The sequence below is a fragment of the Stenella coeruleoalba genome (assembly GCF_951394435.1).
Source record: "Stenella coeruleoalba genome assembly, chromosome: 20".
Lineage (NCBI taxonomy): Eukaryota > Metazoa > Chordata > Mammalia > Artiodactyla > Delphinidae > Stenella > Stenella coeruleoalba.
The window spans coordinates 28,803,466-29,033,328 of record NC_137166.1 but is presented as its reverse complement, the minus strand read 5'-3'; the positions used below and the strand labels follow the sequence as shown (position 1 = coordinate 29,033,328).

The 229,863-nt window shown below is 52.0% G+C and overlaps 9 protein-coding genes and 1 long non-coding RNA gene across 12 annotated transcripts; 2 read left to right on the top strand and 8 right to left on the bottom strand.

Annotated features, from left to right (window-relative positions):
• Positions 1-59,784: 59,784 nt before the first annotated feature.
• On the bottom strand, positions 59,785-62,352 carry LOC307178272 (metallothionein-1E-like). Its single transcript, XM_079906267.1, has 3 exons — positions 61,646-62,352; positions 61,001-61,066; positions 59,785-60,290 (listed from the first exon to the last, which is right to left on the bottom strand). The coding sequence occupies exons 1-3, from the start codon at positions 61,671-61,673 to the stop codon at positions 60,199-60,201; spliced, it is 186 nt and encodes a 61-aa protein (XP_079762393.1). The 5' UTR covers positions 61,674-62,352; the 3' UTR covers positions 59,785-60,198.
• A 2,803-nt stretch (positions 62,353-65,155) lies between these two features.
• Positions 65,156-68,169, bottom strand: LOC307178271 (metallothionein-1E-like). Its single transcript, XM_079906266.1, has 3 exons — positions 67,017-68,169; positions 66,372-66,437; positions 65,156-65,661 (listed from the first exon to the last, which is right to left on the bottom strand). The coding sequence occupies exons 1-3, from the start codon at positions 67,042-67,044 to the stop codon at positions 65,570-65,572; spliced, it is 186 nt and encodes a 61-aa protein (XP_079762392.1). The 5' UTR covers positions 67,045-68,169; the 3' UTR covers positions 65,156-65,569.
• Positions 68,170-75,901: 7,732 nt separating this feature from the next.
• On the bottom strand, positions 75,902-78,469 carry LOC307178273 (metallothionein-1E-like). Its single transcript, XM_079906268.1, has 3 exons — positions 77,763-78,469; positions 77,118-77,183; positions 75,902-76,407 (listed from the first exon to the last, which is right to left on the bottom strand). The coding sequence occupies exons 1-3, from the start codon at positions 77,788-77,790 to the stop codon at positions 76,316-76,318; spliced, it is 186 nt and encodes a 61-aa protein (XP_079762394.1). The 5' UTR covers positions 77,791-78,469; the 3' UTR covers positions 75,902-76,315.
• Positions 78,470-94,065: 15,596 nt separating this feature from the next.
• LOC307178275 lies at positions 94,066-191,734 on the top strand. The gene is made up of 6 exons (XR_013825160.1): positions 94,066-94,179; positions 112,236-112,377; positions 113,840-113,959; positions 115,732-115,852; positions 180,720-180,850; positions 191,531-191,734. It is a non-coding gene; the product is annotated as an uncharacterized lncRNA (long non-coding RNA).
• On the bottom strand, positions 97,546-99,524 carry LOC307178269 (metallothionein-1E-like). The gene is made up of 3 exons (XM_079906264.1): positions 99,371-99,524; positions 98,590-98,655; positions 97,546-97,879 (listed from the first exon to the last, which is right to left on the bottom strand). The coding sequence occupies exons 1-3, from the start codon at positions 99,396-99,398 to the stop codon at positions 97,788-97,790; spliced, it is 186 nt and encodes a 61-aa protein (XP_079762390.1). The 5' UTR covers positions 99,399-99,524; the 3' UTR covers positions 97,546-97,787.
• Positions 102,252-103,897, bottom strand: LOC307178268 (metallothionein-1E). Its single transcript, XM_079906263.1, has 3 exons — positions 103,570-103,897; positions 102,893-102,958; positions 102,252-102,542 (listed from the first exon to the last, which is right to left on the bottom strand). Exons 1-3 carry the CDS (start codon positions 103,595-103,597, stop codon positions 102,451-102,453), a joined length of 186 nt encoding a protein of 61 aa, XP_079762389.1. The 5' UTR covers positions 103,598-103,897; the 3' UTR covers positions 102,252-102,450.
• Positions 108,496-109,608, bottom strand: LOC307178267 (metallothionein-2). Its single transcript, XM_079906262.1, has 3 exons — positions 109,278-109,608; positions 108,917-108,982; positions 108,496-108,700 (listed from the first exon to the last, which is right to left on the bottom strand). Exons 1-3 carry the CDS (start codon positions 109,303-109,305, stop codon positions 108,609-108,611), a joined length of 186 nt encoding a protein of 61 aa, XP_079762388.1. The 5' UTR covers positions 109,306-109,608; the 3' UTR covers positions 108,496-108,608.
• Positions 116,151-118,000, bottom strand: MT3 (metallothionein 3). Its single transcript, XM_079906261.1, has 3 exons — positions 117,683-118,000; positions 117,444-117,509; positions 116,151-116,592 (listed from the first exon to the last, which is right to left on the bottom strand). The coding sequence occupies exons 1-3, from the start codon at positions 117,711-117,713 to the stop codon at positions 116,486-116,488; spliced, it is 204 nt and encodes a 67-aa protein (XP_079762387.1). The 5' UTR covers positions 117,714-118,000; the 3' UTR covers positions 116,151-116,485.
• Positions 164,351-166,773, bottom strand: MT4 (metallothionein 4; the record flags this gene model as incomplete). The annotated part of the gene is made up of 3 exons (XM_079906265.1): positions 164,351-164,841; positions 165,369-165,434; positions 166,743-166,773. 3 exons carry the CDS (start codon positions 166,771-166,773, stop codon positions 164,750-164,752), a joined length of 189 nt encoding a protein of 62 aa, XP_079762391.1. The 3' UTR covers positions 164,351-164,749.
• Positions 191,735-197,198: 5,464 nt separating the features above from the next.
• On the top strand, positions 197,199-229,291 carry BBS2 (Bardet-Biedl syndrome 2). Of its 3 annotated transcripts, none has more exons than XM_079906251.1 (17): positions 197,199-197,514; positions 202,368-202,595; positions 207,231-207,356; positions 207,860-207,922; positions 208,735-208,812; positions 212,131-212,235; positions 212,319-212,405; positions 215,083-215,218; positions 215,450-215,589; positions 216,499-216,643; positions 216,729-216,900; positions 217,706-217,769; positions 219,009-219,140; positions 219,627-219,764; positions 221,126-221,238; positions 227,810-227,958; positions 228,689-229,291. In XM_079906251.1, the coding sequence occupies exons 1-17, from the start codon at positions 197,398-197,400 to the stop codon at positions 228,793-228,795; spliced, it is 2,100 nt and encodes a 699-aa protein (XP_079762377.1). In that variant the 5' UTR covers positions 197,199-197,397; the 3' UTR covers positions 228,796-229,291. The 3 variants fall into 3 exon arrangements, with proteins under 3 accessions (XP_079762377.1, XP_079762375.1, XP_079762376.1); XM_079906249.1 differs by having other exon boundaries at positions 202,368-202,599; positions 207,235-207,356; positions 217,640-217,769; positions 228,689-229,284; XM_079906250.1 differs by having other exon boundaries at positions 217,640-217,769; positions 228,689-229,282.
• The last annotated feature ends 572 nt before the right edge of the window (positions 229,292-229,863 follow it).

Genomic DNA, 229,863 nt, shown 5'->3' with positions numbered 1-229,863 from the left:
CAGCCGCCCCCCCCCCCCACGCACTGCAGCACCACCATCACTCTGCAGAGGAACACGTGAAGTCCTTCTTCTGAAACCAGGTCTCAGGGAAACAGCCGGGAAATTCCCACCAAATCCAAATCACTTTCTTTCGGGGTGTCAGGGAGCCACGGGCTGGTTTTTGAGGGAAGGGAAGCTGTCAGCCTGACCTAGGGAGGTACTTGCGAAGATTCAGAGCCAAGCCCCTGCAGGGAGCTGTCACGGGTGGCGGGTGTCCTGTCCGTAGCCCTGGGCAAGCCAAGACTGATGTTCCCTGTGGGGAGGCAGGGGGCAGAGCTGCTCCAGGCGTGTGTGGTCCACACAGTGGGGCATCTGTGAAGTGTTCCCAGGACTCGGGCACACTTTCAACGTACGTGCAGCATATGAGAGCGTCCAGTTTCCAGAATTGCTCCTCCACGTGTGAAGGTGGTTTTACGTGTTGAAGGGAAAACTGGGTGTCACATATCGTGTCCTTTGACGTGTTTTCTTCGCGATCCGTTTTACTGACCAGGGTGAAAACTGTGGCAGAAAATACAAAGAGGTCTTTCCAGGGTGTTTTAGACGCAAGCCCCGTGCAGAAGTCACACGAGAGGGGTGTGGGATTCCATCCCCTCTGGGTGCTTTTCTAGGCTCTCATCACCGAGCGCTGAGTTTGGCAGGGGCCCCCAGAGAGGGAAAATGAGAAATGGGCAACTTTCTCTGCAATCCATACTCCTAAGGGGAATAGAGGGAGTGTGTCCTCTGTGTGTCCAATGCCCTATGTCATCTGGCGAGGGTATCCTTTGGAGCTGAGAAACGGAAGCTCAAATTAACCTAAGCGGCTAAGACGCTCAGTGTGTGTGTTTTGGGGGTGTGGGGTGTGGGGGAGGTACTCTTTGGTCCAGAGCCGAGGTCTCTGCACGTCCAGTCCAGTTCCCCACGCCAGCCCTGATGGGCACGGAGTCTCTTTGTCCAAGACAGACCAAGGAAGACAGAGCCAGAATAAAGTCAACAGCTTTTATTACAAGTCACAGATTTCATAGAAAAAGGAATGTAGCGTCAGGTCCGGTTGTATGAAAAACGGTAAAATGCAGGTTTGTCCTGGTTGCTCTGTGGACACCCGGGGCAGGCTCTCCGCGACATCAGGCACAGCAGCTGCACTTGTCCGAGGCCCCTTTGCAGACGCAGCCCTGGGCACACTTGGCGCAGCCCACGGGGCAGCAGGAGCAGCAGCCTGGGGAGGCAAGGGCAGCGTGCGGTCGGACCACGCGTTGTCCGGAACCACCCTTCCCAGCAGCAGGCCTGGCCCCAGCCGCCCTCGGGCCCAGACCCTGAGTTTACGATGGTGTCCCCTGTCCTGAGGTAATTGCTCTCAGACACTAGGTTCAGGTTGCCCGGCCCATCTGTGCCCAGGACAGGGCACAGCGCCTTGGAGAGACAGTGAGCAGGGCCTCCGGGGACAGGAGAAAGCCAGCCCCCAGCACCACCAGTGATGTGAGCCAAGTCCTCAGGATCAAAGTGGAGGCAAAGCCCGCACAGAGCAGCTCCCGCTCGGGATAGGGAAGCTCTGGGCTGCTTCGACAGGAAGGGGCTGCACCAGGTCCGAGAAGCCACGCACGGCCACTGGTTCCTGTCCCTAAAGTGCTTCAGTCCCTGAGAGGACTCGGAAGCGGGACTCAGGAGGCAGGAGGACTAGTTCTAGTGACAGGTCTGAGGTTGTTTGTCGGTGACCCGTCTGGGCCTCAGTCTCCCTGTTCTCTAGTGCGCGCCTGGGTCTCGCTCATGCCGAAGGTGATTCCAGCTCTGACTGTGAATCCCTTCCTGGTGAGGGGGGTGCCGGGAAGTCTGGTCACTGTCCCGCTCCTGCCTGCCTGCTGAGCTCTGGGCCCCCTCCTCGCACTCAGCCCAGACCCCGCATTCCCAGAGAAGGCCCCGCACACTCACTCTTCTTGCAGGAGGTGCATCTGCAGGCTTTGCAGGTGCAGGAGCCAGCGCAGCCGCAGGAGCCGCCTGCCGGGAAGGGAAAGGAGGCCAGCAGTGAGCAGGGACGGGGATGCAGGAGCCACAGCAGACGGTCAGCAGTGCCTCCCTGAGCCCTCCTCCTCTGTCAGGACCCAGCCCTGGGAGCTCGTGTCCACTCGGGCGGATAGAGAAGCCCCAGCTCCTCTCTTCTGGTCCAAGGAGAGTAGGTCCCCTCCTGATGGGACTCCACAGGGAAGGTCCCGGGCTCCAGACGCAGCCCAGGCCGACTGGGGCCGGGGGCCGGGGCCCATGGCCTGAACCCCAAAGAGGCAGCGCCCCCTCCTCCCATCAAATCGTGGCAGGTCCGAGGCCTCCTCCAGACGCTGGGTCCCGGTCTAGCAATCCCCTGACCTGCCGGGTGACCTCAAGAAGGACAGCCTGGAGCCTCCGTGCCCTCAGTGTCAACGGAGAGGCAAAGGGAGACTGACGTGCCCTCAGGAGCCTGGCTACCAAGAAAGCCCTGGACCCGTGACAGGAGTCCTCCTGAGCTCAAAACTCAAAGCCCTCCCTTCTCGTCCTGTGCCCGGGAAGGGGGCATCCTAAGGCTCAAAGGCAGGGCTCCCTTACCAGTGGGGCAGGAGCACTTGGGGTCCATCTGGAGGAGGAGTGAGGCCCGAGGTCCAAAGCAAGGGGCGAAGCCGCTTCACGGGTCCGGTGGGGGCCGTGTGGGAGCGAGGAGCCCGGGGGCTCAGTTATAGGCCGAGGAGGCGGCCCGGGCGCAGAGGCCCCGCCCCCGCCTTGCACCCGCCCCGCGGCTCCGCGCCCGCGCCGCCCGTGCCGCCCGCAGCGCCCTGGGCCGGGCTGTGAGCAACAGGCGGGGCCGAGCGCACGATTCCACGTCGGTGCCGGCTGGAGCGGAGGAACCGGGTGCCGTGCGGTAAGCGGTGTCCCAGCCCCCCGGCCGCCCCTTCCCAATGTGCCCGACGGGAGCAGCCACCGTGTTGGCGGCTTGTGCAGGAATCCGGCTCCCGCGTCCTCCGGTCTTCCCCGCCCCAGGCCCCGCGCCGCCGGCCTCCGGGTCGCCGTTTCCTGCAGCCTGAGAACAGCCCCCGCCTCCCGCTCGTGTCCCTGGCTTGGCTGGAGCCGGGGAGCGGTGTCAGAGAGCGCAGGCGGATGTGACCCTCACCACCGTTTGGCCGACCCCATGTGTCCCCGGGCGTTGCCAGCCCCGGTCCCCACCACGGTCCTTTGGAAGCGTTTTTCCGGTACCGCCTCCTGTAACCGCAGCGCGGTGAACATTGCCTTCAGCCGCGAGGCGTCACTTGTGTTTTCCTTTCCTGGAGGGATCCTGGCTCATTTGTCCGGGGGCTCCTTTGCCTAAACTTTCCAGGGGCGCTCCTCACTGTAGCCGGTCCACCCCCACGCCAGGGTGGAGGTTCCCTCATCATGGGATGCTTCCCCAGGGACGGCATCATTGTAGGTGATAGGCAGACCTGGCGGTAAATAACAAAGCGAGACAAGTGGATAGAGTTCCCTTTGAGTAGTCCTGACAGTTACTCACCGTGGAGTCCATGCCAAGCCTTGTTAGTCACTTTTGCTCTTTGAGTTGTCACACCAACCGGGAAGGGAGACAGCAGCCAGGAGCCCGGTTCCCGAAGTCCAAAGTACCTACAGTACGGGGCGGCTACTGAGGCAGGCACACAGGGCTGGGGAGTGGTGCCCTGCTTCTGTGTTTTTGTCGCTTCGCAGCTGAAAGAGGGAGTCAGTGAGCAAGCTCCCCTTTGGCCCAGAGCTGTGTCCTCGGCCCGTCTCTACCATGTCCAGCTCAATCCTGGGGGCGACCAAGGTGACACAGTAGGAATGTATTTATGATTTTGTGGCTACCTTCTGACGCTTTCCTTCAGTAGCGTTCGAGACGTTTCTTTTGGTAGAACGTATTTCAGAAAATCACTGAAAAGAAAATGGTAAGGAAATCCTGATGCAGGTGACAGCAGAAGTGGCAGGATCCTTCTGTGTCTGTGAGGAGGACACCGACTGTGCTCCTCACGGCTTTCTATCTGTAGTGTCGACGGCTCTTTGCGTGAAGGCAGGAGAACCCTCTCGGGAGAACCGGTCCCACGCTCACAGGGTCGATGGGGACGGCCCAGAGCACAGAGCTAAACACACCGTCCTTGCTTGTGTGTCTGGAAGGAGAACAGTGTCTCCTAGGCTGATGATAGCAAATAAATCAATAGATAAATAAATGAATGGGTGATGTGATCGATTGCTCACTGAGTGCCCAGTATATTCTGACCTTCTTTGCATGTATTCAGTTCTTTAATCCCGAGAGCCAGACACTATTACTTTCCCTTTAGAGCAGAGCAGACGGAGCCACAGAGAGGTTATGTCCCATGGCTGTACGTGGCACAGACGGGACTGGCCCTCCTGCAGGCTGACTGCAGCCCCGCGCCCAACCGGACACCATGTCATCCCACGAAGGGTGAGAACACTGAACACCTGGCACAGAGGCAGCAGTGGGAGAGCCCTGAGCCGGCAGCCAGAACCCTCCGCACAGCTCTGTGACCTCTCTGGGCTTCGGCCTCCCACCTCTGCAGCCAGGAGCACAGCTGGACTGTCTCCGAAGACCCTGCAGCCCTGAAAAAGGAGAGGCCGGATTCAGCCTCCAGTGATGTCATAACCGGCACCGTGTGGCCGGGAGGTGAGACAGCTGCAGTGTAGGTTTAGTCCTCTGAGTATAGGCTGTGTGCCCTTGGGTAGGTTGCTTAACCTCTCTGGAACTGGCACCATCACTCCAGACCATGCAGGTTCACCGAGTCTGTCCAAACGCTGTGGCGGTGACTCGTTCCACGGGGCTTGTTGGAGGACATCCCCACGCCCTCTGGCACTGGATAAGCAAGGTTCCTATCCATCTCTGGCCTCACCATGAGCTTGCTTGCAAACCAGGGAGCCTTTCTCCAGGAGCTTGTCGGGAGCTCAAGGATTCTCTGTGCACAGATGTCAGTGTGGAGAGAGCGATCGTACGGGACACCGTGCGGGAAGCCCGAGCTGGGAGCCAGGCCACTATCTCGCTTATTCCCCCTCATTGAAATTAATCTTTTGTATCGAAAGGAGGAAATGAAATCTCAGAGAGTATCAGTGACTTGCCAGGTCAGGAAGTGGCACGGTGGCTGTGAACCTGAGTGCCTGACGCCGACGCCCACGCACGCAGCACGGGCCGGCTGCCGAAATGCCCTGTGCACTCGGGGCACCTGTGGCCCATCTTGGTCCTGACTTCTGAGCCACGTGTCTCCTCTTTCTCTCGGAGTGCCCATCAAATAGGAGTTCCCTCCCCAGACCGCCAGGGGGCCCAACACCTGAAATATACTGCCTGTTCCCTCAGCACACACTTGTTGCTAATAAACCCCACCAGCCGCCCCCCCCCCCCCACGCACTGCAGCACCACCATCACTCTGCAGAGGAACACGTGAAGTCCTTCTTCTGAAACCAGGTCTCAGGGAAACAGCCGGGAAATTCCCACCAAATCCAAATCACTTTCTTTCGGGGTGTCAGGGAGCCACGGGCTGGTTTTTGAGGGAAGGGAAGATGTCAGCCTGACCTAGGAAGGTACTTGCGAAGATTCAGAGCCAAGCCCCTGCAGGGAGCTGTCACGGGTGGCGGGTGTCCTGTCCGTAGCCCTGGGCAAGCCAAGACTGATGTTCCCTGTGGGGAGGCAGGGGGCAGAGCTGCTCCAGGCGTGTGTGGTCCACACAGTGGGGCATCTGTGAAGTGTTCCCAGGACTCGGGCACACTTTCAACGTACGTGCAGCATATGAGAGCGTCCAGTTTCCAGAATTGCTCCTCCACGTGTGAAGGTGGTTTTACGTGTTGAAGGGAAAACTGGGTGTCACATATCGTGTCCTTTGACGTGTTTTCTTCGCGATCCGTTTTACTGACCAGGGTGAAAACTGTGGCAGAAAATACAAAGAGGTCTTTCCAGGGTGTTTTAGACGCAAGCCCCGTGCAGAAGTCACACGAGAGGGGTGTGGGATTCCATCCCCTCTGGGTGCTTTTCTAGGCTCTCATCACCGAGCGCTGAGTTTGGCAGGGGCCCCCAGAGAGGGAAAATGAGAAATGGGCAACTTTCTCTGCAATCCATACTCCTAAGGGGAATAGAGGGAGTGTGTCCTCTGTGTGTCCAATGCCCTATGTCATCTGGCGAGGGTATCCTTTGGAGCTGAGAAACGGAAGGGCTCAGTTAGTAGTGGGTAAGGTGTGTGTAGTGTTTTGGGGGTGTGGGGTGTGGGGAGGTACTCTTTGGTCCAGAGCCGAGGTCTCTGCACGTCCAGTCCAGTTCCCCACGCCAGCCCTGATGGGCACGGAGTCTCTTTGTCCAAGACAGACCAAGGAAGACAGAGCCAGAATAAAGTCAACAGCTTTTATTACAAGTCACAGATTTCATAGAAAAAGGAATGTAGCGTCAGGTCCGGTTGTATGAAAAACGGTAAAATGCAGGTTTGTCCTGGTTGCTCTGTGGACACCCGGGGCAGGCTCTCCGCGACATCAGGCACAGCAGCTGCACTTGTCCGAGGCCCCTTTGCAGACGCAGCCCTGGGCACACTTGGCGCAGCCCACGGGGCAGCAGGAGCAGCAGCCTGGGGAGGCAAGGGCAGCGTGCGGTCGGACCACGCGTTGTCCGGAACCACCCTTCCCAGCAGCAGGCCTGGCCCCAGCCGCCCTCGGGCCCAGACCCTGAGTTTACGATGGTGTCCCCTGTCCTGAGGTAATTGCTCTCAGACACTAGGTTCAGGTTGCCCGGCCCATCTGTGCCCAGGACAGGGCACAGCGCCTTGGAGAGACAGTGAGCAGGGCCTCCGGGGACAGGAGAAAGCCAGCCCCCAGCACCACCAGTGATGTGAGCCAAGTCCTCAGGATCAAAGTGGAGGCAAAGCCCGCACAGAGCAGCTCCCGCTCGGGATAGGGAAGCTCTGGGCTGCTTCGACAGGAAGGGGCTGCACCAGGTCCGAGAAGCCACGCACGGCCACTGGTTCCTGTCCCTAAAGTGCTTCAGTCCCTGAGAGGACTCGGAAGCGGGACTCAGGAGGCAGGAGGACTAGTTCTAGTGACAGGTCTGAGGTTGTTTGTCGGTGACCCGTCTGGGCCTCAGTCTCCCTGTTCTCTAGTGCGCGCCTGGGTCTCGCTCATGCCGAAGGTGATTCCAGCTCTGACTGTGAATCCCTTCCTGGTGAGGGGGGTGCCGGGAAGTCTGGTCACTGTCCTGCTCCTGCCTGCCTGCTGAGCTCTGGGCCCCCTCCTCGCACTCAGCCCAGACCCCGCATTCCCAGAGAAGGCCCCGCACACTCACTCTTCTTGCAGGAGGTGCATCTGCAGGCTTTGCAGGTGCAGGAGCCAGCGCAGCCGCAGGAGCCGCCTGCCGGGAAGGGAAAGGAGGCCAGCAGTGAGCAGGGACGGGGATGCAGGAGCCACAGCAGACGGTCAGCAGTGCCTCCCTGAGCCCTCCTCCTCTGTCAGGACCCAGCCCTGGGAGCTCGTGTCCACTCGGGCGGATAGAGAAGCCCCAGCTCCTCTCTTCTGGTCCAAGGAGAGTAGGTCCCCTCCTGATGGGACTCCACAGGGAAGGTCCCGGGCTCCAGACGCAGCCCAGGCCGACTGGGGCCGGGGGCCGGGGCCCATGGCCTGAACCCCAAAGAGGCAGCGCCCCCTCCTCCCATCAAATCGTGGCAGGTCCGAGGCCTCCTCCAGACGCTGGGTCCCGGTCTAGCAATCCCCTGACCTGCCGGGTGACCTCAAGAAGGACAGCCTGGAGCCTCCGTGCCCTCAGTGTCAACGGAGAGGCAAAGGGAGACTGACGTGCCCTCAGGAGCCTGGCTACCAAGAAAGCCCTGGACCCGTGACAGGAGTCCTCCTGAGCTCAAAACTCAAAGCCCTCCCTTCTCGTCCTGTGCCCGGGAAGGGGGCATCCTAAGGCTCAAAGGCAGGGCTCCCTTACCAGTGGGGCAGGAGCACTTGGGGTCCATCTGGAGGAGGAGTGAGGCCCGAGGTCCAAAGCAAGGGGCGAAGCCGCTTCACGGGTCCGGTGGGGGCCGTGTGGGAGCGAGGAGCCCGGGGGCTCAGTTATAGGCCGAGGAGGCGGCCCGGGCGCAGAGGCCCCGCCCCCGCCTTGCACCCGCCCCGCGGCTCCGCGCCCGCGCCGCCCGTGCCGCCCGCAGCGCCCTGGGCCGGGCTGTGAGCAACAGGCGGGGCCGAGCGCACGATTCCACGTCGGTGCCGGCTGGAGCGGAGGAACCGGGTGCCGTGCGGTAAGCGGTGTCCCAGCCCCCCGGCCGCCCCTTCCCAATGTGCCCGACGGGAGCAGCCACCGTGTTGGCGGCTTGTGCAGGAATCCGGCTCCCGCGTCCTCCGGTCTTCCCCGCCCCAGGCCCCGCGCCGCCGGCCTCCGGGTCGCCGTTTCCTGCAGCCTGAGAACAGCCCCCGCCTCCCGCTCGTGTCCCTGGCTTGGCTGGAGCCGGGGAGCGGTGTCAGAGAGCGCAGGCGGATGTGACCCTCACCACCGTTTGGCCGACCCCATGTGTCCCCGGGCGTTGCCAGCCCCGGTCCCCACCACGGTCCTTTGGAAGCGTTTTTCCGGTACCGCCTCCTGTAACCGCAGCGCGGTGAACATTGCCTTCAGCCGCGAGGCGTCACTTGTGTTTTCCTTTCCTGGAGGGATCCTGGCTCATTTGTCCGGGGGCTCCTTTGCCTAAACTTTCCAGGGGCGCTCCTCACTGTAGCCGGTCCACCCCCACGCCAGGGTGGAGGTTCCCTCATCATGGGATGCTTCCCCAGGGACGGCATCATTGTAGGTGATAGGCAGACCTGGCGGTAAATAACAAAGCGAGACAAGTGGATAGAGTTCCCTTTGAGTAGTCCTGACAGTTACTCACCGTGGAGTCCATGCCAAGCCTTGTTAGTCACTTTTGCTCTTTGAGTTGTCACACCAACCGGGAAGGGAGACAGCAGCCAGGAGCCCGGTTCCCGAAGTCCAAAGTACCTACAGTACGGGGCGGCTACTGAGGCAGGCACACAGGGCTGGGGAGTGGTGCCCTGCTTCTGTGTTTTTGTCGCTTCGCAGCTGAAAGAGGGAGTCAGTGAGCAAGCTCCCCTTTGGCCCAGAGCTGTGTCCTCGGCCCGTCTCTACCATGTCCAGCTCAATCCTGGGGGCGACCAAGGTGACACAGTAGGAATGTATTTATGATTTTGTGGCTACCTTCTGACGCTTTCCTTCAGTAGCGTTCGAGACGTTTCTTTTGGTAGAACGTATTTCAGAAAATCACTGAAAAGAAAATGGTAAGGAAATCCTGATGCAGGTGACAGCAGAAGTGGCAGGATCCTTCTGTGTCTGTGAGGAGGACACCGACTGTGCTCCTCACGGCTTTCTATCTGTAGTGTCGACGGCTCTTTGCGTGAAGGCAGGAGAACCCTCTCGGGAGAACCGGTCCCACGCTCACAGGGTCGATGGGGACGGCCCAGAGCACAGAGCTAAACACACCGTCCTTGCTTGTGTGTCTGGAAGGAGAACAGTGTCTCCTAGGCTGATGATAGCAAATAAATCAATAGATAAATAAATGAATGGGTGATGTGATCGATTGCTCACTGAGTGCCCAGTATATTCTGACCTTCTTTGCATGTATTCAGTTCTTTAATCCCGAGAGCCAGACACTATTACTTTCCCTTTAGAGCAGAGCAGACGGAGCCACAGAGAGGTTATGTCCCATGGCTGTACGTGGCACAGACGGGACTGGCCCTCCTGCAGGCTGACTGCAGCCCCGCGCCCAACCGGACACCATGTCATCCCACGAAGGGTGAGAACACTGAACACCTGGCACAGAGGCAGCAGTGGGAGAGCCCTGAGCCGGCAGCCAGAACCCTCCGCACAGCTCTGTGACCTCTCTGGGCTTCGGCCTCCCACCTCTGCAGCCAGGAGCACAGCTGGACTGTCTCCGAAGACCCTGCAGCCCTGAAAAAGGAGAGGCCGGATTCAGCCTCCAGTGATGTCATAACCGGCACCGTGTGGCCGGGAGGTGAGACAGCTGCAGTGTAGGTTTAGTCCTCTGAGTATAGGCTGTGTGCCCTTGGGTAGGTTGCTTAACCTCTCTGGAACTGGCACCATCACTCCAGACCATGCAGGTTCACCGAGTCTGTCCAAACGCTGTGGCGGTGACTCGTTCCACGGGGCTTGTTGGAGGACATCCCCACGCCCTCTGGCACTGGATAAGCAAGGTTCCTATCCATCTCTGCCCTCACCATGAGCTTGCTTGCAAACCAGGGAGCCTTTCTCCAGGAGCTTGTCGGGAGCTCAAGGATTCTCTGTGCACAGATGTCAGTGTGGAGATAGCGATCGTACGGGACACCGTGCGGGAAGCCCGAGCTGGGAGCCAGGCCACTATCTCGCTCATTCCCCCTCATTGAAATTAATCTTTTGTATGGAAAGGAGGAAATGAAATCTCAGAGAGTATCAGTGACTTGCCAGGTCAGGAAGTGGCACGGTGGCTGTGAACCTGAGTGCCTGACGCCGACGCCCACGCACGCAGCACGGGCCGGCTCCCGAAATGCCCTGTGCACTCGGGGCACCTGTGGCCCATCTTGGTCCTGACTTCTGAGCCACGTGTCTTCTCTTTCTCTCGGAGTGCCCATCAAATAGGAGTTCCCTCCCCAGACCGCCAGGGGGCCCAACACCTGAAATATACTACCCGTTCCCTCAGCACACACTTGTTGCTAATAAACCCCACCAGCCCCCCCCCCCCCCCCCCCCGCCACGCACTGCAGCACCGCCATCACTCTGCAGAGGAACACGTGAAGTCCTTCTTCTGAAACCACGTCTCAGGGAAACAGCCGGGAAATTCCCACCAAATCCAAATCACTTTCTTTCGGGGTGTCAGGGAGCCACGGGCTGGTTTTTGAGGGAAGGGAAGATGTCAGCCTGACCTAGGGAGGTACTTGCGAAGATTCAGAGCCAAGCCCCTGCAGGGAGCTGTCACGGGTGGCGAGTGTCCTGTCCGTAGCCCTGGGCAAGCCAAGGCTGATGTTCCCTGTGGGGAGGCAGGGGGCAGAGCTGCTCCAGGCGTGTGTGGTCCACACAGTGGGGCATCTGTGAAGTGTTCCCAGGACTCGGGCACACTTTCAACGTACGTGCAGCATATGAGAGCGTCCAGTTTCCAGAATTGCTCCTCCACGTGTGAAGGTGGTTTTACGTGTTGAAGGGAAAACTGGGTGTCACATATCGTGTCCTTTGACGTGTTTTCTTCGCGATCCGTTTTACTGACCAGGGTGAAAACTGTGGCAGAAAATACAAAGAGGTCTTTCCAGGGTGTTTTAGATGCAAGCCCCGTGCAGAAGTCACACGAGAGGGGTGTGGGATTCCATCCCCTCTGGGTGCTTTTCTAGGCTGTCATCACCGAGCGCTGAGTTTGGCAGGGGCCCCCAAAGAAGGAAAATGAGAAATGGGCAACTTTCTCTGCAATCCATACTCCTAAGGGGAATAGAGGGAGTGTGTCCTCTGTGTGTCCAATGCCCTATGTCATCTGGCGAGGGTATCCTTTGGAGCTGAGAAACGGAAGCTCAAATTAACCTAAGCGGCTAAGACGCTCAGTGTGTGTGTTTTGGGGGTGTGGGGTGTGTGGGGGGGGTAATCTTTGGTCCAGAGCCGAGGTCTCTGCACCTCCAGTCCAGTTCCCCACGCCAGCCCTGATGGGCACGGAGTCTCTTTGTCCAAGACAGACCAAGGAAGACAGAGCCAGAATAAAGTCAACAGCTTTTATTACAAGTCACAGATTTCATAGAAAAAGGAATGTAGCGTCAGGTCCGGTTGTATGAAAAACGGTAAAATGCAGGTTTGTCCTGGTTGCTCTGTGGACACCCGGGGCAGGCTCTCCGCGACATCAGGCACAGCAGCTGCACTTGTCCGAGGCCCCTTTGCAGACGCAGCCCTGGGCACACTTGGCGCAGCCCACGGGGCAGCAGGAGCAGCAGCCTGGGGAGGCAAGGGCAGCGTGCGGTCGGACCACGCGTTGTCCGGAACCACCCTTCCCAGCAGCACGCCTGGCCCCAGCCGCCCTCGGGCCCAGACCCTGAGTTTACGATGGTGTCCCCTGTCCTGAGGTAATTGCTCTCAGACACTAGGTTCAGGTTGCCCGGCCCATCTGTGCCCAGGACAGGGCACAGCGCCTTGGAGAGACAGTGAGCAGGGCCTCTGGGGACAGGAGAAAGCCAGCCCCCAGCACCACCAGTGATGTGAGCCAAGTCGTCAGGATCAAAGTGGAGGCAAAGCCCGCACAGAGCAGCTCCCGCTCGGGATAGGGAAGCTCTGGGCTGCTTCGACAGGAAGGGGCTGCACCAGGTCCGAGAAGCCACGCACGGCCACTGGTTCCTGTCCCTAAAGTGCTTCAGTCCCTGAGAGGATTCGGAAGCGGGACTCAGGAGGCAGGAGGACTAGTTCTAGTGACAGGTCTGAGGTTGTTTGTCGGTGGCCCGTCTGGGCCTCAGTCTCCCTGTTCTCTAGTGCGCGCCTGGGTCTCGCTCATGCCGAAGGCGATTCCAGCTCTGACTGTGAATCCCTTCCTGGTGAGGGGGGTGCCGGGAAGTCTGGTCACTGTCCCGCTCCTGCCTGCCTGCTGAGCTCTGGGCCCCCTCCTCGCACTCAGCCCAGACCCCGCATTCCCAGAGAAGGCCCCGCACACTCACTCTTCTTGCAGGAGGTGCATCTGCAGGCTTTGCAGGTGCAGGAGCCAGCGCAGCCGCAGGAGCCGCCTGCCGGGAAGGGAAAGGAGGCCAGCAGTGAGCAGGGACGGGGATGCAGGAGCCACAGCAGACGGTCAGCAGTGCCTCCCTGAGCCCTCCTCCTCTGTCAGGACCCAGCCCTGGGAGCTCGTGTCCACTCGGGCGGATAGAGAAGCCCCAGCTCCTCTCTTCTGGTCCAAGGAGAGTAGGTCCCCTCCTGATGGGACTCCACAGGGAAGGTCCCGGGCTCCAGACGCAGCCCAGGCCGACTGGGGCCGGGGGCCGGGGCCCATGGCCTGAACCCCAAAGAGGCAGCGCCCCCTCCTCCCATCAAATCGTGGCAGGTCCGAGGCCTCCTCCAGACGCTGGGTCCCGGTCTAGCAATCCCCTGACCTGCCGGGTGACCTCAAGAAGGACAGCCTGGAGCCTCCGTGCCCTCAGTGTCAACGGAGAGGCAAAGGGAGACTGACGTGCCCTCAGGAGCCTGGCTACCAAGAAAGCCCTGGACCCGTGACAGGAGTCCTCCTGAGCTCAAAACTCAAAGCCCTCCCTTCTCGTCCTGTGCCCGGGAAGGGGGCATCCTAAGGCTCAAAGGCAGGGCTCCCTTACCAGTGGGGCAGGAGCACTTGGGGTCCATCTGGAGGAGGAGTGAGGCCCGAGGTCCAAAGCAAGGTGCGAAGGCGCTTCACGGGTCCGGTGGGGGCCGTGTGGGAGCGAGGAGCCCGGGGGCTCAGTTATAGGCCGAGGAGGCGGCCCGGGCGCAGAGGCCCCGCCCCCGCCTTGCACCCGCCCCGCGGCTCCGCGCCCGCGCCGCCCGTGCCGCCCGCAGCGCCCTGGGCCGGGCTGTGAGCAACAGGCGGGGCCGAGCGCACGATTCCACGTCGGTGCCGGCTGGAGCGGAGGAACCGGGTGCCGTGCGGTGAGCGGTGTCCCAGCCCCCCGGCCGCCCCTTCCCAATGTGCCCGACGGGAGCAGCCACCGTGTTGGCGGCTTGTGCAGGAATCCGGCTCCCGCGTCCTCCGGTCTTCCCCGCCCCAGGCCCCGCGCCGCCGGCCTCCGGGTCGCCGTTTCCTGCAGCCTGAGAACAGCCCCCGCCTCCCGCTCGTGTCCCTGGCTTGGCTGGAGCCGGGGAGCGGTGTCAGAGAGCGCAGGCGGATGTGACCCTCACCACCGTTTGGCCGACCCCATGTGTCCCCGGGCGTTGCCAGCCCCGGTCCCCACCACGGTCCTTTGGAAGCGTTTTTCCGGTACCGCCTCCTGTAACCGCAGCGCGGTGAACATTGCCTTCAGCCGCGAGGCGTCACTTGTGTTTTCCTTTCCTGGGGGGATCCTGGCTCATTTGTCCGGGGGCTCCTTTGCCTAAACTTTCCAGGGGCGCTCCTCACTGTAGCCGGTCCACCCCCACGCCAGGGTGGAGGTTCCCTCATCATGGGATGCTTCCCCAGGGACGGCATCATTGTAGGTGATAGGCAGACCTGGCGGTAAATAACAAAGCGAGACAAGTGGATAGAGTTCCCTTTGAGTAGTCCTGACAGTTACTCACCGTGGAGTCCATGCCAAGCCTTGTTAGTCACTTTTGCTCTTTGAGTTGTCACACCAACCGGGAAGGGAGACAGCAGCCAGGAGCCCGGTTCCCGAAGTCCAAAGTACCTACAGTACGGGGCGGCTACTGAGGCAGGCACACAGGGCTGGGGAGTGGTGCCCTGCTTCTGTGTTTTTGTCGCTTCGCAGCTGAAAGAGGGAGTCAGTGAGCAAGCTCCCCTTTGGCCCAGAGCTGTGTCCTCGGCCCGTCTCTACCATGTCCAGCTCAATCCTGGGGGCGACCAAGGTGACACAGTAGGAATGTATTTATGATTTTGTGGCTACCTTCTGACGCTTTCCTTCAGTAGCGTTCGAGACGTTTCTTTTGGTAGAACGTATTTCAGAAAATCACTGAAAAGAAAATGGTAAGGAAATCCTGATGCAGGTGACAGCAGAAGTGGCAGGATCCTTCTGTGTCTGTGAGGAGGACACCGACTGTGCTCCTCACGGCTTTCTATCTGTAGTGTCGACGGCTCTTTGCGTGAAGGCAGGAGAACCCTCTCGGGAGAACCGGTCCCACGCTCACAGGGTCGATGGGGACGGCCCAGAGCACAGAGCTAAACACACCGTCCTTGCTTGTGTGTCTGGAAGGAGAACAGTGTCTCCTAGGCTGATGATAGCAAATAAATCAATAGATAAATAAATGAATGGGTGATGTGATCGATTGCTCACTGAGTGCCCAGTATATTCTGACCTTCTTTGCATGTATTCAGTTCTTTAATCCCGAGAGCCAGACACTATTACTTTCCCTTTAGAGCAGAGCAGACGGAGCCACAGAGAGGTTATGTCCCATGGCTGTACGTGGCACAGACGGGACTGGCCCTCCTGCAGGCTGACTGCAGCCCCGCGCCCAACCGGACACCATGTCATCCCACGAAGGGTGAGAACACTGAACACCTGGCACAGAGGCAGCAGTGGGAGAGCCCTGAGCCGGCAGCCAGAACCCTCCGCACAGCTCTGTGACCTCTCTGGGCTTCGGCCTCCCACCTCTGCAGCCAGGAGCACAGCTGGACTGTCTCCGAAGACCCTGCAGCCCTGAAAAAGGAGAGGCCGGATTCAGCCTCCAGTGATGTCATAACCGGCACCGTGTGGCCGGGAGGTGAGACAGCTGCAGTGTAGGTTTAGTCCTCTGAGTATAGGCTGTGTGCCCTTGGGTAGGTTGCTTAACCTCTCTGGAACTGGCACCATCACTCCAGACCATGCAGGTTCACCGAGTCTGTCCAAACGCTGTGGCGGTGACTCGTTCCACGGGGCTTGTTGGAGGACATCCCCACGCCCTCTGGCACTGGATAAGCAAGGTTCCTATCCATCTCTGCCCTCACCATGAGCTTGCTTGCAAACCAGGGAGCCTTTCTCCAGGAGCTTGTCGGGAGCTCAAGGATTCTCTGTGCACAGATGTCAGTGTGGAGAGAGCGATCGTACGGGACACCGTGCGGGAAGCCCGAGCTGGGAGCCAGGCCACTATCTCGCTCATTCCCCCTCATTGAAATTAATCTTTTGTATGGAAAGGAGGAAATGAAATCTCAGAGAGTATCAGTGACTTGCCAGGTCAGGAAGTGGCACGGTGGCTGTGAACCTGAGTGCCTGACGCCGACGCCCACGCACGCAGCACGGGCCGGCTCCCGAAATGCCCTGTGCACTCGGGGCACCTGTGGCCCATCTTGGTCCTGACTTCTGAGCCACGTGTCTCCTCTTTCTCTCGGAGTGCCCATCAAATAGGAGTTCCCTCCCCAGACCGCCAGGGGGCCCAACACCTGAAATATACTACCCGTTCCCTCAGCACACACTTGCTGCTAATAAACCCCACCAGCCCCCCCCCCCCCCCACGCACTGCAGCACCACCATCACTCTGCAGAGGAACACGTGAAGTCCTTCTTCTGAAACCAGGTCTCAGGGAAACAGCTGGGAAATTCCCACCAAATCCAAATCACTTTCTTTCAGGGTGTCAGGGAGCCACGGGCTGGATTTTGAGGGAAGGGCAGATGTCAGCCTGACCTAGGGAGGTACTTGCAAAGATTCAGAGCCAAGCCCCTGCAGAGAGCTGTCGCGGGTGGCGAGTGTCCTGTCCGTAGCCCTGGGCAAGCCAAGACTGATGTTCCCTGTGGGGAGGCAGGGGGCAGAGCTGCTCCAGGCGTGTGTGGTCCACACAGTGGGGCATCTGTGAAGTGTTCCCAGGACTCGGGCACACTTTCAACGTACGTGCAGTATATGAGAGCGTCCAGTTTTCAGAATTGCTCCTCCACGTGTGAAGGTGGTTTTACGTGTTGAAGGGAAAACTGGGTGTCACATATCGTGTCCTTTGACGTGTTTTCTTCGCGATCCGTTTTACTGACCAGGGTGAAAACTGTGGCAGAAAATACAAAGAGGTCTTTCCAGGGTGTTTTAGATGCAAGCCCCGTGCAGAAGTCACACGAGAGGGGTGTGGGATTCCATCCCCTCTGGGTGCTTTTATAGGCTGTCATCACCGAGCGCTGAGTTTGGCAGGGGCCCCCAAAGAAGGAAAATGAGAAATGGGCAACTTTCTCTGCAATCCATACTCCTAAGGGGAATAGAGGGAGTGTGTCCTCTGTGTGTCCAATGCCCTATGTCATCTGGCGAGGGTATCCTTTGGAGCTGAGAAACGGAAGCTCAAATTAACCTAAGCGGCTAAGACGCTCAGTGTGTGTGTTTTGGGGGTGTGGGGTGTGGGGGGGTACTCTTTGGTCCAGAGCCGAGGTCTCTGCACGTCCAGTCCAGTTCCCCACGCCAGCCCTGATGGGCACGGAGTCTCTTTGTCCAAGACAGACCAAGGAAGACAGAGCCAGAATAAAGTCAACAGCTTTTATTACAAGTCACAGATTTCATAGAAAAAGGAATGTAGCGTCAGGTCCGGTTGTATGAAAAACGGTAAAATGCAGGTTTGTCCTGGTTGCTCTGTGGACACCCGGGGCAGGCTCTCCGCGACATCAGGCACAGCAGCTGCACTTGTCCGAGGCCCCTTTGCAGACGCAGCCCTGGGCACACTTGGCGCAGCCCACGGGGCAGCAGGAGCAGCAGCCTGGGGAGGCAAGGGCAGCGTGCGGTCGGACCACGCGTTGTCCGGAACCACCCTTCCCAGCAGCAGGCCTGGCCCCAGCCGCCCTCGGGCCCAGACCCTGAGTTTACGATGGTGTCCCCTGTCCTGAGGTAATTGCTCTCAGACACTAGGTTCAGGTTGCCCGGCCCATCTGTGCCCAGCACAGGGCACAGCGCCTTGGAGAGACAGTGAGCAGGGCCTCTGGGGACAGGAGAAAGCCAGCCCCCAGCACCACCAGTGATGTGAGCCAAGTCGTCAGGACCAAAGCGGAGGCAAAGCCCGCACAGAGCAGCTCCCGCTCGGGATAGGGAAGCTCTGGGCTGCTTCGACAGGAAGGGGCTGCACCAGGTCCGAGAAGCCACGCACGGCCACTGGTTCCTGTCCCTAAAGTGCTTCAGTCCCTGAGAGGATTCGGAAGCGGGACTCAGGAGGCAGGAGGACTAGTTCTAGTGACAGGTCTGAGGTTGTTTGTCGGTGGCCCGTCTGGGCCTCAGTCTCCCTGTTCTCTAGTGCGCGCCTGGGTCTCGCTCATGCCGAAGGTGATTCCAGCTCTGACTGTGAATCCCTTCCTGGTGAGGGGGGTGCCGGGAAGTCTGGTCACTGTCCTGCTCCTGCCTGCCTGCTGAGCTCTGGGCCCCCTCCTGGCACTCAGCCCAGACCCCGCATTCCCAGAGAAGGCCCCGCACACTCACTCTTCTTGCAGGAGGTGCATCTGCAGGCTTTGCAGGTGCAGGAGCCAGCGCAGCCGCAGGAGCCGCCTGCCGGGAAGGGAAAGGAGGCCAGCAGTGAGCAGGGACGGGGATGCAGGAGCCACAGCAGACGGTCAGCAGTGCCTCCCTGAGCCCTCCTCCTCTGTCAGGACCCAGCCCTGGGAGCTCGTGTCCACTCGGGCGGATAGAGAAGCCCCAGCTCCTCTCTTCTGGTCCAAGGAGAGTAGGTCCCCTCCTGATGGGACTCCACAGGGAAGGTCCCGGGCTCCAGACGCAGGCCAGGCCGACTGGGGCCGGGGGCCGGGGCCCATGGTCTGAACCCCAAAGAGGCAGCGCCCCCTCCTCCCATCAAATCGTGGCAGGTCCGAGGCCTCCTCCAGACGCTGGGTCCCCGTCTAGCAATCCCCTGACCTGCCGGGTGACCTCAAGAAGGACAGCCTGGAGCCTCCGTGCCCTCAGTGTCAACGGAGAGGCAAAGGGAGACTGACGTGCCCTCAGGAGCCTGGCTACCAAGAAAGCCCTGGACCCGTGACAGGAGTCCTCCTGAGCTCAAAACTCAAAGCCCTCCCTTCTCGTCCTGTGCCCGGGAAGGGGGCATCCTAAGGCTCAAAGGCAGGGCTCCCTTACCAGTGGGGCAGGAGCACTTGGGGTCCATCTGGAGGAGGAGTGAGGCCCGAGGTCCAAAGCAAGGTGCGAAGGCGCTTCACGGGTCCGGTGGGGGCCGTGTGGGAGCGAGGAGCCCGGGGGCTCAGTTATAGGCCGAGGAGGCGGCCCGGGCGCAGAGGCCCCGCCCCCGCCTTGCACCCGCCCCGCGGCTCCGCGCCCGCGCCGCCCGTGCCGCCCGCAGCGCCCTGGGCCGGGCTGTGAGCAACAGGCGGGGCCGAGCGCACGATTCCACGTCGGTGCCGGCTGGAGCGGAGGAACCGGGTGCCGTGCGGTAAGCGGTGTCCCAGCCCCCCGGCCGCCCCTTCCCAATGTGCCCGACGGGAGCAGCCACCGTGTTGGCGGCTTGTGCAGGAATCCGGCTCCCGCGTCCTCCGGTCTTCCCCGCCCCAGGCCCCGCGCCGCCGGCCTCCGGGTCGCCGTTTCCTGCAGCCTGAGAACAGCCCCCGCCTCCCGCTCGTGTCCCTGGCTTGGCTGGAGCCGGGGAGCGGTGTCAGAGAGCGCAGGCGGATGTGACCCTCACCACCGTTTGGCCGACCCCATGTGTCCCCGGGCGTTGCCAGCCCCGGTCCCCACCACGGTCCTTTGGAAGCGTTTTTCCGGTACCGCCTCCTGTAACCGCAGCGCGGTGAACATTGCCTTCAGCCGCGAGGCGTCACTTGTGTTTTCCTTTCCTGGGGGGATCCTGGCTCATTTGTCCGGGGGCTCCTTTGCCTAAACTTTCCAGGGGCGCGCCTCACTGTAGCCGGTCCACCCCCACGCCAGGGTGGAGGTTCCCTCATCATGGGATGCTTCCCCAGGGACGGCATCATTGTAGGTGATAGGCAGACCTGGCGGTAAATAACAAAGCGAGACAAGTGGATAGAGTTCCCTTTGAGTAGTCCTGACAGTTACTCACCGTGGAGTCCATGCCAAGCCTTGTTAGTCACTTTTGCTCTTTGAGTTGTCACACCAACCGGGAAGGGAGACAGCAGCCAGGAGCCCGGTTCCCGAAGTCCAAAGTACCTACAGTACGGGGCGGCTACTGAGGCAGGCACACAGGGCTGGGGAGTGGTGCCCTGCTTCTGTGTTTTTGTCGCTTCGCAGCTGAAAGAGGGAGTCAGTGAGCAAGCTCCCCTTTGGCCCAGAGCTGTGTCCTCGGCCCGTCTCTACCATGTCCAGCTCAATCCTGGGGGCGACCAAGGTGACACAGTAGGAATGTATTTATGATTTTGTGGCTACCTTCTGACGCTTTCCTTCAGTAGCGTTCGAGACGTTTCTTTTGGTAGAACGTATTTCAGAAAATCACTGAAAAGAAAATGGTAAGGAAATCCTGATGCAGGTGACAGCAGAAGTGGCAGGATCCTTCTGTGTCTGTGAGGAGGACACCGACTGTGCTCCTCACGGCTTTCTATCTGTAGTGTCGACGGCTCTTTGCGTGAAGGCAGGAGAACCCTCTCGGGAGAACCGGTCCCACGCTCACAGGGTCGATGGGGACGGCCCAGAGCACAGAGCTAAACACACCGTCCTTGCTTGTGTGTCTGGAAGGAGAACAGTGTCTCCTAGGCTGATGATAGCAAATAAATCAATAGATAAATAAATGAATGGGTGATGTGATCGATTGCTCACTGAGTGCCCAGTATATTCTGACCTTCTTTGCATGTATTCAGTTCTTTAATCCCGAGAGCCAGACACTATTACTTTCCCTTTAGAGCAGAGCAGACGGAGCCACAGAGAGGTTATGTCCCATGGCTGTACGTGGCACAGACGGGACTGGCCCTCCTGCAGGCTGACTGCAGCCCCGCGCCCAACCGGACACCATGTCATCCCACGAAGGGTGAGAACACTGAACACCTGGCACAGAGGCAGCAGTGGGAGAGCCCTGAGCCGGCAGCCAGAACCCTCCGCACAGCTCTGTGACCTCTCTGGGCTTCGGCCTCCCACCTCTGCAGCCAGGAGCACAGCTGGACTGTCTCCGAAGACCCTGCAGCCCTGAAAAAGGAGAGGCCGGATTCAGCCTCCAGTGATGTCATAACCGGCACCGTGTGGCCGGGAGGTGAGACAGCTGCAGTGTAGGTTTAGTCCTCTGAGTATAGGCTGTGTGCCCTTGGGTAGGTTGCTTAACCTCTCTGGAACTGGCACCATCACTCCAGACCATGCAGGTTCACCGAGTCTGTCCAAACGCTGTGGCGGTGACTCGTTCCACGGGGCTTGTTGGAGGACATCCCCACGCCCTCTGGCACTGGATAAGCAAGGTTCCTATCCATCTCTGCCCTCACCATGAGCTTGCTTGCAAACCAGGGAGCCTTTCTCCAGGAGCTTGTCGGGAGCTCAAGGATTCTCTGTGCACAGATGTCAGTGTGGAGAGAGCGATCGTACGGGACACCGTGCGGGAAGCCCGAGCTGGGAGCCAGGCCACTATCTCGCTCATTCCCCCTCATTGAAATTAATCTTTTGTATGGAAAGGAGGAAATGAAATCTCAGAGAGTATCAGTGACTTGCCAGGTCAGGAAGTGGCACGGTGGCTGTGAACCTGAGTGCCTGACGCCGACGCCCACGCACGCAGCACGGGCCGGCTCCCGAAATGCCCTGTGCACTCGGGGCACCTGTGGCCCATCTTGGTCCTGACTTCTGAGCCACGTGTCTCCTCTTTCTCTCGGAGTGCCCATCAAATAGGAGTTCCCTCCCCAGACCGCCAGGGGGCCCAACACCTGAAATATACTACCCGTTCCCTCAGCACACACTTGCTGCTAATAAACCCCACCAGCCCCCCCCCCCCCCCACGCACTGCAGCACCACCATCACTCTGCAGAGGAACACGTGAAGTCCTTCTTCTGAAACCAGGTCTCAGGGAAACAGCTGGGAAATTCCCACCAAATCCAAATCACTTTCTTTCGGGGTGTCAGGGAGCCACGGGCTGGATTTTGAGGGAAGGGCAGATGTCAGCCTGACCTAGGGAAGTACTTGCAAAGATTCAGAGCCAAGCCCCTGCAGAGAGCTGTCGCGGGTGGCGAGTGTCCTGTCCGTAGCCCTGGGCGAGCCAAGACTGATGTTCCCTGTGGGGAGGCAGGGGGCAGAGCTGCTCCAGGCGTGTGTGGTCCACACAGTGGGGCATCTGTGAAGTGTTCCCAGGACTCGGGCACACTTTCAACGTACGTGCAGTATATGAGAGCGTCCAGTTTTCAGAATTGCTCCTCCACGTGTGAAGGTGGTTTTACGTGTTGAAGGGAAAACTGGGTGTCACATATCGTGTCCTTTGACGTGTTTTCTTCGCGATCCGTTTTACTGACCAGGGTGAAAACTGTGGCAGAAAATACAAAGAGGTCTTTCCAGGGTGTTTTAGACGCAAGCCCCGTGCAGAAGTCACACGAGAGGGGTGTGGGATTCCATCCCCTCTGGGTACTTTTCTAGGCTCTCATCACCGAGCGCTGAGTTTGGCAGGGGCTCCCAGAGAAGGAAAAGGAGAAATGGACAACTTTCTCTACAATCCGTACTCCTAAGGGGAATAGAGGGAGTGTGTCCTCTGTGCGTCCAATGCCCTATGTCATCTGGCGAGGGTATCCTTTGGAGCTGAGAAACGGAAGCTCAAATTAACCTAAGCGGCTAAGACGCTCAGTGTGTGTGTTTTGGGGGTGTGGGGTGTGTGGGGGGGGTAATCTTTGGTCCAGAGCCGAGGTCTCTGCACCTCCAGTCCAGTTCCCCACGCCAGCCCTGATGGGCACGGAGTCTCTTTGTCCAAGACAGACCAAGGAAGACAGAGCCAGAATAAAGTCAACAGCTTTTATTACAAGTCACAGATTTCATAGAAAAAGGAATGTAGCGTCAGGTCCGGTTGTATGAAAAACGGTAAAATGCAGGTTTGTCCTGGTTGCTCTGTGGACACCCGGGGCAGGCTCTCCGCGACATCAGGCACAGCAGCTGCACTTGTCCGAGGCCCCTTTGCAGACGCAGCCCTGGGCACACTTGGCGCAGCCCACGGGGCAGCAGGAGCAGCAGCCTGGGGAGGCAAGGGCAGCGTGCGGTCGGACCACGCGTTGTCCGGAACCACCCTTCCCAGCAGCAGGCCTGGCCCCAGCCGCCCTCGGGCCCAGACCCTGAGTTTACGACGGTGTCCTCTGTCCTGAGGTAATTGCTCTCAGACACTAGGTTCAGGTTGCCCGGCCCATCTGTGCCCAGGACAGGGCACAGCGCCTTGGAGAGACAGTGAGCAGGGCCTCTGGGGACAGGAGAAAGCCAGCCCCCAGCAGCACCAGTGATGTGAGCCAAGTCCTCAGGATCAAAGCGGAGGCAAAGCCCGCACAGAGCAGCTCCCGCTCGGGATAGGGAAGCTCTGGGCTGCTTCGACAGGAAGGGGCTGCACCAGGTCCGAGAAGCCACGCACGGCCACTGGTTCCTGTCCCTAAAGTGCTTCAGTCCCTGAGAGGATTCGGAAGCGGGACTCAGGAGGCAGGAGGACTAGTTCTAGTGACAGGTCTGAGGTTGTTTGTCAGTGGCCCGTCTGGGCCTCAGTCTCCCTGTTCTCTAGTGCGCGCCTGGGTCTCGCTCATGCCGAAGGTGATTCCAGCTCTGACTGTGAATCCCTTCCTGGTGAGGGGGGTGCCGGGAAGTCTGGTCACTGTCCTGCTCCTGCCTGCCTGCTGAGCTCTGGGCCCCCTCCTCGCACTCAGCCCAGACCCCGCATTCCCAGAGAAGGCCCCGCACACTCACTCTTCTTGCAGGAGGTGCATCTGCAGGCTTTGCAGGTGCAGGAGCCAGCGCAGCCGCAGGAGCCGCCTGCCGGGAAGGGAAAGGAGGCCAGCAGTGAGCAGGGACGGGGATGCAGGAGCCACAGCAGACGGTCAGCAGTGCCTCCCTGAGCCCTCCTCCTCTGTCAGGACCCAGCCCTGGGAGCTCGTGTCCACTCGGGCGGATAGAGAAGCCCCAGCTCCTCTCTTCTGGTCCAAGGAGAGTAGGTCCCCTCCTGATGGGACTCCACAGGGAAGGTCCCGGGCTCCAGACGCAGCCCAGGCCGACTGGGGCCGGGGGCCGGGGCCCATGGCCTGAACCCCAAAGAGGCAGCGCCCCCTCCTCCCATCAAATCGTGGCAGGTCCGAGGCCTCCTCCAGACGCTGGGTCCCGGTCTAGCAATCCCCTGACCTGCCGGGTGACCTCAAGAAGGACAGCCTGGAGCCTCCGTGCCCTCAGTGTCAACGGAGAGGCAAAGGGAGACTGACGTGCCCTCAGGAGCCTGGCTACCAAGAAAGCCCTGGACCCGTGACAGGAGTCCTCCTGAGCTCAAAACTCAAAGCCCTCCCTTCTCGTCCTGTGCCCGGGAAGGGGGCATCCTAAGGCTCAAAGGCAGGGCTCCCTTACCAGTGGGGCAGGAGCACTTGGGGTCCATCTGGAGGAGGAGTGAGGCCCGAGGTCCAAAGCAAGGGGCGAAGCCGCTTCACGGGTCCGGTGGGGGCCGTGTGGGAGCGAGGAGCCCGGGGGCTCAGTTATAGGCCGAGGAGGCGGCCCGGGCGCAGAGGCCCCGCCCCCGCCTTGCACCCGCCCCGCGGCTCCGCGCCCGCGCCGCCCGTGCCGCCCGCAGCGCCCTGGGCCGGGCTGTGAGCAACAGGCGGGGCCGAGCGCACGATTCCACGTCGGTGCCGGCTGGAGCGGAGGAACCGGGTGCCGTGCGGTAAGCGGTGTCCCAGCCCCCCGGCCGCCCCTTCCCAATGTGCCCGACGGGAGCAGCCACCGTGTTGGCGGCTTGTGCAGGAATCCGGCTCCCGCGTCCTCCGGTCTTCCCCGCTCCAGGCCCCGCGCCGCCGGCCTCCGGGTCGCCGTTTCCTGCAGCCTGAGAACAGCCCCCGCCTCCCGCTCGTGTCCCTGGCTTGGCTGGAGCCGGGGAGCGGTGTCAGAGAGCGCAGGCGGATGTGACCCTCACCACCGTTTGGCCGACCCCATGTGTCCCCGGGCGTTGCCAGCCCCGGTCCCCACCACGGTCCTTTGGAAGCGTTTTTCCGGTACCGCCTCCTGTAACCGCAGCGCGGTGAACATTGCCTTCAGCCGCGAGGCGTCACTTGTGTTTTCCTTTCCTGGAGGGATCCTGGCTCATTTGTCCGGGGGCTCCTTTGCCTAAACTTTCCAGGGGCGCTCCTCACTGTAGCCGGTCCACCCCCACGCCAGGGTGGAGGTTCCCTCATCATGGGATGCTTCCCCAGGGACGGCATCATTGTAGGTGATAGGCAGACCTGGCGGTAAATAACAAAGCGAGACAAGTGGATAGAGTTCCCTTTGAGTAGTCCTGACAGTTACTCACCGTGGAGTCCATGCCAAGCCTTGTTAGTCACTTTTGCTCTTTGAGTTGTCACACCAACCGGGAAGGGAGACAGCAGCCAGGAGCCCGGTTCCCGAAGTCCAAAGTACCTACAGTACGGGGCGGCTACTGAGGCAGGCACACAGGGCTGGGGAGTGGTGCCCTGCTTCTGTGTTTTTGTCGCTTCGCAGCTGAAAGAGGGAGTCAGTGAGCAAGCTCCCCTTTGGCCCAGAGCTGTGTCCTCGGCCCGTCTCTACCATGTCCAGCTCAATCCTGGGGGCGACCAAGGTGACACAGTAGGAATGTATTTATGATTTTGTGGCTACCTTCTGACGCTTTCCTTCAGTAGCGTTCGAGACGTTTCTTTTGGTAGAACGTATTTCAGAAAATCACTGAAAAGAAAATGGTAAGGAAATCCTGATGCAGGTGACAGCAGAAGTGGCAGGATCCTTCTGTGTCTGTGAGGAGGACACCGACTGTGCTCCTCACGGCTTTCTATCTGTAGTGTCGACGGCTCTTTGCGTGAAGGCAGGAGAACCCTCTCGGGAGAACCGGTCCCACGCTCACAGGGTCGATGGGGACGGCCCAGAGCACAGAGCTAAACACACCGTCCTTGCTTGTGTGTCTGGAAGGAGAACAGTGTCTCCTAGGCTGATGATAGCAAATAAATCAATAGATAAATAAATGAATGGGTGATGTGATCGATTGCTCACTGAGTGCCCAGTATATTCTGACCTTCTTTGCATGTATTCAGTTCTTTAATCCCGAGAGCCAGACACTATTACTTTCCCTTTAGAGCAGAGCAGACGGAGCCACAGAGAGGTTATGTCCCATGGCTGTACGTGGCACAGACGGGACTGGCCCTCCTGCAGGCTGACTGCAGCCCCGCGCCCAACCGGACACCATGTCATCCCACGAAGGGTGAGAACACTGAACACCTGGCACAGAGGCAGCAGTGGGAGAGCCCTGAGCCGGCAGCCAGAACCCTCCGCACAGCTCTGTGACCTCTCTGGGCTTCGGCCTCCCACCTCTGCAGCCAGGAGCACAGCTGGACTGTCTCCGAAGACCCTGCAGCCCTGAAAAAGGAGAGGCCGGATTCAGCCTCCAGTGATGTCATAACCGGCACCGTGTGGCCGGGAGGTGAGACAGCTGCAGTGTAGGTTTAGTCCTCTGAGTATAGGCTGTGTGCCCTTGGGTAGGTTGCTTAACCTCTCTGGAACTGGCACCATCACTCCAGACCATGCAGGTTCACCGAGTCTGTCCAAACGCTGTGGCGGTGACTCGTTCCACGGGGCTTGTTGGAGGACATCCCCACGCCCTCTGGCACTGGATAAGCAAGGTTCCTATCCATCTCTGGCCTCACCATGAGCTTGCTTGCAAACCAGGGAGCCTTTCTCCAGGAGCTTGTCGGGAGCTCAAGGATTCTCTGTGCACAGATGTCAGTGTGGAGAGAGCGATCGTACGGGACACCGTGCGGGAAGCCCGAGCTGGGAGCCAGGCCACTATCTCGCTTATTCCCCCTCATTGAAATTAATCTTTTGTATCGAAAGGAGGAAATGAAATCTCAGAGAGTATCAGTGACTTGCCAGGTCAGGAAGTGGCACGGTGGCTGTGAACCTGAGTGCCTGACGCCGACGCCCACGCACGCAGCACGGGCCGGCTCCCGAAATGCCCTGTGCACTCGGGGCACCTGTGGCCCATCTTGGTCCTGACTTCTGAGCCACGTGTCTCCTCTTTCTCTCGGAGTGCCCATCAAATAGGAGTTCCCTCCCCAGACCGCCAGGGGGCCCAACACCTGAAATATACTGCCTGTTCCCTCAGCACACACTTGTTGCTAATAAACCCCACCAGCCGCCCCCCCCCCCCCACGCACTGCAGCACCACCATCACTCTGCAGAGGAACACGTGAAGTCCTTCTTCTGAAACCAGGTCTCAGGGAAACAGCCGGGAAATTCCCACCAAATCCAAATCACTTTCTTTCGGGGTGTCAGGGAGCCACGGGCTGGTTTTTGAGGGAAGGGAAGATGTCAGCCTGACCTAGGAAGGTACTTGCGAAGATTCAGAGCCAAGCCCCTGCAGGGAGCTGTCACGGGTGGCGGGTGTCCTGTCCGTAGCCCTGGGCAAGCCAAGACTGATGTTCCCTGTGGGGAGGCAGGGGGCAGAGCTGCTCCAGGCGTGTGTGGTCCACACAGTGGGGCATCTGTGAAGTGTTCCCAGGACTCGGGCACACTTTCAACGTACGTGCAGCATATGAGAGCGTCCAGTTTCCAGAATTGCTCCTCCACGTGTGAAGGTGGTTTTACGTGTTGAAGGGAAAACTGGGTGTCACATATCGTGTCCTTTGACGTGTTTTCTTCGCGATCCGTTTTACTGACCAGGGTGAAAACTGTGGCAGAAAATACAAAGAGGTCTTTCCAGGGTGTTTTAGACGCAAGCCCCGTGCAGAAGTCACACGAGAGGGGTGTGGGATTCCATCCCCTCTGGGTGCTTTTCTAGGCTCTCATCACCGAGCGCTGAGTTTGGCAGGGGCCCCCAGAGAGGGAAAATGAGAAATGGGCAACTTTCTCTGCAATCCATACTCCTAAGGGGAATAGAGGGAGTGTGTCCTCTGTGTGTCCAATGCCCTATGTCATCTGGCGAGGGTATCCTTTGGAGCTGAGAAACGGAAGCTCAAATTAACCTAAGCGGCTAAGACGCTCAGTGTGTGTGTTTTGGGGGTGTGGGGTGTGGGGGAGGTACTCTTTGGTCCAGAGCCGAGGTCTCTGCACGTCCAGTCCAGTTCCCCACGCCAGCCCTGATGGGCACGGAGTCTCTTTGTCCAAGACAGACCAAGGAAGACAGAGCCAGAATAAAGTCAACAGCTTTTATTACAAGTCACAGATTTCATAGAAAAAGGAATGTAGCGTCAGGTCCGGTTGTATGAAAAACGGTAAAATGCAGGTTTGTCCTGGTTGCTCTGTGGACACCCGGGGCAGGCTCTCCGCGACATCAGGCACAGCAGCTGCACTTGTCCGAGGCCCCTTTGCAGACGCAGCCCTGGGCACACTTGGCGCAGCCCACGGGGCAGCAGGAGCAGCAGCCTGGGGAGGCAAGGGCAGCGTGCGGTCGGACCACGCGTTGTCCGGAACCACCCTTCCCAGCAGCAGGCCTGGCCCCAGCCGCCCTCGGGCCCAGACCCTGAGTTTACGATGGTGTCCCCTGTCCTGAGGTAATTGCTCTCAGACACTAGGTTCAGGTTGCCCGGCCCATCTGTGCCCAGGACAGGGCACAGCGCCTTGGAGAGACAGTGAGCAGGGCCTCCGGGGACAGGAGAAAGCCAGCCCCCAGCACCACCAGTGATGTGAGCCAAGTCCTCAGGATCAAAGTGGAGGCAAAGCCCGCACAGAGCAGCTCCCGCTCGGGATAGGGAAGCTCTGGGCTGCTTCGACAGGAAGGGGCTGCACCAGGTCCGAGAAGCCACGCACGGCCACTGGTTCCTGTCCCTAAAGTGCTTCAGTCCCTGAGAGGACTCGGAAGCGGGACTCAGGAGGCAGGAGGACTAGTTCTAGTGACAGGTCTGAGGTTGTTTGTCGGTGACCCGTCTGGGCCTCAGTCTCCCTGTTCTCTAGTGCGCGCCTGGGTCTCGCTCATGCCGAAGGTGATTCCAGCTCTGACTGTGAATCCCTTCCTGGTGAGGGGGGTGCCGGGAAGTCTGGTCACTGTCCCGCTCCTGCCTGCCTGCTGAGCTCTGGGCCCCCTCCTCGCACTCAGCCCAGACCCCGCATTCCCAGAGAAGGCCCCGCACACTCACTCTTCTTGCAGGAGGTGCATCTGCAGGCTTTGCAGGTGCAGGAGCCAGCGCAGCCGCAGGAGCCGCCTGCCGGGAAGGGAAAGGAGGCCAGCAGTGAGCAGGGACGGGGATGCAGGAGCCACAGCAGACGGTCAGCAGTGCCTCCCTGAGCCCTCCTCCTCTGTCAGGACCCAGCCCTGGGAGCTCGTGTCCACTCGGGCGGATAGAGAAGCCCCAGCTCCTCTCTTCTGGTCCAAGGAGAGTAGGTCCCCTCCTGATGGGACTCCACAGGGAAGGTCCCGGGCTCCAGACGCAGCCCAGGCCGACTGGGGCCGGGGGCCGGGGCCCATGGCCTGAACCCCAAAGAGGCAGCGCCCCCTCCTCCCATCAAATCGTGGCAGGTCCGAGGCCTCCTCCAGACGCTGGGTCCCGGTCTAGCAATCCCCTGACCTGCCGGGTGACCTCAAGAAGGACAGCCTGGAGCCTCCGTGCCCTCAGTGTCAACGGAGAGGCAAAGGGAGACTGACGTGCCCTCAGGAGCCTGGCTACCAAGAAAGCCCTGGACCCGTGACAGGAGTCCTCCTGAGCTCAAAACTCAAAGCCCTCCCTTCTCGTCCTGTGCCCGGGAAGGGGGCATCCTAAGGCTCAAAGGCAGGGCTCCCTTACCAGTGGGGCAGGAGCACTTGGGGTCCATCTGGAGGAGGAGTGAGGCCCGAGGTCCAAAGCAAGGGGCGAAGCCGCTTCACGGGTCCGGTGGGGGCCGTGTGGGAGCGAGGAGCCCGGGGGCTCAGTTATAGGCCGAGGAGGCGGCCCGGGCGCAGAGGCCCCGCCCCCGCCTTGCACCCGCCCCGCGGCTCCGCGCCCGCGCCGCCCGTGCCGCCCGCAGCGCCCTGGGCCGGGCTGTGAGCAACAGGCGGGGCCGAGCGCACGATTCCACGTCGGTGCCGGCTGGAGCGGAGGAACCGGGTGCCGTGCGGTAAGCGGTGTCCCAGCCCCCCGGCCGCCCCTTCCCAATGTGCCCGACGGGAGCAGCCACCGTGTTGGCGGCTTGTGCAGGAATCCGGCTCCCGCGTCCTCCGGTCTTCCCCGCCCCAGGCCCCGCGCCGCCGGCCTCCGGGTCGCCGTTTCCTGCAGCCTGAGAACAGCCCCCGCCTCCCGCTCGTGTCCCTGGCTTGGCTGGAGCCGGGGAGCGGTGTCAGAGAGCGCAGGCGGATGTGACCCTCACCACCGTTTGGCCGACCCCATGTGTCCCCGGGCGTTGCCAGCCCCGGTCCCCACCACGGTCCTTTGGAAGCGTTTTTCCGGTACCGCCTCCTGTAACCGCAGCGCGGTGAACATTGCCTTCAGCCGCGAGGCGTCACTTGTGTTTTCCTTTCCTGGAGGGATCCTGGCTCATTTGTCCGGGGGCTCCTTTGCCTAAACTTTCCAGGGGCGCTCCTCACTGTAGCCGGTCCACCCCCACGCCAGGGTGGAGGTTCCCTCATCATGGGATGCTTCCCCAGGGACGGCATCATTGTAGGTGATAGGCAGACCTGGCGGTAAATAACAAAGCGAGACAAGTGGATAGAGTTCCCTTTGAGTAGTCCTGACAGTTACTCACCGTGGAGTCCATGCCAAGCCTTGTTAGTCACTTTTGCTCTTTGAGTTGTCACACCAACCGGGAAGGGAGACAGCAGCCAGGAGCCCGGTTCCCGAAGTCCAAAGTACCTACAGTACGGGGCGGCTACTGAGGCAGGCACACAGGGCTGGGGAGTGGTGCCCTGCTTCTGTGTTTTTGTCGCTTCGCAGCTGAAAGAGGGAGTCAGTGAGCAAGCTCCCCTTTGGCCCAGAGCTGTGTCCTCGGCCCGTCTCTACCATGTCCAGCTCAATCCTGGGGGCGACCAAGGTGACACAGTAGGAATGTATTTATGATTTTGTGGCTACCTTCTGACGCTTTCCTTCAGTAGCGTTCGAGACGTTTCTTTTGGTAGAACGTATTTCAGAAAATCACTGAAAAGAAAATGGTAAGGAAATCCTGATGCAGGTGACAGCAGAAGTGGCAGGATCCTTCTGTGTCTGTGAGGAGGACACCGACTGTGCTCCTCACGGCTTTCTATCTGTAGTGTCGACGGCTCTTTGCGTGAAGGCAGGAGAACCCTCTCGGGAGAACCGGTCCCACGCTCACAGGGTCGATGGGGACGGCCCAGAGCACAGAGCTAAACACACCGTCCTTGCTTGTGTGTCTGGAAGGAGAACAGTGTCTCCTAGGCTGATGATAGCAAATAAATCAATAGATAAATAAATGAATGGGTGATGTGATCGATTGCTCACTGAGTGCCCAGTATATTCTGACCTTCTTTGCATGTATTCAGTTCTTTAATCCCGAGAGCCAGACACTATTACTTTCCCTTTAGAGCAGAGCAGACGGAGCCACAGAGAGGTTATGTCCCATGGCTGTACGTGGCACAGACGGGACTGGCCCTCCTGCAGGCTGACTGCAGCCCCGCGCCCAACCGGACACCATGTCATCCCACGAAGGGTGAGAACACTGAACACCTGGCACAGAGGCAGCAGTGGGAGAGCCCTGAGCCGGCAGCCAGAACCCTCCGCACAGCTCTGTGACCTCTCTGGGCTTCGGCCTCCCACCTCTGCAGCCAGGAGCACAGCTGGACTGTCTCCGAAGACCCTGCAGCCCTGAAAAAGGAGAGGCCGGATTCAGCCTCCAGTGATGTCATAACCGGCACCGTGTGGCCGGGAGGTGAGACAGCTGCAGTGTAGGTTTAGTCCTCTGAGTATAGGCTGTGTGCCCTTGGGTAGGTTGCTTAACCTCTCTGGAACTGGCACCATCACTCCAGACCATGCAGGTTCACCGAGTCTGTCCAAACGCTGTGGCGGTGACTCGTTCCACGGGGCTTGTTGGAGGACATCCCCACGCCCTCTGGCACTGGATAAGCAAGGTTCCTATCCATCTCTGCCCTCACCATGAGCTTGCTTGCAAACCAGGGAGCCTTTCTCCAGGAGCTTGTCGGGAGCTCAAGGATTCTCTGTGCACAGATGTCAGTGTGGAGATAGCGATCGTACGGGACACCGTGCGGGAAGCCCGAGCTGGGAGCCAGGCCACTATCTCGCTCATTCCCCCTCATTGAAATTAATCTTTTGTATGGAAAGGAGGAAATGAAATCTCAGAGAGTATCAGTGACTTGCCAGGTCAGGAAGTGGCACGGTGGCTGTGAACCTGAGTGCCTGACGCCGACGCCCACGCACGCAGCACGGGCCGGCTCCCGAAATGCCCTGTGCACTCGGGGCACCTGTGGCCCATCTTGGTCCTGACTTCTGAGCCACGTGTCTCCTCTTTCTCTCGGAGTGCCCATCAAATAGGAGTTCCCTCCCCAGACCGCCAGGGGGCCCAACACCTGAAATATACTACCCGTTCCCTCAGCACACACTTGTTGCTAATAAACCCCACCAGCCCCCCCCCCCCCCCCCCCCCCGCCACGCACTGCAGCACCGCCATCACTCTGCAGAGGAACACGTGAAGTCCTTCTTCTGAAACCAGGTCTCAGGGAAACAGCCGGGAAATTCCCACCAAATCCAAATCACTTTCTTTCGGGGTGTCAGGGAGCCACGGGCTGGTTTTTGAGGGAAGGGAAGATGTCAGCCTGACCTAGGGAGGTACTTGCGAAGATTCAGAGCCAAGCCCCTGCAGGGAGCTGTCACGGGTGGCGAGTGTCCTGTCCGTAGCCCTGGGCAAGCCAAGGCTGATGTTCCCTGTGGGGAGGCAGGGGGCAGAGCTGCTCCAGGCGTGTGTGGTCCACACAGTGGGGCATCTGTGAAGTGTTCCCAGGACTCGGGCACACTTTCAACGTACGTGCAGCATATGAGAGCGTCCAGTTTCCAGAATTGCTCCTCCACGTGTGAAGGTGGTTTTACGTGTTGAAGGGAAAACTGGGTGTCACATATCGTGTCCTTTGACGTGTTTTCTTCGCGATCCGTTTTACTGACCAGGGTGAAAACTGTGGCAGAAAATACAAAGAGGTCTTTCCAGGGTGTTTTAGATGCAAGCCCCGTGCAGAAGTCACACGAGAGGGGTGTGGGATTCCATCCCCTCTGGGTGCTTTTCTAGGCTGTCATCACCGAGCGCTGAGTTTGGCAGGGGCCCCCAAAGAAGGAAAATGAGAAATGGGCAACTTTCTCTGCAATCCATACTCCTAAGGGGAATAGAGGGAGTGTGTCCTCTGTGTGTCCAATGCCCTATGTCATCTGGCGAGGGTATCCTTTGGAGCTGAGAAACGGAAGCTCAAATTAACCTAAGCGGCTAAGACGCTCAGTGTGTGTGTTTTGGGGGTGTGGGGTGTGTGGGGGGGGTAATCTTTGGTCCAGAGCCGAGGTCTCTGCACGTCCAGTCCAGTTCCCCACGCCAGCCCTGATGGGCACGGAGTCTCTTTGTCCAAGACAGACCAAGGAAGACAGAGCCAGAATAAAGTCAACAGCTTTTATTACAAGTCACAGATTTCATAGAAAAAGGAATGTAGCGTCAGGTCCGGTTGTATGAAAAACGGTAAAATGCAGGTTTGTCCTGGTTGCTCTGTGGACACCCGGGGCAGGCTCTCCGCGACATCAGGCACAGCAGCTGCACTTGTCCGAGGCCCCTTTGCAGACGCAGCCCTGGGCACACTTGGCGCAGCCCACGGGGCAGCAGGAGCAGCAGCCTGGGGAGGCAAGGGCAGCGTGCGGTCGGACCACGCGTTGTCCGGAACCACCCTTCCCAGCAGCACGCCTGGCCCCAGCCGCCCTCGGGCCCAGACCCTGAGTTTACGATGGTGTCCCCTGTCCTGAGGTAATTGCTCTCAGACACTAGGTTCAGGTTGCCCGGCCCATCTGTGCCCAGCACAGGGCACAGCGCCTTGGAGAGACAGTGAGCAGGGCCTCTGGGGACAGGAGAAAGCCAGCCCCCAGCACCACCAGTGATGTGAGCCAAGTCCTCAGGACCAAAGCGGAGGCAAAGCCCGCACAGAGCAGCTCCCGCTCGGGATAGGGAAGCTCTGGGCTGCTTCGACAGGAAGGGGCTGCACCAGGTCCGAGAAGCCACGCACGGCCACTGGTTCCTGTCCCTAAAGTGCTTCAGTCCCTGAGAGGATTCGGAAGCGGGACTCAGGAGGCAGGAGGACTAGTTCTAGTGACAGGTCTGAGGTTGTTTGTCGGTGGCCCGTCTGGGCCTCAGTCTCCCTGTTCTCTAGTGCGCGCCTGGGTCTCGCTCATGCCGAAGGCGATTCCAGCTCTGACTGTGAATCCCTTCCTGGTGAGGGGGGTGCCGGGAAGTCTGGTCACTGTCCCGCTCCTGCCTGCCTGCTGAGCTCTGGGCCCCCTCCTCGCACTCAGCCCAGACCCCGCATTCCCAGAGAAGGCCCCGCACACTCACTCTTCTTGCAGGAGGTGCATCTGCAGGCTTTGCAGGTGCAGGAGCCAGCGCAGCCGCAGGAGCCGCCTGCCGGGAAGGGAAAGGAGGCCAGCAGTGAGCAGGGACGGGGATGCAGGAGCCACAGCAGACGGTCAGCAGTGCCTCCCTGAGCCCTCCTCCTCTGTCAGGACCCAGCCCTGGGAGCTCGTGTCCACTCGGGCGGATAGAGAAGCCCCAGCTCCTCTCTTCTGGTCCAAGGAGAGTAGGTCCCCTCCTGATGGGACTCCACAGGGAAGGTCCCGGGCTCCAGACGCAGCCCAGGCCGACTGGGGCCGGGGGCCGGGGCCCATGGCCTGAACCCCAAAGAGGCAGCGCCCCCTCCTCCCATCAAATCGTGGCAGGTCCGAGGCCTCCTCCAGACGCTGGGTCCCGGTCTAGCAATCCCCTGACCTGCCGGGTGACCTCAAGAAGGACAGCCTGGAGCCTCCGTGCCCTCAGTGTCAACGGAGAGGCAAAGGGAGACTGACGTGCCCTCAGGAGCCTGGCTACCAAGAAAGCCCTGGACCCGTGACAGGAGTCCTCCTGAGCTCAAAACTCAAAGCCCTCCCTTCTCGTCCTGTGCCCGGGAAGGGGGCATCCTAAGGCTCAAAGGCAGGGCTCCCTTACCAGTGGGGCAGGAGCACTTGGGGTCCATCTGGAGGAGGAGTGAGGCCCGAGGTCCAAAGCAAGGTGCGAAGGCGCTTCACGGGTCCGGTGGGGGCCGTGTGGGAGCGAGGAGCCCGGGGGCTCAGTTATAGGCCGAGGAGGCGGCCCGGGCGCAGAGGCCCCGCCCCCGCCTTGCACCCGCCCCGCGGCTCCGCGCCCGCGCCGCCCGTGCCGCCCGCAGCGCCCTGGGCCGGGCTGTGAGCAACAGGCGGGGCCGAGCGCACGATTCCACGTCGGTGCCGGCTGGAGCGGAGGAACCGGGTGCCGTGCGGTGAGCGGTGTCCCAGCCCCCCGGCCGCCCCTTCCCAATGTGCCCGACGGGAGCAGCCACCGTGTTGGCGGCTTGTGCAGGAATCCGGCTCCCGCGTCCTCCGGTCTTCCCCGCCCCAGGCCCCGCGCCGCCGGCCTCCGGGTCGCCGTTTCCTGCAGCCTGAGAACAGCCCCCGCCTCCCGCTCGTGTCCCTGGCTTGGCTGGAGCCGGGGAGCGGTGTCAGAGAGCGCAGGCGGATGTGACCCTCACCACCGTTTGGCCGACCCCATGTGTCCCCGGGCGTTGCCAGCCCCGGTCCCCACCACGGTCCTTTGGAAGCGTTTTTCCGGTACCGCCTCCTGTAACCGCAGCGCGGTGAACATTGCCTTCAGCCGCGAGGCGTCACTTGTGTTTTCCTTTCCTGGGGGGATCCTGGCTCATTTGTCCGGGGGCTCCTTTGCCTAAACTTTCCAGGGGCGCTCCTCACTGTAGCCGGTCCACCCCCACGCCAGGGTGGAGGTTCCCTCATCATGGGATGCTTCCCCAGGGACGGCATCATTGTAGGTGATAGGCAGACCTGGCGGTAAATAACAAAGCGAGACAAGTGGATAGAGTTCCCTTTGAGTAGTCCTGACAGTTACTCACCGTGGAGTCCATGCCAAGCCTTGTTAGTCACTTTTGCTCTTTGAGTTGTCACACCAACCGGGAAGGGAGACAGCAGCCAGGAGCCCGGTTCCCGAAGTCCAAAGTACCTACAGTACGGGGCGGCTACTGAGGCAGGCACACAGGGCTGGGGAGTGGTGCCCTGCTTCTGTGTTTTTGTCGCTTCGCAGCTGAAAGAGGGAGTCAGTGAGCAAGCTCCCCTTTGGCCCAGAGCTGTGTCCTCGGCCCGTCTCTACCATGTCCAGCTCAATCCTGGGGGCGACCAAGGTGACACAGTAGGAATGTATTTATGATTTTGTGGCTACCTTCTGACGCTTTCCTTCAGTAGCGTTCGAGACGTTTCTTTTGGTAGAACGTATTTCAGAAAATCACTGAAAAGAAAATGGTAAGGAAATCCTGATGCAGGTGACAGCAGAAGTGGCAGGATCCTTCTGTGTCTGTGAGGAGGACACCGACTGTGCTCCTCACGGCTTTCTATCTGTAGTGTCGACGGCTCTTTGCGTGAAGGCAGGAGAACCCTCTCGGGAGAACCGGTCCCACGCTCACAGGGTCGATGGGGACGGCCCAGAGCACAGAGCTAAACACACCGTCCTTGCTTGTGTGTCTGGAAGGAGAACAGTGTCTCCTAGGCTGATGATAGCAAATAAATCAATAGATAAATAAATGAATGGGTGATGTGATCGATTGCTCACTGAGTGCCCAGTATATTCTGACCTTCTTTGCATGTATTCAGTTCTTTAATCCCGAGAGCCAGACACTATTACTTTCCCTTTAGAGCAGAGCAGACGGAGCCACAGAGAGGTTATGTCCCATGGCTGTACGTGGCACAGACGGGACTGGCCCTCCTGCAGGCTGACTGCAGCCCCGCGCCCAACCGGACACCATGTCATCCCACGAAGGGTGAGAACACTGAACACCTGGCACAGAGGCAGCAGTGGGAGAGCCCTGAGCCGGCAGCCAGAACCCTCCGCACAGCTCTGTGACCTCTCTGGGCTTCGGCCTCCCACCTCTGCAGCCAGGAGCACAGCTGGACTGTCTCCGAAGACCCTGCAGCCCTGAAAAAGGAGAGGCCGGATTCAGCCTCCAGTGATGTCATAACCGGCACCGTGTGGCCGGGAGGTGAGACAGCTGCAGTGTAGGTTTAGTCCTCTGAGTATAGGCTGTGTGCCCTTGGGTAGGTTGCTTAACCTCTCTGGAACTGGCACCATCACTCCAGACCATGCAGGTTCACCGAGTCTGTCCAAACGCTGTGGCGGTGACTCGTTCCACGGGGCTTGTTGGAGGACATCCCCACGCCCTCTGGCACTGGATAAGCAAGGTTCCTATCCATCTCTGCCCTCACCATGAGCTTGCTTGCAAACCAGGGAGCCTTTCTCCAGGAGCTTGTCGGGAGCTCAAGGATTCTCTGTGCACAGATGTCAGTGTGGAGATAGCGATCGTACGGGACACCGTGCGGGAAGCCCGAGCTGGGAGCCAGGCCACTATCTCGCTCATTCCCCCTCATTGAAATTAATCTTTTGTATGGAAAGGAGGAAATGAAATCTCAGAGAGTATCAGTGACTTGCCAGGTCAGGAAGTGGCACGGTGGCTGTGAACCTGAGTGCCTGACGCCGACGCCCACGCACGCAGCACGGGCCGGCTCCCGAAATGCCCTGTGCACTCGGGGCACCTGTGGCCCATCTTGGTCCTGACTTCTGAGCCACGTGTCTCCTCTTTCTCTCGGAGTGCCCATCAAATAGGAGTTCCCTCCCCAGACCGCCAGGGGGCCCAACACCTGAAATATACTACCCGTTCCCTCAGCACACACTTGCTGCTAATAAACCCCACCAGCCCCCCCCCCCCCACGCACTGCAGCACCACCATCACTCTGCAGAGGAACACGTGAAGTCCTTCTTCTGAAACCAGGTCTCAGGGAAACAGCTGGGAAATTCCCACCAAATCCAAATCACTTTCTTTCAGGGTGTCAGGGAGCCACGGGCTGGATTTTGAGGGAAGGGCAGATGTCAGCCTGACCTAGGGAGGTACTTGCAAAGATTCAGAGCCAAGCCCCTGCAGAGAGCTGTCGCGGGTGGCGAGTGTCCTGTCCGTAGCCCTGGGCAAGCCAAGACTGATGTTCCCTGTGGGGAGGCAGGGGGCAGAGCTGCTCCAGGCGTGTGTGGTCCACACAGTGGGGCATCTGTGAAGTGTTCCCAGGACTCGGGCACACTTTCAACGTACGTGCAGTATATGAGAGCGTCCAGTTTTCAGAATTGCTCCTCCACGTGTGAAGGTGGTTTTACGTGTTGAAGGGAAAACTGGGTGTCACATATCGTGTCCTTTGACGTGTTTTCTTCGCGATCCGTTTTACTGACCAGGGTGAAAACTGTGGCAGAAAATACAAAGAGGTCTTTCCAGGGTGTTTTAGATGCAAGCCCCGTGCAGAAGTCACACGAGAGGGGTGTGGGATTCCATCCCCTCTGGGTGCTTTTATAGGCTGTCATCACCGAGCGCTGAGTTTGGCAGGGGCCCCCAAAGAAGGAAAATGAGAAATGGGCAACTTTCTCTGCAATCCATACTCCTAAGGGGAATAGAGGGAGTGTGTCCTCTGTGTGTCCAATGCCCTATGTCATCTGGCGAGGGTATCCTTTGGAGCTGAGAAACGGAAGCTCAAATTAACCTAAGCGGCTAAGACGCTCAGTGTGTGTGTTTTGGGGGTGTGGGGTGTGGGGGGGTACTCTTTGGTCCAGAGCCGAGGTCTCTGCACGTCCAGTCCAGTTCCCCACGCCAGCCCTGATGGGCACGGAGTCTCTTTGTCCAAGACAGACCAAGGAAGACAGAGCCAGAATAAAGTCAACAGCTTTTATTACAAGTCACAGATTTCATAGAAAAAGGAATGTAGCGTCAGGTCCGGTTGTATGAAAAACGGTAAAATGCAGGTTTGTCCTGGTTGCTCTGTGGACACCCGGGGCAGGCTCTCCGCGACATCAGGCACAGCAGCTGCACTTGTCCGAGGCCCCTTTGCAGACGCAGCCCTGGGCACACTTGGCGCAGCCCACGGGGCAGCAGGAGCAGCAGCCTGGGGAGGCAAGGGCAGCGTGCGGTCGGACCACGCGTTGTCCGGAACCACCCTTCCCAGCAGCAGGCCTGGCCCCAGCCGCCCTCGGGCCCAGACCCTGAGTTTACGATGGTGTCCGCTGTCCTGAGGTAATTGCTCTCAGACACTAGGTTCAGGTTGCCCGGCCCATCTGTGCCCAGCACAGGGCACAGCGCCTTGGAGAGACAGTGAGCAGGGCCTCTGGGGACAGGAGAAAGCCAGCCCCCAGCACCACCAGTGATGTGAGCCAAGTCGTCAGGACCAAAGCGGAGGCAAAGCCCGCACAGAGCAGCTCCCGCTCGGGATAGGGAAGCTCTGGGCTGCTTCGACAGGAAGGGGCTGCACCAGGTCCGAGAAGCCACGCACGGCCACTGGTTCCTGTCCCTAAAGTGCTTCAGTCCCTGAGAGGATTCGGAAGCGGGACTCAGGAGGCAGGAGGACTAGTTCTAGTGACAGGTCTGAGGTTGTTTGTCGGTGGCCCGTCTGGGCCTCAGTCTCCCTGTTCTCTAGTGCGCGCCTGGGTCTCGCTCATGCCGAAGGTGATTCCAGCTCTGACTGTGAATCCCTTCCTGGTGAGGGGGGTGCCGGGAAGTCTGGTCACTGTCCTGCTCCTGCCTGCCTGCTGAGCTCTGGGCCCCCTCCTGGCACTCAGCCCAGACCCCGCATTCCCAGAGAAGGCCCCGCACACTCACTCTTCTTGCAGGAGGTGCATCTGCAGGCTTTGCAGGTGCAGGAGCCAGCGCAGCCGCAGGAGCCGCCTGCCGGGAAGGGAAAGGAGGCCAGCAGTGAGCAGGGACGGGGATGCAGGAGCCACAGCAGACGGTCAGCAGTGCCTCCCTGAGCCCTCCTCCTCTGTCAGGACCCAGCCCTGGGAGCTCGTGTCCACTCGGGCGGATAGAGAAGCCCCAGCTCCTCTCTTCTGGTCCAAGGAGAGTAGGTCCCCTCCTGATGGGACTCCACAGGGAAGGTCCCGGGCTCCAGACGCAGGCCAGGCCGACTGGGGCCGGGGGCCGGGGCCCATGGTCTGAACCCCAAAGAGGCAGCGCCCCCTCCTCCCATCAAATCGTGGCAGGTCCGAGGCCTCCTCCAGACGCTGGGTCCCCGTCTAGCAATCCCCTGACCTGCCGGGTGACCTCAAGAAGGACAGCCTGGAGCCTCCGTGCCCTCAGTGTCAACGGAGAGGCAAAGGGAGACTGACGTGCCCTCAGGAGCCTGGCTACCAAGAAAGCCCTGGACCCGTGACAGGAGTCCTCCTGAGCTCAAAACTCAAAGCCCTCCCTTCTCGTCCTGTGCCCGGGAAGGGGGCATCCTAAGGCTCAAAGGCAGGGCTCCCTTACCAGTGGGGCAGGAGCACTTGGGGTCCATCTGGAGGAGGAGTGAGGCCCGAGGTCCAAAGCAAGGGGCGAAGCCGCTTCACGGGTCCGGTGGGGGCCGTGTGGGAGCGAGGAGCCCGGGGGCTCAGTTATAGGCCGAGGAGGCGGCCCGGGCGCAGAGGCCCCGCCCCCGCCTTGCACCCGCCCCGCGGCTCCGCGCCCGCGCCGCCCGTGCCGCCCGCAGCGCCCTGGGCCGGGCTGTGAGCAACAGGCGGGGCCGAGCGCACGATTCCACGTCGGTGCCGGCTGGAGCGGAGGAACCGGGTGCCGTGCGGTAAGCGGTGTCCCAGCCCCCCGGCCGCCCCTTCCCAATGTGCCCGACGGGAGCAGCCACCGTGTTGGCGGCTTGTGCAGGAATCCGGCTCCCGCGTCCTCCGGTCTTCCCCGCCCCAGGCCCCGCGCCGCCGGCCTCCGGGTCGCCGTTTCCTGCAGCCTGAGAACAGCCCCCGCCTCCCGCTCGTGTCCCTGGCTTGGCTGGAGCCGGGGAGCGGTGTCAGAGAGCGCAGGCGGATGTGACCCTCACCACCGTTTGGCCGACCCCATGTGTCCCCGGGCGTTGCCAGCCCCGGTCCCCACCACGGTCCTTTGGAAGCGTTTTTCCGGTACCGCCTCCTGTAACCGCAGCGCGGTGAACATTGCCTTCAGCCGCGAGGCGTCACTTGTGTTTTCCTTTCCTGGGGGGATCCTGGCTCATTTGTCCGGGGGCTCCTTTGCCTAAACTTTCCAGGGGCGCGCCTCACTGTAGCCGGTCCACCCCCACGCCAGGGTGGAGGTTCCCTCATCATGGGATGCTTCCCCAGGGACGGCATCATTGTAGGTGATAGGCAGACCTGGCGGTAAATAACAAAGCGAGACAAGTGGATAGAGTTCCCTTTGAGTAGTCCTGACAGTTACTCACCGTGGAGTCCATGCCAAGCCTTGTTAGTCACTTTTGCTCTTTGAGTTGTCACACCAACCGGGAAGGGAGACAGCAGCCAGGAGCCCGGTTCCCGAAGTCCAAAGTACCTACAGTACGGGGCGGCTACTGAGGCAGGCACACAGGGCTGGGGAGTGGTGCCCTGCTTCTGTGTTTTTGTCGCTTCGCAGCTGAAAGAGGGAGTCAGTGAGCAAGCTCCCCTTTGGCCCAGAGCTGTGTCCTCGGCCCGTCTCTACCATGTCCAGCTCAATCCTGGGGGCGACCAAGGTGACACAGTAGGAATGTATTTATGATTTTGTGGCTACCTTCTGACGCTTTCCTTCAGTAGCGTTCGAGACGTTTCTTTTGGTAGAACGTATTTCAGAAAATCACTGAAAAGAAAATGGTAAGGAAATCCTGATGCAGGTGACAGCAGAAGTGGCAGGATCCTTCTGTGTCTGTGAGGAGGACACCGACTGTGCTCCTCACGGCTTTCTATCTGTAGTGTCGACGGCTCTTTGCGTGAAGGCAGGAGAACCCTCTCGGGAGAACCGGTCCCACGCTCACAGGGTCGATGGGGACGGCCCAGAGCACAGAGCTAAACACACCGTCCTTGCTTGTGTGTCTGGAAGGAGAACAGTGTCTCCTAGGCTGATGATAGCAAATAAATCAATAGATAAATAAATGAATGGGTGATGTGATCGATTGCTCACTGAGTGCCCAGTATATTCTGACCTTCTTTGCATGTATTCAGTTCTTTAATCCCGAGAGCCAGACACTATTACTTTCCCTTTATAGCAGAGCAGACGGAGCCACAGAGAGGTTATGTCCCATGGCTGTACGTGGCACAGACGGGACTGGCCCTCCTGCAGGCTGACTGCAGCCCCGCGCCCAACCGGACACCATGTCATCCCACGAAGGGTGAGAACACTGAACACCTGGCACAGAGGCAGCAGTGGGAGAGCCCTGAGCCGGCAGCCAGAACCCTCCGCACAGCTCTGTGACCTCTCTGGGCTTCGGCCTCCCACCTCTGCAGCCAGGAGCACAGCTGGACTGTCTCCGAAGACCCTGCAGCCCTGAAAAAGGAGAGGCCGGATTCAGCCTCCAGTGATGTCATAACCGGCACCGTGTGGCCGGGAGGTGAGACAGCTGCAGTGTAGGTTTAGTCCTCTGAGTATAGGCTGTGTGCCCTTGGGTAGGTTGCTTAACCTCTCTGGAACTGGCACCATCACTCCAGACCATGCAGGTTCACCGAGTCTGTCCAAACGCTGTGGCGGTGACTCGTTCCACGGGGCTTGTTGGAGGACATCCCCACGCCCTCTGGCACTGGATAAGCAAGGTTCCTATCCATCTCTGCCCTCACCATGAGCTTGCTTGCAAACCAGGGAGCCTTTCTCCAGGAGCTTGTCGGGAGCTCAAGGATTCTCTGTGCACAGATGTCAGTGTGGAGATAGCGATCGTACGGGACACCGTGCGGGAAGCCCGAGCTGGGAGCCAGGCCACTATCTCGCTCATTCCCCCTCATTGAAATTAATCTTTTGTATGGAAAGGAGGAAATGAAATCTCAGAGAGTATCAGTGACTTGCCAGGTCAGGAAGTGGCACGGTGGCTGTGAACCTGAGTGCCTGACGCCGACGCCCACGCACGCAGCACGGGCCGGCTCCCGAAATGCCCTGTGCACTCGGGGCACCTGTGGCCCATCTTGGTCCTGACTTCTGAGCCACGTGTCTCCTCTTTCTCTCGGAGTGCCCATCAAATAGGAGTTCCCTCCCCAGACCGCCAGGGGGCCCAACACCTGAAATATACTACCCGTTCCCTCAGCACACACTTGCTGCTAATAAACCCCACCAGCCCCCCCCCCCCCCCCACGCACTGCAGCACCACCATCACTCTGCAGAGGAACACGTGAAGTCCTTCTTCTGAAACCAGGTCTCAGGGAAACAGCTGGGAAATTCCCACCAAATCCAAATCACTTTCTTTCGGGGTGTCAGGGAGCCACGGGCTGGATTTTGAGGGAAGGGCAGATGTCAGCCTGACCTAGGGAAGTACTTGCAAAGATTCAGAGCCAAGCCCCTGCAGAGAGCTGTCGCGGGTGGCGAGTGTCCTGTCCGTAGCCCTGGGCGAGCCAAGACTGATGTTCCCTGTGGGGAGGCAGGGGGCAGAGCTGCTCCAGGCGTGTGTGGTCCACACAGTGGGGCATCTGTGAAGTGTTCCCAGGACTCGGGCACACTTTCAACGTACGTGCAGTATATGAGAGCGTCCAGTTTTCAGAATTGCTCCTCCACGTGTGAAGGTGGTTTTACGTGTTGAAGGGAAAACTGGGTGTCACATATCGTGTCCTTTGACGTGTTTTCTTCGCGATCCGTTTTACTGACCAGGGTGAAAACTGTGGCAGAAAATACAAAGAGGTCTTTCCAGGGTGTTTTAGACGCAAGCCCCGTGCAGAAGTCACACGAGAGGGGTGTGGGATTCCATCCCCTCTGGGTACTTTTCTAGGCTCTCATCACCGAGCGCTGAGTTTGGCAGGGGCTCCCAGAGAAGGAAAAGGAGAAATGGACAACTTTCTCTACAATCCGTACTCCTAAGGGGAATAGAGGGAGTGTGTCCTCTGTGCGTCCAATGCCCTATGTCATCTGGCGAGGGTATCCTTTGGAGCTGAGAAACGGAAGCTCAAATTAACCTAAGCGGCTAAGACGCTCAGTGTGTGTGTTTTGGGGGTGTGGGGTGTGTGGGGGGGGTAATCTTTGGTCCAGAGCCGAGGTCTCTGCACCTCCAGTCCAGTTCCCCACGCCAGCCCTGATGGGCACGGAGTCTCTTTGTCCAAGACAGACCAAGGAAGACAGAGCCAGAATAAAGTCAACAGCTTTTATTACAAGTCACAGATTTCATAGAAAAAGGAATGTAGCGTCAGGTCCGGTTGTATGAAAAACGGTAAAATGCAGGTTTGTCCTGGTTGCTCTGTGGACACCCGGGGCAGGCTCTCCGCGACATCAGGCACAGCAGCTGCACTTGTCCGAGGCCCCTTTGCAGACGCAGCCCTGGGCACACTTGGCGCAGCCCACGGGGCAGCAGGAGCAGCAGCCTGGGGAGGCAAGGGCAGCGTGCGGTCGGACCACGCGTTGTCCGGAACCACCCTTCCCAGCAGCAGGCCTGGCCCCAGCCGCCCTCGGGCCCAGACCCTGAGTTTACGACGGTGTCCTCTGTCCTGAGGTAATTGCTCTCAGACACTAGGTTCAGGTTGCCCGGCCCATCTGTGCCCAGGACAGGGCACAGCGCCTTGGAGAGACAGTGAGCAGGGCCTCTGGGGACAGGAGAAAGCCAGCCCCCAGCAGCACCAGTGATGTGAGCCAAGTCCTCAGGATCAAAGCGGAGGCAAAGCCCGCACAGAGCAGCTCCCGCTCGGGATAGGGAAGCTCTGGGCTGCTTCGACAGGAAGGGGCTGCACCAGGTCCGAGAAGCCACGCACGGCCACTGGTTCCTGTCCCTAAAGTGCTTCAGTCCCTGAGAGGATTCGGAAGCGGGACTCAGGAGGCAGGAGGACTAGTTCTAGTGACAGGTCTGAGGTTGTTTGTCAGTGGCCCGTCTGGGCCTCAGTCTCCCTGTTCTCTAGTGCGCGCCTGGGTCTCGCTCATGCCGAAGGTGATTCCAGCTCTGACTGTGAATCCCTTCCTGGTGAGGGGGGTGCCGGGAAGTCTGGTCACTGTCCCGCTCCTGCCTGCCTGCTGAGCTCTGGGCCCCCTCCTCGCACTCAGCCCAGACCCCGCATTCCCAGAGAAGGCCCCGCACACTCACTCTTCTTGCAGGAGGTGCATCTGCAGGCTTTGCAGGTGCAGGAGCCAGCGCAGCCGCAGGAGCCGCCTGCCGGGAAGGGAAAGGAGGCCAGCAGTGAGCAGGGACGGGGATGCAGGAGCCACAGCAGACGGTCAGCAATGCCTCCCTGAGCCCTCCTCCTCTGTCAGGACCCAGCCCTGGGAGCTCGTGTCCACTCGGGCGGATAGGGAAGCCCCAGCTCCTCTCTTCTGGTCCAAGGAGAGTAGGTCCCCTCCTGATGGGACTCCACAGGGAAGGTCCCGGGCTCCAGACGCAGCCCAGGCCGACTGGGGCCGGGGGCCGGGGCCCATGGCCTGAACCCCAAAGAGGCAGCGCCCCCTCCTCCCATCAAATCGTGGCAGGTCCGAGGCCTCCTCCAGACGCTGGGTCCCGGTCTAGCAATCCCCTGACCTGCCGGGTGACCTCAAGAAGGACAGCCTGGAGCCTCCGTGCCCTCAGTGTCAACGGAGAGGCAAAGGGAGACTGACGTGCCCTCAGGAGCCTGGCTACCAAGAAAGCCCTGGACCCGTGACAGGAGTCCTCCTGAGCTCAAAACTCAAAGCCCTCCCTTCTCGTCCTGTGCCCGGGAAGGGGGCATCCTAAGGCTCAAAGGCAGGGCTCCCTTACCAGTGGGGCAGGAGCACTTGGGGTCCATCTGGAGGAGGAGTGAGGCCCGAGGTCCAAAGCAAGGGGCGAAGGCGCTTCACGGGTCCGGTGGGGGCCGTGTGGGAGCGAGGAGCCCGGGGGCTCAGTTATAGGCCGAGGAGGCGGCCCGGGCGCAGAGGCCCCGCCCCCGCCTTGCACCCGCCCCGCGGCTCCGCGCCCGCGCCGCCCGTGCCGCCCGCAGCGCCCTGGGCCGGGCTGTGAGCAACAGGCGGGGCCGAGCGCACGATTCCACGTCGGTGCCGGCTGGAGCGGAGGAACCGGGTGCCGTGCGGTAAGCGGTGTCCCAGCCCCCCGGCCGCCCCTTCCCAATGTGCCCGACGGGAGCAGCCACCGTGTTGGCGGCTTGTGCAGGAATCCGGCTCCCGCGTCCTCCGGTCTTCCCCGCCCCAGGCCCCGCGCCGCCGGCCTCCTGCCTCCGGGTCGCCGTTTCCTGCAGCCTGAGAACAGCCCCCGCCTCCCGCTCGTGTCCCTGGCTTGGCTGGAGCCGGGAAGCGGTGTCAGAGAGCGCAGGCGGATGTGACCCTCACCACCGTTTGGCCGACCCCATGTGTCCCCGGGCGTTGCCAGCCCCGGTCCCCACCACGGTCCTTTGGAAGCGTTTTTCCGGTACCGCCTCCTGTAACCGCAGCGCGGTGAACATTGCCTTCAGCCGCGAGGCGTCACTTGTGTTTTCCTTTCCTGGGGGGATCCTGGCTCATTTGTCCGGGGGCTTCTTTGCCTGAACTTTCCAGGGGCGCTCCTCACTGTAGCCGGTCCACCCCCACGCCAGGGTGGAGGTTCCCTCATCACGGGATGCTTCCCCAGGGGCGGCATCATTGTAGGTGATAGGCAGACCTGGCGGTAAATAACAAAGCGAGACAAGTGGATAGAGTTCCCTTTGAGTAGTCCTGACAGTTACTCAGCGTGGAGTCCATGCCAAGCCTTGTTAGTCACTTTTGCTCTTTGAGTTGTCACACCAACCGGGAAGGGAGACAGCAGCCAGGAGCCCGGTTCCCGAAGTCCAAAGTACCTACAGTACGGGGCGGCTACTGAGGCAGGCACACAGGGCTGGGGAGTGGTGCCCTGCTTCTGTGTTTTTGTCGCTTCGCAGCTGAAAGAGGGAGTCAGTGAGCAAGCTCCCCTTTGGCCCAGAGCTGTGTCCTCGGCCCGTCTCTACCATGTCCAGCTCAATCCTGGGGGCGACCAAGGTGACACAGTAGGAATGTATTTATGATTTTGTGGCTACCTTCTGACGCTTTCCTTCAGTAGCGTTCGAGAGGTTTCTTTTGGTAGAACGTATTTCAGAAAATCACTGAAAAGAAAATGGTAAGGAAATCCTGATGCAGGTGACAGCAGAAATGGCAGGATCCTTCTGTGTCTGTGAGGAGGACACCGACTGTGCTCCTCACGGCTTTCTATCTGTAGTGTCGACGGCTCTTTGCGTGAAGGCAGGAGAACCCTCTCGGGAGAACCGGTCCCACGCTCACAGGGTCGATGGGGACGGCCCAGAGCACAGAGCTAAACACACCGTCCTTGCTTGTGTGTCTGGAAGGAGAACAGTGTCTCCTAGGCTGATGATAGCAAATAAATCAATAGATAAATAAATGAATGGGTGATGTGATCGATTGCTCACTGAGTGCCCAGTATATTCTGACCTTCTTTGCATGTATTCAGTTCTTTAATCCCGAGAGCCAGACACTATTACTTTCCCTTTAGAGCAGAGCAGACGGAGCCACAGAGAGGTTATGTCCCATGGCTGTACGTGGCACAGATGGGACTGGCCCTCCTGCAGGCTGACTGCAGCCCCGCGCCCAACCGGACACCATGTCATCCCACGAAGGGTGAGAACACTGAACACCTGGCACAGAGGCAGCAGTGGGAGAGCCCTGAGCCGGCAGCCAGAACCCTCCGCACAGCTCTGTGACCTCTCTGGGCTTCGGCCTCCCACCTCTGCAGCCAGGAGCACAGCTGGACTGTCTCCGAAGACCCTGCAGCCCTGAAAAAGGAGAGGCCGGATTCAGCCTCCAGTGATGTCATAACCGGCACCGTGTGGCCGGGAGGTGAGACAGCTGCAGTGTAGGTTTAGTCCTCTGAGTATAGGCTGTGTGCCCTTGGGTAGGTTGCTTAACCTCTCTGGAACTGGCACCATCACTCCAGACCATGCAGGTTCACCGAGTCTGTCCAAACGCTGTGGCGGTGACTCGTTCCACGGGGCTTGTTGGAGGACATCCCCACGCCCTCTGGCACTGGATAAGCAAGGTTCCTATCCATCTCTGCCCTCACCATGAGCTTGCTTGCAAACCAGGGAGCCTTTCTCCAGGAGCTTGTCGGGAGCTCAAGGATTCTCTGTGCACAGATGTCAGTGTGGAGATAGCGATCGTACGGGACACCGTGCGGGAAGCCCGAGCTGGGAGCCAGGCCACTATCTCGCTCATTCCCCCTCATTGAAATTAATCTTTTGTATGGAAAGGAGGAAATGAAATCTCAGAGAGTATCAGTGACTTGCCAGGTCAGGAAGTGGCACGGTGGCTGTGAACCTGAGTGCCTGACGCCGACGCCCACGCACGCAGCACGGGCCGGCTCCCGAAATGCCCTGTGCACTCGGGGCACCTGTGGCCCATCTTGGTCCTGACTTCTGAGCCACGTGTCTCCTCTTTCTCTCGGAGTGCCCATCAAATAGGAGTTCCCTCCCCAGACCGCCAGGGGGCCCAACACCTGAAATATACTACCCGTTCCCTCAGCACACACTTGTTGCTAATAAACCCCACCAGGCCCCCCCCCCACCCCCCCGCCACGCACTGCAGCACCACCATCACTCTGCGGAGGAACACGTGAAGTCCTTCTTCTGAAACCAGGTCTCAGGGAAACAGCCGGGAAATTCCCACCAAATCCAAATCACTTTCTTTCGGGGTGTCAGGGAGCCACGGGCTGGTTTTTGAGGGAAGGGAAGATGTCAGCCTGACCTAGGGAGGTACTTGCGAAGATTCAGAGCCAAGCCCCTGCAGGGAGCTGTCACGGGTGGCGAGTGTCCTGTCCGTAGCCCTGGGTAAGCCAAGACTGATGTTCCCTTGGGGAGGCAGGGGGCAGAGCTGCTCCAGGCGTGTGTGGTCCACACAGTGGGGCATCTGTGAAGTGTTCCCAGGACTCGGGCACACTTTCAACGTACGTGCAGCATATGAGAGCGTCCAGTTTCCAGAATTGCTCCTCCACGTGTGAAGGTGGTTTTACGTGTTGAAGGGAAAACTGGGTGTCACATATCGTGTCCTTTGACGTGTTTTCTTCGCGATCCGTTTTACTGACCAGGGTGAAAACTGTGGCAGAAAATACAAAGAGGTCTTTCCAGGGTGTTTCAGACGCAAGCCCCGTGCAGAAGTCACACGAGAGGGGTGTGGGATTCCATCCCCTCTGGGTGCTTTTCTAGGCTCTCATCACCGAGCGCTGAGTTTGGCAGGGGCCCCCAGAGAGGGAAAATGAGAAATGGGCAACTTTCTCTGCAATCCATACTCCTAAGGGGAATAGAGGGAGTGTGTCCTCTGTGTGTCCAATGCCCTATGTCATCTGGCGAGGGTATCCTTTGGAGCTGAGAAACGGAAGCTCAAATTAACCTAAGCGGCTAAGACGCTCAGTGTGTGTGTTTTGGGGGTGTGGGGTGTGGGGGAGGTACTCTTTGGTCCAGAGCCGAGGTCTCTGCACGTCCAGTCCAGTTCCCCACGCCAGCCCTGATGGGCACGGAGTCTCTTTGTCCAAGACAGACCAAGGAAGACAGAGCCAGAATAAAGTCAACAGCTTTTATTACAAGTCACAGATTTCATAGAAAAAGGAATGTAGCGTCAGGTCCGGTTGTATGAAAAACGGTAAAATGCAGGTTTGTCCTGGTTGCTCTGTGGACACCCGGGGCAGGCTCTCCGCGACATCAGGCACAGCAGCTGCACTTGTCCGAGGCCCCTTTGCAGACGCAGCCCTGGGCACACTTGGCGCAGCCCACGGGGCAGCAGGAGCAGCAGCCTGGGGAGGCAAGGGCAGCGTGCGGTCGGACCACGCGTTGTCCGGAACCACCCTTCCCAGCAGCAGGCCTGGCCCCAGCCGCCCTCGGGCCCAGACCCTGAGTTTACGATGGTGTCCCCTGTCCTGAGGTAATTGCTCTCAGACACTAGGTTCAGGTTGCCCGGCCCATCTGTGCCCAGGACAGGGCACAGCGCCTTGGAGAGACAGTGAGCAGGGCCTCTGGGGACAGGAGAAAGCCAGCCCCCAGCACCACCAGTGATGTGAGCCAAGTCCTCAGGATCAAAGTGGAGGCAAAGCCCGCACAGAGCAGCTCCCGCTCGGGATAGGGAAGCTCTGGGCTGCTTCGACAGGAAGGGGCTGCACCAGGTCCGAGAAGCCACGCACGGCCACTGGTTCCTGTCCCTAAAGTGCTTCAGTCCCTGAGAGGATTCGGAAGCGGGACTCAGGAGGCAGGAGGACTAGTTCTAGTGACAGGTCTGAGGTTGTTTGTCGGTGGCCCGTCTGGGCCTCAGTCTCCCTGTTCTCTAGTGCGCGCCTGGGTCTCGCTCATGCCGAAGGTGATTCCAGCTCTGACTGTGAATCCCTTCCTGGTGAGGGGGGTGCCGGGAAGTCTGGTCACTGTCCCGCTCCTGCCTGCCTGCTGAGCTCTGGGCCCCCTCCTCGCACTCAGCCCAGACCCCGCATTCCCAGAGAAGGCCCCGCACACTCACTCTTCTTGCAGGAGGTGCATCTGCAGGCTTTGCAGGTGCAGGAGCCAGCGCAGCCGCAGGAGCCGCCTGCCGGGAAGGGAAAGGAGGCCAGCAGTGAGCAGGGACGGGGATGCAGGAGCCACAGCAGACGGTCAGCAGTGCCTCCCTGAGCCCTCCTCCTCTGTCAGGACCCAGCCCTGGGAGCTCGTGTCCACTCGGGCGGATAGAGAAGCCCCAGCTCCTCTCTTCTGGTCCAAGGAGAGTAGGTCCCCTCCTGATGGGACTCCACAGGGAAGGTCCCGGGCTCCAGACGCAGGCCAGGCCGACTGGGGCCGGGGGCCGGGGCCCATGGCCTGAACCCCAAAGAGGCAGCGCCCCCTCCTCCCATCAAATCGTGGCAGGTCCGAGGCCTCCTCCAGACGCTGGGTCCCGGTCTAGCAATCCCCTGACCTGCCGGGTGACCTCAAGAAGGACAGCCTGGAGCCTCCGTGCCCTCAGTGTCAACGGAGAGGCAAAGGGAGACTGACGTGCCCTCAGGAGCCTGGCTACCAAGAAAGCCCTGGACCCGTGACAGGAGTCCTCCTGAGCTCAAAACTCAAAGCCCTCCCTTCTCGTCCTGTGCCCGGGAAGGGGGCATCCTAAGGCTCAAAGGCAGGGCTCCCTTACCAGTGGGGCAGGAGCACTTGGGGTCCATCTGGAGGAGGAGTGAGGCCCGAGGTCCAAAGCAAGGGGCGAAGCCGCTTCACGGGTCCGGTGGGGGCCGTGTGGGAGCGAGGAGCCCGGGGGCTCAGTTATAGGCCGAGGAGGCGGCCCGGGCGCAGAGGCCCCGCCCCCGCCTTGCACCCGCCCCGCGGCTCCGCGCCCGCGCCGCCCGTGCCGCCCGCAGCGCCCTGGGCCGGGCTGTGAGCAACAGGCGGGGCCGAGCGCACGATTCCACGTCGGTGCCGGCTGGAGCGGAGGAACCGGGTGCCGTGCGGTAAGCGGTGTCCCAGCCCCCCGGCCGCCCCTTCCCAATGTGCCCGACGGGAGCAGCCACCGTGTTGGCGGCTTGTGCAGGAATCCGGCTCCCGCGTCCTCCGGTCTTCCCCGCCCCAGGCCCCGCGCCGCCGGCCTCCGGGTCGCCGTTTCCTGCAGCCTGAGAACAGCCCCCGCCTCCCGCTCGTGTCCCTGGCTTGGCTGGAGCCGGGGAGCGGTGTCAGAGAGCGCAGGCGGATGTGACCCTCACCACCGTTTGGCCGACCCCATGTGTCCCCGGGCGTTGCCAGCCCCGGTCCCCACCACGGTCCTTTGGAAGCGTTTTTCCGGTACCGCCTCCTGTAACCGCAGCGCGGTGAACATTGCCTTCAGCCGCGAGGCGTCACTTGTGTTTTCCTTTCCTGGGGGGATCCTGGCTCATTTGTCCGGGGGCTCCTTTGCCTGAACTTTCCAGGGGCGCGCCTCACTGTAGCCGGTCCACCCCCACGCCAGGGTGGAGGTTCCCTCATCATGGGATGCTTCCCCAGGGGCGGCATCATTGTAGGTGATAGGCAGACCTGGCGGTAAATAACAAAGCGAGACAAGTGGATAGAGTTCCCTTTGAGTAGTCCTGACAGTTACTCACCGTGGAGTCCATGCCAAGCCTTGTTAGTCACTTTTGCTCTTTGAATTGTCACACCAACCGGGAAGGGAGACAGCAGCCAGGAGCCCGGTTCCCGAAGTCCAAAGTACCTACAGTACGGGGCGGCTACTGAGGCAGGCACACAGGGCTGGGGAGTGGTGCCCTGCTTCTGTGTTTTTGTCGCTTCGCAGCTGAAAGAGGGAGTCAGTGAGCAAGCTCCCCTTTGGCCCAGAGCTGTGTCCTCGGCCCGTCTCTACCATGTCCAGCTCAATCCCGGGGGCGACCAAGGTGACACAGTAGGAATGTATTTATGATTTTGTGGCTACCTTCTGACTCTCTCCTTCAGTAGCGTTCGAGACGTTTCTTTTGGTAGAACGTATTTCAGAAAATCACTGAAAAGAAAATGGTAAGGAAATCCTGATGCAGGTGACAGCAGAAGTGGCAGGACCCTTCTGTGTCTGTGAGGAGGACACCGACTGTGCTCCTCACGGCTTTCTATCTGTAGTGTCGACGGCTCTTTGCGTGAAGGCAGGAGAACCCTCTCGGGGGTACTGGTCCCACGCTCACAGGGTCGATGGGGACGGCCCAGAGCACAGAGCTAAACACACCGTCCTTGCTTGCGTGTCTGGAAGGAGAACAGTGTCTCCTAGGCTGATGATAACAAATAAATCAATAGATAAATAGATGAATGGGTGATGTGATCGATTGCTCACTGAGTGCCCAGTATATTCTGACCTTCTTTGCATGTATTCAGTTCTTTAATCCCGAGAGCCAGACACTATTATTTTCCCTTTAGAGCAGAGCAGACGGAGCCACAGAGAGGTTATGTCCCGTGGCTGTACGTGGCACAGACGGGACTGGCCCTCCTGCAGGCTGACTGCAGCCCCGCGCCCAACCGGACACCATGTCATCCCACGAAGGGTGAGAACACTGAACACCTGGCACAGAGGCAGCAGTGGGAGAGCCCTGAGCCGGCAGCCAGAACCCTCCGCACAGCTCTGTGACCTCTCTGGGCTTCGGCCTCCCACCTCTGCAGCCAGGAGCACAGCTGGACTGTCTCCGAAGACCCTGCAGCCCTGAAAAAGGAGAGGCCGGATTCAGCCTCCAGTGATGTCATAACCGGCACCGTGTGGCCGGGAGGTGAGACAGCTGCAGTGTAGGTTTAGTCCTCTGAGTATAGGCTGTGTGCCCTTGGGTAAGTTGCTTAACCTCTCTGGAACTGGCACCATCACTCCAGACCATGCAGGTTCACCGAGTCTGTCCAAACGCTGTGGCGGTGACTCGTTCCACGGGGCTTGGTGGAGGACATCCCCACGCCCTCTGGCACTGGATAAGCAAGGTTCCTATCCATGTCTGGCCTCACCATGAGCTTGCTTGCAAACCAGGGAGCCTTTCTCCAGGAGCTTGTCGGGAGCTCAAGGATTCTCTGTGCACAGATGTCAGTGTGGAGAGAGCGATCGTACGGGACACCTTGCGGGAAGCCCGAGCTGGGAGCCAGGCCACTATCTCGCTCATTCCCCCTCATTGAAATTAATCTTTTGTATGGAAAGGAGAAAATGAAATCTCAGAGAGTATCAGTGACTTGCCAGGTCAGGAAGTGGCACGGTGGCTGTGAACCTGAGTGCCTGACGCCGACGCCCACGCACGCAGCACGGGCCGGCTCCCGAAATGCCCTGTGCACTCGGGGCACCTGTGGCCCATCTTGGTCCTGACTTCTGAGCCACGTGTCTCCTCTTTCTCTCGGAGTGCCCATCAAATAGGAGTTCCCTCCCCAGACCGCCAGGGGGCCCAACACCTGAAATATACTACCCGTTCCCTCAGCACACACTTGTTGCTAATAAACCCCACCAGGCCCCCCCCCCCACCCCCCCGCCACGCACTGCAGCACCACCATCACTCTGCGGAGGAACACGTGAAGTCCTTCTTCTGAAACCAGGTCTCAGGGAAACAGCCGGGAAATTCCCACCAAATCCAAATCACTTTCTTTCGGGGTGTCAGGGAGCCACGGGCTGGTTTTTGAGGGAAGGGAAGATGTCAGCCTGACCTAGGGAGGTACTTGCGAAGATTCAGAGCCAAGCCCCTGCAGGGAGCTGTCACGGGTGGCGAGTGTCCTGTCCGTAGCCCTGGGTAAGCCAAGACTGATGTTCCCTTGGGGAGGCAGGGGGCAGAGCTGCTCCAGGCGTGTGTGGTCCACACAGTGGGGCATCTGTGAAGTGTTCCCAGGACTCGGGCACACTTTCAACGTACGTGCAGCATATGAGAGCGTCCAGTTTCCAGAATTGCTCCTCCACGTGTGAAGGTGGTTTTACGTGTTGAAGGGAAAACTGGGTGTCACATATCGTGTCCTTTGACGTGTTTTCTTCGCGATCCGTTTTACTGACCAGGGTGAAAACTGTGGCAGAAAATACAAAGAGGTCTTTCCAGGGTGTTTCAGACGCAAGCCCCGTGCAGAAGTCACACGAGAGGGGTGTGGGATTCCATCCCCTCTGGGTGCTTTTCTAGGCTCTCATCACCGAGCGCTGAGTTTGGCAGGGGCCCCCAGAGAGGGAAAATGAGAAATGGGCAACTTTCTCTGCAATCCATACTCCTAAGGGGAATAGAGGGAGTGTGTCCTCTGTGTGTCCAATGCCCTATGTCATCTGGCGAGGGTATCCTTTGGAGCTGAGAAACGGAAGCTCAAATTAACCTAAGCGGCTAAGACGCTCAGTGTGTGTGTTTTGGGGGTGTGGGGTGTGGGGGAGGTACTCTTTGGTCCAGAGCCGAGGTCTCTGCACGTCCAGTCCAGTTCCCCACGCCAGCCCTGATGGGCACGGAGTCTCTTTGTCCAAGACAGACCAAGGAAGACAGAGCCAGAATAAAGTCAACAGCTTTTATTACAAGTCACAGATTTCATAGAAAAAGGAATGTAGCGTCAGGTCCGGTTGTATGAAAAACGGTAAAATGCAGGTTTGTCCTGGTTGCTCTGTGGACACCCGGGGCAGGCTCTCCGCGACATCAGGCACAGCAGCTGCACTTGTCCGAGGCCCCTTTGCAGACGCAGCCCTGGGCACACTTGGCGCAGCCCACGGGGCAGCAGGAGCAGCAGCCTGGGGAGGCAAGGGCAGCGTGCGGTCGGACCACGCGTTGTCCGGAACCACCCTTCCCAGCAGCAGGCCTGGCCCCAGCCGCCCTCGGGCCCAGACCCTGAGTTTACGATGGTGTCCCCTGTCCTGAGGTAATTGCTCTCAGACACTAGGTTCAGGTTGCCCGGCCCATCTGTGCCCAGGACAGGGCACAGCGCCTTGGAGAGACAGTGAGCAGGGCCTCTGGGGACAGGAGAAAGCCAGCCCCCAGCACCACCAGTGATGTGAGCCAAGTCCTCAGGATCAAAGTGGAGGCAAAGCCCGCACAGAGCAGCTCCCGCTCGGGATAGGGAAGCTCTGGGCTGCTTCGACAGGAAGGGGCTGCACCAGGTCCGAGAAGCCACGCACGGCCACTGGTTCCTGTCCCTAAAGTGCTTCAGTCCCTGAGAGGATTCGGAAGCGGGACTCAGGAGGCAGGAGGACTAGTTCTAGTGACAGGTCTGAGGTTGTTTGTCGGTGGCCCGTCTGGGCCTCAGTCTCCCTGTTCTCTAGTGCGCGCCTGGGTCTCGCTCATGCCGAAGGTGATTCCAGCTCTGACTGTGAATCCCTTCCTGGTGAGGGGGGTGCCGGGAAGTCTGGTCACTGTCCCGCTCCTGCCTGCCTGCTGAGCTCTGGGCCCCCTCCTCGCACTCAGCCCAGACCCCGCATTCCCAGAGAAGGCCCCGCACACTCACTCTTCTTGCAGGAGGTGCATCTGCAGGCTTTGCAGGTGCAGGAGCCAGCGCAGCCGCAGGAGCCGCCTGCCGGGAAGGGAAAGGAGGCCAGCAGTGAGCAGGGACGGGGATGCAGGAGCCACAGCAGACGGTCAGCAGTGCCTCCCTGAGCCCTCCTCCTCTGTCAGGACCCAGCCCTGGGAGCTCGTGTCCACTCGGGCGGATAGAGAAGCCCCAGCTCCTCTCTTCTGGTCCAAGGAGAGTAGGTCCCCTCCTGATGGGACTCCACAGGGAAGGTCCCGGGCTCCAGACGCAGGCCAGGCCGACTGGGGCCGGGGGCCGGGGCCCATGGCCTGAACCCCAAAGAGGCAGCGCCCCCTCCTCCCATCAAATCGTGGCAGGTCCGAGGCCTCCTCCAGACGCTGGGTCCCGGTCTAGCAATCCCCTGACCTGCCGGGTGACCTCAAGAAGGACAGCCTGGAGCCTCCGTGCCCTCAGTGTCAACGGAGAGGCAAAGGGAGACTGACGTGCCCTCAGGAGCCTGGCTACCAAGAAAGCCCTGGACCCGTGACAGGAGTCCTCCTGAGCTCAAAACTCAAAGCCCTCCCTTCTCGTCCTGTGCCCGGGAAGGGGGCATCCTAAGGCTCAAAGGCAGGGCTCCCTTACCAGTGGGGCAGGAGCACTTGGGGTCCATCTGGAGGAGGAGTGAGGCCCGAGGTCCAAAGCAAGGGGCGAAGCCGCTTCACGGGTCCGGTGGGGGCCGTGTGGGAGCGAGGAGCCCGGGGGCTCAGTTATAGGCCGAGGAGGCGGCCCGGGCGCAGAGGCCCCGCCCCCGCCTTGCACCCGCCCCGCGGCTCCGCGCCCGCGCCGCCCGTGCCGCCCGCAGCGCCCTGGGCCGGGCTGTGAGCAACAGGCGGGGCCGAGCGCACGATTCCACGTCGGTGCCGGCTGGAGCGGAGGAACCGGGTGCCGTGCGGTAAGCGGTGTCCCAGCCCCCCGGCCGCCCCTTCCCAATGTGCCCGACGGGAGCAGCCACCGTGTTGGCGGCTTGTGCAGGAATCCGGCTCCCGCGTCCTCCGGTCTTCCCCGCCCCAGGCCCCGCGCCGCCGGCCTCCGGGTCGCCGTTTCCTGCAGCCTGAGAACAGCCCCCGCCTCCCGCTCGTGTCCCTGGCTTGGCTGGAGCCGGGGAGCGGTGTCAGAGAGCGCAGGCGGATGTGACCCTCACCACCGTTTGGCCGACCCCATGTGTCCCCGGGCGTTGCCAGCCCCGGTCCCCACCACGGTCCTTTGGAAGCGTTTTTCCGGTACCGCCTCCTGTAACCGCAGCGCGGTGAACATTGCCTTCAGCCGCGAGGCGTCACTTGTGTTTTCCTTTCCTGGGGGGATCCTGGCTCATTTGTCCGGGGGCTCCTTTGCCTGAACTTTCCAGGGGCGCGCCTCACTGTAGCCGGTCCACCCCCACGCCAGGGTGGAGGTTCCCTCATCATGGGATGCTTCCCCAGGGGCGGCATCATTGTAGGTGATAGGCAGACCTGGCGGTAAATAACAAAGCGAGACAAGTGGATAGAGTTCCCTTTGAGTAGTCCTGACAGTTACTCACCGTGGAGTCCATGCCAAGCCTTGTTAGTCACTTTTGCTCTTTGAATTGTCACACCAACCGGGAAGGGAGACAGCAGCCAGGAGCCCGGTTCCCGAAGTCCAAAGTACCTACAGTACGGGGCGGCTACTGAGGCAGGCACACAGGGCTGGGGAGTGGTGCCCTGCTTCTGTGTTTTTGTCGCTTCGCAGCTGAAAGAGGGAGTCAGTGAGCAAGCTCCCCTTTGGCCCAGAGCTGTGTCCTCGGCCCGTCTCTACCATGTCCAGCTCAATCCCGGGGGCGACCAAGGTGACACAGTAGGAATGTATTTATGATTTTGTGGCTACCTTCTGACTCTCTCCTTCAGTAGCGTTCGAGAGGTTTCTTTTGGTAGAACGTATTTCAGAAAATCACTGAAAAGAAAATGGTAAGGAAATCCTGATGCAGGTGACAGCAGAAGTGGCAGGACCCTTCTGTGTCTGTGAGGAGGACACCGACTGTGCTCCTCACGGCTTTCTATCTGTAGTGTCGACGGCTCTTTGCGTGAAGGCAGGAGAACCCTCTCGGGGGTACTGGTCCCACGCTCACAGGGTCGATGGGGACGGCCCAGAGCACAGAGCTAAACACACCGTCCTTGCTTGCGTGTCTGGAAGGAGAACAGTGTCTCCTAGGCTGATGATAACAAATAAATCAATAGATAAATAGATGAATGGGTGATGTGATCGATTGCTCACTGAGTGCCCAGTATATTCTGACCTTCTTTGCATGTATTCAGTTCTTTAATCCCGAGAGCCAGACACTATTATTTTCCCTTTAGAGCAGAGCAGACGGAGCCACAGAGAGGTTATGTCCCGTGGCTGTACGTGGCACAGACGGGACTGGCCCTCCTGCAGGCTGACTGCAGCCCCGCGCCCAACCGGACACCATGTCATCCCACGAAGGGTGAGAACACTGAACACCTGGCACAGAGGCAGCAGTGGGAGAGCCCTGAGCCGGCAGCCAGAACCCTCCGCACAGCTCTGTGACCTCTCTGGGCTTCGGCCTCCCACCTCTGCAGCCAGGAGCACAGCTGGACTGTCTCCGAAGACCCTGCAGCCCTGAAAAAGGAGAGGCCGGATTCAGCCTCCAGTGATGTCATAACCGGCACCGTGTGGCCGGGAGGTGAGACAGCTGCAGTGTAGGTTTAGTCCTCTGAGTATAGGCTGTGTGCCCTTGGGTAAGTTGCTTAACCTCTCTGGAACTGGCACCATCACTCCAGACCATGCAGGTTCACCGAGTCTGTCCAAACGCTGTGGCGGTGACTCGTTCCACGGGGCTTGGTGGAGGACATCCCCACGCCCTCTGGCACTGGATAAGCAAGGTTCCTATCCATGTCTGGCCTCACCATGAGCTTGCTTGCAAACCAGGGAGCCTTTCTCCAGGAGCTTGTCGGGAGCTCAAGGATTCTCTGTGCACAGATGTCAGTGTGGAGAGAGCGATCGTACGGGACACCTTGCGGGAAGCCCGAGCTGGGAGCCAGGCCACTATCTCGCTCATTCCCCCTCATTGAAATTAATCTTTTGTATGGAAAGGAGAAAATGAAATCTCAGAGAGTATCAGTGACTTGCCAGGTCAGGAAGTGGCACGGTGGCTGTGAACCTGAGTGCCTGACGCCGACGCCCACGCACGCAGCACGGGCCGGCTCCCGAAATGCCCTGTGCACTCGGGGCACCTGTGGCCCATCTTGGTCCTGACTTCTGAGCCACGTGTCTCCTCTTTCTCTCGGAGTGCCCATCAAATAGGAGTTCCCTCCCCAGACCGCCAGGGGGCCCAACACCTGAAATATACTACCCGTTCCCTCAGCACACACTTGTTGCTAATAAACCCCACCAGGCCCCCCCCCCACCCCCCCGCCACGCACTGCAGCACCACCATCACTCTGCGGAGGAACACGTGAAGTCCTTCTTCTGAAACCAGGTCTCAGGGAAACAGCCGGGAAATTCCCACCAAATCCAAATCACTTTCTTTCGGGGTGTCAGGGAGCCACGGGCTGGTTTTTGAGGGAAGGGAAGATGTCAGCCTGACCTAGGGAGGTACTTGCGAAGATTCAGAGCCAAGCCCCTGCAGGGAGCTGTCACGGGTGGCGAGTGTCCTGTCCGTAGCCCTGGGTAAGCCAAGACTGATGTTCCCTTGGGGAGGCAGGGGGCAGAGCTGCTCCAGGCGTGTGTGGTCCACACAGTGGGGCATCTGTGAAGTGTTCCCAGGACTCGGGCACACTTTCAACGTACGTGCAGCATATGAGAGCGTCCAGTTTCCAGAATTGCTCCTCCACGTGTGAAGGTGGTTTTACGTGTTGAAGGGAAAACTGGGTGTCACATATCGTGTCCTTTGACGTGTTTTCTTCGCGATCCGTTTTACTGACCAGGGTGAAAACTGTGGCAGAAAATACAAAGAGGTCTTTCCAGGGTGTTTCAGACGCAAGCCCCGTGCAGAAGTCACACGAGAGGGGTGTGGGATTCCATCCCCTCTGGGTGCTTTTCTAGGCTCTCATCACCGAGCGCTGAGTTTGGCAGGGGCCCTCAGAGAGGGAAAATGAGAAATGGGCAACTTTCTCTGCAATCCATACTCCTAAGGGGAATAGAGGGAGTGTGTCCTCTGTGTGTCCAATGCCCTATGTCATCTGGCGAGGGTATCCTTTGGAGCTGAGAAACGGAAGCTCAAATTAACCTAAGCGGCTAAGACGCTCAGTGTGTGTGTTTTGGGGGTGTGGGGTGTGGGGGAGGTACTCTTTGGTCCAGAGCCGAGGTCTCTGCACGTCCAGTCCAGTTCCCCACGCCAGCCCTGATGGGCACGGAGTCTCTTTGTCCAAGACAGACCAAGGAAGACAGAGCCAGAATAAAGTCAACAGCTTTTATTACAAGTCACAGATTTCATAGAAAAAGGAATGTAGCGTCAGGTCCGGTTGTATGAAAAACGGTAAAATGCAGGTTTGTCCTGGTTGCTCTGTGGACACCCGGGGCAGGCTCTCCGCGACATCAGGCACAGCAGCTGCACTTGTCCGAGGCCCCTTTGCAGACGCAGCCCTGGGCACACTTGGCGCAGCCCACGGGGCAGCAGGAGCAGCAGCCTGGGGAGGCAAGGGCAGCGTGCGGTCGGACCACGCGTTGTCCGGAACCACCCTTCCCAGCAGCAGGCCTGGCCCCAGCCGCCCTCGGGCCCAGACCCTGAGTTTACGACGGTGTCCTCTGTCCTGAGGTAATTGCTCTCAGACACTAGGTTCAGGTTGCCCGGCCCATCTGTGCCCAGGACAGGGCACAGCGCCTTGGAGAGACAGTGAGCAGGGCCTCTGGGGACAGGAGAAAGCCAGCCCCCAGCACCACCAGTGATGTGAGCCAAGTCGTCAGGATCAAAGTGGAGGCAAAGCCCGCACAGAGCAGCTCCCGCTCGGGATAGGGAAGCTCTGGGCTGCTTCGACAGGAAGGGGCTGCACCAGGTCCGAGAAGCCACGCACGGCCACTGGTTCCTGTCCCTAAAGTGCTTCAGTCCCTGAGAGGATTCGGAAGCGGGACTCAGGAGGCAGGAGGACTAGTTCTAGTGACAGGTCTGAGGTTGTTTGTCGGTGGCCCGTCTGGGCCTCAGTCTCCCTGTTCTCTAGTGCGCGCCTGGGTCTCGCTCATGCCGAAGGTGATTCCAGCTCTGACTGTGAATCCCTTCCTGGTGAGGGGGGTGCCGGGAAGTCTGGTCACTGTCCTGCTCCTGCCTGCCTGCTGAGCTCTGGGCCCCCTCCTCGCACTCAGCCCAGACCCCGCATTCCCAGAGAAGGCCCCGCACACTCACTCTTCTTGCAGGAGGTGCATCTGCAGGCTTTGCAGGTGCAGGAGCCAGCGCAGCCGCAGGAGCCGCCTGCCGGGAAGGGAAAGGAGGCCAGCAGTGAGCAGGGACGGGGATGCAGGAGCCACAGCAGACGGTCAGCAATGCCTCCCTGAGCCCTCCTCCTCTGTCAGGACCCAGCCCTGGGAGCTCGTGTCCACTCGGGCGGATAGGGAAGCCCCAGCTCCTCTCTTCTGGTCCAAGGAGAGTAGGTCCCCTCCTGATGGGACTCCACAGGGAAGGTCCCGGGCTCCAGACGCAGCCCAGGCCGACTGGGGCCGGGGGCCGGGGCCCATGGCCTGAACCCCAAAGAGGCAGCGCCCCCTCCTCCCATCAAATCGTGGCAGGTCCGAGGCCTCCTCCAGACGCTGGGTCCCGGTCTAGCAATCCCCTGGCCTGCCGGGTGACCTCAAGAAGGACAGCCTGGAGCCTCCGTGCCCTCAGTGTCAACGGAGAGGCAAAGGGAGACTGACGTGCCCTCAGGAGCCTGGCTACCAAGAAAGCCCTGGACCCGTGACAGGAGTCCTCCTGAGCTCAAAACTCAAAGCCCTCCCTTCTCGTCCTGTGCCCGGGAAGGGGGCATCCTAAGGCTCAAAGGCAGGGCTCCCTTACCAGTGGGGCAGGAGCACTTGGGGTCCATCTGGAGGAGGAGTGAGGCCCGAGGTCCAAAGCAAGGGGCGAAGCCGCTTCACGGGTCCGGTGGGGGCCGTGTGGGAGCGAGGAGCCCGGGGGCTCAGTTATAGGCCGAGGAGGCGGCCCGGGCGCAGAGGCCCCGCCCCCGCCTTGCACCCGCCCCGCGGCTCCGCGCCCGCGCCGCCCGTGCCGCCCGCAGCGCCCTGGGCCGGGCTGTGAGCAACAGGCGGGGCCGAGCGCACGATTCCACGTCGGTGCCGGCTGGAGCGGAGGAACCGGGTGCCGTGCGGTAAGCGGTGTCCCAGCCCCCCGGCCGCCCCTTCCCAATGTGCCCGACGGGAGCAGCCACCGTGTTGGCGGCTTGTGCAGGAATCCGGCTCCCGCGTCCTCCGGTCTTCCCCGCCCCAGGCCCCGCGCCGCCGGCCTCCGGGTCGCCGTTTCCTGCAGCCTGAGAACAGCCCCCGCCTCCCGCTCGTGTCCCTGGCTTGGCTGGAGCCGGGGAGCGGTGTCAGAGAGCGCAGGCGGATGTGACCCTCACCACCGTTTGGCCGACCCCATGTGTCCCCGGGCGTTGCCAGCCCCGGTCCCCACCACGGTCCTTTGGAAGCGTTTTTCCGGTACCGCCTCCTGTAACCGCAGCGCGGTGAACATTGCCTTCAGCCGCGAGGCGTCACTTGTGTTTTCCTTTCCTGGAGGGATCCTAGCTCATTTGTCCGGGGGCTTCTTTGCCTAAACTTTCCAGGGGCGCTCCTCACTGTAGCCGGTCCACCCCCACGCCAGGGTGGAGGTTCCCTCATCATGGGATGCTTCCCCAGGGACGGCATCATTGTAGGTGATAGGCAGACCTGGCGGTAAATAACAAAGCGAGACAAGTGGATAGAGTTCCCTTTGAGTAGTCCTGACAGTTACTCACCGTGGAGTCCATGCCAAGCCTTGTTAGTCACTTTTGCTCTTTGAATTGTCACACCAACCGGGAAGGGAGACAGCAGCCAGGAGCCCGGTTCCCGAAGTCCAAAGTACCTACAGTACGGGGCGGCTACTGAGGCAGGCACACAGGGCTGGGGAGTGGTGCCCTGCTTCTGTGTTTTTGTCGCTTCGCAGCTGAAAGAGGGAGTCAGTGAGCAAGCTCCCCTTTGGCCCAGAGCTGTGTCCTCGGCCCGTCTCTACCATGTCCAGCTCAATCCCGGGGGCGACCAAGGTGACACAGTAGGAATGTATTTATGATTTTGTGGCTACCTTCTGACTCTCTCCTTCAGTAGCGTTCGAGAGGTTTCTTTTGGTAGAACGTATTTCAGAAAATCACTGAAAAGAAAATGGTAAGGAAATCCTGATGCAGGTGACAGCAGAAGTGGCAGGACCCTTCTGTGTCTGTGAGGAGGACACCGACTGTGCTCCTCACGGCTTTCTATCTGTAGTGTCGACGGCTCTTTGCGTGAAGGCAGGAGAACCCTCTCGGGGGTACTGGTCCCACGCTCACAGGGTCGATGGGGACGGCCCAGAGCACAGAGCTAAACACACCGTCCTTGCTTGCGTGTCTGGAAGGAGAACAGTGTCTCCTAGGCTGATGATAACAAATAAATCAATAGATAAATAGATGAATGGGTGATGTGATCGATTGCTCACTGAGTGCCCAGTATATTCTGACCTTCTTTGCATGTATTCAGTTCTTTAATCCCGAGAGCCAGACACTATTATTTTCCCTTTAGAGCAGAGCAGACGGAGCCACAGAGAGGTTATGTCCCGTGGCTGTACGTGGCACAGACGGGACTGGCCCTCCTGCAGGCTGACTGCAGCCCCGCGCCCAACCGGACACCATGTCATCCCACGAAGGGTGAGAACACTGAACACCTGGCACAGAGGCAGCAGTGGGAGAGCCCTGAGCCGGCAGCCAGAACCCTCCGCACAGCTCTGTGACCTCTCTGGGCTTCGGCCTCCCACCTCTGCAGCCAGGAGCACAGCTGGACTGTCTCCGAAGACCCTGCAGCCCTGAAAAAGGAGAGGCCGGATTCAGCCTCCAGTGATGTCATAACCGGCACCGTGTGGCCGGGAGGTGAGACAGCTGCAGTGTAGGTTTAGTCCTCTGAGTATAGGCTGTGTGCCCTTGGGTAAGTTGCTTAACCTCTCTGGAACTGGCACCATCACTCCAGACCATGCAGGTTCACCGAGTCTGTCCAAACGCTGTGGCGGTGACTCGTTCCACGGGGCTTGGTGGAGGACATCCCCACGCCCTCTGGCACTGGATAAGCAAGGTTCCTATCCATGTCTGGCCTCACCATGAGCTTGCTTGCAAACCAGGGAGCCTTTCTCCAGGAGCTTGTCGGGAGCTCAAGGATTCTCTGTGCACAGATGTCAGTGTGGAGAGAGCGATCGTACGGGACACCTTGCGGGAAGCCCGAGCTGGGAGCCAGGCCACTATCTCGCTCATTCCCCCTCATTGAAATTAATCTTTTGTATGGAAAGGAGAAAATGAAATCTCAGAGAGTATCAGTGACTTGCCAGGTCAGGAAGTGGCACGGTGGCTGTGAACCTGAGTGCCTGACGCCGACGCCCACGCACGCAGCACGGGCCGGCTCCCGAAATGCCCTGTGCACTCGGGGCACCTGTGGCCCATCTTGGTCCTGACTTCTGAGCCACGTGTCTCCTCTTTCTCTCGGAGTGCCCATCAAATAGGAGTTCCCTCCCCAGACCGCCAGGGGGCCCAACACCTGAAATATACTACCCGTTCCCTCAGCACACACTTGTTGCTAATAAACCCCACCAGGCCCCCCCCCCACCCCCCCGCCACGCACTGCAGCACCACCATCACTCTGCGGAGGAACACGTGAAGTCCTTCTTCTGAAACCAGGTCTCAGGGAAACAGCCGGGAAATTCCCACCAAATCCAAATCACTTTCTTTCGGGGTGTCAGGGAGCCACGGGCTGGTTTTTGAGGGAAGGGAAGATGTCAGCCTGACCTAGGGAGGTACTTGCGAAGATTCAGAGCCAAGCCCCTGCAGGGAGCTGTCACGGGTGGCGAGTGTCCTGTCCGTAGCCCTGGGTAAGCCAAGACTGATGTTCCCTTGGGGAGGCAGGGGGCAGAGCTGCTCCAGGCGTGTGTGGTCCACACAGTGGGGCATCTGTGAAGTGTTCCCAGGACTCGGGCACACTTTCAACGTACGTGCAGCATATGAGAGCGTCCAGTTTCCAGAATTGCTCCTCCACGTGTGAAGGTGGTTTTACGTGTTGAAGGGAAAACTGGGTGTCACATATCGTGTCCTTTGACGTGTTTTCTTCGCGATCCGTTTTACTGACCAGGGTGAAAACTGTGGCAGAAAATACAAAGAGGTCTTTCCAGGGTGTTTCAGACGCAAGCCCCGTGCAGAAGTCACACGAGAGGGGTGTGGGATTCCATCCCCTCTGGGTGCTTTTCTAGGCTCTCATCACCGAGCGCTGAGTTTGGCAGGGGCCCTCAGAGAGGGAAAATGAGAAATGGGCAACTTTCTCTGCAATCCATACTCCTAAGGGGAATAGAGGGAGTGTGTCCTCTGTGTGTCCAATGCCCTATGTCATCTGGCGAGGGTATCCTTTGGAGCTGAGAAACGGAAGCTCAAATTAACCTAAGCGGCTAAGACGCTCAGTGTGTGTGTTTTGGGGGTGTGGGGTGTGGGGGAGGTACTCTTTGGTCCAGAGCCGAGGTCTCTGCACGTCCAGTCCAGTTCCCCACGCCAGCCCTGATGGGCACGGAGTCTCTTTGTCCAAGACAGACCAAGGAAGACAGAGCCAGAATAAAGTCAACAGCTTTTATTACAAGTCACAGATTTCATAGAAAAAGGAATGTAGCGTCAGGTCCGGTTGTATGAAAAACGGTAAAATGCAGGTTTGTCCTGGTTGCTCTGTGGACACCCGGGGCAGGCTCTCCGCGACATCAGGCACAGCAGCTGCACTTGTCCGAGGCCCCTTTGCAGACGCAGCCCTGGGCACACTTGGCGCAGCCCACGGGGCAGCAGGAGCAGCAGCCTGGGGAGGCAAGGGCAGCGTGCGGTCGGACCACGCGTTGTCCGGAACCACCCTTCCCAGCAGCAGGCCTGGCCCCAGCCGCCCTCGGGCCCAGACCCTGAGTTTACGACGGTGTCCTCTGTCCTGAGGTAATTGCTCTCAGACACTAGGTTCAGGTTGCCCGGCCCATCTGTGCCCAGGACAGGGCACAGCGCCTTGGAGAGACAGTGAGCAGGGCCTCTGGGGACAGGAGAAAGCCAGCCCCCAGCACCACCAGTGATGTGAGCCAAGTCGTCAGGATCAAAGTGGAGGCAAAGCCCGCACAGAGCAGCTCCCGCTCGGGATAGGGAAGCTCTGGGCTGCTTCGACAGGAAGGGGCTGCACCAGGTCCGAGAAGCCACGCACGGCCACTGGTTCCTGTCCCTAAAGTGCTTCAGTCCCTGAGAGGATTCGGAAGCGGGACTCAGGAGGCAGGAGGACTAGTTCTAGTGACAGGTCTGAGGTTGTTTGTCGGTGGCCCGTCTGGGCCTCAGTCTCCCTGTTCTCTAGTGCGCGCCTGGGTCTCGCTCATGCCGAAGGTGATTCCAGCTCTGACTGTGAATCCCTTCCTGGTGAGGGGGGTGCCGGGAAGTCTGGTCACTGTCCTGCTCCTGCCTGCCTGCTGAGCTCTGGGCCCCCTCCTCGCACTCAGCCCAGACCCCGCATTCCCAGAGAAGGCCCCGCACACTCACTCTTCTTGCAGGAGGTGCATCTGCAGGCTTTGCAGGTGCAGGAGCCAGCGCAGCCGCAGGAGCCGCCTGCCGGGAAGGGAAAGGAGGCCAGCAGTGAGCAGGGACGGGGATGCAGGAGCCACAGCAGACGGTCAGCAATGCCTCCCTGAGCCCTCCTCCTCTGTCAGGACCCAGCCCTGGGAGCTCGTGTCCACTCGGGCGGATAGGGAAGCCCCAGCTCCTCTCTTCTGGTCCAAGGAGAGTAGGTCCCCTCCTGATGGGACTCCACAGGGAAGGTCCCGGGCTCCAGACGCAGCCCAGGCCGACTGGGGCCGGGGGCCGGGGCCCATGGCCTGAACCCCAAAGAGGCAGCGCCCCCTCCTCCCATCAAATCGTGGCAGGTCCGAGGCCTCCTCCAGACGCTGGGTCCCGGTCTAGCAATCCCCTGACCTGCCGGGTGACCTCAAGAAGGACAGCCTGGAGCCTCCGTGCCCTCAGTGTCAACGGAGAGGCAAAGGGAGACTGACGTGCCCTCAGGAGCCTGGCTACCAAGAAAGCCCTGGACCCGTGACAGGAGTCCTCCTGAGCTCAAAACTCAAAGCCCTCCCTTCTCGTCCTGTGCCCGGGAAGGGGGCATCCTAAGGCTCAAAGGCAGGGCTCCCTTACCAGTGGGGCAGGAGCACTTGGGGTCCATCTGGAGGAGGAGTGAGGCCCGAGGTCCAAAGCAAGGGGCGAAGCCGCTTCACGGGTCCGGTGGGGGCCGTGTGGGAGCGAGGAGCCCGGGGGCTCAGTTATAGGCCGAGGAGGCGGCCCGGGCGCAGAGGCCCCGCCCCCGCCTTGCACCCGCCCCGCGGCTCCGCGCCCGCGCCGCCCGTGCCGCCCGCAGCGCCCTGGGCCGGGCTGTGAGCAACAGGCGGGGCCGAGCGCACGATTCCACGTCGGTGCCGGCTGGAGCGGAGGAACCGGGTGCCGTGCGGTAAGCGGTGTCCCAGCCCCCCGGCCGCCCCTTCCCAATGTGCCCGACGGGAGCAGCCACCGTGTTGGCGGCTTGTGCAGGAATCCGGCTCCCGCGTCCTCCGGTCTTCCCCGCCCCAGGCCCCGCGCCGCCGGCCTCCGGGTCGCCGTTTCCTGCAGCCTGAGAACAGCCCCCGCCTCCCGCTCGTGTCCCTGGCTTGGCTGGAGCCGGGGAGCGGTGTCAGAGAGCGCAGGCGGATGTGACCCTCACCACCGTTTGGCCGACCCCATGTGTCCCCGGGCGTTGCCAGCCCCGGTCCCCACCACGGTCCTTTGGAAGCGTTTTTCCGGTACCGCCTCCTGTAACCGCAGCGCGGTGAACATTGCCTTCAGCCGCGAGGCGTCACTTGTGTTTTCCTTTCCTGGAGGGATCCTAGCTCATTTGTCCGGGGGCTTCTTTGCCTAAACTTTCCAGGGGCGCTCCTCACTGTAGCCGGTCCACCCCCACGCCAGGGTGGAGGTTCCCTCATCATGGGATGCTTCCCCAGGGACGGCATCATTGTAGGTGATAGGCAGACCTGGCGGTAAATAACAAAGCGAGACAAGTGGATAGAGTTCCCTTTGAGTAGTCCTGACAGTTACTCACCGTGGAGTCCATGCCAAGCCTTGTTAGTCACTTTTGCTCTTTGAGTTGTCACACCAACCGGGAAGGGAGACAGCAGCCAGGAGCCCGGTTCCCGAAGTCCAAAGTACCTACAGTACGGGGCGGCTACTGAGGCAGGCACACAGGGCTGGGGAGTGGTGCCCTGCTTCTGTGTTTTTGTCGCTTCGCAGCTGAAAGAGGGAGTCAGTGAGCAAGCTCCCCTTTGGCCCAGAGCTGTGTCCTCGGCCCGTCTCTACCATGTCCAGCTCAATCCTGGGGGCGACCAAGGTGACACAGTAGGAAATGTACTTATGATTTTGTGGCTACCTTCTGACGCTCTCCTTCAGTAGCGTTCGAGAGGTTTCTTTTGGTAGAACGTATTTCAGAAAATCACTGAAAAGAAAATGGTAAGGAAATCCTGATGCAGGTGACAGCAGAAGTGGCAGGACCCTTCTGTGTCTGTGAGGAGGACACCGACTGTGCTCCTCACGGCTTTCTATCTGTAGTGTCGACGGCTCTTTGCGTGAAGGCAGGAGAACCCTCTCGGGGGTACCGGTCCCACGCTCACAGGGTCGATGGGGACGGCCCAGAGCACAGAGCTAAACACACCGTCCTTGCTTGCGTGTCTGGAAGGAGAACAGTGTCTCCTAGGCTGATGATAACAAATAAATCAATAGATGAATAGATGAATGGGTGATGTGATCGATTACTCACTGAGTGCCCAGTATATTCTGACCTTCTTTGCATGTATTCAGTTCTTTAATCCCGAGAGCCAGACACTATTATTTTCCCTTTAGAGCAGAGCAGACGGAGCCACAGAGAGGTTATGTCCCGTGGCTGTACGTGGCACAGACGGGACTGGCCCTCCTGCAGGCTGACTGCAGCCCCGCGCCCAACCGGACACCATGTCATCCCACGAAGGGTGAGAACACTGAACACCTGGCACAGAGGCAGCAGTGGGAGAGCCCTGAGCCGGCAGCCAGAACCCTCCGCACAGCTCTGTGACCTCTCTGGGCTTCGGCCTCCCACCTCTGCAGCCAGGAGCACAGCTGGACTGTCTCCGAAGACCCTGCAGCCCTGAAAAAGGAGAGGCCGGATTCAGCCTCCAGTGATGTCATAACCGGCACCGTGTGGCCGGGAGGTGAGACAGCTGCAGTGTAGGTTTAGTCCTCTGAGTATAGGCTGTGTGCCCTTGGGTAAGTTGCTTAACCTCTCTGGAACTGGCACCATCACTCCAGACCATGCAGGTTCACCGAGTCTGTCCAAACGCTGTGGCGGTGACTCGTTCCACGGGGCTTGTTGGAGGACATCCCCACGCCCTCTGGCACTGGATAAGCAAGGTTCCTATCCATCTGTGGCCTCACCATGAGCTTGCTTGCAAACCAGGGAGCCTTTCTCCAGGAGCTTGTCGGGAGCTCAAGGATTCTCTGTGCACAGATGTCAGTGTGGAGAGAGCGATCGTACGGGACACCGTGCGGGAAGCCCGAGCTGGGAGCCAGGCCACTATCTCGCTCATTCCCCCTCATTGAAATTAATCTTTTGTATGGAAAGGAGGAAATGAAATCTCAGAGAGTATCAGTGACTTGCCAGGTCAGGAAGTGGCACGGTGGCTGTGAACCTGAGTGCCTGACGCCGACGCCCACGCACGCAGCACGGGCCGGCTCCCGAAATGCCCTGTGCACTCGGGGCACCTGTGGCCCATCTTGGTCCTGACTTCTGAGCCACGTGTCTCCTCTTTCTCTCGGAGTGCCCATCAAATAGGAGTTCCCTCCCCAGACCGCCAGGGGGCCCAACACCTGAAATATACTGCCTGTTCCCTCAGCACACACTTGTTGCTAATAAACCCCACCAGGCCCCCCCCCCCCCCCCCCCCGCCACGCACTGCAGCACCACCATCACTCTGCAGAGGAACACGTGAAGTCCTTCTTCTGAAACCAGGTCTCAGGGAAACAGCCGGGAAATTCCCACCAAATCCAAATCACTTTCTTTCGGGGTGTCAGGGAGCCACGGGCTGGTTTTTGAGGGAAGGGAAGATGTCAGCCTGACCTAGGGAGGTACTTGCGAAGATTCAGAGCCAAGCCCCTGCAGGGAGCTGTCACGGGTGGCGAGTGTCCTGTCCGTAGCCCTGGGCAAGCCAAGGCTGATGTTCCCTGTGGGGAGGCAGGGGGCAGAGCTGCTCCAGGCGTGTGTGGTCCACACAGTGGGGCATCTGTGAAGTGTTCCCAGGACTCGGGCACACTTTCAACGTACGTGCAGCATATGAGAGCGTCCAGTTTCCAGAATTGCTCCTCCACGTGTGAAGGTGGTTTTACGTGTTGAAGGGGAAACTGGGTGTCACATATCGTGTCCTTTGACGTGTTTTCTTCGCGATCCGTTTTACTGACCAGGGTGAAAACTGTGGCAGAAAATACAAAGAGGTCTTTCCAGGGTGTTTTAGACGCAAGCCCCGTGCAGAAGTCACACGAGAGGGGTGTGGGATTCCATCCCCTCTGGGTACTTTTCTAGGCTCTCATCACCGAGCGCTGAGTTTGGCAGGGGCCCCCAGAGAGGGAAAATGAGAAATGGGCAACTTTCTCTGCAATCCATACTCCTAAGGGGAATAGAGGGAGTGTGTCCTCTGTGTGTCCAGTGCCCTATGTCATCTGGCGAGGGTATCCTTTGGAGCTGAGAAACGGAAGCTCAAATTAACCTAAGCGGCTAAGACGCTCAGTGTGTGTGTTTTGGGGGTGTGGGGTGTGGGGGAGTACTCTTTGGTCCAGAGCCGAGGTCTCTGCACGTCCAGTCCAGTTCCCCACGCCAGCCCTGATGGGCACGGAGTCTCTTTGTCCAAGACAGACCAAGGAAGACAGAGCCAGAATAAAGTCAACAGCTTTTATTACAAGTCACAGATTTCATAGAAAAAGGAATGTAGCGTCAGGTCCGGTTGTATGAAAAACGGTAAAATGCAGGTTTGTCCTGGTTGCTCTGTGGCCACCCGGGGCAGGCTCTCCGCGACATCAGGCACAGCAGCTGCACTTGTCCGAGGCCCCTTTGCAGACGCAGCCCTGGGCACACTTGGCGCAGCCCACGGGGCAGCAGGAGCAGCAGCCTGGGGAGGCAAGGGCAGCGTGCGGTCGGACCACGCGTTGTCCGGAACCACCCTTCCCAGCAGCAGGCCTGGCCCCAGCCGCCCTCGGGCCCAGACCCTGAGTTTACGATGGTGTCCCCTGTCCTGAGGTAATTGCTCTCAGACACTAGGTTCAGGTTGCCCGGCCCATCTGTGCCCAGGACAGGGCACAGCGCCTTGGAGAGACAGTGAGCAGGGCCTCTGGGGACAGGAGAAAGCCAGCCCCCAGCACCACCAGTGATGTGAGCCAAGTCGTCAGGATCAAAGTGGAGGCAAAGCCCGCACAGAGCAGCTCCCGCTCGGGATAGGGAAGCTCTGGGCTGCTTCGACAGGAAGGGGCTGCACCAGGTCCGAGAAGCCACGCACGGCCACTGGTTCCTGTCCCTAAAGTGCTTCAGTCCCTGAGAGGATTCGGAAGCGGGACTCAGGAGGCAGGAGGACTAGTTCTAGTGACAGGTCTGAGGTTGTTTGTCGGTGGCCCGTCTGGGCCTCAGTCTCCCTGTTCTCTAGTGCGCGCCTGGGTCTCGCTCATGCCGAAGGTGATTCCAGCTCTGACTGTGAATCCCTTCCTGGTGAGGGGGGTGCCGGGAAGTCTGGTCACTGTCCTGCTCCTGCCTGCCTGCTGAGCTCTGGGCCCCCTCCTCGCACTCAGCCCAGACCCCGCATTCCCAGAGAAGGCCCCGCACACTCACTCTTCTTGCAGGAGGTGCATCTGCAGGCTTTGCAGGTGCAGGAGCCAGCGCAGCCGCAGGAGCCGCCTGCCGGGAAGGGAAAGGAGGCCAGCAGTGAGCAGGGACGGGGATGCAGGAGCCACAGCAGACGGTCAGCAGTGCCTCCCTGAGCCCTCCTCCTCTGTCAGGACCCAGCCCTGGGAGCTCGTGTCCACTCGGGCGGATAGAGAAGCCCCAGCTCCTCTCTTCTGGTCCAAGGAGAGTAGGTCCCCTCCTGATGGGACTCCACAGGGAAGGTCCCGGGCTCCAGACGCAGCCCAGGCCGACTGGGGCCGGGGGCCGGGGCCCATGGCCTGAACCCCAAAGAGGCAGCGCCCCCTCCTCCCATCAAATCGTGGCAGGTCCGAGGCCTCCTCCAGACGCTGGGTCCCGGTCTAGCAATCCCCTGGCCTGCCGGGTGACCTCAAGAAGGACAGCCTGGAGCCTCCGTGCCCTCAGTGTCAACGGAGAGGCAAAGGGAGACTGACGTGCCCTCAGGAGCCTGGCTACCAAGAAAGCCCTGGACCCGTGACAGGAGTCCTCCTGAGCTCAAAACTCAAAGCCCTCCCTTCTCGTCCTGTGCCCGGGAAGGGGGCATCCTAAGGCTCAAAGGCAGGGCTCCCTTACCAGTGGGGCAGGAGCACTTGGGGTCCATCTGGAGGAGGAGTGAGGCCCGAGGTCCAAAGCAAGGGGCGAAGCCGCTTCACGGGTCCGGTGGGGGCCGTGTGGGAGCGAGGAGCCCGGGGGCTCAGTTATAGGCCGAGGAGGCGGCCCGGGCGCAGAGGCCCCGCCCCCGCCTTGCACCCGCCCCGCGGCTCCGCGCCCGCGCCGCCCGTGCCGCCCGCAGCGCCCTGGGCCGGGCTGTGAGCAACAGGCGGGGCCGAGCGCACGATTCCACGTCGGTGCCGGCTGGAGCGGAGGAACCGGGTGCCGTGCGGTAAGCGGTGTCCCAGCCCCCCGGCCGCCCCTTCCCAATGTGCCCGACGGGAGCAGCCACCGTGTTGGCGGCTTGTGCAGGAATCCGGCTCCCGCGTCCTCCGGTCTTCCCCGCCCCAGGCCCCGCGCCGCCGGCCTCCGGGTCGCCGTTTCCTGCAGCCTGAGAACAGCCCCCGCCTCCCGCTCGTGTCCCTGGCTTGGCTGGAGCCGGGGAGCGGTGTCAGAGAGCGCAGGCGGATGTGACCCTCACCACCGTTTGGCCGACCCCATGTGTCCCCGGGCGTTGCCAGCCCCGGTCCCCACCACGGTCCTTTGGAAGCGTTTTTCCGGTACCGCCTCCTGTAACCGCAGCGCGGTGAACATTGCCTTCAGCCGCGAGGCGTCACTTGTGTTTTCCTTTCCTGGAGGGATCCTGGCTCATTTGTCCGGGGGCTTCTTTGCCTAAACTTTCCAGGGGCGCTCCTCACTGTAGCCGGTCCACCCCCACGCCAGGGTGGAGGTTCCCTCATCATGGGATGCTTCCCCAGGGACGGCATCATTGTAGGTGATAGGCAGACCTGGCGGTAAATAACAAAGCGAGACAAGTGGATAGAGTTCCCTTTGAGTAGTCCTGACAGTTACTCACCGTGGAGTCCATGCCAAGCCTTGTTAGTCACTTTTGCTCTTTGAGTTGTCACACCAACCGGGAAGGGAGACAGCAGCCAGGAGCCCGGTTCCCGAAGTCCAAAGTACCTACAGTACGGGGCGGCTACTGAGGCAGGCACACAGGGCTGGGGAGTGGTGCCCTGCTTCTGTGTTTTTGTCGCTTCGCAGCTGAAAGAGGGAGTCAGTGAGCAAGCTCCCCTTTGGCCCAGAGCTGTGTCCTCGGCCCGTCTCTACCATGTCCAGCTCAATCCTGGGGGCGACCAAGGTGACACAGTAGGAAATGTACTTATGATTTTGTGGCTACCTTCTGACGCTCTCCTTCAGTAGCGTTCGAGAGGTTTCTTTTGGTAGAACGTATTTCAGAAAATCACTGAAAAGAAAATGGTAAGGAAATCCTGATGCAGGTGACAGCAGAAGTGGCAGGACCCTTCTGTGTCTGTGAGGAGGACACCGACTGTGCTCCTCACGGCTTTCTATCTGTAGTGTCGACGGCTCTTTGCGTGAAGGCAGGAGAACCCTCTCGGGGGTACCGGTCCCACGCTCACAGGGTCGATGGGGACGGCCCAGAGCACAGAGCTAAACACACCGTCCTTGCTTGCGTGTCTGGAAGGAGAACAGTGTCTCCTAGGCTGATGATAACAAATAAATCAATAGATGAATAGATGAATGGGTGATGTGATCGATTACTCACTGAGTGCCCAGTATATTCTGACCTTCTTTGCATGTATTCAGTTCTTTAATCCCGAGAGCCAGACACTATTATTTTCCCTTTAGAGCAGAGCAGACGGAGCCACAGAGAGGTTATGTCCCGTGGCTGTACGTGGCACAGACGGGACTGGCCCTCCTGCAGGCTGACTGCAGCCCCGCGCCCAACCGGACACCATGTCATCCCACGAAGGGTGAGAACACTGAACACCTGGCACAGAGGCAGCAGTGGGAGAGCCCTGAGCCGGCAGCCAGAACCCTCCGCACAGCTCTGTGACCTCTCTGGGCTTCGGCCTCCCACCTCTGCAGCCAGGAGCACAGCTGGACTGTCTCCGAAGACCCTGCAGCCCTGAAAAAGGAGAGGCCGGATTCAGCCTCCAGTGATGTCATAACCGGCACCGTGTGGCCGGGAGGTGAGACAGCTGCAGTGTAGGTTTAGTCCTCTGAGTATAGGCTGTGTGCCCTTGGGTAAGTTGCTTAACCTCTCTGGAACTGGCACCATCACTCCAGACCATGCAGGTTCACCGAGTCTGTCCAAACGCTGTGGCGGTGACTCGTTCCACGGGGCTTGGTGGAGGACATCCCCACGCCCTCTGGCACTGGATAAGCAAGGTTCCTATCCATGTCTGGCCTCACCATGAGCTTGCTTGCAAACCAGGGAGCCTTTCTCCAGGAGCTTGTCGGGAGCTCAAGGATTCTCTGTGCACAGATGTCAGTGTGGAGAGAGCGATCGTACGGGACACCTTGCGGGAAGCCCGAGCTGGGAGCCAGGCCACTATCTCGCTCATTCCCCCTCATTGAAATTAATCTTTTGTATGGAAAGGAGAAAATGAAATCTCAGAGAGTATCAGTGACTTGCCAGGTCAGGAAGTGGCACGGTGGCTGTGAACCTGAGTGCCTGACGCCGACGCCCACGCACGCAGCACGGGCCGGCTGCCGAAATGCCCTGTGCACTCGGGGCACCTGTGGCCCATCTTGGTCCTGACTTCTGAGCCACGTGTCTCCTCTTTCTCTCGGAGTGCCCATCAAATAGGAGTTCCCTCCCCAGACCGCCAGGGGGCCCAACACCTGAAATATACTACCCGTTCCCTCAGCACACACTTGTTGCTAATAAACCCCACCAGGCCCCCCCCCCACCCCCCCGCCACGCACTGCAGCACCACCATCACTCTGCGGAGGAACACGTGAAGTCCTTCTTCTGAAACCAGGTCTCAGGGAAACAGCCGGGAAATTCCCACCAAATCCAAATCACTTTCTTTCGGGGTGTCAGGGAGCCACGGGCTGGTTTTTGAGGGAAGGGAAGATGTCAGCCTGACCTAGGGAGGTACTTGCGAAGATTCAGAGCCAAGCCCCTGCAGGGAGCTGTCACGGGTGGCGAGTGTCCTGTCCGTAGCCCTGGGTAAGCCAAGACTGATGTTCCCTTGGGGAGGCAGGGGGCAGAGCTGCTCCAGGCGTGTGTGGTCCACACAGTGGGGCATCTGTGAAGTGTTCCCAGGACTCGGGCACACTTTCAACGTACGTGCAGCATATGAGAGCGTCCAGTTTCCAGAATTGCTCCTCCACGTGTGAAGGTGGTTTTACGTGTTGAAGGGAAAACTGGGTGTCACATATCGTGTCCTTTGACGTGTTTTCTTCGCGATCCGTTTTACTGACCAGGGTGAAAACTGTGGCAGAAAATACAAAGAGGTCTTTCCAGGGTGTTTCAGACGCAAGCCCCGTGCAGAAGTCACACGAGAGGGGTGTGGGATTCCATCCCCTCTGGGTGCTTTTCTAGGCTCTCATCACCGAGCGCTGAGTTTGGCAGGGGCCCTCAGAGAGGGAAAATGAGAAATGGGCAACTTTCTCTGCAATCCATACTCCTAAGGGGAATAGAGGGAGTGTGTCCTCTGTGTGTCCAATGCCCTATGTCATCTGGCGAGGGTATCCTTTGGAGCTGAGAAACGGAAGCTCAAATTAACCTAAGCGGCTAAGACGCTCAGTGTGTGTGTTTTGGGGGTGTGGGGTGTGGGGGAGGTACTCTTTGGTCCAGAGCCGAGGTCTCTGCACGTCCAGTCCAGTTCCCCACGCCAGCCCTGATGGGCACGGAGTCTCTTTGTCCAAGACAGACCAAGGAAGACAGAGCCAGAATAAAGTCAACAGCTTTTATTACAAGTCACAGATTTCATAGAAAAAGGAATGTAGCGTCAGGTCCGGTTGTATGAAAAACGGTAAAATGCAGGTTTGTCCTGGTTGCTCTGTGGACACCCGGGGCAGGCTCTCCGCGACATCAGGCACAGCAGCTGCACTTGTCCGAGGCCCCTTTGCAGACGCAGCCCTGGGCACACTTGGCGCAGCCCACGGGGCAGCAGGAGCAGCAGCCTGGGGAGGCAAGGGCAGCGTGCGGTCGGACCACGCGTTGTCCGGAACCACCCTTCCCAGCAGCAGGCCTGGCCCCAGCCGCCCTCGGGCCCAGACCCTGAGTTTACGACGGTGTCCTCTGTCCTGAGGTAATTGCTCTCAGACACTAGGTTCAGGTTGCCCGGCCCATCTGTGCCCAGGACAGGGCACAGCGCCTTGGAGAGACAGTGAGCAGGGCCTCTGGGGACAGGAGAAAGCCAGCCCCCAGCACCACCAGTGATGTGAGCCAAGTCGTCAGGATCAAAGTGGAGGCAAAGCCCGCACAGAGCAGCTCCCGCTCGGGATAGGGAAGCTCTGGGCTGCTTCGACAGGAAGGGGCTGCACCAGGTCCGAGAAGCCACGCACGGCCACTGGTTCCTGTCCCTAAAGTGCTTCAGTCCCTGAGAGGATTCGGAAGCGGGACTCAGGAGGCAGGAGGACTAGTTCTAGTGACAGGTCTGAGGTTGTTTGTCGGTGGCCCGTCTGGGCCTCAGTCTCCCTGTTCTCTAGTGCGCGCCTGGGTCTCGCTCATGCCGAAGGTGATTCCAGCTCTGACTGTGAATCCCTTCCTGGTGAGGGGGGTGCCGGGAAGTCTGGTCACTGTCCTGCTCCTGCCTGCCTGCTGAGCTCTGGGCCCCCTCCTCGCACTCAGCCCAGACCCCGCATTCCCAGAGAAGGCCCCGCACACTCACTCTTCTTGCAGGAGGTGCATCTGCAGGCTTTGCAGGTGCAGGAGCCAGCGCAGCCGCAGGAGCCGCCTGCCGGGAAGGGAAAGGAGGCCAGCAGTGAGCAGGGACGGGGATGCAGGAGCCACAGCAGACGGTCAGCAATGCCTCCCTGAGCCCTCCTCCTCTGTCAGGACCCAGCCCTGGGAGCTCGTGTCCACTCGGGCGGATAGGGAAGCCCCAGCTCCTCTCTTCTGGTCCAAGGAGAGTAGGTCCCCTCCTGATGGGACTCCACAGGGAAGGTCCCGGGCTCCAGACGCAGCCCAGGCCGACTGGGGCCGGGGGCCGGGGCCCATGGCCTGAACCCCAAAGAGGCAGCGCCCCCTCCTCCCATCAAATCGTGGCAGGTCCGAGGCCTCCTCCAGACGCTGGGTCCCGGTCTAGCAATCCCCTGGCCTGCCGGGTGACCTCAAGAAGGACAGCCTGGAGCCTCCGTGCCCTCAGTGTCAACGGAGAGGCAAAGGGAGACTGACGTGCCCTCAGGAGCCTGGCTACCAAGAAAGCCCTGGACCCGTGACAGGAGTCCTCCTGAGCTCAAAACTCAAAGCCCTCCCTTCTCGTCCTGTGCCCGGGAAGGGGGCATCCTAAGGCTCAAAGGCAGGGCTCCCTTACCAGTGGGGCAGGAGCACTTGGGGTCCATCTGGAGGAGGAGTGAGGCCCGAGGTCCAAAGCAAGGGGCGAAGCCGCTTCACGGGTCCGGTGGGGGCCGTGTGGGAGCGAGGAGCCCGGGGGCTCAGTTATAGGCCGAGGAGGCGGCCCGGGCGCAGAGGCCCCGCCCCCGCCTTGCACCCGCCCCGCGGCTCCGCGCCCGCGCCGCCCGTGCCGCCCGCAGCGCCCTGGGCCGGGCTGTGAGCAACAGGCGGGGCCGAGCGCACGATTCCACGTCGGTGCCGGCTGGAGCGGAGGAACCGGGTGCCGTGCGGTAAGCGGTGTCCCAGCCCCCCGGCCGCCCCTTCCCAATGTGCCCGACGGGAGCAGCCACCGTGTTGGCGGCTTGTGCAGGAATCCGGCTCCCGCGTCCTCCGGTCTTCCCCGCCCCAGGCCCCGCGCCGCCGGCCTCCGGGTCGCCGTTTCCTGCAGCCTGAGAACAGCCCCCGCCTCCCGCTCGTGTCCCTGGCTTGGCTGGAGCCGGGGAGCGGTGTCAGAGAGCGCAGGCGGATGTGACCCTCACCACCGTTTGGCCGACCCCATGTGTCCCCGGGCGTTGCCAGCCCCGGTCCCCACCACGGTCCTTTGGAAGCGTTTTTCCGGTACCGCCTCCTGTAACCGCAGCGCGGTGAACATTGCCTTCAGCCGCGAGGCGTCACTTGTGTTTTCCTTTCCTGGAGGGATCCTAGCTCATTTGTCCGGGGGCTTCTTTGCCTAAACTTTCCAGGGGCGCTCCTCACTGTAGCCGGTCCACCCCCACGCCAGGGTGGAGGTTCCCTCATCATGGGATGCTTCCCCAGGGACGGCATCATTGTAGGTGATAGGCAGACCTGGCGGTAAATAACAAAGCGAGACAAGTGGATAGAGTTCCCTTTGAGTAGTCCTGACAGTTACTCACCGTGGAGTCCATGCCAAGCCTTGTTAGTCACTTTTGCTCTTTGAATTGTCACACCAACCGGGAAGGGAGACAGCAGCCAGGAGCCCGGTTCCCGAAGTCCAAAGTACCTACAGTACGGGGCGGCTACTGAGGCAGGCACACAGGGCTGGGGAGTGGTGCCCTGCTTCTGTGTTTTTGTCGCTTCGCAGCTGAAAGAGGGAGTCAGTGAGCAAGCTCCCCTTTGGCCCAGAGCTGTGTCCTCGGCCCGTCTCTACCATGTCCAGCTCAATCCTGGGGGCGACCAAGGTGACACAGTAGGAAATGTACTTATGATTTTGTGGCTACCTTCTGACGCTCTCCTTCAGTAGCGTTCGAGAGGTTTCTTTTGGTAGAACGTATTTCAGAAAATCACTGAAAAGAAAATGGTAAGGAAATCCTGATGCAGGTGACAGCAGAAGTGGCAGGACCCTTCTGTGTCTGTGAGGAGGACACCGACTGTGCTCCTCACGGCTTTCTATCTGTAGTGTCGACGGCTCTTTGCGTGAAGGCAGGAGAACCCTCTCGGGGGTACCGGTCCCACGCTCACAGGGTCGATGGGGACGGCCCAGAGCACAGAGCTAAACACACCGTCCTTGCTTGCGTGTCTGGAAGGAGAACAGTGTCTCCTAGGCTGATGATAACAAATAAATCAATAGATGAATAGATGAATGGGTGATGTGATCGATTACTCACTGAGTGCCCAGTATATTCTGACCTTCTTTGCATGTATTCAGTTCTTTAATCCCGAGAGCCAGACACTATTATTTTCCCTTTAGAGCAGAGCAGACGGAGCCACAGAGAGGTTATGTCCCGTGGCTGTACGTGGCACAGACGGGACTGGCCCTCCTGCAGGCTGACTGCAGCCCCGCGCCCAACCGGACACCATGTCATCCCACGAAGGGTGAGAACACTGAACACCTGGCACAGAGGCAGCAGTGGGAGAGCCCTGAGCCGGCAGCCAGAACCCTCCGCACAGCTCTGTGACCTCTCTGGGCTTCGGCCTCCCACCTCTGCAGCCAGGAGCACAGCTGGACTGTCTCCGAAGACCCTGCAGCCCTGAAAAAGGAGAGGCCGGATTCAGCCTCCAGTGATGTCATAACCGGCACCGTGTGGCCGGGAGGTGAGACAGCTGCAGTGTAGGTTTAGTCCTCTGAGTATAGGCTGTGTGCCCTTGGGTAAGTTGCTTAACCTCTCTGGAACTGGCACCATCACTCCAGACCATGCAGGTTCACCGAGTCTGTCCAAACGCTGTGGCGGTGACTCGTTCCACGGGGCTTGTTGGAGGACATCCCCACGCCCTCTGGCACTGGATAAGCAAGGTTCCTATCCATCTCTGCCCTCACCATGAGCTTGCTTGCAAACCAGGGAGCCTTTCTCCAGGAGCTTGTCGGGAGCTCAAGGATTCTCTGTGCACAGATGTCAGTGTGGAGAGAGCGATCGTACGGGACACCGTGCGGGAAGCCCGAGCTGGGAGCCAGGCCACTATCTCGCTCATTCCCCCTCATTGAAATTAATCTTTTGTATGGAAAGGAGGAAATGAAATCTCAGAGAGTATCAGTGACTTGCCAGGTCAGGAAGTGGCACGGTGGCTGTGAACCTGAGTGCCTGACGCCGACGCCCACGCACGCAGCACGGGCCGGCTCCCGAAATGCCCTGTGCACTCGGGGCACCTGTGGCCCATCTTGGTCCTGACTTCTGAGCCACGTGTCTCCTCTTTCTCTCGGAGTGCCCATCAAATAGGAGTTCCCTCCCCAGACCGCCAGGGGGCCCAACACCTGAAATATACTACCCGTTCCCTCAGCACACACTTGTTGCTAATAAACCCCACCAGGCCCCCCCCCCACCCCCCCGCCACGCACTGCAGCACCACCATCACTCTGCAGAGGAACACGTGAAGTCCTTCTTCTGAAACCAGGTCTCAGGGAAACAGCCGGGAAATTCCCACCAAATCCAAATCACTTTCTTTCGGGGTGTCAGGGAGCCACGGGCTGGTTTTTGAGGGAAGGGAAGATGTCAGCCTGACCTAGGGAGGTACTTGCGAAGATTCAGAGCCAAGCCCCTGCAGGGAGCTGTCACGGGTGGCGAGTGTCCTGTCCGTAGCCCTGGGCAAGCCAAGGCTGATGTTCCCTGTGGGGAGGCAGGGGGCAGAGCTGCTCCAGGCGTGTGTGGTCCACACAGTGGGGCATCTGTGAAGTGTTCCCAGGACTCGGGCACACTTTCAACGTACGTGCAGCATATGAGAGCGTCCAGTTTCCAGAATTGCTCCTCCACGTGTGAAGGTGGTTTTACGTGTTGAAGGGAAAACTGGGTGTCACATATCGTGTCCTTTGACGTGTTTTCTTCGCGATCCGTTTTACTGACCAGGGTGAAAACTGTGGCAGAAAATACAAAGAGGTCTTTCCAGGGTGTTTCAGACGCAAGCCCCGTGCAGAAGTCACACGAGAGGGGTGTGGGATTCCATCCCCTCTGGGTGCTTTTCTAGGCTCTCATCACCGAGCGCTGAGTTTGGCAGGGGCCCTCAGAGAGGGAAAATGAGAAATGGGCAACTTTCTCTGCAATCCATACTCCTAAGGGGAATAGAGGGAGTGTGTCCTCTGTGTGTCCAATGCCCTATGTCATCTGGCGAGGGTATCCTTTGGAGCTGAGAAACGGAAGCTCAAATTAACCTAAGCGGCTAAGACGCTCAGTGTGTGTGTTTTGGGGGTGTGGGGTGTGGGGGAGGTACTCTTTGGTCCAGAGCCGAGGTCTCTGCACGTCCAGTCCAGTTCCCCACGCCAGCCCTGATGGGCACGGAGTCTCTTTGTCCAAGACAGACCAAGGAAGACAGAGCCAGAATAAAGTCAACAGCTTTTATTACAAGTCACAGATTTCATAGAAAAAGGAATGTAGCGTCAGGTCCGGTTGTATGAAAAACGGTAAAATGCAGGTTTGTCCTGGTTGCTCTGTGGACACCCGGGGCAGGCTCTCCGCGACATCAGGCACAGCAGCTGCACTTGTCCGAGGCCCCTTTGCAGACGCAGCCCTGGGCACACTTGGCGCAGCCCACGGGGCAGCAGGAGCAGCAGCCTGGGGAGGCAAGGGCAGCGTGCGGTCGGACCACGCGTTGTCCGGAACCACCCTTCCCAGCAGCAGGCCTGGCCCCAGCCGCCCTCGGGCCCAGACCCTGAGTTTACGACGGTGTCCTCTGTCCTGAGGTAATTGCTCTCAGACACTAGGTTCAGGTTGCCCGGCCCATCTGTGCCCAGGACAGGGCACAGCGCCTTGGAGAGACAGTGAGCAGGGCCTCTGGGGACAGGAGAAAGCCAGCCCCCAGCACCACCAGTGATGTGAGCCAAGTCGTCAGGATCAAAGTGGAGGCAAAGCCCGCACAGAGCAGCTCCCGCTCGGGATAGGGAAGCTCTGGGCTGCTTCGACAGGAAGGGGCTGCACCAGGTCCGAGAAGCCACGCACGGCCACTGGTTCCTGTCCCTAAAGTGCTTCAGTCCCTGAGAGGATTCGGAAGCGGGACTCAGGAGGCAGGAGGACTAGTTCTAGTGACAGGTCTGAGGTTGTTTGTCGGTGGCCCGTCTGGGCCTCAGTCTCCCTGTTCTCTAGTGCGCGCCTGGGTCTCGCTCATGCCGAAGGTGATTCCAGCTCTGACTGTGAATCCCTTCCTGGTGAGGGGGGTGCCGGGAAGTCTGGTCACTGTCCTGCTCCTGCCTGCCTGCTGAGCTCTGGGCCCCCTCCTCGCACTCAGCCCAGACCCCGCATTCCCAGAGAAGGCCCCGCACACTCACTCTTCTTGCAGGAGGTGCATCTGCAGGCTTTGCAGGTGCAGGAGCCAGCGCAGCCGCAGGAGCCGCCTGCCGGGAAGGGAAAGGAGGCCAGCAGTGAGCAGGGACGGGGATGCAGGAGCCACAGCAGACGGTCAGCAGTGCCTCCCTGAGCCCTCCTCCTCTGTCAGGACCCAGCCCTGGGAGCTCGTGTCCACTCGGGCGGATAGGGAAGCCCCAGCTCCTCTCTTCTGGTCCAAGGAGAGTAGGTCCCCTCCTGATGGGACTCCACAGGGAAGGTCCCGGGCTCCAGACGCAGCCCAGGCCGACTGGGGCCGGGGGCCGGGGCCCATGGCCTGAACCCCAAAGAGGCAGCGCCCCCTCCTCCCATCAAATCGTGGCAGGTCCGAGGCCTCCTCCAGACGCTGGGTCCCGGTCTAGCAATCCCCTGACCTGCCGGGTGACCTCAAGAAGGACAGCCTGGAGCCTCCGTGCCCTCAGTGTCAACGGAGAGGCAAAGGGAGACTGACGTGCCCTCAGGAGCCTGGCTACCAAGAAAGCCCTGGACCCGTGACAGGAGTCCTCCTGAGCTCAAAACTCAAAGCCCTCCCTTCTCGTCCTGTGCCCGGGAAGGGGGCATCCTAAGGCTCAAAGGCAGGGCTCCCTTACCAGTGGGGCAGGAGCACTTGGGGTCCATCTGGAGGAGGAGTGAGGCCCGAGGTCCAAAGCAAGGGGCGAAGCCGCTTCACGGGTCCGGTGGGGGCCGTGTGGGAGCGAGGAGCCCGGGGGCTCAGTTATAGGCCGAGGAGGCGGCCCGGGCGCAGAGGCCCCGCCCCCGCCTTGCACCCGCCCCGCGGCTCCGCGCCCGCGCCGCCCGTGCCGCCCGCAGCGCCCTGGGCCGGGCTGTGAGCAACAGGCGGGGCCGAGCGCACGATTCCACGTCGGTGCCGGCTGGAGCGGAGGAACCGGGTGCCGTGCGGTAAGCGGTGTCCCAGCCCCCCGGCCGCCCCTTCCCAATGTGCCCGACGGGAGCAGCCACCGTGTTGGCGGCTTGTGCAGGAATCCGGCTCCCGCGTCCTCCGGTCTTCCCCGCCCCAGGCCCCGCGCCGCCGGCCTCCGGGTCGCCGTTTCCTGCAGCCTGAGAACAGCCCCCGCCTCCCGCTCGTGTCCCTGGCTTGGCTGGAGCCGGGGAGCGGTGTCAGAGAGCGCAGGCGGATGTGACCCTCACCACCGTTTGGCCGACCCCATGTGTCCCCGGGCGTTGCCAGCCCCGGTCCCCACCACGGTCCTTTGGAAGCGTTTTTCCGGTACCGCCTCCTGTAACCGCAGCGCGGTGAACATTGCCTTCAGCCGCGAGGCGTCACTTGTGTTTTCCTTTCCTGGAGGGATCCTAGCTCATTTGTCCGGGGGCTTCTTTGCCTAAACTTTCCAGGGGCGCTCCTCACTGTAGCCGGTCCACCCCCACGCCAGGGTGGAGGTTCCCTCATCATGGGATGCTTCCCCAGGGACGGCATCATTGTAGGTGATAGGCAGACCTGGCGGTAAATAACAAAGCGAGACAAGTGGATAGAGTTCCCTTTGAGTAGTCCTGACAGTTACTCACCGTGGAGTCCATGCCAAGCCTTGTTAGTCACTTTTGCTCTTTGAGTTGTCACACCAACCGGGAAGGGAGACAGCAGCCAGGAGCCCGGTTCCCGAAGTCCAAAGTACCTACAGTACGGGGCGGCTACTGAGGCAGGCACACAGGGCTGGGGAGTGGTGCCCTGCTTCTGTGTTTTTGTCGCTTCGCAGCTGAAAGAGGGAGTCAGTGAGCAAGCTCCCCTTTGGCCCAGAGCTGTGTCCTCGGCCCGTCTCTACCATGTCCAGCTCAATCCCGGGGGCGACCAAGGTGACACAGTAGGAATGTATTTATGATTTTGTGGCTACCTTCTGACTCTCTCCTTCAGTAGCGTTCGAGAGGTTTCTTTTGGTAGAACGTATTTCAGAAAATCACTGAAAAGAAAATGGTAAGGAAATCCTGATGCAGGTGACAGCAGAAGTGGCAGGACCCTTCTGTGTCTGTGAGGAGGACACCGACTGTGCTCCTCACGGCTTTCTATCTGTAGTGTCGACGGCTCTTTGCGTGAAGGCAGGAGAACCCTCTCGGGGGTACTGGTCCCACGCTCACAGGGTCGATGGGGACGGCCCAGAGCACAGAGCTAAACACACCGTCCTTGCTTGCGTGTCTGGAAGGAGAACAGTGTCTCCTAGGCTGATGATAACAAATAAATCAATAGATAAATAGATGAATGGGTGATGTGATCGATTACTCACTGAGTGCCCAGTATATTCTGACCTTCTTTGCATGTATTCAGTTCTTTAATCCCGAGAGCCAGACACTATTATTTTCCCTTTAGAGCAGAGCAGACGGAGCCACAGAGAGGTTATGTCCCGTGGCTGTACGTGGCACAGACGGGACTGGCCCTCCTGCAGGCTGACTGCAGCCCCGCGCCCAACCGGACACCATGTCATCCCACGAAGGGTGAGAACACTGAACACCTGGCACAGAGGCAGCAGTGGGAGAGCCCTGAGCCGGCAGCCAGAACCCTCCGCACAGCTCTGTGACCTCTCTGGGCTTCGGCCTCCCACCTCTGCAGCCAGGAGCACAGCTGGACTGTCTCCGAAGACCCTGCAGCCCTGAAAAAGGAGAGGCCGGATTCAGCCTCCAGTGATGTCATAACCGGCACCGTGTGGCCGGGAGGTGAGACAGCTGCAGTGTAGGTTTAGTCCTCTGAGTATAGGCTGTGTGCCCTTGGGTAGGTTGCTTAACCTCTCTGGAACTGGCACCATCACTCCAGACCATGCAGGTTCACCGAGTCTGTCCAAACGCTGTGGCGGTGACTCGTTCCACGGGGCTTGTTGGAGGACATCCCCACGCCCTCTGGCACTGGATAAGCAAGGTTCCTATCCATCTCTGGCCTCACCATGAGCTTGCTTGCAAACCAGGGAGCCTTTCTCCAGGAGCTTGTCGGGAGCTCAAGGATTCTCTGTGCACAGATGTCAGTGTGGAGAGAGCGATCGTACGGGACACCGTGCGGGAAGCCCGAGCTGGGAGCCAGGCCACTATCTCGCTCATTCCCCCTCATGGAAATTAATCTTTTGTATCGAAAGGAGGAAATGAAATCTCAGAGAGTATCAGTGGCTTGCCAGGTCAGGAAGTGGCACGGTGGCTGTGAACCTGAGTGCCTGACGCCGACGCCCACGCACGCAGCACGGGCCGGCTCCCGAAATGCCCTGTGCACTCGGGGCACCTGTGGCCCATCTTGGTCCTGACTTCTGAGCCACGTGTCTCCTCTTTCTCTCGGAGTGCCCATCAAATAGGAGTTCCCTCCCCAGACCGCCAGGGGGCCCAACACCTGAAATATACTACCCGTTCCCTCAGCACACACTTGTTGCTAATAAACCCCACCAGGCCCCCCCCCCCCCCCCCCCGCCACGCACTGCAGCACCACCATCACTCTGCAGAGGAACACGTGAAGTCCTTCTTCTGAAACCAGGTCTCAGGGAAACAGCCGGGAAATTCCCACCAAATCCAAATCACTTTCTTTCGGGGTGTCAGGGAGCCACGGGCTGGTTTTTGAGGGAAGGGAAGATGTCAGCCTGACCTAGGGAGGTACTTGCGAAGATTCAGAGCCAAGCCCCTGCAGGGAGCTGTCACGGGTGGCGAGTGTCCTGTCCGTAGCCCTGGGCAAGCCAAGACTGATGTTCCCTTGGGGAGGCAGGGGGCAGAGCTGCTCCAGGCGTGTGTGGTCCACACAGTGGGGCATCTGTGAAGTGTTCCCAGGACTCGGGCACACTTTCAACGTACGTGCAGCATATGAGAGCGTCCAGTTTCCAGAATTGCTCCTCCACGTGTGAAGGTGGTTTTACGTGTTGAAGGGAAAACTGGGTGTCACATATCGTGTCCTTTGACGTGTTTTCTTCGCGATCCGTTTTACTGACCAGGGTGAAAACTGTGGCAGAAAATACAAAGAGGTCTTTCCAGGGTGTTTTAGACGCAAGCCCCGTGCAGAAGTCACACGAGAGGGGTGTGGGATTCCATCCCCTCTGGGTGCTTTTCTAGGCTCTCATCACCGAGCGCTGAGTTTGGCAGGGGCCCCCAGAGAGGGAAAATGAGAAATGGGCAACTTTCTCTGCAATCCATACTCCTAAGGGGAATAGAGGGAGTGTGTCCTCTGTGTGTCCAATGCCCTATGTCATCTGGCGAGGGTATCCTTTGGAGCTGAGAAACGGAAGCTCAAATTAACCTAAGCGGCTAAGACGCTCAGTGTGTGTGTTTTGGGGGTGTGGGGTGTGGGGGAGGTACTCTTTGGTCCAGAGCCGAGGTCTCTGCACGTCCAGTCCAGTTCCCCACGCCAGCCCTGATGGGCACGGAGTCTCTTTGTCCAAGACAGACCAAGGAAGACAGAGCCAGAATAAAGTCAACAGCTTTTATTACAAGTCACAGATTTCATAGAAAAAGGAATGTAGCGTCAGGTCCGGTTGTATGAAAAACGGTAAAATGCAGGTTTGTCCTGGTTGCTCTGTGGACACCCGGGGCAGGCTCTCCGCGACATCAGGCACAGCAGCTGCACTTGTCCGAGGCCCCTTTGCAGACGCAGCCCTGGGCACACTTGGCGCAGCCCACGGGGCAGCAGGAGCAGCAGCCTGGGGAGGCAAGGGCAGCGTGCGGTCGGACCACGCGTTGTCCGGAACCACCCTTCCCAGCAGCAGGCCTGGCCCCAGCCGCCCTCGGGCCCAGACCCTGAGTTTACGATGGTGTCCCCTGTCCTGAGGTAATTGCTCTCAGACACTAGGTTCAGGTTGCCCGGCCCATCTGTGCCCAGGACAGGGCACAGCGCCTTGGAGAGACAGTGAGCAGGGCCTCTGGGGACAGGAGAAAGCCAGCCCCCAGCACCACCAGTGATGTGAGCCAAGTCCTCAGGATCAAAGTGGAGGCAAAGCCCGCACAGAGCAGCTCCCGCTCGGGATAGGGAAGCTCTGGGCTGCTTCGACAGGAAGGGGCTGCACCAGGTCCGAGAAGCCACGCACGGCCACTGGTTCCTGTCCCTAAAGTGCTTCAGTCCCTGAGAGGACTCGGAAGCGGGACTCAGGAGGCAGGAGGACTAGTTCTAGTGACAGGTCTGAGGTTGTTTGTCGGTGGCCCGTCTGGGCCTCAGTCTCCCTGTTCTCTAGTGCGCGCCTGGGTCTCGCTCATGCCGAAGGTGATTCCAGCTCTGACTGTGAATCCCTTCCTGGTGAGGGGGGTGCCGGGAAGTCTGGTCACTGTCCTGCTCCTGCCTGCCTGCTGAGCTCTGGGCCCCCTCCTCGCACTCAGCCCAGACCCCGCCTTCCCAGAGAAGGCCCCGCACACTCACTCTTCTTGCAGGAGGTGCATCTGCAGGCTTTGCAGGTGCAGGAGCCAGCGCAGCCGCAGGAGCCGCCTGCCGGGAAGGGAAAGGAGGCCAGCAGTGAGCAGGGACGGGGATGCAGGAGCCACAGCAGACGGTCAGCAGTGCCTCCCTGAGCCCTCCTCCTCTGTCAGGACCCAGCCCTGGGAGCTCGTGTCCACTCGGGCGGATAGAGAAGCCCCAGCTCCTCTCTTCTGGTCCAAGGAGAGTAGGTCCCCTCCTGATGGGACTCCACAGGGAAGGTCCCGGGCTCCAGACGCAGCCCAGGCCGACTGGGGCCGGGGGCCGGGGCCCATGGCCTGAACCCCAAAGAGGCAGCGCCCCCTCCTCCCATCAAATCGTGGCAGGTCCGAGGCCTCCTCCAGACGCTGGGTCCCGGTCTAGCAATCCCCTGACCTGCCGGGTGACCTCAAGAAGGACAGCCTGGAGCCTCCGTGCCCTCAGTGTCAACGGAGAGGCAAAGGGAGACTGACGTGCCCTCAGGAGCCTGGCTACCAAGAAAGCCCTGGACCCGTGACAGGAGTCCTCCTGAGCTCAAAACTCAAAGCCCTCCCTTCTCGTCCTGTGCCCGGGAAGGGGGCATCCTAAGGCTCAAAGGCAGGGCTCCCTTACCAGTGGGGCAGGAGCACTTGGGGTCCATCTGGAGGAGGAGTGAGGCCCGAGGTCCAAAGCAAGGGGCGAAGGCGCTTCACGGGTCCGGTGGGGGCCGTGTGGGAGCGAGGAGCCCGGGGGCTCAGTTATAGGCCGAGGAGGCGGCCCGGGCGCAGAGGCCCCGCCCCCGCCTTGCACCCGCCCCGCGGCTCCGCGCCCGCGCCGCCCGTGCCGCCCGCAGCGCCCTGGGCCGGGCTGTGAGCAACAGGCGGGGCCGAGCGCACGATTCCACGTCGGTGCCGGCTGGAGCGGAGGAACCGGGTGCCGTGCGGTAAGCGGTGTCCCAGCCCCCCGGCCGCCCCTTCCCAATGTGCCCGACGGGAGCAGCCACCGTGTTGGCGGCTTGTGCAGGAATCCGGCTCCCGCGTCCTCCGGTCTTCCCCGCCCCAGGCCCCGCGCCGCCGGCCTCCGGGTCGCCGTTTCCTGCAGCCTGAGAACAGCCCCCGCCTCCCGCTCGTGTCCCTGGCTTGGCTGGAGCCGGGGAGCGGTGTCAGAGAGCGCAGGCGGATGTGACCCTCACCACCGTTTGGCCGACCCCATGTGTCCCCGGGCGTTGCCAGCCCCGGTCCCCACCACGGTCCTTTGGAAGCGTTTTTCCGGTACCGCCTCCTGTAACCGCAGCGCGGTGAACATTGCCTTCAGCCGCGAGGCGTCACTTGTGTTTTCCTTTCCTGGGGGGATCCTGGCTCATTTGTCCGGGGGCTTCTTTGCCTAAACTTTCCAGGGGCGCTCCTCACTGTAGCCGGTCCACCCCCACGCCAGGGTGGAGGTTCCCTCATCATGGGATGCTTCCCCAGGGGCGGCATCATTGTAGGTGATAGGCAGACCTGGCGGTAAATAACAAAGCGAGACAAGTGGATAGAGTTCCCTTTGAGTAGTCCTGACAGTTACTCACCGTGGAGTCCATGCCAAGCCTTGTTAGTCACTTTTGCTCTTTGAGTTGTCACACCAACCGGGAAGGGAGACAGCAGCCAGGAGCCCGGTTCCCGAAGTCCAAAGTACCTACAGTACGGGGCGGCTACTGAGGCAGGCACACAGGGCTGGGGAGTGGTGCCCTGCTTCTGTGTTTTTGTCGCTTCGCAGCTGAAAGAGGGAGTCAGTGAGCAAGCTCCCCTTTGGCCCAGAGCTGTGTCCTCGGCCCGTCTCTACCATGTCCAGCTCAATCCCGGGGGCGACCAAGGTGACACAGTAGGAATGTATTTATGATTTTGTGGCTACCTTCTGACTCTCTCCTTCAGTAGCGTTCGAGAGGTTTCTTTTGGTAGAACGTATTTCAGAAAATCACTGAAAAGAAAATGGTAAGGAAATCCTGATGCAGGTGACAGCAGAAGTGGCAGGACCCTTCTGTGTCTGTGAGGAGGACACCGACTGTGCTCCTCACGGCTTTCTATCTGTAGTGTCGACGGCTCTTTGCGTGAAGGCAGGAGAACCCTCTCGGGGGTACCGGTCCCACGCTCACAGGGTCGATGGGGACGGCCCAGAGCACAGAGCTAAACACACCGTCCTTGCTTGCGTGTCTGGAAGGAGAACAGTGTCTCCTAGGCTGATGATAACAAATAAATCAATAGATAAATAGATGAATGGGTGATGTGATCGATTACTCACTGAGTGCCCAGTATATTCTGACCTTCTTTGCATGTATTCAGTTCTTTAATCCCGAGAGCCAGACACTATTATTTTCCCTTTAGAGCAGAGCAGACGGAGCCACAGAGAGGTTATGTCCCGTGGCTGTACGTGGCACAGACGGGACTGGCCCTCCTGCAGGCTGACTGCAGCCCCGCGCCCAACCGGACACCATGTCATCCCACGAAGGGTGAGAACACTGAACACCTGGCACAGAGGCAGCAGTGGGAGAGCCCTGAGCCGGCAGCCAGAACCCTCCGCACAGCTCTGTGACCTCTCTGGGCTTCGGCCTCCCACCTCTGCAGCCAGGAGCACAGCTGGACTGTCTCCGAAGACCCTGCAGCCCTGAAAAAGGAGAGGCCGGATTCAGCCTCCAGTGATGTCATAACCGGCACCGTGTGGCCGGGAGGTGAGACAGCTGCAGTGTAGGTTTAGTCCTCTGAGTATAGGCTGTGTGCCCTTGGGTAGGTTGCTTAACCTCTCTGGAATTGGCACAATCACTCCAGACCATGCAGGTTCATCGAGTCTGTCCAAACGCTGTGGCGGTGACTCGTTCCACGGGGCTTGTTGGAGGACATCCCCACGCCCTCTGGCACTGGATAAGCAAGGTTCCTATCCATCCCTGCCCTCACCATGAGCTTGCTTGCAAACCAGGGAGCCTTTCTCCAGGAGCTTGTCGGGAGCTCAAGGATTCTCTGTGCACAGATGTCAGTGTGGAGAGAGCGATCGTACGGGACACCTTGCGGGAAGCCCGAGCTGGGAGCCAGGCCACTATCTCGCTCATTCCCCCTCATTGAAATTAATCTTTTGTATGGAAAGGAGAAAATGAAATCTCAGAGAGTATCAGTGACTTGCCAGGTCAGGAAGTGGCACGGTGGCTGTGAACCTGAGTGCCTGACGCCGACGCCCACGCACGCAGCACGGGCCGGCTCCCGAAATGCCCTGTGCACTCGGGGCACCTGTGGCCCATCTTGGTCCTGACTTCTGAGCCACGTGTCTCCTCTTTCTCTCGGAGTGCCCATCAAATAGGAGTTCCCTCCCCAGACCGCCAGGGGGCCCAACACCTGAAATATACTGCCCGTTCCCTCAGCACACACTTGTTGCTAATAAACCCCACCAGCCGCCCCCCCCCCCCCCCCCCCACGCACTGCAGCACCACCATCACTCTGCAGAGGAACACGTGAAGTCCTTCTTCTGAAACCAGGTCTCAGGGAAACAGCCGGGAAATTCCCACCAAATCCAAATCACTTTCTTTCGGGGTGTCAGGGAGCCACGGGCTGGTTTTTGAGGGAAGGGAAGATGTCAGCCTGACCTAGGGAGGTACTTGCGAAGATTCAGAGCCAAGCCCCTGCAGGGAGCTGTCACGGGTGGCGAGTGTCCTGTCCGTAGCCCTGGGCAAGCCAAGACTGATGTTCCCTTGGGGAGGCAGGGGGCAGAGCTGCTCCAGGCGTGTGTGGTCCACACAGTGGGGCATCTGTGAAGTGTTCCCAGGACTCGGGCACACTTTCAACGTACGTGCAGCATATGAGAGCGTCCAGTTTCCAGAATTGCTCCTCCACGTGTGAAGGTGGTTTTACGTGTTGAAGGGAAAACTGGGTGTCACATATCGTGTCCTTTGACGTGTTTTCTTCGCGATCCGTTTTACTGACCAGGGTGAAAACTGTGGCAGAAAATACAAAGAGGTCTTTCCAGGGTGTTTTAGACGCAAGCCCCGTGCAGAAGTCACACGAGAGGGGTGTGGGATTCCATCCCCTCTGGGTACTTTTCTAGGCTGTCATCACCGAGCGCTGAGTTTGGCAGGGGCCCCCAGAGAGGGAAAATGAGAAATGGGCAACTTTCTCTGCAATCCATACTCCTAAGGGGAATAGAGGGAGTGTGTCCTCTGTGTGTCCAATGCCCTATGTCATCTGGCGAGGGTATCCTTTGGAGCTGAGAAACGGAAGCTCAAATTAACCTAAGCGGCTAAGACGCTCAGTGTGTGTGTTTTGGGGGTGTGGGGTGTGGGGGGGTACTCTTTGGTCCAGAGCCGAGGTCTCTGCACGTCCAGTCCAGTTCCCCACGCCAGCCCTGATGGGCACGGAGTCTCTTTGTCCAAGACAGACCAAGGAAGACAGAGCCAGAATAAAGTCAACAGCTTTTATTACAAGTCACAGATTTCATAGAAAAAGGAATGTAGCGTCAGGTCCGGTTGTATGAAAAACGGTAAAATGCAGGTTTGTCCTGGTTGCTCTGTGGACACCCGGGGCAGGCTCTCCGCGACATCAGGCACAGCAGCTGCACTTGTCCGAGGCCCCTTTGCAGACGCAGCCCTGGGCACACTTGGCGCAGCCCACGGGGCAGCAGGAGCAGCAGCCTGGGGAGGCAAGGGCAGCGTGCGGTCGGACCACGCGTTGTCCGGAACCACCCAGCCCCAGCCGCCCTCGGGCCCAGACCCTGAGTTTACGATGGTGTCCCCTGTCCTGAGGTAATTGCTCTCAGACACTAGGTTCAGGTTGCCCGGCCCATCTGTGCCCAGGACAGGGCACAGCGCCTTGGAGAGACAGTGAGCAGGGCCTCTGGGGACAGGAGAAAGCCAGCCCCCAGCACCACCAGTGATGTGAGCCAAGTCCTCAGGATCAAAGTGGAGGCAAAGCCCGCACAGAGCAGCTCCCGCTCGGGATAGGGAAGCTCTGGGCTGCTTCGACAGGAAGGGGCTGCACCAGGTCCGAGAAGCCACGCACGGCCACTGGTTCCTGTCCCTAAAGTGCTTCAGTCCCTGAGAGGATTCGGAAGCGGGACTCAGGAGGCAGGAGGACTAGTTCTAGTGACAGGTCTGAGGTTGTTTGTCGGTGGCCCGTCTGGGCCTCAGTCTCCCTGTTCTCTAGTGCGCGCCTGGGTCTCGCTCATGCCGAAGGTGATTCCAGCTCTGACTGTGAATCCCTTCCTGGTGAGGGGGGTGCCGGGAAGTCTGGTCACTGTCCCGCTCCTGCCTGCCTGCTGAGCTCTGGGCCCCCTCCTCGCACTCAGCCCAGACCCCGCATTCCCAGAGAAGGCCCCGCACACTCACTCTTCTTGCAGGAGGTGCATCTGCAGGCTTTGCAGGTGCAGGAGCCAGCGCAGCCGCAGGAGCCGCCTGCCGGGAAGGGAAAGGAGGCCAGCAGTGAGCAGGGACGGGGATGCAGGAGCCACAGCAGACGGTCAGCAGTGCCTCCCTGAGCCCTCCTCCTCTGTCAGGACCCAGCCCTGGGAGCTCGTGTCCACTTGGGCGGATAGAGAAGCCCCAGCTCCTCTCTTCTGGTCCAAGGAGAGTAGGTCCCCTCCTGATGGGACTCCACAGGGAAGGTCCCGGGCTCCAGACGCAGCCCAGGCCGACTGGGGCCGGGGGCCGGGGCCCATGGCCTGAACCCCAAAGAGGCAGCGCCCCCTCCTCCCATCAAATCGTGGCAGGTCCGAGGCCTCCTCCAGACGCTGGGTCCCGGTCTAGCAATCCCCTGACCTGCCGGGTGACCTCAAGAAGGACAGCCTGGAGCCTCCGTGCCCTCAGTGTCAACGGAGAGGCAAAGGGAGACTGACGTGCCCTCAGGAGCCTGGCTACCAAGAAAGCCCTGGACCCGTGACAGGAGTCCTCCTGAGCTCAAAACTCAAAGCCCTCCCTTCTCGTCCTGTGCCCGGGAAGGGGGCATCCTAAGGCTCAAAGGCAGGGCTCCCTTACCAGTGGGGCAGGAGCACTTGGGGTCCATCTGGAGGAGGAGTGAGGCCCGAGGTCCAAAGCAAGGGGCGAAGCCGCTTCACGGGTCCGGTGGGGGCCGTGTGGGAGCGAGGAGCCCGGGGGCTCAGTTATAGGCCGAGGAGGCGGCCCGGGCGCAGAGGCCCCGCCCCCGCCTTGCACCCGCCCCGCGGCTCCGCGCCCGCGCCGCCCGCGCCGCCCGTGCCGCCCGCAGCGCCCTGGGCCGGGCTGTGAGCAACAGGCGGGGCCGAGCGCACGATTCCACGTCGGTGCCGGCTGGAGCGGAGGAACCGGGTGCCGTGCGGTAAGCGGTGTCCCAGCCCCCCGGCCGCCCCTTCCCAATGTGCCCGACGGGAGCAGCCACCGTGTTGGCGGCTTGTGCAGGAATCCGGCTCCCGCGTCCTCCGGTCTTCCCCGCCCCAGGCCCCGCGCCGCCGGCCTCCGGGTCGCCGTTTCCTGCAGCCTGAGAACAGCCCCCGCCTCCCGCTCGTGTCCCTGGCTTGGCTGGAGCCGGGGAGCGGTGTCAGAGAGCGCAGGCGGATGTGACCCTCACCACCGTTTGGCCGACCCCATGTGTCCCCGGGCGTTGCCAGCCCCGGTCCCCACCACGGTCCTTTGGAAGCGTTTTTCCGGTACCGCCTCCTGTAACCGCAGCGCGGTGAACATTGCCTTCAGCCGCGAGGCGTCACTTGTGTTTTCCTTTCCTGGGGGGATCCTGGCTCATTTGTCCGGGGGCTTCTTTGCCTAAACTTTCCAGGGGCGCGCCTCACTGTAGCCGGTCCACCCCCACGCCAGGGTGGAGGTTCCCTCATTATGGGATGCTTCCCCAGGGGCGGCATCATTGTAGGTGATAGGCAGACCTGGCGGTAAATAACAAAGCGAGACAAGTGGATAGAGTTCCCTTTGAGTAGTCCTGACAGTTACTCACCGTGGAGTCCATGCCAAGCCTTGTTAGTCACTTTTGCTCTTTGAGTTGTCACACCAACCGGGAAGGGAGACAGCAGCCAGGAGCCCGGTTCCCGAAGTCCAAAGTACCTACAGTACGGGGCGGCTACTGAGGCAGGCACACAGGGCTGGGGAGTGGTGCCCTGCTTCTGTGTTTTTGTCGCTTCGCAGCTGAAAGAGGGAGTCAGTGAGCAAGCTCCCCTTTGGCCCAGAGCTGTGTCCTCGGCCCGTCTCTACCATGTCCAGCTCAATCCCGGGGGCGACCAAGGTGACACAGTAGGAATGTATTTGTGATTTTGTGGCTACCTTCTGACTCTCTCCTTCAGTAGCGTTCGAGAGGTTTCTTTTGGTAGAACGTATTTCAGAAAATCACTGAAAAGAAAACGGTAAGGAAATCCTGATGCAGGTGACAGCAGAAGTGGCAGGACCCTTCTGTGTCTGTGAGGAGGACACCGACTGTGCTCCTCACGGCTTTCTATCTGTAGTGTCGACGGCTCTTTGCGTGAAGGCAGGAGAACCCTCTCGGGGGTACTGGTCCCACGCTCACAGGGTCGATGGGGACGGCCCAGAGCACAGAGCTAAACACACCGTCCTTGCTTGCGTGTCTGGAAGGAGAACAGTGTCTCCTAGGCTGATGATAACAAATAAATCAATAGATAAATAGATGAATGGGTGATGTGATCGATTACTCACTGAGTGCCCAGTATATTCTGACCTTCTTTGCATGTATTCAGTTCTTTAATCCCGAGAGCCAGACACTATTATTTTCCCTTTAGAGCAGAGCAGACGGAGCCACAGAGAGGTTATGTCCCGTGGCTGTACGTGGCACAGACGGGACTGGCCCTCCTGCAGGCTGACTGCAGCCCCGCGCCCAACCGGACACCATGTCATCCCACGAAGGGTGAGAACACTGAACACCTGGCACAGAGGCAGCAGTGGGAGAGCCCTGAGCCGGCAGCCAGAACCCTCCGCACAGCTCTGTGACCTCTCTGGGCTTCGGCCTCCCACCTCTGCAGCCAGGAGCACAGCTGGACTGTCTCCGAAGACCCTGCAGCCCTGAAAAAGGAGAGGCCGGATTCAGCCTCCAGTGATGTCATAACCGGCACCGTGTGGCCGGGAGGTGAGACAGCTGCAGTGTAGGTTTAGTCCTCTGAGTATAGGCTGTGTGCCCTTGGGTAGGTTGCTTAACCTCTCTGGAATTGGCACAATCACTCCAGACCATGCAGGTTCACCGAGTCTGTCCAAACGCTGTGGCGGTGACTCGTTCCACGGGGCTTGTTGGAGGACATCCCCACGCCCTCTGGCACTGGATAAGCAAGGTTCCTATCCATCCCTGCCCTCACCATGAGCTTGCTTGCAAGCCAGGGAGCCTTTCTCCAGGAGCTTGTCGGGAGCTCAAGGATTCTCTGTGCACAGATGTCAGTGTGGAGAGAGCGATCGTACGGGACACCTTGCGGGAAGCCCGAGCTGGGAGCCAGGCCACTATCTCGCTCATTCCCCCTCATTGAAATTAATCTTTTGTATGGAAAGGAGAAAATGAAATCTCAGAGAGTATCAGTGACTTGCCAGGTCAGGAAGTGGCACGGTGGCTGTGAACCTGAGTGCCTGACGCCGACGCCCACGCACGCAGCACGGGCCGGCTCCCGAAATGCCCTGTGCACTCGGGGCACCTGTGGCCCATCTTGGTCCTGACTTCTGAGCCACGTGTCTCGTCTTTCTCTCGGAGTGCCCATCAAATAGGAGTTCCCTCCCCAGACCGCCAGGGGGCCCAACACCTGAAATATACTGCCCGTTCCCTCAGCACACACTTGTTGCTAATAAACCCCACCAGCCGCCCCCCCCCCCCCCACGCACTGCAGCACCACCATCACTCTGCAGAGGAACACGTGAAGTCCTTCTTCTGAAACCAGGTCTCAGGGAAACAGCCGGGAAATTCCCACCAAATCCAAATCACTTTCTTTCGGGGTGTCAGGGAGCCACGGGCTGGTTTTTGAGGGAAGGGAAGATGTCAGCCTGACCTAGGGAGGTACTTGCGAAGATTCAGAGCCAAGCCCCTGCAGGGAGCTGTCACGGGTGGCGAGTGTCCTGTCCGTAGCCCTGGGCAAGCCAAGACTGATGTTCCCTTGGGGAGGCAGGGGGCAGAGCTGCTCCAGGCGTGTGTGGTCCACACAGTGGGGCATCTGTGAAGTGTTCCCAGGACTCGGGCACACTTTCAACGTACGTGCAGCATATGAGAGCGTCCAGTTTCCAGAATTGCTCCTCCACGTGTGAAGGTGGTTTTACGTGTTGAAGGGAAAACTGGGTGTCACATATCGTGTCCTTTGACGTGTTTTCTTCGCGATCCGTTTTACTGACCAGGGTGAAAACTGTGGCAGAAAATACAAAGAGGTCTTTCCAGGGTGTTTTAGACGCAAGCCCCGTGCAGAAGTCACACGAGAGGGGTGTGGGATTCCATCCCCTCTGGGTACTTTTCTAGGCTCTCATCACCGAGCGCTGAGTTTGGCAGGGGCCCCCAGAGAGGGAAAATGAGAAATGGGCAACTTTCTCTGCAATCCATACTCCTAAGGGGAATAGAGGGAGTGTGTCCTCTGTGTGTCCAATGCCCTATGTCATCTGGCGAGGGTATCCTTTGGAGCTGAGAAACGGAAGCTCAAATTAACCTAAGCGGCTAAGACGCTCAGTGTGTGTGTTTTGGGGGTGTGGGGTGTGGGGGGGTACTCTTTGGTCCAGAGCCGAGGTCTCTGCACGTCCAGTCCAGTTCCCCACGCCAGCCCTGATGGGCACGGAGTCTCTTTGTCCAAGACAGACCAAGGAAGACAGAGCCAGAATAAAGTCAACAGCTTTTATTACAAGTCACAGATTTCATAGAAAAAGGAATGTAGCGTCAGGTCCGGTTGTATGAAAAACGGTAAAATGCAGGTTTGTCCTGGTTGCTCTGTGGACACCCGGGGCAGGCTCTCCGCGACATCAGGCACAGCAGCTGCACTTGTCCGAGGCCCCTTTGCAGACGCAGCCCTGGGCACACTTGGCGCAGCCCACGGGGCAGCAGGAGCAGCAGCCTGGGGAGGCAAGGGCAGCGTGCGGTCGGACCACGCGTTGTCCGGAACCACCCTTCCCAGCAGCAGGCCTGGCCCCAGCCGCCCTCGGGCCCAGACCCTGAGTATACGATGGTGTCCTCTGTCCTGAGGTAATTGCTCTCAGACACTAGGTTCAGGTTGCCCGGCCCATCTGTGCCCAGGACAGGGCACAGCGCCGTGGAGAGACAGTGAGCAGGGCCTCCGGGGACAGGAGAAAGCCAGCCCCCAGCACCACCAGTGATGTGAGCCAAGTCCTCAGGATCAAAGTGGAGGCAAAGCCCGCACAGAGCAGCTCCCGCTCGGGATAGGGAAGCTCTGGGCTGCTTCGACAGGAAGGGGCTGCACCAGGTCCGAGAAGCCACGCACGGCCACTGGTTCCTGTCCCTAAAGTGCTTCAGTCCCTGAGAGGATTCGGAAGCGGGACTCAGGAGGCAGGAGGACTAGTTCTAGTGACAGGTCTGAGGTTGTTTGTCGGTGGCCCGTCTGGGCCTCAGTCTCCCTGTTCTCTAGTGCGCGCCTGGGTCTCGCTCATGCCGAAGGTGATTCCAGCTCTGACTGTGAATCCCTTCCTGGTGAGGGGGGTGCCGGGAAGTCTGGTCACTGTCCCGCTCCTGCCTGCCTGCTGAGCTCTGGGCCCCCTCCTCGCACTCAGCCCAGACCCCGCATTCCCAGAGAAGGCCCCGCACACTCACTCTTCTTGCAGGAGGTGCATCTGCAGGCTTTGCAGGTGCAGGAGCCAGCGCAGCCGCAGGAGCCGCCTGCCGGGAAGGGAAAGGAGGCCAGCAGTGAGCAGGGACGGGGATGCAGGAGCCACAGCAGACGGTCAGCAGTGCCTCCCTGAGCCCTCCTCCTCTGTCAGGACCCAGCCCTGGGAGCTCGTGTCCACTCGGGCGGATAGGGAAGCCCCAGCTCCTCTCTTCTGGTCCAAGGAGAGTAGGTCCCCTCCTGATGGGACTCCACAGGGAAGGTCCCGGGCTCCAGACGCAGCCCAGGCCGACTGGGGCCGGGGGCCGGGGCCCATGGCCTGAACCCCAAAGAGGCAGCATCCCCTCCTCCCATCAAATCGTGGCAGCTCCGAGGCCTCCTGCAAACGCTGCGTCCCGGTCTAGGAATCACCTACCTGCTTAGTGACCTAAAGAAAGACAGTCTTGAGCCTCTTTACTCTCAAAAATAGAGGCTGGAAATCTTTGTCGGTCTAGTGGTTTGGAGTCAGCGCTCTCACTGCCTAGTGTCTGGGTTGAATCCCTGGTCAGGGAACTAAGCTCTGACAAGCCGAGTGGTACGGTGAAGAAAAAGAAAAAAAAAATAGATTGAAAATATCCTGTCGCTGCCCTGGCTAGGAAGAAAGCACTGTGTGAACCGTGGGCGTCCACTTGTGCTCAAATTCAAAATTCTTCCTCATGTAACCCCAGGGCCACTCTGTCCTGTGCTTGAGAAGCGGGCATCCAAGGCCCAGAGCCAGGGGTTCGTTACCAGTGGCGCAGGAACAGTTGGGGTCCATTTGGAGGCGACGTGAGGCCGGGGATCGAAAGCAAGCGGGCAAGAGGCACCTGAGCTGGTGGAAGGCGTGTCGAGCCTAGGAGCCTGCTTGCAGTGTTTGTTCCCAGAGGAGGCGGCCCGGGCGCAGAGGTCCCACCCACTCCTTGCACCCTCCCCGCGTCTGCGCCGCCCGCCCGCAGCGCCCGGGGCCGGGCTGTGAGCAACACTCGGGGCCGAGCGCAGGATTCTCCCAGTGCGCATGGGTCCGCTCTGCGCACGGGAGAGCCGAGTTTGGTGCCTGCTCGCGTGTAGGGACTGTTTGCCAGGAAGTACGCGGTGTCCTAGCCTCCCTGTCCGCCCCTCCCGATTTTCCCGAGGGCGGCAGCCACCTTGTTCCCGGATTTTCCAGCAACCCAGCCTCTGCGTCTCGCTGTCTTCCCCACCCCCGGCCCTCGCGCTGTTGTCTTCAGGTTCACCCTTTCCGGAGCCCGTGTGCAACCCTAGTCTCGCGCTCACGTCCCAGGCGTGGCAGGATCCTGGGAGGTGTGTGCAGAGACTGGTGGTGGATGTGACCTTCACCACCAGTCCTCCGACTCCCTCTTCCCCCACCATTTCCTGTCCTGGTCCCCACGATGGTCCTTAGGCAGCGTTTCTCTAACGTTTCTCCGAAAGAGCACCAGGGCCAACTCCGGCCTCTGCCTCCCATCCTTCCTTCTGTTCTCCACTACTGAATGGGTGGATGGGCACATTTGTCCCTATGCTCCTGGCCTGAACTTGCCAGGGGTTTTCCTGATCCTAGCCAGTCCACCCTGCTCCGGGATGGAGGTTCCCAAAGCATGAGATCCCACCCCATGGAAGGGATCATTGTAAGTGATGGGCAGACCTGGCATTAAATAACAAAGCATGAAAAGTGGTTATTTCCCTTTCAGTGTTCAGCAGTGGGGAGAGCACTGAGCAGGCAGTCAGATCCCTCTGCACAGCTCTGTGACCTCTCTGGACTTCAGTCTCCCATCTCTGCCGCCAGAAGCACAGCTAGACTGTCTCAGAGGACCCTTCCAGCTGTGAATAATGATAGGCAGGACTCAGCATTCAGTGACCTCATAATCAGCGACCTTTGGCAAGGAGGTGAGACAGCCTTGCTATAGGTTCAGACCTCTGGATATGATCTGTGTGCCCTTAGGCAGGTTGCTTAAACTGGGTAGCTGGCACAATCATTCCAGCCCCTGCAGGTTCACTCTGTTACTGGTTCATTGTAGATCAAGTGATATGAAGGGTGGGCATTGATTTTGTGTTTCTCCAAATGGTGTGGCAGCATCTTATCCTAGGGGGGCTATTGCAGGGCATCCACACTCCCCCTGCCAGTGGATCAGTAAATTTGCAATCAAACTTTAACCTCCAGCCTGGAGTAATGCTTGCAAAACCATGAGCCTTTCCCCAAGAGCTTGTTGGAATTAAACAAGATTCTGTCCCAGTAAAGTCACTGTGAACAGAAGCATCATAATAGACACTGTTTATTAAGCCCTAGTGAGGAGCTAGGCCACTCTCAATACCACATAGGGATATAATCTCCTTTTTATAGGAAATGGAGACTTAGAGAGGTTGAGCGACTCATTTAGGATATGCGGCTGGTAAGTGCCACTGTGGTCTGTGAACCAAGACTGCCTGACACCAGCACCCATGCACCCAGCATAGGCTGGCTCCTGAAATCCCCTCTGCACACAGGACACCTGTGGGTGAGTGTGGGCCTGACACTTGGGCCACGTGACTCCTCGTTCTCTTTGACTTTACATCAAACAGCAAATCCATCCAAAAGCTGTCAGGAGGACTAGCTATTGCCATTATTTACAAGTCACTGAGCGCCTCACTCCTTCCTAATAAATACCACCACAACTTTGTAAATGCAGAATTTGACGCTACCCTGCACAGGCAGACGTGAAGTCCTTCATCTGGAACCAGTTTCCAGGTACCTGCCTCTTGTTGGGAAATGGCTGGGTATTACCTGCAAATTCCTAGTCACTTTGCTGGTTTCAAGTAACCAAGGGCTGGATTTTGAAGGTAGAGTTCAGCCTGACCTTAAGGAACTTCCAAAGATTCAGAGCCAACTCACCGCAGGGAGCTCTCAGGGGTAGCAGGTGTCCTGTCACTGGCACTGGGCCAGCCAAGACACATGTTCCCTGTGGGGATGGGGGGGAAGAGCTACTCCAGGTGTGGGTGGTCCACACAGTGGGGTGTTTGAAAGTGTTTTCAGCGTTCAACATACTCCTTTGATGAACACGTGGGTTTTTTTAATAATTGAAGTATAGCTGATTTACAGTATTGTGTTAGTTTCAAGTGAACAAACATGTTTTTACTTTTTAAATTTTTCCTGTATTACTCTGTTCTTCATATATTTATTCAAATTTATTGAATCAAAAATTGGGTTTTGTATCCTTTTAAATTTTTCTTAGTAGTTCACTTAATTTTATTTTACCACAGTTTAGGTTTGTGAAGTTGGAAAATAAAAACCACAGCTAGAAAATTCACACGTCTTTCAGTGCAGGGAGTTTGAGACTTCCAGGTAACTGGAGGTGTGATTCCAACTTCTTTAGAGTCTATCAAGCCTAAAATCTATGAGGAAGTGAAGTTAGCCAGGGAAATCAGAGGATGGGAAATGAGGCATTGAGAAGCCACCAACCCTTGCCATGTCACCAACCCTTGACATGAGAATGGAGGGGACCTTGTATCTGCTCGACACCCTTAGAGCATCTGGTCTAATGCTGTTCCGTGTTATGCAGATGAACCCAGTGAGGGAGTGTGTCTTGTCTTAGGCACTCAGTTTGTTAGGGACTCACATTTTGTTCCAGTACCCAAGTCTCTGCACTTCTCACCCAGTCTCCTACACCAGCCCTGGATGGCACAAAAGCCTTTATTCCCAATGCACAGAAAAGAAAGGCGAGTCGGAATAGTGTCAACAACTTTTATTACCACTTACATATTTCATAGGAAAGGGAATGTAGAAATCAAGTCAGAGCGGTATAAAAACGCAGGTCGGCCCGTGTTCCTCCATTGACACCCGGGTCAGGCTCTCCGTGACATCAGGCACAGCAGCTGCACTTGTCCGAGGCCCCTTTGCAGAGGCAGCCCTGGGCACACTTGGCGCAGCCCACGGGGCAGCAGGAGCAGCAGCCTGGGGAGAGAGGGGCGAAAGCAGATGTCAGCGATGACTTTCCCAGGCTCCTCCTTGCCCACCAGCAGCCCTGCCACAAGCCCTCAGATCCAAAGGACCCCGAGTACAGAAAAACATGCTCTGTTCCAAGACAGTTGGGAGGACCTTGGGGTTTGGCTTCCACTACAAAGTGGCTGCCCTGCCCCATCTAAGCCCAGGACAGGCAGAAAGTCAGAAGCAGCAGTGACAGGTGCCGAAGGGCAAAGGAAGACCAGCCCCCCCGCCAGAGCCATACACTCAGAGCCCGCTCTGGGTTCCCTCCCTCACCGTAGCTGCAGCCCCCAGGTTCCCAGAGAAAGCCCTACACTCACTCTTCTTGCAGGAGGTGCATCTGCAGGCTTTGCAGGTGCAGGAGCCAGCGCAGCTGCAGGAGCCGCCTGCCAGGAAGGGAAGGGCCAGCAGTGAGCAGGGAGGGGGATGCAGGAGGTACAGCAGATGGTCAGTAATCCCTCCCTGCAACCTCTTCCTGGGTGCAGGGCCCAGTGCTAGGGACTCCTGTCCAGCATAGAACAGACAGAAGTCTCACCCCTCCTTCTCTGCCCTTCTATGCAAAGGGCTGTGTACTGCCTTGTATTTACCCCACAGGTATGGTCCCAGGCTCCAGAGCCCATTCAGGATGCCTGGGTCTGGTGGCCAGGACCTTTTGTCTGAGCCCATAACAGGCAATGTCCCCTCGCACCCGGCACAGGGAATGCAGAGGCCTGGACAGAGCACTGTGGCCGACCCAGAAGCCCCCTGACACCTGGATGATGTGGCGCAGAACAGCCTTGAGCCTCAGGCCTCTCGCCTCTGAAATGGAAGCCCCAGTTGGATGGAAACACTCTAATGGGGGATGAAGGCGCTTGTCCAGGGAGAAAGCACGAGCCGGGTTAACTACAGAAGCCTACTTCAGCTCAAGCTCAAAATGTTCCTCCCTCCTCCAAACCCAGGGATGCTTCTTGGTATTGGGGAAGGGGCATCCTAAGTTCTAGAGCCAGGGGTTCCTCACCAGTGGGGCAGGAGCAGTTGGGGTCCATTTGGAGGCGAGGTGAGGCCGGGGGTCCAAAGCAAGTAGCGAAGAAGAGGGTCTTGGGCCGGTTGGGGGCGTGTTGGAACCTAGCAGCCGGCGTGTCAGTTTATACCCAGAGGAGGCGGCCCGGGCGCAGAGGCCCCGCCCCCGCCTTGCACGCGGCGCGCGGATCTGCGCCTGTGCAGCCGGCAGCCCCCGTTCCGGCTGTGCGCAGCCGGGCGGGCCGAGCGCAGGGTTCCGTGAGCAAAGATTGGGTCGGTGTGCAGCGCTGCGGCCGCCCCTTTGGCGCTAGAACTCGCGGAGGGACGGTGTGCCGGGCGGCTCTCGGTTTCCCAGCTTCCCTGCCCGCCCCTTCCCAAATTTCCCAAGGTAGGCAGTCACCTTTGTTCCGGGATCTTCCAGGAACCCAGTCCCCCCTCTCTTTGCCACCCCAGGCCCCATTGCCTTGGTGCTCAAGTTCGTCCTTTCCGGAACCCGTGTGCGCCGCGCCCGGCCCTCCTCCCCCTCCCCCCCCCCGGCCCCCCCGGCATGTGCTCACGGGCGGTGGAAAGAGCCGAGGGAGTTGTGTGCAGCGTCCCAGCTGCGGATGTGACGTTTGCCTCCCAGTACTTTTCCTTTCCCTGTGGCCAGAGGGACTTAGGCCCTATTTTTCTGTCTCAGTTTCAAGGCGGACGCTGGCCTCTGTCTGCTCCATCTTTCCTCCACTCTCTAAGTTTGAAAGGATGTATGGGCACATATGTCTGGATCCTTTGCACAAAACTCTCCAGAGACTCTCCACAGCCTAGCCAGCCCACCTCACTCCAGGGAAGTTGTTCAGAAAGTGGGATGCCCCCAGGGGAGGGGTCATTTTAGGGGATAGGCAGATCTGGCATCTGCATATCAAGAAAAATAATTGTTTCCCTTTCAATATTACTGACCATTAGACAGCTTTGTGTGTGTGTCCCACCTGGTTAATTGTTTATCTTTCAACCTTCACAAAGACTCAAAAAGAGGAATACTGTTATTTATGAGCCCATTTGGCTGGTGGGAAAGGTAAGTCACAAGGATGTTAAATAACTTGCCCAGGGTCACAGCTGGGAAGTAGTGCCACCGGGTCTGAATCCAGTCAGCTTCCCCAGGGAAGAAGTTCAAAGATAAAGTTTTCCTTTGGCCCGAAGTTTTCCTTTGATGTATCTTCAACATCAGTGTACTGCTTGAAATCTTTTAAACAGAGAGAAGCCTCAAGCTTATCAACTCTCCAGGCCCATATCATGATTTTGTTTTCAAGGACCTAGATTGCCTTTTCTTTCTGCAAGACATCATACTGGTCCAGTACACTGATGATATTATGCTGCTCGGAGCTAGTTGCAAGAAGTAGCAACTACTCTAGGCTTATTGGTTAAGACTCTGTAATGGCTGTAAAAAAAAAGCCTGTGGAATAGAGAAGATCCCTTAGGGCATCTCTTAGTACTACCCTGCTCTGTGATTAAAGTCAGTGAAAAACTACTATAACAACCCAATCAAGGCAGGACTGATAAAGGCTCAGACCCTTCAAAAATGAAGGTTTGGGTCACCCCAGCATCGTAAAGAACCAGGACCAACTGAGATGCTTGCAGGGAGCAAAGGGGATACAGAATAGGTAGTGTAAGAAGATGTTTATAAATGTCAGCTATAACCACATGACCAGTTCCAGAAACAGAAATGACAACTGTAATTGTTAGGAGTACTGCTTCATTATTTTGTTATAAATATGTTTATATATATATGGCAAATATCTTTGTTTTCTTCCCTCTTTTATCCCCTTCTCATATAACATAGAAGGTATTGACTTTACATTGTAGTGTTTACGTGTTGTTAACATCACAGTATTTGTTACGTGATATCAAGTACAAAAGTGACCATCACCCAAGGACTTTGCATCCTCCTCTGGGGATGGTGTTATACATTTTCAGTTGTAGGTAGGATAGTTGTGTCATGTTAGGCAGAAGTATGACCTTGTTATTGTCTTTGTTGGGAGATTAAGCGCGGTTTACGAAGTTGTGTGGGTGCTAGTTTGATAAGTGGTGGTCTATGACGGTTAGTTTTATGTACCCACGTGTTTTAGGCTATCATACCCAATCCTTGGTCACACGCTAGCCTGATGTTGCCGTGAAGATATTTTTCAGATGTGATTAACATTTAAATCAGTAGACTTTGAGAAAAGCAGATTACCCTTCATAATGTGGAAGGCCTCATCCAGTCAGTGAAGGCCTTAGAGAAAAACTGAGGTCTCTTGAAGAGGAGGGAATTGGGCCTCCAGACGGCCTTTAGACTCAAGATTGCAACCAACATCAACTCCTACTGGAATTTCCAGGCTGCTGGCTAGCCCTATAAACTTCAGTTGTGCCAGCTTCCACAGTTGCATGAGCCAATTTCTTAAAATAAATCTCTCACTCTCTTTATCTATCTCTCTATCTACCTACCTACCTACATCCTGCTGGTTCTGTTTCTCTGGAGAATGCTAATACAAATATATTTTAAAACATATAAGTCATTAAAGGAAAAATGTTAAGTAAAATACTGGTGCAAGTGGTAGCAAAGGGCACAGACTGTTGTGCTCAGGGTTATAAATCCCCAGTGCTGTTCAGTTGATGAGGACAACATAGGACACACAGCTAGGCACACCACCACTGTTTCTGTGTCTAGAGGTAAATAAATACCTCCTATGTTAATAATAATAATAAATGGCGAACATTGTAGACCACTCACCACGTGCCAAGCACCATACTAAATTCTTTTCATGTACTAGTTCTTTAATCTCCTGAATCATATGCTTTTATTTTGCCCCTTTAAAAGTGGGGGAGACCGGGCTTCCCTGGTGGCGCAGTGGTTGGGAGTCTGCCTGCCGATGCAGGGGACACGGGTTCGTGCCCCGGTCCGGGAGGATCCCACATGCTGCGGAACGGCTGGGCCCGTGAGCCATGGCCGCTGAGCCTGCGCATCCGGAGCCTGTGCTCCGCGGCGAGAGAGGCCGCAGCAGCGAGAGGCCCGCGTACCGCAAAAAAAAAAAAACAAACAAAAACAAAACAAAACAAAAAGTGGAGGAGACTGAGCCACAGAGAGATTATGTCCTGTGGCTGTAAGTGATGCAGGTGAGATTGGCACTCATGCAGGCGGACTGCAGCATCATGCCCTCACCCACGATCTTACACCAGGACTTCATACGACAGATGAGGATGTTGAAAGCTGGCACAGGGGCAGCAATGGGAAGAGCACTGAGCAGGCAGTCTGTATAGCTCTGTGACCTCTCTGGAATTCAGTTTTCCATGTGTCAAGCCAGGAGCACAATCTGTCCATTTCGAGAGGTCCTTCTAACTCTGAATAGTGAGAGGCAGGATTTAGCATTCAGTGACATCATTATCTGCCAGCTGTGGCCAGGGCGTGAGGTCAGCTGTAGTGTGGGTTCAGACCTCTGCCCTCTGAGCTGTGTGACCTTGGGCAGGTTGCTTAACCTCTCTGGAATCAGCACAATCACTCCAGCCCCTGCACATTCACTCTCTCACTGGTTCCTGTGCAGATCAAACGACATGAAGCATGGGAATGACTTCTGAGTCTGTCCAAATGCTGTGGCAGCATCTTGTCCTGGGGGTCTCTTTGGAGGTCATCCATACTCCCTTTGGCACCGGATCAGCAAATTTCCAATCCCATCCTTAACCTCCAACCCAGAATAATGCTTCTAAACCAGTGAGCTTTTCCCCAAGAGCTTGTTGGGAGCTAAAAGGATTCTCTCTTCATGAATGTCAGTGTGGACATAATGATCATAACGGCCACTGTTTATTAAGCCAGGACACTATCATTTAATCCCCACATAGAGATATCATCTCTTTTTCACAATTGGGAAAATAGAGACTCAGATGTTGAGTAACATGCCCAGGCCATACCACCTGTGGCAAAACAGGCTGTGAACTGAGACGCCCATGCACTCAGCACAGGCTGGTTTCTGAAACCCCCTCTTCACACAGGGCACCTGTGGGCAAGCATGGTCTTGACTCTTGGGCCACCTGACTTGTCTTTCTCTTTTATTTTACATCAAATAGCCATTCCCTCCACAAACAGCCAGGGGGACTAACTGCTGGCATTAGTTACAAGTCACAGGGCACCTCACTCCTGCCTAATAAACACCACCATACCCTCCAGACTGCAGAATCTGCCATCACCCAGCATGGGCAGACGTGAAATAGTCCATCTGGAACCAATTCTCAGGCACACGCCCTCTTCATGGGAAATGACTGTGTAATTCCCTCCACAGCCCTAGTTATTTTGCGGCTTTCAAGTAGCCAAGGGCTGGATTTTGGAAGGACAGATTGCAACGGTGCTCAATGGACACCTTCGATGAACACGTGTGCGACGTTTTTAAATCTCTGATTTTGTTTGTTTTTCATATATTGACTGAAATTACGTGTGTGGAATCTGAAAACATGGGCTTTGTATTGCTCTGTGGCATTTTTATATATTTTTTTGTTTCTGTTTTTTACCAAGGTTTAGGTCTGCAACGGATGGGAAATGAAATCTGTTCCTTCACCACAGGGATTTTTTAGACCCCCCATTTAGATTCAAGCAGGTGAGGGAGTTTTCTTTAGTCACTGAAGACTAAAATCCAGCGAGGAACTGCAGTTGAACAGGGAAACCATGGAGAATGAGGATTCTGGATTGAGAAGTTTCTGTGCCACCAACCAACAGAGGGGACCCTGTATGTGCCCAGTGTCCTTATAGCATCTGGCCTAAGGCTCTTCCATTTTACAAAAGATGAAGCCCAGTGGGGTAATGTGGCTTGAACAAGGCACTGGGTTTGTTAAGGGCTAACATTTTGGTCCAGAAACCAAGTCTGTGTACTGCTAGTCCAGTCCCTCACCCCAGCTCTGGTCAAGTTAAGGAAAACAGCCAGAATAAAGCCAACCACTTTTATTATCATTCTTGTATTTTATAGGACAAAAAAAAAAAGAGGAATGTAGGTTTGTCCCGGTTGCTCTATTTACACCCGGGGCAGGCTCTCCGCGACATCAGGCACAGCAGCTGCACTTGTCTGAGGTCCCTTTGCAGATGCAGCCCTGGGCACACTTGGCGCAGCCCACGGGGCAGCAGGAGCAGCAGCCTGGGGAAGGGAAGGAGGCGGCAGAGATGAGCGCTTGGAACAGAGGATTAATGAGGCTTCCCGTCCTCTCCAGTGGAGGCGCCACCGTCCCTAGGGAAGGGGTACCTACTGCCCTATTTAAATTCCCTCCGTGGTGTAGAGGGCTGGAGGCGTGAGGGGCGGGCCCGGCGGAGGGGTGGGCGCGTTAGGGGTAGATGTAGAGACAATTCCACTTACTCTTCTTGCAGGAGGTGCATTTGCAGTCTTTGCATTTGCAGGAGCCGGGACACGCGCAGGATCCGCCTGCAAAGAGAACGGCCGACATAAAAACGGTTCCCGGAGACTCGAACGCGGGCATGGGTGCTAGGAGCCCGGGTTTGAGTCCCAGTTCCACAACCAACTCGTGGGAACCTGGGCAAGCCACGAACTCTGATCTCCTTATCGGTCAAACGGGATCTCCTAGTTTAACTTAGAATAGAGGCGGGTACACCAAAACGCTTTCGAAAGGGGCAATTTGTGCCCGGAAAGTGAGTGACGAGTCAGAAATTGCTTCTCTAGTTCTACAACTGACACCCAATCCCGAACCAGATCTCCTTACCCGCGGTGCAGGAGCAGTTGGGATCCATGGCGAGACGAAGCGGAGGCTGGGGTCCGGAGACTGCGTCACGAAGTATGGCAAGGAAGTCGAGGGGGCGTGCTGGAGCGGAGGGCGCTGTGGGCTGCCTTTATAGCGGGAAGGAGCCGGGGCGAGTGCAAAAGCCCTCCGGGGCGGGCGCCGCCTGCACACGCCCCGCGCTGAGTCACTGGCGGCCCGCGCGGCGCCCCGAGCTGTGCACACGGACCACCCGGCACCAGTTCTCAGTAGCCGCCCTAGGTGCGCCTCGGCGAGGGAGGGCCGGGTGCAGAGCGCGGACCCCGCATGCAGGGCTGTGCTGGGCTGTGCGCGGAGCACCCTGACCCCTGCCCTTCGCTGTGTGCGCAGTTCCCGCCACCGCCTTCCCCCTACCCCAGCACGCCCCACCCCAACCCTCCCCACCGCGTCCGGTACCCTGTGCTTGAACCTAAGAGAGTGGGTCTTGCGGATCCTGCTCCAGGGGAAAACCGGTGGGAAGTCAGGACAGATTAAAAAAAAAACTCTTTGCACCCGTCAGGGCTTAAAAATTGTGTAGCATCATATTAAACCCATGGGCTGGTTATTGATGACATGTGCTGTGTATCGAGTGCTTTAGCATGCGATAGGGAAAGTGTAAGCGTGTTATGTGCGAGCTCTCATTTAATCCTCTAACAACCCTGTGAGGTAAGGACTAGTCATCATTCCCATTTTAGAGTATGGAGGCCCAGAGAAGTTAAGTAACTTGCCCGAGGTCACAGAGCTAGTGAGTGGCAGAGCCTGGTTAGAATCAGTGGGCCCAGCAGATGCTGAAGTCACTCTAAGGGTAGACATCACCAACAGGGGAGAATAAAGGTCAAGAAGCCATAAGCCTTGTACCCAGGAAACTCATAGTCATTGGGGCAGCCTCATGGGTGCGTGGGGAAAAGTAATACCAGGGTCATGGCTAGGATGGAGGCAGGGGGAACAGAGGGGAGACCCAGTCCAGCCTGAGAGGAGGTGGGCCAGTCAGGTGGGCCCTTGCCTTGGGCCTGAGGGTGAGAAAGTCTTCGCCAGGCAGGGGAAGAGGAAGGAGTTGTATTCCAGCCCGTGGAAGAAGCAGCCGGGTGGAAAGTTGGCATTCCCATGGAACATTTGGAAGGGAAAACCTCACAAGAACTTTCTTCCCCAGTAGATGCAGAGGGGAAGAGTAGAAGTGCGGTCCAAATTCCTTTCTGGGGAGATACATCCTGCTTCCCTGCTGGCACATGTCTGGCTGCTGTGAAATGGATCTTAGATCGTTATCCTGGGATTGTCCAGAGTGTGTCATCAGATGAGCAGGTTACTGGAAGGTTGGTGGCAGGTTTAGGGAATGCTGGTTGCTGCAGTAGGGAGTTTAGTGAGGGGGTGGGCGGAGGACAGGCCGTCCTCACAGCATTTACTGTAAAATCCTGTGGAAATGCCTTCACAGCTCAGCTCAGACGTCACTTTCTCCTGGGAGCCCGTCCTGACCCCTGTGCTAGGTCAGGATGCCTGTGGAATGCGCTGGTAAACAGCTTGTCCTTTCCTTCCTGGCACTGCCCATGTCTGTAATACATAGGAAAGTGTGTGATTCTGCGACCTTTGTCCCTCCACAGCTACCTGCCACTGAAAACACCAAGAGCGCTCACTGCCCCTGAAATGTGCTTCCAGCCCTCGGCCCAGGGCCAGGTTTACAGTTGGCGCTTAATAAATATTTGTCAAATCAATTAATAGGGGTAAATCCCCTGATGTGTCCTCCCTTCCCAGCCCTGCCTCCCGGCATTAGGGCCGATTACAAAATGAAAGTAAAAAACTTGTTTTTCACCACTCTGGGATCTGTGTGGTCATGTGGTCACTCAGAAACTCCATGCAGGGCAGGAGAGTTGAATTGTCAGAAGGACTAAATTCTAATGGTCACTCTGCCACTCACTTGCTGAGCGACCTTGGGGCTGTTATGGGCCAGGGCTCCCCTGAGCATCAGTTTACTCATTTGTCAAATGATCAGATTGTACTAGAATTTGAGGGTCACATGCAAACACGCTCTGATGTTAGAGCCAAGGTCTCAGAAATCTCGCTGTGTCTGGCAGCCCCGTGGACTGAGAGCATGGGAGGGCTGCTCTTTGGATGGTGGGCAGATTTTGCTGCTGTTGTTACATACGCACCCACATTGTATGCAAAATTCCTGGTTTCTTATAAACCAGATGGCCCCTTGTCCACTCAGGGGAAACAGTCCAACTCACTGAGGAGACAATAACGCTTATTTTTGCCCTGTAAACTATTGAATCAAGCCCTGGGTTTGGGCCATCTGTGTTGGCAGTAAAATTTGTTTTCAGGTCTAGCTGTCTCCCTTAAGTCATTTTGACTCTGAGAGGAGAGGGAGGACCAATCGGCAAAGGTGAAGGGCAGCCCAGGCCCAGTTTTGCTTATCTCTGTACCCATGTAAGCCTTGCGGGACAGAGGTGGAGAGTGAGGCCTTTCTAATGCCTGCAGTCCTCATGTGGTAGGAAGTGAGGAAAATGAAGCCAAGCAGCATAAGATGAGGAAAAACACCCCTCTACAAGTGTGGTGTGAGCGATCAGTATGAGGCAATGATGTGGCCCTAGTCTGCATTAATAGAAGTGTGCCATCCAGAATGAGGGAGGTGACTTTTCGTCTCTTTTTAACTGCTAATGGGGGTATTTTTAGTTCTGCTGCTGAGTCATCCGTTCATCCTTACCCTGTGACAGTACCCTTAGGTTTCCTTTGTAGAATCACTCTTCCCTACTCCTAATCCACGTGGACTAAGGTGGATGGATGGAGTAGGCCCCATTCGTGGGCTCCCAGGAAATTCCATCTTCCTGGACATAGTGATTGGCTCTGATTGGGTCACCTAGCCATGAACCAGAGAGAATCAATGGAACTCCTCCTGGAAATGCTAGGAGAATGACAGATACTCTTTCCATCTAGACTTCAACCTGAAAGCGTGTGAAGCTGAGTTTCTAGAGCCTTTGTCTCCATGAGAAAGAGCCTGAGAATAAATTTATTGTAAAGGAAATGGAGCCTGACAATATAATTGGAGCACCTGGATCCAGCCAAGCCTGAAGCCACTGTGAGTCCAAAATTTCCTTTTTTGTTTAAATCATTCTGGGTAGATTCTTAACTGGCACAGTTGGGCAGACCACCCTGAGGGCTGTGTTCATTATTGGGCTTCAACAGTCCAGAAGACAGTTGATCACAATAGTCCTAAGACTCAAAACCCCATCATGTGAGCAACAGCTGAGAGGGGTGGGCAGGCTCAATCTGCAAGAAAACAGTTACCTTCAGATATGTGGACAGTGGTTGCTCCTGTAGCCGTGCAACAAATCACCCAAAACTGCAGTTTAAACAACAACCAGTTTATTGTCGCTCCTGGTTTTGTGGGTCAGGAATTTGAGAAGCACTCATTTGGGTGATTCTTTTGTTTCATGTGTCACTGTCTGAGGTCACTTGGTGGCATTCAGTTGGTGGATGGGCTGGTCTGGAGGATCTAAGACAGTTTCACTCACGTGTCTGGCACCCTAGCAGGCGTGGCTGGATGGCTGAGCTCAGCTGGAACTAAAGACCAGAGCTCCCTCCTGTGGCCTCTTCGGCATGGTGGCCTCAGGGTAATTACATTTGGCGCAGGGCGCCAAGGGTGAGAGTCCCAAGAGACAGGAGTGGTAGCTGTGTCTCTTAAGCCCTGGGCCCTGAAACTAGCACAGGTCACTTTCACCACTTTTGATTGGTCAAGAAGCCACAGAGCCTGCCCAGATTCGAGGGGAAAGGATGAAGACCCCAGGTCTTGATGGAAGGAGTCAACATGTTTGCAATTATCTCTCATCTGCCATAGTAGTCATGGGGCGTAATATTGAGCACGTACTAGGCATCAGGACGTTCTGAGTGTATTCCACTTAGACCTCGGCACAGTCCTACAAGGCAGATGCTGTTAGTATCTCAGTTTTACAGATGAGGCACTGAAGAGCTACATGGCCTGTTCAGGGTCACACAGCTGTAAGTGGCAGTGTGGGGATTTGAACCCAGGACTTTCTGATGCCACAACTACATGTTTATGCCATGCTGAAAAGAAGAGAATAGACTTGTGCTCTGTGGTCCCAAGGGCAGTACCAGGAATAAAGATTCTGCTCTGGGTGGGAAGGGCCTTTCTTGCAATTAGAGCTGGTGACGACTGGAAGGGACTGCCTTGGGAGATAGTTTCCTGTCACCATGGCAATAGGAACAGAGGCTGGTGGATTCTGGCATTAGATGGTGGGATAGAAAGAATAGATATATTTATTGTGAGAAGATCATCAACATTGTGGAGGTGATGAACTAGCCTACCTCTGCAAGATCTCCTTCCAAATCACGACGCCCTGAGCACCTCTGTCACCACCATCATGCACACGTTCATCAAAGACACCCTTGCCCACACACACACACACACACATACACACATATATAAATTTCCCTTTTAATGTGATTAGCATTATACTATACATATACCTTGGTTTTTTTTCCCCACTGAATGGTAAGATGCAGTGGTCTTTCCATTGCAGGTGTGTTTTTATCAGATGTTCATTATGACCATTTTTATACTTCACTCCTGAAGGATATTTAGCTTGTTTTGAGGCTTCTGCTGATACCAACGATGGGACAGTGAACTTCCTGGGTTGAAGGTATGTATGTTTTAAATTTGAGTAACTACTGCTAAAATACCCTCCAAGTTTCTCTTCAAGACCCTGCTTTCAATTCTTTTGGGTATATACCCAGGAGTGGAATTGCTGGATCATAAGGTAATTCTACTTTTAATTTTTGGAGGAATCACCATTTTACATTTCCTCCAATAGTGCACAAAGGTTCCAATTTCTCCACATCCTTGCCAACACTTATTTGTTTTTTTGTTATTTTTGTCTTCCTGATACTGGTCATCTGCTACGGTCTGAATATTTGTGTCCTTTGGGGCCTTTGAGAGGTGCTTAGGTCATGAGGGTAGAGCTCTCATGAATGGGATTAGTGCTTTTATAAAAGAAACCCCACAGAGCCCCTAGTCCTTTCCACCATGTGAGGATGCAATGAGAAGTCTCTGACCCAGAAAAGGGGCTTCACCCAACCATGCTGGCACCCTAAACTCAGACGTCTAGTCTCTCAAAGTGTGAGAAATAAATTTCTGTTGTTTATAAGCTGCCCAATCTCTGGTATTTTGTTACAGCAGCCCAAAGGGACAGACACTATCCTAATGGGTGTGAGGTAATTTAGCTTTGTTTTGATGCTTTTTGTAACACAAGGCAAGCCAGAAACAAACAGAGAAGACAAGCATGGTTAGGTTTAAGAGCCTAGACTTTAGTCAGACAGCCTGGGTTCAAATCCTGGCTCTACCACATTCTAGCTTTGTTGCCTGTTAAGCACAAGACAGCAGGCTCAAAATGGAGTTGCTTATGCTAAGCCCCATGTCACCAGGAACTTCGGCCCGCCCAGAAATCTTTAACCAATCAGGAATCACCTGATCAGCACTAGTTAGGTAATCTGCCTGAGAGGCCCCTGCCATCCCTTGAAGGAAAGTAACTGCAATAACCAACCTGCTTTTTTGCCTGTTATGACTTCCTTGTTCCCTACTAGCTATAAAAGTCTTTCATTCTGTGCAGCTCCTCTGAGTTCCTTTCTATCTGCTACATTGGATGCTGCCCGATTTGAATAGATATTTGCTCAAATCAACTCTTAAAACATTTTAATATGCCTCAGTTTATCTTTCAGTAGACTGCATGCAGATTACCCTAAGCCCTATTGCCCCATCTGTAAAATGGGTTTACTAATCATACCATTCTTCTAGAGTTGTAAGGATCACGTAAGATAATGTACTTAAGAGAACTTTGTACAAGATAATCTCACATTTATCAATCTTTTTGGTGTCTTAGTTAAAAGAGGTATCTCTACCCCAAAGTAATAAGCATTCTCCTATTTTCCTCTTCCAAATTCTCTTACAGCTTTGATTTTGCTCCTGGGTGTTTAAGTCAATTGGAAATGATTTTTTATCTGATATGCAAAGGGGTAGCCCATTGTTTCAGCACTTTTCACTAACTAGTGTATCCTTTCGCTGATGATTTCATGTCTCTTACTTGCAGCTGCACTGGGGTCTATTTTTGAACTATCCTCTCTGTCCCACTGATCTATTCCTGAGCCGACACCACTTCCTAGAGCTTTAGAACAAGAACTGGTATGCGGTTAGAACAAGCCTTTTTTGTTGTTCCTTTCCAACACTGGCTTGGCTTTTCTGGCACTGTTTTTTGAAACTCAGCCTGTTGGGCTAAAAAACAAAATCCTGGTGGGCTTTTGAATGGACTGTCCTGATAAAGCAACTTGGAGGAAAACTGACATGTTTGCAGCACTGTGTTCTCTTAACTGGGAAACTTTTCTCTGCCAGAATTCTATTTTTCTTTTCCATTCAACCCAGGTAGAATCTGCGTGTTCCCTTTTATCAAGGACTGTACCACAACTACTGTGGATTGAAGCACTCATTACCCTACTTCCTCTTGAAGAGGGAAGGAGCTGGACACAAACTACCAAATGAGAAGGTTTGAAAAGGAGCTGAACGATCTGTTCGGGGAGACAGGCTGCTCAGGGCGGTGACCTTGGAAACGCAGCTGAACGGTTTCCCAAGACAGGCCCCAGGCCTCCTGGCCTCTCCTCTAATGACCCTGAAAACAGGCAGCTTTGCAGGAGCAGCTAGAAAATTCCAGAAACTGCAGGCCTTTGGGGCTGGGGGCTGGTTTTAACTTCCCCCAACCCCATTGTACAGATGCAGAGAGTGAGGCTGAGAGGCAGGAGAAAGAGACAGACCCATATGGGTCTGGTCTCCCCTCTTTCCCCAGAGTTAAGCTTGACTTGGCAAGAGGGTCAAGTGGCATATGAAGGTGCGGGAGGATGTCCTCAGCCCCCGAAGTTCCATTCGAGTCCCAGAAAGACCAGTGGCCAATCTCAGGATTTTATATTTCAACTGAGCTGTCCCCTCAGATGAGGCTCCTTCTACCCTCCATGTCCTGCCCCTTTAAGAAGAGACCAGTCCTTGCTTTATGTCATTCATAGGATTTATTGTCACTTGCCAGTGGCTAGCAGGGGAAGGGGACACGCCGCCGAGCCTCACCACGGGGACAGGTGGCGCTGGGCCACCCAGCACTATTTACACACGTTTCGCACGGGGCACGTCCTCACTGGCAGCAGCTGCACTTCTCCTCAGCTTCGGCGCCCTCTCCGCCTTTACACACACAATCCTTGGTGCATTTCTCACACTCTGCGGGGCAGCAGGAGCAGCAGCCTGCAGATAAAATGGGGGCACCCAGTCTGATGGCCTCGCCTCCCCCATCTGTCCCCATCAAGTGGGAGGGGGAAAAGGAGGGATGCCAGAGGTCACTGCCCCCTTCCTAGTCTCACACCTGGGTTGACTCAGCATCTCTGTTGTGTCAGCTATGCTCTGGGCTACCCTGGGAGAGGGGTACCTAGTAACTAGCCCACAGCCCCTTCTGTGAGCACAGGACTCCCCGGGATGGGGGTATTAGGCCCACGCTGGGGAACTGTAAGCCTGGAGGAGAAAACATCCAGGGTAAATGGCCTTGAAGGATAAAGCTGCAGGAGCAGAGATGGTACAGGTGTAGGGAGTCCAGGAGATTCATGGCCAGGGGGTGGGGTGGGGGTGCTCCACACCTAGTCTAACACGCAAAGAAGAAGGGCGCCTTCCCCCCACCTCCTTCTCCCCCTGCGTGTTCAACTGCTTTGGGGAGATTCAGGGGGGTAAAATCGAGGGGATCCACAAAGGCCTGAGAGAGCCCAAGGGACCCGAACTCCAGAGCTAACCCCCAGCCTCACTAATGGCTCCCCAGGCACTGGAGGTTTTGAGGGGAGGAATTGGACCAGGATAGCAGTTCTCAATCCCAACTGCCCATTAGAATCTTCCGGGAATTTACAAAAACATCTTGCCACCGTAGGGCCTAAGGTAACAATCATTGAGGGAGGGGCCCCTGCAACTGAGTCTTAAGGCCTCCCGCGTGGTTTTGTTACTTCAAAGCAATGTAACAGGGGGCCTAGGGTTCGCTCTGTATTGCGTGGACAGGCCTTGTGCTCTGGGGAGCACAGCAGGGAGGGGAAGGGCAGAGGGGTCCCCACACTCACTCTTCTTGCAGGAGGTGCATTTGCATCCCTCACACTTGCAGGAGTCAGCGCAGGTGCAGGAGCCGCCTAGAGAGGGAGGTACCACAGGAAGGGTTAAAGTGGTGAAACTTGGGGTGGGGCCAGGCCCCTTGGGGGAAATGACTCCCTTTCCCCAAATGTCCTTGAGCAAAGGCGTAGGGCACGGGGTTCTTTGCAAGTAAAGGGGCGCGCTGTGCCGCAGGATGGGGGCGGGGGCTCACCAGTAGGGCAGGGGCAGGTCTCAGGATCCATGTCGAGAGGAGCTGCCGCCGGAGGAGGTGGAGTTGGCTTCTCGGGCAATTGGACGCACTAGCGGCAGCAGGTGGCTAGGCTTTTATAGCCCCAGGCGGGGGCGCGTAGGCACAGCGCCCCAGGCGCGCGCGCCTCTTCTTCGCCTGGGAGCACCAGCTTGGGCGGAAGCGCGCACTGCGGCAGCCGTTCCCCCCTCCCCCGCCGTGTGCACGTTCGGGCGCTGCCCCCCACCCCCACCCCCGCTGCCTCGCGCACAGCCGGGTGCGCGCAGCCACCCACTTCCCACCGTGTGCAGGGGGGGACACTGCCCCGCCCGCCTGCCTGCCAGTGTGTACCGCCGCAAATGCCTACCCGCAGACAGTGCACACTTCCCGCCTCTGAAAGCGGAGGGAGAGAAAAAGGCTTTGTTATTCCCCAGCCCTTCCCTGCCTCTTATCCCTTCCACCCCCCCTTATCCCTTATTCTAGGATTCCTCATCCAAGTGGGCTGCTGAGCCACCATGCTGCTTTAGGACTCCGTTCCCTGTGTGTCTCATGGGGAGAGAACACCGCCGGAAGGGCCCTCGCAAACTGGCTTCGGGAGAGGCCTGCTCTGGGAGGCCTAGAGGGCAGGTCTGGGGTGACTAGTGGGAGTTTGGGGACGGAGGAAGGGTAGCGGTGCCAGGTGGCTGCATCTCAGATTCAAAGGGAAGCGGATCTCCTTTCATCTGTTCCTTCTGCTGGGTTTCTGAGTCCCTTGTACTTGTGGTAGGCTGAAAAATGGCCCCTCAAGAGCTATCCATGTCAAATCCTGGGATCTGCGACTATTACCTTATTTGGAAAAGGGGACTTGGCAGATGTAATTAAATTAAGGATCTTAAGGTGAGATCATCCTGGATTATCCAGATAGGCCCTAAATCCAGCGAGCATCCTTAGAAGATCCACAGAGAATAGAAGAGGAGGAGACGACGTGACCACAGAGGCAGAGATTGAAGTGATGTGGCCGGCAGCCGCAGAAGCTGGACACAGAACAGTTCATGTCCTTTGCTAATAAGTCTGTGTCCTCACTCAGCAAATCAAGACACTTAGTCCCTAGGAAACAGAGGAACAAAGGACAGCATTAGACAACTGGTCAAGGGTTAAAGAAGCAGGAGAAAGGATTGCTAATGGCATTTCAGACAGGGCAGTCACATGGCCACCCCCATGGGGAAGCTTCACTTTTCCTGCTTGTAGTGCAAGTACCTTTCACATGGTTGTATTGGGCTTCACAGGGGCAAGGCTTATCTAGAGACAGTGAAAAAAAATAATGATCCCAGGACTCCTGCAATAAAATATTTGAAAGGTGAAGGTGGGAGAGGTTAGCATCCGGCATTTGGTTGGAACACCTATTGCCTTGCCAAGAATGGAAGTTCCTCCACAAGCCCTCCCAAAGGGATCTTATCACCTCTCACACCCAATTTCCACTTTTTTAAAAGAGATACTGAGATAGGCTGGGACCTGGGACTCTCTACCAGAGTGCTTGCACTTGAACCTGGACAAACGTCTCTTCATTTACAAAGAAACTGTAAGAGGGACTTCCTGGCTGTCCAGTGGTTAAGACCCTGCACTTCCAGTGCAGGAGGCACAGGATCGATCCCTGGTCGGGGAACTAAGATCCCACATGCCGCACTGCGTGGCCAAAAAAAAAAAAAAAGAAACTGAGAGACGAAAAATAACCTCGCATGCGCAGTCGGGGCAATTGTGAACAGCAGGATACTTTAAAAGGGCCACAAACCAACCGCCATTTCTGAAGTGCCGAGAGTAAAGTCAGGGTACTGCGCATGATCTCTGCACACAGCACCACCCTGGGAGTGGGCAGACCGCCTAAGCCACCCCTCTGGCCCAACCCACCAAACGGCCCCTACCCTCACCCCATTTAAGGAACCAGCCCACCCTCCTTGGAGAGCGAGCGAGGGCACCTGTTTCTCGTTTTCACTCCCTTGTGCTACAGCACTAGCCCCAGTAAAAGCTTGCCTGAATTTCTCATCTGGCCTCTTGTCAATTTCTCTTGATTAAAGAGTCAATACCTGTGTAGGATTTGCAGCCCTCCCTCTTTGGAGGTGGTCCCAAGGCTGCTCCCCAAGGAAGGCGGGTCTGGTGAGTCCCCAGGCTTTGGTTCTGCTGAGTGGGGGAGACTGAAACTCGCTAGGAGAGAGTGGACCTTGCTCCGAATCTCCCACATGCAAAGCTGAGCCTCTTCCAAATCTGAGCTGGACAAAGCAGTTTAAAATGTTGGTTGGAAACTCCCCACCCCCAAAATATTAGCTTCCAAGTGGCCTCCAATAAGGGATTGAGCTAGCTTTCTCCAGGCTTTTGCAAGCTTGCTACGTGTTGCCCCACAAGTCTTAAGCTTCAGTAAAGTTGAAGGAAGGGAAAAAGGGAAGAAAGAAGAGTCCAAAGAGGAGACGATATAATCTTATATCCCAAGGTATTTAACGTGAAGCCCGGGTTGGTTCTCAACAGTGGCTTCATGCAATTTCAGATCACAGAGCTCACCATCTCTAGCACTACTGTTTATTTCTTGCTTGTGTGTTTTTGTTTTGCCTGAGGGCACTCCAGCCTCAGACTTGCCTGGCCTAGGCCCTAGCCTTGACCCCACTCAAGGCCTCACAATCTCAGGCTTTCAGTACCAGGTGAGATGTGTATCCCAACACACTCAGCTAAAGCTGCCTCCCGGCCATTTCCCTTCGGGGCTCTCAGATTTCCTTGGGATTTAGACTTGAGCTGGGAGAACAATCTCTGCCCCCACCCACCGTGATGGGTAATTTTTTGCGTCAACCTGACCAGGCTCAGGGATGCCCAGATAGCTGATTAAACATTACTTCTGAGCACGCCTGTGAGGATATTTCCAAAAGAGATAAGCGTTTGAATCAGAAGACTGAGTAAAGAAGATCACCCTTACCATTGTGTGTGGACGTCATCCAATCTACTGAGGGTGCGAGTAGAACAGAAAGGCAGAGGAAGGGTCAATTCGCGCTCTGCCTGAGCTGAGATATCCATCTTCTCCTGCCCTCCGACTCCTGGCTTTCCGGCCTTTGGACTTGGACTGGGATTTACACCATCGGCTCCTCTGTTCCCAGGCTTCCAGACTCAGGTTGAATTACACCACCGGTTTTCCTGGGCCTCCAGCTTGCATGTGACTAATTGTGGGACTTCTCAGCCTCCATAACGATGTAAGTCGATTCCTAACATCTCTCTCTCTCTTTGTGTATATGTATATCTCTCACTGTTCTGTTTCTCTACATCACCCCACACCTAAGGGTGGCCAGGATATTGAGATCTGAAAACCGCAACATCCTTCGGAGACACCCTCCCCCCAATTCTTCACATGGCCAGGCCCCTCATCCTTCAGTTCTCAGCTTCTGTGATCTCTGAAAAGCATTTCATGTAGATGTGTCACTCCAGAGGGTTCCCCATCACCCCCACCTTTATTTCCCTCTGACCCCTTGTTAATTCTCACAATGTAAACTGATTTTATGCTCCCTCCGCCAGTGATGATGCTTCTTCCCCAGATATCCACATGGCTCATTCCCTTCTTTCTTTATTCTACACTGTTGCTCAAATCTTGCTGTCTCCATGAAGCCCACCATGATCACCCTGTTTAAAATTGCAACACATACCTCAAACCCACAGGACTCCTGATCCCCCATACTTTGCTCTATCTTTTCTTTTTTCATAGCATTTAACACCTTCTAATGAAGTAAATTACTTATTTGTAAAGCTTATGTGCTGTCGCCCCCTGCTAGAATTTAAGCACCGTGATCCGATAAGGAATCATTTCTTTTGTTCACTGACATATGAAGTGCCTGGAACAGTGTCCTGTACATGGGAGACATTCAGGAGATATTTAGTGAATGAATGAATGAATGAATGGCTCTGAAGTCAAGTTGTTGCCTTTGTTACCTACCAGGGTCCTGGCCTCCTTAATCAATAGAAATTGATAAGAGGCCAGACAAGAAATTCAGGCAAGGCTTTTATTTTTATTTTTTAATATTTATTTATTTGGTTGCACCAGGTCTTAGTTGTGGCTCAAGGGCTCTCCTTAGTTGTGGTATGAGAACTCATAGTTGCGGCATGCATGTGGGAATCTAGTTCCCTGATGTGGGATCTAGTTCCCTGACCAGGGATCGAACCTGTGCCCCCTGCATTGGGAGCACGGAGTCTCATCCACTGCGCCACCAGGCAAGTCCCCAGGAAAGACTTTATTGGGGCTCCTGCTGCAGCAGGAGGGGGGTTCCCTTGCTCGCTCCCTGAAGGGGGGTGAGCTGGTTCCTTATATAGGGTGAGGGTAGGGGTGGGTCCGGGGGTCGGCCCAAGGGGTGGCTTAGGTGGTCTGCCCACCCCTTTGCTGGTGCTGTGTGGGGTTTTGGTCTCTTTGTATCTTGTTCATAATTTGCCCCAACTGTGCATGCACGCAGTTATTTTTAGTCCCCTATAGTTTCTTTGTATTTTGTTGCTGGAGGAGAGGTTTGTTCAGTTGCAAGCACTGCAGCAAAGGGTCCCAGGTCCCAGCCTGTCTCACGTTCACAGTCTGACTCTGTCACTTACTAGTAATGTGACAAGTTACTAGCAAGTTGCTAACATTTCGTGTCTTGGGGTGCTCCAGGGTAAAATGGGAGGTTTGTCAAGGGCTTAGATCGATGGCACTTGGAAAGCTCTCAGAGCAGGGCCCTAACCATGTTGGCTCTTACCAACCATGCAACTAAGTCTGAGACTCAGGAGGTCAGGGGAGGACTCTGCAGGAGCCTGGGATCCCTACAGCTCCTACCTGACACCCAGCTTCAGTGTTGACCTCAGTTCTGTGCTTCTTGAATTGCAGCTGCCTGTGATTAACATGGGTTCCAGGTGTCGGCTTGGGCCAGCTAGGTCACAAACATCAATCCTCACCCTGGGCCCTGCAGCCAATCGCAGTGCTTCCTGGGAGAAGGGAGCTCACTGAGATGCTTATCTTTTTAATTAGATTGGGGCCAGGAGGCAGGATCAGGTATGTTGAGGGGTGGAGATCATTCAGGGTCACACCAACTAACGGATGGAAAATCCCCAGGTGATCTCAGAAAAAAGCAAGGAGTCCAGCAAGTCCCACCCCTGGCTGAAACTCGTTCAGTGCAGGATTAAGACTGTTGGCGTTGCTCTTACAAAGACTTTCCCAATTTATTATCCTGGGACTGAAAATTGGGCAATAGTTTAGAAGCCTGGGTAAACGGTAGTGTACCAAACGAGTTTACAAACTTGCTCATCTGCAAAGAAAGTCATTTCTTGGAGAGATCTGGACACTTATTAGTAGAATCATTGTTGAATGAGCAATGTTATTCACAGGAACAGCCGAAGCAGGGGAAGAGGCACTGGTCTAAGAGCCCCATGGTTCCTAGTTCCAGCTCTTCCCATAACTAGCTGTCTGAACTCACGAAAGTGTCTCTTCAGTTTTCACATAGGTTGACCAGATGACCACTAGTGGCTAATATGGATAACGTCCACCACTTGCTGGGTGATTACTATGCATATTGAGGCACCATATTGAGCACCATGTGGAGCTAAACACTCCACATATTATATCACTGACTCACTCCAATAACCCTGTGGTAGGCATTGTTAACCCATTTTGTAGATGAGGAAACTGAGGCTGGGGAGAGTAGGTGATTTGCCCTGGAGGCAGAGCCAGGACTTGAATCTAAGCACAATGCTCTTCAGCCTGCCCTGATATCTTTAATTCAATTTGCCATGAGTTCCACTTTTTCAGTGCCTATTATGTGCCAGGCTCGTGAATAGCCAACTATGGTTTTTTTTTTTCTTTTTCCAACTACGTTTTGATATCCCAAGCAAACTTTGTGGAATTGCAGAATCTTCAGGTCTGCAACAAAGAAAGTCATCCTGCCTCTTTACCCACAAGGCATGTCTGAGGCCCCTGAAAATGCCCCTTATAGGCCCTCCATGATGTGCAGTGCCCTGAGTCAACCCAGCCTGTCCAACGATACAAGTGGTTTTCCACACCTGAGAGCGGCAGGAGGCCATCAACGCCCTGACTTAGACCTCCCAGTGGAGAGGGACCCTCCACTCTAAGCCAACCCTAGCCTGGACCAGGTCCCACCCCTACAATGTCAGGGGCCCAGTTCTCATCTCCAGGGGACCACATCTCTGAGCCGGGGGCTGTCGTGAGCTGCAATAACTAGGTTCTGGGGACCCAATTGTAGCCTTTTGTGACATTAGCTTCCCAATTGCCACCAGATTATTGATGCACCTGGGGTCTTACCTTCGATTTGGCAAAGTGCCCTTCCCGTCCCTGTCTCATCCTTGCCCCACTCGCCTCAGGGTTTGAGCAGTGGTTGAGGCTTCTCCCAATAACCCATGCCATGGGTACCATCTGCCTTATTATTATTTTTTTTCCATCTGCCCTGTTTTAACAGATGAGGAGACCCAGTGACAGCAAGGGTCTTTTCCAAACTCACACAGCAAGGATGTAGTGAAGCCAGAACTTGAACCCCGTTTCTTGACTCCAACTCTAATTCCAGTGGTCCAGCTTCCCAAAGTGAGATGAATTTATAAAACAACCTGGACACATATAAACACAAGGTTATTCCCCTTTCAGTTCTCCCTCAGTCTTCCTAATTACCTCAAGGAGATGCAATTTAGTGCTAGGATGTCTTCAGTGCTCGTCCCACACTTGCCCTGTTCTTCTTTTGAACAGAGAGAGAGGGTAAGGAGTCAGGGAAGGGATGCGGAGGGAGCCTCAGCCTGCTACAGAGCCTGGCTAGAAATGGCATAACTTTGCTTCATTTCTTCTCTGTCTCCATGGTTACCCCTGTTTATGGCACACGATGCAATTTCTCGTCTATAATAGCGATACAAGGTTTCCTTTTCAGATGAATAAGTGTAATAATAGACCAGGCGATATGTGATGACTAAAATAGTGCAGGTGGTTCTCAAAGGACTGCAGTTGGGGAAATACTGCCCTACACCAGGCTGACCCCGAGTGCTCAAAGCCAACCGGGCTGCTGGTTCTGTCTCCTCTCCCCTCCTGCGTCCTCCCTACTGAGCAATGGCACCTTTGTGTGGGGTCGAAACGCCACAAGGAAAGTCTGCGCTTCTCTTTGGTTGTTGATGGGATGGGGGTGTTGGAGGAAGGAGGTGAGGAAGGGCTATCTCCACGCTTTCAGGTTTCATAAGGTGGCCAGGGTGACCCCAGCATATGTGCCAATATCTAGGTGCTCAGTGTGTACCCCCGGCTCTGCGGACTGTAACTCGGAGTGTTCCCTAGAGGCTGAACCTCCTCAGTAGAGTAAGGACAGAGGGGGCCTGCCATCCCCTCTCGGTGGGGGGCCTGGGCGAGTAGCTATTAAACCCTGAGAGAGTTAGAGGCTCAGGCTGAGCTGATCTTGAGGCTTGGTGGGTTGGGATTCAAGGGCCACCCTATCGTGGAAGTTCTTGTTCGGGGCTCTGGCTGCTCCTGTGTGGCTCAGAGGGAGGGCGCTACGATGGGGGAAGGGTCCCCTTTAGCCGGGGCTCCTGAACTGCAGGGGCCGCTCTTGGGTGTCTGCTGGGCTCCCGCAGCAGAAGCACAAGGGGGTTTCTACACTGCCCACATAACCCAGAGCACCCTGACACCACTTCCCGAATCTTCGAACTGCAGTGAGTGAAGACTGCAGTTGTTAGGAGCGACTGGCTTTGGTGTCAGACAGACCTGAGTGTGAATCTCCCTAGTTCCCCTCAGCTATTCAATGGGGATAATAACACTCCTTACCTCTTGGGTTATGGTGAGCATTCAATGAGATTTTAAAAACATTTTATTAAAGTATAGTTGATTTGCAATATTGTTTAAATTTCTGCTGTACAGCAAAGTGACTCAGTTATACATATATATATTCTTTTTCATATTCTTTTCCATTATGGTTTGTCACAGGATACTGAATACTGTTCCCTGTGCTCTACAGTAAGACCTTATGGTTTGTCCATCCTGTATGTAATAGTTTGCCTCTGCTAATCTCAAACTCCCAATCCTTCTCTCCCTTACCCTCCTTCTCCCTTGGCAACCACAAGTCCGTTCTCTATATTTGTGAGTCTGTTTTGTTTCGTAGATGTTCATTTGTGTTGCATTTTAGATACCACATATAAGTGATATGGTATTTGTATTTCTCTTTCTGACTTTGCTTAGTATGATAATCTCTAGGTCCATACATGTTGCTGCAAATGGCATTATTTCATTCTTTTTAATGGCTGAGGAATATCCCTTTGTATGTTTATATATATATATATATATATATATATATATATATATATACATACCACATCTGTTTTATTAGTTTATCTGTTGATGGACATTTAGGTTGTTTCCATGTCTTGGCTATTGTGAATAGTGCTGCTGTGAACATAGGTGTGCATGTGTCTTTTTGAAGTATGGTGTTGTCTGGGTATATGCCCAGGAGTGGGTTTGCTGGATTATATGGCAACTTTGTTTCTAGTTTTTTGAGGAACCTCCATACTGTTTTCCGTAGTAGCTGCACCAATTTACATTTCCACCAACGGTGTAAGAGGGTTTCCTGTTCTCCACACCCTCTCCAGCACATTAAGTGAGGTTCGTCCAGCTGATGGCCTAACACGTAATATATGCTCAATAAACAGTGCTCAGTGAACACTGTTCAGAAATCTTCTAGGATCTGGAACTTGCAAATGATGGATGCTGGTTCCCCTTAGCCTACTTTTCCAATCTCTTCATTGTCTGGCCCCCACCTCCCCTAGCAACCAAATGTAATCCATGCTAACCCAGAAATATGCCCCAAGCTCTCCTGCCTCCATGCTTCTGCTTCTGCTGTTGCCTCTTTTTGGAATTTCCTGCCCACAATTTCTACCTGTTTAAAATCCTTCGAGGCCACCTCCTTCAGGAAGTCTTCAGTCTTGCCTACAGCCAGATGTAATTGCCGTGTTTGGAACTTCTATGGGGGTTTGTCTAGATACTTTCTACCCTGCAGGAGAGGAGACAAGTTAGTCTGACAGTCTCCCTAGCGGACTCTGAGGTCCCGGAAGGCCGAGGCTGAAAGAGGCGATTCCTTCCTCTCTTCTTGAGTCTGTGCTTTAGCAAAGCTCCCTGCACACCTGAAATGTGCTTTGATTGTTTTGGATTTTTTTAAAATTTTATTTAATTATGTTTGGCTGCTTGGGGTCTTCATTGCTGCGTGCAGCCTTTCTCTAGTTGTGGCGAGCGGGGACTCCGTTGTGGTGTGCAGTTTTCTCACTGCGATGGCTTCTCTTGTTGTGGAGCATGGGCTCTAGGCCCGCGGGCTTCAGTAGTTGTGGCACGTGGGCTCTAGAGCTCAGGCTCAGTTGTGGCGAACAGGCTTAGTTGCTCCACGGCATGTGGGATCTTCCCAGATGAGGGCTCGAACCCTTGTCCCCTGCATTGGCAGGCCGATTCTTAACCTCTGTGCCACCAGGGAAGCCCTGTCCTTTGATTGTTGAGTGAATGAATCAATGTGAGAACCAAGAGAGCTCGACTTTGGGCTCCGTTTTTGTGGGACACTGTTGAAGGCTGGGTCAGGAAAAGACTCAGGTGGAATTAAATATGTATTAATGAAGTTATCCTATGGTCCCCAGCATCCTGCTTTGCCTAGTGAATGTGGTGGTGAATTCTTTCACTTCATACCACAAATATTTATTGAGCTCTGGCTTAATGCAGACATTATTCTAGGAACAGCAGACACAAAGCTGAGTAGGACAGTGTCCGTCTTCTCCAAGAACCCACCGTGTGGGTAAGGAGCTGTTTAATAAAAAGTCAACATAAGATGAGCGCTGTGTAGCGTAGTAGCTTTTTACACAAACCAGTCTCCCCTCTCTTCCTTCCTTATTGGACCCCCTCCCACCCCGGTCTGGGGACAAGTGGCATCGCCTAATCCAAGGAATGACCCTGGGGACATTCTATTTCACATCTCATCTTACTTCAGTGTTTCTAACCTGTGGACGATTTTGCCTCCCAGGGGACATTTGGCAATGTCCAGAAACATTTTTGGTGGTCACAACCTATCCGGGTGGGGAGAAGCAGCTATTCCACTGGCATCTAATGGGTAGAGGCCAGGCATGCTGCTAAAGATCCCACAATGCATAGGAGAACCTCCCACAACCAAGGAGTGCCCGGCTCCAAATGTCAATAGTGCCGAGGTTGAGAATCCCTGCTTTACGTTTACCCTATAAAACTGTGAGATGAGTGTTAGCAGCTCAGACATGTAGGGAAGGGAGCCAGGGGAATCAGAAAGCCTGCTTTCCAACCCCTGCCTTATCACAAACTTGTATGGGACCTCTGGTTCATCCTCCATCAAATGTGGATGGTCAGGGCTAGCCCTGACTCCTTGATGGAGATATTTGGGGGCTGACATATGCGCAAGCAATTGAGAGCACCTGCCAGGGAAGGTGGATGATGAGGCTGGGCTTGGAGGGGGTGGGAGGCCCCCATCTAGCTAATGTCTATTGCAGACACTTGGCCCAAATTTTCTAAGAGAGTTTCAATTTCAAATACTCTGCCCTTCCCCTGTCTTCAAAAATAAATTGTACAAATCAAGCCATCTGTGCCTCAGATTAAAAGACACCTGGATCTAGCTCCCTTTCCCTTCTTTTCCCTTTTTTGTTTATTGTAGAAAATTTTCAAAAATTAAAAAAATACATACGTAATCCTTTCAAATATAAAAATAGAAGCCTAAAGTAAACACTGCTTTACAAATGACTTTTCCCTTGCTTCTCTGTAGATTATGAACATCTGTCCATGAAAGTAGTTTGACTTCTACAATTTTATTTTAGTAGATTCATTCCACAATCTATTTAACCGATCCCGAACTTTGAAACATTTTTGTTGTTTCCAAATCTTCACTATTATACTCCGTGCTGTGATAAACATCTTGGTATCTTTTGTGTGTGTCCATTCATAATTTTTTCATTAGGACACAACATGCCTTGAAGTAGAATTTCTGGCTCAAAGTACACACATTTTTTTCCTTTTCAAACAGTATTTATTTACTTTTAAAAATGCTACTTCAGTAAAATTTGTAAAATTCAGAAAAATAGAAAGAAGGAAAAGTAAAGAATTATCTTTATCTACCATCTGACCACAACCACTGTTGACATTTTAGTATATTTCATTTCCATATTTTGTATGGCTTCCTTTTTCTTTTCTATTCTTCCTTTTTTTTTTTTTCTTTTTTTTATGCGGTACTCAGGCCTCTCACTGTCGTGGCCTCTCCCGTTGCGGAGCACAGGCTCCGGAAGCGCAGGCTCAGCGGCCATGGCTCTCGGGCCCAGCCGCTCCGTGGCATGTGGGATCCTCCCGGACCGGGGAACGAACCCATGTCCCCTGCATCCGCAGGCGGACTCTGAACCACTGTGCCACCAGGGAAGCCCTGGCTTCTTTTTTCAAAAAAAATTCCTGCATAATGAATTTGTAGCCTAATATTTATTTAAGATTGTTACCATAATCATTTCCTGTGTTTTTGCATTTTTCATGGTTGTATCATCTCCTGTTGTGTGCACAGACCATGGCTTAGTTGAGCAGGTTCATGGACTTAAAGTTATTTCCAGTTGTTCACAATTGTAAATAGTGAAAATGAACCTTTTTGTGAGTGAGTGAGGCTTTTTTTTTTTTTTTCCCCTCTGAATTTGTGGTGAACGCCTTAGAATAGATTTCCAGAAGTGAAACTACTGGGACAAATGGGAACGATTTTAGTGTTTGACGTACATTGCCAAATTATTTAAAAAGCCTTATGCCCTGTGAATCTGGGTGGTTTGCACCTTGTTAAGGCCTTTTCCACCTAAGGCCTAATTGGCCCTTGGAGAACTTGTCCCGATTTATCCTCCGGCGGCGGTGTCTAAGAGTTCTAGTCCCTTCCTGGGATCTTTTGGGCTCCAAACCCAGCCAGACTGAGGTGGGAACAGATATTCAAACACTCCTCCCCGCTCCCAACCCCAGGTACAATTCCTTGGGTCTCAGGGATTACCCAGGCCGCCCTTGCCTCTGGGTCTGGAGCGCCCCCTGCAGTCCACGTGAGGAACTTCCCTCCCCGTCCTGGGACCTGGGCTCCATTCCTTTCCCACCAAACCCTCTTCTGGTCTCCATCCAAGTTGGAGTGTGGCCTGAGCAGGTGCAGCGTCTTGTCACAGCCTCTCTGAGGTCTCCATTGTCCCTTAGGCAACACAGGAGCACGATCCATGATGTGTCAGCCTGCTGACACAGTGCTTTCCTACTCCACATGGCTCTGCCATGAGAAAGCTCTTCTTTTTCTTGACCTAAAATCGCTTTCCTTGGTGGTTTCCTTGCACTGCTCAAGTGTTATCCATTCAGGGCCACGTGTAACCAGTCTGCTCCCTTTTCACTTCGGCCTTTTCCCCAGCTCATTTTCCCTTATGGTCTTCAAGCTTCCCTCTCAGCTGGTCCTGCCTGAGTAAGGGGAAATGTCGTTAACTTCTCTGAGTCTAGTTTCTTCACCTGTAGAATGAAGATAATAATCCGTATCCTGCAGGGTGGTTGCAGACATTCAAATAATACCAATAAAAAGCCGAGCCCAGATGTTTGGTTCGGGATAGAAGGCTGAGCATGTGCGTTTACCTGTCCTTCCTCCTGAAAATCCATGGAAAGAAACTAAAGAAAGACAGACAGAGAGAAAAACGCCAAACAGCAGAGAATTGGTGTGGGGGAGGATGCCTTGGATCAATGAATCAGATTTTAACATTTTTCTGGAATACCGGAAGGGGTCGAATCACATTTATGGGTAAATGGGATCAGAGGAAGCCACAGCTGAGATCAAGAAGTAGCGAAGTCAAAAAAAAAAAAAAAAAAAAAGTAGCGAAGTCTACGGGGTAGGGGTGGGTATTTTGTTCTGTTTTAGCTGGGGAGTCAAAGTGGGAGAGAAGAAGAGGAAGGAGGTGCAGGAACCAGGGTGGTGACTGACGGGAGAAGAGGCTGTAGCACTACCACATGGCTTCCTTCACTTCTACTTGTTTGGATCCACCATTTCCCCCCAGGCTGAGACCGTGCGATATTCTCCAAAGAAATGAAGTAACCAGTCTAACAGGGGCCAAGCTCCCATGTGAGGGACAGAAGAGGGCCCTTCTTGTTTTGACGCTGAGGCACAGGCAAGAACTTGCTGTCAGCTGCCTACCTGGGCACGCTAGAAGCAAGTCTGCCAGCCAACAAGTCTAACTAGCATGCACAGAGCCTGCTTTCAGCTCAAAGAAGCAGAAATAGCTCAAGAAACTATCAGAAAACTTAATAATAAAAGTAAAAAACCTTTAACTCATCAGGGAGATTCAGGCAATGACTCCATTCAGGAAAAAACCTGCTGCAATGGCAGGTGGATTCCTAACCACTGCACCACCAGGGAAGTCCCCAGGCAAGGCTTTATTGGGGCTCCTGCTGCAGCAGGAGGGGGGTTCCCTTGCTCGCTCCCTGAAGGGCAGTGAGCTGGTTCCTTATATAGAGTGAGGGTAGGGGTGGGTCCGGGGGTCGGCCCAAGGGGTGGCTTAGGTGGTCTGCCCACCCCTTTGCTGGTGCTATGTGGGTTTTTGGTCTCTTTGTATCTTGTTCATAATTTGCCCCAACTGTGCATGCACGCAGTTATTTTTAGTCCCCTATAGTTTCTTTGTATTTTGTTGCTGGAGGAGAGGTTTGTTCAGTTGCAAGCACTGCAGCAAAGGATCCCAGGTCCCAGCCTGTCTCACGTTCACAGTCTGACTCTGTCACTTACTAGTAATGTGACAAGTTACTAGCATGTTGCTAACATTTCGTGTCTTGGGGTGCTCCAGGGTAAAATGGGAGGTTTGTCAAGGGCTTAAATCAATGGCACTTGGAAAGCTCTCAGAGCAGGGCCCTAACCATGTTGGCTCTTACCAACCATGCAACTAAGTCTGAGACTCAGGAGGTCAGGGGAGGACTCTGCAGGAGCCTGGGATCCCTACAGCTCCTACCTGACACCCAGCTTCAGTGTTGACCTCAGTTCTGTGCTTCTTGAATTGCAGCTGCCTGTGATTAACATGGGTTCCAGGTGTCGGCTTGGACCAGCTAGGTCACAAACATCAATCCTCACCCTGGGCCCTGCAGCCAATCGCAGTGCTTCCTGGGAGAAGGGAGCTCACTGAGATGCTTATCTTTTTAATTAGATTGGGGCCAGGAGGCAGGATCAGGTATGTTGAGGGGTGGAGATCATTCAGGGTCACACCAACTAACGGATGGAAAATCCCCAGGTGATCTCAGAAGAAAAAAGGAGTCCAGCAAGTCCCACCCCTGGCTGAAACTCTTTCAGTGCAGGATTAAGACTGTTGGCGTTGCTCTTACAAAGACTTTCCCAGTTTATTATCCTGGGACTGAAACTTGGGCAATAGTTTAGAAGCCTGGGTAAACGGTAGTGTACCAAACGAGTTTACAAACTTGCTCATCTGCAAATAAAGTCATTTCTTGGAGAGATCTGGACACTTATTAGTAGAATCATTGTTGAATGAGCAATGTTATTCACAAAGCTGCTGAAACAGGGGAAGAGGCACTGGTCTAAGAGCCCCATGTTTCTTAGTTCCAGCTCTTCCAATAACTAGCTTTCTGAACTCACGAAAGTGTCTCTTCAGTTTTCACATAGGTTGACCAGATGACCACTAGTGGCTAATATGGATAACGTCCACCACTTGCTGGGTGATTACTATGCATATTGAGGCACCATATTGAGCACCATGTGGAGCTAAACACTCCACATATTATATCACTGACTCACTCCAATAACCCTGTGGTAGGCATTGTTAACCCATTTTGTAGATGAGGAAACTGAGGCTGGGGAGAGTAGGTGATTTGCCCTGGAGGCAGAGCCAGGACTTGAATCTAAGCACAATGCTCTTCAGCCTGCCCTGATATCTTTAATTCAATTTGCCATGAGTTCCACTTTTTCAGTGCCTATTATGTGCCAGGCTCGTGAATAGCCAACTACGGTTTTTTTTTTCTTTTTTTTTCTGCCAAGTATGTTTTGATATCCCAAGCAAACTTTGTGGAATTGCAGAATCTTCAGGTCTGCAACAAAGAAAGTCATCCTGCCTCTTTACCCACAAGGCATGTCTGAGGCCCCTGAAAATGCCCCTTATAGGCCCTCCATGATGTGCAGTGCCCTGAGTCAGCCCAGCCTGTCCAACGATACAAGTGGTTTTCCACACCTGAGAGCGGCAGGAGGCCATCAACGCCCTGACTTAGACCTCCCAGTGGAGAGGGACCCTCCACTCTAAGCCAACCCTAGCCTGGACCAGGTCCCACCCCTACAATGTCAGGGGCCCAGTTCTCATCTCCAGGGGACCACATCTCTGAGCCTGGGGCAGTCGTGAGCTGCAATAACTAGGTTCTGGGGACCCAATTCTAGCCTTTTGTGACATTAGCTTCCCAATTGCCACCAGATTATTGATGCACTTGGGGTCTTACCTTCGATTTGGGAAAGTGCCCTTCCCCTCCCTGTCTTATCCTTGCCCCACTCGCCTCAGGGTTTGAGCAGTGGTTGACACTCCTCCCAATAACCCATGCCATGGGTACCATCTGCCTTATTATTATTTTTTTTCCATCTGCCCTGTTTTAACAGATGAGGAGACCCAGTGACAGCAAGGGTCTTTTCCAAACTCACACAGCAAGGATGTAGTGAAGCCAGAACTTGAACCCCATTTCTTGACTCCAAGTCTAATTCCAGTGGTGCAGCTTCCCAAAGTGAGATGAATTTATAAAACAACCTGGACACATATAAACACAAGGTTATTCCCCTTTCAGTTCTCCATCAGTCTTCCTAATTACCTCAAGGAGATGCAATTTAGTGCTAGGATGTCTTCAGTGCTCATCCCACACTTGCCATGTTCCTCTTTTGAAGAGAGAGAGAGAGTAAGGAGTCAGGGAAGGGATGCGGAGGGAGCCTCAGCCTGCTACAGAGCCTGGCTAGAAATGGCATAACTTTGCTTCATTTCTTCTCTGTCTCCATGGTTACCCCTGTTTATGGCACACGATGCAATTTCTCGTCTATAATAGCGATACAAGGTTTCCTTTTCAGATGAATTTAAGTGTAATAATAGACCAGGCGATATGTGATGACTAAAATAGTGCAGGTGGTTGGTTCTCAAAGGACTGCAATTGGGGAAATACTGCCCTACACCAGGCTGACCCCGAGTGCTCAAAGCCAACCGGGCTGCTGGTTCTGTCTCCTCTCCCCTCCTGCGTCCTCCCTAGCCGAGCAATGGCACCTTTGTGTGGGGTCGAAACGCCACAAGGAAAGTCTGCGCTTCTCTTTGGTTGTTGATGGGATGGGGGTGTTGGAGGAAGGAGGTGAGGAAGGGCTGTCTCCACGCTTTCAGGTTTCATAAGGTGGCCAGGGTGACCCCAGCATATGTGCCAATATCTTGGTGCTCAGTGTGTACGCCCGGCTCTGCGGACTGTAACTCGGAGTGTTCCCTAGAGGCTGAACCTCCTCAGTAGAGTAAGGACAGAGGGGGCCTGCCATCCCCTCTCGGTGGGGGGCCTGGGCGAGTAGCTATTAAACCCTGAGAGAGTTAGAGGCTCAGGCTGAGCTGATCTTGAGGCTTGGTGGGTTGGGATTCAAGGGCCACCCTATCGCGGAAGTTCTTGTTCGGGGCTCTGGCTGCTCCTGTGTGGCTCAGAGGGAGGGCGCTACGATGGGGGAAGGGTCCCCTTTAGCCGGGGCTCCTGAACTGCAGGGGCCGCTCTTGGGTGTCTGCTGGGCTCCCGCAGCAGAAGCACAAGGGGGTTTCTGCACTGCCCACATAACCCAGACCACCGTGACACCACTTCCCGAATCTTCGAACTGCAGTGAGTGAAGACTGCAGTTGTTAGGAGCGACTGGCTTTGGTGTCAGACAGACCTGAGTTTGCATCTCCCTAGTTCCCCTCAGCTATTCAATGGGGATAATAACAGTCCTTACCTCCTGGGTTATGGTGAGCATTCAATGAGATTTTTAAAAACATTTTATTAAAGTATAGTTGATTTGCAATATTGTTTAAATTTCTGCTGTACAGCAAAGTGACTCAGTTATACATATATATATTCTTTTTCATATTCTTTTCCATTATGGTTTGTCACGGGATACTGAATATTGTTCCCTGTGGTATACAGTAAGACCTTGTGGTTTGTCCATCCTGTATGTAATAGTTTGCTTCTGCTAATCTCAAACTCCCAATCCTTCTCTCCCTTACCCTCCTTCCCCCTTGGCAACCACAAATCTGTTCTCTATATTTGTGAGTCTGTTTTGTTTCGTAGATACGTTCATTTGTGTTGCATTTTAGATACCACATATAAGTGATAGGGTATTTGTATTTCTCTTTCTGACTTTGCTTAGGATGATAATCTCTAGGTCCATACATGTTGCTGCAAATGGCATTATTTAATTCTTTACTATGGCTGAGTAATATCCCTTTGTATATTTATATATATATATATATACACACATATATATATATATACACCACATCTGTTTTATCCATTTGTCTGTTGATGGACATTTAGGATGTTTCCATGTCTTGGCTACTGTAAACAGTGCTGCTATGAACATAGGTGTGCATGTGTCTTTTTGAAGTATGGTGTTGTCTGGGTATATGCCCAGGAGTGGGGTTGCTGGATCATATGGCAACTCTGTTTCTAGTTTTTTGAGGAACCTCCATACTGTTTCCCATAGTGGCTACACCAGTTTACATTTCCACCAATGGTGTAAGAGGGTTTCCTGTTCTCCACACCCTCTCCAGCACATTAAGTGAGGTTCGTCAAGCTGATTGCCTGACACGTAATATGTGCTCAATAAACAGTGCTCAGTGAACACTTCTCTGTTCAGAAATCTTCTAGGATCTGGAACTTGCAAATGATGGATGCCGGTTCCCCTTAGCCTACTTTTCCAATCTCTTCATTTTCTGGCCCCCACCTCTCCTAGCAACCAAATGTAATCCATGCTAACCCAGAAATATGCCCCAAGCTGTCCTGCCTCCATGCTTCTGCTTCTGCTGTTGCCTCTCTTTGGAATTTCCTGCCCACAATTTCTACCTGTTTAAAATCCTTCGAGGCCACCTCCTTCAGGAAGTCTTCAGTCTTGCCTACAGCCAGATGTAATTGCCCCCTTTGGAACTTCTATGGGGATTTGTCAGGATACTTTCTACCCTGTAGGAGAGGAGACAAGTTAGTCTGACAGTCTCCCTAGCGGACTCTGAGGTCCCGGAAGGCCGAGGCTGAAAGAGGCGATTCCTTCCTCTCTTCTTAATTCTGTGCTTTAGCAAAGCTCCCTGCACACCTGAAATGTCCTTTGATTGTCTTGGATTTTTTAAAAAATTTATTTTATTTATTTATTTTTGGCTGCTTTGGGTCTTCATTGCTGCACGCAGCCTTTCTCTTGTTGTGGCGAGTGGGGACTCCGTTGTGGTGTGTAGGCTTCTCATTGCGGTGGCTTCTCTTGTTGTGGAGCACGGGCTCTAGGCCTGTGGGCTTCAGTAGTTGTGGCACGTGGGCTCTAGAGCTCAGGCTCAGTTGTGGCGCACGGGCTTAGTTGCACAGGCAAAAACTTGCTGTCAGCTGCCTACCTGGGCACGCTAGAAGCAAGTCCGCCAGCCAACAAGTCTAACTCGCATGCACAGAGTCTGCTTTCAGCTCAAAGAAGCAGAAATAGCTCAAGAAACTATCAGAAAACTTAATAATAAAAGCAAAAAACCTTTAACTCACCAGGGAGATTCAGGAAATGTCTCCATTCAGCAAAAATAAAACCTGGGTATTATGATGAACATTCAGAGAAGGAGTTCTTATATATTAAAAATATGATTGACAACATTTTTAAAGATCAATAAAAGTATTGCAAAAAGACTGAGAAAAAATCTCAAAAACAGACTTACAGTGAGAAATAAAAGTCATGTTAGTGTTCATAGCCGCAACACTGAATGTTGGAAAACAATGGAGCAATACCTTCAAAAGGGCTAAGAGAAAACGATATTGAACTTAAAATGTAACATCCAGCCAAATTATCAGTCTGGCATGAGAGAAAAATTAAGGTGTTTTCCAACATTTAGGGATTCTGAAAGTTTCCCCTAATTCATCCTTTTGGTAAAAGATTGCTTGAGGATGTACTCCAGCAAATAAAAGTCCAAGATAGAGGATGACAGGGTATCCAAGAAGCAGTGAATCCAACCCAGGAGAGCAATGTAAAGGGAACCCAGAATGACAGACAGACGATCAGGAAAGAAGGTAATGGATATTAGATCATTTACGAAATAGCAGGAGAGAAATTTCCTGGCAATTAGAAATGCCAGGAAAAACAGAAGCCCTGTAAGAAAATGGTAGTCCAAATATGAAGCAAACTCAATGTAGCCTGTATCCTGATTCTGAGCATGTCTCAGAAGAGAGTATCCTTCTTATCTCCTTCCTCCTTGAAGTAGCTCAATTTCAGTGACATCGAGTTACATATCGTTCTCTGTGGATCCATTCACCCTTAGTTCTCCAGTAAAGAGTATTTATTTATTCATAATATCATAAGAACTGTTTATATCAAGGTCATAATCAGTCTACAGACAGAGCATGAAGGGCTTAATCATCCTTACATGATGTATCAAATTGCTTTCAGCTGCACAGTTGCTTAGGCAAATGAGGTTATTCTCCCCTTGTTCCAAGAGGACCAGAAATGGTCGAACTTGCTGAAGGAGGCTACCAAGGACATCTAGTTTTTTCCATCTAGCTTCAGTGTCCTATATTATTTAATTTTGTGAAGAGTTAATGAAATTTTAATAAGAATTTTTATAAAATTGTTCATAGTTCTAGAGTTCAATGTGTATCTAACTGACAATTTATGAATATGTGTAGATATATAAATTTAAGAGTAGTATGAAATGTTTAATATTACAAAATATTCCTCAGTTGCCTTGTGAAACTTCTACAAATAGCATAAACTCATGAATGTTCTGGAAACGCAATTTAGAACACAAGGAAAACTAAGAGCAATTCATGTGTCACACTAATGGGAAATGATACTTTATGACATGAGAATCTATTGCATTCATGCTTTTTGAGGACAAAGATTTATGAGTTAATTTGTCCTTTCATCTCTTCCACTCAGACCCACCCTGCACTTTTTTTTTGTTTGTTTTAATTTATTTTTATTTTTGACTGCGTTGGGTCCTCGTTGCTGCGCATAGGCCTTCACCAGTTGCGGTGAGCGAGGGCTACTCTTTGTTGCGGTGCGCGGGCCTCTCATTGCAGAGGCTTCTCTTTGTTTCAGAGCACAGGCTCTAGGCACGTGGGCTTCAAGTGTTGTGGTATGTGGGCTCAGTAGTTGTGTCTCGCGGGCTCGAGAGCACAGGCTCAGTATTCGTGGCACACGGACTTACTTGCTCCGCGGCATGTGGGATCTTCCCGGACCAGGGCTTGAACCTGAGTCCCCTGCATTGGCAGGTGGATTCCTAACCACTGCACCACCAGGGAAGTCCCCAGCAAGGCTTTATTGGGGCTCCTGCTGCAGCAGGAGGGGGGTTCCCTTGCTTGCTCCTTGAAGGGGGGTGAGCTGGTTCCTTATATAGGGTGAGGGTAGGGGTGGGTCCGGGGGTCGGCCCAAGGGGTGGCTTAGGTGGTCTGCCCACCCCTGTGCTGGTGCTATGTGGGTTTTTGGTCTCTGTATCTTGTTCATAATTTGCCCCAACTGTGCATGCACGCAGTTATTTTTAGTCCCCTATAGTTTCTTTGTATTTTGTTGCTGGAGGAGAGGTTTGTTCAGTTGCAAGCACTGCAGCAAAGGGTCCCAGGTCCCAGCCTGCCTCACGTTCACAGTCTGACTCTGTCACTTACTAGTAATGTGACAAGTTACAAGCAAGTTGCTAACATTTCGTTTCTTGGGGTGCTCCAGGGTAAAATGGGAGGTTTGTCAAGGGCTTAAATCGATGGCACTTGGAAAGCTCTCAGAGCAGGGTCCTAACCATATTGGCTCTTACCAACCATGCAACTAAGTCTGAGACTCAGGAGGTCAGGGGAGGACTCTGCAGGAGCCTGGGATCCCTACAGCTCTTACCTGACACCTGACACCCAGCTTCAGTGCTGCCTCAGTTCTGTGCTTCTTGAATTGCAGCTGCCTGTGATTAACATGGGTTCCAGGTGTGCTTGGACCAGCTAGGTCACTAACATCAATCCTCACCCTGGGCCCTGCAGCCAATCGCAGTGCTTCCTGGGAGAAGGGAGCTCACTGAAATGCTTATCTTTTTAATTAGATTGGGGCCAGGAGGCAGGATCAGGTATGTTGAGGGGTGGAGATCATTCAGGGTCACACCAACTAACGGATGGAAAATCCCCAGGTGAATTCAGAAAAAAGCAAGGAGTCCAGCAAGTCCCACCCCTGGCTGAAACTCTTTCAGTGCAGGATTAAGACAGTTGGCATTGCTCTTACAAAGACTTTCCCAGTTTATTATCCTGGGACTGAAAATTGGGCAATAGTTTCGAAGCCTGGGTAAACGGTAGTGTACCAAACGAGTTTACAAACTTGCTCATCTGCAAAGAAAGTCATTTCTTGGAGAGATCTGGACACTTATTAGTAGAATCATTGTTGAATGAGCAATGTTATTCACAGGAACAGCCGAAGCAGGGGAAGAGGCACTGGTCTAAGAGCCCCATGTTTCTTAGTTCCAGCTCTTCCAATAACTAGCTTTCTGAACTCACGAAAGTGTCTCTTCAGTTTTCACATAGGTTGACCAGATGACCACTAGTGGCTAATATGGATAACGTCCACCACTTGCTGGGTGATTACTATGCATATTGAGGCACCATATTGAGCACCATGTGGAGCTAAACACTCCACATATTATATCACTGACTCACTCCAATAACCCTGTGGTAGGCATTGTTAACCCATTTTGTAGATGAGGAAACTGAGGCTGGGGAGAGTAGGTGATTTGCCCTGGAGGCAGAGACAGGACTTGAATCTAAGCACAATGCTCTTCAGCCTGCCCTGATATCTTTAATTCAATTTGCCATGAGTTCCACTTTTTAAGTGCCTATTATGTGCCAGGCTCGTGAATAGCCAACTACGGTTTTTTTGTTTTGTTTTGTTGTTTTTGCCGACTACGTTTTGATATCCCAAGCAAACTTTGTGGAATTGCAGAATCTTCAGGTCTGCAACAAAGAAAGTCATCCTGCCTCTTTACCCACAAGGCATGTCTGAGGCCCCTGAAAATGCCCCTTATAGGCCCTCCATGATGTGCAGTGCCCTGAGTCAGCCCAGCCTGTCCAACGATACAAGTGGTTTTCCACACCTGAGAGCGGCAGGAGGCCATCAACGCCCTGACTTAGACCTCCCAGTGGAGATGGACTCTCCACTCTAAGCCAACCCTAGCCTGGACCAGGTCCCACCCCTACAATGTCAGGGGCCCAGTTCTCATCTCCAGGGGACCACATCTCTGAGCCTGGGGCAGTCGTGAGCTGCAATAACTAGGTTCTGGGGACCCAATTCTAGCCTTTTGTGACATTAGCTTCCCAATTGCCACCAGATTATTGATGCACTTGGGGTCTTACCTTCGATTTGGGAAAGTGCCCTTCTCCTCCCTGTCTTATCCTTGCCCCACTCGCCTCAGGGTTTGAGCAGTGGTTGACACTCCTCCCAATAACCCATACCATGGGTACCATCTGCCTTATTATTATTTTTTTTCCATCTGCCCTGTTTTAACAGATGAGGAGACCCAGTGACAGCAAGGGTCTTTTCCAAACTCACACAGCAAGGATGTAGTGAAGCCAGAACTTGAACCCCATTTCTTGACTCCAAGTCTAATTCTAGTGGTGCAGCTTCCCAAAGTGAGATGAAATTATAAAACAACCTGGACACATATAAACACAAGGTTATTCCCCTTTCAGTTCTCCATCAGTCTTCCTAATTACCTCAAGGAGATGCAATTTAGTGCTAGGATGTCTTCAGTGCTCATCCCACACTTGCCATGTTCCTCTTTTGAAGAGAGAGAGAGAGTAAGGAGTCAGGGAAGGGATGCGGAGGGAGCCTCAGCCTGCTACAGAGCCTGGCTAGAAATGGCATAACTTTGCTTCATTTCTTCTCTGTCTCCATGGTTACCCCTGTTTATGGCACACGATGCAATTTCTCGTCTATAATAGCGATACAAGGTTTCCTTTTCAGATGAATTTAAGTGTAATAATAGACCAGGCGATATGTGATGACTAAAATAGTGCAGGTGGTTGGTTCTCAAAGGACTGCAGTTGGGGAAATACTGCCCTACACCAGGCTGACCCCGAATGCTCAAAGCCAACCGGGCTGCTGGTTCTGTCTCCTCTCCCCTCCTGCGTCCTCCCTAGCTGAGCAATGGCACCTTTGTGTGGGGTCGAAACGCCACAAGGAAAGTCTGCGCTTCTCTTTGGTTGTTGATGGGATGGGGGTGTTGGAGGAAGGAGGTGAGGAAGGGCTATCTCCACGCTTTCAGGTTTCATAAGGTGGCCAGGGTGACCCCAGCATATGTGCCAATATCTAGGTGCTCAGTGTGTACCCCCGGCTCTGCGGACTGTAACTCGGAGTGTTCCCTAGAGGCTGAACCTCCTCAGTAGAGTAAGGACAGAGGGGGCCTGCCATCCCCTCTCGGTGGGGGGCCTGGGCGAGTAGCTATTAAACCCTGAGAGAGTTAGAGGCTCAGGCTGAGCTGATCTTGAGGCTTGGTGGGTTGGGATTCAAGGGCCACCCTATCGCGGAAGTTCTTGTTCGGGGCTCTGGCTGCTCCTGTGTGGCTCAGAGGGAGGGCGCTACGATGGGGGAAGGGTCCCCTTTAGCCGGGGCTCCTGAACTGCAGGGGCCGCTCTTGGGTGTCTGCTGGACTCCCGCAGCAGAAGCACAAGGGGGTTTCTGCACTGCCCACATAACCCAGACCACCGTGACACCACTTCCCGAATCTTCGAACTGCAGTGAGTGAAGACTGCAGTTGTTAGGAGCGACTGGCTTTGGTGTCAGACAGACCTGAGTTTGAATCTCCCTAGTTCCCCTCAGCTATTCAATGGGGATAATAACAGTCCTTACCTCCTGGGTTATGGTGAACATTCAATGAGATTTTTAAAAACATTTTATTATAGTTGATTTGCAATATTGTTTAAATTTCTGCTGTACAGCAAAGTGACTCAGTTATACATATATATATTCTTTTTCATATTCTTTTCCATTATGGTTTATCACGGGATACTGAATATTGTTCCCTGTGGTATACAGTAAGACCTTGTGGTTTGTCCATCCTGTATGTAATAGTTTGCCTCTGCTAATCTCAAACTCCCAATCCTTCTCTCCCTTACCCTCCTTCCCCTTGGCAACCACAAGTCCGTTCTCTATATTTGTGAGTCTGTTTTTGTTTCGTAGATATGTTCGTTTCTGTTGTATTTTAGATACCACATATAAGTGATATGGTATTTGTATTTCTCTTTCTGACTTTGCTTAGGATGATAATCTCTAGGTCCATACATGTTGCTGCAAATGGCATTATTTAATTCTTTACTATGGCTGAGTAATATCCCTTTGTATATTTATATATATATATATATATATACACACACATATATATATATATATACACCACATCTGTTTTATCCATTTGTGTGTTGATGGACATTTAGGTTGTTTCCATGTCTTGGCTATTGTGAATAGTGCTGCTGTGAACATAGGTGTGCATGTGTCTTTTTGAAGTATGGTGTTGTCTGGGTATATGCCCAGGAGTGGGGTTGCTGGATCATATGGCAACTCTGTTTCTAGTTTTTTGAGGAACCTCCATACTGTTTCCCATAGTGGCTACACCAGTTTACATTTCCACCAATGGTGTAATAGGGTTTCCCATTCTCCACACCCTCTACAGCACATTAAGTGAGGTTCGTCAAGCTGATTGCCTGACACGTAATATGTGCTCAATAAACAGTGCTCAGTGAACACTTCTCTGTTCAGAAATCTAGGATCTGGAACTTGCAAATGATGGATGCCGGTTCCCCTTAGCCTACTTTTCCAATCTCTTCATTGTCTGGCCCCCACCTCCCCTAGCAACCAAATGTAATCCATGCTAACCCAGAAATATGCCCCAAGCTGTCCTGCCTCCATGCTTCTGCTTCTGCTGTTGCCTCTTTTTGGAATTTCCTGCCCACAATTTCTACCTGTTTAAAATCCTTCGAGGCCACCTCCTTCAGGAAGTCTTCAGTCTTGCCTACAGCCAGATGTAATTGCCCCCTTTGGAACTTCTATGGGGGTTTGTCAGGATACTTTCTACCCTGTAGGAGAGGAGACAAGTTAGTCTGACAGTCTCCCTAGCGGACTCTGAGGTCCCAGAAGGCCGAGGCTGAAAGAGGCGATTCCTTCCTCTCTTCTTGATTCTGTGCTTTAGCAAAGCTCCCTGCACACCTGAAATGTCCTTTGATTGTCTTGGATTTTTTAAAAAATTTATTTTATTTATTTATTTTTGGCTGCTTTGGTTCTTCATTGCTGCACGCAGCCTTTCTCTTGTGGCGAGTGGGGACTCCGTTGTGGTGTGTAGGCTTCTCATTGCGGTGGCTTCTCTTGTTGTGGAGCACGGGCTCTAGGCCTGTGGGCTTCAGTAGTTGTGGCACGTGGGCTCTAGAGCTCAGGCTCAGTTGTGGCGCACGTGCTTAGTTGCACAGGCAAAAACTTGGTGTCAGCTGCCTACCTGGGCACGCTAGAAGCAAGTCCGCCAGCCAACAAGTCTAACTCACATGCACAGAGCCTGCTTTCAGCTCAAAGAAGCAGAAATAGCTCAAGAAACTATCAGAAAACTTAATAATAAAAGCAAAAAACCTTTAACTCACCAGGGAGATTCAGGAAATGTCTCCATTCAGCAAAAATAAAACCTGGGTATTATGATGAACATTCAGAGAAGGAGTTCTTATATATTAAAAATATGATTGACAACATTTTTAAAGATCAATAAAAGTATTGCAAAAAGACTGAGAAAAAATCTCAAAAACAGACTTACAGTGAGAAATAAAAATCATGTTAGTGTTCATAGCCGCAACACTGAATGTTGGAAAACAATGGAGCAATACCTTCAAAAGGGCTAAGAGAAAATGATATTGAACTTAAAATGTAACATCCAGCCAAATTATCAGTCTGGCATGAGAGAAAAATTAAGGTGTTTTCCAACATTTAGGGATTCTGAAAGTTTCCCCTAATTCATCCTTTTGGTAAAAGATTGCTTGAGGATGTACTCCAGCAAATAAAAGTCCAAGATAGAGGATGACAGGGTATCCAAGAAGCAGTGAATCCAACCCAGGAGAGCAATGTAAAGGGAACCCAGAATGACAGACAGACGATCAGGAAAGAAGGTAATGGATATTAGATCATTTACGAAATAGCAGGAGAGAAATTTCCTGGCAATTAGAAATGCCAGGAAAAACAGAAGCCCTGTAAGAAAATGGTAGTCCAAATATGAAGCAAACTGAATGTAGCCTGTATCCTGATTCTGAGCATGTCTCAGAAGAGAGTATCCTTCTTATCTCCTTCCTCCTTGAAGTAGCTCAATTTCAGTGACATCGAGTTACATATCGTTCTCTGTGGATCCATTCACCCTTAGTTCTCCAGTAAAGAGTATTTATTTATTCATAATATCATAAGAACTGTTTATATCAAGGTCATAATCAGTCTACAGACAGAGCATGAAGGGCTTAATCATCCTTACATGATGTATCAAATTGCTTTCAGCTGCACAGTTGCTTAGGCAAATGAGGTTATTCTCCCCTTGTTCCAAGAGGACCAGAAATGGTCAAACTTGCTGAAGGAGGCTACCAAGGACATCTAGTTTTTTCCATCTAGCTTCAGTGTCCTATATTATTTAATTTTGTGAAGAGTTAATGAAATTTTAATAAGAATTTTTATAAAATTGTTCATAGTTCTAGAGTTCAATGTGTATCTAACTGACAATTTATAAATATGTGTAGATATATAAATTTAAGAGTAGTATGAAATGTTTAATATTACAAAATATTCCTCAGTTGCCTTGTGAAACTTCTACAAATAGCATAAACTCATGAATGTTCTGGAAACGCAATTTAGAACACAAGGAAAACTAAGAGCAATTCATGTGTCACACTAATGGGAAATGATACTTTATGACATGAGAATCTATTGCATTCATGCTTTTTGAGGACAAAGATTTATGAGTTAATTTGTCCTTTCATCTCTTCCACTCAGACCCACCCTGCACTTTTTTTTTGTTTGTTTTAATTTATTTTTATTTTTGACTGCTTTGCGTCCTCGTTGCTGCGCACAGGCCTTCACCAGTTGCGGTGAGCGAGGGCTACTCTTTGTTGCGGTGCGCGGGCCTCTCATTGCAGAGGCTTCTCTTTGTTTCAGAGCACAGGCTCTAGGCACGTGGGCTTCAAGTGTTGTGGTATGTGGGCTCAGTAGTTGTGTCTCGCGGGCTCGAGAGCACAGGCTCAGTATTCGTGGCACACGGACTTACTTGCTCCGCGGCATGTGGGATCTTCCCGGACCAGGGCTTGAACCTGAGTCCCCTGCATTGGCAGGTGGATTCCTAACCACTGCACCACCAGGGAAGTCCCCAGCAAGGCTTTATTGGGGCTCCTGCTGCAGCAGGAGGCGTGTTCCCTTGCTTGCTCCTTGAAGAGGGGTGAGCTGGTTCCTTATATAGGGTGAGGGTAGGGGTGGGTCCGGGGGTCGGCCCAAGGGGTGGCTTAGGTGGTCTGCCCACCCCTTTGCTGGTGCTATGTGGGTTTTTGGTCTCTGTATCTTGTTCATAATTTGCCCCAACTGTGCATGCACGCAGTTATTTTTAGTCCCCTATAGTTTCTTTGTATTTTGTTGCTGGAGGAGAGGTTTGTTCAGTTGCAAGCACTGCAGCAAAGGGTCCCAGGTCCCAGCCTGCCTCACGTTCACAGTCTGACTCTGTCACTTACTAGTAATGTGACAAGTTACAAGCAAGTTGCTAACATTTCGTGTCTTGGGGTGCTCCAGGGTAAAATGGGAGGTTTGTCAAGGGCTTAAATCGATGGCACTTGGAAAGCTCTCAGAGCAGAGTCCTAACCATATTGGCTCTTACCAACCATGCAACTAAGTCTGAGACTCAGGAGGTCAGGGGAGGACTCTGCAGGAGCCTGGGATCCCTACAGCTCCTACCTGACACCCAGCTTCAGTGCTGCCTCAGTTCTGTGCTTCTTGAATTGCAGCTGCCTGTGATTAACATGGGTTCCAGGTGTGCTTGGACCAGCTAGGTCACTAACATCAATCCTCACCCTGGGCCCTGCAGCCAATCGCAGTGCTTCCTGGGAGAAGGGAGCTCACTGAAATGCTTATCTTTTTAATTAGATTGGGGCCAGGAGGCAGGATCAGGTATGTTGAGGGGTGGAGATCATTCAGGGTCACACCAACTAACGGATGGAAAATCCCCAGGTGAATTCAGAAAAAAGCAAGGAGTCCAGCAAGTCCCACCCCTGGCTGAAACTCTTTCAGTGCAGGATTAAGACAGTTGGCATTGCTCTTACAAAGACTTTCCCAGTTTATTATCCTGGGACTGAAAATTGGGCAATAGTTTCGAAGCCTGGGTAAACGGTAGTGTACCAAACGAGTTTACAAACTTGCTTATCTGCAAATAAAGTCATTTCTTGGAGAGATCTGGACACTTATTAGTAGAATCATTGTTGAATGAGCAATGTTATTCACAGGAGCAGCTGAAGCAGGGGAAGAGGCACTGGTCTAAGAGCCCCATGGTTCCTAGTTCCAGCTCTTCCCATAACTAGCTGTCTGAACTCACGGAAGTGTCTCTTCAGTTTTCACATAGGTTGACCAGATGACCACGAGTGGCTAATATGGATAACGTCCACCACTTGCTGGGTGATTACTATGCATATTGAGGCACCATATTGAGCACCATGTGGAGCTAAACACTTCACATATTATATCACTGACTCTTTCCAATAACCCTGTGGTAGGCATTGTTAACCCATTTTGTAGATGAGGAAACTGAGGCTGGGGAGAGTAGGTGATTTGCCCTGGAGGCAGAGCCAGGACTTGAATCTAAGCACAATGCTATTCAGCCTGCCCTGATATCTTTAATTCAATTTGCCATGAGTTCCACTTTTTCAGTGCCTATTATGTGCCAGGCTCGTGAATAGCCAACTACGGTTTTTTTTTTCTTTTTTTTTCTGCCAAGTATGTTTTGATATCCCAAGCAAACTTTGTGGAATTGCAGAATCTTCAGGTCTGCAACAAAGAAAGTCATCCTGCCTCTTTACCCACAAGGCATGTCTGAGGCCCCTGAAAATGCCCCTTATAGGCCCTCCATGATGTGCAGTGCCCTGAGTCAGCCCAGCCTGTCCAACGATACAAGTGGTTTTCCACACCTGAGAGCGGCAGGAGGCCATCAACGCCCTGACTTAGACCTCCCAGTGGAGATGGACTCTCCACTCTAAGCCAACCCTAGCCTGGACCAGGTCCCACCCCTACAATGTCAGGGGCCCAGTTCTCATCTCCAGGGGACCACATCTCTGAGCCTGGGGCAGTCGTGAGCTGCAATAACTAGGTTCTGGGGACCCAATTCTAGCCTTTTGTGACATTAGCTTCCCAATTGCCACCAGATTATTGATGCACTTGGGGTCTTACCTTCGATTTGGGAAAGTGCCCTTCCCCTCCCTGTCTTATCCTTGCCCCACTCGCCTCAGGGTTTGAGCAGTGGTTGACACTCCTCCCAATAACCCATACCATGGGTACCATCTGCCTTATTATTATTTTTTTTCCATCTGCCCTGTTTTAACAGATGAGGAGACCCAGTGACAGCAAGGGTCTTTTCCAAACTCACACAGCAAGGATGTAGTGAAGCCAGAACTTGAACCCCATTTCTTGACTCCAAGTCTAATTCCAGTGGTCCAGCTTCCCAAAGTGAGATGAATTTATAAAACAACCTGGACACATATAAACACAAGGTTATTCCCCTTTCAGTTCTCCCTCAGTCTTCCTAATTACCTCAAGGAGATGCAATTTAGTGCTAGGATGTCTTCACTGCTCGTCCCACACTTGCCCTGTTCCTCTTTTGAAGAGAGAGATAGGGTAAGGAGTCAGGGAAGGGATGTGGAGGGAGCCTCAGCCTGCTACAGAGCCTGGCTAGAAATGGCATAACTTTGCTTCATTTCTTCTCTGTCTCCATGGTTACGCCTGTTTATGGCACACGATGCAATTTCTCGTCTATAATAACAAGATTTCCTTTTCAGATGAATTTAAGTGTAATAATAGACCAGGTGATATGTGATGACTAAAATAGTGCAGGTGGTTCTCAAAGAACTGCAATTGGGGAAATACTGCCCTACACCAGGCTGACCCCGAGTGCTCAAAGCCAACCGGGCTGCTGGTTCTGTCTCCTCTCCCCTCCTGCGTCCTCCCTAGCTGAGCAATGGCACCTTTGTGTGGGGTCGAAACGCCACGAGGAAAGTCTGCGCTTCTCTTTGGTTGTTGATGGGATGGGGGTGTTGGAGGAAGGAGGTGAGGAAGGGCTGTCTCCACGCTTTCAGGTTTCATAAGGTGGCCAGGGTGACCCCAGCATATGTGCCAATATCTTGGTGCTCAGTGTGTACGCCCGGCTCTGCGGACTGTAACTCGGAGTGTTCCCTAGAGGCTGAACCTCCTCAGTAGAGTAAGGACAGAGGGGGCCTGCCATCCCCTCTCGGTGGGGGGCCTGGGCGAGTAGCTATTAAACCCTGAGAGAGTTAGAGGCTCAGGCTGAGCTGATCTTGAGGCTTGGTGGGTTGGGATTCAAGGGCCACCCTATCGCGGAAGTTCTTGTTCGGGGCTCTGGCTGCTCCTGTGTGGCTCAGAGGGAGGGCGCTACGATGGGGGAAGGGTCCCCTTTAGCCGGGGCTCCTGAACTGCAGGGGCCGCTCTTGGGTGTCTGCTGGGCTCCCGCAGCAGAAGCACAAGGGGGTTTCTGCACTGCCCACATAACCCAGACCACCGTGACACCACTTCCCGAATCTTCGAACTGCAGTGAGTGAAGACTGCAGTTGTGAAGAGCGACTGGCTTTGGTGTCAGACAGACCTGAGTTTGCATCTCCCTAGTTCCCCTCAGCTATTCAATGGGGATAATAACAGTCCTTACCTCCTGGGTTATGGTGAGCATTCAATGAGATTTTTAAAAACATTTTATTAAAGTATAGTTGATTTGCAATATTGTTTAAATTTCTGCTGTACAGCAAAGTGACTCAGTTATACATATATATATTCTTTTTCATATTCTTTTCCATTATGGTTTATCACGGGATACTGAATATTGTTCCCTGTGGTATACAGTAACACCTTGTGGTTTGTCCATCCTGTATGTAATAGTTTGCCTCTGCTAATCTCAAACTCCCAATCCTTCTCTCCCTTACCCTCCTTCCCCCTTGGCAACCACAAATCTGTTCTCTATATTTGTGAGTCTGTTTTGTTTCGTAGATATGTTCATTTGTGTTGCATTTTAGATACCACATATAAGTGATATGGTATTTGTATTTCTCTTTCTGACTTTGCTTAGGATGATAATCTCTAGGTCCATACATGTTGCTGCAAATGGCATTATTTAATTCTTTACTATGGCTGAGTAATATCCCTTTGTATATTTATATATATATATATATATACACACACATATATATATATATATATATATATATATATATATATATATACACCACATCTGTTTTATCCATTTGTCTGTTGATGGACATTTAGGATGTTTCCATGTCTTGGCTACTGTAAACAGTGCTGCTATGAACATAGGTGTGCATGTGTCTTTTTGAAGTATGGTGTTGTCTGGGTATATGCCCAGGAGTGGGGTTGCTGGATCATATGGCAACTCTGTTTCTAGTTTTTTGAGGAACCTCCATACTGTTTCCCATAGTGGCTACACCAGTTTACATTTCCACCAATGGTGTAATAGGGTTTCCTGTTCTCCACACCCTCTCCAGCACATTAAGTGAGGTTCGTCAAGCTGATTGCCTGACACGTAATATGTGCTCAATAAACAGTGCTCAGTGAACACTTCTCTGTTCAGAAATCTAGGATCTGGAACTTGCAAATGATGGATGCCGGTTCCCCTTAGCCTACTTTTCCAATCTCTTCATTGTCTGGCCCCCACCTCCCCTAGCAACCAAATGTAATCCATGCTAACCCAGAAATATGCCCCAAGCTGTCCTGCCTCCATGCTTCTGCTTCTGCTGTTGCCTCTTTTTGGAATTTCCTGCCCACAATTTCTACCTGTTTAAAATCCTTCGAGGCCACCTCCTTCAGGAAGTCTTCAGTCTTGCCTACAGCCAGATGTAATTGCCCCCTTTGGAACTTCTATGGGGGTTTGTCAGGATACTTTCTACCCTGTAGGAGAGGAGACAAGTTAGTCTGACAGTCTCCCTAGCGGACTCTGAGGTCCCAGAAGGCCGAGGCTGAAAGAGGCGATTCCTTCCTCTCTTCTTGATTCCGTGCTTTAGCAAAGCTCCCTGCACACCTGAAATGTCCTTTGATTGTCTTGGATTTTTTAAAAAATTTATTTTATTTATTTATTTTTGGCTGCTTTGGGTCTTCATTGCTGCACGCAGCCTTTCTCTTGTGGCGAATGGGGACTCCGTTGTGGTGTGTAGGCTTCTCATTGCGGTGGCTTCTCTTGTTGTGGAGCACGGGCTCTAGGCCTGTGGGCTTCAGTAGTTGTGGCACGCGGGCTCTAGAGCTCAGGCTCAGTTGTGGCGCACGTGCTTAGTTGCACAGGCAAAAACTTGGTGTCAGCTGCCTACCTGGGCACACTAGAAGCAAGTCCGCCAGCCAACAAGTCTAACTCGCATGCACAGAGCCTGCTTTCAGCTCAAAGAAGCAGAAATAGCTCAAGAAACTATCAGAAAACTTAATAATAAAAGCAAAAAACCTTTAACTCACCAGGGAGATTCAGGAAATGTCTCCATTCAGCAAAAATAAAACCTGGGTATTATGATGAACATTCAGAGAAGGAGTTCTTATATATTAAAAATATGATTGACAACATTTTTAAAGATCAATAAAAGTATTGCAAAAAGACTGAGAAAAAATCTCAAAAACAGACTTACAGTGAGAAATAAAAGTCATGTTAGTGTTCATAGCCGCAACACTGAATGTTGGAAAGCAATGGAGCAATACCTTCAAAAGGGCTAAGAGAAAACGATATTGAACTTAAAATGTAACATCCAGCCAAATTATCAGTCTGGCATGAGAGAAAAATTAAGGTGTTTTCCAACATTTAGGGATTCTGAAAGTTTCCCCTAATTCATCCTTTTGGTAAAAGATTGCTTGAGGATGTACTCCAGCAAATAAAAGTCCAAGATAGAGGATGACAGGGTATCCAAGAAGCAGTGAATCCAACCCAGGAGAGCAATGTAAAGGGAACCCAGAATGACAGACAGACGATCAGGAAAGAAGGTAATGGATATTAGATCATTTACCAAATAGCAGGTGAGAAATTTCCTGGCAATTAGAAAGGCCAGGAATAACAGAAGCCCTGTAAGAAAATGGTAGTCCAAATATGAAGCAAACTGAATGTAGCCTGTATCCTGATTCTGAGCATGTCTCAGAAGAGAGTATCCTTCTTATCTCCTTCCTCCTTGAAGTAGCTCAATTTCAGTGACATCGAGTTACATATCGTTCTCTGTGGATCCATTCACCCTTAGTTCTCCAGTAAAGAGTATTTATTTATTCATAATATCATAAGAACTGTTTATATCAAGGTCATAATCAGTCTACAGACAGAGCATGAAGGGCTTAATCATCCTTACATGATGTATCAAATTGCTTTCAGCTGCACAGTTGCTTAGGCAAATGAGGTTATTCTCCCCTTGTTCCAAGAGGACCAGAAATGGTCGAACTTGCTGAAGGAGGCTACCAAGGTCATCTAGTTTTTTCCATCTAGCTTCAGTGTCCTATATTATTTAATTTTATGAAGAGTTAATGAAATTTTAATAAGAATTTTTATAAAATTGTTCATAGTTCTAGAGTTCAATGTGTATCTAACTGACAATTTATGAATATGTGTAGATATATAAATTTAGAGTAGTATGAAATGTTTAATATTACAAAATATTCCTCAGTTGCCTTGTGAAACTTCTACAAATAGCATAAACTCATGAATGTTCTGGAAACGCATTTAGAACACAAGGAAAACTAAGAGCAATTCATGTGTCACACTAATGGGAAATGATACTTTATGACATGAGAATCTATTGCATTCATGCTTTTTGAGGACAAAGATTTATGAGTTAATTTCTCCTTTCATCTCTTCCACTCAGACCCACCCTGCACTTTTTTTTTGTTTGTTTTAATTTATTTTTATTTTTGACTGCTTTGCGTCCTCGTTGCTGCGCATAGGCCTTCACCAGTTGCGGTGAGCGAGGGCTACTCTTTGTTGCGGTGCGCGGGCCTCTCATTGCAGAGGCTTCTCTTTGTTTCAGAGCACAGGCTCTAGGCACGTGGGCTTCAAGTGTTGTGGTATGTGGGCTCAGTAGTTGTGTCTCGCGGGCTCGAGAGCACAGGCTCAGTATTCGTGGCACACGGACTTACTTGCTCCGCGGCATGTGGGATCTTCCCGGACCAGGGCTTGAACCTGAGTCCCCTGCATTGGCAGGTGGATTCCTAACCACTGCACCACCAGGGAAGTCCCCAGCAAGGCTTTATTGGGGCTCCTGCTGCAGCAGGAGGGGGGTTCCCTTGCTTGCTCCTTGAAGAGGGGTGAGCTGGTTCCTTATATAGGGTGAGGGTAGGGGTGGGTCCGGGGGTCGGCCCAAGGGGTGGCTTAGGTGGTCTGCCCACCCCTTTGCTGGTGCTGTGTGGGTTTTTGGTCTCTGTATCTTGTTCATAATTTGCCCCAAATGTGCATGCACGCAGTTATTTTTAGTCCCCTATAGTTTCTTTGTATTTTGTTGCTGGAGGAGAGGTTTGTTCAGTTGCAAGCACTGCAGCAAAGGGTCCCAGGTCCCAGCCTGCCTCACGTTCACAGTCTGACTCTGTCACTTACTAGTAATGTGACAAGTTACAAGCAAGTTGCTAACATTTCGTGTCTTGGGGTGCTCCAGGGTAAAATGGGAGGTTTGTCAAGGGCTTAAATCGATGGCACTTGGAAAGCTCTCAGAGCAGGGTCCTAACCATATTGGCTCTTACCAACCATGCAACTAAGTCTGAGACTCAGGAGGTCAGGGGAGGACTCTGCAGGAGCCTGGGATCCCTACAGCTCTTACCTGACACCTGACACCCAGCTTCAGTGCTGCCTCAGTTCTGTGCTTCTTGAATTGCAGCTGCCTGTGATTAACATGGGTTCCAGGTGTGCTTGGACCAGCTAGGTCACTAACATCAATCCTCACCCTGGGCCCTGCAGCCAATCGCAGTGCTTCCTGGGAGAAGGGAGCTCACTGAAATGCTTATCTTTTTAATTAGATTGGGGCCAGGAGGCAGGATCAGGTATGTTGAGGGGTGGAGATCATTCAGGGTCACACCAACTAACGGATGGAAAATCCCCAGGTGAATTCAGAAAAAAGCAAGGAGTCCAGCAAGTCCCACCCCTGGCTGAAACTCTTTCAGTGCAGGATTAAGACAGTTGGCATTGCTCTTACAAAGACTTTCCCAGTTTATTATCCTGGGACTGAAAATTGGGCAATAGTTTCGAAGCCTGGGTAAACGGTAGTGTACCAAACGAGTTTACAAACTTGCTTATCTGCAAATAAAGTCATTTCTTGGAGTGATCTGGACACTTATTAGTAGAATCATTGTTGAATGAGCAATGTTATTCACAGGAGCAGCTGAAGCAGGGGAAGAGGCACTGGTCTAAGAGCCCCATGGTTCCTAGTTCCAGCTCTTCCCATAACTAGCTGTCTGAACTCACGAAAGTGTCTCTTCAGTTTTCACATAAGTTGACCAGATGACTACGAGTGGCTAATATGGATAACGTCCACCACTTGCTGGGTGATTACTATGCATATTGAGGCACCATATTGAGCACCATGTGGAGCTAAACACTCCACATATTATATCACTGACTCTTTCCAATAACCCTGTGGTAGGCATTGTTAACCCATTTTGTAGATGAGGAAACTGAGGCTGGGGAGAGTAGGTGATTTGCCCTGGAGGCAGAGCCAGGACTTGAATCTAAGCACAATGCTATTCAGTCTGCCCTGATATCTTTAATTCAATTTGCCATGAGTTCCACTTTTTAAGTGTCTATTATGTGCCAGGCTCGTGAATAGCCAACTACGGTTTTTTTGTTTTGTTTTGTTGTTTTTGCCGACTACGTTTTGATATCCCAAGCAAACTTTGTGGAATTGCAGAATCTTCAGGTCTGCAACAAAGAAAGTCATCCTGCCTCTTTACCCACAAGGCATGTCTGAGGCCCCTGAAAATGCCCCTTATTGGCCCTCCATGATGTGCAGTGCCCTGAGTCAACCCAGCCTGTCCAACGATACAAGTGGTTTTCCACACCTGAGAGCGGCAGGAGGCCATCAACGCCCTGACTTAGACCTCCCAGTGGAGAGGGACCCTCCACTCTAAGCCAACCCTAGCCTGGACCAGGTCCCACCCCTACAATGTCAGGGGCCCAGTTCTCATCTCCAGGGGACCACATCTCTGAGCCTGGGGCAGTCGTGAGCTGTAATAACTAGGTTCTGGGGACCCAATTGTAGCCTTTTGTGACATTAGCTTCCCAATTGCCACCAGATTATTGATGCACTTGGGGTCTTACCTTCGATTTGGGAAAGTGCCCTTCCCCTCCCTGTCTTATCCTTGCCCCACTCGTCTCAGGGTTTGAGCAGTGGTTGAGGCTTCTCCCAATAACCCATGCCATGGGTACCATCTGCCTTATTATTATTTTTTTTCCATCTGCCCTGTTTTAACAGATGAGGAGACCCAGTGACAGCAAGGGTCTTTTCCAAAGTCACACAGCAAGGATGTAGTGAAGCCAGAACTTGAACCCCATTTCTTGACTCCAAGTCTAATTCCAGTGGTCCAGCTTCCCAAAGTGAGATGAATTTATAAAACAACCTGGACACATATAAACACAAGGTTATTCCCCTTTCAGTTCTCCATCAGTCTTCCTAATTACCTCAAGGAGATGCAATTTAGTGCTAGGATGTCTTCAGTGCTCATCCCACACTTGCCATGTTCCTCTTTTGAAGAGAGAGAGAGAGTAAGGAGTCAGGGAAGGGATGTGGAGGGAGCCTCAGCCTGCTACAGAGCCTGGCTAGAAATGGCATAACTTTGCTTCATTTCTTCTCTGTCTCCATGGTTACCCCTGTTTATGGCACACGATGCAATTTCTCGTCTATAATAGCGATACAAGGTTTCCTTTTCAGATGAATTTAAGTGTAATAATAGACCAGGCGATATGCGATGACTAAAATAGTGCAGGTGGTTGGTTCTCAAAGGACTGCAGTTGGGGAAATACTGCCCTACACCAGGCTGACCCCGAGTGCTCAAAGCCAACCCGGCTGCTGGTTCTGTCTCCTCTCCCCTCCTGCGTCCTCCCTAGCTGAGCAATGGCACCTTTGTGTGGGGTCGAAACGCCACGAGGAAAGTCTGCGCTTCTCTTTGGTTGTTGATGGGATGGGGGTGTTGGAGGAAGGAGGTGAGGAAGGGCTGTCTCCACGCTTTCAGGTTTCATAAGGTGGCCAGGGTGACCCCAGCATATGTGCCAATATCTTGGTGCTCAGTGTGTACGCCCGGCTCTGCGGACTGTAACTCGGAGTGTTCCCTAGAGGCTGAACCTCCTCAGTAGAGTAAGGACAGAGGGGGCCTGCCATCCCCTCTCGGTGGGGGGCCTGGGCGAGTAGCTATTAAACCCTGAGAGAGTTAGAGGCTCAGGCTGAGCTGATCTTGAGGCTTGGTGGGTTGGGATTCAAGGGCCACCCTATCGCGGAAGTTCTTGTTCAGGGCTCTGGCTGCTCCTGTGTGGCTCAGAGGGAGGGCGCTACGATGGGGGAAGGGTCCCCTTTAGCCGGGGCTCCTGAACTGCAGGGGCTGCTCTTGGGTGTCTGCTGGGCTCCCGCAGCAGAAGCACAAGGGGGTTTCTGCACTGCCCACATAACCCAGACCACCGTGACCCCACTTCCCGAATCTTCGAACTGCAGTGAGTGAAGACTGCGGTTGTTAGGAGCGAGTGGCTTTGGTGTCAGACAGACCTGAGTTTGAATCTCCCTAGTTCCCCTCAGCTATTCAATGGGGATAATAACAGTCCTTACCTCCTGGGTTATGGTGAGCATTCAATGAGATTTTTAAAAACATTTTATTAAAGTATAGTTGATTTGCAATATTGTTTAAATTTCTGCTGTACAGCAAAGTGACTCAGTTATAGATATATATATTCTTTTTCATATTCTTTTCCATTATGGTTTGTCACAGGATACTGAGTATTGTTCCCTGTGGTATACAGTAAGACCTTGTGGTTTGTCCATCCTGTATGTAATAGTTTGCCTCTGCTAATCTCAAACTCCCAATCCTTCTCTCCCTTACCCTCCTTCCCCCTTGGCAACCACAAATCTGTTCTCTATATTTGTGAGTCTGTTTTGTTTCGTAGATATGTTCATTTGTGTTGCATTTTAGATACCACATATAAGTGATATGGTATTTGTATTTCTCTTTCTGACTTTGCTTAGGATGATAATCTCTAGGTCCATACATGTTGCTGCAAATGGCATTATTTAATTCTTTACTATGGCTGAGTAATATCCCTTTGTATATTTTTATATATATATATATATACATATATATATATATATATATACACCACATCTGTTTTATCCATTTGTCTGTTGATGGACATTTAGGATGTTTCCATGTCTTGGCTACTGTAAACAGTGCTGCTATGAACATAGGTGTGCATGTGTCTTTTTGAAGTATGGTGTTGTCTGGGTATATGCCCAGGAGTGGGGTTGCTGGATCATATGGCAACTCTATTTCTAGTTTTTTGAGGAACCTCCATACTGTTTCCCATAGTGGCTACACCAGTTTACATTTCCACCAATGGTGTAAGAGGGTTTCCCATTCTCCACACCCTCTCCAGCACATTAAGTAAGGTTCGTCAAGCTGATTGCCTGACACGTAATATGTGCTCAATAAACAGTGCTCAGTGAACACTTCTCTGTTCAGAAATCTAGGATCTGGAACTTGCAAATGATGGATGCCGGTTCCCCTTAGCCTACTTTTCCAATCTCTTCATTGTCTGGCCCCCACCTCCCCTAGCAACCAAATGTAATCCATGCTAACCCAGAAATATGCCCCAAGCTGTCCTGCCTCCATGCTTCTGCTTCTGCTGTTGCCTCTTTTTGGAATTTCCTGCCCACAATTTCTACCTGTTTAAAATCCTTCGAGGCCACCTCCTTCAGGAAGTCTTCAGTCTTGCCTACAGCCAGATGTAATTGCCCCCTTTGGAACTTCTATGGGGGTTTGTCAGGATACTTTCTACCCTGTAGGAGAGGAGACAAGTTAGTCTGACAGTCTCCCTAGCGGACTCTGAGGTCCCAGAAGGCCGAGGCTGAAAGAGGCGATTCCTTCCTCTCTTCTTGATTCCGTGCTTTAGCAAAGCTCCCTGCACACCTGAAATGTCCTTTGATTGTCTTGGATTTTTTAAAAAATTTATTTTATTTATTTATTTTTGGCTGCTTTGGGTCTTCATTGCTGCACGCAGCCTTTCTCTTGTGGCGAGTGGGGACTCCGTTGTGGTGTGTAGGCTTCTCATTGCGGTGGCTTCTCTTGTTGTGGAGCACGGGCTCTAGGCCTGTGGGCTTCAGTAGTTGTGGCACGTGGGCTCTAGAGCTCAGGCTCAGTTGTGGCGCACGTGCTTAGTTGCCCAGGCAAAAACTTGCTGTCAGCTGCCTACCTGGGCACACTAGAAGCAAGTCCGCCAGCCAACAAGTCTAACTCGCATGCACAGAGCCTGCTTTCAGCTCAAAGAAGCAGAAATAGCTCAAGAAACTATCAGAAAACTTAATAATAAAAGCAAAAAACCTTTAACTCACCAGGGAGATTCAGGAAATGTCTCCATTCAGCAAAAATAAAACCTGGGTATTATGATGAACATTCAGAGAAGGAGTTCTTATATATTAAAAATATGATTGACAACATTTTTAGAGATCAATAAAAGTATTGCAAAAAGACTGAGAAAAAATCTCAAAAACAGACTTACAGTGAGAAATAAAAGTCATGTTAGTGTTCATAGCCGCAACACTGAATGTTGGAAAACAATGGAGCAATACCTTCAAAAGGGCTAAGAGAAAATGATATTGAACTCAAAATGTAACATCCAGCCAAATTATCAGTCTGGCATGAGAGAAAAATTAAGGTGTTTTCCAACATTTAGGGATTCTGAAAGTTTCCCCTAATTCATCCTTTTGGTAAAAGATTGCTTGAGGATGTACTCCAGCAAATAAAAGTCCAAGATAGAGGATGACAGGGTATCCAAGAAGCAGTGAATCCAACCCAGGAGAGCAATGTAAAGGGAACCCAGAATGACAGACAGACGATCAGGAAAGAAGGTAATGGATATTAGATCATTTACCAAATAGCAGGTGAGAAATTTCCTGGCAATTAGAAATGCCAGGAATAACAGAAGCCCTGTAAGAAAATGGTAGTCCAAATATGAAGCAAACTCAATGTAGCCTGTATCCTGATTCTGAGCATGTCTCAGAAGAGAGTATCCTTCTTATCTCCTTCCTCCTTGAAGTAGCTCAATTTCAGTGACATCGAGTTACATATCGTTCTCTGTGGATCCATTCACCCTTAGTTCTCCAGTAAAGAGTATTTATTTATTCATAACATCATAAGAACTGTTTATTTCAAGTATCATAATCAGTCTACAGAGCATGAAGGACTTAATCATCCTTACATGATGTATCAAATTGCTTTCAGCTGCACAGAGGCTTAGGTAAATGAGGTTATTTTCCCCTTGTTCCAAGAGGACCAGAAATGGTCGAACTTGCTGAAGGAGGCTACCAAGGACATCTAGTTTTTTCCATCTAGCTTCACTGTCCTATATTATTTAATTTTATAAAGAGTTAATGAAATTTTAATAAGAATTTTTATAAAATTGTTCATAGTTCTAGAGTTCAATGTGTATCTAACTGACAATTTATGAATATGTGTAGATATATAAATTTAGAGTAGTATGAAATGTTTAATATTACAAAATATTCCTCAGTTGCCTTGTGAAACTTCTACAGATAGCATAAACTCATGAATGTTCTGGAAGCGCAATTTAGAACACAAGGAAAACTAAGAGCAATTCATGTGTCACACTAATGGGAAATGATACTTTATGACATGAGAATCTACTGCATTCATGCTTTTTGAGGACAAAGATTTATGAGTTAATTTGTCCTTTCATCTCTTCCACTCAGACCCACCCTGCACTCTTTTGTTGTTTGTTTTAATCAATTTATTTTTATTTTTGACTGCGTTGGGTCCTCGTTGCTGTGCGCAGGCCTTCACCAGTTGCGGTGAGCGAGGGCTACTCTTTGTTGCGGTGCACGGGCCTCTCATTGCAGAAGCTTCTCTTTGTTTCAGAGCACAGGCTCTAGGCACGTGGGCTTCAAGTGTTGTGGTATGTGGGCTCAGTAGTTGTGTCTCGCCGGCTCTAGAGCACAGGCTCAGTCGTTGTGGCACACGGGCTTAGTTGCTCCGCGGCATGTGGGATCTTTCCGGACCAGGGCTTGAAGCTGTGTCCCCTGCATTGGCAGGTGGATTCCTAACCACTGCACCACCAGGGAAGTCCCCATCCTGCACTTTGAAAGCAGTTTCCGTCTCTGACATTGGCATTGGGACCATCCATAAACTCTCTTGGCATACAGTTACTTTTTTAAAGTAGGCTTTATTTTTTAGAGCAATTTTAGGTTCAGAGCAAAACTGAAAGAAAAGTATAGAGATTTGCCATGTGCTCTCTGCCCCCACACATGCATAGGCTCCCCCATTATCAACATCCCTCACCAGAGTGTGCTTTTGCTAAAACTGGTGAATTTGCATCGACACATCATAATCACCTGAAGGCGATAGTTTACATTAGGGTTCACTCTTGGTGTTGTACATTCTATGGGTTTGGATAAATGTTTAGTGACATACAGTCACCATCAGAGTATCATGCAGAGTAGTTTCACTGCCTTAAGAATCCTCTGTGCTCTGCCTATTCATCCCTCCCTCCACCAACCCCTGCCAACCACTGATTTTTTTAATGTCTCCATAGTTTTGCCTTTTCTAGAATGTCATCTAGTTGGAATTATACAGTATGTAGCCTTTTCGTATTGGCTTCTTCTCTTAGTGATATGCATTTATCTCCTCCATGTCTTTTCATGGCTTGATCGCTCATTTATTTTTAATGTTGAATAATATTCCGTTCACACTGTGGGTGTCCCACAGTTTATCCATTCATCTACTGGAGGACATCTTGGTTACTTTTAGATTTTGACAATTATGAATAAAACGGCTATAAAACATTCATGTACTGGCTTTTGCGTCGACATAAGGTTTCAACTCCTTTGGGTAAATACAAAGGGGCACAATTGCTGGATTATATAAGAGTATGTTTAGTTTTGTAAAAACTGCCAAACTATCTTCCAGAGTGGCTGGACCATTTTGCATCCCACCAGCAATAGATGAGAGTTCCTGTTGCTCCACGTCCTCGCCAGCATTTGGTGTTGTCAGTCTTCTGGATTTTGGCCATTCTAATGGGTGTGTAGTGGTATCTCCTTGTTGGTTTAATTTGCATTTCCCTGAAGACATATGATGTGGAGCATCTTTTCATATGCTTCTTTGGCGTCTGTATATCTTCTTTAGTGAGGCATCTGTTAAGGTCTTTGACTCACTTTTTGTTGATTTGAGGACATAGGACAAGAGCTGGAGGAGTATTTTCTTAGGGAACAGTGTTAGACACAAGAACAGACCAGGGTTTAGGGTTCATTGATCACACTGTGCCAAATAAGTACTAGCTCGTGAGTGACAGAGGCCCCCAGGTATTCTTTAATAAATTTGTGTTTTGAGTGTTTGGATATGTAGGCTCTCTAAAGCACAAGGCCCAGGACAGGGACCTCTTATGCCTGCGTGTGGGGCAGGATTACCTGCAGCCTTCTCTCGGCCCCATCCATCTGGTATAGGCCTGAGCACAGCCTCTATGTCATGCAGCCCTAAATTCAGGTCCTGGGTCTGCCCCTTATTAGCCTTATAACTCTGAGCAAACCATTGAATCTCTTGAGCCTCGGCTTTGTCATCTGTAAAGTGGGGTCATAACAGGATTCTTCTCCAGGGTTGTTAGTGGAGGCCTCCCCCGAACACTTGCTGGGCTTGGGGCAAAAGCAAAGGTGGAGGATTGTCCTGTAGTTCATCTCTTCTCTTCCCACCCCTGCCTCCGTTCCACACTGTAAACATCAAAGTGCAAGCGCTCGGTCCCTATCCACACATCTCCCATCCTTGAATACAGCTGCCCCTTGGCCATCCCTCAGCCCTAGGAGTACACAGACTGATGGCATGGTCTACCCTCAGGCAGGACCAACCTGGGGAGGAGGCCCACACAGACTCTGGAATTGGTCCCAGGTACCCAAAGCCTTGTCTAGTTGGTGGGATGGGGACAGTGGGGGAGGGACAGGTATGACAGTTCCAGGTGGATGTGTCTCCTTGGACCCTCAGACTCCTCACCTGTGGGGAGGGGGACCAGAGACAGACCCTCTAAGGCAGGGGGTCCATAGCAGGGCCCTGACTGTCCACCTCTAAAGTGGTGCTGATGGTGCAGGGTCCATGAGATGATGTTCAGAAACTGCTTAGCCCAGCGCTTGGCACTTGTGAAGTGTTCAGCACTCAATAAATATTAGTTGTTGGTATTATTATTATTATTATTATTATTATTAAAGTGAGACACTGAGGGCTGATTCTCCCTTCAAGATGTGGTAGAAATAGAAGAGATTCTTCAGGTGAAGCATTTGGGTGAGATGAGACGGCAGTCCTGTGTGCACCGGGGCTGGGGTTGCACAGGGAGTGGCCAGCCTGCTTGTTGGAGACACAGGGGACCTCTCTGCCCCCCGGAAGGTGTCATTACCAGCATCGTGTCCTTCCCAAGGGGCGTCAGAGCTCTGCAGTCACAGAGAAGGACTTGGCAGGGGCCTTCTCAGAGATTCACAAACAGAAGCCTAAGAAAGGCTGTAGCCCTATGAGTCCCTGTTTACGGAGCACCTGCTATGGGCATAGACCCTATGCTATGGTTTTTCCCCACGAGGGAGGGACACTTTGCAGATGTGGAAACTGAGCCTCAAGAGGTAAGTGATTTGGTCAAAGTCACGCAGCCAGGGAGGGTAGAGCATCTGACTCCCAAGGCCGAGCCCTTTCCATTGCACTGTAGTGCTGCATCTGAAGCACAATTCATGGACGGAGGGGGAAACCCTCCCAGGGAGGCCGCAGATGACTTCCAAACAGAGAGGGTGACAGTGTGGATTATGGAAGTGCCCAGTGCCAGGAAGCACACAGTAAGTCCTGCTCCTTGTTTGGCCCACTGAGCCCAGCCCCACAGGGCACCCTTGGAGAAGGCTCCATTCTCACCCGCTCCTGCTTCTGGGTCACCTTGACCTAGGCCGGGGCTGGAGAAGGCTGCTCCTGGCCTCTTCTGGGTCCTGGTGTCAGGCCCTTGGCAGCATGAATGGACAATCTCCCAGAGCTTGAGTCTACCTCCCGCTCTGCTGAGGGTGGTGGTGTGGGTGAGTGTGGGCTGCGTCTCCGCCTCCTCACCAGGGCCAGCCTCAGGGACTTCAGCCTTGACCGCCTTCCATCCTGGAAGTTGTTTCTGCACTCTCAGGGCATGGCTTTGGAGTCTGTTGGACCTGGGTTCAGATCTCAGTGCTACAAAACTAGATGAGTGGCCTTGGGCAAGTCATTTAACCTCTGCGTGCCTTGGTTTCCTCATCTGTAAAATGGGGTTGATAACGGTACTGACCTCGTGAGGTCGTGTTGTGACAATCAAATGAAGTAATGTGTAGGCAGTGCTGGACCCAGTGCCTGGCAGGTCTTAAGTGCTCAGTATTTTAATCTATTATTAGACTGCTTTATTCTTTTAAGTAACAGATCACACGGACCTTAGGTTCTTAATCAGGGTCTTCTGGGGGTTCCAGAGATGGCTTTGGGACAGCCTGTGAATTCCCTGAGATCATATGTAAGATTGACTGAGGTTGTTCATACGGGTATTTTTAGGGAGAGGAAGGTTTATAGCTGTCAGTGAATTTTTAGGGGTGTTTATGACCCCTGCTCTGAGGGGTCCCAGGCACAGTGCTAGGCTTGGCGGGTCGGAAAAAGACCAAAAGATGTAGTCACAGCCTCAGCTGCCTTGGGCAGTGCCACCATGGCAGAGTTGTGTGTGGAGTTTTCTCTTTGTCTCCCATATTTTCTTTAACCCTTTTGTTTCATCTATTTTTTCTTTTGTCACCTTATTTTTTGGTTGTTTAAGCTCTTAATTTTTTCCGTCTACCTATTCTTTTCTCTTAAATGGAAAAAAGGACCTGGCAGAGAGTTTACTATATGAGAGGAAACACTCGCCAAGTTTTCAAGGTAAATAGTGTGTGTTTCGGGGTGGGACAGATGCTGTGTATCATCGGCGCTTGTGCAGCCAGAGAATATCCCTGGGAGGGCACACCAGTAAGTGGTGACAGTTGACTTGGGGAGGCGGGGGGACTGGGGCGCAAATGTGGGAAGGAGTCGTACTCTCTTTGTATCTTTTTTGTTTTGTATATTGTGTATGGAGACCTATTTAAAAATAGGTTTGTTTTTTTGGGGGGGGGCTTCCCTGGTGGCGCAGTGCTTAACTTAAGAATCCGCCTGCCAACGCAGGGGACACGGGTTCGCGCCCTGGTCTGGGAAGATCCCACATGCTGAGGAGCAACTAAGCCTGTGCACCACAACTACTGAGCCTGCACTGTAGAACCCACGAGCCACAACTACTGAGCCCGTGTGCCAAAACTACTGAAGCCCACGCGCCTAGAGCCTGTGCTCCGCAACAAGAGAAGCCACCGCAGTGAGAAGCCCGCACACCACGATGAAGAGTAGTCCCCGCTCGCCTCAACTTGAGAAAGCCCGCACGCAGCAACGAAGACCCAACACGGCCAAAAATAAATAAATAAATAAAAGAATCTCCCAGCCAATTCAGGGGACACAGGTTCAAGCCCTGGTCTGGGAAGATCCCACGTGCCGCAGAGCAACTAAGCCCGTGCGCCACAACTACTGAGCCTGCCGTGTAGACTGAAGCCCATGTGCCTAGAGCCCATGCTGAGGAGCCACCGCAACGAGAAGGCTGTGCACCGCAACGAAGAGTAGCCCCCGCTCGCTGCAACTAGAGAAAGCCCGTGCGCAGCAATGAAGCCCCAACGCAGCCAAAAAATAAATTAAAAATAAATAAATAAAACCTTACTTAAAAAAAAAAAAGATTAGGTTACCCCGAAAGCGGACCCTGTACAAGTAGTTTCTTTGCGTGGGGATCCCAGGAAGCCCTGGAAAGAGGATGGAGAAGTGAGGCAGAGAAGGAAGGAAGCCAATACGGAGTATGTTTACGTCTGTGGGCTATTGGAGTTCATTGCTGCTGAGGACTTCTGGAGGATGGTGTAGAACATGACTCAGATTTGTCCCATTGTAAGGGTAAAAACGCTGATGTTATGAATTCACTAACTCCTGTTTGTCATCTGTTAAGGGCTGTTCCCAGGGGCGGCCTGCCCTGTGCATGCGTCAGGCAAGCTCGTGCTGCACGAGAAAACCCTCAGGCAGAGCGGTAGGACCTCGGGGTTAGCAGCCATCTGCAGAATGGGTACAGGCTGGCGCCTCCTGTATCTTCATGGGACCAGCCCTTCTTGGTCCTGCTGGGCTAGGGTAAAACATTGCTCTGAGCCACCAGACAACCACGAGTGAAAACTTTATTGCTCCAAGCACTTTATATGAATGTCACCACCACCTGACCTGGGCAAATATATAAAAAGCACAACCTATTGTACAGTCATTCCAACTCCTCGACTAATGCACTGTACAGATGCTTCCCAGGCCTTGTCCCCAGCACGATGGATGCATTTCAGTGGCAGCAGCTGCACTTGTCCGAAGCCCCTTTGCAGATGCAGCCCTTGGCACACTTGGCGCAGCCCGGGGGGCAGCAAGGACAGCAGCCTGGAAGGGGCAGGAGATGGACAGATCAGCTTTGAGTCAACACTCTTATCTGACCACTTCCCCCTTCACCACTTAGAAGGAAGTAGAAAAACAAGAGCATGCTACACACAGGTTCCGATCCACATGAGCAAAAACCCTGGGACAGGAAGTGGTGGGATGTTAGAGCTGGAAGGGACCTCAGGGGTCACCCAGAGTCCATCAGAGGCCAGGGAGGGGAAGGGGTTGGCCCACCGCCGTTGGACAGTGGCAGATCCAAGGGCTCCTGAGGCCAGGCCATTCCCTTCACTACTGGGCAGGCTGGAACCTCCCCTCGGCCCTCTTCTTATCCAAACCCCTGAAACACTGAGGATGCCCTCACCCCCAGGTCAGCTGCAGCCCGCGGGACTCAGCTTTCATTTCAGATCCCTCCCAAATGGGTAAAGGCATCCAGGACCCCCTCAATCCCACCGTGGCTGGAGGGTTGAGGATGACAGAAACGCACTCCCAGCTCCCCGCCAGCAGTGCATGGCCCCGGTCACCAGACTCACTTTTTTGACATGTTTTACAGCTGCAGGTTTTGCATTTGCAGTTGTCTCCGCAGCTGCAGGTTCCTCCTAGGAGAAAGGACAGAGCCACAAGCATGAGCATCGAGGTGGAGCGGGCACACAGGTGCGCCACAGGCCATCTAGGCGGCCGGGGGTCTGGGCTGCCCTTGGCCAGTGGATGGACAGGAGGTTGAAGATGCTGGTTCCCAGTCACAGTCCATGGACAGAAACTGGGGGGGACTACATCAGAATCCCTGGGGGGTACTTATTAAAATGCAGATTCCTAGGGCCAGCCTTTGAGATATTATAATTCATAGGTCTGGGTGGAGAAAGGGAATCAGTATTCTTTAAAAAGCAACCCAGGGACTTCCCTGGTGGTCCAGCGGTTAAGACTCCTCGCTTCCACTGCAGGGGGCATGGATTGGATCCCTGGTCAAGGAACTAAGATCCTATGTGCTGCTCAGTGTGGCCAAAAAATAGAAAAAAAAAAAGCAACCCAGATGATTCTGATGTACAATCAGGTTTGAGAACCACTGAGTTAGGCCAAGCCCAAGGTCCCCTGGGGACTGTCGAAAACTTTAAGGTATCAGGCAACATGGAGATCCTGAATGTGTAGGAGGAAGGGCAAAGGATATAAACAAGCCCGAAGTGAGAGTCACAGCTACCACTTGTTTCCATATCATAAAACCATCTATATTTAAAAAAAGAAAATCACCCGCTTCTTGTTTTGAGTTTCAAGATGCTGGAAGCTTCTGTCTTTTTGGCAATTTGGGGACAGACATGTCCTGTTAGGAACCAGGGAGGCTTGTGAGACTTCTTGATGCCGTTTCCAAAGATCATAAAAACCAAGATGGCTCTGAACCCTGACTCACTTCTCCTGGCCAACGTGCTTCCTTGGAATTAAGCAGTTTCAGACCTGGAGGCCCACATATGCTTCTACTAACTCCCCTGACGTCTGCAAATGCTTTATGATTTTAACCCTTTCATGGCAACCCTAGGAGGTGGGCAGCTGGGGATAAGTAACCCTAGTTTTCAGATGAAGAAACAGGCTTGGAAATAATAAGTGTCAGGAGTGGATGGGAGCGATGGACCAGAAGCAGGTGGGTCTGGGCCAGAGCTCTTCCCCCGCCCTGGTGGCTGCTCCCAGAGGCTTGCCGCTAGGTCCCACCACAGTCATTCCTAAGCCAGGTTATTAATTCTAGCAAATCAAGCTGGTATCCAACAGAGAGCGGGAGCCGCCGCAGAGGTGGCCAGTCTGACACAAACCCCATTGGTGCTTCTAATTGGAAGAAGAGAAGCATTAATCACAGTCCTGCAGGCTCCCTGTGGGAAGCTGGCGAGAGGTCACAGCATCCCAGGGTGGGCATCCTTACTCACCAGACATGCAGGTGCATTTCCCAGGGTCCATGGTCCAGTTGTCTGAGAGGCTGTGGTGCTATCACAGCTGGTGAAGTGAGGCTGAGGGAGCCGTCACCAGAGGCTCCTTTTTATGGCTGTGTGGGTGTAGACCTGGGCTCGCCTCGCCTCTCCCTGGGGCTAGACGCTGTGCACACAGCCCAGCCATGGGCTGGGTGTCGGCAGAGGAGGGCAGAGGAGAGGACAAGCAGTACAGTCATTTAGGTGGCTTTTCACAAAGGGTGCAGGTGGCTGTACCCGCCACCTGCTGAGGTGTCAGGGAGCCAGGCTTAGGCTCAAATTGCAGTCACATCGTGCAGATTGGGAGCTACCTGTGTCCCCTCTCCAACTCCTACACATACTGTTATCTGCCATTTCTGTTCCCTCCTTCACAGGGGCTGCTCCTGTCCTGGCCCGGGGTCTCATCTGACTCCCCTGGTTCACTATGAAAGCCCTTTACCATGTGCAGGCGGGGGCCCCTATTCTGTGCCCTGGCTTTAGAAGACCCCCAAAAGTCAGGGGCAGGTGCCCACTCAGAGCCTGTAACCTCTCTTTCTAGACCACATGTGGAGCACCCTGGATGCTGGAATCTTCTGTCTTCCCAAGCCTGCTTGCTTCTAAGGATTTGCTCAGTCCTCTTCCCCAGGCTCCCAAGGACAGGTGTGCAGCCAGTGTGCGTCTCTCTAGGCCTGAGAGGTGGCCGTGGGTGGCTGTTTGCTGGGGGTACAGACAGAGTTTGGATGTGTGGGCTGGTGCCCACAGGGGTGTGTGAAGGAAGGAGCTAGGGGTGGGGAGAGAAGGGAGGGGGGCCGCAGATTGGGGGTTGGGGCCATGGGGCAGATCGCCAGGCACCTCTGCATTCTAGGTTGCAATGTTAAGGTAGGAGGGTAGAGAGTATTTTATTTGTTTATCTGATTTATAACTTTAAAATATTTTAGCCGGGGGGCTTTCCTGGTGGCACAGTGGTTGAGAGTCCGCCTGCCGATGCAGGGGACACGGTTTCAAGCCCTGGTCCGGGAAGATCCCACGTGCCGCAGAGCAATGAAGCTCGTGCGCCACAACTACTGAGCCTGCACTCTAGAGCCTGTGCGCCACAACTACTGAGCCCTCATGCCACAACTACTGAAGCCCTTGCGTCTAGGGCCCGTGCTCCCCAACAAGAAAAGCCACTGCAATGAGAAACCCGCGCACCACAACAAAGAGTAGCCCCCGCTCGCCACAACTAGAGAAAGCCCGCATGCAGCAACAAAGACCCAACGCAGCTAAAAATAAATAAATTAAACAAATTTATTAAAAAAACCAAAAAAAAAACATAAAACAGCTAATGGTACAGAAGGGCTGGAGGATATCTCAGCCCAGGAAACCCATGACCTGGCAGGGCTGTTCTCAAAGCCCAAAGGCTGGATCTGCCTTCCCATGCTTGCATTTACAGCCCAGTCCCAGCCCATCTCTTGGAAGGTCCAGCTTCTTCCCCCTTGCCCTCCACTCTTGAGTGTGCCCTGTAGCAGATATGAATACCTTGGAAGGTCTGGCCCAACTAAGTGAGCCCAGAGAAAGGAAAGGATTTCCCTTCCCCCTTATCTAAGCCGTCTCTCCTCCCTGCTCACTCTCTGAGCCAGAAGTTGCTTCTTCCTTGGATGGCTGACACTGCAGTGTTGCTTAAGGCCTCAACTGAATGATACTATCAAAATCCAATCCCCAAGCTTTTTCCGTTTCTGGGCTGTGTGGATTGAAACAACCATGTGTAGCATCAGGTGGTAGAGTCCATGTTGACTGCACCTGGGCTGTCCAGTTGAAAATCTGATGAAAGCTCTACCTAGGAAAAAGAATGCACAAATACATGACGTTTTCCTGCCGCAAGTTCAAGCGATTTGTGGATCTCTGAAATCCCATTGCTGGGCCTCCTCCCACTCTCCCCAGGGGCTCTGAGGTAAGAGCTCCTCTGCAAACAGCAGTCCTGCTTGAGCAGCTTTTCTGTGGTCACACAGCAGTTGTAGCTCCTCTGAGCCACTGAGCCCTAAATATCTCCTTCTCCACTTACGGCCTCTCCATACGAAAAGTCAGGTGGTTTTTCTCAGAACAATGAAATGGCTGTTCCAGAGGAGCAGCTAACGCTCCACCTCTTAACCTAAATGACTGCGTTGTCATCTGCTCCCCCTCCCACAAAGGTCAAAGCTGGACACCCGCCGTTCCTACGTCCAGCAGTTTCTGCCAGAAGTTCTGGGACTCGTGGCCTGGGAATGGAGGTTCAGCCACGATGACGGCAGAGAAAGGTCCTGTGCTGTCACTCCACACCCTGGTCCACGTTTTGCGCTTGGGTCACCACCCTTCCCCATACAGGGCCCCTCTGGACATAGGTGTCTCCCCAGGAGCAGCCTGGAGCCATTGGTTTTTATAACGCTGGTTTATAACTTGGCCTCTCTCTACACCACAGGCTTCTCACAAACAGAGGCTGTGCTTCTTCGTCTCAGCAGCTGTGTGGCCAGGCACACTGAGCGCTGCCACACAGTGGGTGCTCAATACATATTGATGAGCTGACGATGAATAAATGACTCAATAGAGTTCCATGTAGGCTGTCTTCTCCAGCTCTTGCTGAAGAGATTTAGACAATCTTGTCGCTCACCAGGAGCAGTCTAGAGCTGGAGATCTGGAATCATGCTGCCTGGGTCCTGATCCCGGTTCTGCTGCCTGATTGGGGGCAAGTTGCTTAACCCTTCTGAGCCCCAGTTTCCTCATCTGCAAAGTGTGGCTCATGAAATGATAACCCCATGGCACTGTCATGGTGAGGGTTAAATGAGAGAATGCATATTCAGCACGTAGTTCAGAATCTGACACATAAATATTATTATTTCGCTCTTAATATTATTATTATCTGTGCTTAATACAGCTGACAGATTGGTTCAGCCACTCACCCATTTGTATGTTTCAGGCTCATAGACTATTCTACAACTGGTCCCAGGGTCCTGAGTGGGATGCGTTCATCAGCAGTAAATATCGTCAAGAGTTTTAGTCTCTGGGTTCCCAGCTTTTAAGCTCAGCCTAGTTGCTTTTGGGTCCCAGGGCCTGGGGACCATGGAGCACTGCCCTTCCTTTCTGACGTCCCTTGCTGCAGTTTGCATCTGTTTGGAGTCAGAGTTGACCTTCCACCTACAAGGCCCACTTATAGGGTATTTTGGGCTTCCTCTGTAGGACTAGGCATAAGATATGGGTGGACAAAATCAAAGCAGGTCGGGGCCCCAGGGGACACCAGCTTGAATCAAGATGGTCAGTGCTGGAAGAACCCTGAGAAGTCATGGGCCAACTTCTTGTCCAAATGGGGACACAGAGGCCCAGAGAGACAGGGTTAAGCCTTGGTCACCCAGCTTAGGTTCGTGGTGGGGCGATTTGAACCCAGCTCCTTGACTCACTGCCCGCACCCACTCTTGAGTTCTAAGGCAGGACTGTTCAGCCATTTGGAACCTTGTGGCTTTCTCTACTGTTTATTCATTAATTTTATTACAAAAATTCAAACATACTAAAAAGTACAAAGAACAGTATTACAAACACCACGTTATCTACCACCTGGAATTAACAGATGTCAACTTGGTCACGTTTGCTTCAGCTCTTTTATTTATAAGACATAAAAAATTATCAGGATCATGGCTTTAAATACCACCTATGTGCTGGAGGCTCCCCATTTACACCCCCAACCTGGGCCTCTCTTTTGAACTCCAGGCTCATGTTTCTGACTGCTACTCAAATCTCCGCGTAGACGTCAGACAGCATCTCAGACTCCCCAGATGAGCTTCTGCTCCGGGCATCGCCTCCAAGCACACCAACGTCTTGTCTGCCTCCATCTCTGTCACCTAGTTTGAGCCACCGTCACCTCCCGTGAAGATTCAGGACTCATTTCCTAACTGGCTTTCTTGCATCTGCCCTTTCCCTGGGCCCTTTATACCGCATTTTCTTTATTATAAAAATGCTGCTGTGGGCTTCCCTGGTGGTGCAGCGGTTGAGAGTCCCCCTGCCGATGCAGGGGACGTGGATTCGTGCCCTGGTCCGGGAGGATCCCACATGCCACGGAGCGGCTGGGCCTGCCCGTCCGGAGCCTGTGCTCCACAACGGGAGGGGCCACAACGGTGAGAGGTCCGCGTACCGAAAAAAAAGAAAAAAAAAAAATGCTGCTGGGGAATACCCTGGTGGGCCAGTGGTTAGGACTCTGCGCTTTTGCTGCGGAGGGCCCGGGGTTCGATCCCGGGTTGGGGAACTAAGATCCTACAAGCTGCGTGGTGTGGCTTTGGAGAGGGGGCAGGAGGCGCGGGTCGTCCATCCTTCCTTATTTCATCCTCTCCTTCCTTTCTCCTTCCCTCCCTCCTTTCCTCCCTTCCCCCTCCCCCTTTCTTCTTTCCTTCCTCCCTCCATCCCTCCCTCCCTCCCCTCCTTAATCAATTACTCAGCAAACATATTTGGGGCCTACTGTGTGCCTGGCTTTGGGTTAGCCCTCTGGATGGAGTAAGAGAGCCTGGAAGGGCCTGGTTCTCACAAGCGTGCTTTCCAGGAGGGGTGGTGAGCGTGTCCATAGCTATCAGAAAGGAGAAAGCAAGCAGGGTTTCTGTGAGGACACACAAATGCAGGGCGGCCTTTGAACGGCCCTGAGAGTGTCTCCCTAAATGTTGGCCCCGAGGTGCCTCACTTGCCTCACCCTAGTCTCAGCCCTTCATTTCTCCCCGTCTAGGTAACCTCTGGGTTCCTCATGGAATATTGGGGCTGGACTGGAGGTTTTTGCACTGTGCAGGCTCAGAGCCCCAGGGCTTCACAGAGGTGTGGTGCAGGGGCTTCTGTGGATGGGATGCTAGGCCCCATCCCTCTCCCCTCCCCCTATTTAAATAGGGCAGCTCCTCTTTCTAAAATCTGTTTTGTCTTATGAAACCCACCCCCTCAATCCCTCTTATAATGATTTTATCTGGGGGCTGGGGGGAGCATGGTTTGCTGCTGCTAGGACCAGTTGGAAAACCACTGAACACAAGCCATGCCTTCCAGGTTAGGGGCCTTGCCCAGGGGAACAGTGGGAACTTCCAGATCTGCCCCTGGAATCCCAATTGGAACTCAGGCCCAGTGTGCTTTCTTTTTTTTTTTCCTCAAAACATTTATTTATTAATTCTTTAAAATAACAATAATAAACCTATTACATGTGAATCTAAATAACATTAAAAAAATTTATATTATAGTTGATTTACAGTGTTGTGTTAGTTGCAGGTGTACAGCAAAGTGATTCAGTTATAGATATATATCCATTCTTTTTCAGATTCTTTTCCCATATAGGTTATTACAGAATATTGAGTAGAGTTCCCTTTGCTATACAGTAGGTCCTTATTGATTATCTATTTTATAAATAGTAGTATGTATATGTTAATCCCAAACTCCTAATTTATCCCTCCCCACCAATGTTTCCCCTTTGGTAAGCATAAGTTTGTTTTTGAAGTCTATGAGTCTGTTTCTGTTTTGTAAATAAGTTCATTAGTATCAACATTTTTTAAAGATTCTGCATATGTCATATCGTATGATATTTGCTTTTCTCTATCTGACTTACTTCACTTAGTATGATAATCTCTAGGCCCATCCATGTAGCTGCAAATGGCATTATTTCTTTTTTATGACTGAGTAATATTCCATTATATATGTATACTTCATCTTCTTTATTTGTCTGCTGATGGACATTTAGGTTGCTTCCATGTGTTGGCTATTGTAAATAGTGCTGCAATGAACATAGGGGTGCATATATCTTTTTTTTTTTTTTTTTTTTTTTGCGGTACGCGGGCCTCTCACTGTTGTGGCCTCTCCCGTTGCAGAGCACAGGCTCCGGGCGCGCAGGCTCAGCGGCCATGGCTCACGGGCCCAGCCGCTCCGCGGCATGTGGGATCTTCCTGGACCAGGGCACGAACCCGTGTCCCCTGCATCAGCAGGCGGACTCTCAACCACTGCACCACTAGGGAAGCCCTATCTTTTTGAATTATGGTTTTCTCTGGGTATATGCCCAGGAGTGGGATTGCTGGATCGTACGGTAGTTCTATTTTTAGTTTTTAAGGAACCTCCATATTGTTCTCCATAGTGGTGTTTTCTCTTTTTAAAATTATTTTTTAAACTCGGGATGATTTCAAAAACAGATAAGAATAGAAAATTAAATACAGAACCTTCCAGTGTTATCAGATATTAACATTGTCCTGTTCATTTCAATCGTTAAAGGAACAAAATAATCAGAGTGGAAACCCTCCGTGTTAACTTTCCAAACCTCATTCTTACTCCATCACCAATTCCGGGAACCAATTTCATGAAGTGTTTATCATGCCCATGCATGTTGTTCTAGTTTTATTACATATGTATCTATAAAAATTACACACCCTTGTTTTACAGGTTTATAAACCGTTTATAAAATGGCATCATTCTCTTTGTAGCCTCTTACAATGTGTTTTTTTTGTTTGTTTTTTTGGCTCAGCGTTTTATGATTTTAACTGCTTTATATTATTGTGACTACTTTGCAATTTATCCAGTGGATGGGCATGTAGGTGTTTCTTTCCACTTTTTCATTGTTATAAGCACTGCTGCCGTGAATATCCACATATAGTGTTTCTGTGTGTGACATGTGCCAGGGTTTCTGTAGGGGGTATACCTAGGAGTAGACTTGCTGGATTGAAGGGGACATGCTTGTTCTGCTTTACTAGATCTTTCCAAATTGCTCACCACAGGGGTTTACACTCCCATGACCAATGTACTCAAGTGCCCAGTTCTCCATGGCCTTGTTAATACTTGGTACCGCCAGCCTTCATTTTTGCCGGTGTGACAGATGTGAAGCGGCATGTCCTTGGCTGTTGATTTGCATTTCCCTAATTACTACCAAGGTTGAGCATACTGTCATAAGACTTTTGGTCCCTCACGTCTTCTCTACGTGGTCCGCTCTTCTTCCTAAAATGCTGCATTCCTCCATCGTTCAGTAGGACGTAACGCTAAGCAGTCCCACTTTGGCATCAGTCTGTATATTATTTTCGCAGACATGTGGCAAGTCTCTGTCTTCCCACATTGCTGGTTTTTAATAATTCCCCTGTTGGAGGCTCAAAGTGACCTTGGTTGATAAAGATGAACATCCGGTGTAAACCCAGGAAAAGCACTCAAGGTGTCGGGGGGCAGGAGGTGAGAGTCGAGGGGGCTGCATCTTCAGCCTTAAGTCCTCCGCAAGCCCACTGGGGCCCAGTCGGCAAAGCTCATTTCAGGCTTCTGCACTTTATCCCCTTTGTTTAGAAACCCTTCCTTCAGGTTGAAATTGATTCCTAGCAAGGCGTTCTGGATTTGCTCTGTAATGTTTCTGGAGAATTCTTGAAAAAGAAGCAGGGAAACAGAAGAATTCCTGGAATTAACATAATTCTAGAGTGCCAGAGCTGTAAGGGCAATAATGTGGTGCAGACCTTGTCTCAATGCCAACCCCATTTACAGATCGGGAGCCTGAGGCCCCAGAGGGGAAGTGTCCCGGCCACCAGTCCATCCACAGTGCGAATCATCTGGGCCATGTGATGAATTGAGGAAGGAAACTTCCCAGGGCCTTCGAAACCTCTTAGGTGACTGTGGAGTGAGGCCATTCGCAGAACCACCTGCTTGGGTTAAGCAACTGGCGAGGGCCTCACACGGTGCCACCTGCCTTACCCAAGGGTACAAAGAAGAATTGTGTAATTGGGGAGCTGAGACACCGGAGAAGAAACCATTGGTGAGCATCATAGACGTGTGTGCTCAGATGGTGAAATAAATGCGGCTGCCTCTGTGCCCATCTCTCCCTCTGCCTCTTCTGCTTGCCTTTCTTCTTTCTCCTCCTCTTTCCTCCTTCTTTTCTCTCATTCCCCCTTTACCTTTGCACATCTCACTTTTTCTCTTGTTTCTTCTTTTCTCTCTCCTGGGGCAAGAAGCCCAGCCCGGGAGTCAGGGCAACTGAGTCCTGTAAACTCAGTCACTGGGATTGCTCACTCACAAGTTCACTTCCCTGCCCTGGGCCACAGTTTCCCCGAAACAGCGACGAGGTGTCAGAGCTGGTGGTCTGTTCCGGGTGCAGGTAAAGAGACAGCTGTTTAGAAGATGCCTGTCTCTAAGATTTCTAAAGGAGTAACTCCTCAGCCAGCACCAAAGCAGTCTGTAAATGTCTACAGCATTGAGATCAAAGCCACATTTAGGAGAAACTTCCCTAATTGTTAATTGTCCTCAGGCACTTTTAGCTGTGCTTTTCTTCCAAAGATGTGGGAGCCAATTCAGCAGCCCAGGCCCTGCAGCCCCTGCTGGGGCCAGATCAATGTTTTCTCCAGTTCCAAAATCCTTGGGGTCTGGGGACTTCTGTTTGAACAGGCCCCTTAGATAGAGAAACCAAGGCTCAACCCACAGAGCCCCACCCCACACACCTGGCAGGGATTTCACTAACGACTCAGAACCATAGTGCACTAGTTATTGAATTTGTTGGTTTCTCCAGTATAAATACATAGTTCTCTGAAAATAATCGGCTCATCCCCAATTAATGTTAGGGAGAAAAAACAAAGACAACAGTTTGAGGGCTGTATAGAGGAGAATCGTTATCCACTGCAGTCATTTCCTGCACTGTAAGGGGTTGATGACAGAGCTTGTTACCTCCCCTCAGCACCTGTGGGGTTACTGCTGTCTTTGTGAAGTTTGGGTCTGGGAAACCCAGCGTGAGAACCGGGAGGCATGGCCGTGACAACCCAGCTGGGCAGGAGGGCCTAGGTGTGCTTGAATTCCTGGGCCAGATGCGGGTCTGAGTGAGCCTTAGATGGACATAGACTTATGCTGCCACTGCTCTAATTCCGTCTCCCTCTTTCTCTGTATGGCCTTGGACAAGCCGTTTGGTCTCAGTTTCCCTGCTAATACAATGGGGATAATAACACACTTTTCTAAGGGTGCCTCTTAAGAATAATTGGCCAGTCTTTGCCGGGCACTTTGAAGAAAATTGCTGTGAAGATGTTCTGCTGGCCCTGGAATTTTCCTTGGTGCAAATATCAAACAGACGAGGATGATTCTGGCACTCCCAGCGGAACCATTTTCCCCGGTTCAGTTGGAAGAGAGCAAGATGGGGAGGGGCTGGGATCACAGCCTGGGCCTGCCTGGAATATTAAAGGCACAACCCTGCCTTTGATGCCTGCCTGCAACGCTTGTTAATTTTAATAGGAAGCCAGCAGAGGCAGGAAGGTTCTGCTTGGCAGAAGAAAAGAGGTCAAGACTGAAGAGGATTAGTGCCAATTCAACTTGCATCTTGTTTGGCTTTGAAGTCCTTGGCCCCAGCGCTGGAGTGACAGGACAACTCCTAGATGTCAGCAGGGTGGAAGGCAGGGGGCTGGGGAAAGTGTGGACCTGAGGCCCCTCAGGCCCCAGCTCCGCCTGGAGCAGACGGCCCCTGTCTCAATTGGGGAATCACCGCAGGATCTCCCAAGCTGGTGATTTTCTGGGGAAACCTCAAACAGGGGTCTCAAACTGAAGTGACTTTGGGAGCTAGGTAGTTAATGCATGAGAGCAAAGTCAACTGATTATAGTAATAGACAGTTCTGGGGGCTGTGGCTAATTGTCTAAGCTCCAGTTGAATATTGGGATTTGGGAATGAGGGTCAAATTTTGCCATCTGTTCTAATTTTTTAGGAGAAATGGAAAACTGGATTTTGTGTACATGTGTGAAATATTGCAATTTTTAAACAGGAATCAAGGTTGTTTGTTTATTGTTTTAAAATACTCTCCTCATCATTTGTGTACAAATACATCCATAAGCCAGAGCAGCCCATAGGCCTATTTTGTGACCTCTGTCTCAGAATTCTAAAGCTTCAGGAGTGCAGAGTCCCTTAAAATTCACTAAGACTTTTGGTTACTATTTTCTAAAGACTTCAGACGAGTCCCTGGTGGAGGGTATCAGAATTATCTAGAGAAAGCTTTTTTAAAAAAATGAATATTTAGGGATTCTGATTCAGTGGGCTTGGAGTGGGATCTGGGGAGGGTCTATTTTTTTTTTTTAACTCCTCAGATGTTCTGGTGTGCAGCCAGGTTTGGGAAATGGTGACCTCATCAGTTCTTAGTGTTTTTAAATTTTTTTAAGTCATAAACACTTTTGAGAAGCTGAAGAAAGTTATCAACACTTTCCCTAGGGAAAAAAAAGATGCTCAGCCAGAAAAAATTTTGCATACAATGTCAGGGAGTCTGAATACCCTCCCTCTGAAGGCCATCCAAGACCACCCATTAAAGAACCTTGTCAGTACTCGATGCTGGAATCCTATCTACAAGTGCCATGAAAATAGCCTCTGGGGTCTCCCTTGTACTCCTCCAGTGACAGGGAGCTCATTACCTTTGGAGAAGTTCTATCCCCTTTTGGGGGGGAGCATTAGTCTTCAGTAAAGTCCTTTTTATGGTGAGCAGAAACTGGCTGTCTCGTCTCAGAGCAGCCTTCGCCAGCGCCCCTAGCTTTCACCTGCAAGTCCCACATTCGTCCTCTGGCTCATCTTTCTGGTTTTACTGGGGTTTAGAGGGGAGAGCTGCCGCAGGAGGCCAGGAGAAGCGGAGGGGTGGCCCAGGATGAGGAGCTCTTCCTCTTGGGATTTGAGACTTCAGGAGCAGATTATTGACCAGATCCTGGTGATTCCTGTTCCTGACACTTCATCCCTTTGTCCTTTTTAGAGACCCCTCTCCGTGAATCCAGCACGAAATGTCAAACCTACTTCATCATCACAAGCCTCTCCCTGAAGCTTTCCCTGTGGCTCTCTCTCTTGGAGTGGCTGACGCCCAAGCTTGGGAGATGAACTTTTTCCACATGAGTCAGGTACAGCTTGGAGATACCAGAAGCATCAAATATGCGATCACTTGAATCCCTTTAACCCAGTACTCTTGCTTTGATCAGGGTCTAGTGGGCACTTGCAGGAGAGGAATGATGCTGTGACATTCATGCCATCCCATTCATTCAACATGGGCCAAACATTGACCACATGGTTGTAAGAGGGCCTCCAACCTAGCCTCAGATCTGTCACCTATTGACAGATTTGAAGCAATTTGAAGCCTTCTTAAACCTGTTTTTATTCTTGGCCCATCCTACCTCTGCCTTGGGGTAGGAAACATCATAAGGTCCTTCTGAGCAAAATAGGTTGGGGTGTGTGTGTGGCTTTTCTTTGCCTTAAACTCTTTTAAACTTCAAGGTGGAACCTCTCCTTCTTCTAACAGTTGAGGTTGGGTGTCCATCATCCCTCCCTCTGCATCCAGTTGGGATTTTATAGATTTAATTTAAGTCTCCTTTTCTCTATCTGGAAGAAGCCTCGTTTTGAAGCTCTGTCATCTCATCATCCCTTTGATCACTTTAGTCCTCTGTACTTGCCTGACAAATGTACCCGGGTTTGAATGCAAATGCCCCTAAGTGCTTTCACTCACCTTCCATCCCAGAGCTTCTGGAAAAAGGGAACACATGGGCCTGCCCAACATGGGCTTGAGTGAATCCCACAGGGAGGCTGGAAAAATGCTCTCCTCTTACTAACCCTGCCAGGAGACGGAGGATTGGCCCCTTGTCATTGAATGGATGCTCATGGAGCTGGCAGAGCCCCACTCATGCATTCCAGCATTCATTCATGCATTCATACCACAAATATTTACCAAATTCATAAGATGGGCCAGGTTCTGGGCTGCATGCTGCAAATGCAGCAATCAATAACACCAAGCAATCCTTGCCCTCCTTGGGTTTCTATTTTAGTAGGGGCGACAGAGACAAATAAATAAGCACACACATGAATAATTATAAGTTGTCATATGTGATATGAGAGATAATCACAGCTCCATTAAGGGGAACCCAATTCAGACAGAGGAGGTAACCTTCAGCTGAGACTGGTGGAGGGAAGTGTGTTCCAGGCAGAGAGAACAGGTTATGCAAAGACCCTGTGACTGAAAAGAGCTTGACTTTTTTGAGAAACCCAGAGAAGGCCAGTGTAGCTAGCAGGTAGTGACTAAAGGGGAGGAGATACTTCAAGAACTGTGATTCGAATGCCTACAGGGTTCAGCAGGTTTCATGATTGAGAGAAGTGAGCCAGATGGGAGACAAGACGGAGCAGTGGGGACTGTGGCAAATTGGTGAACACACCCCCCTGTGTAAAGGAGGCAGTCACTGCTCAGCTCCAGCCAGCCTTGCACATGTGGAAATGGAATCCTGGCCAGTATTGCAAGACCTTTTGATTTTTCAAGAGAACTCTCAGATCTAGATTTTTATTAAAAAATCTTTTATCTTTAAAAACATTGAGGGGACTTCCCTGATGGTCCAGTGGTTAAGACTCTGTGCTCCCAATGCAGGGGGCCTGGGTTTGATCCCTGGTCAGGGAATTAGATCCTGCATGCATGCTGCGAGGAAGAGCCTGCATGCTGCAACTAAAGATCCCGCACGGGACTTCCCTGGTGGTCCAAGAATCCTCCTTGCAATGCAGGGGGCGCGGGTTCGATTCCTGGTCAGGGAACTAACATGCCCCGGGGCAACTAAGCCCGTGCACCACGACTACTGAGCTCACCCGCCTCAACTAGAGCCTGTGTGCTGCAAAACACAGAGCCCATGCGCCCTGGAGCCTGCGCGCCACAACTAGAGAAGAGAAAACCCACACGCCTAGAGAGATGCCCGCGCGCCACAATGAAAGATCCCACATGCCTCAGTGAAGATGCCGCCTGCCACAACTAAGACCCAACACAGCCAAAAATAAATAAGATAAATAAATCTTAAAAGAAAAAAAAGATCCCCCACGTGGCAATGAAGATCCCACGTCCCTCAAAGACCCAACGCAGCCAAATAAATAAATAAATAATTATTTTTAAAAAAATAAAAAATCACTGAGATCTTCACAACATGTTTGAGGGCCGAATGTGACCTGCCTGAGTGCTGCCTCTCGGCAGCCCCTGAGCTAAGTAAATCCACAGCAGCGAATTAAGGAACTGTAGAGTGCGGGGTGTCTCCTCACCCAGGGAAGCAAACTGAGGCCCCTAGTAGTCTCTGCTTCCGGTTCTTGCTCCACCCAGTGGTTTCCTGAGGAATGAGCCGCCTTTTAGGCTGATTTCCTTTTTGGCTCCAGGCAAGCTTTGAACTGTGAGGCTCAGTTTTTCTAATTTGCAAATGGGAGGATTGAGGCCAAGTTTGGTGGCTCCCTGGGGCTCTAATGTGTGGGGTAATTAGGGTTTGAAAATGACTTTGAAGCTTCCAAGGGTGAAATACCCACCAAAGTTCAGAATGGGACTGTTCCTTAACGTGCCACCAAGTTGTGTATCCACCCGCCCCATCTCCAGGCCTTCCCCAGATAGCAATGCTGTGGGATTCCAGGGAACCCCCAGTACCTCCCTGTCTTCCCCACCAGCCTGTCCTTTCCTTCCCTCCCTTCTGTTCCCTTTCTGTCCTTGCCCAGAGACTCAGTGGGTCCAGTCACAGGGAGTCACAGTGTCGGCTCTAGGAATGCAGCCTCGCGGAACTTGCAGCCCAGCAAGGAAAACGGAGAGTCAGAAATGACGTATGCAGTGCACGTTACAAGATGAAAATTGCAGGGGGTCTAAGGAGCCAATAATCCACTCTGGGTTTCAGGAACCCCACCCCTGATCCCAAATGAGTGATGCTTCAGTTGAAAGCTGAGTGTTGAGCAAGGGTTAGCCAGAGTGGAGACAAGAGTGGGGCAATATTCCAGGTCGAGGGAGCTTCCAGGATCAGGAGGCTGGAGGAGGGGTGAGGGTGCTCTAAATTTTCCTAGACCTGAATTGAGGCCCACACTTCTGGGACCTCAAAGCCCAAGGCCAAGTGGTGGATTGGTGGTTAGGAGGGTACAGGGTCCAGCTTACATGGGTCTTAGGAGGCAGGGCAAGGATTTTTTTTTTTTTTTTTACCTTGAGAATAATAGGGTTATAAGAAGTTGATGAGTTTCAGCCCCCCAAAAAATAGGATTTGATTGTATCGTTCCAGAACTCAGTGGTTACTCCCTTGGTCTCATCTCCTTCGAGGAAAGCCTGGCCAATGAATACCTCTTCTGTGATCTCCAAACACCCTTTCTGCATCTTTTCTTCGAACCAAGACACCAGCATCTCACCTGCTAAGTAGGTACTATATTGTAGATGCATATGGGGATGAAAACACACTTGCTCAGAGAGGTCATCCGCCAAGGTCATCCAGCCAGGAAGGGGCAGAGCAAGGATTTGAACCCCTGTCTATCTGTTCGGAACCCCGGGCTTTGTCCACCATGTGTGCATGGTCAAGATAATGACTGACACCTGGAAATAACCACCCTCAGCCACGTCCCCAGGTAGAAAAAGCCCTGGTCTGTGGAACTCTCCTTGCAAATGCTGGAGGGAAAACAATCCCCCTCTAAAATCAACATCTGCACAGAGCTGGGTTGGGTGGGAGCTCGAGGAGCAGAAGCTCTGTTTGCATATTAAGGAGGCAAAGATGCCAGTGGCTCATTAATGATGACCTGGCCTCCAGGGTTCTTAGGATGCCAGCTTCTGTCCAAGTCTTTTCTCTTTCAGAGAATACTGAGCTGGTTCCTGGAATTGATGCAGCACAAAAGGGCAATTCAGGGCCTCCTTTGAATGCAGTGTTCTGTTCCCACCACAGCTTTCTAAAGACGTGGGGAGAAAATAGAAACCCAGAAGGACTAAGAAGTTCTGTTTCTTGGGGTAAGCGGCAGGAGTGCTGCAGAGTCCGAGGACAGGCCTGCCAGTGGGACAGGCACCTGCAGCCTGCTGGTTGGAGAGCTGGGGGCTGCCCTCGGCCTGGGCTGAGTCACCTTCCTGGTACCCGTGGTAAATTATCACCCTTGGTTTACAGCTAGAAAACCCAAAAGGAGACTTGAGTCATTGAGCATGACTGTGATCTGGACGTACCAGAAGATATGGGTTCTCTTCTTTTCAGTCCTCTGAGGGGTCCAAAGAGGGCTCAGCCTGGGTTTCCCTGGGGGAGGGCTGGATCTGTGTGAGAAAACTTAGACCATTCGTACAAGTATAGAAAAAATAATACAAATGGCTCTTGGAGCAAATGCTAAGATACTCATCTACAGTTATACTAATAGAAATGCAAATTCAAACTACAACCAGATAACATTTTTTTAAAAAAAAAATCTATCTGATTGGCAGGGATCCCAAAATGTGAAGTATGCTGTGTGGGGGGGCAGTGAGGAAACAGGTGTGCTCTGTCATGGATGGTGACATGCAAACTGCAGGATAATCACAATAGCTCCCCAAATTTAAAAAGCACATGCATGTCTAGGTGCTTGGGATATATCAGTGAACAAAACTGATGAATATTCCATCTCTCAGGGAATTTACAGGGAAAAGCAGGAGGAAAATAAACATGGGACTTCCCTGGCAGTCCGGTGGTTAAGACTCTGCCCTTCCACTGCAGGGGGCATGGGTTGGATTCCCGGTCGGGGAACTAAGATCCCACAGGCGAATCAACGTAATCAATCAATCGATCCTACAGTTTGTTAGGAGGTAATAACTGCTATGGAGAAAAGGACAAGTAGAGAAGAATAAGAGGGATCAGGAGTTGCTGGGGGCAGGGGACACGTGGCATATACAATAAGGTGGTCAGAGTAGGGTCCTTAGAGAAGGTCCCTCAACAGCCCTGTGCAGTAGTCCCCATTTCACAGATGGTGCATCTGAGCCAGAGGTGAGTTTAGTGACTTGCCTGGAGTCACACTGCCAAGAAAGGGAAGGCAGGAATTCTAACCCGGGCTTGAATCTGTGCATTTCACCACCTCATGATGTAAGAGCTATTAGGAACCTGGAGATGGGGAAACGGAGGCCCAGAGAAATCAAAGGGACTTGCTCAAGGTCATGGAGCAAGAGGAGGAGTGGGGTTAGTGAATCCTCTGCTCACCAGGGAGAGAGGTGCTCTAGCCTGGGGTTCCCGAAAGGGAGAGGCTTTAAGATGGTGTGCTGAAAAACGTCGTTGTTTTAGTAGTTTTAATTGACATTAATGCATATTAGAAAGAAATGCAACGAACACATGGAATTTGTAATTGCACAAGGTTTGTGCTTAGGATGAATAATTAATTAATTAGGTTGCTCCGGGTCTTTTATTTTCAAGATTAAATCAAAGCCTTTATTAAACATCTCTCCTTCAAACCACCTGCATTTAAACCTATACCCCTCTCCCAACTTGCGAACTGCTAGGGCTATGTGTGTGTCATTGTCACCTGGAGGGTCAGATCCAGTTGGGCTGCACAATGCTGAAAAGCCACACCAAGACACACCACGCTGGGCAGACCGCGACGGTTCTGTGCCCCTCAGGATCTAGGCAAAGGTTGGCAGCACTGGCCCTGGAACCAGAGCTCAAGCACAGGAGACCAGGAAGCTGCAGTCTGAGCCTCCTTGTTCCAGACCTAGCCATGCAGAGCGGACAAGCAGCTCTTGGCTACCACTGTGCACCGGGTCTTAGTTGTGGCAGGTGGGCTTCTTAGTTTCGGCTCACCGGCTCCTTAGTCGCGACACACAGTCTCCTTAGTTGTGACATGTGAACTCTCAGTTGCAGCATGCATGTGGCATCTAGTTCCCTGACCAGGGATCGAACCTGGGCCCCCTGCACTGGGGGCGCGGAGCCTGGATAAGACTTCCTGCGCCACCAAGGAAGTCCCAGGATGAATAATTTTTAACTGAATCAATGTAATGGAAAGACTAAGTAAATTATTGCACAGGCAGAATGCAGTTATGGCAAAATTTGGGGGGAGTATTCACGGAAGACTGAAGTTTGGACAACTCTGCCTTAGATTGTGGCTACCTCTGGGGCCATAGAAGAAAATTTGGGGAACAGCCTGGAGGCTGAGCCTCCTGGCTCAAGGCTGCTCTGACTAGGAAACCCTACCCTGTTCCTGCATTGTCATCACCGCAGCCTCCCCCCAGACCGTCTCTGCACTGTGGGAACCAGCCCTTCGTTCGGGCAATGTCATCTTCAAATTGCTTTTGGCTTGTTAATTGGCTGTGATTCACACCAAGCTGACTCAAGATCCCACATAGCCCTACAGAGGAGGGCTGATGTCAGTGGCATCGGGAACACCCTGCCAGGCTGGTGGCCAGACCCCACCCCAGAGACCAGCCTGGGAGAGGATCCTGGCTTCACCCCCACTGTTTTAAAAATAATATTTATCACCTTGGAAGAAAATCCCCAAACAGTCAGCTCCTCTTAAGTATTTATTTATTTAAATTATTTGGCTGCACTGCACGGCATGTGGGATCTTAGTTCCCCCACCAGGGATCGAACCTGTGCCCCCTGCATTGGAATCGCGGAGTCTTAACCACTGGACAGCCAGGGAAGTCCCTTCACCCCTTTAAAGCATCTCTGGGAGCCTCAGGTTTTTTCACCTATGAAATGCGGGTGATAGTAAGGTTGTTGGAAGCACTCAGCGTATCAAGCATCTGGTGTGGGACAGCTGCTCCATAACCATTGCTTCCTTTCATAGCCAGACACCACCTCCTTCACGGGGCATTTCGAAGTTCCTCGTCATCCCCCCTCTAACTTCCAGAACATTCCATAGGTTCTTCTCTTTTAACACCGATTAGTTCTCTGTTTTGCATTAGGGTGAACTGTGCCCCTGTTTCAGTTAACTCTCTGAGCTTGGGGCTTTTGTCAAAGGCATCATTATATCTCTCTGGGGAGGAAGCCCAGGGCCTGGCGAGAAATTCCATAAACGTTTGTGTGCCTGAGAGGCAGCAGGGCAGCGGGCCGTAGTGAACAAGAACAAGGGCCCTAGAGCCCACTCTGTGGGTGCAGTCCCAGTTCTGTCTTTCATTAGCTATGTGATCTTAGGCAAGTCACTTACCTCTTCATGCCTGGGAGTACTAACCTGAAAGATGGAAATCATTGATAATAGCACCTACATCATAAGGTTGAGGATTAGATAAGTTAATGTGTGTAGGACAGAAGCTGCCACATGTTAGGAGTTTCATAGCTGTTGTCTATTATTATACCAGCATCTCATAAAGGACCTTTTTCCTGGTGTGGCCTCCACAAATATTTGTGGGGTTTTTTGTTTGTTTGTTTTTTTGTGGGGGGAAGGTTTTTTTGGCTGCGCTGCGTGGCATGCAGGACCTTAGTTCCCCGATCAGGGTTTGAACCCAGGCCTTTGGCAGTGAAAGCGTGGAGTCCTAACTACTGGACCATCAGGGAATTCCCCATAAATATTTGTTAAGCTGAACTGAAAAGACTATATCCTCACCTCTCATTATATACTCGGCAGGTTTCTCAAATTCTCTCATTCCTAATTCATTCTCTGGAGTGAAGACATTGTGCCTTATTAAAACGCAAATGTTGTCCTCTTCAAATGTTATGTGAACACCTTCTGTGTAAAAGGCCTTGCGCAGGAATACCCTCTGTGGTCTTAAAAGGAAAATGAGGGTGCTCTCCAAAGCATATTGTTAAGTGCAAAAAGCAAAATATAAAACCCTGAGTCTAGTATGCTACCATTTATGGAGAAAACAAAAGCTAGGGAGAGGGGTATACATAGGAAGAGAGGACTTACCTATGTAGTCACAGACCCTCTTCAGGAGACCCAGGAAATTGGTCTCAGGGAGGTCTCCAGGGAGTGGATTTTGGTGGCGAGGATGGGAGTGAGAGGGGGACTTCCTTTTATTGTATGACACTTTTAAAAAATATATATATTTTTTTATTATGGTAAAATATACATAACATAAATGTTATCATTTTTAGCATACAATTCAGTAGCATTAAGCACATTCACGGTGCTATGTAATTCTCACCACTTTTTAAGAGCTTTTTCATCATTCCAAAGAGAAACTATACCCATTAACTCCCCGGGACTTCCCTGGTGGTCCAGCAGTTAAGACTCTGTGCTCCCAATGCAGGGGGCCTGAGTTGGATCCCTGGTTGGGGAACTAGATCACACATGCATGCTGCAACTAAGAGTCCGCATGTAGCAACTAAGAAGCCCGCATGCTGCAACTAAAGATCCCACGTGCCACAACTAAGACCTGGTGCAGCCAAAATAAATAAATAAATAATAAAGAAAATAAAATTAAAAAAAATAAAGAGCAAAAGTGTTAATTTAAAAAATAAATAAACACTAACTCCTCATTCTTTCTTCCCCTCCAGCCCCTGGTAACCTTTATTCTATTATACTTTCTCTCTTTATGAATCTGTCTATTCTAGTACCTTATGTAAATGGAATCATATAATATTTGTCTTTTTGGGTCTGGCTTATTTCACTTAGCATAATGTCTTCAGGGTTCCTCCATGTTGTAGCATGTTCTGGTACTTCATTCTTTTTTTATGGCCGAATAATGTTCAGACGTCTATTATCGCATATAGCCATACTTATCACATCTTAGTTATGCATTCATCTATTGGTAGACACTTGGGTTGTTGCCACTTTCGGCTATTGTGAATAATGCTGCTATTAAACATGAACATTCATGTTTAAGTACCTGTTTTCAAACCTTTTGGATATATACCTAGGAGAGGAATTGCTGGATCATATGGTAATTCTATGATTAATTTTTTGAGGAATCATCAAACTGTTTTCCATAGGCTACATCACTTTACATTTCCATCAGCAGTGCACGAGGATTCCAATTTGTCCACATCTTTCTGCATATGCTTTGATAGATTTTAATTTGTTATGATATCGAAGTATTACATATTCAAATCAGAAATAAGCATTTTAAAAAAGACATTGTGCTAAAGAGGTTAGGGTATGCGAGTCAAAGGACAAGACAACAGCAATAAAACCAAAAGCAGCCCTGATATTCAGAAGGACTGCATGACTCAGAATCCAGAGGGTTGAATTTTAGTCTTTGCATTTAATTAGCAGCATTGCTACACCCCTCTTTGGGACTTGGTTTCCTTGGGGGTCAAATAAAAGTGTTGGATTAGGTACCCCTGAGTTCCCTTCCTGCTCTATGAGCTGAGGATCCCACATAGATAGGTCCCAAGAGAAGTGTGGACAACGCCCCCTGGCAGGTAGATTCTCCATGTGTATCTCCCACTGCCCTCACCCGATGGCTTCCACTGGCTTAGGCGCTGCAGGAGACTTGGTGGATGGGGCGAGAGCAGTGGGGGTCTTCATTGCTTGGCTCCCCGATGGCATTGCCATCTCTATGAATACAGCTCCTGCCAGGCGCACCCTCAACTGGGCTCCTGAGACGTAGTTTCCTTCCCTTGTGTCTTTAGGCCTAGAGGTGGTGTATTCATTTTCCAGGGCTGCCGTAACAAAGTACCACAAACTGGGGGGCTTAAACAACTGAAACATATTGTCTCATAGTTCTGGAGGCTAGGAGTCTGGGACTGAGGTATTGCGGGGTTGGTTCCTCCTGAGGTCTGAGAGAGGCATCTGTTCCCTGCTTCTCTCCTAGTTTCTGGTGGTTTGCTGCCCAGTTTTGGTGCCTCTTGGTTTGTAGAAGCATCACCCTGATCTCTGCCTTCACCTTCACATGGCGTCTCTCTGGATGTGTCTGTGTCCAGATTTCCCCCTCTTCCTAGGACACTAGTCATACTGTATTATGATATCCTAATGACCTCTTTTTTTTTTGCGGTACGCGGGCCTCTCACTGTTGTGGCCTCTCCCGTTGTGGAGAACAGGCTCCGGACGTGCAGGCTTAGCGGCCATGGCTCATGGACCCAGCCGCTCCGCAGCATGTGGGATCTTCCCGGACCAGGGCACAAACCCGTGTCCCCTGCATCGTCTGGCGGACTCTCAACCACTGCGACACCAGGGAAGCCCCTAATGACCTCTTTTAATTTGATTATCTATGCAAAGACCCCAGCTCCAAATAAGGTCACATTCTGAGGCACTGGGGGTTAGAAATCCAGCATACCTTTTTTGGTGGGGCAGGGAGGATACAATTCAGCCCATAACAGGTGCCTCCTTTTCCCGTGTTGGTTTCCCAAGTCCTGTCCACACCGTCATTCAGTTTCTCGCCATCCCAGCTGAGCATGTCTTCTGTGTCTTGCAGGGACCCATCAAGCCTTAGCACTCTGGTCATTTGCTTTTGTCTAGTTTTCAAAAAAATAGCCCTGATCTTTATTTCCTGGTGTTGCTGTTGGAGAATTTCACGGCTGCCTGACACCCCTGTTCTCTGTGTGGTACTGCCGTCATCACCTTGGCCTTGTCCCTGGGAGCTTGAGGCACGTGGAGGGAAAGGACGTCTGTGTGTGTAGGAGGAGAGGGTTCACAATATGTCACATCTGCTTTAAAGTTCCTCTCAAAGCAGCCTCCTTAAGGAAGAAGTAATGGTTAAGTGTGTCCAGGTAGGTAAAGGAACTAGGAATTTCATCCCCCCCAAACTCCCAAACGCTTGAAGGATCTACCTGGGGGTGTTCAGCATAAAGAAGCCATGGAGGGAAGATGATAAATCTTCAAACACCTGAGGGTCCCACATGGGTATAGTGATGAGGTCAATCTGTCTATTTTCATAGAGAGACGGATACATGACCCAATATAAGTAAGAGATTTCTGAGAAACGTGTTCAAATGTAATGGCTTCCATGTGAGTCATAAGCCCTTCAATCACGGGAAGTATTCAAATAGGGGCTGGATGGTGATTCTTGCCTCGGTTAGAAGCCCGGGCTGGCAATCTCTCTGGCCTCTTCCTACTGGGAAATGCCATGATTGTAAAAATGGAACTTGGAGTTCCCTTCAGCTTGCTCTGCTCCCTGAAGATAGAATGCTCAGATATGGGGTCTTCCCTGGTGGTCCAGTGGTTCACAATCCACCTGCCAACGCAGGGGACGTGGGTTTGATCCCTGGTCGGGGAACTAGGATCCCACTTGCCGTGGGGCAACTAAGCCTGCGTGCTGCAACTACTAGCCCGCGCACACTCTGGAGCCCGCGCACCACAACTAGAGAGAAGGCTGCGCGCCACAAGGAAAGATCCCACCTGCCGCAGCTAAGACCTGACGCAGCCAAATAAATAAATAAATATTTAAAAAAAGAATGCTCAGATCTGCAAGGCTGCACACTGCTTTCAGCTACAGGAGCTCCTAAGAAGGTAGAAAAACCCAAACTTTCCAGACCAGTTGCCCCAGAGGTTGTCTTCCTGCCCAAATAGGTGGTTATGAAAGCTGAGACAAGCCTTAGCCAGCGTCCAGTGCCCACACCCATGCCCACACCCATGTATGGCTCCAGGAGGCTATAAAGAGCACACTCCTTGGAAACTGTGACAGACTCCAGCTATCAGCTTTGATCTGAACCCTGGGGGTGGTCTGGACCACTTCCTCTGCTCCTTGGATTCTGGGCTTCCTGCATCCTGTGTGGCCTCCTCTAATTTCAAAGTAACTTGAAGACTCTTGGGTCTTCGTTGCCCTGGCAGAGCTGACTTGTCACTGTCAGCTCACCTCTGGTCACGCTTCCCCATCAATCAATACCATTTACCACCATGGGCTTGGCAGGTGGAGATGAGAGTGGGAGTAGTTTTTCATCAATCACAACAACAAAAAGATTAAGGAGAGTAGATTTGCAGATTAAAAAAAAATCACAACTCATGTAAGTTACATAAGGATTTCAAAATCAGGAGCTTATGCTTAAAGCCAGAGAGTATTAGAAGAACATCAACAAAAATTAATCAAAATCTGTTTCTTTGAGCGAATTGTTTGACAAGGCTGTTATAACATTTGAATCCTGCTAGACAAAAATCTTTACTTTCTTAAAGGGTCTTTAAATGTAACTTACTAAGTCTTTGAATAACTGAGAATGTGATGCATTAAAGCATTGCTTTATTGTTGTTTCTCTACAAAATAATAACTCTGGTCCCCATATGTGTGCAAATGGTAATCATTCCCTCATGGCTTCCCTTCTTCGCTTCAGGAGCCTCTGGCTCACCCAGAATCATGAATCGTGCTCAGATCATGCCCAGAATGTCAAGCATGGTCTTGTGGGTGTCATGGCACAAAATAAGAAAAAGGAAGAGGCGTCACTTCTCAATTCCCAGTAATACAAAACCATACAATCTGCTTTGAAATTTTCAGTGGGGAGAAGTTATGTCGGCCGGTCCTACAGAGTGGACCAGGGTCATGAGAGAAAGAGATGGGGGCTCCGGGCAGGCCTCTCTGAGGAGGGAAGCGTTGAACTGAGATCTGATTGACACATGGGAGTCAGGCTTGAAATGCTTTGGGGGCTGAGCATTCCGGGTGGAAGGAACTGTAAGGTGGTTTAGTAAGTCCTGCCAAGTGAGTTATTTAAGACGTGAATGTTGACATATTTGTATAGACATCATTCTTTCACCAAATATTTAGTATTATCCATTATGTGCCAGGAACTGTTGAAGACACTTGGACGACGTTAGGCTGGAGTATCCTTTGCGGAGGCAGCAAGAACATTGCATGACAGACCTGGTGTCTTTTGTTCCTGCTGCTCTGCCCTGTCTCCTGGGGTGTGCAGCTCAGCCGCCCCCCGGGAGCTGGCCTGCCTATTCCCCCAAGGGTGGTGAAAGAGGCTTGCCTCCCAGGACTTGGCCTGTAGTTTTCCAGTGATGAACAAATCTCCTGATTCTGGTGTTCAGGATTAGGAAGCCCATTTTCTGGCAAATAGAAGTCACATTCTTCATTATCATTTCTTTTTTTTCTTAATAAATTTATTTATTTATTTTTGGCTGTGTTGGGTCTTCATTGCTGCGTGTGGGCTTTCTCTAATTGCGGCGAGCGGGGGCTACTCTTTGTTGTGGAGCATGGGCTCTAGGTGCGTGGGCTTCAGTAGTTGTGGCACGCAGGCTCAGTAGTTGTGGCTCGAGGGCTCTAGAGCTCAGGCTCAGTAGTTGTGGCACTCGGGCTTAGTTGCTCCGCGGCCTGTGGGATACTCCCGGACCAGGGATTGAACCTGTGTCCCCCGCATTGGCAGGCGGATTCTTAACCACTGTGCCACCAGGGAAGTCCCTCCATTATCACTTCTCACAAAGGAAAAAGTAATACACTGACTTCCATCTGCCTGATTTCTCTTTCTTTCTCTTGAGGTGGGGGTCGGGAGGTACTGGGCTCCCCTACCAAAAGTGGTCAAGACACTTGAATTCTAGTGTGGAGAGACAAAAAAACAAGTAAAGAAATAAATAAAGAAGATCATCTCAGAAAGAGAGAAACACTTTGAAGAAAATAAAGCAGAATGATGTGAGAGTGAGAGAGATGGAGCAAGCGAGGGCTGGGGCACTGGGCAGGTCTCTCTGAGGAGGGGAGCTTTGAGCTGAGATCTGATTGACACTTAGGAGCCAGGCTTGACAAGATCTGGGGGCTGAGCATTCCAGGCAGAGGGAACTGTAAGTGCAAAAGCCCATGAGGGGGCTTCCCTGGTGGCGCAGTGGTTGAGAGTCCGCCTGCCGATGCAGGGGACACGGGTTCGTGCCCCGGTCTGGGAAGATCCCACATGCCGTGGAGCAGCTGGGCCCGTGAGCCGTGGCCGCTGAGCCTGCGCGTCCGGAGCCTGTGCTCCGCAACGGGAGAGGCCACAACAGTGAGAGGCCCGCGTACCGCAAAAAAAAAAAAAAAAAAAGCCCCTGAGGTATGTTGGGATGATTCACAGACACCAGAGTTCTGTAGGCCAAGTTAAAAGTTTGGATTTTGTTCAGCTTGTAATGGGAAGCCGTTGGAGGATTTTATGTAAGGGAGTGACTTGATCTTATATTTTGATTTCAAAACGTAAAAAAAAAAATCTACTTCCTGGAGGCATAATTTACATATCATAAAATTACTTATTTTAAGTGTACAGCTGATGAATTTTGATGAAAATGTTCCATTTTAATATGTGTTTCTCACTTAGTCTGACTTTCAGCATCTCTTCCTGAGGTTATTCACAGACTTAAGCTACAAGCATCTGAGCACCATTGTGGACCCCGGCCTCACCTGGGGATGTGGCAAGAGCCCCAAGAAGAAGGAAATGATGCTTCGAGGGATATGGGACCCTGGGCGCTGGGATTTTTGGCCTCTCCAGGACGTTTCAAGTCCTATGGAAGTATCAGAGAACCCCCCATAACAAGAAACCACTGAGACCTTGGACAAGGATATTGGCAGCAACCACAGGAGACTGGAGGTCGGAGACCCCTACCCCCATTTTCTGGCATCAGTAGGCCTCCCTAGTTCTGATGGGTCTCTGAGGTTGGGGTGTGGTAAAGTGGGTGATGGGGGGGTACCTAACACTGATGGATGGTATTTCCTACCAGTTCAGTGAAATGTGCAGGTTGGGGTGGAATAAGGTGGGGAGTAGAGGAAAATTGGAGTTGAAATTAGTCTGTGCAAATTGTAAAATGGGGATAATAATATTACCTCTCTCATAGAGTTATTATGAGGATTAAGTGAGATAAAAATACAAGTAAATAATTTAGAGTCTGACACATAGTAAGTGTCCAACAGATGTTAGCTCCTATTATTATTATTTAGCTTTTCCCTGTCTGCTGACCAGAGGTTAGCTGTTCCTGTTTTGTATAAGTGACATGCTGTGAAGTGGCTTTGCATGTGAGTCTTCTGCTCCTCATTTCACATGTGTGAAATGGGCTGACAGAAGAGACCAACACGAACGGCCTCACCTTCATGGCCCCCAGCAGACGCATCCCAGAGTTACCAGGGAGTCATGTGATGAAAGATTGAAGGATGGAGCCTCCGGGAGGGCTACTTGTGAACCGTTCTCACAGAGCCAGGCTCTGTGCCGTCTGCTCTGCCCAGTGGTCCCCAGCCCCTGCCCCTCCATGGCCTAATGGTCACTCGCTTTAAGTTTGGGGAAACTTAAAGCTGGGGTCCTTTATCGGCAGGTTCTGGGGCAATGGGTGGGGAGAGGCTGTGGATCTCTGAAGTTCACAGACAGTCCCCACCCTCACACTCCTTTATTTTCAAGTTGTGCTTATGTGTTAATTACAAAAGTAAACCAAACTCACTATAAAAACAGCCAACACCACAGTGCGTAAAGATAAAGGCAAAAATTCTCCAGCTTCTCCCCTGCCCCAGTCCACTTCCCAGACGTCAGCCCTGTGACTAGACTAGTGGAGGCCACAGGTCCTGGGGGCCCTCTCACTCCGCTCTGTCTAGGCCTTTAATCCTGAGTCCTAATGTGTGAGAGCCTCCGTTCTTTACACCTGCACACCCTCTAGTGTGGGTGCTTTGCATAGGCGAGGTGAGGACACAGAGATAGAGGCAGGTGGCAGGCATGGCCCTTGTAAGTCAGGATCTAAATTCTTGGTCTCAACTAGGTCCACCAGACCTTGACTAGTGAGGTTGGCTTTTCTAACCCCAGTGCTGAGAGGATATTTGGAACAAAGCTACCTGCTAAAAAAAAAAAAAAAAAAGAAAGAAAGAAAAGAAAAAAGACACCAACTTTATTACAATAGCAGCCCTAACAAGTCAAAAGCAGCCTTTTCAGCTATAGGTAATAATAATAACCTTATAATAACGACGATAATAACCATTTATGGGGTCCCTTATTAAGTGCCAGGCGTTGCTTCAAGTCATTTATTTATATTCGTTGGTCTAATTCTCACAGCAACATTTCCCAGAAGTAGTGCTATTAATCTTTCTCTTCTCTAGAAGAGACACTGGTGCTTGGGGTGTTGACTGAAGGAGACAGCACGTGCAGTGGTTAGCGGCTCAGGCTCTGGAGCCCAGCCCACCTGGGCGAGCCCTCCTGGTTCTGCCACTTCCCAGCTGTGTGACCTTGGACTGAGGTTATAAAACGGCCCGTGACTCAGTTTCCTCTCTTGCACAATGGGATGATGACAGAATCTCCCTCACAGGGTGGCTGCGAGGATTCAGTGAGTTAGTGTGTCCAGTGCCTGGCACAGAGAAGGCACTCAATACATGTGGGCGTGAGGACTAAATGATGGGCCCCAGTCTCAACTAGTGATTGACCGAGGAGGAATTTAAACCCTGCAGGTTCTCAAGGCTTGTGGGCTCACCTGCTATGGAATGCTGCCAACCTGGAGCCCACAAGCTCCTCCCCTCCAAGTCTTGGGTTCTCAGGAGCCTCAGATCTCCCTGATGTGAAGATGTGTCCCCTCTGAAAAGCCAGTGATTCCTAGTGGGTGGTGAGAGGTAGAGAAGACTGTTAGGCCAGCCTCTCCTGGCCATGGTTGGAAGGCCTCCAAGTCCCTGTCCTGATCAGCACTTGGCAGGGAGGATGGGGATTCTCTACCCTTCTGGGGAATCCATTGCTGTTCCTAATTAAGGTTGTGATGCAAAGACTCAAATACCCCCAATATGGCGAATGATATGACTGCTGGGGGACCCATGAAAGCACAGAGAGGAAGGGAGGCTACCTCCCAAGTGTGGTAGCTGCTGTAAGAGAGACCGTCAGACACGACTCCCTGGAGTGGTGCTGTCCAACCTATGAGGTGAGGGTGAGGACATTCCAGGCAGAGGGCTAGTGTGAGCAAAGGCGGAGAGGCTAAGAAAGCAGCTGAGAAGGGACTGGGCTTGAGGCAGGAGGCAGCAAACGCAGAGGCTGCAGCGGCCAGCAGTGGTCAGAACTTGGAGATCTTTGTGTAATCTGTCAAAGGGCTTCAACTTACTTTGGCCGCAAATGGGGAACCAGTGAAGAGTTATGAAGGGAGGAGGTGACTCTGGGAAGGTTTTGTCATCTGTCAAATGGGATAACAGTGGTATCTGCCTCATAGGGAGGATTAAGAGAGATGATCCGTATAAAGTACTCAGAATGGCACCTAGAAAATGCTCATTAAATGTCAGTGATGGCTGCCACTGCTGCTGGTACTGTCCTGTTGGGAAGAGCGAAAGCAAAGTTGCAGGCCCCCAAGGCAGTACACTGAGTGAGCGAGGCTTCAGCGGGTGGATGGAGGCCAAGACCAGCCTTACGTGGATATCCAGCAGGCCATGGACTTGTCTGCCTGCTAGAGACTAAAACCCAAGCTCCTTGGTGTGGCTCATAGTCCTGGGTGTTGTGGCCCCTCCTGGCCTCTCTTTCTCACTCGCTAGGCTCCCGCTAGGCTCCCCTGATCTTCAAATGTGCCCAGCCTGGGCCTTTGCTCTTGCTGTTCCCTCTGTCTGGAATGCCCTTCCCTCACATCTTCTAATGGCTGACACTTTCTTGTCATAAAGCTCTTCGTTCAAATGTCACTTCCTCTGAAAAGCCTTTTCTGAGCCTCAGCACATCAGCCTTATCAGAGAAAGTGATCTTATTTGCTTTCCTGTTCAGTGTCTGTTTCTCCCTGTCCCCTCGATACAGGCTGAATTGTGTACCCCTCCATCCAAATTCATTTGTTGAAGTCCTAACACCCAGTACTCAGAACGCGCCTATCTGGAGTTAGGACCTTTAAAGAGGTGATTATGTTAAAATGAGGCCCTTAGGGCAGGCCCTGATCCAATCAGACTGGTGTCCTTACCAGAAGAGGAAATTTGGACACACAGAGAAGGGTGCATGCACAGAGGGACAACCATGGGACGAGGCAGCAAGCCAAGGAGAGAGGTTTCAGGAGAAATCAATTGTTTCGGCATCTTGATCTTGGACTTCCAGCCTCTACAACTGTGATTGCATAAATTTCTGTGTTTAAGCTACCCAGTTTGTGGTATTTTGTTATGGTGGTGTATTAGCAAATGAATGCACTCTTAGATGTAAATTCCATGAGGGCACAGATTACGTCTTCCTTGTATACCATGGTGTCCCTAACTACTTGAACACTGACTAGCACACAGAGACCCTCAATACATGTTTGTCAGAAAAATGAAGACTGTGAGATGACCTTTATTAGAGATTTATTCCTTATAAGCTGTTCCTGGGAGGGGTGGCCTGTCAGCCTTGTGTTCAGCTGTTAGCAAAATGGAGTGGATTCAGTGAGCTGATGCCTCCCTGGAGGCAGAGTCTAGGGGCTGAGGGGAGGGGTACCTCACAAAGTTCTAATGGTAAAAGGCAGGAGGACAGACCCAGGGCAATTTCCATTTCAGGGCTGGTTGGGTAAGTGCTACAGGACTGTGGGGTCTAGGCAGTGAAGCAGAGACACTGGGGCAGAAAGGAGCTGGGAGAAGTCAGAGGCAGGGCCTATCAGACGGGGTTTATCGGGCTATTGGCTCAGGCCTTACATTCCATCGAGGCCCTCAAATTTAGTCTTTTATAAATTTACTTATTGAATTTATTTTATTTTGGGCTGCATTGGGTCTTCATTGCTGTGTGCGGGCTCTCTCCAGTTGCAGTGAGTGGGGGCCACTCCTCGCTGTGGCGCGCAGGCCTCTCAGTGTGGTGGCCTCTCTTGTTGTGGAGCACAGGCTCCAGGCATGCGGGCTTCAGTAGTTGTGGCACGTGGGCTTCAGTAGTTGTGGCACGTGGGCTTCAGTAGTTGTGGCTTGCAGGCTCTAGAGCACAGGCTCAATAGTTGTGGTGCACGGGCTTAGTTGCTCCGTGGCATGTGGGATCTTCCCAGACCAGGGCTCGAACCTGTGTCTCCTGCATTGGCAGGCGGATTCTTAACCACTGTGCCACCAGGGAAGCCCAAATTTAGTCTTTTGACATTATCTCCAGAAGAGAATACAACTAGTCACAGACCACCCCCAGTACGCTTGAAAAAAGATGCTCATTTGTACGGCTGTAATTACAAAATGCAAATATCAAGAATATTCTAGAACCCATCTTTCAAAACCCACCTACAGCATCTGACACTCCTGGCAACACTGTCTTCACTTGGCTTCCTTCTCAGTCTCCTCTGTTGCTTCCCATTCATCTCGTCCCTCATCCCTAACCGTTTATTTCCAGAAGGCAGCCAGAGCGAGCCCTCGGTACCTTTGCACCTGAATTTCCTCTGCTGGAACCCTCTTCCTCAAAACTGACTCCCTTACTTCTTTCAAGTTCTTGCCTGGACGTGACTTTCTCAGTGAGGTCTCTTACCCACCACCTTATTTAAAACTGCACTACCTCCAAACTTCTATCCCTCTTCCCTCCTTACCACTTGCTACCAAAAGACCTCCCACATGTATTTCTCAGTTAGTGTTTGTCTTCCCCGAAATGGAGGTCAGCTCCAGGAGGGCAGAGGTTTGTCTCATGTTAACTACCATACCTCTGTTGTCTAGAACAGTGCCTGACACATAGTGAACCCTCGTAAATTATCTGAATGAATGTCGAGAAGTTTAATGACTTTTCAATTTTTCGTGTTCGCATTTAAAATTTATAGAGCATCTTACAAAGGAGCATGGACCATTTAAAGGTGAGAGTTTAAAACATTTTTTTTAAAGAGTCTATATATTTAGTAACTACTGTGGGCATCAACATAACAGCTAAACTAAGGGGAAGAGTAGTCATTCAAGGCATGTTTCTTTAATTAATGACCCTTTGGAGTGTGGTTGACGTGCGCGTAGTCTGCAACGGTGCAGCAGCTTGGTTGTAGTGCTAGAAGAAGCCCCAGGGGTGCGCTGGCTCAGATACCGCCACTGCAGACCTGTTAGTTGAGTCGAATCCAACGCGGATAAGTTACAGCTGCGAAAGACACGACTCCACCACCGAGACCCATTTTCAGCCTCAGCCGAGCCTGAGGCCCGACCGCGCAGCCGCAGAACTAGGTGGGCGGGCCTGCGCAGCCGCAGAAAAAGCCGGTGGCCGGGGGGTCCAGCTCAGTCTCGCTCAGTTTCCCGCCCGGCCTGGTCCACGCTTTCTTCACCGCCGCGGGTGAGGCCGGCTTCGCTGCACCGGTATCGGAGCACTAGCCCTCTTCTCCTGAGCTGTCGCCATCATGCTGCTGCCTGTGTTCACCCTGAAACTGCGCCACAAAATCAGCCCCCGCATGGTGGCCGTAGGGCGCTACGACGGGACTCACCCGTGCCTGGCGGCCGCTACCCAAGCAGGCAAGGTAACCGCTCCCCCAAGTTCCCACCCGCACGGGGCCCGGGCCCCTGGAGTCCCCACGACCTCTGCCCGCTAGGTCCCTGCAGTCCAGCTCCTCATTCTCAGGCTCCTCCCCCAGCCGGGGTTGCCCGGCAACCTCCGTAGCTCTCCATACTGCGCACACATGAATAATCATGCAGAACGGCTTTTCTGAGCACTTCACTTGTCTTCAGGCACTTAGACTCGGACAATGTTGGTGTCTCTCTACAGACAGGGAGCTTACGGAAGAGAAGACCCCAGAGGGGGAATGGCTTAGTCAGGGTTAGCAGTAATGGCAGACCCCAGATTAGAGCCCAGGGCCTCTGCCCTTCGCTCTGGAACTCCTGCTATCTCAGACTGCCTCTCAGAGCCAACAACTTTACGGGGGCGGGGGGGGGGGGATCACAAAGACCCTTAAGTGATTCAAATTGCACTTTCGATCTTTATCCACGTACAGTCACGTCTCTTCCTATAATTTATTTACTAAGTACCTTTTAGGGGCTTACTATGTGGCGGGTGCTGGGCAAGGTGTGGGACTCACAGAGACGAAAAAGATATGGTCATTCAGCATTCACCAGACTTACTGGACACCTCCTTCGTGCTAGATCTTGGGGATTCAGAGATAAAGTTGGAGTCCTGACTTTCAGAAAGCTTATAGTCCAGAAGGACAGCAGACAAGGCAAATCAAGAAACTGTGTGTTGACGGAGGCATGCCCTCAAACCGTGGAATACTATGACGCCAAGCGTAATAACTTCTAACAGGTGCAAAGCCTTATTACGTTAATCATCTCAGTATCCTTGCTAAATTGCCAGCCGCTGCCATATAGCACAGGTGTTGTAGATTGTGGCTCCAGTACCTACTAAGTTCATGACCTTGAGCAAGGTACTTAATATCTACCGCATAGGGTTGCTAAGAGGATTAAGTAAGTTACTACTGATACATGTCATGCGCTTGGCATATAGGCAGTGGTCACTAACTGTTAGCTGTTATTTTCTTCTTATTACTCCCACTTTACTGATTAGAAATAATGGTTCAGAGAGGTTCAAAGCAATGTTTGAGGCTGTTCAACTGGAAAGCGGTAGAAATGAGATTAGAGTGCATGTTCTCTGACCCAGTGTGGATTTAATAAGCTAACATTTATATAATGATTTACAGTTTTCGAGACACTGCCACCTATGTTGTATGTTTTCTCATATGCCATGCCTTGGGATACATAAGTAAAAAGTAATGATTCATTTTCATTAAGTTGTATGATGGAGGAAAGCATTTAGCACAGAGCCTCGTACGTAATGATGTTAGTAGGCACTGACAAATACCAAAAATTCGTATTGGTTCTGCTGTAGGTGCACAGCAGCTACATAAGTGGGTTGAAAAGATCCCATTGATATTAGCTCAGCCCCTGATTTATTGAGGGCTTGCTATGTGCTGGGCACTGTTCTTAGCTGTGCAGTTACAAGGGTGAAGGTGACAAGTCTCATCCCCTTGGAGGTTACTTTGAGAGGGGGAGCCAGATAGTTAACAGAAACACGCTGTCTCCATGGGAGAAAAACAGAGTAAGGGGCTGGGGGCGATGGGAGATTGCTATTTTAGACAGGGTGATCAGATAGGCCTCTGATAACTGTGGATCAGAGGTTTGAAGCAAATGAGGAAACCAGCCCTGCAGAGAGGTGGAGTAAGTGTATCAGCAACTACAAAGGCTCTGAGGTAGAGAGATACTTGGTGTGTTCCGGAAACACAAGAAAGTTGCTGGGGCTGGAATGGATTGAGGGAAGCAGTGGGGTAGCCAGCGGCTGGATCATATAGGGCCTTGTAGGCCACCGTAAAGACCTTGGTTTTAATAAAGTGCGTGATGGGATTCGGTTTATGTTTTAGATAAAGGATTACTGGCTGGTGCTGCAACAGAGCTGCAGGGAGGGGAGTATAGGAGTGGAAGCGGGAAGATCAGGCAGAGGTTTCTGTGGAAGCACTTTCATTAGAATGTGACCTGGAGTGGGAGGCAGGGACGCTTGACTCTAAGTCTCTTTCTGAAGATGGGGGGAAGAAAAGGGAGAGAGAGAGAAGTTCCTGTGTCCTGTGTAATTGGACACTTTACATTCAGAACTTCAAAAACAAATCTGAAGTTCTGACCTGATCTTTTATCTTTAGACTTAAAGAAAAAATTGGTACTATTTTATGATCCAAATAATACACAAATATATTTTCCTTTAAAAACAAACATTGCACGTAAGGCTAAAGCCCTCCTTGACTGTCGGGCTCCGTGTCTCTAAAAACAGGATTTTGTCATTTTCAGTGGGACTCTGTTGTGAATGGGGGGCTGACTTACTGGGATCTGGTCTCTGAACCTGAGCAAGGATGTTTTAAAAAGGGGTTTCTTGCAGGATGAACATTAGTTCATCGGGGGACAGGTTTCCTCTCACCGTGGAATTGGAGGGCCTAGTTGGAATTTATATTGTCAGCAACACCCCCTCAGCCAGAACAGATATGTGAACTTCAGCCAGTCCTTTGGCTGAAGGCACTGGGAGTGATCTATTTGTTGTGTGACTGAGCCTGAGGGACAGGTGAGTCTCCAGGGCACTGATTGCTGTATGCAGAGAACAAACAGCAGGAGGGGAACTAGGGAGAAACCAGACTCCTGGGACTCTTGCTCATGACAGCAACCTCCAAACTCTTTTCATCCCAATAACAGTGAACATGAAGTCCACAGGTTATTTTTCCTCCAGTTCTTTCTCCGCCTGTCTAATTACTAGAAGACTCTGTAAGAATTCTTTTGTTCAGAACTGTTATAAAAGGAAGGAAGATGTGGCTAGAGATTACTGGAGCCAGACACCAGGCTTGCATCTTAGCCCTGTCACTTATCAGTGGTGAGACCTTGGGAAAGGGCCTTAACCCTTCTGACCTCCTCTGTATATCAGGAGGACCAAATGTTGTTGTGAGGACCAAATGCAGTAATGTTGATAAAAGCATGTTGTAAAGTATTACACAAATGAGAACATGAACACAGTATTCAGTAGCTACACACACTATCTCTATGTTTCTAACCAATCTTTTAAAAATTATTTTTTGTCGAATAGGTTACCTTGTTTAGATAATAATTTAAAACTAATCCTGCTTGGATTTAAAACCGAGTCTCCTAAAACTGAGTTCCTCTGCAGGAGTTTCTAATTAACTTCTCTATCCCAAACTTTGTTTCCTTTCTTGTTCCACACCTGTTCCTCCTCAGGATTGAGGATTATCAAAGAAAAGCAGGCATTGTAACCAAGCTGGACCCTATGGGGCCTTCCTGGGACAGACCCCTCCCCTCCATGTCCTCCACCTGCCTCTTGTTTGTAGAAAAGCTTTAGTCTCCCAGGCCTGCCCTGAGTCTCAGAAGGCTGGCTCAAGAGTTAATTATTAGGAATGGGAAGATGGAGAAACAAGCTGTTGAGCTGGGAAACTGGCAACAATTTAGACTCTAAACCAGCCATAAAGAGTCACGGGGAGCTCCCAGTTCCCCGAAAGCTATAAAAGTCTGACACACATTCCTAAGCTGTTTTTACAGGGAGCAGACTCCTACCAGATGAAAACTGCTGATCACAAGCACATAGACCCCAGACCGGTTGAAGCCAGAAGATAGGTGATGCTTGAAACTTCAGCTTGTTGCCAACCAATCCAGGAATTGTGCACGAGCTGCTCATGCACCCTGCGGATCCCTCCCTCACACTGCCTTTAAAACCTTCGTCTCCTAACTGGCAACTTGGAGGTGGTCTTAGGACATTAGTGCACCATCTTCCCAGGTTGCTGGCCTCTCGAGTAAAGCAAAGTTTCCTTTTCCACCAACGCTTGTCTCTCGAGTATTGGCCTTTTGAGTGGAGCAACCAGACTGGCCTCGCCTGGTTACAGGTTTATACCAAGGGGTGAAATGCTCATTTAACATCAGCAAATTTTAGAACTAGAAGGGGCTTAAGGCATCTCTAGTGCGGTTTCTCATCCTTTTCTTTTTTTCCATATTGCCTCCCATAGAGCTTTTTTCAGAAAATTAAAATTTCCCTAATGAAATTTTAGTACCACAGATATGCAGTATATCAGTTTTTATAAAGACCCTTTGGAGGCTACAAGCCATTCTAATGTATAAGATCCCCCCCACCCCAAACCCAGCCACGCGTCTTGAGAGCGATATCTGAGAATGCATGTGTTAGTCTAAAGCTCCTTTTACAGAAGCCCAAGGAAATTTAAAGATTTGTAGGGATACTCAGATGATTATTTATGACAGCTGAAACTGCTAAATTCATTAACTTTGAGCTAATTATTTAATTCTGTCTTACTAGTATAGACTATGAAAGCCTTCAAGAAGCTTGCTTTGTGTGACTCAGTTTAGGTTTGTAAGAAAAATCTACTACCTACGAGTTTTAAGGGTTAGGAAGTGAATTAGTTAGGTGCTTGGATGGAAGATACTAAAGGAAGTGTTTATTATTCTATTTTCTCTGATCTTCGTGTGTAGCAATCACATTGTAGCTGGTAGCAGCTTCCTACAGGTTGACCAGGAAAAGGATGGTTTGTAAGAGTGCTTTAACACTCTACTGGTGGGTAGTACATAAGCTGCCCTGGGAAGCAACAACTAGATCTTGGCTATCACCTTGTTCTTTATAAGGCTAAGAACCACTGGGTTTCCACAGTTTGCAGTGACGGAAAGCCAGCCATGCACAGAACTGTGTATGGGCGTTTTAAGTTTTGTAGATGATTAAAGTCACTTCTTGTTAATGTTGATATCTGTTAATAACCTGAGTCTTTTTTAAAAAGATGTATGTTAATTTTACATTTTTGGTATTTTAAGGGGATGTAATTAACTGTTTTTGTTTTAGGTTTTTATTCACAACCCTCATACCCGGAGCCAGCATTTCAGTGCATCCAGGGTCTTCCAGAGCCCCCTGGAGTCTGATGTTTCACTTCTCAACATTAACCAGGCAGTCAGCTGCCTGACTGCAGGAGTATTGAACCCTGAACTTGGCTATGATGCTCTTTTAGTGGGGACACAGACTAATCTTCTGGCTTATGATGTCTACAATAATTCAGATTTGTTCTACAGAGAGGCAAGTATACCCCTTTATAACCATAAAACTTCCGTTACCCATTAGTGTCCACTTTTTCTTTTTTATGATTAAAAGAGATCAGACATTTATTTTGGATTTTTATGTGGTTGTTGTAGTTAAAAAAACATGCGGATTTTGCCATTTACATCTCCTTTGTGTACTTGACATTTATTTGGTCATGGTTGGTAACCACTTTTTGACACTCCAGTTTATCTCTCAGGAGGTATATCTGTGCTACTACCATCTGTCAAGATTTGCCATTGAGAGTTCTGCCAACAGCCAGGGAGCCAGCAAACAGGACTCCTGGTGGCTTTGCATTAAAGTTTAGTATAGTAGTTTCTAGGAGGAGCACTTACTGTAGCCTGCCATCTACAGGCTACTGCAACTTTAATACTCAGATAATCCAAATTTATTATAGAAAAGATATAGAAGCAAAATAAAAATAATTACGCATGGTTTCTTCATTTGGAAATAGCACTTAACTCTTGAATTGAGTTATCCCGACTTTTTACTAAGTATTTGTGAGTGATTTTTTTTTTTTACAAAATGGGATCACACTATATATATGTAGCCTTTTACTTTTTTCTATAATAGCTTTATTAAGATATAATTCATACACCATACAATTCACCTATTTAAAGTATACAATTCAGTGGTTTATTCAGAGAGTTGTGTAACTACACCACAATCAATTATAGAACATTTTCATTATTCCAGAAAAAACCCATACCCATTAGTAGTCACTCCCCATTTTCCCCCAACCTCTCATCCTTAAGCAACCACCAGTCTACTTTCTGTCTCCATAGATTTGCCTATTCTGGACATTTTCTTTTATAAATTTATTTATTTTATTTATTTTTGGCTGTGTTGGGTCTTTGTTGCTGCGCGCAGGCTTTTCTCTAGTTGCGGGGAAGGGGGGATACTCTTCGTTGCAGTGCATGGGCTTCTCATTGCAGTGGCTTCTCTTGTTGCGGAGCATGGGCTCTAGGCGCGTGGGCTTCAGTAGTTGTGGTGCGCAGGCTCAGTAATTGTGACGCATGGGTTTAGTTGCTCCACGGCATGTGGGATTTTCCTGGACCGGGGCTCAAACCCGTGTCCCCTGCATTGGCAGGAGGATTCTTAACCACTGCGCCACCAGGGAAGCCCTATTCTGGACATTTTGTTACATGTATCATACTTCATTCTTTTTATGGCTGAGTTATTTTCCATTGTATGTATAAACAACATTTTATTTATCCATTCATCATTTAATAGACATTTGGGTTGCTTCTACTCCCTGGATATTATATGTGGCCTTTTTATTCAGAAATATGTGTACTGTATTGAACTTTATATTGAAGTTACTATATATCTATGCTTTATTCTTATTGGGTCTATAGTATTTCATTGTGTTAAAATATATCATAATTTGTTTAACCCTTTCCATATTGTTTCATATTTATGTTATTTCCATAGTTTCTCTATTACAATTGATAATTTCATAAGCATATATCTTTGCCAACTTCTCTGATTATTTCCTAAGGGTAAGTTCTTAGAAATGAAGTTTTTTTCCTTTGGTATTTTTTAATTGAGGTACAATGTACATACAGTGAGATACACAAACCTTAAGTGTTCAGTTCAATGAGTTTTGATCCCTGTAATCAACACCCCCCAATAAAAATATATCGGGGGTGTTATGGAAGCATCTTATGGAAAAACCGGAACGAACAACTTTTTGGCCAACCCAGTAGAACATTTTCATCACTTCAGAAAATTTTGCTGTGCCCCATTCCAGTCAATTCCTATTCCCTATAGATATTCACTGTTTTGATTTCTGTCACCTTAGACTAGTTTTCCCTGTTCTTGAACTTCATACAAATGGAATCATACAGAATGTACTCTTTGGTGTCTGGCTTCTTTCACTTAACGTCTGTGAGAATCATACTTGTTGTTGCATTTAGCAGTAGTTCTTTTTTTTTTTTTTAATATTTATTGTGGCTGCGCCGGGTCTTAGTTGTAGCATGCGGGCTCTTAGTTGCAGCATGTGGGCTCTTAGTTGCGGCATGCTGACTCTTAGTTGCTACATGCGTGTGTGCTATAGTTCCCCAAGCAGGGATTGAACCCGGGCCCACTGCATTGGGAGCATGGCATCTTACCCACTGGACAACCAGGGAAGTCCCTACCAGTTCTTTCTTGTTGCCGAATAGTAATTCCATTGTGTGAATATGCCACAATTTGTTTATTGTTCTGTTGATGGACATGTGGCATGGACATCCGGGTTGTTTCCAGGTTGGGGCAATTATGGATAAAATTGCTGTAAACATTTTTGTCCTAGTCTTTTTGTGGACATATGTTTTAGTTCATCTTGGGTGAATACCTAGGAGTAGTTGTACCGTTTTACACTTCCATCAGCAATGTGTGAGAGTTCCATTTGCTCCACATTTCTTGTCAGCATTTGGTGTTGCCAGTCTTTGTAATTTGAGTCATTTTAGTAGGTGTGAAGCAGTATCTTACTGTGGTTTCATTTTGCATTTTCCTTGTGACCTGTGATGTAGAACACTTTTTCTTGTGCTTTTTTTAATTGGTATGTCTTCTTTTGTGAATCATCTGTCTTTTGCCTATTTTTATTGGTAGTTTGGGTGTATTATTGATTCGTAGATGGTCTTTGGATATACTGGGTACAAGTTCTCTGTCAGATTCATGTAAAATAAATATTTTCTCTCAATACGTGGCTCATTCCAATAGGTAGGTATCTTCTGATGAGCAAAAGTTTTCAATTTTGATGAAGTCTTGCTGATCAATTTTTTCTTTAATGGTTAGTGCTCTTTCTGTCCTAAGAAATCTTTGCCTATTTCAGTGTGACAAAGATACTGTTGTATTTTTGTATAAGACTGAAATTGAGTTTAGGACTGTATTAGGATTCTTCAGAGAAACAGAACCAATAGGATGTGTATATATATAGAGAGAGGGAGTGGAGATGGATTTATTTTAAGGAATTGGCTCATGCACTTGTGGAGGCTGGCAAGTCCAAAATTTGCAGGGTATGCCAGCAGGATAGAGACAGAGGAAAGAGCTGATGCTGAAGCTCAAGTCCAAAGGCAGTCTGGTGGCAGGATCCTTCCTTCCTCAAGGCAGGTCAATCTTTTTTCTATTTAGGCCTTCAACTGATTGGATGAGGCTCACCCACATTCTACAGGGTAATCTGCTTTACTCAGAGTCTACTGATTTAAATGTTAATCTCATCTAAAAAATGTCTAGAATAATGTTTGACCAAATATCTGGGTACCATGGCCTGGCCGAGTTGACACATAAAATTAATGATCACAAGAATTCAGCTTTACAATTGCTGAGTTAAAAACCTTTTCTAAGTGAAATTTTTGTTAGATATTGCTAAACTGCTCTCTGGAAAGACTACTGTTTCCCCACCTCCCCCTCAGAATATGAGAGTGCTTGTTTTATCACACCCTAACGAACAATAGGTCTCATCTTTGCTAATCTGGAAAGTGGAAAATGATGTATTGTAGAATGAACATTTTTTCATACTTGTTGGCTATTTGTATTTCTTCTCTTGTGAATTTCCTGTTTATTTTATTTATTTAGTTTTGCTTGGGGTGTGTTTACCCATTTCTTATTTACTTTGTATTAACTCTCTTATTAACAAGAAATATTAACTCTTTGTCCTATGTATTGCAGTTATTTTTCCCAGTTTATTTTTTTTACCTTTTAACTTGATTGATTGATTGACCAGTTAGTAGTTTTGGCTTATGAATTCTTTTCTTTCTTTTATAGCCAATCTATTCTTTATAGTTTTCCTACTTAAAGATTATGTAAGTAAGGACTATTTTCCTATACAATAAACAGTGTTTACAAAGATGTCCTCGAATGTTCCAAAAATAAATTAAATTGTGCTTATGTACTTTATTCAAGAAGTCAAGACACTTATTATTTCTGGATGGTGGGTCTATAGGTGTTTGTAGTTTTTAGTACTTTACAATTTACTTTACAATTAAAAAGAGCAGTAGTAAGAGAACTGAGTAATAAGTATTAAAAAGATTTCCATCTAGGGCTTCCCTGGTGGCGCAGTGGTTGGGAGTCCGCCTGCCGATGCAGGGGACACGGGTTCGTGCCCCGGTCCGGGAGGATCCCGCGGAGCGGCTGGGACCGTGAGCCATGGCCGCTGAGCCTGCGCGTCCGGAGCCTGTGCGCCACAGCTGGAGAGGTCGCAGCAGTGAGAGGCCCGCGTACCGCAAAAAAAAAAAAAAAAAAAAAAAGATTTCCATCTAAAATAGTTAAAATAGGTTACAAAAGTTTGGGTGTTTAAAGGCATAAGTCTTGATTCTCTGGGGAATTTGGCCTTTAGAGCCTGGTGGTCCAAGAGAGCCTGGGATTTTGTAGCAGGTTATCGTAGCAGGTTAGTGTGAGAGACCAAAGGCCTGAGTGTATCCTGGGTCTGTGCTCATCCTTGCATGAGCACGCATAAGCCACAGACACGGTCCTCAGTGGACAGCCCTGGCCTGCCTCTCAGGAGACCATGTGGCTTCTCAGAAATGATGACAGATGACTCTGAGTATCTAAATAAAAAGAGGGATATATGTTATCTCCAGTGTGCCCGTGCAGCATTGTGTTTGAGAGTTTCTGTCTTTTTTCCCTTCTTAGGTAGCAGATGGGGCCAATGCAATTGTGCTGGGGACATTGGGAGACATTTCCTCTCCTCTTGCAATTATTGGTGGAAATTGTGCTCTGCAGGGTTTCGATCATGAAGGAAATGATCTCTTTTGGACGGTATGAAGAACGAAATACTCTCTTTAGTACTCTTAAACGTTTTTACTTTTAATATTCTTTAGGTCTTGTTTGTTTGTTTTTTACCACTAACTGTAATGAATAATAGAAACAAAATAGAACAATGTTTATAATTCTGTACGTTTAAAAAAAGGATATGAGGGCTTCCCTGGTGGCGTAGTGGTTGAGAGTCTGCCTGCCGATGCAGGGGACACGGGTTCGTGCCCCGGTCCGGGAAGATCCTACATGCCACGGAGCGGCTGAGCCCGTGAGCCATGGCCGCTGAGCCTGCGCGTCCGGAGCCTGTGCTCCGCAAGGGGAGAGGCCACAACAGTGAGAGGGCCACGTACTGCAAAAAAAAAAAAAAAAGAAAAAAAAAGAAAAAAAGGATATGAGTAATTAGAGTTTTAAATTAGTGGTTTGTATCATCCTCTCCTTCATGTAGCTCCTGTGTTTGGCTTAAGTGAAAAAAGATGGTATAGTAATGATTTTGGTTCTGTTTTCAGGTTACCGGAGATAATGTTCATTCCTTGGCCTTGTGTGACTTTGATGGTGATGGGAAGAAAGAGGTATGTGCGGGAGGAGATACTTCACTTGTGTATACTTCTCAGCTGAGTACAGACATTTTCCCATGACGGTGACATTAGTGTTGAGAGAGCTGTTAGCTTCTCACAGGTGATTTTGGTGCTCTGTTGCCTAAATGATGAGCTAACTGGCCTCATTCGTCTTTCTCCTCTCTTTTCAACAATAATTTACTTGTGTTTGTCTAATACAGAGATCAAGACCATGATGTTTCAAAGACACCTGACAGGGAGAGAAGGCAGAACATTTGATGGGATCGCAGTCACATTCACAGTCTTATAACTTGATTCCGATGCTTTTAAATTGTACCTAGTTCTCAGTTTTAGCCAACTTTTTCAGGAATCTGAAAGTTTTAGAGATTGGCTCTTAGCCTTTTTAAACTATTCTAATGGTTTCTCTAGAAATTAACTTCTTGAGCAGCCCGTGAAGTACTGTGTTGGGCATTGACTTACCCTCCACTTGTCCACGGATACTGGGCTCTGGCTTTTGAAACAAGGCTTCCACCTGCAGGCAGACAGACACCAAACCAAGCACATTTTCAGGTGCCTGGTGAAAGAACTTGTTCTGGGTAGGAGGTGCAGCCCACATGGCAGGATCTATAGTAACCACTTTTTCTTCACTGACTGAATCTTAACCTTCTCAATGGAAGGAACCTTTCTGAGCATCACGTTGCTGGGAAGTTGGAACTCCTGGGTGGCTGTAGGAACATACGAAGTATCATGCGATTTTTTTGTTTTAGTTTTGGAAATTTTGCTGTGTTCACTCGCTGAACTAAATATGTATGTTTTTTTCCTTTCAGCTTCTTGTTGGATCTGAGGATTTTGATATCCGAGTTTTTAAAGAAGATGAGATTGTGGCAGAAATGACAGAAACAGAGGTAAGAAGTGTAAGAAGGTATCAGAATTATGATAACCTTGACAGATTAGCATAGTCAAATGTAACATTAAAGGAGAGTGCTGGGACATCTTCTCACAGCCCAGACAGTTTTAGGGTAAAAACTCTGGGGATTAAACAGAGTTGTGCAATACAGAGAAAGAAGCATTTTAAATATCATTTATCAAGATATATCTTGAAAAGACTGATTAAATAGAGAAAAATTATTGAGCACATAAAGGTATTTCTTTTAATGAGCTAATACATGCTACTGATAATAATAGCAACCATTTATTGTGCACCTGAAATATGCCAGGCACTGAACTTACTCATCCTACAACAACCCTGTTATGAAGGTATTATTAGTTCTCATTTTACAGATGAGGGAACATGTTAAGTTTCTCTCACAAGCTCATGGCTGTTAAGTGGCATATGGTCAGGATTTGAAGCTTTGTGCCTCCTCCTCATGTGTCTTAAATGGGGTTGAATATTGAATAAAGTGTGTAAATGAGATTTTTATACTTTTTCTCTTAATTCAAATTAAGTACTTCTTAGGCACATTTCTATAGGTAAACTTAGAAATCAGATGTTAGAGAACTTGACTAGTTTCTTTGTGATTAGAATTACTCATGTAATTGAACCTGAGATGTTTCTTAAAGAGTTTTTTTTTTAAAACAGTGAAGATTACTCTCATCCTTTGTAGTTTTGGTATTCTTAGGATATTTATTTGCTGCTGGTTTTCTAGGATTGGGCAAGATGGAAACAGAAAAAAGAATTAGGATATTCTGAATTAAGGAAGGAGAAAGGGATAAAGGAGCAATGGCTGTGACCATTGTAAATGGACAGGAAAAAAAAAAAAACAGAAGGAAGTCTTGGAGATCAAAATGATGGGACTGTGCAAAATTGAATCAGGTGGTGCTTGGGAATCTGTATCAGAAAAGCTTGAGGGCACCAAGTTCTGAGGGCACCTCAGAACTCACCTTGGCTACTCATCCTCGCTTCTCGTCACTTACAAAGCTGTCTAGGGACATCTTTCCCTGACTACAGAAGGGAGACCACAAAGCAAAACCTGCATATTGATATATAAAAGTGTTATCAATCAGTTTTAACTGGTTTACCTTTATTATAGATTTTTACTTCGACTTACTATACTTTTTATGCAGTCTTAGTTATTATGGTTGTAAACTAATAGCTTTGGATGGAGGAAAATGAAGGGGAGAAGTGAGTGCCAAAAGCAACAGTCTGAAGATGTGTGTCCATATGGGGGCGGTTTTGTTTATGTGTATGTGTTTAATGTGTGCTTTTCTAGAGAGAAGATCCTTAGCTTTCATTAGATTCTTGAAGGGGGTTGCCACCACCCTGTTAAAAAAAACAACTTGAGGATCACTGGCCTGTAGGTGCTGTGTCCTGCATTACCATTTCCCTTTCATTCAAATTTGTAGTAAATTGGGACTTCCCTGGTGGCGCAGTGGATAAGAATCCGCCTGCCAATGCAGGGGACACGGGTTCGAGCCCTGGTCCGGGAAGATCCTACATGCCGCGGAGCAACTAAGCCCGTGCGCCACAACTACTGAGCCTGTGCTCTAGAGCCACAAGCCACAACTACTGAGCCCACGTGCCAAAACTACTGAAGCCTGCGTGCCTAGAGTCTGTGCTCCGCAACAAGAGAAGCCGCCGCAACGAGAAGCCCGTGCACCGCAACGAGAAGCCCGTGCACCGCAACGAAGAGTAGACCCCGCTCGCCGCAACTAGAGAAAGCCTGCGAGCAGCAACGAGTACCCAACGCAGGCAAAAATAAATGAATAAATTAAAAAAAATTTTTTGTTTAAAAAAATTTTTGTAGTAAATCTTTTCTCTTTTAGGGAATCATTGAGGTGTTGTTGGATTTCTGTTTATTGTCAATACTAGATGTGAGGGGAGTGCATTCTTTGAAACACCTCTTTCCTAAATCCTGGAAAAGGACAGAAGAATATGAAATAGAGCAAGGGATTTGAGGTGCCTCTTGATCCTCTAGTCCGCAAAAGAAGAAACTAGTGAGCTAATGAAGGACTAAGGGACCGAGGGAAACTGGGGCTAAATTTACGAAAATGTGGACTTCATAAGATTGTGCATTTCAGGGCTGTTTTCCTGTCCTCTTGGTTTGATTTTGCTCCTAGTTCAAATGTCTTTTCACACATCAGCAAAATTATAATTTATTTGGCAATTGAACAGCACTGCCAAAAGAATGCCTTGAGCTAAATAATTCTGGAGTCCTACCCAGCACTTTGTATTCAGTTAAGTGAAGTGGGTGGTTTTATAGAAAAGCTGTAGGTGTAGAAGAAATTACATAACTATTCTCTGCTTTACACAATTTATTTCTTTATATCTCTTGTATTAGTGTCAGAATTAGGAAGTAGATCTGCAGGATCATAGATGTCATTAAACTTTGGTTTTAACTTTTAAGGATAATTTTTTTTCAGTATCTAAAATTTTATCCTCTTAAGTATGTTAAATCCTCTAATAATTCTATAAATATTTCAGTATAATATATACATTATATATATTGTTAGATACATACCGAAATCCACATGCTGGGTTTTTGTTTTTCAAAGGATTATGTTTTCTTCTAAAAAATGTCTTTCATCTCTAGCAAACAATAAATTATGTCACAGAAAAGTATACACTTAAAAGATGTTTAATTGTGGATTTTACAAGTCCTTTTAAAATTTAGACTGTAGGGTATCATAAATTAAGGAAACTGGAATAATTAAAACATTTTGAGTTAGTGTGTATAACATCTATTGTACCTATTCCAGATCTTGTGTACGTGGCTTATTCCCTCCTTAATTCCTTAATTTTATTATTTAAAAAATACTAATTTGTTGAAACTTGCTACATATGCTCAGTCTAAAACAGTAAGTTTTGTGAGTTTATTTAATTCTGATTATCCAACTCTGAAATAGATGACACGGCTCATAGAGAAGGGGAATGCATTCCCCTCTAATGGTTTGGAAGTGCATATAAATCTAATTTTAACATACTTATAGCAAGGCATGCAGTTTTTGTTTTTGGTATGCGGGGCCTCTCACTGTTGTGGCCTCTCCCGTTGCGGAGCACAGGCTCGGGACACACAGGCTCAGCGGCCATGGCTCACGGGTCCAGCCGCTCCGCGGCATGTGGGATCTTCCCAGACTGGGGCACGAACCCGTGTCCCCAGCATCGGCAGGCGGACTCTCAACCACTGCGCCACCAGGGAAGCCCCCAAGGCATGCAGTTTTATAAAGCCACACTTTGCACTAAATTGAGCCTTAATGAACTGTGTGTTTATCATTATTTTTTGCAGATAATCACCTCTCTTTGTCCCATGTATGGCAGTCGATTTGGTTATGCCCTTTCCAATGGCACAGTTGGAGTTTATGACAAAACAGCCCGATACTGGAGAATTAAAGTTAGTATGATTAAGCCTCTGAGATTCAGGGATTTTATACTTATTGAGAGACTTATGTACTAATTGTTGAAATTCCTTTTCAGTCCAAAAACCATGCCATGAGCATTCATGCTTTTGACCTTAATTCTGATGGAGTGTGTGAACTGATAACCGGTTGGTCCAATGGGAAGGTAAGTTTAAACAGAGTTCAAGTATGATTTACAGTAATAATTGTCTGAGATACATTGGCTGTATGACTCAGCAGTAACACGAGAATATAAACTTGAGTTCCTTGGCTGTGCTTTCAAATGTAACTTTATAATCTTCCCATGTATTTTTATTCTTGCTCTAGTTATCAACACTGCAGAGTGAGTGAGTGTCCTTTCCATCTCATAAGCGCTATTTGGGGGAAGGTTCTTTAGGAAGAACCTTCTCTAGGAAGGTTCTTTCTAAATCTCTTCCTTGAAGAAATGAGAATCAGGTTGATCCTAAGCATAAGCACGTTAAAAAAAAAAAAGGATTTTTAATAAGCTAATAGTGAACTGTGTATAGCTCTTTTCTAGTAAATCTTCAAGTCTGACTAAAAACAGAATTAATGGGAAGAATTATGTTAGCATATTGTTTTCTGAGCTAGAACTTCAAAATAGAATTTTTTTGCTTCTCTCCTTTTTTAACTTCAAATCAGAATTTTCTACAGTCTTTTGGTAAGTCAGGATTATCTTGTTAGCAACTGCTTCAGTAGCTGTCAGATCTCCATGGATACCATTTGCCCTAGCTCTTTCATCTGTCAGTGCCGATTGCCTGGAGGAGATCAGCTAATTCTATCTTCTTTGATTTTTCTTTACTTTTGGCCTGTGCCTTGTAACCTTCCGTTGGTGTTGTGTGAAAAACAGATTCTAAAAAACTGTTACGTTGGTTGCTACTTCTCCACTTGGTTTTGTCTTTGGTAGTGGATGTTAAAAATGATAAAAGAAGACCATGTAGTTGCTTATTAAGAAACTGGAAAATCCATAAAGGGGACCCTGTTCTGGAGGAATATAAATTATTATGGTTGATTCGAGAATTAGAAACTACTTGACTTGAGAAGTTATCAAAAGTAACCTTCAGATCTGACTCTGGACCTAGATGTTTTTCTCGTTAAATGCTTTCAAAATTTTAAGAAATTTCTATTATATAATCTGTTGTAGGGCATAAAAAAGATAAGAAAACTATACACTTCACTATATAAGTAGAAAAGTTGATATCTGCACTTAACAGAAATAGCATTGAAAGGAAAATATACAGATCCAACAGGTGAATATAGGTACAAAATTACTAAATTAACTGCGACTAGTCAACTGACTTTTTCTTTAGTAGGTCATTTGTTGAGTTGGAGGCTTATCTTCTCTTCCAAGGCAAAACCTTCATGTTGGATAAAGCAAAAGAATAGAAAATCCACAGAAATATAAATTCGTAGTCCTGTTTCTTAGTTAGCAAATGAACCCTCTTGTTTGCTAAATATTGTGGAAATGCAATGCTGAAGGCCATGGAGTAGTGAGAAAGAAGCAAGTTCAGTTCAATCTGAGTTCGAGGGTTCTGTTACTGTGCGAAAAGCTTTGGTTAATACGGGCCATTCATTACCTTACAGGCTTTAGCATCCATAATTTTCAGCCTTAACTGATGTTGTTATTAAGAGCATGGTATTCTTCAGACAAGGGGTAGGAACTAGTAGTAAGCTATGACCTAAATTAGTGTTTTTCATTGCTAAGTTTTGCCCAGAAGGATGTTTATGAAAAGACAGAAATAGTGGTCACTGAGATGCTTGCCCTATTAGATTTTCTGTAGCTAGGCTTTTATTAATATAATGCATATGTTTTTGCTTAGAACAAAGTCATCATTTTAAGTGGTTATCCTTCATTGTCGTTCTGAGATGCTTTTGTTTCTGATGGGTTGGTTATTTGCCTCCCTTGGGAAGAGGAGACTTAGAGGATAGTAGGGCTCTCTGAGGTGTCTCAGTAGTGTATGTGGGAGAGGGACTCTCTTTTTAAAAAATATTTATTTATTTATTTGGCTGCACCAGATCTTAGTTGCAGCATGCGGGCTCTTAGTTGCGGCATGTGGGATCTTAGTTCCCTGACCAGGGATCGAACCCGGGCCCCCTGCATTGAGACCACCAAACCACCAGAGAAGTCCCGGAAGAGGGACTCTTAAACAGGGCTATTACAAAAGGTTATATGGTGGAAGATTGGGCTAGGTTGGCATTTTTCAAACTTTAGCTATAACTATATTGTATACACTTACATATAGTAAAGATAAAATTTGTATATAGAGCTAACATGTCTTGTATGCCTCTATGTGCCAGGCCCTGTTCTGAGTGCTTACCACGTGTTAATTCCTTTAGGCGTCATTACACTTCTGAGGTGTGGATACAGTTATTTTCCTCATGTTCTTATTATTGATCTCCAGATCAATCAGTTATTGACCTCCAGATGAGGAGGCCAAGCACAGAATGGTTAAGAGACTTGTCCAAGATCCCACAGGCAAAAAAAGCCCCCAGTGGCAAAGCTGGAATTCAGACCCACGCAGTTTGGACTTTTGCACTGTCCTGTATATTCTAAATGTACTGCCTCTCAGGCAACCCACTTCTTCAAAGGAAGTACTATGTGCAGGCCAGTATGTAAAACAGCTTTTACTTAATAAGAAAAAGAAAACAGGCCCCTTGGCCCTGATGGTCGTAGGTACGTCCTGAGAAGCCACAGAGCCCCATGGAATACTCTTGAAAACTTCTAGACCATAGCTGACTTTAAAGCTGATTCAACTTTAAAATTTTGTGTTATTTTTAAAAAACTGTAGCATAAGCTATTTTTCAAGTTCTTGTTTTATTTTTAGGTCGATGCTCGAAGTGACCGAACTGGGGAGGTCATCTTTAAGGACAACTTTTCTTCTGCAGTTGCTGGTGTGGTGGAGGGAGATTACCGGATGGATGGCCACATACAGTTAATCTGCTGCTCGGTGGATGGGGAAAGTAAATCGGGACAGGAAAAATCCTTGAAAAGTCAGATTTTGATTTGGGTCCGAATACCGGGAAATTCCACTATAAAGTGTTTGTGTTGATATCCTTTCATCCTAATAAATTCACCTAAGTTGGGGAAATGAAAACTTAGCTTTTAAGAACAGGTAATTGATGACTTAAAAGTAGACCTGGTTGTACCTGGGCTTATCCCTCAGTCTGGTGAGTGTTGTTTCCTCTTGTCAGTCCGGGGCTACCTGCCAGGCACGGCTGAGGTGAGAGGGAACCTCATGGACACCAGCGTAGAGCAGGACCTGATCCGAGAGCTGAGTCAGAAAAAGCAGAACCTGTTGCTGGAGCTCCGTAACTATGAGGACAATGCCAAGGTAGGTCCTAATGTGGAGGGCCCATGGGAGTCTGAGAAGTTGAGAATGACCAGGAGGATTGGCAGCTGTGAAAGAAGAGTTTCAGCGTCTGCCACGGTGTGGGCTCCCCCTCCCCGCTGGTGGAAGCCCAGATGGTTTGCCTTTTTGCTAGTGTCAGAATGAAGAGGGTGTGTATCCTTTAACCTAGAAATTCCACTGCTGGGCAGCTAAACTATGGAAATATTTGCGTGAGTGTTCAGAGACATTTACTGCAGCACTATTTGTAGCAGGGAACAGTTGGAAGCAACTTAACTTTTGATCAGTAGTAGGGACTGTGGGCTGGGGAATATTAAGCAGCCCAAAAGAATGAAGTATATATATGGGGACTGATATGGAAGGGTATCTGTGGTATTACTGAATGAAAGGAAGCGAGAACAATATGTATAGAGTAACTTATCTTTTTCAACAACAAATAACATAAAAATTGATAACTGCAGAAGCTCTGTGTGTGTGTGTGTGCATGCGTGTGTGTGTGCGTGTGCATGTGTGTATATGTACATGTATGTACCAAACTGGCTGGAGGATGAGCTGGGGAGTAGGATTTTAATTTGTCCCATGATGCATAACTGTATTTGAATTTGCTATACTAAGTGAATTTCTTTAGTTACTAAAAGAAATGCAGACAAATGTAAAAGACATGCTGGGGGACACTGGACCCTAACCACAGGAAGGGATGAGAGTATTTTCCTTCGGGGAAAAAGCCAGGTTAGAGTGAGAGCACTAATGAGGTGAGTCCTCTGAAGTCTAAAGAATCAGGTGAATAAGATGATGGGGGATCTGTCTTCTGAAGCTAAATAGCCATGTTATTTAAAATTAACCTGAGTTCACTGTTCCGGTGGCTGAGCTGGAAGTGGGTGGGGCGTTTTGCAGGCCGAACTGAGCAGTCCACTGAATGAGGCTGATGGGCATCGGGGCATCATCCCGGCCAACACCAAGCTCCACACTGCCCTCTCCGTCAATCTGGGGAGCGAGGCGCAGGCTGCCCATGCAGAGTTGTGCATTTCCACTTCTAATGGTAAGTCGTTACTTGGAGCTGGTGTGTTGGCACCTGTGCCATCTTGGAGTGGTTCTTGGACTGCTGTCTTCTCTCTTCCCTGCAGACACCATCATCCGAGCAGTATTGATTTTTGCAGAGGGAATTTTTCTAGGCGAAAGCCACGTGGTGCATCCCAGCATTCACAACCTTTCCAGCTCCATCCGCATCCCAATTACACCTCCCAAAGATGTCCCTGTGGATCTGCACTTGAAAACCTTCGTGGGCTACAGGAGCAGGTGACCCTTTGCAAGTCACAGTTCATTTCCAGAGAGCAGTTCGAGAGCAAAATGTGTAGATTTCCCATTATGTCATGGATTCTGTGGGGCCGGAGAAGCCGTTTCCCATTATGTCATGGATTCTGTGGGGCCGGAGAAGCCGTTTAATGGTTCTTCCCACCCAGGCAGGGTTTCCTGTGACCTCTTATTTCTCTAATTTGAAATCTTTCAAAAAAAAAATAACGAGTATATAAGTTTAAGATGGTTATTTCTGGTTTTAGTCAGGTGATCTCATATTCACAAAAGTTCCAAAAATACATTTAAAGGATGAGTTAGTTTTGGCCACTAAGACTACAAGGTTAGGTTGCACCTTTACATGAGAGTCATATGTAACCTCAGCTAGTGAAAGAAAACCACTAGATTTTTGGAAGATAAAAACCTTGTCACGTTCCTTTTAGAGTGTTTTAAACCCTTGGTGCAGGCGTGTATTGGGTTGGCCAAAAAGTTCGTTCGGGGTTTTCCGTAACATCTTACGAATGAACTTTTTGGCCACAGACTCACGATGTCACTAAACCCCAAACACCATTACGTATGGGACTTTAACCCTCAAGTCTGTTTTCGGCAGGGGGAGTTTCTTTATTGAAACCCTTAAATGTCAGCTTGATGACCTGGTAGTGATGTTACATTTATTTTCTGGGCCTTGCCCTTTGAAATAAATTCTACATAAACAGTTCTCTTGTGTTCCGTTGGTTGGCCACAGCACCCAGTTTCATGTGTTTGAGTTGACAAGACAACTCCCCCGTTTCTCCATGTATGCGCTGACCAGCCCGGACTCTGCCAGTGAGCCGCTCAGTTATGTCAACTTTATCATCGCAGAACGGGCACAGAGGGTGAGTATCTGGCTTTTCTCTTTCAACACTTTTACACTTTAGAATCCTTTGGATGTTTTTTTGTAGAAAGGGGGAAATTACATGAATGTGTTATTTGGTAGCAGTAAATATGACATGAAAGGGTTATGTAGCCTGGAGTTGGATTGTTTATAACCTGTACCAAAAATGTTGCTAAAATATCTTCTCCCATTTTGAAAAATTATTCAAAAATATTTATTTTTGATAATCAATTCAGAAATATTTATTTCGAATAATTTATTAGTAATAATTAATAATTATTAATAATTCATTACCTACGCAATCCTTAGTCACAGGTGAATTCTTCCCAGTTTTCAATTCCTCTCTTTCTTATAGTCTTAGTGTGGTTGGATCTAGTGTTCCAAGAGGAGCGTGCATCAGAATGGAAAGAGAGTGGGGACTTGGAAACGGGAACATTTTTGGGGTTCAAGTGCTACCTTAACTAGTAAATTCTTAGCGATCTTATGGAATTCCCCTCAACAGTCTGAGCCCCAGTTTTCTTATCTGTAGGTGAGGATAGTCTTACCTCACAAGGGGGCCCCTGAGGATTACATAATTGGTATAACAGCATTTTGTAAAGTTTAAAGGACTAATACCTGTGGATTTTAACATTGGCTGGACTTTGGAATTCTCAGGGAGGATTTTAATCATGTAGATTCTCAGGCCCCTTCCTGGCTTGTGAAACAGGAAACTCTACAGGTGGCCCCTTCCAAAAGGCCTCACAGGTGGATCTTATGTGGAACCTGTGTTGCAAACCACTGTAAAGTATTATTTATATTAAAATTAATTCTTTACTGATAGTGTGGATGTATCTCTGTGTTTGTGCTGTATGTGTGCAAACTTCATTTAAATTTTTTAAAGAGTGGAATGGAATGATTTTAAGCAGGATATAGCCACAGAAGAGCTACCATGTAAACAGAATTACCCTCATACCTGAATCATTTCCACATTGCATATAAGATTATGTCTAAGTAGAAAATGCTATAAAATTACGCATGCTGTGGGACCACACATAATTATGAACGTTACTTAAGAACATGCATGGGGTGGGAAAAAGGAGTGTGAATAGTGTTTTCTTGGTGGGGGTGAAGTATAATTCTTTGTTTTTTGTTTGTTTGTTTTGTTTTGTTTTTCCAAGGAGTAAAACTAGAAAGCAGGATAACTCTTAATAATGACTGTACTTTCAAAATGGAAATTCATTTCATCCTGTTCATCTTTAAGGTTTTCATGTGGCTCAACCAGAACTTTCTGTTACCAGAGGACACTAACATTCAGAATGTTCCATTTCAAGTATGTTTCACATCCTTACGGAATGGTGGCCAGCTGTGTATAAAAATAAAACTTAGTGGAGAGGTAATTTTTACTGTCACGGGCACAGATTTCTCACATAACATTTAACGTTCAGTGTAAAGTGAGGCAGGTGAAACCAATCTGAAGGTCATAAAACTACGTGTTTCAGCCTAGTCTGTTAGTGTTATCATCTCTGACACGGGCGTATAATCTAGAACAGTGGTTTTCTGCCTCTCTCCCCCCTTCCCTTCACCCATTCCTTGCCTTATTTGGGACGGTTAGGAATACGGAGGAGGACAAAACATTTTCCCTGTCTGAATGACCTTGTTGTTCAGTTTATAAGGCAAGAGGATTGATTTTTTTTTGCCTGCTGCTAGAAATAATTAATGTGGTTTGTAATTTCCTTGAGGGCTAGACCTTATCTTTATTTATCACCACATATACATTTATGTTCAATAAATGTGCTAGATATGGGGAATTTCAGGTAGTTCCAGCCAAGTTTGTCTTTAATGTCCAAGGATGCTAACTTGTCTTTTTTTCTCTGGATAGATCACTATAAATACTGATGACATTGATTTGGCTGGTGATATCATCCAGTCGATGGCATCATTTTTTGCTATTGAGGACCTTCAGGTAGAAGCCGATTTCCCTGTCTATTTCGAGGAATTACGAAAGGTGCTAGTTAAGGTGAGGGCACCTGGTGGGTGCATTTGAGAGAACATTGTGGTCTAATAATGTTTGAAATATTTCTTTTAAATTAGTGGTACTACAAATGTACATATGTTACATGATAGTCATGTTTTAAAGAACTTTTGAAAATTCTTAAAATAAAAATTTAGCTAGTATTGGAGAGTTTCATGAGTTAAAAAGATATCTTTTATAAAAGTGAGTGGTTAGCTCTTGCACCCTGCTTTCTGTTTGGTTTGGAGGGACACTTTAAAAACAATAAGTGAACATTTTCCTTTGCTAGCCTTTCATCTTATCTGTTGTATCTACTTTGCTTTTTGGTTTAGTGCTTTCCAAGAACCCAAAATCAAAAAAGAAAAGGATTGTGATTTGTCCCCACTTATAACAACATCCCTACCCCAGATCTCTAAAATGTTAATATTTGTGTTGCTTGGGCTCACGCTGCTAAGACGTGGGTAAGATTCACATCGAATGTCATTTTGAGTGTTGGGGGCAGCACAGGAGGAGATGAAACCCGGGAGATAGTTAAGATGGGGCAAGTGAACAGCAGAAAGAAAAGGGCGGGGCTCCCCTGGTGGCACAGTGGTTAAGAATTCGCCTGCCAATGCAGGGGACATGGGTTTGAGCCCTGGTCCGGGAAGATCCCACATGCCGCGGAGCAACTAAGCCCGTGCGCCACAACTGCTGAGCCTGCGCTCTAGAGCCGCGAGCCACAACTGCTGTGCCCATGTGCCACAACTACTGAAGCCTGCCCGCTTAGAGCCCGTGCTCCACAGCGAGAGAAGCCACCACAATGAGAAGCCCATGCACCGCAGCGAGGAGTGGCCTCCGCTCGCCGCAACTAGAGAAAGCCTGCGTGCAGCAATGAAGACCCAACACAGCCAAAAATAAAATTAATTAAATAAAAAAGAAATAAAAGGGCCTCGGTATATAATACATAGCGTCTTTTCAATTTATCTAGCTTTCAAGACGCTTGTGAGGCTTTTTTTTTTTTTTTGGCCGTACGCGGGCCTCACACTGTTGTGGCCTCTCCCATTGTGGAGCACAGCCTCCGGACACGCAGGCTCAGCGGCCATGGCTTACGGGCCCAGCCGCTCCATGGCATGTGGGATCTTCCCAGACCGGGGCACGAACCCGTGTCCCCTGCATCGGCAGGCGGACTCTCAACCACTGCGCCACCAGGGAAGCCCTGTGAGGCTTTTTTTTTTTTTTTTGGCCACCATGTGGCATGCGGGATCTTAGTTCCCTGATCAGGGCTCAAACCTATGGCTCCTGCAGTGGAAGCTCAGAGTCTTAGCCACTGGACTGCCAGGGAAGTCCCTGTGAGGTCTTTCTAATTCCTGGCTGTTCATGGTCTCCAGGTGGATGAATATCACTCAGTGCATCAGAAGCTCAGTGCTGACATGGCTGATAATTCTAATCTGATCCGAAGTTTGCTGGTTCGAGCTGAGGATGCTCGTCTGATGAGGGACATGTGAGTATTTACCATGGCTAGGACAGGTACGTGGTTGAAAGCATCAGCGATATGGAGTAACATCTCTCAGATGCTACTAGTAGGAGTGTAAATAGGTACAGAGACTTTGGAAGGTAACCTGGCATCATCAGTAAAGTTGAAAATGTGCACACCCTATGACCCAGCAATTCTCCTGGTTTATAACCTTGAGAACCTTGTGCATATAAACCAGGATATTAGTTCAAGAATGTTCATAAAGGCGTCGTTCATACGAACCCCAAAGTGGAAACAATCCGTACTAATATAACTGATAAATTATGATATATCTGTACACTGGAATGCTACATGCAATGAGAATGCACGTATCTGGATGACATGTAACAACATGGACAAATCTTACAAACATAATGGAGATTGAAACAAGTAAGACTCAAAAGAATATGTACAAAGTGCTTTCATTTATTTAGTTTGGAAACAGACAAAACTAAGCTATATCTTGGGAAGCATACATAGATGATAAAAATATAAAGAAATACAGGGAAGAGATTATCATTTAAGATAGTATATTCTCCTTGGGGAGGAGGGGACTCTATTCAGAGAGAACACATTGGGAAGCTTCTTGAATGTTGGCAATGTCCTATTTCTTGACCTAGTTAACAAGCATTTGTTTTGTGAGTTTTTCTGAATGTGTATTAAAATATATTTATTTATATATTTTTAAATTTTTTAAACTTTTGGCTGCATCAGGTCTTAGTTGCGGCATGCAGGATCTTCGTTGAAGCATGTGGGATCTTTCGTTGTGGCGCTCGGGCTTCTCTCTAGTTGTGGTGCGCGGGCTCCAGAGCACGTGGGCTCTGTAGTCTGCAGCATGCGGGCTCTCTAGTTGAGACGCGCGGGTTCAGTAGTTGTGGTGTGCGGGCTTAGTTGCCCCGTGGCATGTGGCATCTTAGTTACCTGACCAGGGATCAAACCCATGTCCCCTACATTGGAAGGCAGATTCTTTACCACTGGATCACTGGGGAAGTCCCTGAATATGTATTATATTTTAGAATAAAAAGTTAAAAACAGGGGCTTCCCTGGTGGCGCAGTGGTTGAGGGTCCGCCTGCCGATGCAGGGGACACGGGTTCGTGCCCCGGTCCGGGAGGATCCCACATGCCACGAAGCGGCTGGGCCCGTGAGCCATGGCCGCTGAGCCTGCGCGTCCGGAGCCTGTGCTCCACAATGGGAGAGGCCACAACAGTGAGAGGCCTGCGTACCGCAAAAAAAAAAAAAAAAAAAAAAGTTAAAAACAAATTTGTGCACGTCTGGCTTCTTGCTAAGATGCAAAATTTATCTCGGCAATAAAATGTACTGAGGTGGATTCAGTAAAATAGTTCACCAATGATAGGTGAAGTTTATGTGTGCATTTTAGAGGCAAGAGTTCGCCTAAGGTGCTGCTTGTTTTTTCTGAAAGGCCTGAATCATTAGCAGATAGTTAAAATGGTCTTGCTCAGAAGTAAGTGATTTCTGAAAGTTATATTGTTGAAGATTTCAAACACAAAAGTAGATTGAATTATATAATGATTTCCTCTATAGCAGCTACTTAGCTTCAGTAGTCATCAACTAAGGGCTCATCTTGTTTCATCTCCACATTCACCTTCTTCCTCTTCTAGGTACTGTATTATTTTGAAGCAAATTCCAGACATCATATAATTTTAGCCACAGATATTTCAATGAACCTTTAAAAAACAATAACCACAATACCATTATCACACTTAGAAAAATGTAAAATAATTTCTTAATATCACAAAATATCTAGTCGGTGTTTAAAATTACCGCAGTTGTCTCAAATGTATGTGTGTGTGTTTGGTGTTTTGTTTTGTTCAAATCAAGATTCAAAGACCAAAGACCATGCATTGAATTTGGTTGATAAATCTCTTTTAATCCATATGTTTGCTTGCTCACTTTTTCTCCTAACTCTCTCCTTCTTCTGTAGTTTCCCACCTTGGATTTTGTTGATTGTATCCTGTGGTAATGTTTAGTATTATTCTTCTGTCCCCTATATTTCTGTGAAAATGGTAGTTAGATACAGAGGATTGATCAGATTCAGGTTCAGTTTTTTAGCAAGAATGCTTCATAAGTGGTGCTGTGTACTTCTGTGAGGATGCATGTAACGTCTGGCTGTCTCTTTTTATTATGTTATCAGCTGTTGATCACTGCTGAAATATTTCTTCTGGGGTTTGCAAAATAGTGATATTTTAATTGTTATTTTTTCTTTGTAAATTGGCTGAAGTACTTCTATAAAGAGTAACATTCCCTCATGAATTAATGAATTATTTGGTTCCCTGAGGTACAGTTTGTACTGGAATGACACACTCTCAGCTTTAAAATAATGAGTTGGTTCCCTAGCATCTCCAAGTTGACCAATGAGATTTTTAAACTCCTATTAACATTTTTAATGTGCTTCAGGCCATTTCAGTTATTCTTTATGGTGGCTCAGTTGTCCTGTCTTTGGCCAGTAGAAGCCTTTTCAGGTTGGCTGCAGTTATCAATACCTTTGGACAGACCTATTAGTTTCATTAGTTTGTTTTCTTGTACAAGATTTTTTAGGCTTATCTGGTATATATATCCTCTTCTGAATCTGGAATCAGCTATTTCTTCAATCCTGGTCCTTTATAGTGGGAAATGGAGATCACAGTCTGAGCATTAGAGATGCTCATTGCTACTGGGTTGGATATTGATTTGAGACCTTTTCCACAGATAAAGCTAGGTAATGTATATATTTTTTTCAGTGAGCAAATATATCATGAATTCATACTATTTCCAATTCAAATTTATGAATACAGGCTCTTAATTTTGATGTTAACGGGGTATCTCTTCTCTCACAGTGGAAATCATGTCTCTAACCACTGTCAACGTAACTATTGGCTTTATCTTATGGTACACACACAACATTTAAGGATAGTACCAACATTACTGTCAACAATATGATTGCCGAAAATGGTGTAAGACTTTTTTTCTAGTTCTTTGTGTCTTTAGAGTGTGTTCTAGTAGGGAGTTTTAGTCAAATGACTATATTTTAAAGTCATTTGAAATAATTCCTCTTTTTTTGGTCATGCTACAAGTGTGATATACAGTTAGATTCATTTGGTTCATTTTGCTGTCAATCTTAGGGGACTGACATTTTTTCCTTTTTGGTTTGATTTTATTACATATTTATTAAAACCTTATATGGGGGCTTCCCTGGTGGTGCTGTGATTGAGAGCCCGCCTGCCGATGCAGGGGACACGGGTTCGTGCCCCAGTCCGGGAAGATCCCACATGCTGCGGAGCAGCTGGGCCTGTAAGCCATGGCCGCTGAGCCTGCGCATCTGGAGCCTGTGCTCCGCAACGGGAGAGGCCACAATAGTGAGAGGCCCACGTACCGCAAAAAAAACACACAAAACAAACAAACAAAACCTTATATGGGTGCAAAGTTGGCCCTATAAAACATGTGCAGAAAAGTCTAACTTCTCTTTCCCGTCACCTCCATCCTGTTTCCTCCCTTTCACTATAAATAACCAATCAAAAATTTAAATATACATACACACATCTCCTCACATGGTAAGTAAATCATAGCAAATTACTCTTCTCCACCTTGCTTTTTTTTTTTTTTTTGGTACGCAGGCCTCTCACTGTTGTGGCCTCTCCCGTTGTGGTGCACAGGCTCCGGACGCGCAGGCTCAGCGGCCATGGCTCACGGGCCCAGCCGCTCCGCGACATGTGGGATCTTCCCGGACCGGGGCATGAACCCGTGTCCCCTGCATTGGCAGGTGGAATCTCAACCACTGCGCCACCAGGGAAGCCCTCCACCTTAATTTTTACACTTAAAAATGTATCTTGGAGTTCATTCCACAGTAGTACACAGAGAGACTTCTCATTTGTTTTTACAGCTGCACAGTACTCTATTCTCTGGATGTTTATTCAGCTAGTTCTCCACATTTGGGTTGCTCTTCTGCTATTATATTGCAGTGAATAATTTCGTTACATAAATCTTTTCATATTTTTACTCAGGTATCTTTGGGGAAAAGTTCTAAAATGGGATTGCTGGGGAAAATGATAAAATGTGTATACAGTTTTGCAACATTTTGCCAAATTCCCCTCCATAGCTGTCAAATCATTTTGCATTCTCCTGAGAGTGCCTGTTTCCCTTAGTCTTGTCAATGGAGTATGTTGGCAAACTCTTGGATACTTACCAATTCAGTGGGTGAGAAATGGTCTCATTGTTGTTTTAATTTTCATTTATTATGAGCAGTATTGAGCATCTTTTCATTATTTTAAGGGCTTATTTGCGTTTCTTTTGGTGTGTAAATTCTTTCTTTTTTTTTTGGCCATAGCAGGCAGCATGAGGGAACTTAGTTCCCCAACCAAGGATCAACCCGTGCCCCCTGCAGTGGACGCTTGGAGTCCTAACCACTGGACTGCCAGGGAATTCCTTGTAAATTGTTTATTTCTTTAGCCTATTTAGATTTTTGGTTTTGCTCATGAAAGCTTTTAAAATTTTTTATGTAGTCAGATTGATCCATCTTTTCCTTGGTACTTCTACATTTTGAGTTCTAGTTACAAAAGTTTCCTTACTTCCCATTTGTAGAGAAATTCTTTTAGTATTTTGTATATTTACATTTAAGTCTGTTACAGTTGGAGTTTATCCTGGTGTTCATTGTAAGTTATAAATTCAGTTTTATCTTTTTCTATGTGACTGTCACATTGTTTCAGTAATACTACTTTAAAAGCCTGTTTTCCCACTGATTTGAGATGCTGCCTTTATAATAATATAATGTATTTCCATATGCAGTGGGTCTATTTCTGGATTTTCTATATTGCTCTATCTGTCCGACTTGTCTCTTCATTTGACAGTGCGATTCTTTTCTTAAAAATGCTTTGTTTTATGTCTTAAAATTTTCTTAAAATTTTTCTTAAAATTTTTCTTAAAAATGCTTGTGTTTTAATGTCTGGTATGGCTAGGTGCCCCTCTCCCAACCCTTATGCTCTTCTTTTTCATGGTTTTCCGGGCTACTCATGCTTCTTTGTTCTGTGAACTTTATCAGTTATTTTAGCTCCAGAAAAAAGTAGGTAGTTTTACTGGGATCACATTAAATTTATTAACTTAGGAAGAATTGACATTGTTACAGTGATGTTCAGTCTTACTAAGAATGTGGTATGTCTTTATATTTTGTTCAAGGCATGTTTATGTGTTTCAGGAGTTTTATGGTTTTGTTCTTGTAGGTATCAGACATTACTTGTCAAGTTTAGGTGTAGGTATTTTCTTTTTGCAATTGTAAATAGGCTCGCTCTTCCACATTGTATCTTCTAACTGGTTTTTTGTTTGTCTATATGAACACTTGATTTTTCTATGTTGATTTTGTAGTCTACTACTTTACTGAATTATCTTATAGTTTAGTTTTTCCAGAGATACACTGTATTATTTGTAAATTGAGATAGTTTTACCTCTTTCCAGTTCATTTTCTTCCAGTTGTTTTCTCTGAGGTATATAAGATTTTTGCTTTTTTTTGCCAACTTTATCTATAGAGCTCCTTTTTTTCTCTCTCTGGCTTTTTTTTTTTTTAAGTGAAAGAGATGTTGCTGGCTTTAGGCATTTGACTGTGCTAAACTGGAGAGAGGTGACCAGCAACCTCTAAATTCCTTTTTTCTTGATTTATTTATATTTCATTTCGAGACTATCAAATATACATTGTATTTTTTAAAGCCAGGTTAGTTGATATATAATTTATAATATACATGTAGATAATTCACCCTTTTTAGGTTTACAGTTCAATAAAATTGGGGAAATTTATACTACCAGAATCAAGTACCTCTCCTAACCTCCAGGCCCTGGCAGCCACTGATCTAATTTCTCTTTCTATAGTTTTACCTTTTCCTAAATGTCATATAAATGGAATCATACAAATATATATAGCCTTTTGGGTCTGGCTTCTTTCACTTACCATAATGCCTTTGAGATTCATCCATATCGTCGCAAGTTATCAGTAGTTCATTCCTTATTATTGCTGAATAGTATTCTATTGTATGGATATCCATACTTTGTGTATCCATTCACCAATTAATTGACATTTGGGTTGTTTCCAGACTTTGGTGATTGAGAATAAAGCTGCTATAAACGTTTGCATACAGGTTTTTTGCAGACATATTTTCATTTCTTTTGGGTGAAATGTGGCATAATGTGATTGCTGTGTTGTATAGTAAGTATATGTTTAACTTTACAAGAAACTGTCAGTATTAATCTGAAGCTTGGAAGATAGCCTATCACCTTACTCACTTTTCCCCACCCCTTATATCAAGGGCATGAAAATTCTTGGTTCCTAAGTTCAAACAAACCATGGATCAATAACCAAGGAAGGCCACTTGTCTTCCATTTATTTGGAAGAAGCAGAGTATTTCATAGAAAATTCTCAATGTTTTCAAAGCAGACATTAGCAGTTACCCTGTTTTAATGACAATACAGATAAAAATCTGGTTTGTTCCTTTTTTTAATGTCTAAGAAGTTTGCAGGTCTTTTCATTTAAGCCTGCCATACTGAGGTACAGTGGTGTTAAATTTCTCTTGATGTACACAGGAGAACAATGAAGAATCGCTATATGGAACTATATGACCTTAATAAAGACTTGCTCAATGGATATAAAATTCGCTCTAACAATCACACAGAGCTGTTGGGAAGCCTCAAAGCAGTAAATCAAGCGATTCAAAGAGCAGGTCGTCTACGTGGTAAGTCTCTGTTTGTAGCACTGTATTTCGTCTGTAATTTTGGGGTGAGAACCATTGAAGATGGTGGTAGCTTCAAGAATTCGTATCAGGGCTTGTATCTATAAAGATGCCTTTCATACTGAAGTTAGCACCGTTCACTTGAGTTGCAGTCAGCCTATTGTTTGGCTTTAGTCTGCAGACTTCAGAGGGAAAGAACACTTTCAGCATCTTTTCTTAGATCTTGCTGCATCCTCTAAAGAAAAACCTAGTGACATATACTCAAGAGGAAAGCCTTAAATACTCCTATTAGAAAAAAATAAAAAAGACTGAAAATTAATGAGTTAAGTGTCCAACTTAAAATTTACAAAAAGAACAACAGAGTAAACCAAAGGAAGCAGAAATATCAGCCAGAGATTTATACTTGGAATCTGCTGTTTTGGGTCAGTGCTTTGACCTCCTTTTATAGAAAAGGATCAAAGCTCATATCCACTTAGCAAAGATTATTTCTAAAACTGACTCTTGGTTTCTAGGTGTGAGATAGTTTCTAAGCTTGGTTTGTGTTTGTGATAAAGTCCCTTACAAGGGTATGTATCTTTTTTAGGGAATGGTAAGATAAATTGGTTAAATTTGTACTTACCTATAACTCTTTTCTACCCTAGTTTTATGTTGTTTTTATAGATAGCCTCTGATTCATAATTTCACTTTTAATAATCTTTTGCCTCATATGGATTTGATGTTTCTTCTCTTACAGTTGGAAAACCAAAGAACCAGGTGATCACTGCTTGTCGGGATGCGATTCGAAGCAACAACATCAACACGCTGTTCCGAATCATGCGGGTGGGGACAGCTTCTTCATAGGAGAGGAAAGAATAGGTAACTAGGTTGCTAGAAGGGGTTTCTCCTTAAACTTCTAGGCTGGTTTGCTTTGGATCACATCCCGGTGAACCCAAGGTGCTGAGAGCGAAAACCACCTTGGTGAGTTGTACAAATGAAAGACAAAGCATTGCATCTGAAAAGTGTATTCACTTTCTTTTTTTAAAAAATCAGTAGTACTGTTGCAGAATACACTACGTTTGTATGGAGGGAAATGAATACTTTTGAAACATTAGGGCTTCAAAGTCCAGTTTTTCTGTATATATGTAAAGTCAGTGTGTAGATGCATCTTTTTTCTTGAAATTGTAATTAAAGTAGATTATCTACTTTTTCATTAAAATTTAAAGGTGTTGCACTATGTGTTTACTGATTGTAAAATCACCACATCAGAATTGCAGAAAACCATTTGTGTTACGTGGAGAAAAACAAAAATATGGATATTCAATTTGTGCCCCTTTTTTTTAAACCTCACGTCATTTTATTGAATATATACTTATTAAGAACTTACTTTACAGTAGGAATGTTCTAGACTTTGATCCAAAGATGGGCCATATATATAATTCTCTGTATAACAAAAAAACGTTTGGAATTTTCAGAGCTGAATGTGGAGTGAGAGTGAAGTCTAATGCAATTATGGAGGTTTCGCTCAGAATATCTGTTCCAATTTTCTTCTAGTGTGACTTCCCTTTCCTGTGAAGAGCAGGAAGCTAAAACAGAAGTTTCTCCAATTCGTTTTCAGCTGGTGATCCAGGTTTGATTCAGCTTGCATTTCAGATGCAATCACATGAGACTTGAAATTTGAACTGAGATAAATGGGATATCGGGCATGTATTTGATCAGTGTGGATTATAGCAAATGTAGCGTGGTTCTGGAGCCAAACTCTGTCTCTGAGGCTTGCCGGTGTAGCAGAAATAGATTCTGGGTAGTAGAAAAGCTGGCATGACTGGGGGACCTTGAAGCTGGAGTGGCAGCTTCCTGGTTTTGCACATGAGGTCTCCTGAATGGAGCACTGTGATGCTGTTCTGGAACTGTAAATGGTAGCTGATTTAGTGG

Excerpts from the sequence above, each read along its gene's own strand:
- BBS2 (XM_079906249.1), top strand. The coding sequence starts at position 197,398 with ATGCTGCTGCCTGTGTTCACCCTGAAACTGCGCCACAAAATCAGCCCC. Across the intron at positions 197,515-202,367 it reads CCGCTACCCAAGCAGGCAAG|GTTTTTATTCACAACCCTCA; the intron begins GTAACCGCTCCC and ends TTTTTGTTTTAG. Across the intron at positions 215,590-216,498 it reads ACTATGAGGACAATGCCAAG|GCCGAACTGAGCAGTCCACT; the intron begins GTAGGTCCTAAT and ends GGCGTTTTGCAG.
- LOC307178273 (XM_079906268.1), bottom strand. The coding sequence starts at position 77,790 with ATGGACCCCAAGTGCTCCTGCCCCACTG. Across the intron at positions 77,184-77,762 it reads CAAGTGCTCCTGCCCCACTG|GCGGCTCCTGCGGCTGCGCT; the intron begins GTAAGGGAGCCC and ends CCTTCCCGGCAG. Across the intron at positions 76,408-77,117 it reads ATGCACCTCCTGCAAGAAGA|GCTGCTGCTCCTGCTGCCCC; the intron begins GTGAGTGTGCGG and ends TTGCCTCCCCAG.
- LOC307178271 (XM_079906266.1), bottom strand. The coding sequence starts at position 67,044 with ATGGACCCCAAGTGCTCCTGCCCCACTG. Across the intron at positions 66,438-67,016 it reads CAAGTGCTCCTGCCCCACTG|GCGGCTCCTGCGGCTGCGCT; the intron begins GTAAGGGAGCCC and ends CCTTCCCGGCAG. Across the intron at positions 65,662-66,371 it reads ATGCACCTCCTGCAAGAAGA|GCTGCTGCTCCTGCTGCCCC; the intron begins GTGAGTGTGCGG and ends TTGCCTCCCCAG.
- LOC307178267 (XM_079906262.1), bottom strand. The coding sequence starts at position 109,305 with ATGGATCCCAACTGCTCCTGCACCGCGG. Across the intron at positions 108,983-109,277 it reads CAACTGCTCCTGCACCGCGG|GCGGATCCTGCGCGTGTCCC; the intron begins GTAAGGAGATCT and ends TTCTCTTTGCAG. Across the intron at positions 108,701-108,916 it reads ATGCACCTCCTGCAAGAAGA|GCTGCTGCTCCTGCTGCCCC; the intron begins GTAAGTGGAATT and ends TCCCTTCCCCAG.
- LOC307178272 (XM_079906267.1), bottom strand. The coding sequence starts at position 61,673 with ATGGACCCCAAGTGCTCCTGCCCCACTG. Across the intron at positions 61,067-61,645 it reads CAAGTGCTCCTGCCCCACTG|GCGGCTCCTGCGGCTGCGCT; the intron begins GTAAGGGAGCCC and ends CCTTCCCGGCAG. Across the intron at positions 60,291-61,000 it reads ATGCACCTCCTGCAAGAAGA|GCTGCTGCTCCTGCTGCCCC; the intron begins GTGAGTGTGCGG and ends TTGCCTCCCCAG.
- LOC307178268 (XM_079906263.1), bottom strand. The coding sequence starts at position 103,597 with ATGGACCCCAACTGCTCCTGCCCCACTG. Across the intron at positions 102,959-103,569 it reads CAACTGCTCCTGCCCCACTG|GCGGCTCCTGCAGCTGCGCT; the intron begins GTGAGGAACCCC and ends CCTTCCTGGCAG. Across the intron at positions 102,543-102,892 it reads ATGCACCTCCTGCAAGAAGA|GCTGCTGCTCCTGCTGCCCC; the intron begins GTGAGTGTAGGG and ends CTCTCTCCCCAG.
- MT3 (XM_079906261.1), bottom strand. The coding sequence starts at position 117,713 with ATGGATCCTGAGACCTGCCCCTGCCCTACTG. Across the intron at positions 117,510-117,682 it reads GACCTGCCCCTGCCCTACTG|GCGGCTCCTGCACCTGCGCT; the intron begins GTGAGCCCCCGC and ends CTCCCTCTCTAG. Across the intron at positions 116,593-117,443 it reads ATGCACCTCCTGCAAGAAGA|GCTGCTGCTCCTGCTGCCCC; the intron begins GTGAGTGTGGGG and ends TTTTATCTGCAG.
- LOC307178269 (XM_079906264.1), bottom strand. The coding sequence starts at position 99,398 with ATGGACCCCAACTGTTCCTGCGCCACTG. Across the intron at positions 98,656-99,370 it reads CAACTGTTCCTGCGCCACTG|GCGGCTCCTGCGGCTGCGCT; the intron begins GTAACGAACCCC and ends CCTTCCCGGCAG. Across the intron at positions 97,880-98,589 it reads ATGCACCTCCTGCAAGAAGA|GCTGCTGCTCCTGCTGCCCC; the intron begins GTGAGTGTGCGG and ends TTGCCTCCCCAG.